The sequence below is a fragment of the Amblyraja radiata genome, chromosome 21, assembly GCF_010909765.2.
Source record: "Amblyraja radiata isolate CabotCenter1 chromosome 21, sAmbRad1.1.pri, whole genome shotgun sequence".
NCBI classification, from domain to species: domain Eukaryota; kingdom Metazoa; phylum Chordata; class Chondrichthyes; order Rajiformes; family Rajidae; genus Amblyraja; species Amblyraja radiata.
The window spans coordinates 14,850,625-15,096,095 of record NC_045976.1 but is presented as its reverse complement, the minus strand read 5'-3'; the positions used below and the strand labels follow the sequence as shown (position 1 = coordinate 15,096,095).

General features: G+C 44.1%; 3 protein-coding genes and 1 pseudogene across 4 annotated transcripts in view; 1 reads left to right on the top strand and 3 right to left on the bottom strand.

The window, feature by feature from the left end:
- Nucleotides 1–2,826: 2,826 nt before the first annotated feature.
- On the bottom strand, nt 2,827–139,086 carry LOC116984972 (leucine-rich repeat serine/threonine-protein kinase 2-like). Its single transcript, XM_033039333.1, has 37 exons — nt 138,344–139,086; nt 138,158–138,243; nt 136,684–136,793; nt 135,161–135,249; nt 133,716–133,850; nt 132,621–132,749; nt 132,230–132,361; nt 131,985–132,104; nt 129,652–129,761; nt 86,065–86,144; nt 85,835–85,941; nt 85,601–85,730; nt 84,612–84,736; nt 80,614–80,738; nt 79,397–79,538; nt 77,834–77,973; nt 73,443–73,559; nt 73,173–73,343; nt 71,317–71,578; nt 62,218–62,415; nt 61,052–61,143; nt 55,605–55,668; nt 54,504–54,721; nt 50,104–50,348; nt 47,713–47,861; nt 43,591–43,684; nt 36,639–36,825; nt 33,451–33,632; nt 31,715–31,950; nt 27,616–27,743; nt 13,873–14,091; nt 11,842–12,043; nt 10,011–10,099; nt 9,271–9,446; nt 6,576–6,730; nt 5,368–5,520; nt 2,827–2,837 (listed from the first exon to the last, which is right to left on the bottom strand). The coding sequence occupies exons 1-37, from the start codon at nt 138,477–138,479 to the stop codon at nt 2,827–2,829; spliced, it is 5,244 nt and encodes a 1,747-aa protein (XP_032895224.1). The 5' UTR covers nt 138,480–139,086.
- A 20,093-nt stretch (nt 139,087–159,179) lies between these two features.
- On the top strand, nt 159,180–217,242 carry slc2a13 (solute carrier family 2 member 13). 2 transcript variants are annotated; one of them, XM_033039300.1, is made up of 12 exons: nt 159,180–159,985; nt 169,765–169,924; nt 180,283–180,491; nt 184,916–185,024; nt 195,411–195,574; nt 201,806–201,926; nt 209,102–209,227; nt 213,568–213,689; nt 215,093–215,245; nt 216,325–216,474; nt 216,740–216,796; nt 217,105–217,242. In XM_033039300.1, the coding sequence occupies exons 1-12, from the start codon at nt 159,430–159,432 to the stop codon at nt 217,137–217,139; spliced, it is 1,962 nt and encodes a 653-aa protein (XP_032895191.1). In that variant the 5' UTR covers nt 159,180–159,429; the 3' UTR covers nt 217,140–217,242. The 2 variants fall into 2 exon arrangements, with proteins under 2 accessions (XP_032895191.1, XP_032895192.1); XM_033039301.1 differs by having other exon boundaries at nt 216,325–217,242.
- Nucleotides 217,243–224,336: 7,094 nt separating this feature from the next.
- Nucleotides 224,337–227,186, bottom strand: LOC116984907 (annotated as a pseudogene).
- Nucleotides 227,187–239,573: 12,387 nt separating this feature from the next.
- The window catches only part of c21h12orf40 (chromosome 21 C12orf40 homolog), a 75,593-nt gene continuing 69,695 nt past the window's right edge, over nt 239,574–245,471 (bottom strand). Inside the window, exons 4-6 of the mRNA XM_033039332.1 lie at nt 243,529–243,595; nt 240,165–240,359; nt 239,574–239,702 (exon numbers count right to left, since the gene is read on the bottom strand). Coding sequence (XP_032895223.1) covers nt 239,574–239,702; nt 240,165–240,359; nt 243,529–243,595 — 391 coding nt within the window. The remainder of the gene's footprint in view (nt 239,703–240,164; nt 240,360–243,528; nt 243,596–245,471) is intronic.

Here is a 245,471-nt window from a genome sequence, read left to right as displayed (position 1 = left end):
GAGAGAGAGAGAGAGCCATTTTACCCAAACCCCCCCCAAACAACCATTTGCAGGCAGTGCTTTTTTCCTCAAACTAACCATATTTTCATTTTCAAACCACATTATGGGTACTCACAGCTGTGGAGACATTTGTTCAGTGTTATGCAGAGCTCTGATTGAGGCACACCACTTGCAGAGACTGATTGAGGCACACCACTTCCTGGTTTTATAGTCCCTCCCCCTCCCTCCAGCAGGGGCAGCAGAGAGAATGGGGAATTTTGTAAAAACATTAATATCTCTGTCATATTTCATCGACGGGAAAAATCCTCGGCACACATGCGGCGGAGGGGGGCTCTGAGCGAGGTGGCCAAAAATGACGGCCGTAGGTGGCGCCGTTCTCTCGGAAATCGCAGCACAGATCGCCAAAACCGGTCAAGAACAGAGTTTTAGTAATATAGATATATATATATATATATAGTATAATAATATATGGTTTAAATGGACTGCAACATGGAAATAGGCTCCCCATGGTGTAATATGGGCATTGGACACTAGATTGAGCTTACTTTTTCGATCTCATTTTCAAATTAATTTAATTAATTAACAGGCAACTTTTGGCACTCACGTGTTATGACTTCCTTCTCAATTATATTTTATCTAAATCTGTGCAAAATCTCATGTAGTTCCGAGACATCGGTCACAAAAGTTGATTCCTAGACACATTTTTGATGCTCAGCCCACATATATTCAATTTTTTCAATTTTATATATTCAATTTTTTTATACTTTACATGCAAATCCCATTAGGACCAGTTATAGGACAAATTGGATAATATATCTTCAGTTATTTATTTGGATAACTTTTTTGTGATATGTATTAATGGCTTAGGCTAGGTTATAGTGGTTTGCAAAAAACAAAACAAAAATGAGTTAACAGTCAGCAGGAAAGCATGAAGACATTGATGGCTTGATCAGTAGAGCAGTAAAGTAATACATAAAATCTAATCCAGAGAACTGTGAGGTAAATGTGGGGAAGTGCAACAAGGCAAGAGAATTTAATGTAAATGGTAAAATACGGTACAGTGGTGTGCAGGAATAAATGCATGTTGGAACATACTTTCACGGGTCCTTAAATATATATAGTTATATCAATAAGTTGGTTAACAATACAAGTGATGATTTATTAGTTGTGGCATGGAGAAGAAGAGCTGAGAGTTTATAAGTTGGATGACAGTTTGAGTATTGCATACAGTTCTAGACACCACATTATATGAATGTGATTCCTTCTCTTCTCTTGAACTCTCCCACTTCGCTGCAACTTAAAATAATCTTATTTTCTAGTTTCCCTGGTTCTTGTGAGGTAATGAAAACACCAACTCTTTATCTCTTGTCCCAGTGGCTGCCTGACCTGAGTATTTCACACATTTTCTGTGTTTTTATTTTCAGGTTTCCAGCATCTGCAGTCTTTTATCTTCAAGGCTAAGGAGTGATTTTAATGCAAATATACAAAGGCCCCAGACATAAATAGGAAGAACATATTTCCCTCATGAGGAGTTGAAAATCTGAAAACATTTTCTTAAAGTAATTGATAGGTTTGAACGGAAGAAGGGTGGAAGGATGTAGATGAGGAACTCTGGATCACACTGCCTCAATAGGAACCCGAGACAGAACCCTTAAGACAGTTAAAAAGTACTTGGGTGCATGCGTGAAATACAATGTTATTACTTCAACCTTGGGCAACTCTTTTACAATGAGCACAAACTTAACGGTCTACATGGTTTTGTTTTGTGCTGTAAATTTTCTAAAACATGTATTGAGTGAAATTTGAACTTGTAAAGTATTTCCTCTTACAGCTGTCTTCATACATCTGAGAAAAATTGTTTGATTATTGTACATGATATGGTTTTGTATATTAATTATTTTTCAAAGTCCTTAAACAAAGTCTCTACCTGACAAAGCCAACATTTATTGTGCAGCTTATTTAACCTTGAATTGAATAGCTTGCTAGGCAACTTCAGGAAGTAATTTCTAAATGAAGATGACAGACTTCTATAGTGGATATTAGTGAGTGAGATGGGTTTAGAACAAGTATTTTCATGGTCAATGTTACTGATCCCAGATTATTTAAATAAATACATTTAACTTTTGAAATCAATTACATTTAACTTCAGCATGAGCCATGGAAAGATTTAAATGCACAAATCCAACTATTTGGATCAACTGGTTGAGGGGGATAGAGAGTGGGGGGGGGGGGGGGGGGGGATTTGTGATGGGGGGGGGGGGGGGTATGTGTGAGGTTACCTATAATTGGAAAATTCAATGTCGTATCATTGGGTTGTAAGCTACCCAAGCAAAATATTCCTCCAGTTTGCATATGGCCTTACTCTGACAATGGAGGAGGCCCATGACAAAAAAGGCCAGCGTGGGAATGGGAGTTAAAATTGTTTTCAAGGCAGACTAGGTATAGGTATTCAGCAAAACGGTCGCTGAGTCTACGCTTAGTCACTCCGATGTACAGGAGTCCACATCAGGAATACCGGATACAGTCGATGAGCTTAGAGAAGGTACACGTGAACCTCTGTCTCACCTGGAAGGACTGCTGGGGTCCCTGGATGGATGTGAAGGAAGAGGTGTTACATCTCTTGTTGTTTCAGGGGAAAGTACCGGGGAGGAGGTGGTCTGGGCGCGAAGGGATGAATGGACGAAAGAGTTGCAGAGGGAGTGTTCTCCGCAGAAGGTGGATAGGGGTGGGGATGGGAAAATGTGACTAGTGGTGAGATACGTTGGAGTATGATGTGTTGGATCCAAAGGCTGCTAGGGTGAAACGTGAGAACCAGGGAACTCTATCCTAGTTCCATCCTGGTAGAGGGGGAGCATGAGCAGAACTACGGGACCTGGAGGAGATGCTGATGAGGGATCCATCTATCACAGAAGGGGGAAAGTTACAGTTACTAAAGAATGGGGACAACTTGGATGTCCCAGGATGAAAGTCTCATATTAGGAGGCAGAGATGGAAGAATTGAGAGTAGGTGGGGGCAGAGGGGTACAATAGTAATGCGGCTTTTACACGGGGCGACTTGACGCAAGAGTTAACCAGAGTTCAACATCGTGGGAACCTCGTGCGATAACAGTGCGGCATTCGTGGACCACCGTGGACCACCGTAGCGCTAACGGCAGGTCATCGTGTAACTTGGTCACTCGGGAGAAAATTCAAGAAAATTGGAATTTCTCCAAGAGTGACTTGTACACTTGTGGTTGAGTATTGCAACATTATATGAACGTAGTGGCCAGTGCGATATCCGTGCGATATCCGTAATAACTCTTGCGGGTACCGTGGGAACTCCTGCGAACGGTGAACCCGGAAGCTGGACAGAGGGGACAGAAGGTGATTAAAAAGGTGGTCTCAAAGGACACATGGGAACATGTGTCCTTCGAGGACGTCCCACCTAATTGTCATTGTTGGATAATCTTTTTAACAGGAACACTTGCAGAGATGGCTCCCAGAAAATCTCAAAGGAAGGGGGAAAAGCGGGTCAGAGATGTTTTTGCCATGCAGGAGAATGAGGAGGAGACGCAGCAAGAGAGACAGGTGGAGAGGCAACAGGAGATGCCACAGATAACACTGCCTGTGGGCTCCTTGGAGCAGGGAGAGGGTGAGCAAGGTGCAATTCAGATTGCCTCCCCAGTAGCCGTTGTAGGAATAGCCTCTACAGACGCTTATGTAAAGGGAAGATGGCAGAAGGTAAAGCCATATAACTTCACCAGGGAACAAGAGGGGGAACTTGTAGAATGGTTCCAATTTAACGAGATTCTGTACGATAAATCCAGAGAGGATTATAGAAACAGGGAGAGGAAAAGGAACCTGCTGGAGACGAAGGCTGCCGAGTTTCCCGAGTGCTCATGTGAGTTTATATAACGATATATAAGTTCATCAAGAGGAGAACCATTTAATGTTATCCAAGATTTTAAAACATACATTGCTATTGATGTAAAAGTTCTGTGTTTGCAGTAAACTTAAACTTCTCTTATAAGTCTGTCTGTCTGCCCTGCAGCTGCAAAGTAAAAAAGTCGCAGACAGCTTTTACACCCTCTGTGTTTGAAGTTTAAAGAGCCATAAAAAGAATTATGCATGAGGGCAGGCAATTCTCACTTGTAATGCTTGCCTTTAAAAAGGCCATCTGTATTTACCAACTTGTGCTCAGGTATCCAAGAAGCACAAGAAATAGCACATTAAATGCGGAGGGCAGGCTCTATTTACTGTTCAGAACTTTTAATATAACGGAATTCATCCAATGCTTGAAGTTCTATTTAATTCCACCACTCTACTGTAATGCAGATGACCAACTCATGCAATGGTTCACTAATCAGAGGACCGTCTATGGAAAGGTCACCGCACTTGGGACCAAAACAGGGTCAGCTGTCAGTCTTCTTCAGCAGAGGTCCCAAATTATTCTTTAACTCATTAAAGAGCTCGGGTGAAATTCTGACAAAGTTTTTGAATGCACTTGTATCCTCTTCGCACAGCACATTAAGCAGTTGCTCATATTGTCCAAATTGAGCTCTCCGTTGAAAGATGGGCTTCACCCAGTGAGACTTCCTCTTAATTCTCTTTTTAATTAATTTCTCCCTTCTGCCTTCAAGCAAACGTTTTCGATGCACATAGTGGGCAGCTGCATGCAGCGCGACAATGAAAAAAACCAACATCCTGTACTCGAAATTATTTCGTAAAGGCATGTCTCCAAATGAGCCGATTCAACCAAGGGAGGATATATATAGTGTGTGAAAAAAAAAGTTACATCATTTGTGTCACGTGTAGTTCACGATGTTCATTCAAGATTTAACGCGACTGCTCGGGAAACGGCCAAGTAACTCGCACGAATAACATAAATGCCGAGTACCGTGGGAACTCTTTATCTACTGCCGTTATATCGTGCGAGACTCGTGCTGGACCACGACCTCTTCACTCTGGTGACATCTTGCGTCAACTCGCCCCGTGAAAAGGGGGTTTAAGGCCTCTGTTGAGGACAGAACATTCCGTATTGGATAATTCTGCATTGTATAAACACAATAGCTAGGGTCAGAGGTGTGGAAGGAGGCTCGGGGAGGCACTGTGGAGGGATGATGGGGGTTTAGAGGGGAGAGGATTGAGAGAGGGTGTGTGGTAGAGGTTAGAAAAAGCATGATGGTTTGAAGAGAGGGAAGGGCAGCAGGACCCAGTGGTGCCAATTCTGAGGTTCCCTGTGGGAGGGGGGGAGTAGGAAGACCCGGGAGAGTTTAACAAGTGGTGTTGGAGCAAGCAAATAAATATTATTTGAACAGTTTGGTATCTACCCTCGACCCAATTGCAAATAATAATATTTCAATGCAAAATTCAAAAATAGTTGCTTACCCTTTCTGGAGCATGGAACAGTTATTTTGAGAACACTCTCTGGTTTATTGTTCAAGGCTGCTGAGTCTACAAGACAATAGGCTTCGGGTGACCAGATCAGATAGATTCCATGTCGCCAATATGTCCTATTGGAACGGAGAGGCTTCTCTTCATCTGCAACAAAATAATTTTCTTTTTCTTGATAATGCACACTGCACTCTACCCATGTGAACAATGTTGTGGAACATAAGTTTCTTCTGTTCCCATTGCAAACCATCCTAGTTTGTCCATTTTATATGTTACATTCAGTCACATCTAACGTCGGCCCATAATTTCTTAGTTAACAAATGGCCTTTGGATTATCAAATTATTTTACACAGATAGTTTAAAACATTTCAGAATATGTGGCTTTGCACTACTCCTACCTTTGATAATTGCAGTAACAGGTTATTGAGATTATTAACAAAAGGCAAAGTAATCATTATACTGGATTAATACAAACATTAAAATGCTAACAATTATAAGAAATAAGGTCTTGGGGAAATATTAGCATCAACATCTTTCTCAAATCAGATGCAATTATAATTCTGAAATGTTCACTGTCTTTTTTTTCAATTCTCTGATGTAATTTAAGATTATTCAATTCTCTGATGTAATTTAAGATTATTCAATTCTCTGATGTAATTTAAGATTATTCAATTCCAATGATTGTAGATTGACTATCCTGTATCCTCCACAATACACAAGCAGTGAAAGTAATAGGCTAAATTCACTGTCAATGGCTCGATTGTAATCACGTTTTGTCTTTCTGCTGCCTGGTTAGCATGCAACAAAAGCTTTTCACTGTACCTGAGAACACATGACAATATACTACACAGAACTGAGTTATAGAGTAAATTTACAATACAGGCAATGCTTACAGTGAAACCAAACCACAGGACATTATTACCTCCAAATTTAAATCCTGAAATGGTCATCCATAAATGTTACTAACTTTTATTTGAATACCCTGATATTTTTTTCCATAAACCACCATATAGCCACAATGATTGCAACATTTAATGCAGGTGGTCAATTAACGGCAATTTATCAGTTCTGTTCACATCCCAAGAACAGTTTTTTAGAATTTAAATAAACACAATTCCCTCTCAACAGTTTTTTAGTGCTAAGCCCCTCCATCTTGTAACTATATTAACTGAGTATGCAATCAAATAGTAAAAAACATTTACCTTGTCTACGAAACATGCAACCCGAAAATTCAAGCAGTCTGTGGATAAGTCTAGACCAGAATCCTATTGGAATGTAAGGCATTTCATAAAGCCTTACTATCAATTCACAGTTTTCACAATGTGGAAGTTCAATTGCAGGTCTCCGATCAGACAAGCTACAATACAAATTACAAGTGATAAGGAACCTACAATTCATTCAGATATTGAAAGACAGTTTTTTTTAAATAAAGCACCCAGCAAATTAAACAGTGTTTGACTTCCTTACACACGAAATTCGGCACGTCTCCAATGATTCTTACAAACTTCTACAGATGCATCATAGAAAGTATACCATCAGGTTGCATCACAGCTTGATTTGGGAACTGCTCTGCCCAAGACTGCAATACATTTCAGAAAATTATACATGTACCCAAGTCCATCACAGACCAGAATCCCCACCATTTACTTAATTTATACTTCATGCTGCCTTGGAAAAACAGCCAACATAATCAAATACTTTTCCTAACCCAGTCATTCCTTCTTCTCCCTGCCCCATTGGGCAAGAGGAACAGAAGCATGACAGCACGCACCACCAGATTCAAGAACAGCTTTTGTCCTTCTGCATGATCCTTCCATAAGCTAGGGTACTGTTCGATCCATCAGTACCCCATTGTGGACATTGGACTTTGGGTAGTTATGTGGGGGGGAGTTGTGGAGGGAGAGGGGTGTGTGGGCGGGGGGAGTGAGCTCTGAGGAAAGATGGGGAAGAGTCATGGGGCAAAGGGGAGCATCACGTGGGAGGGGGGGAGGATCGAGCGAGGGGGACCAGAAGGGTAGTGGCTGGAATTGGCGGTGTGATTGGGACTCACAGCGGGTGCTGGGTGCTGGTCGTTCTCCTCCGCTGGGATCAGAGTTTCCGCTTTCCATTTGGCAACATCGACGACATCTCCGACTCCAGGCTGGGCTGGGTCTCCAACTCCAGGCTGGGCTGGGTCTCCGACTCTGGGCTGGGCTGGGTCGGATCTCCGACGCTGGGCTGCTGCTTGGGGCCGGGCTGCTGCTTGGGGCCGGGCTGCTGCTTGGGACCGGGCGGCTGCTTGGGGCGGGGCTGCTTGGGGTCCTTCTGAAAGTCCGGTTGGAAACCTCCGCCGGCCACCCTCAGCTCTTGTAAAGAAGCGATGGAGCAAGAAGGGACGGACTGTCCCGGGGAGTGACAAGAGGAAGAGACTAATCCTCGCGGCGCTGACTGGCAGAAGGGATCGATCTGCGCACCAGGGTTTTTTAGGATTTTTAAACCTCGCTGAGTTTTACGACATTCAACCGATCGGAACGAAACTTGGTGCACTCACAGCAGAGAACAGTGAGTGAACTGGCGAAAAACCGTAGCGCTGTCACGGACCGTTTTTGCACAAATACAAAGACCGCCAAACAAGAAGATAACAAGATCAGAGTTTTAGTTATGTACTAGTCCAAGTGGGACCCATTGGGTCCCGTCCCCTCAACACGCGGTTGCGTGGGGGGGGGGGAGGCCTGCAGCGTCACCCCACACACACTAACCACCCCCCCCCCCCACACATTCACACTAACCACCCCCCCTTGATATACCAATATTATTAATTAGCTCCTTTTACCCCATCCCCACCCTAATCCACTCAAGCATAGCCCCCAACTCGCCGGCGCGTCAAGTGAGGGAGAGGGGCGAGGGGTAGAGAGAGAGAGAGGGACAGAGAGAGAGAGGGGCAGAGAGCGAGAGAGGGGGGGAGGGAGAGGGAGAGGGAGAGGGGATGGGGAGAGGGGAGAGGGGGAGAGGGGAGAGGGAGAGGGAGAGGGAGAGGGAGAGGGAGAGGGAGAGGGAGAGGGAGAGGAGAGGGAGAGGGAGAGAGAGAGGGAGAGAGAGAGGGAGAGGATGAGAGAGGGAGAGAGAGTGAGAGAGGGAGAGGGAAAGAGAGAGGGAGAGAGGGGGGGAGGGTGGGAGAGGGAGGGAGAGAGAGAGAGAGGGGGAGAGAAGGAGGGGAGAGAAGGAGGGGGATAGGAGGGGGGAGAGAAGGGGTGGGGATGAGGGGTGGTGGGGAGAGGAGGAGGGGTGGGGGAGAGGAGGAGGGGTGGGGGAGAGGAGGAGGGAGTGAGAGGAGGAGGGGGGAGGAGGGGGGAGGGGATGAGAGGGGAGCGGGGAGCGGGGAGCAGCCGTCAACCAAAGGAATGTGAGTTCGGCGGCTTCATTCCAGGGCCCGACGTGCTCGTTCTTTCTGCGTTTTTTGAATAATGGGGGGAGGAGGGAGGGGTGGGAGGGTGACATCACTCGCAGCGCGTGGAAGACAGCAGGCACGCAGACCCATTGTGACGACATCAGCGAAAGAAAGTTTTGTCCAATTTTTAAGGATGACATTTTCAGATTTCAGACTCAACGGTAACATTCTCTACCGGAATATGTTACAATTGTACCGTTTACGCGTTGTTTTGGACAGACAGACAGACAGACAGACAGACAGACAGACAGACAGACAGACAGACAGACAGACAGACAGACAGACAGACAGACAGACACAAATCCACATACAAGATCAGACTTTTAAGTATATAGATATGATAGATGTTCATGTTGAACCACACTGGCACACCGTTAAAACTTTAGTTTTGCCTTTTGTCTAAAATCGTTTCATATATAAATGGTCATTTATGAATTAATCACAAGTAATACTCTTTTGATAAGTTGTACCTGCTTGGAATCAGTAGTTGTTCCTCTCCTAAAGGCAATGCAATTTGAATTTTTTCCAGAAGCCTGATGTATTGTGATAGGCAATTTTGGGGAAGACCATTTTCTTGTGAGAGAAATATCTCAACATCAGATCGATAAATAATGCCAGAAGGGTGCTTTGGAAAACTATTTTCTATTGTCTATTTTCAAAACAAAACACACTGGATTAATATTTATAACTTAAAGCACTTTCATATCGAATCTTAAAACATAGAATAATACAGTACAGGAATGCACCCTTCGACCCACAAAGTTTGTACATGACGCATATACCTCTGTTCCCTGCATTCCCATCTGCCTATCTAAAAGCTTCTTAAATGCTATTATCATATCTATCTCTACCACCACCACCCCGGCAATGCATTCCAGGCGCCATCCCCACCAAAGACCTGTGTAAAAAAAACCTGCCCCACACATCTCCATTAAACATTTCCCCTCTCACCTTATAGCTATGCTTCAAGTTTTAATCTAATAATTGTATTTGAAACAAACCCCATGGATTTAGTTACACAAAACTTTACAACTAACATTATCCTGAAGTTTTGTTAAAATCTAAGCCCATCAAATGTTGCATAAATAATGGTGTAGGAGCACATAGCAAGCATTTTAGTTGAAGAAGCAGACAAATAGATTCTACAGGACTGAAGATGGTTGATTTTATTGTACAAACTAATTTCAAAGCAAAGTTCTAAACATTTTACCTGTGCAATTGTTTTACACAGCAATTGTGGATCAATAAAATAAAGATCTTGTAACTGAAGAGCTGGATCACGAAAATGCAGCAGAACACCTGCAAAAGCAAAGTCACCTTTAAAATAGTATTTACACATTTACCTACAATATTAAATTATGAAAAATGAAAATATTATTTGATTTATGTGTGCACAACCATGATACAGAACACGTAATTCTCTGCCAACATATCACTTTCTATCAGAGACTTTTATTTAATTTAACGTAAACAGTATACAATCTCCTTATATTTAACCTACAAAGGGGCAACACCTCACAATTTCTGGGTTTATACTCTATCTGACATTTCTCCATCAATGTATGTTAATGATATAATGATCCCATCAGAGACCCCTGCAGAACAACATTTATCACAGCCCTCCAACTAAATAACTCATTCACCAACACCTTCTGTCTTCTATAAGGAAGCCAATTCTGAATCAAAACTACCAAGTTAATATGAATCCATAGAACATAGAACAGCACAGCAACTCTACTCTTTGTACTTCCATGTGCCTATCCAAAAGCCTTTTAACCACCACTATCCTATCTGCCTCCATCACCACTCCTGGCAGCGCGTTCCAGGCCCCCACCACTCTCCATGTAAAAAGCACTTGCCCTGTACATCTGCATTAAACTTTCCCCCTCTGACCTTATAGCTATGCCCTCCAATGTACATTTTCTCACCCTGGGGGAAAAGGTTCAGAATGCCTACCTTGTTTATGCCTCTCATAATTTTATATACTTCTGTCTAGTCTCCCCTCTACCCTTGACATTCCAGAGTAAACAATCCAAGTCTTCTCAACGTCTCCCTGCAGCTGAAACCATCTAATCCAGGCAGCATTCTGGTAAACATCCTCTGCACCCTCTCCAAAGCCTCCACGTGTCCTGGAATGGGGTGACCAGAACTGCACGCGATACTCCACTGCGGATTAACCACAGTCCTATAGAGTTGCATCATGACTTCCTGATTCTTATATTCAATGTCCCTAGCAATAAAGGCAAGCATACCATAAACCTTATTTACCTATCTACTTGTGCTGCCACCTTTAATGGTCTATAAACTTGAACTCTAAAATCCCTCCGCATTTAAGTCCTGCCATTAACAGTATACTCCCTCCAAACGTTCAACCGCCCAAAGTGCAACACCTCACACTTGTTCAGGTTAAACTCCATCTGCCATTACTCTGGCCATTTCTGTCTCTGGTCTATATCTTGCTGAATCTTCTGCCAGCCTTCCTCGTGGTCTGCAACTCCTGTTTAAGGGAGATGTGCGGGGTAAGATTTTTTACACGGGGATCTGGAATGCATTCCAAGGGCTGGTCGTGGTGGCAGATATGATATGAAGGTTTTAGATAGGCACATGGAAGTGCAAGGAATAGACAGATGAGATCAGAATTAACTTGGCATCAACCTCAGCATTGTGGGCCGAAGGACCCGTTGATGTGTTGTACTGCTCTATCCATGTGAAATCAAAACAAATCATCCTATAGATGGATATTCAGCAAGTCAAGCAGCATCTGTGGTGAGAGAAGCGGTTGACATTTCAAGACAATTACCATTTATTGTTGACAGTCCTAATAAAATGTCATCAACCTCACTTTCACTCTCCACATATGCACTTCACCATCTTTTGCACTTTGTTTTCCAGCATCTGCTGTTTATTTCCTTTCTTTTTGTCAAATGCAGAAAAAAATGTCTCCCTCTCCTGTACATAATTAAACAGAACATTGCAGTTTGATTGAACAGGTTCTTGATTGCTAATACGGCCATTTGAAACAGTAAACATAAAGAAAATACCAGAATCATTGAGGAAGTCAACAACATGGGGCAGTTCATTTTCATCCAACTGCAACTGATTCTCCTGAACTATTTCCAACAGCCTCTGCTGATGAATTACTGGAAATTCTGCCAGGACACTCTTTCGCTCCTGTATAATCCTCTTTTCCAGCTCCAAGTATCCCTGAGGGATCAACTGGCCCATTACAGGCTGGTCTTTAATCTGTAAAGACATTATTTGAAACTGTAAACATTGGCACAACTTAAATAACATTTTGAAGGTCCAATGTAAGGAGAAAGTATACAGTTAATGGCGGCCCTTAACACCATTAATAAGAAGGTATATTGGGACCAAGTCCATAAAGCCCCAGTCCCACTTAGGCGATTTTTTCGGTGACTACAGGCGACTAGGCTGTCACTACATGGTCGCAGGGTGACGCCTGTATGGTCATGAGTAGTCTTCTCAAGTCGCCTAAAGAGTCGTAACGTTTTTGTGGTCGTCACTGGATTTTGAAATGTTCAAAACCTTTCGGCGACTGTGGGCTTAACGTAGTCACCAGGATGACGCAGTTTGTCGCCAAATGACATTGGTTATCGCTCGGTGCTGACTTCGGTGAATTCCATTGGCGACTACCTACGTCAACCGGCAACAGGTACCAGTGACTGAATTGTCGCCGACAGGGTCATAGCTTGTCGTAGCTTCTCGCAGGTGGACGTAAGTTGACTTTGGTTGTCGTAGGCTGTCGCCTATGTGGTCGTAGGTTGTCGTAGGTGTGGTCATAGGTGGACGTCCTAATGGGTAGCCGGTTGTTGGTAGCTTGCCGTCGACACGGTGGTAGGTTGGCGTGGCATGTCATAGACATTGTCGGGGGATCCAGTCACCGCTTTTTCAGCAACCTGCTACAACTGTGACAGTCACCGAAAAAAATCGCCTAAGTGGGACAGGCCCTTAACTCCCTGAAAGAGGCAACACAAGTAGATTGAGTGGTAAAGAAGGCGTATGGTTTGCATTTGTCATCAGTTGATGCATCCAGTATACGAGTCAAGAAGTCACATTGCAGCTTTAAAATACTTCAGTTAGGCCGCATTTAGAGTATTGTGTGCAGCTCTGGGCGGCACATCAGCGCAGTGGTACAGTTGCTGCTTTACTGTGCCATAGACCCAAATTCGATCCTAACTACAGGTGCTGTCTGTATGAAGTTTATATGTTCTCACTGTGACCCTGTGGGTTTTCTCTGGGTACTCCAGTTTCCTCCCACACTCCAAAGACTTACAGGTTTGTAAGTTAATTGGTTCTGGTAAAATTATAAATTGTCCTTAGTATGTAGGATTGTGCTAGTGTACAGGGGGATCGCTGGTCGGCGCAAACTCAGTGTCTCAGTATCTCAAAAGTGTAAAGTAAAATCTCTGGTCGCTCCATTACAGGAAGGATGTGGAAGTTCGAGAGAGTGCGGAAGAGGTTTACCAAAATGTTGCCAGCATTAGAGCGTATTACTGAAGTTCAACAAGGAGAGGTTGGACAAACTTGGATTGTTTTTTTTTATCTGGAAGGTCAGAGGTTGAGGGAAGACTTGATAGAAATATATACAATTCTGGGAGGCATAAATGGGGTAGATAGTCAGAATCCTTTTGCTCAGGGTGGAAATGTCAAAGAATAGAGGGCATAACTTTAAAGGAGATATGTGGGGCACTTTTTTTGCAGAGGTTGGTGGGTGCCTGCAACACGCTGCTGGGAGTGGGAGTGGAGGCACATACCTGTGAGTATGTGTATATATAAACACTAAACATTTTTTTCTCTCTCGTTTATCATATTGTTTACTGTGTACTATGTTTACATATTCTGTTTTGCTGCAACAAGTAAGAATTTCATAGTTCTATCTGGGACATATGACAATAAAACACTCTTGACTGTTGATTATGGCACTCCACCTGTTGTCATTTATTGTTTGCCTCTCCTATCTCAGCCCCCATCTCCCACACAGACAGATGGAGCTGTAGCCACCTTTGCATAGAGATATCCACACAACTGGATTTTGTTTTAAATAACATCACCTTGAATGTCTGTATTTCGCTAATAATAGCTCTTCGCAGTTTTGCTATAGATTCAGATTCTTCTGTAGCCACCACAAAATGGCAATCACGGATTGAAGGGAAATTATGATGCTGAATGAATTCTGTCTGAATTCTGGGTATACAGCTTTGCCGATGCTTTTCATCAGTCACATCAATATGAGTTCCAACAAGAATTACAGGACAAGACGGAACATGGGCCTATTAAAAAAGAAATTTGCAAATCTTATTACAAAATAATTATCAAGTCAAGTCAAGTCAAGTTTATTCATCACATACACATACGAGATGTGCAGTGAAATGAAAAGTGGCAATGCTCGCGGACTTTGCGCAAAAAGACAAACAAACAAACAACCAAACAAAATCAACATCTTAAATAGGGACTTTTGAAAAGAGCAATCATAGGTCATATATTTTATTCCCTTCACACTCCAGTGTAAAAAGGCAATATTAAAATGCATTAAAAAATGTGCCAGATGCACGGCTAATGCCAGTAGTTAGGAGTGAAAGCACCTGGCAACACAAGATACTGCAGATGCTGGAATCTTGAGGGGAAAAAGCAGTGCTGGAGGAGCTGAGGGGTTCAGGCAGCTGGAGGAACTTGGAGGGAATGGACAAACCTCGTTGTGGGTCAGGACCCTCCTTCAGACTGATTGGAGAGGGGAAAGAAAGCTGGAATAAAGAGGGGGGGATGGGACGAAACCTGACAAGTGACAGTTGGATACAAGTGAAGGACAGATGGTTAGAGTGAGTAGCAAAGGCTAGAGGTGAAAAGGAAACAAAAGGGTGTCAGATAAGGAAAGAAGAGGAGGAGTGCAATGTAAAGCCAGAGGGAAGGGAGAGAGGGGGAATAAAAGAGGAAATATGCACCCGAGGATGGGAGATGAGCATATAGAGAATAAAAAAGGAGCAGGGGACTGTGTTAGTGAGAGATGATGGGAGAAACATGTGCGAACTAGAGTGGGAAGGAGTGGGGAAAGAGGGGGTTGTAGGAGGGGGGATATTACTTGAAATTAGACAATTCAGTGTCCATACTGTTGGGTTTGAAGCTACCCAAGTGGAATATGAAGTGCTGTTCTTCCAGTTCAGCTGTGTCGATCAATGACTTAATAGTTTGCCCCACGCCATCTCTCTTTTCCAGCTTTCTCCCTACTATCCATCAGTCCTGACATGAACCTTTCTCTTCTGTTCCCTCCAATGATGCTGCCTGGCTCACTGAGTTCCTCCTGCACTTTGTGTTTTGCTCATGACATCATTGTCGTTCGGCCATTTAAATTCTCAGAAGACTCAGGCTTCTGTACATAGGTTATCAAACATATCAGCCAGTCAGCCATCAGATGCAATATGGAATGCACAGTCTTGCTGAGTTTCCTCCTAATCACCTCTTAGCTCTTAGTGCTATGATTTCAGTGGGGATTCTTCAGCATTTATTTTGAAGCAAAGGTAAGCAAGGTATGTTTTTTGGTACATATTGCTTCAGTTTAAGGATTTTAATTGTGTCTGGTTAACATTAGAGTCGTCATCAGGGCTGTGTAGAAAAATAGTTAATATTGCATGATTTCAAAGAGAGTTAATGTGCAGGAAAATGTAATGATATCCATTTCCCCACATTCTGCATCATTCCAGAAATTTAACTGGGCTCATTGTTCATGCATCAAATCATGCAATTTCCTCGGCAAACCTCTTCAGGAGCATTGTTTGAAAAAGTAGACCCCACTGTCCTGGGATGATCATTGCTGAGCATTACCAAGACAACTAGATCTTCAAAGCATTGTTTGTCAGCAGGGCTGTGGAGTCGGAGCAATTTTGGTGCTGCTGGAGTTGGAGTCGGTATAAAAAGTCCTGACTCCGATTTCAACATACATTTCAAAGACTACGTAAATCTCTGTTTTATCCACTGACTTGGCCGTCTATGGCAAAGAATTCCACAGATTCACCACCCTCTGACTAAAGAAATTCAATCTCATCTCATTCCTAAAGGAATGTCCTTTAATTTTGGGGCTATGACCTCTAGTCCTAGACTATCCCACGAGTAGGAGCAGACTTAGGCCATTCGGCCCATCTAGTCTACACCGCCATTCAATCATGACTGATCTATCTCTCCCTCCTAACCCCATTCTCCTGCCTTCTCCCCATAACTCCTGACTGTACTAACCAATTTTACTTAGTACCATCTGTAAACTTGCTAATCATGCTGTGTATGTTCTCAAGATGAATATATGGTAATAAAGCTAAACTGAACAGAATCAGGCCATATTGACCATATGCCTTGGTCCACATGACAATAAACTAAACTCTCCACAGAAAAAGAAATAAGTTCAGCAAGCATTAAGAAATTGCAGCGAATTGTGGAAACAGCCCAGACCATCAGACAAACCAACCTCCCTTCCATTGACTCCATTTATACCTCACACTGCCTCGGCAAGGCCAGCAGCATAATCAAGGACGAGCTTCACCCTGGCTACTCCCTCTTCTCCACTCTCCCATCAGGCAAAAAGTACAGAAGTGTGAAAACGCACACCTCTAGATTCAGGGACAGTTTCTTACCAGCTGTTATCAGGCCACTGAACCATCCAACCACAACCAGAGAGCAGTGCTGAACTACAATCTACCACTTTGGTGACCCTCGGACTATCCTTGATCGGATTTTGCTGGTTTTACCTAGCATTAAACATTATCCCCTTATCATGTATCTGTACAGTGTAAATGGCTCGAGTGTAATCATGCACTGTCTTTCCACTGACTGGTTAACACGCAACAAAAGCTTTTCACTGTACCTCGGTACACGTGACAATAAACTAAACTGAACTGAAACTGAAGATAGACACAAAATGCTGTGGGACAGGCAGCATCTCTGGAGAGAAAGGAGTCTGAAGAAGGGTCTCGACCCGAAACATTACCCATTCCTTCTATCCAGAGATGCTGCCTGTCCCCCTGAGGTACTCCAGCATTTTGTGTCCATCTTCTGTTTAAACCAGCATCTGCAGTTCCTTCCTAGCCATAAATTGAAACTGAACTGAACTACTGGAAACTTTACAAATCCTAGCTAGTTCAGTCAGGACGTTCCGGGGAAGAAGCCTCCAGCTTTCACCCTTACATAACGCTAAGCCTCAGCAGTGAAAGCTACACCCTGTTAGTTAGGGGTGGATCATAAATGCCAATGACACCATCACCACCCACAACCCCACAAATGATGACATTTTGAAATATGCCCAACCTCGGCCAAACATCTGCCGTCTAATCTCACACATTGCCATGCCGATAAAACCCTGTTGCTGCAAAGCAGCTACACACAGAGAGAGAACTTCAGCACATATAATCAGGCTCGGTAAGGCACTGGTAAGGCTTCATTTGGAGTATTGTGAGCAATTGTGGTCACTATATCTGAGGAAGGATGTGCTGGCTCTGAAGAGGGTCCAGAGGAGGTTTACAAGGATGATCCCAGGAATTAGTATGTTGATCTATGACGAGCGTTTGTCGGCACTCGGCCTGTACTTGCTGGAGTTTAGAACAATGAAGGGGGACCTCATTGAAACATACAGAATAGTGAAAGGCTTGGAATAGGGTGGAGGTGGAGAGGATGTTTCCACTAGTGGGAGAGTCTAGGACTAGAGGTCATAGCCTCAGAATTAAAGGACGAACTTTAAGGAATGAAATGAGGTGGAATTTCTTTAGTCAGAGGGTGGTGAATCTGTGGTATTTATTGCCACAGAAGGCTGTGGAGACCATCAGTGGATATTTTTAAGGCAGAGATAGATAGATTCTTGATTAGCATGGGCGTCAGGGGTTATGGGAAGGCAGGAGAATGGGGTTAGGAGGGAGAGATAGATCAGCCATGATTAAATGGCGGAGTAGACATGATGGGCCAAATGGCCTAATTCTATTCCTACCACGTGACCTTATGACATATATATTTATGCAAAAGAATATAAATATCATAGTTATTGTAGAACAGAATATAGCATATTGTTGTAGAATATAGTCTTTGTAATGGAATAGAATAGAGCATAGAACAGTCCAGCACAGGAACGGGCCCTTCGGCCCACAATGTCCGCGTTGAACGTGATGCAAATAACATCCAATGTCTTCAATGTTTTTTCTTAGTCATAAAGCATGGAAAGAGGGCCTTCAGCCCACCTTGCCCACCCTTTCCAGCTTGACAACACCTTTCCTATAATACGGTGCCAAAGCTGAACACAATACTCTATACTCAATGCTCTGACTGATGAAGGCCAGTGTACCAAAAGCCTTCTTGACCACCCTGTCTACCTGTGACACCACTTTCAAGGAGCTATGTACTTGCAATTGAATTTCGATCACAAAAATAACCTGTTTTTAAAAACACACAAGGCATCTCTCCCACATGCAACATTTAGACCAATTATCCACAATAATAGGTGGAGTGGGTAAGAGACTGTGCATCTACCCGATCTATTCCTCTCCTGATTTTACTCATCACCCCTCATCCTCCTGCGCTCCAAGGAATAGAGTCCAAGCCTACACAACCTCGCCCTATAGTTCAGACCCACTAGTCCTGGCAACATCCTCGTAAATCTTCTCTGTGCCCTTTCCAGCTTGACGACATCTTTCCTATAACATAGTAACCAAAATTGAACACAAAACTCTAAATGTGGCCTCACAAACGTCTTATACAACTGCAACATGACCGTCCATCAATACTCTGACTGATAAAGGCCAATGTGCCCAAAGCATTTTTGACCATCTTATCAACCTGTGATGCCACTTTCAATGAACTATGTTCCTGTACTCTGAGATCCCTCTGGTCTACATCACTACCCAGAGGCCTACCATTCACTGTGTCGGTCCTACCTATGTTAGACTTCTCAAAATGCAACACCTCACATTTCTCTGTATTAAATTCTATCAACCAAAACCATTCCTCAGCCCACCTGGCCAATCAATCCAGATCCTGCTGCAATTTTTCACAATCAACTTCACTATCTGCAAAACTACCAACTTTTGTATCATCAGCAAACTTGCTAATCTTGCCCTGTATGTTCTCATCCAAATCATTGATGTAGCTAACAGTAACGGGCCCAGCACCGAACCTTGAGGCACACCACCAACAACAGGCCTCCAGTCTGAGAAGCAACCTTCCACCATCACCCTCCGCTTCCTTCCTTGAAGCCAATTTTCTATCCATTCAACTATCTTTCCTTGGATGTCAATGAACCGACAGTGGAACAATTACATTTTTACAGAGCAGATTTACAGGCCAATATACATAGATACCATGCAATAAACACAAAAATAAATGAATTAATAACACCAATACTATTGCATAAAAGCCCTACAAGTGCATACAATGTTGAGGGGAATAGAGTGAATAGTGTAGATTGGGGCATAGAAACATAGAAGATAGGTGCAGGAGGAGGCCATTTGGCCCTTTGAGTCAGCACCGCCATTCATTGTGATCATGGCTGATCATCCACAATCAGTAACCCGGGCCTGCCTTCTCCCCATATCCTATGATTTCACTAGCCCCAAGAGCTCTATCTAACTCTCTTTTAAATTCATCCAGTGAATTGGCCTCCACTATCTTCTGTGGTAGAGAATTCCACAAATTCACAACTCTCTGGGTGAAAAAGTATTTTCTCACCTCAGTTTTAAATGGCATGCCTTTTATTCTTAAAGGGCTTTCTCACGGTGCGACCTGACCCAAGACCTAACAAGAGTTTGACATCTGGGAACCTCCTGCGATAACAGTACGGCATTCGTGGACCACCGAGGACCTCCGTGGCGCTATCGTGTAACTTTGTAAGGTCGGGAGAAAATTCAAACATTTTTGAATTTCTCCAAGAGTGACTTGAGCACTTTTTGGTGAGCGTTGCAACATTGTATGAAGCAGATGCCAGTGCGATACCCGTGCGATATCCGTAATGACTCTTGCGGGTACCGTGGGAACTCCTGCGAACGGTAACCCCGGAAGCTTGACAGAGGGGACATAAGGTGAGTAATAGGTATTAAAGGGGGCTTGGGGTGTGGAGGAAGGGAAGGGTGGGGGGGGGGGGGTGGTGCTCGGGGTGATTACAATGCTCTCTGGGGTGCGGGAAGAAGGGTCTCGAAAAGCAACTCGCCGCTTTGCTCTTAAGACAAATTGCTTCGATTTGAATCTCCCCGCAGTACAAGGAAGTAGAGGCAAGGTTGCGCCGTGTGTTGGAAGGAACTGCAGATGCTGCTTTAACCCGAAGATAGACACACAAAAAACTGGAGCACTTCATCGGGTCAAGCAGCATCTCTGGAGAGAATGAATAGGTGACGTTTCGGCTCGAGAGTTTCGGGTCTGAAGAAGGGTCTCCCAACCCGAAACGTCACCTATTCATTCTCTCCAGAGATGCTGCTTGACCCGATGAAGTGCTCCAGTTTTTTTGTGTCTATCTTCGGGTTAAAGCAGCATCTGCAGTTCCTTCCAACACACGGCGCAACCTTGCCTCTACTTCCTTGTACTGCGGGGAGATTCAAATCGAAGCAATTTGTCTTAAGAGCAAAGCGGCGAGTTGCTTTTCGAGACCCTTCTTCCCGCACCCCAGAGAGCATTGTAATCACCCTGAGCACCCCCCCCCCCCCCCCACCCTTCCCTTCCTCCACACCCCAAGCCCCCTTTAATACCTATTACTCACCTTATGTCCCCTCTGTCAAGCTTCCGGGTTTACCGTTCGCAGGAGTTCCCACGGTACCCGCAAGAGTCATTACGGATATCGCACGGGTATCGCACTGGCATCTGCTTCATACAATGTTGCAACGCTCACCAAAAAGTGCTCAAGTCACTCTTGGAGAAATTCAAAAATGTTTGAATTTTCTCCCGACCGTACAAAGTTACACGATAGCGCCACGGAGGTCCTCGGTGGTCCACGAATTCCGTACTGTTATCGCAGGAGGTTCCCAGATGTTAAACTCTTGTTAAGTCTTGGGTCAGGTCGCACCGTGAGAACGGGCCATTAGACTGTGGCCCCTGGTTCTGGACTCTCCCAACATTGGGAACATTTTTCTGCATCCAGCTTATCCAGTCCTTTTTAATTTTATGTGTTTCTATAAGATACCCTCTCATCCTAAATTCCAGTGAATACAAGCCCAGTCTTTCCAATCTTTCCTCATATGACAGTCCTGCCATTCCGGGGATTAACCTTGTGAAACTGCGCTGCACTGCCTCAATAGCAAGAATGTCCCTCCTCAAATTAGACCAAAACTGCACACAATACTCCAGATGTGGTCTCACCAGTACCCTGTAAAACTGCAGAAGGACCTCTTTACTCCTATACTCAAATCCTCTCGTTATGAAGGCCAACATGCCATTAGCTTTCTTCACTGTCTGCTGCACCTGCATGTTTACTTTCTGTGACTAGTGTACAGGGACAGCCAGGTTGCACATCCCTTTTTCCTAATCTGACACCATTGAGATAATAATCTGCCCCCTTGTTCTTGCCACCAAAGTGGATAACCTCACATTTATCTACATTATACCGCATCTGCCATGCATCTGCCCACTCACTCAACCTGTCCAAGTCACCCTGCAACCTCCTAGCATCCTCTTTGCAGTTCACACTGCCACCCAGCTTTGTGTCATCTGCAAATTTGCTAGTGTTACTATTAATTCCATCACCGAGCCTTGTACCGAGCCTTGCGGCACTCCACTCACCACTGCCTGCCATTTGGACAGAGACCCGTTTATTCCTACTCTTTGTTTCCTGCCTTCCAACAAATTCTCTATCCATGTCAATACCCTACCTCCAATACCATGTGCTCTAATTTTGCCCACTAATCTCCTGTGTGGGGCCTTATCAAAGGCTTTCTGAAAGTCCAGATACACTACATCCACTGGCTATCCTTCATCCATTTTACTTGTCACATCCTCAAAAGATTCCAGAAGATTAGTCAAGCAGGATATCCCCTTCATAAATCCATGATGACGTGGACCAATCCTTTTACTGCTATCCAAATGCACCGTTATTGCTTTTTTAATAATTGACTCCAGCATCTTCCCCACCACCGATGTCAGGCGAACTGGTCTATAATTCCCCGTCATCCCTGCTTATCCAGAAATAGTAAGATTTACGGCTGTGATAGTAACAGCCATACCACCCACTCAGGTCAGAGTGGAGGGACTGTTCTCCGTACTAAAAATAATTAAATCAGATTTAATGGCTTCAATGAAAGAGGATCTGGCAGAAGCAATTCTGTTCCAAAGGACAAGTTATTAATAAATTTTAGGTATGTACTTTTGCAGCAAACTTAACTACCTATGCATTTACTTTTAATTTCTACTAGACCAAGTGCAGACCCGTTGGGTCTGTTTCCCCAACGGCGTTTGTGGGGGGGGGGGTGAGAAGAGGGGAGGGAGGGGAGAGGAGGAGGAGGAAACGGGATGGATTTGGGAGGGAAAGGAGAGCGGGGTAGGGGGTGAGAAATGGGGAGAGAGATGTGGGGGAGGGGGAATGGGGAAGATGGGGAGGAGGGAGGGAGGGGGAGAGGGGTGGGGGAGAGAGGGGAAAGAGTGGGGAGGGAGAGTGGAGGGGAAGGGGGAGAGAAGTGGAAGAGTGGGGAGGGAGGAGGAGAGGGGTAGGGGGATTGATGGAAGAGGGACAGAGGGGAAGGGGGTGGGGGGGAGAGGGAAGGGGGTGGGGTAGAGAGGGAAGGGGGGTGGGGGAGAGAGGGATGGGAGAGGGAGAGGGGTGAGGAGAGGGGGAGGAGAGAAGGGGGAGAGGAGTGGAAGAGTGGGGAGGGAGGGAGGGAGGGGTAGAGGGGTAGCGGGAGTGGAGGAAGAGAGGCGGGGGAGTGGTGGAAGAGGGACAGAGGGGTAGGGGAAGGGGTGGGGGAGAGAGGGGAAGGGAGGGGAAGAGAGAGGGGTGGGGGTGGGAGAGGCGTGGGGTAAGGGGATAGAAGTGGAAGAGTGGGGAGGGAGGGGTAGGGGGAGTGGTGAAAGAGGGACAGAGGGGTAGGGTGAAGGGGGTGGTGGTAGAGAGGGAAGGGGGGTGGGGGAGAGAGGGATGGGTGGGAGAGGGAGAGGGGTGAGGAGAGGGAAACATAGAAGCATAGAAATTAAGTGCAGGAGTAGGCCATTCGGCCCTTCGAGCCTGCACCACCATTCAATTTGATCATGGCTGATCATCCAACTCAGTATCCTGTACCTGCCTTCTCTCCATACCCCCTGATCCCTTTAGCCACAAGGTCCACATCTAACTCCCTCTTAAATACAGCCAATGAACTGGCCTCAATTACCTTCTGTGGCAGAGAGTTCCAGAGGAGCCAAGGAAAGAGCTTTCACGTCGCGGCCCTGTTCCAACCAATCTTTCCACCACCACGCGCAAGAAGCACAAGAAGCGCAAGACAGACACCATTGTGCAGATGCCGAGAAGTGTGTTCAGCTCTGGCTGAACAACTTCTAATCTTGTGTGTGGACTCGATAAGAAGAAGAAGTAGAGAGTTCCAGAGACTCACCACTATCTGTGTGAAAAATGTTTTCCTCATCTCAGTACTAAAGGATTTCCCCTTTATCCTTAAACTGTGACCCGCTTGTCCTGGACTTCCCCAACATCGGGAACAATCTTCCTGCATCAGACAAATGCAATTCAGGACTTTTCACTTCACAAGCAAAGTCAGAATGACGGTTAGTGAAGAATTCGAATATTCGCTGAGCGTTCAGATGCTGCGTGCGCCTCCTGCACCAAAGGGGGGGAGCGTGTGTCGTCACACACAAAGATCTTGTAGCGGAGAGCTCCGCTATAAGATCTTTGGTCACATACTAAGCAAGCACGGGAAGGGGGCGCTGCACTGCAGCAGCCTGTCGACAGCGTGTCCGTTTTTTTTCAACTCTTTTATTTTTATTTTTTTAGTATGTTTAAAAGTCTGTTTTTAATGTTTCTTTGTGTGTTTTGTGTGGGGGGTGGTGTGGGGGGGTAAGGGGGAAACCGTTTCGGCCGCCTCCTCCATGGAGAGGCGACTTTTTCCAGGTCGCCTCCCCCGTGGCCTAACATCGAGGATCGGGCGGCCTTTCCCGGAGACGCGCCCGGAGCTTCAGCGGCGGGCGCAGCGTGGACTCTCGGCGCGGAGCGGGTGAGACCTCACTGGGGCTCGCTGGAGGGGAGCGCTCCGTTACGCTGGCCCGCGGCAGCCGGCAGCCTGAAGCGGCGGTCTGCAGAACTCCAACTGGTGCGGCATCTACAGCCCGGGATCCCTCGTGGAGGACCCGGGGGACAGAAAAAGCTTCCACCACCGGCCCGCGGCCGTCTTCTACCGCGGGTGCGGCATGGACTTGCCATCTCCCCTGGAGGGGAGCTTCGACCGCCGGCCCTGCAGACTGCGGTGCTTCCGGCTGCGGCACGGCGGGTACTTTAAAACTTTGACCACCGGCCTGCGGCCTACACCAGCCTGAAGCCGCGGTCTCTGGTTGGGAAGAACCGATCCTGGACTCACCTTGACTTTGACTTTGTCCCTTACCATCTGGACGCCCGCAGCAACGGCTGTGGAGGGTGGAGGTCCCGACCACGGGGGAAAATGGAGGAGGACTGGCCAAGTTCTGTGCCTTCCACCACAGTGATGAATGCTGTGGTGGATGTTTGTGTAAAATTTTTATTGTGGTTGTGGGTTCTTTATTACTGTACCGCTGCTGGCAACCCAAATTCCACCGACCTTGGATGTGTGGCAATTAAATTATATCTATCTATCTATCTATCTAAGCGCCTCCACAAACAGATGAGCGTCTTCTTGAATGGAGAGCGAGTGGCCGCCTCCACAAACAGTCACACACACTGAGGACCCGCCCCCACAAAAAATATTTTGTGAGGAAGGGGAGGAGGAGGGTGGAGAGGGAGAGGGGGAGGGGGGGAGAAGAGGTTGGGGGAGAGAGGTGAAGGGGGTGGGAGGGGTTGGAGCGGGCGTGCATGAGTCGAGAGAAGAGAAAAGGGCAGAGAGAGAGAGAGGCTGGTACAACAACAAAAAAGCTGGATAAACTAAGCGGGCGCAGCAGCATCTATGGACCGAAGGAAAAGGGCAACGTTTTTGGCCGAAACCCTTCTTCCGGGATTCGGCCAAAAACGTTGACCATTCAATTCGCTCCATAGATGCTGCCGCACCCGCTGAGTTTATCCAGCTTTTTTTATGTCTACCTTCGATTTTCCAGCATCTGTAGTTCCTTCTTAAAGACAGAGACTGTGCACGGTAAGGGAATGAGGGGGAGAGGGGGAAGAGTGTGGAGGGAGGGGGAGAGTGGGATTGGAGGGGGAGAGGGGTGGGGGGAGAGAGAAGTGGAAGAGAGGGGAGGGAGGGAGGGAGGGGAGAGGGGTAGCAGGAGTGGTGGAAGAGGGACAGGGGGAGTGGTGGAAGAGGGACAGAGGGGTAGGGGAAGGGGTGGGGGAGAGAGGGGAAAGGGGGAGGGGTGAGGGAGGGAGAGGGGTGGGGTAAGGGAAGAGAAGTGGGAGAGGGAGGGGTAGGGGGAGTGGTGGAAGAGGGACAGAGGGGAAGGCGGCAGGGGAGAGAGGGAAGGGGGTGGGGTAGAGATGGAAGGGGTGGGGGAGAGAGGGATGGAAGAGGGGTGAGGAGAGGGAGAGGGGGAGGAGAGAAGGGGAGAGAAGTGGCAGAGTGGGGAGGGAGGGGTAGCGGGAGTGGTGGAAGAGGGACGGGGGAGTGGTGGAAGAGGGACAGAGGGGTAGGGGAAGGGGTGGGACAGGGAGGGGAAGAGAGAGGGGTGAGGGAGGGAGAGGGGTGGGGTAAGGGGAGAGAAGTGGAAGAGTGGGGAGGGAGGGGTAGAGGGACTGGTGGAAGAGGGACAGAGGGGTAGGGGAAGGGGGCGGGGGGAGAGAGGGAAGGGGGTGGGGTAGAAAGGGAAGGGGGGTGGGGGAGAGAGGGATGGGTGGGAGAGGGAGAGGGGTGAGGAGAGGGAAACATTGAAACATAGAAATTAAGTGCAAGAGTAGGCCATTCGGCCCTTCTAGCCTGCACCACCATTCAATATGATCATGGCTGATCATCCAACTCAGTATCCTGTACCTGCCTTCTCTCCTTACCCCCTGATCCCTTTAGCCACAAGGGCCACATCTAACTCCTTCTTAAATATAGCCAATGAACTGACCTCAAATACCTTCTGTGGCAGAGAATTCCAGAGATTCACCACTCTCTGTGTGAAAAATGTTTTCCTCATCTCAGTACTAAAGGATTTCCCCCTTATCCTTAAACTGTGACCCCTTGTTCTGGTCTTCCCCAACATCCGGAACAATCTTCCTGCATCTAGCCTGTCCAACCCCTTAAAAATGTTATACATTTCTATAAGATACCCCCTCAATCTTCTAAAATCTAGCGAGTACAAGTCGAGTCTATCCGGTCTTTCTTCATATGAAAATCCTGACATTCCAGGAATCAGTCTGGTGAACCTTCTCTGTACTCCCTCTATGGCAACAATGTATTTGAGCATTGGGCATTGTGACATCACACGATGGAACGTTCACCAGGGGCTGGTGCTCCTGCAAAGGCATATGTAAATGAATCCATTCCGATTGGACATATGTGAACATTGGGCATTGTGACATCACACAATGGAACGTTCACCAGGGGCTGGGGCTCCTGCAAAGGCATATGTAAATGAATCCATTCCGATTGGACATCTGTGAGCATCGGGCATTGTGTCATCACACGATGGAACGTTCACCAGGGGCTGGGGCTGGGGCTGGGGCTGGTGCTGCTTCTATGGGTGAGAAGCCAGTTTATTTTTGAAATATTGGGGGGGGGGGGGGGGGGGGGAAGGATTTGATTAAAAACGTGTACTTAAACACGACGAAATGTAATGAGGAGCGGATACTTAGAAAGAAAAGTGAAATCTCTACCGAAATGGAAAAGATGTCGGCGATTCTGCGTCTGGTTTCGGAGTTGCAGTGAATCAAAGGAAGAAATGCAGCCGGCAGCCGTCCATGTAAATGGATCCATTCCGATTGGACATCTGCGAGCATTGGGCATTGTGATTGGACATCTGCGAGCATTGGGCATTGTGACATCACACGATGGAAACGAATCAAAAGGCAGAAAGGCAGCCGGACGGACGGCAGGCGACAGGCACAGACTTTTATATAATAGATAGATTGCACGATTTTAAAAAAATTGTCATAATTTAGTCATTTAGCTCATACCTGTGGCCTTAGATAAACAAATATTGGAGTAATGCTTTCATAATTATTATTTAATTCAATGGAATTTTAATTTTGTCATAGTTCTTTCTGTATTTTTTTTCTTTTAAAATAATGAATAATGTTTTTTTTTTCAAGAATAAACAATAAAAAAGCCACAATAGCAGAGCTACTACTGTGAAACTCAAAATTTTAAGGACATGGGTTTAAAAGGCAGCCTGATGATTCATATGGTTCTTATGAAATACCATCTTGTGTAATGTCATCATCGCAGATTTAGAATTATTATACGTAGGGGTCAGGTCGGAGTCGGATGCACAAGAAATCAAGGAGTCGTAGTTGGGTGTTTTGGGTACGACTCTACAGCCCTGTTTGTCAGGAAAATTATCCAAAATATATTAGAATATGTAAAGGGGTACACATCTCAAAGAAACTGTGTAAACAGATAATGGGCCAAGATGCAAATGTGCATTTTTCAGATATTTTTTCACAAAATGGTATGTTAACTTTACAGATTAAACAGATGTCGGATTACTATGTCCACTGCACGTAGACATTACTAAATACAGTAACATGTACAGTCCTCCTCTCCTACCTTAATGTTGAAAAGCCAATGTCTGATATCATCAATCTCACCAGCTCCTTTACTCAGATCATAAACAACAAGGTAGAGGGCTCGTTGAGAGATAAAGTGGGGAAACGTGCTGTAGAATTCAAACTGGCCTAATGAAAAAATGGTATATTTTTAGTATTCAAAAACTGCCAATCATACTTCATTATTTATAAGCATTTGTTATCTTCAAAATATTACAATTATCTAAACTCTCCACATATCCAATTTAACTTCAAGGTTAATATAGATCTATCAATGATTTACATACAAAGTAATAAAATATAATTATAATCTATTTAACAAAAATACAATTGAAATGTACTCAGCATACACTGAGGATGTTGAAGCATTTTGCATTATCTGAACATCTCAAACACCACATTGTTAAAATGGGGAATATTGTTCGCTGCTTAATATCGTTTGCTGGAGAATTTTTCAATGGTTCAATGGTACTTTATTATCAAGTGCACCCAAGTACAGTGGATTGTTTCTTTGCCTACAGTTCAGTGACAATCCTGCTTTAGAAGTGTAAATAAGCAAGCTTCACAATCTGAAGATCATCTTTAATCAGTATCCATATCATAACATTACAGCAGGTTGGTAGTTGTTAGTTCATCGTTACCGCTTCCAAGACTGACCAGTGTAGGAAGTGGGTGTTAGTATGAATCATACAGTAAGGTGGGGTTGGTGATGCTATTCTACTATGATTGGTTCACATGCAATAACCAATCTACATCCTTCCCCGTAAAGAGCAAATATAGTTAAACACACATGCAGCTAGAATTCAAACATACTCGCCATATCTGCCAGGCGGTCTACTAATACGGCCCGAATGCGTACGAACCAAGCCCTCTCCCCTTCACCAGAAAAGTTAGAGGGAGGCTGTGAATCCGGAAGTGAGAAAGCAGCAGGGGACACTTGAGGTGACCGACAGGGGAAGCATGCGGGAGAGGTAGTATTGTTGTTAGTCATAGCCGCCGGTCGTGGTGGGGTAAGGGACATGCTGGAACTGGTGGTGGCCACGGCAGCAGACGGCTGGAACAGTAGAGGTGGAGCGAAAGGATCGGCTGGTGGTGGACGTGGTTCCTTCACAACCAGCAAGTGTTGGCGGCTCCAACAGTACAAGGCGCCATCGATGTCAACAAGGTAAGATCGGGGTTCTTCGGACGGGCTAACAACGCAACCTAGACAGGAATTTCCCACGGTAGTTTGCAAACGGACGACTTGGCCCGGTAGTAGTGATTTAAGTGGTTTGCTGGACTTGTCATGAGATTGTTTCTGGATGTCGTGTTTCTCCTGGATACGCTTCTGGATCGTGGCTGGCTTCAGCACCTATGGCACCAACTTCTGCTGGGCAATTGGTATCGGAGGTCTTGTTGTCCTGGACATCAGTCGTTGGCCTGGTGATCCCAGGACCCCGTCTCTAGCGATGTTCCTGAGGTTTAAAAGGTCGAGATACACATCTGACTTGGCTAGGTGGGCGCGTTCCATGAGCTGTTTAGCGCTTCTGACGCGTCGTTCAGCGAGCCCGTTACTTTGTGGGTATTCGGGGCTGCTCGATTCGCCTGCAGCGATTCCTGGGTATGGTGAACTATCTGGGAAAGTTCATACCGAACCTCAGTGAACTGAGTTCGCCTCTGAGACAACTAACTCGAAAGGATACTGCCTGGTCCTGGTTCCAGCAACACCAAAAAGCATTTGATGCTTTAAAATCAAGGCTGACCAGCGCTCCCACCTTGATGTTTTTCGACCTGAAACGCCCTGTGACAGTTACCTGCGATGCCTCACGATACGGACTCGGTGCCGCCTGCCTACAATCATCTGCCAATGGGACTTTACGTTCTGTCTCCTATGCCTCCCGCACCATGACAGACACCGAACAGCACTACGCGCAAATTGAGAAAGAGCTGCTGGCTGTGGTCTTTGCTTGTTCTAAATTCAAGGACTTTGTCTTTGGGAATGGTTTCACGGGGTTAAGACAGACCACCAACCTCTGATGACCATCCTCAACAAAGCTATCCATGCAGCACCTGCACGTCTGCAGCGTATGATGATGCAACTCCAGCGATTTGACTTCAAAATTGTTTACAAAAAGGGTAAGGACATGCTCGTAGCAGACACCCTTTCTCGCGCACCACGGGCGTCCAACGAACGACATCCCTACGAACGGGACGAGTTTACGGTTCCCAGCATTGACTTTGTTCACACAAAACACTGATACTGATTAAGATGGCCATAAATCACAACCGTAAGTGGTAGCGTTTTATCTAAAATCTATTTACAGTGCAAAGAGGAAGTTGGCATGTTTAGACTTTCATCCTTCCTGTGCTTTATTTCAAACCATCCCCCACCACCAACAACCATTTGCTGTGCTTTATTTCAAACCACCCACCACCACCAACAACCATTTGCTGTGCTTCATTTCAAACCAACCACCACCACCAACAAACATTTTGCTGTGCTTTATTTCAAACCAACCACCACCACCAACAACCATTTGCTGTGTTTTATTTCAAACCAACCACCACCACCACCAACCCCCATTTGCTGTGCTTTATTTCAAACCAACCACCACCACCAACCCCCATTTGCTGTGCTTTATTTCAAACCAACCACCACCAACAACAACCATTTGCTGTGTTTATTTCAAACCAACCACCACCACCAACCACCATTTGCTGTGTTTATTTCAAACCAACCACCACCACCAACCACCTTTTGCTGTGCTTTATTTCAAACCAACCACCACCACCACCAACCACCATTTGCTGTGCTTTATTTCAAACCAACCACATTTTCATTTTCAAACCACATTAAGGGCATCAAGATCAGTAAAACCACACTCACAGTTTAGTAGCCATGTGTTCAGTGTTATTCACAGCTCAGACTGAGAGACGTGACCCTCTCGCTCCCCCATCTTGCAGTGACTGACTGAGGCACTCAACACTTCGGGTTTTATAGTACCTCCAGAAGGGGCGTGGCCTTCAGGAGAGAGAATCTCAACATTTTTTAAACACTAATAACTCTTTTATTTTTCATCGATGGGAAAAATCCTCTTGTCCTGCGCAGCGGAGGGGGATTCTGAGTAAGATGGCTAAAAATCACAGCCGTAAGTGGCAGCATTTTTTCTAAAATCAATATACAGAACAACAGGAAATGGTCAAGATCAGACTTTTAGTAATATAGATTAAGGGTTCGGACACGCTAGAGGCAAGAAACATGTTCCCGATGTTGGGGGAATCCAGAACCAGGGGCCACAGTTTAAGAATAAGGGGTAAGCCATTTAGAACGGAGATGAGGAAATACTTTTTCACACAGAGAGTTGTGAATCTGTGAAATTCTCTGCCTGAGAGGCCGGTTCTCTGGAAGCTTTCAAAAGAGTGTTAGATAGAGCTCTTAAAGAAAGTGGAGTCAAGGGATATGGGGGGGAAGGCAGGAACGGGGTACTGATTGTGAATGATCAGCCATGATCACATTGAATGGCGGTTCAGGCTCGAAAGGCCAAATGGTCCACTCCTGCACCTATTGTTTATTGTCTTTTGTAAAGTACTGTCTATAAACAACAAATCCCAATTAAACAACAACATTAATGTGCCCAATCCCCATCCATTCCAAGCAAACAACAGATATAATTTTTGCATTCTCAGGTCTCTGGAGAAGAAATGTAATCTTCTGACTCAGCAATGAGAGTGTTACTTAAAGCACCATTACTATGATGTAGGAAATAGGCTGCTAGGAATCCATTTTGAAATCCAATAAACTTTTTAATTAGAGGGTTATTTCATTATTTTGCCCCAACCCCCAGTGGTCTCTGTGAGTCGCAAACAGTTTTCTATACAAATCTTAAAACAAAACTAGATAATTTGGTCCTTGGTCAACCTTTTGTAGCATGTTAACTTTGTTAAGCCACATTCCAGCATCTTATGTATTAACATATTTCTCATGATATCAAGAATTAACTTTACGTACAGTTGTTAATACTATGACAAAAATGAACAATGGTAGATTTGAATGTAGAGGTAAAAATAAATTCAACTACTTTATCAGCAACAAGGTGAATGAAAATTAAAAAATAAATTACCTGCAAAATCCCAGACATTCAACAAGTAATCCTTTTTCTTCCCTATTTTTCCTTTTACATGAATGGTCCACTCCTTAATATCAATTCCAATCATAGATTTCTCTGGTTCAGAATTGGACCGTTTGCATTTCATCAGATGCTGAAGCAAAGTGGTTTTACCACTTCCAGAATTTCCCACTACCATCAGGTTCATTCTGTAATAAGGCACAGCTTTCTTCAGACGCTGATGCAGAAATCTAAAATAAAAAGGCAAACATAAGAGTTTTTGAAATAAAATAGGTGAAGCAATTAAATGAAATGCCTGAAATTTGCTTGGGGAAGAAACAAAAACATACTAGGGGTAAACCAGGAAGTAAGTATAGAATCTCCAAGTTCCCTGCAGAAATTACCCTGGAATGTTGAAATACAGGAGGTGTGCCAGCCAATTTGCCAAATTATTATTTTTGGTGGTGTGCACCAAGGAAAAATACTGTCCATGACTTTGGAGAAAGCTTCGATGCTCCATAGATCTCTTTAAATTCGCCCGTGGGAGCTGAAATGGCTTGATTGATGCCTTTGCTAAAATACGCCAATTCTTGACAGTGTAGCAATCTCTCAGGACTGCAGTGGTGTAGAACCCTAGATTTTTTGTACTCAAATATCATTGGTATAATTGAAACTACAACTTTGTAATTCAGAAAAGACATAAAACTCTGTCAAGAAATTAGACTCATTTGCACAATTTTTTTTAATGCATAAATTGCTCAGGCTCTTCTAGGCATGATTCCCATTAGTGCTGACAGTTTTTTAATGTTAGTCATACATCTCAGGACATCAGGCATGAAGGGTCCAATGGTCTGCCCGCACACATTTTTGATGTTTCAGAAATCAAGGATGAAGCATTTGAAAGACAATTTCTGATAAAAGGTATGAACTATCATCTGCATTCATAACCCTCATGAACAAATGAAGAGAGCCCCATCAGCAGATCACCCAGGAGATGTAACTGTTTCTTTAACATCATGTCTACTAGTAATTCTGGGTATCATATTACTCTTCCACATAATTCACTGCATAGATAAATGCTGTGAATTCTGCAAGCATGCTGTTCATCTGACCATGGGTTCACTCATGTCATGGTGCACAATCTGTGTGCGTTTTTTAGTGGTGGGATGAGTCACACGGAGAACAAATATCATGTCCCTCCCTGCTCTTAGTGCTTTATTAACAAGGCAGCTTTACCTGTTGCTACTCCCGGCCAATTGTGAATGCGCACAGATATTCTTCATCACAAGATGTGCTTTCCTTGTAAGGCTGGAATGAGTAACTCACATTCCAAGAGCAGATAGGTTGCTCACCTGTCACTTGCCTACAGTAGTCGTTTAGAGTCAGGTTTGAGGTATTTGCTACCCCAGCAACTTTGAGCTGACCACTTTTGTTCATGATGGAAATCAGTCAGATGGGCAATGGAACTCACTTGCAGGAACACCAGTCATAATTAAATTCCAAATTCAATTAATTGTACTTTGATATATCTGCACAAAAATCTTTACAATCTAGAATGTACTAGAATTTAGTCCCAGTCATACAGTGTGGAAATAGGCCCTTTGGCCCAACTTGCCCACGCCAACCAACATGTTGCATCTACACTATTGCCACCTGCCTGTGTTTGGCTCATATCCTTCTAAACCTATCCTATCCATATATCTGTCCAAATGTCTTTTAATTCATTGATTTTTTAAGATGAAGTTGGTCACCTGATTATATCTTTTGTTTTGCTGCCAACGTGTTTCAAGTCCAAATCCAGAGACAATCCTTGTAAGTCAAGTTCCCACAACTTTTGCAACTTTCCCATTTCATTAGGCAAGGATCTCAAGTCAGAGTTATGACCCAGGAGTAAAGACGTCACCTTGTTTAGCAGGCCAATCTGAGGAGGTAGCTGAAAATAACATAAATGTGGAAATAATGAAATAACATGGGTTGGTGCCTAAGTAAATACATTTTGAAAATGTTAAACAGGGAGACAAAGAGAGAGGCAGAGAGGCAGCGAGACAGAGAGACGATGCGAGGGAAGCAGCGAGAGAGGCAACGAGAGAGAGAGACACAATGCATGGACACACATACAGACAGAGAGAGAGACACAGAGAGAGGCACAGACAGAGAGAGGCACAGAGAGAGAGAGAGATCCACACTGAGTTAAAATTGGCATGTAGTAAAAGTAATGCAGTGGTTGTTATGGGAGATTTCAACATGCAGGTAGACTGGGAAAATCAGGTTGGTACTGGACCCCAAGAAAGGGACTTTGTAGAGTGCCTTTGTGATGGATTCTTAGAACAGCTTGTATTGGAGTCTACCAGGGAGAAGGCAACTCTGGATTTAGTGTTATGTACTGAACCGGATTTGATAAAGGACCTCGAGGTTAATGAGCCATTAGGAGACAGTGACCATAACATGGTAAGGTTTAATCTACAATCGGAGAGGGAGAAGAGTAGATCGGAGGTGTCAGTGTTGCAGTTGAATAAAGGGGACTATGGGGCCATAAGGGAGGAGCTGGCCAAAGTTCACTGGAAAGATACACTAGCAGGGATGACAGTGGAACAAAAATGGCAGGTGTTTCTAGGAATAATACAGAAACTGCAGGATCAGTTCATTCCTCGGAGGAAGAAAGATTCCAAGGGGAGAAAGGGACGACCATGGCTGACAAGGGACATCGGGGACAGTATAAAAATTAAAGGGAAGAAGTACAACTAGCAAAGATGAGCGGGAAGCAAAAGGATTGGGTAATATTTAAAGAACAACAGAAGATAACTAAAAAGACAATACGGGGAGAAAAGATGAGGTACGAAGGTAAGCTAGCCAAGAATTTAAGCAGGATAGTAAAAGCTTCTTTAGGTATGTGAAGAGGAAAAAATCAGTTAAGACCAAAGTTGGACCCTTGAAGACCGAAAAAGGTTAATTTATTATGGGGAACAGGGAAATGATAAATGAGTTGAACAGGTACTTTGAATCTGTCTTCACTAAGGAGGACACAAACAATCTTCCTGAGTGGCCTTGGATCTAGGGTGACACAGGGACTGAAGGAAATCCACATTAGGCAGGAAATGGTGTTGGATAGACTGATGGGACTGAAGGCTGATAAATCCCCAGGGCCTGATGGTCTGCATTCCAAGGTACTTAAGGAAGTGGCTCTAGAAATCGTGGATGCATTGGTGATAATTTTCAAATGTTCTATAGACTCAGGATCAGTTCCTGTGGATTGGAGGGTAGCTAATGTTATCCCACTTTTTAAGAAAGGTGAGAGAGAGAAAACAGGGAATTATAGACCAGTTAGCCTGACATCGGTGGTGGGGAAGTTGCTGGAGTCAATTATAAAAGATGAGATTGCCAAACATTTGGATAGCAGTTACAGGATCGGTCCAAGTCAGCATGGATTTACGAAGGGGAAATCATGCTTGATTAATCTTCTGGAATTTTTCGAAGATGTAACTTGGAAAATGGACAAGGGAGAGCCAGTGGATGTAGTATACCTGGACTTTCAGAAAGTATTTGATAAGGTCCCACATAGGAGATTACTGAGCAAAATTAGGGCACGTGGTATTGGGGGTAGAGTGCTGACATGGATAGAGAAGTGGTTGGCAGACAGGAAACAAAGAGTAGGGATTAACAGGTCCCTTTCAGAATGGCAGGCAGTGACTAGTGGAGTACCGCAAGGCTCGGTGCTGGGACCACAGCTATTTACAATATACATCAATGATTTGGATGAAGGGATTCAAAGTAACATTAGCAAATTTGCAGATGACACAAAGCTGGGTGGCAGTGTGAAATGTGAGGAGGATGCTATGAGAATGCAGGGTGACTTGGACAGGTTGGGGGAGTGGGCAAATGCATGGCAGATGAAGTTTAATGCGGATAAATTTGAGGTTATCTACTTTGGTAGCAAAACCAGGAAGGCAGATTACTATTTAAATGGCGTCAAGTTGGGAAAAGGGGAAGTACAACGGGATCTGGGGGTCCTTGTACATCAGTCAATGAAAGTAAGCATGCAGGTACAGCAGGCAGTGAAGAAAGCGAATGGCATGTTGGCCCTTATAACAAGTGGAATCAAATATAGGAGCAAAGAGGTCCTTCTGCAGTTGAACAGAGCCCTAGTGAGACCACACCTGGAGTATTGTGTGCAGTTTTGGTCCCCTAATTTGTGTGCAGTTTTGGTCCCCTAATCTTGCTATTGAGGGAGTGCAGCATAGGTTTACAAGGTTAATTCCCGGGATGGCGGGACTGTCATATACTGAGAGAATGGAGCAGCTGGGCTTGTACACTATGGAGTTTAGAAGGATGAGAGGATATCTCATTGAAACATATAAGATTGTTCAGGGCTTGGACACGCTAGAGGCAGGCAACATGTTCCCGATGTTGGGGGAGTCCAGAACCAGGGGCCACAGTTTAAGAATAAGGAGTAAGCCATTTAGAACGGAGACGAGGAAACACTTTTTCTCGCACAGAGTGGTGAGTCTGTGGAATTCTCTGCCTCAGAGGGCGGTGGCGACAGGTTCTCTGGATGCTTTCAAGAGAGAGCTAGAAAGGGCTCTTAAAAATAGCAGAGTCAGGGGATATGGGGAGAAGGCAGAAACGGGGTACTGATTGGGGATGATCAGCCATGATCAAATTGAATGGCTCGAAGGGCCAAATGGCCTACTCCTGCACCTATTGTCTATTGTCACATACACTGACACATGCACACATACACACAGAGACACACACAGAGACACACACACACACACACACACACACACACACACACACACACACACACACAGAGTTTTTGTATTTATAGCTTAAGGGAAAGCTGTTTTTTTTACAAACTAATCCTGCTTTTTTTAAATTTCATAATATAAAAACATGAGCAGGTTACATCTTTCACAAAAATAAATTAAAATGTGCATTTTACCTCCTTCAAGTTGTTATTACAAAGATCCAACTTTTCTAGTCTTGACCATTTGCTCACTCCTTCATGGAGATCCAAAGAACCAATTTGATTATGGCTAAATATGAGCTCCCTTAGGCTTGAAGACTCCCAATGAACCGGCCCAGGAAGTAGTGAAATCTTATTGTGACTTAGGTTTACACTCCTTAAGCTAGGGAGAAAATAAAAACATCTCAAATCATTGGTTGAAAATTAGATTACTAGTAGGGGAAACATGATCAATTCTTCAATATATGGAATATGTTTTCATAGCAAATACTATTTTTTTCCAAAGTATTGATTGGCTTCAATATAATATATCACTGCATTTTTAAAATGTTGACATTTCATTCCAACTGCATTCCATGATAGAAATGACTAAATGGATACTTAATACCGTATAAAATTGTAACCTTCAAGATGGATTAACAAAATTGAATGCTTTCAACATCATTTTGATGGCTGTAGGAAGAAACTGCAGATGCTGGTTTTCACCAAAGATAGACATAAAATGCTGGAGCAACTCAGCCGGACAGGCAGCATATCTGGATAGAAGGAAATCTCGCATTTTCCCCTCCCCTGACCCTCATTCTGAAGATGGGTCTTGACCCAAAACGTCACCCCATTCCTTCTATCCAGAGATGCTGTCTGTCCCTCTGAGTTACTCCAGCATTTTGTGTCTAAATTTGAAGGGTATGGAAGCAAATCAGATTCATTCATTACACAATTGGAATAGGGAACATGCTTTTTAGCTCAACTTAATGGCTCATGCAGATGAGATAAAATTGTGTAATGTCTATTGTAGTCGTGGGTATTTCTATTCAATTCAATGCTCAGAATTGACGGCATGTTCTCGGAAAGCGGCGAAGCAAATTGACAATTGGAATAAAACTCGACCTCAAGAAAAACATGGTTGCACCTGTCAGCTTTTCTGTCATGTAATTTATTGCAATTACTAACTTAGAAGAACATTACATACCAAATCAGCACGTTCCAGCAGTTTAACACCTAATGTACCATAATCTAGAAACTTTAAAGTACGTACAGCAATCATTCAGGCCACTTGACCTGCATGCACCATCAACCAACAAGGAACTTTATGCATACCTGAAATTTCTGACAGCAGGTGAATACCAAATTCAAACACTTGCAACTTGCTTTGCACATCTCATGGGCAGGTTTTTGGACTGGGATTCATTAAAGGTTTGGGGATTTTGGGGGGGGGGGGGGGGGGGGGGGGAGAAAGGCAACACTGGAAGGTAGAAAGGCCACGAGGATAGGGAAAGAACAAGCAGATTGCTCAAAATTAACAGAAAGTTGGTGATCTAATATTTTTGAGGTGTAATAAATATAATTGTTTAGATCTAATTTAGTTTAGTTTAGAGATACAGCATGGAAACAACCTTTCAGCCCACCAAGTCTGTGCCGACCAACAATCACCCGTATATTAATTCTATCCTACACACTCAAGACAATTTACAGAAGCCAATTAACATAGAAACCCTCATGTCTTTGGAATGTGGGAAGAAACAGAAGTACCCAGTCAAAACCCACAGTCACAGGGAGAGTGCACAAACTCCACACAGACAGCACCCATAGTAAGGATCAAACCAAGATCCTAAGGCAGCAACTCTACCACTGTGCCACTATATTGCCCTTAGATCTAGTGTTAACTTCTAATAAAAAAACAATCAGGTGGAAGCAGAATGCATGAAAAGGTGAAGATAGCAATCCTAATGCTTGGGAAAGAATTTATCCATCTGAAACTCTATGAATAAAGGCTACACAAACAACATTTAAATGGATGTTGAAATAATTCTTGGCTCAGTTATTTTTTTTTAAATACTGGGCCAAATGTTTTTAAGTATGGATATAGGCATGACAGATTGTCATTTCCTGGAAAAGATGATAATACAAGAAATAAAAAGTGAAGGCATTCTTATTTTATTTCCTGAGGAAAGGATTAAATGGATACTTAAAAACATAACCAAACCAATAAGAGATAAAGCATTGAATTCTGTCATTGATAAAATTATGGCTCATCTTTGACATCTACCCCACTTTTCTGCACAAACCCCTTATCTTTTGATTCCCTCAATATCTCAAAATCTACCAATATAAATATAGTCTTAAATATACTGAGGAACTGAACCTCCACAGCCCGCATTCACAGATAATTCTAAGGATTCACTACCATCGAGTGAATGAACAACTTTTTATATTGAGACATTGACCCCTGGTTCCTTCCAATTCGGGGAAGAATCAACTCAACATTTTCCTAATCTCATCAAAGAATAAAGGGTCTGCGCGCGTTTGGCGTGACCAACCGGAAGCGGAGTTCACGCGAAGTTCGCGCTAACTTCGCGCTAAGCACGCGTGTGATGTCATTTATGTCATGTTTACCAATCAGCTGGGCAGGAGGCGGGCCGTTTGAATTTGGGCGTCGCACGGCGTCGGGCGGTAACGTCATCACGCAACGCCACGCCGGGCGGTGACATCATCACGCAACGCCACGTGCTAGGCGTACGCGGTCAAGACGCTGCGTACGCCGTCAAAAGACGCTGCGTACGACCGCAATGCGCCTGCGTGCCGACAGGCCGTTGGCGCGCAAAGATTTCGGCCACTGCATGAATTTCGGAGCCCCGCACAACTCCGTGCTTCTAAGTGGGACCGGCCCCATGCGGCTATATGGTGCCCGTACGCCTCAAGTGACCACGAGGTCGCGTAATTTGTAAACCAAGGTCGCGTAAGTGGGACAGGCCCTTAAGAGTTTGTATGTTCTCACTATGACCGCATGCATTTTCTCCAGATGCTCCAATTTCCTCCCATGTTCCAAAGACATGCAGATTTGTAGGTTAATTGGCTTCTATAAAATTGTCCCTTGTGTATGGAATAAAACTAGTGTTCCGGTGATCGTTCATCAGTGTGGACTTGATGGGCCGAAGGACCTGTTTCTATGCTCTAGAAGAGAGTCATACAGTAAAGAAACAAGCCCGTAGGTTCCTTAAGTGTTTTATATATTTCTAAGCTCCAGAAAACACAGGCCTTATCTGCCTAATCTTTCATATGACAAACCAGACATTGCAGAAAACAATTGGTGAACTTTTGCTGCACTCCTCTCAGTAGAGATAAGACATGTATCCAACATTCCAAATGAGATCTTCCAGAGCAAGATGTCTCAACTCTCACACTTGTAATCCTTTTGCAATAAAAGCCATCATACCACTAGCCTTCCTAACTTAACTTGCATATATACTTTCAGTGATTAAAATACAAAATACATCAGTGTCTCTGTTTACATCAATATTTAAAACAATAATCTGGCTTGATATTTTTGGTACCAGAGTAGATAATGTCACGTTTCCACATTATAGATCATTTCCATTCACTTGGCATGTCTTTATTTGCCTGAAGTCTTCTGGAATCCTCTCAGAGTCCAGAGGACCAACTATTTAGTTTAGTTTAGCTTGTTTTAGTTTATTATAAATGTCAAATGTACCGAGGTACAGGTCGGGGAGAGCTCCCCCCGTCATGGGTACCATGTAGTCCCGTGCTACCTACCTGCTCCATGGTTGGATAGTCGGCGACTAGACTATCTTCCCCACCTAGTTTGCCAGGTGAGGAGGGGGCTGTAGACCCCCTGCAGGACCAAAAACAAGACCTGTCAAAGTGCAGATGAGCTGCTAGCGAGCCAATGGCCATCCACACTTCAATAGTAGTTGAGATCACTGTCGTACATAGCACGTGCCCGTTGATGTTTTCAACGATGATGATGATGATGATACAGCGAAAAGCGTTTTGATCTGTGCTATCCAGTCAATGAAAAGACTATACATGACTACACTCAATCCATCACAGTGTACAGTCACAGGATAAAGGGTATAACATTTAGTGCAAGATAAAGTCCATTAAAGATAGCTAAAAGGTCTCCAATGAGGTAGATGGGAGGTCAGGATCACACTCTAACTGGGAAGAGAACAGTTCAGTTGCCTGATAACACCTGGGACGAAACTATCCTTGAATCTGGAGGAATGCATTTTCACACTTCTGTACCTTTTGCCTGATAGGAGAGAGGGGAGAAGAAGGAGTGGCCAGGATGAGACTGGTCCTTGACTTCTCCAGCCCGTGTCGCGGGGTTGGAACCACCTGGAGCGGGGAGGTACATCGCCCGGCGCGGCTTCATGGCCGTTGGACATTCCAGCACCCGCCGGGGGCTCCAACTTTGTGACTTTTAGACCGGGAGCGGGGCCGTAAATCGCCCGGCACGGCCTAAAATGGCCGTGGGACTTATCATCGCCCGCCTGGGGCTTGGATATCAGGAGAGACATGGAGAACAGGGGAGAGAAAAGACTTTGCCTTCCATCACAGTGGGTCCACTGTGATGGATGTTTGTGTGAATTAAATTGTGTGTATGTCAAGGAAATTGTCTTTGTTTGTATGGCTGTGGAAACAGAATTTCGTTTGAGCCTCACTGAGGCTCAAATGACAATAAATTGTATTGTATTGTATTGTATTGTATTGTATTGTATTGTATTGTATTGTATTGATTGTGCTGGTGGCCTTTCCGAGGCAATGTGAAATGTAATTAGAATCCATGGAAGGGAGGATGGTTTGCGTGATGGTCTGGGCTATAGCCACAACTCTCTGCAATTTCTTGCGGTCTTGGATTGAGCTGTTCTCAAACCATGCTGTGATACATCCTAATAAATTGCTTTCTACAGTGCATCTGTAGAAGTTGGTGAGGGTGGTTATGGCCATGCTGAACTTTGTAAGCCTTCTAAGAAAGTGGAAGTGCTGGTGTGCTTTCTTGGCCATAGCTTTGAAGTAGCTAATCCAGGATAAATTGCTGGTGATATTTATTCCTAAAAACTTGAAGCTTTCAACCGTCTTTACTTCGTCGCCAACAATGTATACCAGGGTGTGCGTACTGCATCACTTTTTGAAGTCAATCACAATCTCCTTTGTGTTGCTGACATTGAGTTACAGGTCATCTTGGCACCAGGTTACGAAGTTCTTAATCTCCTTCCTGTAGTCTGTGACGTCATTATTTGAGGTACGGCCCAGTCTAAAGATGGATCTCGACCCGAAACGTCACCCATCCCTTCTCTCCAGAGATGCTGCCTGTCCCACTGAGTTATTCCAGCATTTTGAGTATATTATGCGATATATTGCTTCAGCTATGATTTTGTACATTGCTGATAGTGAGAAACTTCAAAGAGAGCTTTGGCAATACAGCAAGTTTGTTGTTTTTAAATGCTTTTACACATAGTTTAAATGGGAAGTCAGAAGACATTAAAATATTTTAAATGTTCATTGAATAAAAATGTAATCTGGAGTACATTAGTGGGACTCACAGTAGACGACCTAGTTGAAATGCAAGTGTTAAAATGCTCAGCATCACTTGCAGTAACATCTAAAGCAAGAAGCCATAAATAAAGGATCATCACTCATGAACCCACTACAGAATTCAGGAGAAAATTATCTAGAGAATTCCTCGTAATTTCTTATTTTTCCAATGAGATAATTAGCATTAGTACACTTTTAGAAAGTATGCTAAGTGCATAAGGGAGAAAGCTAGAGTGATAATAGAAAGATCATGCCAAACAAGATGAGACTTGGTATGGATGCGGTCAGATAGAACAGCCAATCATTAAGCTGTAAATTTGCTAATTCTTCTCAATTTTACTCTTAGAAAATACTTTTTATGCACCAATGTTGGAGAGAATCAAATTTAATGCCCTTGTGAAGAAACAAACCCAAAGATTTTTCTACTAAGTAGAGAATATATTGAATTGCAGAGTTTTTTCTTGAAGTTTGTATGGTCACTTGTCATATAATGAACACACACACATTTGTAACTATATACAGGCACTCTTCGACTTGCATAATAGGCAACTTATGTAAACTCGCGTTTATGTAACCAATTCACAACAGGTGGTCCCGATTCCTGAATGACCTGTGTTACCGCAACGGGATGATGGTGAGGGCTTCCTGTCTGCCTTATAGACATTAAAGCGTCGCCCAGACTCGCTGCTCTTCCAGTTTTGGCAACTCTCAACCGACTCGCCGATATCTTCCACAACGTGTACCAGAGAGCCCTTTTTCATCACTTGCCGCACAACTGTTGTTACGGCTCACATTGTAGCTGGACAAGAGCACTTTCTTCAGACCACTGTCAGGACACATCCAGTCACCATGCGGCTCCCTCCCCTAGCTGCCGTTTCTTGCTGTTGACCGTGTTTTGTCCACACCGCTTAATTCCGCCTCCTGTCAAATTTTTCCACTCCGCTGCTTCCGCCTTCCATCTCTACCTTGGAAGATTTTGGTTGAAGAGACATCATCTGCCAAGGGTTGCAATATGAGCCACAACAACAGCCGCATCAACCGGGTGGTGCAGCAGATGGTGAAGGGGTCGCTGGTGCAGACCAGCATCAATTTGAAGAAGGGTCCCAATCCACAAGGTCACTTACTTATGTTCTCTAGAGATGCTGCCTGACTTCCCGAGCTACTCAAGCACTTTGTATCATTTTATGTATTAACCAGCATCTTCAGTTCTTTGTTTCTATCTAGTTTTAAGGTGATTCCGACGCATAAAATCTGACCCATGTAAGGGTTTACAGAACATAGCCCTTACGTAAGTTAGATAGTGTCTGCAGCAACATTAAATTGTAAAGTTAACGATGAATCGCCAGGTGCAACAATGATTTATTAAACTACCCCCTTTAATTCTGATAACCAAAATCAGCACAGATTGGTGAGGTGCAAGATACTCTTCCTTGCACAGCAAAATTAATTCCAGAATCGCAACTGTTTCTGATGGAAGCGAAATACCAGGTGACAAAATATTTCAATTGTAACAAAAGCTTTGGTGGTCACATGTATTTGTTCATGATAATTAATATAATAACAAAAAAAGTAAACAGTCTAGGGCACGTACTGTTGAAGCTTGAGAACTGCATCGGGAACTCCGCTGAAATTATTGCTGGCCAAATCAATTGTAGTAATTTTCGATGGTAAACCAAACAAAAGGCCTGTTTAAGTAAAACACAAAGTCAAATCACGTCAAAATGTTATTATGCAAGAATATCTTAACTGTTTGTCAGTGATGCCTCGAATTTTCACCCCAAAAAGTTAAGCAATAAATGGGAAGAAAACAAAACTGAAAAATATATACAGAAACAGAATGGGGAAAATATAGTTACTCGAAAGCAAGCATGATGGGGAAAAAAATCAACTGTGATGCATTGAAATGTAATGTAAACTTTTATTAATACAACCGCAATAAATTAAAAAATCTGACTTGTTAGAAAAACAAAAATTTGACACAGGTGAGAGAGGGGGTTTTGATATGCAGCTGGATGGTACAAAGGCCAAAGATAAGAAAGGAAGTTGTGAGACAGAATAGAAGAGTTGCAGATTGTAAATGAAATAAACAATTATTTTCCTGTGATCCTGCCAAATACAGTAACCCTTAAATACTTTACAAGTTGTATCCACTATTATGTTTTCAAGTTCAAGTTTATTGTGCAAACGCCGATTTGGTGATGCACAGGTACAATGCAAAATCTTGCTTACAGCAGCATCAAAGGCACACTCAAACAAACATGCCAAAACAAATTATACATAAATTATTACACATAACTAAAGACTCACCTACCACTATGGCTCTGCCTGCATTACCCTTCCCTGCTGAACCTCAGAGCCAGACTGCTCAGAGGAGGGCAGGAACCTCAGAGCCACAACCCTGCCTGGTACTGCTGAATGAATGAATAATGATCAACCTTGATGTGTCATCCCCCACTCCCCTCCAACCCCACAGCACCCAAATTGGTGTACATGTTTTGAAGGGGGATGGTCACAAGGGTCTCCAGCACTTCCTATTTTTTCCTTCTTCATCTAGGCAGCATTTAAGTAAATCTCTTCTGCACCAACTTCAAAACCCTCCCCCAGCCCTCTGCCTCCTCCTCTTCCTTTCTTCTACCCCCCCCCCCCCCCCCCCCCCCCCCCCCCCCCCCCCCCGCATCAGTCTGAAGAAGGGTTTCGGACTTTATCAAGTGCCTTGCTAAAATCCATGAAAACATCCACTGCCTTACCCTCATCGATCACACTCGTCAGAGTTAAATTCCATTTGCCATTCCATGGCCCACCATCCCAATTGATATTGTGTGCAGTTCGGGTTGCCAGCTACAGGTACAATGTCATTAAGTTGGAAAGGGTGCGAAAGAGATTCACCAGGATGTTATCTGAGCATGCAGGCTTGAGTTATAGGAAGAGGTTGGATAGGTGAGGAAGCTGAGAGGTAGTCTGATTGAGCTGCACATGATTAAGAGGAGCATGGATAAAGTGAATGCCAACTATCTGTTTCTCAGAATAGAAGGTTCTAAAACTAGAGGGCATAGGCTTAAGATGAGTGGGGAACTTTTTAAGAGGGAAGTCAGGGACAAATTTAAGCCTCAGAGGCAGGGCCGGCCTTAAGCCGATTGGACCGATTGCTGCCAATTGGGCCCGGCGCCGAAGGGGGGCCCCGCGCAGTGCCCGGTTTTGCACTGCAGATACTGGTTTATACCAAAGATAGACACGAAAAACTGGAGTAACTCAGTGTGTCAGGCAGCATCTCTGGAGAAAAGGAACGTGACGGTTCGTGTCGGCGCCGACGATGTAGTGCGGAGCAAAGATAACGGTTGTGGGGTGACGGAGGGTCGGAGCGAATGACGGGCCCCGCACAGCAGCGGCCAACTATAGGATCTTTGGCTGCGACAGCGGCTCCTCCTCCTCCTCCTGCACCCCGCCAATCCGCTAACGAGGGAGGGAGGGAGGGAGGCGGAGGCCCCCTATCGCCGTCTGAGGTGCCTGCACCACTCGGCCCTGCACCTTGCTGGAGGAGGGGAGGCGGTGGCGAGGAGATCCCAACGGCCTCCCCCATTGGCGGCGGCGGTGGACAGAGGCGGCCAAGGCTACGGGGCGATGATACCATCCCTGTCCGATGTACGCTGACCTTCCTTCCTCCCCACCTCTCCCTATCTCTCTCTCTCTTGGACGCCCCCCTTATCCTGGGACCCCTCCTCTCCACTGATCCCCATTCCCGCCTCTATTCAGTCCTCACTGACATCCTCTGTGCTCCTCTCCCCATCTACCTCCCCCTACCCATTTATTCATCCTGCACTGATCTCCCTATTCACCTCGCATTGATTCTCCTGCCCCCCCTCCCCCCACCCCCATCCATCCTATACTGGTCCCCCAATTCATCCTGTACGCATTCCCTTTCCCATCCATCCTGTACTGCTACCCCCCATTCATCCTGTACTGATCCCCTCATTCATCCTATACTGACCCCCCCCGATCCATCCTGTACTGATTCTCTCATTCATCTTTTACTGGCTGACAACAGGGAAAAAAAGTTAAGTGAGAGCACTGTGGAGTAATCTACTCTCGGCTCGGGTGGATCTACCCCGGGTGAAGGGGAGAGAGAGGGGTGGAGAGAGAGTAGAGGGATGGAGGGGGAAGAAAATCGTAGACGGGGAGGGGGGTGTGAGGGGGAATGCAGATGCAGTTGGGGGCTAGTCTCTCAGATGTAGGTGGGGGCTAGCCCATTGAGGGCTTTGTAGACATAAAGGAGGATCTTGAAATTTATTCGGAACTGCAGTTTATTCGGAGCCAGTGGAGAGAGGCCAGGATCGGGGGTGATGTGGTCCCTTTTTCGGGTCCCTGACCCCGGACCCAGGCTCGTCCTTGTTTCCAGCAGCGGCTTCCTTTTTGGGCCCTGGTCACAGCCCCATCCCAAGCCCCGGGCTCGGCCCTCACTCCGGCTCCTGCACCACCCTCCCCACCGGGTGTCGGCAGCCGCCGCCACTCCTCGTTCACTCTGATCGCTGGAGTGCCCCTCCCTCCCGGAGTGGCCCATCCTGCCTTGCGAGTGCAATGTGATGTCACTCGGGTTTTCTTTGGAAATGGGTGAGTTTGAGGGCTGTTTTTAAAACTTTTTAAAACGATTAAAACTTTGGAAATATAGGTGGGAATACGACGGGGAAATGTTCATCGCCTCGACGGGGGAAAATGTGAGTAGGATATGTGAAAATGGGAAGGTTGTGACCTAGCGTTTGGAAGAAAATAGGAAAAAAGGAAAATTAACCAGATTGACACACAGTCACAAACAAGACGAAGACTCTTAGTATTACAGAGATTTGGACAGATATGGATAGGAAAGGTTTGGAGAGGTATGAGCCATATGCAACCAAATGGGACTAGCACAATATGCCAACTTGGTCAGCATGAACATGGTCTGCCAATGGACCCATTTCCATGATGTACAGTTCTGAGTCCTTCCCCCAAGCCAATTCTGAATCCAATTGGCGAGCTCACTTTGGATACCTCAATTGTATTTGGAATTAATGCCAGAGAAAGCTATAGAAATCAATACAATTACAACTTTTAAAAGACATTTGGACACAGGTCCGATTTAAGGGCTATGGGTCAAATGTAGGCAAATGGGTCATGCCCAGCAAGCCAACTTACTGGGTGGGCAAGGGGGCTGTTTCCACGCAGTGTGATTCGATGACTACATGACATCATTATGTGACTACAAAGTCCATATCCTTTGTGAATACTGTTCATCTGAATTTACCTTAATTCTGTCTGCCAGTGATATATCATGACTTCTTTTTGCCTTCCTAATTTCCAATTTAAAGCATCACCCTATATTTTTCATGAAGGCCACTGTAGTTGATAGAGCTGTTGCCTCACAGTGCTAGAGACCAGGGTTCAATCCTGATCTTGGGTACTGCCTGTGTGGAGCTTACACATTCTCCCTGTAACCACGTGGGTTTCCTCAATGTGCTCTGGTTTCCATCCGCATCCGCAAGATATGCAGATTTGTAGATTAGTTGATCTCTATAAATTGCCCTGAAGTATAGGGCGTGAATGTGCAAGTTGGATAAGATAAAACCAGTGGAAATAAATGATTGATGTTTGAGTGGACTCGGTGGGCCATAGGACCTGTTTACATGCATTATCTCTATAACTATAAATGCAAAGCTGCAATTATAATTGCAAATATACTCACTGAGTTGATTCTCTGAGGCTCTGAATGTTTCCAGCTTTGAGCATTGTGTCATAAATGTATCCGATAGAGTTGAAATGCAGTTTTGACTAAGATCTAGTAGCGTAAGTTCAGTCAAACATAATGAAGGCACGGTTGTGTTAATTTTGTTTCTGAAAAAGGAAAAAGTACAATTTAAAACCAAAATGTTTACTTTTATATTTCCAACTAATCATCGCAAGAATTAGGGCAGTACAGAGGCATAGCAGTAGAGTTGCTGCCTTACAGTGCCAGAGACCCGGGTTCAATCCTGATTATGGGTGCTGCCTGTACGAAGTTTGTAGTTCTCCCTGTGACTGCGTGGGTTTTCCCCCATGCTCTTCTTTCCTCCCACATTCCAAAGACATACAGGTATGTAGGTTAATTGGCTTCTGTAAATGATCCCCAGGGTGTGGGATAGAACTAGTATACTGATGATTGTTGGTGAGGGTGGACCAAAAGGCTCGTTTCCACACTGTACCTCAAAACGAAAAAATAAATAAAATATTTACTGATCCACATGACATTCAAGAAAAACAAAGCATGTAGTTTGTATTGGCCTAATTCTATTACAAATTAAATGAACAATATCCTCAGATGAATATATGTTTCGTGGTTGTTATAACATTTGAGGCATACATTTCTTTCTCATTTGGAAAACTATTATCTGTGCCTTTGCCAAGCCAAAGAAACATCTGAATTTACAACAGACTTGACACCAATACAGGCATTCTAAATCAAAATAGAATAGAAAGTAATCATAAGTTTTATAAATACTATTTATCAAACTCAGCTTTTATGTCATTATAATTAAATGCATTAACATCCGTGGGTTTTCCTTATTACTATATAATACTCTGTAGTGGACCACGCGTTGTGTAAACACTCTGTTTAATAATTAACTGATACAGCACCGTCACTCACCCATTTTGCTACTACTGTGCCATCCCTTGTGAGCACACCTGAGTTCCACTCCAACTGCCAATCCTTTGAATTCCAACTGCCTAATAGCCCCACCCCTGACTGCTTGATTGATTGGTCCCGATCACTCCGGGCCTGTGAGCCGTGCCTTTAGGGATGCCTTCAGGTGCCGGTGAAAACGCTCCACTGGGCCGTTTGCTTGCAGGTGGTTGGTCGTAGTGTGGTTCAGCTGAGCGCCAAGCAGCCGGGCCATTGCTGATCACAACTCGGAGGTGAACTGCGCACCTCTGCCAAGGAGACATCCACTGGCAAACCAAAGCGAGCGATCCAGTGGGAAGTGAGGGCATGTGCAGACGTCGCAGTGGAGGTATCCAAGAGCGGGACGCCTTCCGGCCATCTCGTGAATCGGTCCACGATGGTGAAGTGGTGGGTGACACCTCTGGATGGGGGCAGCAATCCAACGATGTCCACGTGGATGTGGTCGAAACCAAACAAACTCTCTCGGTTTGTTGGCCAGGGCCTTGATCCTGGTTGCATGATCCTGGCAGCTGCTAGCATTAAACAGGTGCTAGAAGTTTACCATGCCGACAAACTCTTGAAATCCCTTCACCGTAGAGGGTTTGGGAAACTGGCGAATGGCCTTGACCTTGGTCGGGAGCGGGACCGTACCATGCTGATTGTGTGGTGGCCACGGAAACTGATGGAAGGGAGGCCAAACTGACACTTGGCAAGGTTGATGGCCAGGCCATGCTCGTTGAGCCACTGACAGAGCAGCCAAAGGTGTGCGCGGTGTTTCTGGTGAGAGCGGCTGACAATGAGGATGTCGTTGAGGTTAATGAACACGAAGTCCAGCCCGCGGCCCACCATGTCCATGAGCCATTGGAAAGCCTGGGCGTCGTTCTTGAGGCAGAAAGGCATCCGTAGGAACTCAAAAAACCCAAACGGGGTGATGAGACTGCTACTTCACTTTTTCCTGTGCACCCCCCACCTCCACCCTGGGGGGCATCCATTTTTCCTGCTATCCTGCCAGTCTTTCACCCCTATCATGTATATACTTCCTTCTAGTTCCTCTCCTCATCTGACACTTTGCCTCATTTTCATCTCCCACCTATGTCACTTACTTCACCCAATTGTGTCCATAAACCCACCCCGCCCGTATAATTTGACAGTCTTTGTAATGTCATCCGAGTGGACCGGAATCTGATGGTAGCCATTTACCAGGTCATTTTTGGAAAAAACCTTGGCACCGTCCAGTTGTTACAGAATAAATCATATTATTAATTCTTTGCAGTATTTTGGGGTACTTAACTAACCAACAATAACCAAAATATGGCAAATGGGGAAAAGCTTTCCCATCCAGTAAGTCCCTGACTTATAGCAGGTCTGTGCAAGTCCACAACTTAGTTTTGTGTGAATGACTGTTGAATATACAAATATGATTCGTAGAGAACTTACCCTACAAGTAACAATTCTTCAAGTTTCTCTGTGGCTTCTGCAAGACATGCTGGGAAAGATGAGAGCTGGTTATGAGACAAGTTTAATTTTTTCAGGGTCGGGCATTTGCAGTTCATGTTCAGAAAATGTCCAATGATATTTCTGGAGATATCAAGGAATTTAATGAAGTGCATTTCAAGTATGCACGAAGGAAAAGAGGTCAGCTTGTTGTTGCTCAAGTCTATATCAGTCAGACACTTGAGAACCTAGGGAAAATTAAATGACAGTGTCACCTTTCAGAAACAGAGATCTCACTTTAAAGCAAGTCAATACAATTCCACTCCATTAGATTACAAATGAAATTTAAGTGGTCCAGAGCCCACTCCACCTTTCATCAAAATCATGGGCAATTTTCCACCACATGGTTATTTCTCTGCACTATTTAATATTGCATGATTCCCTCTATAACAGAAAAAATACTACTTTGGGCGAACTAAGAATTTGAGTTAAGAGTTAAGAGTACATTAAAGAAGGAATTCTGGAGGGCACAAAGGGGACATGAGATACCTTTGACAGATAATGTAAAGAAGTATCCAAAGAGATTTGACAAGCAAGTCAAGGGAAAAAGAATGATTAGGAAGAGAATAGGGACCCTTGAAGATCAAATTTGGCTATGTAGATGAGTGAGGTGTTACATTTATAATTCTTATCTGCATTTACCATGGAGAAAGACTTGGATGCAAGGGATCTTGGGCAAATTAATACTGCTTTTACCAGGGTATTTGTATATTATTGTCACGTGCAAGGAGATACAGTGAAAAACGGTTTGCATGCAATCCGGTCAATTCATACCATACAAAAGTGCAATTAAACCATGCACAAATACAGGTACTGCAAAATGAAAAATAACCAGAGTGCAGAATATAGTGTTACAGCATTACAGCCACAGAAAAAGTGCACATAAAAAGCGCAAAGGCCACAATGAGCTACATTGGGAGTCTAAAGTAGAGTCAGGTAAAAAGTGAGAAGGGAAAGAGTTAAAAGGAAGGTACACAAAAATGCTGGAGAAACTCAGCGGGTGCAGCAGCATCTATGGAGCGAAGGAAATAGGCGACGTTTCGGGCCGAAACCCTTCTTCAGACTGATAGGGGGTGGGGGGGGGGGGGGGGGGGGGGTAGGAAGGAAAAGGGGTGGGGGTGGAGCCCGAGGGCGGGGGGATGGGAGGAGACAGCTTGAGGGTTAAGGAAGGGGAGGAGACAGCAAGGGCTAGCAAAACTAGGAGAATTCAACGTTCATGCCATCGGGACGCAAGCAACCCAGGCGGAATATGAGGTGCTGTTCCTCCAATTTCCGGTGTTGCTCACTCTGGCAATGGAGGAGACCCAGGACAGAGAGGTCGGATTGGGAATGAGAGGGGGAGTTGAAGTGCTGAGCCACCGGGAGTTTAGGTAGGTTATTGCGGACTGAGCGGAGGTGTTCGGCGAAACGATCGCCCAACCTCCGCTTAGTCTCCCTGATGTAAATCAGCTGACATCTAGAGCAGCGGATGCAGTAGATGAGGTTGGAGGAGATGCAGGTGAACCTTTGTCGCATCTGGAACGACTGCTTGGGTCCTTGAATGGAGTTGAGGGGGGAGGTGAAGGGACAGGTGTTGCATTTCTTGCGGTTGCAGAGTTAAAAGGATCCTGAGAGGCAACTTTTCCACACAGCTGGCGGTGCATACATGAAAAGAGATGCCGGAGGAAGTGATAGAGTACAATTATGACATGTATAAGAAACTTGGGACAGGAAAAAAATTAGAGAAGGTTTTGAGGGATATGGGCTAGGTACAGGCAAATAGGACTAGCTCAGTTAGCCAACTTGGTTGGCATGGATGAGCTAAACTTAAGGGTTCAATTCCGTTTGTTTTACATAACTCTATGACAGTTATGTTAAACAAAAACAGTGTTAATCAATTTACAAAGGTTCATTATTCACTGCATGAAAAATTTCTGATAATCTCAATGCTAAATTGCCAACACCTTATTCTGAGACAATATTCTGGACTCCACAATCAACAGAACGTTCTTCCCTGTATCCAGTCTACTGAGCACTGCAGGGATGTTGTACGATTTTTGAAATCAGTATTTTGCAAAAAGAGTCCTCCAAATTTGTCTTCCTACAAAAGTGCTAATTTATTATCTGTGCATTACATGAAGTGATTACCAGGTCATGTTCTAATTAATACTGTCTTTTATGTTTCTACCTTCTGCTATCCAGCAGCTTAAATTCTATCCTGTAAACACGAGCTTGGCTGACGAATAACCAACAGCTTGGCTGACGAGAGAAGTTAACGCATCGGTTAAGAATAAGAAAGAACCATGGAACAGATATAGGGAGCAGGGATCAAGTGTATCCCTGGAGGAGTTTCAGGTACGAAGAAGCAAAGTAATAAAGGAAATCAGAAGGGCAAAAAGGGGACAGGAGATAGCTCTGGCATATAGCATTAAGGACAATCGATTTTATAAATACATAAGGGGGAAAATGGTAAGAAGAGAGTGAGTGGGACACCTCAAGAATCAAAGCGGTCAACTTTGAGTGGAGCCACAGTGGATGGGCAAGATCCTCAATTAGTATTTCTCCTCTGTATTTACCGAGGAGAAAGGCAGGAGACGGAGGAACTTGGGGAGCAGTCAGTGTCAATGTCGATGAGGTGCTGAAGGTACTATCGTGTATGAAGGTAGACAAATCTCCAGGGCCTGATCAGATACATCCAAGGACATTGTGGGGAACCAAAGAGGAAATTGTGGGAGCCCTGGTTGAAATTTACGAGTCGTCTTTAAATATAGGAGAGGTGCCGGAAGACTGGAGGGTGGCAATTGTTGTGCCTCTATTCAAGATGGGCTGCAGGGAAATGCTGGGAACTATAGGCCAGTGAGTTTAACATCTGTAGTTGGAAAGTTACTAGAGATTATTCTGAGGGATAGGACACAGGCATTTAGGCGGACAAGGGCCGATTACGGTTAGTCAACATGGTTTTGCACCTTGGAAATAGTGTCTCACAAATCTGATTGAGTTTTTTGATGATGTGACCAAAAAGGTCAATGAGGGCAGAGCTGTAGATGTTGTATATATGGACTTCAGCAAAGCATTCGACAAGTTCCGCATGGTAGATTGCTCTTGAAGGTTAGATCGCATGAAATGCAAGGTGAGATAACTGAATGGATAGGAAATTGGCTTAATGTAAGGAAGCAGAATATGATGGGGAAGGTTGCATCTTGGTCCGGAGGCCAAGAAGTGGTGTGGTGCGCCTAGAAGTGTGCCTAAGGCTTTGTTGCTGGGCCCGTTATTGTTTGTTATCTATATCTATGATTTGGGTGAGAACATACACGGCAAGATTAGCAAATTTGCAGATGATACAAAAGTGGGTGGTTTTGCAGATAGTGAAGATGATTGTGAAAAATTGCAGCAGGATCTTGATCGATTGGCCAGGTGAGCTAAGGAATGGTTGATGGAATTTAATACAGAGAAATGTGAGGTGTTGCATTTTGGGAAGTCTAACATGGGCAGGATCTATACAGTGAATGGTAGAGCTCTGGGAAATGTTGTAGAGCAGAGGGATCTAGGAGTGCAGGTGCGTGATGTCTTGAAGGTGGAGTCACAGGTAGATCGGGTTGTCAAAAAGACTTTTGGCACATTGGCCTTCATCATTCAGAGTATTGAGCATAGAAGTTGGGAGGTCATGTACCAGTTGTGTAAGACTTTGGTGAGGCCGCATTTAGAGTATTGTGTTCAGTTCTGGGCACCATGTTATAGGAAAGATGTTATGCTGGAAAAGGTACAGAGAAGATTTATGAGGATGTTGCCAAGACTAGAGGGTCTGTACAGGCTGGGACTCTATTTCTTGAAGCGCAGGAGGATGAGGGGTGATCTTATAGAGGTGTATAAAATCATGAGAAGAATAGATCGGGTAGATGCACAGTCTCATGCCCAGAGTAGGGGAATCGAGGACCAGAGGACATAGGTTTAAGGTGAAGGGGAAAAGATTGAATAGGAATCTGAGAGGTAACTGAGAGTTGTACGGAACAAGCTGCCAGAGGAGGTAGTTGAGGCAGGAACTATCCCAACATTTCAGAAATAGTTACATGATTGGGACAGGTTTAGATAGATATGGACTTAAGGCCGGTAGGTGGGAGTAGCGTAGCTGGGACATGTTGGCCAGTGTGGGCAAGTTGGGCCGAAGGGCCTGTTTCCACAGTGTATCACTCTACGACTATGACACAACACTGTTAAGCCTGCTATCTAATATTTAGTTAGTTAACTCAAAAACATATATTTTTCATTCTGATGTTATGGTAAACACCAATGTTATATAATTCTTAATTATCAACAGCATATGGAAACAAGAGCATGCAAAATATCTGGAGAAGTAGTGTTCTTACAGAGCACAAATCCTGTGAGAAATTCCTCAAATTATTATGTCTTAGATCCAGTTTTTGCAGTCGTGCTAGCTGTCCAGCAATACATTTTTCACTGATGCAGTTTACATTGTCTAATTCATTTTCAGATAGGTCCAATGACCTGATATATTCTGTTTCAAAGCCAAGGTGTAACAAATCATCTTGTCCACTTCCAAACGAGGGTCTTTTTGGTGCACCATCTAAGAGAAAGCATGGGTATTTTTAAAGTTCCACCAAATGAAGCAATTTTTCACTTGCAAATAGTTCTGTTATAACGTGAATTGTGTTACGAAAGGTTGCATTAGAAAATAAATTGTGTCAATGGGGAAAAGAGGATTAGAGGTTAGAGAATTTCAAGCTTATAATAACAAAGTTCGCCCCCACCCTCAACAGGATTTTGAAAAATATATATTTAATAGCTTTAAGTTAATTTTCATTACTGCAAATTATGTTATGAGCAATTCAGCCCACATAACACAAATATGTTTCCCTAATTCACCAACAGCATTATATTCAATTTGCAGTACTGAAATTTGTGTTATACAAAATTACTCAAGAAATATGTTAATATTTATGGGACTAGCCAAGATGGAGCATCTTGGTCAGCGTGGACTTGTTGGCCCAAAGGGCCCAAGTACATACAAGGTCTCTCCAAATACACTATGGCAGTATCTAAACCTATTGCAGTCCTCGTCTAATATCAAACTATATAGATGGCTTACTCCATGACTAATAAACAAATAAAATGCATCAAAGAATAGTCAAAATAAGGTCTATTGCAATTAGTCTGGTGGAAAATGGGAGGAGGGAGAATAAAATATTACACCAGTACACTTCAGTGAATGAGAATGTGTTGAAAAGATAAAGATAAAGACTAAGAAATTATTTAAGTGGTTGAAAGTATAATCAATAAGTAAATTAGAGCTTTAGAAAAGACAGTGACTGAATTTGCAGAACAATCCTGTATGATAATAAATGCCTCTTCTGTGAAATTAATTTAGATATTCTATCTCATCACTACTGATTTGGAATAGTCCAAAAAAACCCCCATTATTCATAAATCAAATTCAGAGTTTTCATTACCTGATCTTGGAGAAGTCACTCTCCCATTTGCGTTAACTGCAAGCTCGACATCGTTAGGTTCATTCTACCAAAATCATAACCATAATCATAAGTTAGAGCTTTATTAGCCAAGTATGTTTTGCAACATACGAGAAATTTGATTTGCCATACAGTCATACCAATAAAAAGCAACAAAACACACAAGATACATTTTAACATAAACATCCACCACAGTGACTCCTCCACATTCCTCACGGTAATGGAAGGCAATAAAAAAGTTAAATCTCTTCCCTTCTTTGTCCTCCCGCGGACCTCAAGCCTTCCGTTGATGGGACAATCTTGGCTCCCGTAGCCGGCAGTTGGGCCCTCCGTATCGGGGCAATCAAGCTCCCACACCGAGGGGATCTCTGCCCCCCCATGCCGGGTGATCGGACTCCGGGTCGGGGCTAGTCGAACCTCTTGCAACTTTGGAGCTTCCCAACATCGGCCTCGACCTGAGACCTTGAGTTCCTCGATGTTGAAATCCACAGGTCGCAGATGGAGCAACGATCCCAGGCAAAGTATACCAGGCTCCGATGGTAAGTCCACGGCCCCGCGATGGGGCTCAAAATTAGTCTCGAGCAAGGCTGCCAGCTCCATGATGTTAGGCCGCAGAGCGACTGGAGATACGATCCGGAAAACAAGCACACCTCCGGCAAGGTAGGAGATTGAAAAAAATGTTTCCCCCGACCTACCCACCCCCTCCCCCCCTCCCCCCCACATAATACAAACTAGATAATACAAACTAGAGAACATTAACACATACTTTCGAAAACACACTAAAAATAACAAAAAAGACAAAAAGACAGAGACCGTTGGCGAGGCTGCCATCACTGACGCCGCCACCCGTCATAAAGAAGTTAATTTTTTTTTAATTGGAAACATTTGCTCAAGATTGGATCCATTATGAAAGAAACATATTTGTATAAAATAACTTCTTAAACAGTTACCACTATATATTGAAGATCACAGGGCAATGGCCTTCATCAGTCAGGTTACGGAATATAGGTTGGGATGTTATGTTACATTTGGACGTAAATGTGGATGGGTTGGTGAATAAGCATTCTGTCGACACCAAAACTGGGGGAGTTGCAGAGTGAGGTATGTGTCCATTTTCATTACTGCAAATTATGTTATGAGCAATTCAGCCCACATAACACAAATACGTTTCCCTAATTCACCAACAGCATTATATTCAATTTGCAGTACTGAAAGTTGCAGAGTGAGCTATCAGATGATACTGCAGGATATAGAACATTTGCAGAACTGGGTGAGGAAATGGCAGATGGAGTTTAATCCAAGTAAGTGTGAGGTGTTGAACTTTGAGAGTTTTAATGCAAGGAGAGCCCACAGTTATTAACAAGATCCTTAACAGCATTCATGTGCCGAATGATCTTGGATTCCGAGTTCATAGCTCACTGAAGGCAGCAGCACAAGTAGATAGGGTGTAAATGTGTATGATATGCTTCTCCTCATTGCTAGGGGCATTAAGTAAGAGTGGTGTTTAAGAGGCTTTTAGATAGGCACAAGGAAGGGAATAGAGGGGATATGGATCATGTACAGGCAGATGAAGTCAGTTGAACTTGGCATCATTTACTATGAATAGATAGAAGTCTTTTACCCAGAGGAGGGGAATCAAGAACTAGTCATAAGTTTAAAATGTAAGAGGGGAATGATTTAATAGGAACTCGATAGGGCATCTTTTTCCACATGAATGAATGAATGAGGGTATGGAATGAGCTGCCAGAGGAGGTAGTTGAGGCAGGTACTATAACATTTAAAAAACATTTGGAGAGGGACATGGATAGGAAAGGTTTAGAGGGATATGGGCCAAACACGGGCAGGTGGGACTAATGCAGATGGGGTTTCTTGGTCGGCATGGATAAGGGGCTGATGGGCCTGTTTCCATGCTATATGACACTTTGACTCTATAGCATGTTTTCGTGCAGAACAGTTATCACTGACCATTATAAAATAGATCCTTATTATAAAGAATAACATAAAGAGAGACATAGGAAGTCTTGTATACCAGCTGCTATAAGGTTATATAATGTGCATAAATAACTGCACTTTTTTTCATTCATTGTATTTTAACTTGTATTTTAACTTGTATTTTAACTTGTATTTTAACTTGTATTTTAACTTGTTAAGTATGGAAGCTATTTGAGGGAATGTGTGGTGTTATGTCTGTCTTGAAGCTGTCGTGGCACTGTAATTTCCTGTAAAGGATTATTAAAGGTATAATCAATCAATCAATCAATCAATAAAGATAATGAAACTTGCATAAAGGGTAACTTGCATACAGATACAATGAACTGTGCATGCTGGTATACAAAAAAAAAGACAACGTGCTGGAGTACCTCAGTGGCTCAGGCAGCAGATCAGTTACAGTGTCCTCCATAATGTTTGAGACAAAGATCCATCATTTATTTATTTGCCTATGTACTCCACAATTTGAGATTTGTAATAGAAAATATCACGTGGTTAAAGTGCACATTGCCAGATTTTAATAAAAGCCCTTTTTATACATTTTGGTGTCAACATGTAGAAATTACAGCAGCGTTTATACATAGTCCTCCATTTCAGGACAGCATAATGTTTGGGACACATGGCTTCACAGGTGTTTGTATTTGCTCAGGTGTTTTTAAATGCCTCCTTAATGCAGGTATAACAGAACTCTCAGCACCTAGTCTTTCCTCCAGTCTTTCCATCATCTTTGGAAACTTTTATTGCTGTTATTCAACATGAGGACCAAAGTTCAATATCAATCAATCAATCAATATCAGTTTTATTCGTCACTTGCACATATGGAAGTTGTGCCAATGAAAGTCAAAGAAGCCATTATGAGAATGAGAAACAAGAATAAAACTGTTATAGAGACACCTTAGGATTACCAAATTTAACTGTTTGGAACACCATTGAGAAGAAAGAAAGCACTGGCGAGCTTACAAATCGCAAAGGGACTGGCAGGCCAAGGAAGACCTCCACAGCTGATGACAGAAGAATTCTCTCTATAATAAAGAAAAATCCCCAAACATCTGTCCGACAGATCAGAAACACTCTTCAGGTGTGGATTTGTTAATGACCACTGTCCGCAGAAGACTTCATGAACAGAAATACAGAGGCTACACTGCAAGATGCAAACCACTGGTTAGCTGCAAAAATAGGATGGCCAGGTTACAGTTTGCCAATAAGTACTTAAAAGAGCAACCGTAGTTCTGGAAAAAGGTCTTGTGGACAGATGAGACGAAGATTAACTTATATCAGAGTGGTGGCAAGAGCAAAGTATGGAGGAGAGAAGGAACTGCCCAAGATCCAAAGCACACCACCTCATCGGTGTAACACAGTAGTGGGGGTGGTATAGCCTGGGCATGTATGGCTCCTGAAGGTACTGGCTCACTTATCTTCATTGATGAATCAACTGCTGATGGTAGTAACATAATGAATTCAGAAGTGCACAGACACATCCTACCTGCTCAAGTTCAAACAAATGCCTCAAAATTCATTGGCCAGCTGTTCATTCCACAGCAAGACAATGATCCCAAACATACTGCTAAAGCAACAAAGGAGTTTTTCAAAGCTAAAAAATGGTCAGTTCTTGAGTGGCCAAGTCAATCACCCGATCTGAACCTAATTGAGCATGCCTTTTATATGCTGAAGAAATAATGAAGGCCTGGCAGAGCATCATCAGAGAAGACACCCAGCAACTGGTGATGTCCATGAATCGCAGACTTCAAGCAGTCATTGCATGCAAAGGATATGCAACAAAATACTAAACATGACTACTTTCATTTACATGACATTGCTGTGTCCCAAACATTATGTTCCCCTGAAATGGGGATATGTACAAACACTGCTGTAATTTCTACATGGTGAAACCAAAATGTATAAAAATGGACTTTATTAAAATCTGACAATGTGCACTTTAACCACATGTAATTTTTCTATTACAAATCCCAAATTGTGGAGTACAGAGGCAAATAAATAAATTATGGGTCTTTGTCCCAGACATTATGGAGGGCACTGTAGTTACTCCAGCACTTTGTGCCTTTATATAAAAATGAACAAATATTGTACCAAACCAGAAATGGTAGACATGAGGAAAGTCAGAGTTGGCGGAACACTTTATTCTGTCGGGACTCTTTAAAGTATTTGAGGTATTATATGGGAAACCAGAAATTCACTAGATACATGAAAAAAAAAATTGGGGGGGGGGAAGTTGGGGGGGGGGGGGGGGGGGGGGGGGGGGGTTCAGGGCATACATTTTTAAGATAGCCATTAATAACCTCATAAGAGAATTCAGGAAAAATGTCTCTGCCTAAAAGGTGCAAAATATAAGGAAAGGTTGAGCTGAAAGTGCTAATACATCCAGGGGGTGAGCAAATATAAAGGAAGAGATAGATATGTTAAAGGGGTGACGTGAGAACATCTCGAGACATAAATACAATAAGGCAGTACAATAAGAACACACCATATCCATGTACTAAGAATGATTGCATAGGGTGATGTTCAGGCTAAGGAATTTTTAAAGTAAAAAAGTATGAAACTAAATATGCACTACCGATTGTTGTAGGCAATCGCACAGATCAAGCCAATATTTTCCTTTATCCATAAAATGCAAGATCTTAAATGGATAGGGAATCCACCACCTTCAATAATGAAGCTGTGGAGTGCAGCTCATTTAGTATTTTCAGTGCTTTCTTGTGGGACAAAAATGTGCTGGTATGTATATCAATTTCAAATTAAGTCACATCTATCAGGAATTTTTTCCAGTTCTGATTTTATGATCAATCTACTTCCAGTTTAATAAATAACTAAAAAGTGTGAAATCACTGTCACAAAAAAAGTGTTGACTATTTTATCTCCAGGACAAAGTCATTACTCTGCTTTTCAGTACTTTGGAACAAAGCTGCTAAAAATATCACTTGCCCTACAAATGGAAGTCTTAAAACCACAAATGAAATTCAATATTAAAATGTTTTGGCACGTTCTGCAATAAGAAAAATAACACTATTCCCATGACATTGCCGTAAATTTGTCTTGTTTTACAGTTGACATTAGAGACTTGCTCAGAAACTCAGTCTCAAACTCGACAATGGGCCCAGAATTTCACCAGGTTCAATACTTCACCTTCATTGTTGATGAGTTAATTTTTCATTAACTTGCTGTGCTAAGTATTTATGCATTTCTTTAAAACTGCTGGAATTTGAATTATCAGTATGGAACAAATGCTTTCTGTGTTTTTTGTGAAACCTAATAGATTTTATGATAAACATTTTGTCAAATAACATGTAGATTTGAAACTGATATACATTGTGGTAAATAATGTGACTACTGAAAAATCTATTTGTGAAAAGGGAAACTAACGTACCAGATTGAATATTGATATTACTTGCAATAGATTTCTTTTGAAACTAAAATTTCCATACCAATAAATTGTAGTGCCTCAACTTAACCGTGGATTCGCCGTATGTTCCAGAACAGATGGTATCATTTGAATTCGTAGCCAGTGCTTCACTTCCTAAATTAAAAAGGTTGGGATATTTTCAATTAACATGGAAATAAAAATACAGAGAAACTCCTACTAAGCACATTTAAGTCAGCCAGACTAGAATACAACAGGAAAATAATCCTTCAATACCCAAATAACCTGCATTTTGGTTACAATACGCTTTGTTTCAGTCACCACAAATACATTTCCAGCAGCCAGACGTGTGTTTTTAATAGAGCAAATTGTACAAAATTAAGCGTTGACATTATTCCTTATAATAGACCATGCACCAAATATTAATGAAGAAAATCCATACACAAAAGCGATTGTTCCTTTTAACACATGGAGAAAAAAAATAGCTGATATTTTCATCGGAACCAAACAAACAATATTAAAGCCACTTGTGAAATATTTTCTTGCTTTCAAAGCAAGAAAGTTATTGCGCTGTTAATTTATTACAGACTTATTTAAATGATACAGAGGCGGCTTAGAAAACATTTTATCAGGATGCATCACAGCATGGTTTGGGAACAGCTCAATCTAAGACCGCAAGAAATCGCAGAGAATTGTGGACGCAGCCCAGACCATCATGTAAACCAACCTCCCTTCCAATGACCATCTGCACTTCACACTGCCTTGGCAAGGCCATCTGTATAATCAAGGATGAGTCTCACCCTGGACACTTCCTCCTCTCCCCTCTCCCATTCGGCAAGAGATACAGAAGTATGAAAATGTATACTTAAAAATTCAGGGACAATTTCTTCTCAGCTGTTATCAGGCAGCTGAACCATCCTAACACCATCTGTAGAGCGGCATTGAGTTATCATCTCATTGGAGACCCTCGGGCTATCTTTAATTGGACTTTATGCGGCTTTATCTTGCATTAAACATTATTCCCTTTATCCTGTATCTGTACACTGTGGACAGCTTGATTGTATTCATGTATAGTCTTTCCGCTGTCTACGTAGCACGCAACAAAAAAGCCTTTCACTGTACCTCGGTATGCGTGACAATAAACTAAACTAAGATAAAATAACCTCCCTAACTGCAATAAAACAAAGAGCTAAATTCATAAACTTGTTTGAATATCCGAAAGAAGCTCACCTTCGCTCACCAAGTCGTTAAAGATGAGATTTTCTTTTCCATCAGTTGCCAATACATTTGACAACAGAGTACAATCATTATTTTTATCCAATACTTCCTCATAGTAACACAGTTCAGAATTTGTATTTGAATTCTGCATTACCAAAGATGTTGATTCTGATGTACCATTTTGCCAGAGTCCAAAGGAAGCAACAGTAACTATAAAGAATAGAAGCAAAACTTACTAGGTTGCTTGCTATTAAAAACATATGCTGCAAAATCTGTGTAAGAATCTGGCTAAGGGGGGAAATGCATGGTTAACATCACTGTGGTTGGGGATTAGGAAGATGTTGATTTTCTGGCATGCATAATGTGCATAGCACCATGTGCAAAAGCATCACAAATTTGGGGCTTTCAACTTAATAATGAGTAGCAAGTGGATATTAATTGGAAAGTCATAAACAGAATGATTTATCTCAAAATAGTGGGTGCACTTTAAGTGAGATCTTCTGCTTCAAGTAGAGGGGCTGTTTTGAGGTAGTTTAGGGTGGTGAGAAGATGATGAGAGCAGACACACACAGTTGGTCTCCTATATTACTGTGTCATATGCAGGGAAACTTTATGTCAAGAGTCAAGAGTGTTTTATTGTCATGTCCCACATAGAACAATGAAATTCTTACTTGCTGCAACACAACAGAATATGTAAACATAGTGCACTGTAAATAATACGATAAACAATATATATACACGCACTCACAAGTACACACACACACACACATATATATATATATATATATATATATTTCATTTACTGTTCATTAACTGTCACATACACCAATTGGTGCAGTGAAATTCACTGGCCAGGTCAGTCATACAATTTAAAAAAGCAACACTCAAAAAAACACATTTTAACATAAACATCCATCACAGTGACTCCTACACATTCCTCACTGTGATGGAAGGCAAAAATAAAGTTTCAAGTCCTTCCCTTGTTGTTCTTCCTTGGTCGGGGGCCTTGGCGGGACAGTCTTGAGTCCCGTAGCTGGCGGCGTTCGGGCCCTCCACGTCGAGGCGTTCAGCTCCCGCATCAGGGGTTGTCAGCTCCCCCACACAGGGCGATCAAACCTCACGTTGGGGCTGGACGAACCTTCTGCGGCATTGGAGCTCCCGACTAGCCTCTCCCGAGACTGCAAGCCCTTGATGGTAAGTAAGTCCGCAGTCCGCGGTGGGAATGATCCCAGGCAAGGGATACATACACACATACTCAAAAAATAAAACAATAGTAGTGCAATAATAATAATAATAATAATCATAATAATAATAATAGTCTATGTAATTCAGAGATAATTTGAGGTTGTAGTGTTTAATAGCCTGATGGCTGTAGGGAAGAAGCTGTTCCTCAATCTGAACGTTACAGTTTTCAGGTTCCTGTACCTGCTTCCCGATGGCAGAGTGTGAAATGAGTGTGTGGCCAGGATGTTGCATTCAAATTGAACTCTAGCAATGTTCAATTCCAAAACAGTGGTGGTGTGAATAAAGATACTACAGGAAAAGGGAGGATGGAGAGTTGCATGGGACAAACGTCCAGGGTAGAGGGGAGGAAAAGAGGTTGCGGGTTGGAGGTTTGATATCAAAATAAAGTAAAGTAAAGTAAAGTATCCTTTATTGCCATTCAGACTTTGCAGTCTGAATGAAATTTCGTGCCCAATAAAGAACATCATATTTATATAGGGGTGTGTGGGCGGGAGGGATGTGTGGAAGGGTGGGGGGTTGCGTGGGCGGTTGTGGGGGCAGGGAGTTGTGTGGGCGGGGGGAGGGGGGGGTGTGGGCGGGAGGGTGATTGTGGGGCGAGGTGGGGGTGTGGGCAGGGGGGGTGTGAGAGTGGGGGAGAGGGGTGAGTGTGGACGGGGGGGGTGTGGGCAAATTCTCCGCTCCGAAAATTGTGTCCTCCGCCGGCCATCCAGAGCGTCCCTCAGCTCCAGTAAAGCTGGTGCAGGAAGGGGCGGACCGTCCCACGGAGTGACAGGAGAAAAGACCAATCCACGCTGCGCTGACTGGCAGGAGAGGAGATCGTTCTGAGCACCCGTGGTTCTTAAAATTTTTAAACCTCGCTAATACAATAGACCACCGATCGGAACTAAACTTGGTGCACTCGCAGGACAGGAGGATGGTGAGTGAGCTGGTGAAAAATCGTAGCGCTATTGCGTACCATTTTTGCGCAAATAGAAAAACCGCGCAAACCGGAAGACCACAAGATCAGAGTTTTAGTTATGTACTAGACCAAGTGCAGACCCGTTGGGTCTGTTTCCCCAACGGCGTTTGTGGGGGGGGGGGGGGGGGGGCGCGGCATCACACTCACTAACAACCGCTCAAACACACAGGTGGGGGGAGGGGGGAGAGGGAGACGGGGTGGAGAGATGGGAGGGTGAGAAGTGGGGAGGGAGGGGCGAGGAGGAGGAGGAAACGGGAGAGATTTGGGAGGGAAAGGAGAGTGGGGTAGGGTGTGGGGAGAGAGGTGTGGGGGTGAGGGGGGGGAGTTGGGAGGGAGGGGAGGAGGGAAGGAGGGGGAGAGGGGTGGGGGAGAGGGGGGGAAGAGTGGGGAGGGAGAGTGTAGGGGGAGGGGGGAGAGAAGTGGACGAGTGGGGAGGGAGGGGTAGGGGGAGTGATGGAAGAGAGACAGAGGGGTAGGGGGAAGGGGTGGGGGGAGAGAGGGGAGGGAGGGGGAGAGTGAGGGGTGGGGGAGGGAGAGGGGTGGAGTAAGGGGGAGTGGTTGAAGAGGGACAGGGGTAGGGGAAAGGGGGCGGGGGAAGAGAGGGAAGGGGGTGGGGTAGAGAGGGAAGGGGGGTGGGGGAGAGAGGGATGGGTGGGAGGAGGAGTGGGAGAAGGGTGAGGAGAGGGAGATGGAGAGGGGGAGAGAGGGGAGGGGGAGAGATGTGTGGTGGTAGGGGAGAGAGGAGGAAGAGTGTGGAGGGAGGGGGAAGAGTGGGGAGGGGGAAGGGGTGGGGAGAGAGGGAAGGGGTGGGAGAGAGAGGGAAGGGGTGGGGGAAGAAAGGGATGGGGATGGGGGTGGGGGGAGGGGGAGGAGAGGGAGAGGAGAGAGGGGTGGAGGAGGGGGAGGAGAGAGGGATGGGGTAGAGGGAGAGAGGTGTGGGGGAGGGGCGGAGGGAGGGAGATGGGGTAGAGGGGTGGGGGAGAGGGAAGGTGAGTGGGAGAGAGAGGGATGGGAGGGGGAGGAGAGGGAGAGTGGTGAAGAGAGGGGGAGGAGAGAGGTGTGGGGGAGGGGAGAGAGGTGTGGGGGAGGGAGGGGAGGAGAGAGATGGGGTAGGGGAGGGAGGGGGCAGAGTGTGGAGTGAGGGGGAGAGGGGTGGGGGAGAGAGGGGAAAGAGTGGGTAGGGAGAGTGGGAGGGGGAGGGGGGGGAGAGAGTGGAATAGTGGAGAGGGAGGGGGAGAGGGGTAGGAGGAGTGGTGGAAGAGGGTCAGAGGGGTAGGGGGAAGGGGTGGGGGGAGAGAGGGGAGGGAGGGGGAAGGGAGGGGGAGAGAGAGGGGTGGGGAAGGGAGAGGAGTGGGGTGAGGGAGAGTGGAAGAGTGGGGAGGGAGGGGTAGGGGGAGTGGTGGAAGAGGGACAGAGGGGTAGGGGGAAGGGGGCGGGGCTCCTGCAAAGGCATATGTAAATGGTTCCATTCCGATTGGACATCTGTGAGCATTGGGCATTGTGACATCACACGATGGAACGTTCACCAGGGGCTGGGGCTGGGGCTGCTTCTATGGGTGAGAAGCCAGTTTTCTTTAGAAATATGGGGGGGGGAGGATTTGATTAAAAATGTGTACATAAACACGACGAAATGTAATCAGGAGTGGATACTTTGAAAGAAAAGTGAAATCTCTACCGAAATGGAAAAGATCTCGGCGATTCTGCGTCTGGTTTCGGAGTAGCAAGGAATCAAAGGAACAAAGCCGGCCGGCAGCCGGACGGACGGACCCCGTACGGCGGCAGCCACACAGTTTTAAAGATTGACTAGACCAAGTGTTGACCCGTTGGGTCTGTTTCCCCAACGGCGTTTGCGGGGGAGGGGGATGTGAGAAGAGGGGAGGGAGGGGAGAGGACGAGGAGGAAACGGGATAGATTTGGGAGGGAAAGGAGAGCGGGGTAGAGGGTGAGAGATGGGGAGAGAGATGTGGGGGAGGGGGGATGGGGAGGAGGGAGGGAGGGGGAGAGGGGTGGGAGAGAGAGGGGGAAGAGTGGGGAGGGAGAGTGGAGGGAAAGGGGGAGAGAAGTGGAAGAGTGGGGAGGGAGGAGGAGAGGGGTAGGGGAGTGATGGAAGAGGGATAGGGGGAAGGGGGCGGGGGGAGAGAAGGAAGGGGGTGGGGTAGAGAGGGAAGGGGGTGGGGGAGAGAGGGATAGGAGAGGGAGAGGGGTGAGGAGAGGGAGAGGGGGTGGAGAGAAGGGGGAGAGAAGTGGAAGAGTGGGGAGGGAGGGAGGGGTAGAGGGGTAGCGGGAGTGGTGGAAGAGGGACGGGGGAGTGGTGGAAGAGGGACAAAGGGGTAGGGGCAGGGGTGGGGGAGAGGGGGGAAGGGAGGGGAAGAGAGAGGGGTGGGGGAGGGAGAGGGGTGGGGTAAGGGGATAGAAGTGGAAGAGTGGGGAGGGAGGGGTATGGGGAGTGGTGGAAGAGGGACAGAGGGGTAGGGGGAAGGGGGTGGTGGTAGAGAGGGAAGGGGGGTGGCGGAGAGAGGGATGGGTGGGAGAGGGAGAGGGGTGAAGAGAGGGAAACATAGAAATTAAGTGCAGGAGTAGGCCATTCGGCCCTTCTAGCCTCTAGACCAAGTGCAGACCCGTTGGGTCTGTTTCCCCAACGGCGTTTTGCGGGGGTGGGGGCGAGGGGGGGCTGCAGCATCAAACTCACATTAACCACCCCCCAAACACACAGGTGGGGGGAGGGGGGGTGAGAAGAGGGGAGGGAGGGGAGAGGAGGAGGCGGAAACGGGACAGATTTGGGAGGGAAAGGAGAGCGGGGTAGGGGGTGAGAGAGGGGGATGGGGAGAGAGATGTGGGGGAGGGGTAGGATGGGGAGGTAGGGGAGGAGGGAGGGAGGGGGAGAGGGGTGGGGGGAGAGAGGGGGAAGAGTGGGGAGGGAGAGTGGAGGGGGAAGGGGGAGAGGTGGAAGAGTGGGGAGGGAGGAGGAGAGGGGTAGGGGGAGTGATGGAAGAGGGACAGAGGGGTAGGAGGAAGGGGGCGGGTGGAGAGAGGGAAGGGGGTGGCGTAGAGAGGGAAGGGGGGTGGGGGAGAGAGGGATGGGTGGGAGAGGGAGAGGGGTGAGAAGAGGGTGACATAGAACCATAGAAATTAAGTGCAGGAGTAGGCCATTCGGCCCTTCGAGCCTGCACCACCAATCAATATGATCGTGGCTGATCATCCAACTCAGTATCCAGTACCTGCCTTCTCTCCATACCCCCTGATCCCTTTAGCCACAAGGGCCACATCTAACTCCCTCTTAATTATAGCCAATGAACTGGCCTCAACTACCTTCTGTGGCAGATAATTCCAGAGATTTACCACTCTCTGTGTGAAATTTTTTTTTCTCATCTCTGTCCTAAAGGATTTCCCCCTTATCTTTAAACTGTGACCCCTTGTTCTGGACTTCCCCAACATCTGGAATAACCTTCCTGCATCTAGCCTGTCCAACCACTTAAGAATTTTGTACGTTTCTATAAGATCCGCCCTCAATCTTCTAAATTCTAGCGTGTACAAGCCGAGTCTATCCAGTCTTTCTTCATATGAAAGTCCTGACATCCCAGGAATCAGTCTGGTGAACCTTCTCTGTACTCCCTCTATGGCAACAATGTCTTTGAGCATTGGGCATTGTGACATCACACGATGGAACGTTCACCATGGGCTGGGTCTCCTGCAAAGGCATATATAAATGAATCCATTCCGATTGGACATCTGTGAGCATCGGGCATTGTGACATCACACGATGGAACGTTCACCAGGGGCTGGGGCTGGGGCTGCTTCTATGGGTGAGAAGCCAGTTTATTTTTGAAATATTGGGGGGGGGGGGGAGAAGGATTTGATTAAAAACGTGTACTTAAACACGACGAAATGTAATGAGGAGCGGATACTTAGAAAGAAAAGTGAAATCTCTACCGAAATGGAAAAGATGTCGGCGATTCTGCGTCTGGTTTCGGAGTTGCAGGGAATCAAAGGAAGAAAGGCGGCCGGCAGCCGTCCATGTAAATGGATCCATTCCGATTGGACATCTGCGAGTATTGGGCATTGTGACATCACACGATGGAACGAATCGAAAGGCAGAAAGGCAGCCGGACGGACGGCAGGCGGCAGCCACAGAGTTTTATATAATAATAGATAGAAGATAGATAGATAGATGGTATATATTGCAAATGTAGGCTAGATGAATGCGTTAACACTGCACCAAAACTTGTTCGGCCACAATACTTTTGTGCAGAAACATGGAACTGCAAATGCTGGTTTACACCAAAGATAGAAACAAAGTGCTGGTGTAACTCAGCAGGTCAGGCAGCATCGTTGGAGAAAAAGGATAGGTGACACTTTGGTTCCCGACCCAAAATGGCACCCGTCCTTTTTATCCCGAGATACTTTTGTGCAGATCAGATTTACTCAAGAGGTTCAGGGATGAGGAAAGATGGGCAAGAGATTAAATAGAAGTGTAAGAAATTCAAAACGGGATTTATGGAGTCATGGAGCTATGCATCATGGAAAGGGGGCCTTCGGCACAAGGTGCCCCAGCTACACTAGTCCCTCCTCCCCGCATTTGCCCCATATCTCCCTATCTTTTACATGTACCTGTCCAAATGTCTTTTAAATGTTTTTATAGTTTTTGCCTCAACCACCTCTTCTGGCAGCTCATTCCATAAACCTATTACCCTATGTGGAAAAGTTGCCCTTCAGAGTCCAATTAAATCTTTCTCCTCTCACCTTAAACATGTGTCCTTTGGCTCTTGACTCCCCAACTCTGGTTAAAAGACTCTGCATCTACCCTATCTATTCCCTCATGATCTTATACACCTCTATAAGTTCACCTCTCATCCTCCTACGTTGCAAGGATTACAGTCCTAGCCTGCCCAATTGCTCCCTATAGGTCACACCCACAATTCCTAGCAACATCCTCGTAAATCCTCTCTGCACTGTTTCCAGCTTAACAATATCTTTCCTGCAGCAGGGTGGCCAAAACTGAACAGCTGTAACATAACATCCCAAATTCTGTACTCAATACCCAGACTGATAAAGGCCAATGTGCTAATAGCTGAAGGTCAATACGCCAAAAGCCTTCTTGACCACCTGATAATTTCAAGATACTATGCACCTGCATTCCTAGATCCCTCTGCTCTAGAAGACGCCCCAGAGCCCTGCCATTTATTGTGAAGGTCCTGCCTTGGTTAGACTTCCCAAAATGCAGCACCTCATATTTATCTGCATTACCAATTCCTTTGCCCACTTGCCCAAATGACCAAGATCCAGCTGTAATCTTTGAATACCATCTTCATAATCTAAAATACCACCCACTTTAGTGTCATCTGCAAATTGACTAATCCTGCCTTGTACATTCTCATCCAAACTGTTGAAAAAAAACAAAAACAGCAAAGGGCCCAGCACCAATCCTTGAGACACATCACTAGTCACATGTCTCCTGTCTAAAAAACAACCTTTTACCATCACCCTCTGCTTCCTTTCATGAAATCAATTTTCCATCAAGTCGGCTAGCTCTTCCTGGATCCCATGTAATTTAACCTTCCAAAACAGCCTACCATGTGCAATCTTGACAAATGCTTGCTGAAATCCATATGGACATCGTCTATGGTTCTGCCCTCATCAATCCTCTTGGTTACATCTTCAAAATCTCAGATTTGTGAGACACAATCTCCCACGTACAAAATCGTGCTGATTATCCCTAATCAGCCCTTGTATACCTAAATTAATTGAATGGAAAAAATAGTGCGACACTGCTCCCATGAGCAATGGCCAGAGACAACTTCACCTGTGGAAGGGTCTACCTGTCAATGATAGGCCGAGTCAGCCACAGCAGGAAATGCAACCATAGATGAAACATTCTCCTCTCCAACACGACAACATTAAAGCCACACCAACTTTCACAGATGGACGGATGCTAACTCCCTAACTGATCTCAGCACGATCACTTTAATGTCAAGCAAAGGCAATTGACATGACAGGAATAGAGAAAAATTAGAATGTGGACAATGAGGCGAATACAGCATATGACCAAGCAGCAAGCTCAAAAGTTGCAGATCCACAGCTTCTTGGTCGCAGAAGGCGAAACCTTTAAGGGAAAACGTCAGAGGAAAAAACAGAGTAGCAGACCCAGAAGATATTAATTAAGTTCAAGTTCAAATGTATTTGTCACATGCACTATAAGGTGCAGTGAAATGTAAAAAGCTTTCTTCACTGTTCAAGCCCACTGGTCAGGATGGTCGGAATGCCGACGTCGCGACAGGTCGATCACACCCCGCGGCCCGGAGCTCTCAATCGACCACGTCCTTACTGCAGACTGCATCTTCCAGATGTTGTAAGCCGCAGGCCGGCAGTCAGAGCTCGTCTCCGATGACCCCCGGAGAGGGATCGCCCGCTCCACGATGGTAAAGTAATGTCCGCTCCACGCCTGCCGCCAGAAGCTCCACAGACCGAGGCTCCAAGATGTTGTAGGCTGCAGGCCAGCGGTCGGAGCGCTTCTCCGGCGACCCCCGGCAAAGGGGTCCGCAATGTTAAAGTCCCCACCGCGCCGCAGCTGAAGGTCTGGGCCCGCGATGTTAAAGTCCCTGCTGTGCCGCCGCTGAATCTCTGAGCCCGACTACAGAAAAGGCCGCACCAAACCAGCTGTAAGGCCCCGAGGAGGGGGGCGAAGAAGCGACAAGGAAGAAAGTCACCTCTCCGTGGAGGTAGGTGCCTGAAAACGGTGTCCCCCTATTCCCACCCACCACCTCCCACACAAGACATACAGAGAAACCCTAAAACATGCTGCAGGCGAGGCAGCCGACTTGCAGCACCACCGGAACTGGAATCGTGTTTCCTCACTAATGCTGACAGCTAAAGCTGTGAAAGTCAAACAAATAATTCCTTCTTGTACTTACTTGGTTGTTGTTTTGAATGTGGAACATTTTCATCAGGAAACAGTGGATGCAACCAAGCAGCTTCAATCTTCCTCATATGAAGTCCACTTAAGCAAATAGCTTTATTGTTTTGATCTAATCCAAGTTTTCTTAATAGCATGCTTATGATTTTGTCATCCCCCATTTTAATGCTGACATGTAAAGCTTTCTGAATATCCTGCTCATGTGCTCCACTGTTGAGCAGAAGTTCCACTAAAAATGGGCTTCTCTTTTTCATACAAGCCTATGGAAAACATGAAAGAGTTATTAAAATTCAAGTACAATTAACTTGACCTAATTAAACTGCAGCTGATTTTTATTATTCATCGGATCCAAGAAGTACTCTGCTGTTTTTCCTCATGAATTTAGAAGAATTTTAAATTTGAGTATGTGGGCACAGGCAAGGGTTTGAGGCAGAAAAAAGTGATAAGCTCCAAACTGCAAACTTCAGTATTTATCTCACAAGTATTTGAGAAGAAGCAAGTTGTCTATTGTGGTGTACTTCAACGCAATTAAATTTAATGTCACACTCAAAATTTTCCTCCAGGTTTCCTGACACTTTCCATTGATAACTAGATAATGACATAAAAGCAAATAAGGCTGCTTAAAAGTAATATCAAATATAGACACAAGGAACTGGTTTATAAACAAAAAAATCATAAAGTGCTGGTATAACCCAATGGGTCGAGCAGCATTCCTGAGAACATGGATCGGTGATGTTTCGGGATGGATAATCAGACTGGTTATGGTGGGGAGGAAAATGCTGGAAGGGAGGTGGGGGCAGGTCCAGTTCCTACTGGGTTTCTCCCCCCTACTAAAATCTGCCTGAGAAAGGGTCCCAACCTGAAATGTCACCTTTCCATAAAAACTCATGTCAAAAGCGCTATTTATCCAAATATTCTTTTTTTTTTCAATCATAAACGATGAGGAAGATTTTGTTCTTGCACAGTTAATCAGTTGACTTTATACATGGGGACTTAAAAACAATGGGTTAATTGCTTTAGATTAGATCTCAGGGCAATAGTGCTTTCAGCATGAACCAACAGACTGCTGAACATCAACAGAAGCTGGACATCAGAGGGGAGCATCAACGGTGATAGATTGTAGTTGATCAGAAATGGATTACATAAAGGGTAGTACTGCAATGGGAGCACAAAAATGTGTTAAAAAGTGAGTAGAAGGATGCAGCACACAGTGGAGCATTAATCTCAAATGCAGGCAGAATTGACAGATGGAGAGACAAGGAACTGCAGATGCTGGAATTCTGAGCAAAATACAAAATAATGGAGAAACTTAGATGGAGGGAATGGACAGATTATGTTTGGGATCAGGACCAATCTTTAAACTAAAGTGGTGTCCTGACCCACAACACCATCTGTGCATTCCCTTCACAGATGCTGCCTGACCCGCTGAGTTACTCCAGCACTGTGCTTTGGCAAAAACAATTTGGATTCTATTTGTCACATTTCCCAAGACCTGGTAATCCTAGCCTTGACAGCAAAATGACTCATGCAGCCTCCTTAAAATGTTTAATTGGCTGAACTTGCTTCCCAAGAGCACGCCCCAATTCTACCTCCCTCTATAAAAAAACAAAAGTTAGCGATATGGGTTTGGAATTTAAATCATTTACATTTTAATTTCCTACCTATACCAAAGCCACACATGTTTAAGCATTCAGAGTACCTTATATTTTTCTTTCAATTGACAAGCACATTTTCTATTTTTATGCACATTTCAAAACATAAGCCATATTGAATCTACTTTGGAATTGGCAAAAGATGATTTTTGGGAATTGTCATAAGGAGTTACAGTAGATTTAATATTTGAAAATGTTTTACCTGATAAATTAATGATCCATTCTTACATTTCTGATTGACATCAGCCTTCGACTTGATTAAATATCTTGCTATCATGATATTATTTTCTGAGCAAGCACTTTCAAGCATCTGATTTCGTATTCCACGATCAATAGCCAACTTGGAGATGCACTTGAAAAGGAGGGTCTGTAGCTGATCATTTCAAATTAAGCAATGTGAAATAATTAGCAAGACAGAATTAAAAGTAATGTTCCTCAAATTCTCAAAAGCAAGAATGGCAATTAAAATCACCTGTCTGTTTTTGCATTTTGCCAGCTGATGGAAAATAAATGTGTCAATGCATTCCTTGAAGAAAATTTCAGTGATAGCTGGTATGACTTCAAAATATAACAAAGCTGTTTGAAAACCCTAAATAAGAATAAACATTAAATCAAAATGTGATAATTCCATTAAACAAAATTACTTCCAGATTCCATCAAAATAATCTTGAAATATTTGTAATTATCTGCATTTGCATAGTTCTTTAAAAATCACATTGCTTATTAACCATTTAATAATTGAGAATTACAGGTGCCAGTTTCATAAAAAGATAGCACAAAGTATTGGAGTAGGGCGGCAGGGTAGCACAGGAGTAGAGTTGCTGCTTTAAAGCGTCAGAGATCTGGGTGTGATCCTAACTACAAGTGCTGTCTGTACGGAGTTTGTACATTCTCCCCATGACCTGCATGTGTTTTCTCCGAGATTTCCGGTTTCCTCCCACACTCTAAAGGCATTCAGGTTTGTAGGTTAACTGGATTGATAAAATTGTAAACTATTCCTGGTGTGTATAGGATAGTGCTAGTGTGCGAGAATTGCTGGTCTGAATGGACTCGGTGGGCCGAATGGCCTGTTTCTGCGCTGTATTTCTAAACTAAAAAAAGTAGCCCAGCAGGTCAGGCATCACCCCTGGAGAACATGGATAGGGGATGTGTTGGCACAGGAACCCAGATGTGTTGGGACAGGATTTGTGCAGATGGGGCATGATGGTCAGCGTGGCAAGTTGGGTCGAAGGGCTTGTTTCCACACCGCATGACTATGAGGACTCTCAGGTGTTTGGTCTACTGAAATTATTCTACCAAGGAAAAGATCACAACATAAAAGACAAGTACCTCTTGACTATTTTCAAGTTTTTAGTATCTCTTCTTGCCTTATAAACATGCACTTAACCAAAATGCTGGTTGCATAGCAATGTCAAATCAGAGGCCAATGCACTTTAGATTTTGTTGGCGCCAGTTCAGAGTGCAATTCCCCTGCCTAAGTGTCATCCAGTTTCATACTGTCACTCAGGCACAGGCACGTGGCACATGTAAACAGAAACCTCAGATGTGCTGGCATTCTTTGCCAGCCTTTTCCCAAACACACTCCAATTACTCAGTCAACAAAGTTGTGATAATTCTCCAGTGGAAAGACCTGTGCTAATTTACATCTGACACCAGAAAAGAATCTTAATTCATTTGAATGGAGAGGACTGCTTGAGAAAATCTAATTACATATTTTTGAGCTAATTAAGCTTGGTTAAATGCTTAATGGTTTCCAACTATGTATTTGTGATTTTCATCGAGTTATAGAGAGTCATATATCATGGAAACAGGCCCTTCGGCCTAACTTGCCCAATGCCGACCAACATGTCCCGTCTACACCAGTCCCACCTATCTGCATTTGGACCATATCCCTCGGAATCTATACGTCCATGTACCTGTCTAAATATTTCTTAAACATTACGAAAGTACCTGCCTCAACAACCTCCTCCGGCAGCTCGTCCCGTACACCCATGACCCTCAAGTTCCTATTCAATTCTTCACTCTCACCATATACCTATGCCCTCTTGTTCTTGATTCCCCTACTCTGGGAAAAAGACTATGTGCCGATCTATTCCTCTAATGATTTTGTACACCTCAATAAGATCACCCCTCATCCTCCTGCGCTCCAAGGAATAAAGCCCAAGCCTGCTCAACCTCTCCCAAAAGCTCAGGCCCTTGAGTCCTGGCAACATCCTCGTAAGTTTTCTCTGTACCCTTTCCAGCTTGACAACATCTTTCCCAGGGGGTGGCTTCCTGTATGGTATGACTGCCCAGCCTGCGGCTGTCCATTTTTTCAACTCTTTTGTTAATTTTTAGTGAGTTTTAGTGTTTTGTTTCTAGAGCTCTAGTCCATTTTATGTGGGGGGTGGGGAGGGGGGGGGGGGGGGGGGGGGGGGGGGGGAGGGGGAAACTATTTTTCAGGGCTGCTCTTTCGACCCGTCCTTGCGGCCTACCAGCGGGCCTAGAGCGGCGTTTCCTGAGGGGACCGCCAAGAACCTCGGCTTCAGCCACGGCACAGCGCTTGAGCATTATCGCGGAGCGGAGCGGGCGATGCCTTGCCCGGGTCGCCGCGCTGGAACTCCGGTGAGCTGAGACCGCAGGTGAACATCGCGGAGCTGCGGGTCTGTGGAGCGGCCAGCGGCGCTGACATTAACATCGGGAGCCTGGGATCTCCAATAGTGGAGCTCCATCCAGCACGGCCTTGTTGGCATCGGAAGCCTCGGTCTCCAGTAAGGAAGCGGCCTTTCCAGGTGTCCCAAGCCGCTGAGAGGATTCTCCCAACGTCGGAGCACCATCACCCGGCTAGAACGGCCTGGAACATCGGACCTCCGTAAAGGCGACTGCAGAGGCCTCAATTGGCCCGACTATGGGTGGACATGGGATGGGGACTGGACATTGTGCCTTCCCTCATAATGGGAATCATTGTGGGGGGATGTTTTTTATGTTTAAATCTCTTTATGATTGTTATGTCTGTATTCATTTTTTTTATGTGCTGCATTGGCAAGAAGCATTTCACTATACCTAGATGTATGTGACCAATAAATAACCTTTGAACCTTTGAACCTAATATGGTGACCAAAGTTGAACACAATACTCCATTTGTGGCCTTACCAGCGTCTTAAATAACTGAAACATGACCTCCCGACTTCTATATTCAATACTATGACTGATAAAAGCCAAAGTGCCAAAAGCATTTTTTGACCAATGTAGCAAAGTGCGGAGTCATGCATTTTGGCAGTAGGAATAAAGGCGTAGACTATTTTCTAAATGGGAAGAGAATACAGAAATCAGAAATGCAAAGGGACTTGGGAAAGCTAGTGCAGAATTCCCAAAAAGTTAATTTGCAAGTTGAATTGGTAGTAAGGAAGACAAACGCAATGCCAGCATTTATTTCAAGAGGACTAGGATAAAAAAAACAGGGATGCAATGCTGAGGCTCTATAAGGCACTGGTCAGGCCGCAATTGGAGTATTGTGTGCAATTTTGGGCTCCATCTTTGAGGAAGATATACTGGCTCCAGAGAGGATCCAGAGGAGGTTTAGAAGAATGAACCCAGGAATGAGTGGGTTTGACGGGTGTTATGATAAATGTTTGACGGCACTGGGCCTGCACTCACTGGAGTTTAGAAGGATGAGTGGGTGCCTCATTGAAATTTACCAAATAGTGAAAGGCTTGTATAGAGTTGATGTGGAGAGTCTAGGAGTAGAGGCCATAGCCTCAGAATTAAAGGATGTTCTTTTAGGAAGGAGATGATGAGAAATGTATTTTGTCAGAGGGTGGCGAATTTGTGGAATTATTTGCCAAAGAAGGCTGTGGATATATTTAAGGCGATAGATAGATTCTTGATTAGTACAGGTGTAAGAGGTTATGGGGAGAAGGAAGGAGAAAGGGTTAGGAAGGAGAGATAGATCACCCATGTTTGAATAACAGAATTGACTTGATAGGTCGAATGGCCTGATGATGACCATCCTATCTAGCTGTGACACAATTTTCAAGGAAAAATGTAATACTTTAGATTTTGTTTATTTAAAAAAAAAGTTGTTTGATCAGTAATGATTTAGGAATTATTCGCAAACATTTAACACCTTTGACAAGTTAGACTGCCAATCAAGTTAGGTGCCATGTCGTAACCTACTGTTAAAGTTTCTAATCGGATGTCTTACGGGTGGAGTTTCATCTCACTTGTACAGTGCAATATTGACTTGGACAGTCATAATGCAACAAGTTTAGATGGGGCAGAATTTGTCAAATGTGTTCAGAAAAGCTTCAAAGGGCATGTTTCCACGCTGTGACTGACTCTAAAATGAGCAATTATTCCTGAGCAAGTTTCCCTTTCATGTGGCATTAACTAGATTATTAGTAAGACCTGTTTGAAGTCAGTGTATTATGAGGATTGACATCACCAGCCACATGCAGTGCATTTCCCTTGTGAGTGTATGGAACAAACATGCTACTTAGTTTGCCAAAAAGCATGATCTCATGATTTCTTCACCTCACTTGACTTGAGTAAAACATTTTATCTGCCATTCTGGATGTACATTTCAGAGCTAAATCAAAAACCTGGCTGTCTGGCAGTCTCCTTGTTATTATCAAAAATATTCACACATTGTGCATTTGTACAAAAACATTTGAAATTAAAGACTAACGACAACACAAAGGGGAAAAATGTCAGCCAATTAACAAGACTGACACATTGTTTAATTTTCAGAATCATTGGACAAGCTCCTCATTAGTATTAACCAATCTTCATTTCAGTGCTTTTTTTCCCCAATGTCACTGAATAAAAGTCTCAAAAAAGAACGCTTCCTCTTTACCTTAGTGTAATAAGACTTGTAAAAAATACCTGTATTTGCACTTCTGTGTCCTCTTCATATAGGTATAATATCTCCACCAAAACACTTGCCAATGACACTAAAAATGATTGAGGCAAATCTTTCTCAGGAATAAGAACTTCCAATAGTTTTAGTCCCAGATACTGAATTTCTGAAATAGATGTTTGAAATATGTTCAATACTGCAAAAAGAAATGGAATAATTATGCAACAAATTATTTCCTACATTCATTCTCGTAGACATACAGAAACCTCATGATGAAATAAAAAAAAACACATTTGCAACCTCAAAGACTCAGAGTCTTACAGCTCGAACATCAATGCTGTGAAGGATCTTGCCATTAACTGCAAACCATTTCCTTATATCCAGCCTCCAAAGTGAAACACCACGCATTTGCACAAGTTAAACTACATCTGCCATTTCTCCGTCCATTTCTGCAACTGATCTATATCCCAATGTATCTTCTGATAGCCTTCCTCACTATCTGCAACTCCTCTAATTTTGGTGTCATCAAATTTACTCACCAACCCATCTATATTTACGTCTAGGTAATATCATAATCCTAACACCATTCCAACATCTCTTTATTAAACTGATTGGGAGTTTAACTGTTTAATGATCTGCGTTCAACTGTACAAGACCATGAAGACCATTCCAATGCATTTATTTGGAAAGGGACAAAAGTTGATACAGATTTTTTTTTTTAATTGCACAACCAAAGGAAATGAAGATAGCCAACACACAAAATTTTGCTGAAGACACTGAGTGAGGCAAAGACATGTTGATACAGAATTCTACAGCATATTTGAATCTCAGCAAATTATGGGTGTTTTGGGGTTTTAGGAGAAGTACAGAAACAAAAAATAACCCAACATCAGAGTTAATATAGGATGGAGTTATGTGGCCACTTAAGAAAGAATTGAAAGTGATTTAATAATATTATGACACCAAGGATAAAAGTCAGCAACACATTTGAGGTGATGGAAAGTAGCCTCTATGACTAATCTGTTCAGAAAATGATTTTATCCAGGGTAAAAAAGGATGCAGCAGCATTGTTGGCTTTTTTGAGTGGTAACATGAATAGAAACATGAAAGTGGTAGACAGTTGAAAGCAATAGTCAGAATGAGGAGTAAAGATAATGGACCATGGAAAATTACAAACCACAACAAAATCAAATGACACTATTTACTTCTGCTGGCCTTTGACTTCACAGTTATCCCATGTTCATTCAACTCTTCTTTCTTCCCCCCCAGATTCTCTCAATTGCATGCTCGTCTTGTATCTACACCATCCTACCCTGGGCTTCAGGACTCCCATCCTCCCTAAATGAACACAAGCTTAAGTTGTTTTTTCTCTCTGCCTTCTGGAAGGCAGCCATTCAAGGCTTAGCTTCAAATGGAATTCTAATTTATTGTTGTACTTGTTATTATTTGAGGGTCAACAAATTGTTTATCCACAACTCACAAAAACAGTTCCTGACAATGGAATTTTTCCTTGATAAAACACAAGAGGGGGAAAAAAAGGATTTTTTTTAAATTACAATATAGATGACAGTGGTATATGTCATTCCTACCTCTTTTATATGGATACATTTGCAGAGTATGGATTATGGTGTCCAAAACCCCATGTTTTGTTAGATCCTTCGTGTCTGAGCAATCAGTAATAGAACACAACACTTGAAGGCCACACTGTTGGATTGCTGAATTCTGAATGAACTGAAAAAATGCAACAATAAATGTTAGCATTAACAAACTAATCAATGATAACTAGCTAATTAGACTAGTAGTTAACGTCAGGACCCTTCTTCCGACTCGAAACGTCACCCATCCTTTTTCTCCAGAGATACTGTTTGATCTGCTGAGTTACTCCAGCACTTTGTGTCAATCTTCGGTAAATACCAGCATCTGCAGTTCCTTTCCACATAACATATAATGTGATTCAACCAGGGGCGGAAATCGCTGTCAAACATGGGTACACAATTTCTTGGCGGTAGTGCGCGCATGCGCACACACACACATGCAAGACTGCGGAAGCTTCGGCCGTGGGCCCTGTGGACGATAACATTGAGAGCTGGCCTGGTTGGTGGCCGACTCCGAACTCCAGCAACAGTAGCTTCGTCCACCCCGAATCGTGGGGCTTCAATCGGCACGTTCGCAGGGCCTTTCATTGCTCGGCGCGGCTTACATCCGGCTGCGGGATCTTCCATTGCCCAGCGGGGGCTTCAACATCAGGAGCCTCGATCGCCTCGATTCAGCAATTTGACTGCTGGAATTTGGTGGAAGATCCCATAGCCGATTTTAAGCCGCGCCGGGCCAGGCGATGAAAGGCCCTGCAAACAGGCCGATTCAAGCTCTGCTCTATGATCTTTGCTCCACCAGGACGTCTCCCTCCTCCAATCATCGCGCTGAATCATCATGCCCCACCTCCCCCCCCCCCCCCCCCCCCCACTGCCTGCTGACCGACGTCTCTCTCGTCCAATCGGTGCCCTCGATCATCAGTCTCACCCACACTCTCTCGTGGAAAGCGGAGATTTTTAATAGATTTTTTTTCACCGAATTTAAAAATCCGGATTACAAAACATGGGGGGGATTGTCCCCCACCTCTCAAAACATGGGGGGGGACATGTCCCCCTGTCCCCCCCATGGATTCAACTTATGGACTTGCAATTGTAATCTTATGTTCACAATTATTTTTCAAACGCTAAAATTGTGAACATTTTGGCCAATTTTATTGTAGAAACGCAATTGGGCACAAGAAAAAATGAGATCACAATTGGGTTTTTTTTCTTACCTTGTTCAAAGATTCAAGAACCAATTTGTGTAAACCCTCCAACAAGCATTGTTTATGAATTAATTTCTGCATTGATTCCAACACATCCACATTTAACAAATCTTCTTTCCGATTGATCTTGGATACTAATAGTAAAAAAAATACAATCAATTGCTGGTTGTTTAGAACTTTAAAAAAATATAGAGCAAAACAGGCCTCAAGATCACTCTTCCAAGTGAAGTAGCAATACACTTTGGTGCATTGAAATCAGTGCTCAGGATGTGGTTTCCTTCACTTTGTAGAATCCAAAAGCAGGTTTGGCAAGAACTTTGCAAAAAATCTCCATTCAGTTAGTTTATGAAGAAATTTGAGCCTTCAGTTATTTTTCACAGTTAATAGGAAGGCACAGTGAAATTATTTGCTTGCATACACTATGTATACAAATAGCTGCCACCTACGGTGCTGACACATGTTTCAACCCTCAAACCCAATGCTAAATTCAGCAATGTCAGGCAGCTGGCCTCGCCTTTTGGAACTGGCTAATTCTAATGTAATATTATCTACCTTCAATAATAACTCCGTTTTTCTCAGCCTGATCTGCTGAGTATTTTCAGCAAATGTTTCAGATTTGCTGCAACTCCTCTGCTTTGTATCTCAAAGTTCCAGCATATTCTTTAGTTTCTTTTCCCTCACTAACTGCTGGCATTAAAAGTAATAGTTACCCAGAATACCTCGAACCCCAATCTAGAGCAAAAAATCCCTCTCTCTCAATATCTTCTACTCCTCAATGCAACGTAAAGAATGCTTGTTTTCTCACCTTTTCAATTCTGATGGTCATTTATCCATTTGGGGGGGGGGGGGGGGGAATCTGTTGTTACCAAATGTCCGCTGTAACTGAATAAGGTATCATAATTGTATAAGTAGTAGAAACAAACAACTGCAGTTGCTGGTTATTACATAAAAGAACACAAAGTGCAGGAGTAACTCATCATGGTTGGGCAGCATCTCTGGAGAACATGGATAGGTGACGTTTCAAGTCGAGACACTGCTGGCGGTCGGGGGAGAGCCAAGAATCAGCAGAATCAATGGTCGCGACCAGACGTAGTGTAGGTGAGGGTCGTGGTGGAAAACGAGTCCTGGTAGTGGCCGAGTAAGATGTGTGGCCTGGAAGCGGCTCAAGCTGGGGTTGGCGTGGGCAGTCGGCGCTCAAAGCGGCGAGTGAGGCGGCTTGAGCTAGGGATGGCGCAGGCAGCCGTCAGTAAGTCAGTCCGCTATAACCAAAATCCATTATTAATGAGCCTGTTCCACAGGCGATTTTTCAGGGGACTGTCAAGTTGCTGGCAGTCGCCTGAAAAACCGGCAACTGGAACGGCGACTGTCAGAGTGGAACACACATACACACACATATCGCTTCCTTCACCACCCCGTTATGCAGGCGGGGGACGGGGCAAGCGGAGGAGTGCTGTCTGAGTGAAATTCCCATCGTGCAAAGCCAAGATGATACAGACACACACCGTGACGAACAGGAAGGTTAGTGCTGTAATTAAGACGGCTAAAGCACAGTGTACGGTAAGTCCTTTAAAAGAGGGGAGAGAAGGGGAGAGAAGGGGAGAGAAAGGGAGGGAGATGGAGGGAGAAAGAGGGAGAAGGAGTGGAGACAACTTTTAAGAAGCCAGAGATACACGGCTGTGAAGCTTGGCGGACAATAACATTACCGGTCAGTTATCCTTGGTTCTGAAAACTACTGTTGGTCAGCACCGGCTACAACCTACGAGAACTATGAGAACCTTCGACATCCTGGCAATCCACTAGGACCACATGGCGACCCACCTACGGCACGAGAATTCTCGCTACTCTCCATGGCGGCTTCATTCTAATCGTCGCTAATTTTTCAAAAGAGATCCGTTAAAACTAGGATGTACTCTATTGTCATTTGGGCTAAATTTTCTACACAAGATAAAACTCCTTCCATTTTTATTCACCTAATGTGCCTACGGCAATGGGATCTTTTTTCTCAATGTACAGAAATCTTTTATTGAACTATTACGGTTTTTCCAAATTTCACATGCTTCCATCATTATGTACATGGCCACAGTTATGCATCCAATCCAGGTCATAAAATATTCTGGATAGAGAATTTAATTAAAATAACATACACTGCCTTGATACATTACCATGACCCAAACTAGTTTGTTGGAACACTCTATTCTCATGATAAATTAACTTAATCTAAGGTAAGTGGATAGTTGAAGCAGATCAATAGTTCCTATTTAAAATCTACAGATCTTAAATAGGACCTGTATAAGATACAATACAATACAATACAATACCTTTTATTTGTCATTTGAACCTCACATGAGGTTCAAACGAAATTTGGTTTCTGCAGCCATACAAAAAAAGAACCAAGACGCACACCAACACAATTCAATTCACATAAACATCCATCACAGCGAGTCTCCTCCTCACTGTGATGGAAGGCAAAGACTTGTCTCTCCCCTGCTCTCCATTCCTCTCCCGAAGTCGAGGTCAAAGCCCCCGGCGGGCGCTAGCAAGTCCGCGGCAATTTACAGCCGCGCCGGGCGTTGTAAGGCCCTCCTCCAGGTCACTCTCAACCCCGCAATTCGGGCGGGAGAAGTCGCCGTTGCCGGTGCCCCGCAAAGCAGTCTCCTACCGGGGACCCGCGAGCTCCCGGTGTCACCATCCACCAGAGTCGGGTCGCAACAGCTCGCCCCCGCAGCTCTCCACGCTCCGAAGCTGGCTAGCTCCACGGAGGTAGGTCCACAGCTCCACAGGCTCCACAGGCTCCACAGGCTCCACAGCTCCACAGCTCCACATCTCCACAGCTCCACGGAGGTAGGTCCACAGCTCCACAGCTCCACAGAGGTAGGTCCACAGCTCCACAGCTCCACAGCTCCACGGAGGTAGGTCCACAGCTCCACAGCTCCACAGCTCCACAGCTCCACAGCTCCACAGCTCCACGGAGGTAGGTCCACAGCTCCACAGCTCCACAGGCTCCGTGACTTGAGCCCCCAGGTCGCTCTGGTTGGAGGCTGCTCCACGGCGCTAGGCCCCAACGGCAACGGAGACCAGACAGGGAAAAGGTCGGGTCTCCATGCAGGGAAGAGATTTAAAAGTTTCCCCCACCCACACATACACATTTAAAAACCCATTACAAACTAAACCCTCAACAGGACAAAAAAAAAACACAAAAAAAATACACAGACAGACTGCAGAGGCCGCTGCGACATCGGTCGCGCCGCCCACTCCACTGCACTCCATATAGCCAATATTCCATAGGTGATTACATAGGAAAAGTTTAGAGGGACATGGGACAAATGAGGGTTGTGGAAATAATGTGGACAGGCATCTTGGTTTGCTGGGGTAGGTTAGGTTATAGGGCCCGTTTCCAAGCTGTATGACTCTATCTATCTGCGCATGATCCATATCCTTCCATTACCTGCATATTCATGTGTCTGTCTAAAGTCCTCTTAAACGCTACTATCCTGTCTGCCTCCATCACCACCCCTAGCAGCACGTTTAAGGCACTCACCACACTCTGTGTAAGAAAACCTGATCCTCAGTTTCATCCTCAGTGCCATACAAAGTTTGTATGTGTTGAACAGGTAGTCATCGGAACAGGTAGTCATTGGAAACATATGACATAATCTCTGTTTTGCCACTATGTCTGGGTTGTTGTGAAAACCCCAATAGCAGTGGAAGGTCAAAACTGACATGCACTATATACATGACTGTGTTTTTATATTCTATAATGTTATGGGCCCCCGGCAGAAAATGGCGCAATCTTGAATAGCCCCAATAACAATCACTAAACAGCAGCAAAATAAATGTTGTCCATTTTGAGTTTAAGGGAAATCTTGTTCAAATCTGATACTAGTCATCGAGTAAATCACAAGTTCTTTTAAAATAATTAAAACTACATTTTCTTTCCTTTTTGGAAAGAAAAGTATGTTACTATGTAACATGCTTAGCACAAACAATGGATCAGCATTTTCACTTACCTGGGCAAGTTATATGTGATATAACCTGAAGAGCCTCAAGCTGTACTGAACAATTGTTTGTATGGTTCTTTAATGTGCTCACTATTCTCGATAATGTTAAGGTCCTGACGTCCAGATTCAAATTCCTGAAAAGACATGAAATGATTATAATACACAGAGCACCGCAGTGGTGTAGCAGTAGAGCTGCTGCCTTACAGCATCAGAGACCTAGGTTCAATCCTGACTGCGGGTGCTGTCTGTACGGAATTTGTACGAATCGGTTTACTGCCATACTCAAAAGACATGCAGGTTTGTACATTAATTGACATTGGTAAAAACTTTAACTTGTCCCTAGTGTGTAGGATAGTGTAGTGAAGAGCTTGTTTCCCACTGTATCTCTGTCTAAAGAGATTAAAGCAGAAAATGAAAACAAAAAAAGAGAGAGAGAGAGAGAGAGAGAGAGAGAGAGAGAGAGAGAGAGAGAGAGAGAGAGAGAGAGAGAGAGAGAGAGAGAGAGAGTGTGTGTGTGTGTGTGTGTGTGTGTGTGTGTGTGTCTGTGTGTGTGTGTGTGTGTGTGTGTGTGTGGGGGGGACTTCAAAACCTTCATAACTTTTGTGCTATTTCACCGATCGGAACAAAACTTATTTGACTTGCAGCAGAGGAGAATGGCGAATGGAGAATAAAGTAAAGTTTCCTTTATTGTCATTCAGACATTTCAGTCTGAACGAAATTGGACACCTGAGTAAGGTGCCGAAAAATCGTAGCGCTATGGGGGATCGTTTTTGCACACATGTAATTACAACGCAGACAGGAAGTGGTCAAGATGAGAGCTTTAGTAATATATATAGATAGATAGAGATAGATACCAATCACTTGCCTCAGACTGAATGAGAGTTGTTGACTCGAACGTATATACAAGGCAAAGGGAAATGATGTGCCTGCTTCAGCCTGGGCCAAGAAGTAGACCTTTTAAAAAGATATGATTTTGGCAAAAATAAATAAACATTTACCTTCCCAGATAAAGTGTATTAAGTAACTTGCAGGCACTTTCCAAGACATCGCTAGAGTCCAAATGCTTTTTCATTTGTTCTAAAATGTTGATATGTATCCCTTTGGCCAACAGGAGTTTCCTTATTTGCACTATTAAGCAAAAGGAAACAAAACAATACAATATTTCAAAGAACTGAGTAAATACTTAGTTTGGAATATTTATTTTCTCCCTCCCCCCCCCAATTTTAACTTACTGCTTTGATCTGCCAAAGTTGCCAGAGTACTTGCAGCTGCTCGAAATACTTCCTTCGATCCGGAGTGTAACAACATGGCTGCCATCACTTGTCTATGAACGGGATAACTATAATACAATTTTGAAATTACACAAGTTATTATATCAACATAAATAAACTTTTTAAAACATTTGCATCACAACAAATGTAATGCAGACAGAGCTGAGCATATTTTAAAACAAAAACAATACCATGCTTCTTCATCTCCAATTTTTGCATGAAGATTATTCTGATGTACCAGGAGTTTGTTCAGAGCCCAACAAGCTGCTTCCTGAAAGTAAATGCATTATAAAAATTGATCCTATTTGTGTCATTCAATATATTTTGCACATCTACATCTTGTTGTTTTAACCAGTTACCATTAAATCTTCCCTCCTATTGGCATAAACTGTCAGTGACATAGAAACCGGCACGGTGGCACAGCGGTAGAGTTGCTGCCTTACAGCAAATGCAGCGCCAGAGACCTGGGTTCCATCCCGGCTGCGGGTGCTGTTTGTACGGAGTTTGCACGCTCTCCCCGTGACCTGCGTGGGTTTTCTCTGAGATCTTCGGTTTCCTCCCACACTCCAAAGATGTATAGGTTTGTAGGTTAATTGGCTTGGTAAATGTAAAAATTGGCCCTTGTGGGTGTAGGATAGTGTTAATATGTGGGGATCGTTGGTCGGCGCGGACACGGTGTGCCGAAGGGCCGGTTTCCTCGCTGTATCTCTGTATCTCTAAACAAAACTGCAGCTGCTGGTCAACACAACAAAAGGACACAAAGTGGTGGAGTAGGTCAGTGGGTCAAGCAGCATCTCTGGAGAACATGTTGGGTCTAGATCCTTCTTCAGATTGATTGTAATGTGGGTGGGGGGGGGGAAGAGGTCAAAGCATGACAGATAATAGGTCGACACAGGCGATGGGGGCGGGGAGGTTGATGGGCAGATGGTTAGAACAAGTGATGTGGATTGTGAAACCAGGGGAACTAAAGTAGCGGAGGGGGTGAGGGGAGTTGTGAGATGGTGGAGGGGAGAAATAGGGGAGTGTCCAGGTGCGGCACAGGAGAGGGAATAGGAGTGCGGAAGTGAGGGGTTTAGGGGAGAAAGAGGGGGAGGAGGGTTGGGAGGGCATTACCTAAATGGGAATTCAATGTTCATACCATGGATTGTAAACTACCCAAGCAGAATACGATATGCTGTTCTTAGAGTTTGCGTGTGGCATCAGTCTGGCAATGGAAGTGGTCCAGGACAGAAAGATCAGTGGGGCAATGTGAAGAGGAGTTAAAATGATTAGCATCCAGGAGATCCAGTATGCCTTTCGTCTAAGTTCTTAAGTTCCAGGAGCAGAATTAAGCCATTCAGCCCATCGAGTCTTCTCACCATTCAATCATGGTTGATAAATCTTTCCCTCTCAACCGCATTCTCCTGTCTTCTCCCCATAAACCTTGACGCCCTTATTAATCAATAATCTGTCAATCTCCACCTTAGTCTGAGTGAAATTCTGCTCTTGGCCTCCAAAGCAGAATTCTACAGATTCATCACCATCTGACTAAAGAAATTCCTCCTCATCTCCTTTCTAAAGGTATGCCCTTTTATTCTGAGGTTATGCCCTCTGATCCTAGACTCTCCCACTCGTGGAAACATCACATCCATTTTATCCAGGCCTTTCACTAAGCTTCAATGACATCCACCCCTCATCTTTTTTAAACTCCAGTGAGTACAGGTCCAGTACCATCAAATGCTCATCATACATTAACCCAGGGGTCGGCAACCTACGGCCCTCATACTGAATGCAGCCAATAACCCGGAATGATCCGGCCCGCAGGCGTGTTTCTTTCCCCGTAATCAACCGGCCCAAAGACTTCCGTCATCTCCGGTACCTCCCAGGCCCGAGGCCGTGGCGACCAGGATGCAAGGATGCAAGGAGGCCTGTGCTGCCGGCCGCAATGGCGGAGCCGCCAAGTTCCTACGAGCGGCGAACGCAGCCGAGCGCCGAGCTCTGGCTGTACCGCATCCTGCGCAAAGCCGCCGGCACAGCCGCGCACCTTCTGTGTCTGGGCTTCACTGTCGAGATCGGGGTTGTCAATTGGCCGGGGTCAAGTGAGTATGAGTATTTGAGCCACCGCCTTCAGGACACAGCCAAGGCAATGATCCGTAGGTGCGCCATGTTCGTGAGCGCCCGTAACTAGGGGCCAGTGCTCCAGGTGGCATCCTCGAAGGGGCGGATCTATGTGAACACGTGATTTGGTGCCTGCCATCCGTGGCGGGATGGGGGCGGGATCCATGTGTACACGTGACAGATGTGGCCCGCCATCCGCTCACAGACATGCGTCTTGGCCCCTATGCAGAACAAGGTTGCCGACCCCTGCATTAACCCAACCATCCCTGGGATAATTCTCATAAACCTCCTCTGGACCCTCTCCAACACATCCTTCCTCAGATATGAGCTCCAAAACTGCTCACAATACTCCGAATGCGGTCTAACCAGTGCCTTATAAAGCCTCAGCATTTGCAAGTACAGAAAGGTACATACAGGAATGGGGAGTTAAAATGATTATCAACCCAGAGATCCAGCAAGCCCAATTTCAGATGTTTTAATCATTTTGAAATAATCCATGAAGGTTTGTTCTTGTTTGCATTGAAAAATGCAAAACACTGGAGGTACTGGAGGTCAGGCAGCATCCGAGGAGAGAAATGAACAGACGATTTTTCGGACCAAGTCACTATTACAAAAAGGGGTTCCCACCCAAAACATCATCTGTCCATTCCCTCCACAAATACTGCCTGACCCGCTGAATCCCTCAAGGCTTTGTTTTTTTGCTGCAATGGATTCCTGCATATTGTGTCTCCATTCTCATTTGTATCTTAAACTTTATGCTTTGACGGAGGCTGTGTCTATCGCATTTACTAATCATCTGCTGCCTTAACCATCATTCTCACCTGCTTTCAGCATTCCTCCTCTGTACATACTTCTTGACATTGGTTTCCCTATCCTTCTCCCCTTTCTTCAACCATGATGCTCGGCTCATTAGTTCCTTCCTCTCACACTGATCCAGGTTAGCTTACCCATACCCATACTATGAAATTTCCAGCTTGCGGCCTGCTGATCATTTCTCAATGTTGTTGTTGCCTGTGTAACCTCACCTTCCCTCAAAGTGATGGCTGGTTTGCCCACCATACAAATGTCAGCATTTCCCCCACCTCCCTCTACCATATAGAAAGAAAAAGTACTGCTGCCGATCCTATCAACACATCAACAAAAGAAGATTCAAGATTCAAGAGAGCTTGTTGTCCCAGATAGGACAATGAAATTCTTGCTTTGCTTCAGCACAACAGAATATAGAAGGCATGAATACAGAACAGTGTGTCCATATACCATTGTATAAATATATACACACATGAATAAATAAAACAGATAAAGTGCAAGTAAACAGATAATGGGCTATTTTATTACGTGAAGAGCCTGCCAATCCGCATGCACGTCAATTCGTCGACGCATGGCGCAAGAATCGGAGCAGTTCGAAACTGCTCCGACAGGTAAGAGAATAAAAATTATTTCAGGAACGGGCTGCTGCTCGGAAAACAGGGGCAGCGGGCCCGGAGAAGCTGGCACAGCTTGTGCAGCTGACGCCGTGGAGGCTGGATAAAAATAGCAACGGCCGGTGCGGCCAGGATAGCTAAATGCTCTGGAGACTCCGCGGGAGCTCATGTGCTAAAAAATAGCAGTGACTGGCACGGCCAGGATAGCTGAACGCTGTGAGAAGCTCCGTGGGAGCTCACGTTCTAAAAATAGCAGCGACCGGCGCGGCCGGGATAGCTGAACGCTGTGAGAGGCTCCGTGGGAGCAGGCTCTGTAAGGAATGCTCCGTGCACCCGAGGCATTAAACAGGTGGCTCCAGCCAAATGCCTGTGGCAATACCTGGCTCAAGGTTGCAGTATTAATCCCACTCTGATGAGGGGAGTATCGGTGTATTTTACAGAGGTGACTCCGATTATGGGCTGAGGATATATAGCGCAAACGCCGCAAGGCTCAGCAGGAGCTGGAGATTAAAAAAATATATATAGCGCTGCCAGCTCGACCGGGACATATGGGGCTCCACTGGAGCAGGCGGCTGTTCGGAGCATCTGACGGGCAATGCCTGTACAAATTGGAGCTTCGAAAGGGAGTCAGCCAGAGGCCTGAGGAGGAAACACCTGGTTCAGGGTTGCGTTCTATTTCCTCCCCTAAAATACTCCGTTTAGGCTCCAGAAGGGAGCAAGGACTCGGAGTCACTAGCAGGTGCAACCTGTCTACTAAGTAAAATAAATAAATGAATAAACAAACAAACAAATATATAAAGAAAAAAAATCAATGGATGAATAAATAAAATAGAAAAAAAGGAATGTGGTCCTAGCTCACGAGACATTTTCAGGCTGTGTCAGTCAGATGCCTGTGGCAGCAACACCTGTTTCAGGGTTGCGTTATAATATCGCTCGCTCAGAAGAAGGGAAGCAATACCTGGCTCAGGGTTGCGTTATGATATTTCCCGCTCAGAAGAGGGAAGTGTTGGAGATTCTTACATATGTAACTCCAACTATGTGGATATCGATAAGGTAATCGAATCCCTGAACTAATGGGGGATATGCTTCATTTTTAATCATATGAAGGAGCTACCGACTCTTGTCACATATTTGCCATCCCTTTGGGGATAGGAGATTCACTGGAGAAAGATCTGGCTAAAAGTATCCGGGAAATATGCCAGTCCAGATAACTGCCAGACTTTTGGATGTTTCCATATACGTCAATTTCATCAGTTGGGATATCCCAGTGATGATATGTAGGTAACGAAATTATGTCAGCAAGTCCAAAACTGCTCTGGAGTCATTTCGGTCTTTTGCAAGTCAGTAGATGGGCTCAACTCTCGGAAATGCAGGAGATTGCATTATCACTTCTCTGTAATACCCAGTTGGGGCTATTGCCTTCGCAAAATGCTATAGGCATGAGATAATTCCCAAAATGGCTCATTTTTACAGGGCCAGTAACGTGTAGCCTGCATAGTATCTCTTCAGAGAGGACTTTGGTAGCAAGTTGAAGACTTGCAGGGGGAAATTAAGGCGGCTGGAGGGGTGTAGTACCATTCTAGGTGGTTAAAGCTCCAGTATTCCGGCGGATTTTCACCCTGTATTTAAAGAGCAGGAAGCACCGTTGAAGCTCCGGAAAGGAGCAGTCGGGAGTCACGAGCTGGCCTCGCAAGAACAGCTTGTTGAACCAGGTTTGCAGTAATGGCAGGCATGACCTGTCCAGTGAGCCCGCTGAGGCTCCGAAGGAGCAGCTGGCCAAAGGAGCAGTGTGTCTAACCAGGCTGGGAATAAACTGGTAGCGTGGCCTGTAAAATAAAACTCCAGCAAGGCTCTAAGAGGCTGTAGGTCGAAGATGTAGTTTGTCCCATTCGGTTCAGGAATGCAGGCAGACGTGCCTTGCACAGCAATATCGCTTTAGAGCTCCAGAAACGAGTTGTTGGCAAGCGTGGGGCTGAAGGTTGTGGTCAGACAGGGTCTGCAATGGAACTTCGCTGAAGTTCCAACAAGCAGGTCGACCCGGGTTCAGAGACGCTGGCAGGTAAGGTCTCTTTATTAACCTCCGTAAAACTCCGAAATGGAGCAGTCTGTCGGGCCAGGTTTGGATTTACTGGCAGCATGGGCTGTCTAGTATCTTTCACTGTCTCTGGAGATCAGGTTGATGCAGAGACAGTGGCAGGGTGTCTTGCATAGTAACCTCTGTAAGTTCCGAGTAGGAACAGCTTGGTTACCCTAGTTCAGGGTAGACCATCATGGCACTGGCTGGCCATATGGGTCATATTGACCAGGGAAGCACTGCCTCAACATCTATGATTGAGGTTATCAGGATGCTCTGTAGAGTGAAGTAGTTGAAGTCTCCCTCAACACATGTGTAAATTTCTGCTCAGTTAAGTGGAGTTGTCAGTTCGTTGGAAACATCATTGCAATCCTCTCTGGGATAGGTAGCTACCAGCAGGACGCCAGTCTGGCATGTAGTATTTTTTATCTGATCCGCAGGTTCATGTTGTAAATCAAAACTGTATATATAATAATCTGTAGGCTCTCAATAACAGTATTCCTGATTGAGTGGCTGGTCGAAGAGATTGTGTTGCGCACACTGGCGACTCAGACAGGTGGTTTCAGTCAGAGGACTGCGAGGCAATACCTGGTTCAGGCTTGCATTATGCTATTTCTACTCTGAGGAAGAACGCTGAGGATTCGTGCTGACTCTGACAGTCAAGTGTTGACAGGGAACTCGTATTCCCACATCAAGTGGATGCTGTGTTTCAGCTCTAGTCATAAGGTTATCATATGTTATCAGCAAAATAAATGAATAAATAGATAATGCATCTTCCGCGGCAAGAGAAGCCAAAAATTTCTGTCCGTACGGTCAATAGAGGAAACGATGGTTCCAAGAGGAATCAGTAACATCTCACAAAGGATGAGTAGTTTGGCCAAGAACAAGAGGGGTATATTTCTGATATTTCTCAAGATTGCAGAAACGTGGAGCATGCCAAATCAGGTTACGATTTGGCTAATCTGATCATGTGTTTGGTTATCCAGTTTAAGATGGATGATTGGCTTTCAGCAATTTAGCTGATTCAGAGGATTAGGGCCTCTATCGATCTTGAAGATGCATACTTTGCCATATCTCTACACAAGAGGCAAAGATATATCAGGTGTTTTGATGACAAAGCCAGTGGTGTGAAGTTTAGGCTCTACCTGTTTGTCTTCAGGCCTAGGCTATTTACAAAGATTCTAAAGCTAAATCTGCCTTACTCAGATGAAAAGGGCATTGTGTCATGGAGTTTATAGACGACATGCAAAATTTGTAGCTGATAAGACTCAGGGGTTTATCAGTAGATGCCTCTTACAATATTAAGGATGAGGCAACATGAAATTTAATAATGCCAAATTTGCGAACTCATTCAGAGTGTCCCTTTATTGAACACACTTGAACACACCCTTTATTCAATCTCTGGCTCGGTCTCTGGGTCATAACTGACATGAGGGTAGCTTGTTATGGGAATGATCTCATAAAGCTAAACGGGCATGGTTGGGTACAAGTTGGAGTTGACAGCATACCCACCAGATCGGAGATTGGGGGTGTTATTATATATACAGGTACACTGAGCTTGCTGGTACCTATGAGATGAAGGATACTTTCTTCATTGTTATTTAATAGTTTTCAAGAGAATGTTGGTGGCTCATTAGCAGCCAATAGAATGGATATTCCCATTTGTCCATCTTCTTGCAACAGCAGGAGGTTTACATAGTGCACTTTCAGAAGTTATAAAATTTTGGTTGAATATGCCTGGATGATTGCAGATAGAATTCTGTACAATGTTGCATGAGTTATTGTCTAACTCAAAGCCAATTGGGACTATGGTCCAATTAAGGGCAATGGCCATGTATGCAAGTTAGCATCATGTTGTTAATAACTCATGTCTTTCTACCATTTATGGTTTTATCTGTTTAAGTGTTTCACACACAGATTGGGTTACTGCATGAAACCACATTGCTTTGAAGGCTTCACGTAGTCACTCACGTGACTTCGAAATAAAATAGAAAGATTAAACGAAAACTTACCGTTTGAAGTTTGATCTTTATTTTATGAGAAGTTGAAGTGAGGGATTACGTGCCCTCCACTCCCAACCCTGATTCTCATAAAGATCATCCGGTACGTCTAGGGTCGTTAATCTTTCTATAGTTTAAGTCCTGCAAATGGTCTGTGGTTTCATACAGTTCCTCTGAAGATTGACGCGCATGCGTGCTGGCGGGTTCTTCACGTAATCCCTCACTTCAACTTCTCATAAAATAAAGATCAAACTGCAAACGGTAAGTTTTCGTTTAATCTTTCTCTTTTTTTTGCACTCAACATTTATTGACGACAAAATACACATACAAACAAAATATACAAATCACCTAGCATCTATCGGTATCGCATCAAATCATCTTAGCGTTCTATCGTAAAAGCATCCTATTCACAGGCACCAGAGCAAACTGTCCTGAATCAATCTTGGCAGTTGTAGTAATACCGGTGTCCAAATAATATTGAAAGCATCAGTCCTCAACTGGAGTTTAGCTGTTATACTTTCCATCAAATATACACTTTTCAGTCTTTCCCTCCACTGTTGAACATTTGGTGGCTTTTCATTTCTCCATGACACTGTAATCATCTTCTTTGCAATCAGCAGCAACACCCCAAACAAATATTTCTGATTTTTAGTATCTGTCACAGCTGGAGTGTCTCCTAGTATAAACATGCCGGCTCCAGAGGTAGATCCATCCCCAAAATTAACTTAATCTCCACCTGAATGTCTCTCCAATATTGGTACAATTTGGGGCAATCCCAAAAAATATGGGTATGATCACCAATCTTCCCGCATTATCTCCAGCATAAATCTGAGGTGTTGCTGTATCTTGCTAACATAAGAGGAGTCTTAAATATGCTCATTCTAGTTTTCCATTCAAACTCCCTCCAGGTGGGGCTGTTTGTTAACTTGTGGACCCAAAAGACATGTCTTTTCCCACGTTTCGGCAGTAATAATAATATTCATTTCCAATTCCCATTTCTGTTTCATTTCTATAGTGTTTCCTTTTACATAATCTTGAAGTCCTTTAGATAAATGGGATATCAAATTCTTTTTTAACGCTCCCTCTATAGTCAACAGGAAAATGTTTTCTAAATTAGAAGGTAATCTACATATCTGCTTCCAATCTACGCGTGTCTGCAAGTAATGCCGTATTTGGAGAAATCTAAAAAAGTTCGTCCCTGACAGTCCAAATTCTTTCTGAAGGTGCTCATATGATTTCAAAACTCCCCCACAAAAAAAGCTGATCCACAGTAGTGAGCCCTTTGTCCACCCAATTTCTGAAACCCTTGTCAATTTTGCTGGGTAAAAAATTAGGAATAGCAGCTATCTTCAGTGCTCTAGATATAGAATTGAAGAGATTTAGTTGCTTTCTTATAACCAGCCAAGTTTTCATTGTGAATTTAATCCATTCATTATCTATTTTTAATTTCTTCCAGTTTGCTTGACTTAGAAATGGGAGCCCAGCCAGGGCAATATTGGGACATGAATTTTGCTCTATTCTCATCCATCCCGTTTCCTTATCATTTGTTATCCATGCTGTCAGGGTTCTCAACTGCGCTGCCCAGTAATAGTATTTAATGTTGGGCATATTTAGACCCCTTTTTGTTTTGGTAATAACAGTGCCTTAAGTCTAACTCTGGGCTTCTTATTTTGCCACACAAATCTTAATAGCTCTTTGTCCAACGCCTTAAATGCCACCCCAGTGACCCCTACTGGTAAAGATTGAAATAAGAAAAGCAGTCGGGGCAAAATATTCATTCGAACAGCTTCAATTCTACCAATTAGAGATAAAGGGAGAATTTCCCATCTGAGCATATCTGCCTTTATCCTCTTTAGTAATTTTCCATAGTTAGCTTCATACAATGTTGAAATGGAGGGGGTGATGACAATACCTAGGTATCTAAAACCCTCCCTAGACCAATGGAACCTGACCTAATCATTTAGTTGCGAAACCAATAGACCTGACAGCATCATTGCTTCCGATTTTAAATCATTTATTGTATATCCCGGTATTAGTCCATCTATCTTATATTACTAAAAGTCTGATCTTGACCGCTTTTGGCCCACTGTGCTGCGATTTCCGAGAGAACGGCGCCACCTACGGCCGTCATTATTGGCCACCTCGGGCAGAGCCCATGTCTGCCTTCCTGGACCAGAATATTTTTCCCATCGATGAAAAATCAGAGAGAAATTAATGTTTTAAAAAAATTCACCATTCTCTCTGCTGCCCCTGCTGGAGGGAGGGGGAGGGACTATAAAACCAGGAAGTGGTGTGCCTCAATCAGTCTCTGCAAGCTGGAGGGCACTCTGAGCTCTGAATGACACTGAACAAATGTCTACACAACTGCGAGTAAGTACCCTTAAGCGGCCTTTTCACGGGGCGAGTTGACGCAAGATGTCACCAGAGTGAAGAGGTCGTGGTCCAGCACGAGTCTCGCACGATATAACGGCAGTAGATAAAGAGTTCCCACGGTACTCGGCATTTCTGCTATTTGTGCGAGTGACTTGTCCGTTTCCCGAGCATTCCCGTTAAATCTTGAATGAACATCGTGAACTACACGTGACACAAATGATGTAACTTTTTTTTTCACACACTATATATATCCTCCCTTGGTTGAATTGGCTCATTTGGAGACATATTTTACTGTGTATGTGGGAGACACAGATGGACTGAGCACAGTACCTCGGTCTTACTGTGTGTGGGAGAGGGGGAGAAAGAGACATACACTCACAGAGGCAGAGTCTCTCAGCCTGTGTAAGAGGGAGGGAGAGAGAGAGAGAGGCACACACAAGGTGGATGTGAAATCTCACCTGCCTGTTTCAGTGACAGACACCCGCCGTCAGTAAATGAAGACACCCCCATCTGTCTCCCCCTCCTCTCCCTCGACTCCCCCACCTTTCTCTCCCAACTCCAGTCCCGTCCCGACCCCCTGGGAAACTGAATAGAGCAACAGTCAACTGCTGCCTGTGCGCTGATATGACAATAAAGGCTACTTTACTTTACTGAGTTAAAGAGTTCCCACGGTAGACTGTAAAACTGGGACCCTGGTTCTGGACTCCCCCAACACCGGAACCCTTCTTCAGACAGCCTAATCGGAATTGAGTCTGAAGATGTGTCTCGTCCCGAAACATCAGCTTTTTTTCTCCAGAGATGCTGCTTGACTCGCTGAGTTACTCCAGCTTTTTGTGTCTGTCTTCGGTTTAAACCAGCATGTACAGTTCACTCCTTACACGGGTCTCTGTACAACATTGATTGGTAGCGTTCCGGACCCCTGGACCCGAGGACTCCGACCTGTATCTCTCAAAGAAGTACATGTGAAAAATTTCTCACGGACCATAAAAATGCGTAACCTTTCAGTAAAGTCCCTTTTAAAGTCCCTTTTAAAGATTATAGTTATTTTCTTGAATCTCATTAACATAACTCATGAATAAGTTGATGTCCATATGCGGATGCAAATCTTTATTTTTATTTATTTTTTAAATTCAATCCCACATAAGATAATTTTTACTCACCTTCTGTTCCCTCTGTCCAGCTTCCGGGTTCACCGTTCGCAGGAGTTCCCACGGTACCCGCAAGAGTTATTACGGATATCGCACTGGCCACTACGTTCATATAATGTTGCAATACTCAACCACAAGTGTACAAGTCACTCTTGGAGAAATTCAAACTTTCTTGAATTTTCTCCCGAGTGACCAAGTTACACGATGACCTGCCGTTAGCGCTACGGTGGTCCACGGTGGTCCACGAATGCCGCACTGTTATCGCACGAGGTTCCCACGATGTTAAACTCCGGTTAACTCTTCCGTCAAATCGCCCCGTGAAAAGGCCGCTTTAATGTGGTTTGAAAATGAAAATATGGTTAGTTTGAAGTAAAAAAGCACTGCCTGCAAATGGTTGTTTGGGGGGTTTGGGTTGAAGTAAAAAGGCACTCTCTCTCTCTCTCTCTCTCTCCCCACCTCTCTCTCTCCCTATCCCTCTCTCTTGCCCCCCCTGTCTCTCTCCCTTTCCCTCTCTCTCTCTCCCCTCCTCTCTCTCCCCACCTCTCTCCCCATCCCCCCCTCTCCTCTCCCCCCCTCTCCACAATCTCTCTCCTCTCCCCCTCTCCTCTCTCCCCCCTCCTATCACCCCCCTCTCCTCCCCCCCCTCCTCTCCCCCCACTCCTACCCCCCCCCCCTCTTCTCTCCCCCCCTCTCCTCCCCCCCTCTCCTCTCCCCCCCCCCTCTCCTCTTTTTCTCCTCCCCTCTGTAACAATAGGATTGTTTATTTAAGTACTGTTGTACGGGGGACTGTTTTAGAGGTGACACCGGGCTCGTGACACAGTTCGGATGATGACTGCACAAATACAATAAAGATCTAGTAAGCAAGACTGCTTTAATCGTCCATTATGTATAGTCCAGAAAGAGCCAGAACATAATGAAACATGGTGGCAGCGGTGGGATGGACGTCGAAAATTGTCAGAATTAACTAGAAAAGTGAAAGTTTAGCTAGCTAGCAGCAGGCTAACGTTAGCCTTACAGAAGCTGGCAAAGAAAAAAAAAAAAAAACAACAGCTAGCTGACAGCGATGGAAGGGCTAAAACCCCATGGGGACATTAGAGATTCATTGATTAGAGATCGACTTGTGTGTGGTACAAATAGATCAGCACTGAGGGAGAGATTACTCAGGGAAGAGAAGCTGACTCTTGAGACATGCCTGCACATTTGTAGAGCTACAGAGCTGTCAAGGGAGAATAGCAGAACACTGCAAGGACAGACAGTGGAGGAGGTACATGCACTGAAACAGGCAGAAGAGAGACAAAAAGACAATGAGATACTGTGCAAGTTTTGTGGTAGAACACACGAGAGGAATAAGAAAAAATGCCCAGCTTTTGGAAAAAAGTGTAAGAAGTGTGGAAAGGAAAATCATTTTGCAGCTCAGTGCAGATCGAGACAAGAGAGCAGTAGGAAAACTAAGAAAGTGCATGCAGTTACAGAGCAGACTAGTGACAGTGACTCTTATGAGGATGTCAACTGTATAACTGAAGCAAATAGAGAGGATGAAACTGTAAACCAGGTTAAAAACAGCCACAGTCAGGGCCAGCAGCTCTTTGCAGGAATGAAGATAGGGGAAAAGTTAGTTGACTTCCAGATAGACTGTGGGGCCACCTGTATTATCATCCCCATCGATCTACTAAACCCAGACACACAGTTAGAGCACACTGAGAAGGTGCTAGTGATGTATAACAAGACCAAGTTGACTCCTCTGGGTACATGTAAGGTTAAGGTCAGAAACCCCAGAAACAACAAGCTGTACCGACTAGAGTGGTTTCAAGTGGTTGACCAGAGTAGCAGAATCCCTTTACTGGGCAGAAAAGCCAGCGAGGCAATGAAGTTGATAAAAGTACAGTACGAGAATATTCTGGCTATAGACAACATAGTGAAGAAAGAGCCGAGCCCAGTGACAAAGGGAGAAAGTGGCAAACACGTGACCATGGACAAAATAAATGAGGAGTTTGAGGATGTGTTCATCGGAGATGGCTGCATGGAGGGTGAATATAGAATAGAGATAGATGACAGAGTACCGCCAGTGAAACTGCCAAAGCGCAGAGTGCCTGTAGCTATGATGACACCTCTACAAGAGGAACTCAAAGATCTAGAGAGAAGAGGGATAATCACACCAGTGGAACGCAGCACTGACTGGATCAGTAGCATGGTCGCAGTGAGAAAACCTAATGGGAAGCTGAGGATCTGTATAGACCCAAAACCTCTGAATCGGGCACTAAAAAGAAGTCACTATCCACTGCCAACTATAGATGACATCCTGCCGGAGATGTCAAAGGCAAAAGTATTCACAGTCTGCGACGTGAAGCAAGGCTTCTGGCACGTCAAACTAGAGGAAGAGTCGAGCTTCCTTACCACATTCGCCACCCCATTTGGTCGCTTCCGTTGGCTAAGGATGCCGATGGGAATAAGCCCAGCACCTGAAGTGTTCCAAAGAAAGCTCATGCAGGCCCTGGAGGGCCTCCCAGGAGTCTGCGTCATAGCAGATGATGTGTTAATCACGGGGGAAGGAGCAACACAAGAGGAGCCAGGAAAGGACCACAACGAGAAAGTCAGACGTTTTCTAACCAGGTGCAGAGAGCGCAACATCAAGCTGAACGCGGACAAATTCAAGCTCAGACAAAAAGAGGTACCCTACATAGGTCATCTGCTCACGGCCGAGGGACTGAGGGTTGACCCGGAGAAAGTACGGGCAATCAGAGAGATGCCAAGGCCAACGGACGTGAAAGGGGTACAGAGATTAGTTGGGATGGTCAACTATCTTTCTAAGTTCTATGACCACCTTTCAGATGACTCTGAGATTCTGAGACAACTCACGCGCAAGGAGAACATGTGGGAATGGACGGACATCCAAGAAGGGGCGTTTCAAAGACTGAAAGACAAAATCGCTAAAGCACCAGTTCTACAGTACTACAACAAGGAAAAGGAGTTGACACTTCAGTGTGATGCATCTGACACGGGACTGGGGGCCGCCCTGACACAGAAAGGTAAACCGGTAGCATTTGGTTTTAGGGCACTCACACCAACTGAAAGGGGCTATGCCCAAATAGAGAAAGAATGCTTAGCCATAGTGTTTGGGATGGAAAAGTTCCATCAGTATACTTATGGTAGAGAGGTCACAGTACAAAGCGACCACAAGCCTCTAGAAAATATACACAGAAAGCCATTACTTAGTGCACCTAAGAGACTGCAGAGAATGCTACTCAGGCTGCAGCAGTATGATATCAGTGACCTATGTTCCAGGCAGGGACATGCTACTTGCAGACACGCTGAGTAGAGCATACTTACCAGAGAGCACTAAGGGAGAGAGTGAGACAGATATAGAGACTGTGAACATGGTCAGCTACCTACCCATTTCAGCAGAGAGGCTGAGTGCCATCAGGGCTGCAACACAAGATGACACAAAGTTACAGAGTGTGGCAAACAGAATACTGTCAGGGTGGCCCAAGAGAAAAAAGGACTTACCAAGTGACATCAGGCACTACCACACTTTCCAAGATGAACTGTGTTTCCAGGACGGCATAGTGTTCCGAGGAGACAGAGCCGTGATACCTGACGCACTCAGGGTGGACATCACTCACAGGATCCACTCCTCTCACCTGGGAGTAGAAGGATGTCTGAGGCGAGCGAGGGAGTGTGTATACTGGCTTGGAATGAATGAGGAGATCAAGACCTTCATCGCCAAATGTGACATATGTAGGTCAGTGGACCCAAAGCAACAAAGAGAGACACTACATCCACATGACATGGCCAGCAGACCCTGGGCCAAGGTAGGAACGGACCTTTTCTCCTTTCACAATAAAGACTATCTGATAACAGTAGATTATTATTCAAACTTTTGGGAGGTCGATTATCTACCTGACACTAAGAGCAACACAGTGATCAAAAAACTCAAGGCCCACTTTGCCCGACAGGGGATTCCTGACATTGTTATCTCGGATAACGGACCCCAGTATGCATCACAAGAGTTTCAGCACTTCAGCCAGAAGTGGGGCTTTGAACACAGGACATCGTCGCCGGGATACCCGCAGAGTAATGGGAAGGCGGAGTCAGCGGTAAAGACAGCCAAGCGCCTGATGCTGAAGGCTGCAGCAGCGAGACAGGATCCGTACTTGGCAATGCTGGATCATCGCAATACACCGAGCCAGGGCCTCAACACAAGCCCGGCACAGAGACTCCTAAGCAGGAGGACCAGGATCCTGCTTCCCACAAAGGACACTCTGTTGAAGCCAGAGGTGACACACGACGAACAGGGACTGAAATACAACAGACAGAGACAGGAAAAGTACTACAACCGCACAGCAAAAGACATGGACACTCTGAAAAGAGAGGACAGTGTGAGAGTACAGCCCTGTGACACACACAAGGGCTGGAGACCAGCGAGAGTGGTCCAACAGGTGAGCCATAGATCGTATGAGGTGGAGTTAGAGTCAGGAGGTGTTCTGAGACGAAATCGTCGCCACCTCAGACACAATCTCACCACGCTCACACCAACACAAAACACACCCACACCAACAGTGACTGAGGCGGCCATACCGCCAGAGGGCCCAGCAGAGAACCAAGACACGGTCACCATGTCAGGTCGACAAGTTGTCAGACCCCGCTACCTGACAGACTATACTCAGTGATTAGAGTATGGACTATGGAAAAAAATAAAAATAAAAAAAATGAAAATGTGTTGTTGATGCACTTGTTGGAAAACGGATGTTTTGAACTGTTGATTTATTATTGCTTATGTTGTTAGATCTGTTGTAAATGTGCAGAACATATGGTACGTTTGTTGCACTAGAATACCTAAGGGAAAGAGACTAACTTGAAAAAAGAAAAAGAAAGATGTAACAATAGGATTGTTTATTTAAGTACTGTTGTACGGGGGACTGTTTTAGAGGTGACACCGGGCTCGTGACACAGTTCGGATGACTGCACAAATACAATAAAGATCTAGTAAGCAAGACTGCTTTAATCGTCCATTATGTATAGTCCAGAAAGAGCCAGAACATAATGAAACACCCTCCCCCACCGTCCCTCCCCTAAACCCCCCTCCGCTCCACACACCCCTACCCCCTTTCCTCCACCCCCCCTCCCCCTCCCTGCTCCCCACCTCTCCCCCTCCCCTCACCTCACACCCCCTCTCAACCCCTCTCCTCCCCCCCCCTCTCCTCACCCCCTCCCTCCCCTCTTTTTCTCCCCCTCCTCCCCTCCCCCACCGTCCCTCCCCTAAACCCCCCTCCCCACACCCCTACCCCCTTTCCTCCACCCCCCTCCCCCTCCCTGCTCCCCACCTCTCCCCCTCCCCTCACCTCACACCCCCTCTCAACCCCTCCCCCCCTCCTCTCCCCCCCTCTCCTCTCCCCCCTCTCCTCTCCTCCTCTCCTCTCCCCCCCTCTCCTCTCCTTCCCCCCCCTCTCTCTCTCTCTCCCCTATTTCTTTCCCCCCTCCCCTCCCCCACCATCCCTCCCCTAAACCTCCCTCCCCTCCACACACTCCTACCCCCTTCCCTCCACCCTCCCTCCCCCTCCCTGCTCCCCAGCTCTCCCCCTCACCTCACCCCCCTCAGCACACCCTCTCTCTCCCCCTCGCACTCCCCCCTCCCCCCCTCTCTCCTCCCCCTCTCGCCTCCCCTCCACACCCCCTACCCTATTCCCTCCACCCCCCCCTCCCTGCTCCCCACCTCACCCCCCTCTCAGCACCACCTCTCTCTCCCCTTCACTCTCACCCTCTCTCTCTCCTCCCCTCCTCCCCCATCTTTCCCCTCTCACCCACCCTCCCACTTCTCCTCCTCTCCACCCCTCTCCATCTTGCCCTTCTCTCTGTGTCTCTGTCTCTCTCTCTGTCTCTGCCCCTTCCCTCTCTGCCCTAACTCTCTAACCCCGCCCCCCCCTCCTCCTCCCCTCCATCCCCTCCCCCACCCTCCCTCCCTCCACACCCCCTACCCTCTTCCCTCCACCCTCCCTCTCCCTGCTCCCCACCTCTCCCCCTCACCCACCTCTCAGCACCCCCTCTCTCTCCCTCTCACTCTCACCCTCTCTCTCTCCTCCCTCACCCAACCTCCCTCTTCTCCTCCTCTCCACCCCCTCTCCATCTTGCCCCTCTCTCTGTGTCTCTGTCTCTGTCTCTGCCCCTTCTCTCTCTGCCCTAACTCTCTACCCCCCCCCCCCCCCCCACTTTCTAGATGTGACTGCAAGTTGGGGGCTATGCGTCAGCAGATAGGGTGGTTATGGGGTAAAAGGAGCAAATTAATAATATTAATATATCAAGGGGGGTAATTAGCGCGAGTGCGGGGGGGGGGGGATAGTTAGTGTGTGTGACGCTGCATGCCGCCTCCCCCCCACAACCGCACGTTGGGGGAACAGACCCAACGGGTCTGCACTTGGTCTAGTATACTTTTGAAACACTGTGTGTGTGTGGGTGTACGGCATTTTGCCTTTGATTCGTTACTCCTTGAAAACCAGATGCAAAAACGCCGAAATTTTTACCATTTCACTAGCGATTTTACTTTTACATTTGCACATCCACTCCTTGCTCAATTATTTCCCCAGATTTTGAGTAAAATTGATAACAAAACTCAAACTAAACTCAATTTTTAAGATCTAAACGGCTCTTACCAGCTGCTGACGTCACAATGCCCACATGCCGACCAATCCAAGCCGCTTCTCTCTCTCTCTTCATTTGGCAGCCCGGCTCTCCTCCACTACCCCCCACCCCCGCTCCAAGTACGCTCGTGCCACGCCTCACGCATCTGGACTCCAACGCCCGCCCGCTCCAACCCCCTGCTCGCTCAGAGCCTCGCGACCAAACGTGGTCGCTTGAGGCGTACGGCCACGCGGGGCCGATCCCAATTCAAACCGCGGAGGCGTATGGTCCCGACATCATACTCACCAATCAGCTGAGCAGGAGGCGGGCAGACTGAATTTGGACGTCGCACGGCGTCGGGCGGTGACGTCATCACGCAACGGCACGCCGGACGGTGACGTCATCGCGCAACGCCACGCGCTAGCCGTACGGCGTCAAGATGCTGCGTACCACGTCAAGACGCTGCGTACGCCCGTCGAGACGCTGTGTACGCCCTCAATGCGCCTGCGGGCCGACAGGTCATTGGCGCGCGGGATTTTCGGACAGTGCAAGATTTTTGGAGCCCCGCACAACTCCATACGCCTCCGCCGATCGAAGTGGAACCCGCCCCGCGAGGCTGTTCCCCCCCTCCCTGTCCCCCTCCTCCACCCTGTTCCCCCCGCCCACTCTGTGCCCCCCTCCCTGTCCCCCTCCCTCTCTCCCCTCCCTCTCTCCTCCCCTCCTCTTCTCCCTCCCCTCCCCTCCCTCCCTCTCCATCCGCCTCCCTCCCTCTCCATCCCTCTCCCCCTCCCTCCCTCTCCCCCCATCTCCCTCTCCCTCCCTCCCTCTAAGCCCTCTCCTCCCCCTCCCTCTCCCCCCCCCCTCCCTCTCCCCCCCCCTTCTCTCTCTGCCCTCACTCTCTACACCCCCCTCCCTCTCTAGGCGCGCCTGCGAGTTGGGGGCTTTTAGACTGGCCAAAATCGGAGAAAGCTCGTTCTTATAACACTTATAAAACTCTCCCGGAATCCCATCCGTCCCTGGGGACTTGGAGTTCTTTAATTTTTTTTATTCTTTTATTTCCTGCTCTTCTATTTGTGTTGTCATATTTAATCGCTTCTTCTTGGGTAAGGGAGGGCATTTTTAATCCAGAAAAGAAAGTTCTAATCTTTTCCTCTTTATCTATGATTTCAGGAGAGTCGTATAGTTGTTCATAAAAGGATGGAAACGCTTCTGCGATTTCTCGTGGTTGTGAAACTAAATTTCTAGAAATCGGATGTGAAACTTTGGAAACCACTCGATTAGCTCCTTACGCAGCTGAAATGCCAGAAGGCGACTAGCCCTGTCTCCCTTCTCATAGTATTTTTGGTTTAAAAATCGGAGGGCTCCTTCTGCTTTGTATGTTAGAAGCTCTTCTAACTCGTGTGGTTTAGTTCATTTAAAAGATTCTTATTTTTATTATTATTTTTGTGTTCTGCTTCTAATACCTTTATTTTACTATACAGGTCAGATTGCTTCTTCAACCTGTTCTTTCTTACTCTACTCGATATTTCGATAATTTTACCCCTCATTACTGCTTTCGCACCATCCCAAAGAGTGGATGGTGTTACTTCACTATTATCATTGTTGTCAAAGTACTCTTCAATACAGTTCCTAATTTCCTGGGTCACTACAGTATCGGTCAGTAAATAAATGTTTGCTCTCCAGTATTTAAAGCACTTTTCTGTTCCTAACTCCAGGGTGAGAATTATGGGTGCATGGTCACCGATTGTTATTGAGTTTATTTTGCAATCTACCACTTTATGTATATATTGTTTGGGGACACAAAACATATAGATACACGAGTAGCTCCCGTGCACGTTCGAAAATAAACTATAATCCCTCCCCCTTGGGTTTTTATGTCTCCATGGGTCTACTAATCCTAATTCCCCTAGCATGTTATTTAGTGTTTTGGATTTTTTTGTTTGGTTGTACTCATCAGGTAATCTATCCAGCCTCTCATCGAGAACAGCATTAAAATCTCCACCAAATATTATCATACCTTTGGCATTTTCTGCAATTATATTTGCAATGCCTCTAAAGAAAGAGTAATCATCTTCCGTTGGTGCATAAATATTTATTATCGATACTACCTTCCCACTTATTGTACCAGTTACCATTACGTATCTCCCCAGTGTATCTTGGAGCACTTTCTCTACTGATAAAACTACATTTCTATTGTAAAGGATGGTCACCCCTCTCCTTGTCCCAGAGGAGGCGCTAAATACCTCACCCACCCACTCTCTTCTAAGCTTTTTATGTTCAATTTCCACCAAATGAGTTTCCTGTATCAATGCAACTCCGCATCCTAAGTTTTTGAGTTGGCTCAGAATTTTTCTCCTCTTTATGGGATGATTTAAACCGTGAACATTATAACTTACTATCTTTAAGTTAGTCATTATCCATCGTTGTGTATTCTACTAGTTACTTCTGTACCATTTTTGTTTCTTGCACTGGTTGGCCTGTGAATATCCACTATGCTCACAATACGATTTACTAGGGTGCAATGCTGTGATATTAGTCCTAACATTAAAGGACATTTGCAAAACGAACAAATCAATAGACAATAAAACTTTACACATAAGACGAGAAATATATAGGAAAAAAAAAGGTACTTCCTACCTAACCAACCCATCTGGACACCCTGAACTAACTGGTGTACCAGCTCCTCGTAAAAAGGCGAAGAGATGTGACTAGGTCTCTCCTGGGTAGCCCACTTATGTGTGGTTGCAACTAAAGTAAGGTTGCTCTAAATCCCACTTTGGGACTTCTAAGTTACAGATATAAACAAAATAAATGGCAGGTATAGCCCCCCAGCCTGAGAGAGCCCCCTCAATCCCACTCTTAGATAGTGCATTTAAATCAAGTAAACAAAATAGAATACAAAACCAGCCATTATACGTACTATTAAACGTGGCATAACTAGCCTTCTTCAAAACAACACTGCAGAGTATATATACATATTATTTACATATTATTTATATCTCCATATACTATTGTATTTACATATACATATTATTTGTCCGCTTCGTTGTCTCAATGGTCTCTTGCAGTCATTTTACCATAGGACCCACGTTTCTGTAATTGTTTCAAACCTATCTATAGTCCTTCTCTTGTGATGCCCAGGATGGTGCGAAAATCATCCTCTGACAAAGTTGCCAATCCTCTCTGCCCACTGGCTTTATTAGTGTCCCCTGACCAATGGTCCCGCAGCAACTCTCTATTCAACTCATCTCTGGACTCTGTTCTGATGTGGATCCCCATCTTCTCCAGTGTGGGTGCTGCCTCGATCAGTGTCTTGAAGGCTTTAACTCCGGTATCTAGGAAGATCTTGAGCTGTGCCGGAAATGGAGACTTGGCTCTGATATTTTTCTCTCGCGGTTGCTTAATCACCTGTCCTTTTTTTCCTTTCCCTCTGTAACTCCATATATCCGCAAATTCTTAGGACTCGCTCGATTTTCCAGGTCCAAAGCATTTCTCCGCTAGCTTAGCCCCACTCTGTAGCAGGTACTTAATAGCCCTCTCGTGCCTCATTCCCCTATCTTCTGTTAAACTTGCTCTGTCCTCCATTTCCTTCAATTTCCCCTCCAGCTTTTCCATTCGAGCCGTTAAATCCTTCATTTTATCCTCCACTCTCGCTAGTCTCTGTTTGGTGTCTTCTGAAGCTTCTTTATGTTCTTTTCTCAACTCTCTCAACTCAGAGAGAATTAGCGGGCCTTCCTTGTCGGACTCACCGTCGTCTTGCTGTTGTCGTCGTCGTCTGTTGGTTTCTGTCCTTCATTTTTTCCTTTTCCTCCCGCGTTCATACGCCTTATGTCGACCCATCATGTTCGGGCAGCCGCCAACGCACCTTAATCCGCGTATGACACGATATTTATTTTATTTATGGCTGGTTTGAAGAGGGCCTCCCAGAGAGCAAGTCGACAACACAGCCCTCACTGTCATGGCATCACCGGAAGTCCTCGTTTAATCTTTCTTTTAATGTTCAGAGTTTTGTTTGAGTTGAGCTCAATAGCCTGATGGCTGTGGGGAATTAGCTGTTTCTGAACCTGGACGTTGCAGTCTTCAGGCTCCTGTACCTTCAACCTGAAGGTCGCGGGGAGATGAGTGTGTGGCCAGGATGATGTGGGTCCTTGATGATGCTGCCAGCCTTTTTGAGGCAGCGACTGCGATAGATCCCCTCGAAGGAAGGGAGGTCAGAGCCGATGATGAACTGGGCAGTGTTTACTACTTTTAGTAGTCTTTTCCGCTCCAGGGCGCTCAAGTTGCCGAACCAAGCCACGATGCAACCGGTCAGCATGCTCTCTACTGTGCACCTGTAGAAGTTAGAGAGAGTCCTCCTTGACAAACCGACTCTCCGTAATCTTCTCAGGAAGTAGAGGCGCTGATGTGCTTTCTTTATAATAGCATCAGTGTTCTCGGACCAGGAGAGATCTTCAGAGATGCGCACGCCCAGGAATTTGAAGCTCTTGACCCTTTCAACCATCGACGATTTGATATAAAGGGGACTGTGAGTCCACATCCTCCCCCTTCCAAAGTCCACAATCAGTTTGTTGGTTTTGCTGGTGTTGAGGGCCAGGTTGTTGTGCTGGCACCATTTGGTCAGTCGGTTGATCTCACTTCTATACTCTAACTCGTCCCCAGCAGTGATATGTCCCACAACAGTGGTGTCATCAGCAAACAAGCACATCCAAGGCCCCACTTCTCTTCCCACAAGCTGATCTCACAAACCAACTTCTGGGAAGAAGGACTAGGTGCAACATTACAAAAATGTGCAATTGCTGAAACTTGAGAAAGGCATCTAACCTGGGTCTATAATGTGTGACAGTATGCAAGAGAAAGACAACTACATTCTATCTACCCTATAAAGAGTACCAAAATTCCTGTGCATTAATCTTTAAGACAGGGGCTTTCATGCTGAGCAATAACATAGGAGTAGATAAGTCAATAAATGCTTGCATCTCTCAAGGCATTAAACTTGTGCTAAAATTATCTCTTCTTAAGTTGTAAATAAGGATCGTCACTGTTCCTAAGTTATCTATTCCTGTTATAAGCAAGGTTTTGGTTTTCATTTTTTTATTTATAAATGATTGCCATATGAATAGATTTAGGAAACTGGAACTTCAGTACTGGAAGCTTGTGACTACTTAAAAACAAACTCCAATGTTTCCATGTGGGTAAAGAGAGTAATTTTAATAAGAACCATGAAGGTACGAGTGTGGGGAAGGAAAATGTGATTTGAACTTTTGATAACATTTAAAATACATTTTGACGGGTACATGGATAGGAAAGGTTTAGAGGGATATGGGCCGTCGGGCAGGACTTCAGGTCAGAATGAAGCGCAGGGGACTTCGGCCTCCTCTCCCAACTATCCTACTGGCTAATGTACAGTCCCTTGAAAACAAAGTGGAGGACTTAAGGGCAAGACTGCTTTATCAAAGGGAGCTGAGGGAATGCTCTGTGTTCTGTTTCACAGAGACATGGCTCACCCCCAGCTCCCCAGACTCAGCGGTCCAGCCTGAAGGGTTCTCCACCCACCGCATGGACCGTACCCTGGCATCTGGGAAAGGGAGAGGAGGGGGTGTCTGCCTCATGGTCAACTCTGCGTGGTGTTCCGACGTGGCAGTCCTGTCCAACTCCTGCTCTCCACACCTCGAACATCTGGCGGTGAAGTGCCGTCCCTTCTACCTCCCGAGAGAATTCACCTCCGTTATCCTGACCGCGGTCTACATCCCACCCCAGGCAGACGTCCGTCTGGCACTGGAGGAGCTGCAGGCCATGGTCAACACCAGACGTCTTACCCCGAGGCATTTACCACCAATGCTGGGGACTTCAATAAGGCGAACCTCAAGAAATCACTCCCCAACTTCCACCAACATGTCTCCTGCTGCACCAGAGGACCTAACACCCTCGACCACTACTACACCACCATCAAGAATGCCTATCGTTCTATCCCTCGCCCTCACTTCGGTAAGTCCGACCATACCGCGGTGCTGCTTCTTCCTGCCTACAAGCAGCAATTAAAGAGCGCACTCCCAGAAGTGAGGACAGCACAGAGCTGGTTGGGGGGGGGGCAGAAGAACAACTCCAAGACTGTTTGGAGTCTGTAGACTGTGCAATGTTCAAGGACTCGGCAACGGACTTGAACGAATATGCCACAGTCGTTACAGACTTCATAAAGAAATGTGTGGAGGACTGCATCCCTACAAAAACCTTCCGAGTGTTTCCCAATCAGAAACCTTGGATGAACTTTGAGATCCGCACTCTCCTGAAGTCCAGACACAGGGCATTCACCTCCAATGATACAGTGGCCTACATGAAGACCAGATACGACCTTGGTAAGGCCATCAAAAAGGCCAAAAGGGATTTCTGCTCCAAACTGGAGGACGAGACAGATGTTCGGCAGCTGTGGCAGGGTCTGAATGCAATCACCTCCTACAAGGCAAAACCAGGAGGCAGCTCGAATGCCGGTGTAACATCACTCCCTGACGAGCTCAATGCGTTTTATGCACGTTTGACAGGGAGAATACTGATGTGCCTTCCCGATCCCCCATTCGCTGCGATGGCATTTCAGTCTCAGTCACAGAGGCCGATGTCAGGAAATCCTTCAGAGGGGTGAACCCCCGAAAAGCACCGGGACCTGATGGTATACCCGGCCGTGTTCTAAAAACCTGTGCGGACCAACTGGCGGGAGTTTTTACGGACATTTTCAACCTCTCACTTCTGAGGTCTGAGGTCCCCACCTACTTTAAAAGGGCATCAATTATACCGGTGCCCAAGAAGAGTAAGGTGACATGCCTCAATGACTATCGACCAGTGGCACTAACGCCGGTGGACCCACTGCAGTTCGCGTACCGCCACAACAGATCAATGGTGGATGCGATCTCGCTGGCCCTCCACTCCGCACTGGACCACTTGGACAACAAAAACTCATATGTCAGGCTGTTATTCATTGATTACAACTCGGCATTTAACACAATCATCCCCTCCAAACTGGTTACCAAACTCGCAGAACTGGGTCTCTGCGCATCCCTCTGCAACTGGATCCTCGACTTCCTCGTCCACAGACCACAATCTGTTCGTATTGGTGGAAATGTGTCAGCCTCAATAACAATCAGCACGGGAGCACCTCAAGGCTGCGTGCTCAGCCCCCTGCTGTACTCACTCTATACCCATGACTGCGTAGCGAACCACAGTGCGAACTCCATCATCAAGTTCGCTGACGACACCACTATTGTGGGGCGTATCACTGATGGGGATGAGTCAGAGTACAGAAGAGAGATCGAGCAACTGTCCATATGGTGCCAGCGCAATAACCTGGCCCTCAACACCAGCAAAACCAAGGAACTGATTGTGGACTTTGGAAAGAGTAGGAGGGGGACCCACAGCCCCATTTATATCAACGGGTCGATGGTTGAAAGGGTCAAGAACTTCAAATTCCTGGGCGTGCACATCTCTGAAGATTTTTCCTGGTCCTAGAACACTAACGCAATTATCAAAAAGTACATCAGCGCCTCTACTTCCTGAGAAGATTACGGAGAGTCGGATTGTCAAGGAAGACTCTCTCTAACTTCTACAGGTGCACAGTCGAGAGCATGCTGACCGGTTGCATCGTGGCTTGGTTCGGCAATTTGAGCGCCCTGGAGAGGAAAAGACTACAAAAAGTAGTAAAGACTGCCCAGTCCATCATCGGCTCTGACCTTCCTTCCATCGAGGGGATTTATCGCAGTCGCTGCCTCAAAAAGGCTGGCAGTATCATCAAAGACCCACACCATGGGAAGGAGGGTGTCTGCAGAGCTCACCATCAGCATAGGATCACCACAAGGCTGCTGTCTCAGTCCCAAACTTTTCACCCTGTACACACACGACTGTGTCTCCACCCAGGAAAATACCATCATTATTAAGTATGCGGATGATACCACCATCCTGTGCCTCATCAAGGGGGGGGACGAGTCGGGCTACAGGAGTCTGGTGAACGACATTCTTGCCTATGGTGAGGTGAACGACCTAAGCCTCAACACAGACAAGACAAGAGAAATAATAATGGACTTCAGAAAAAATCCACCCCCCCTGCAGCCCCTCATCATCAAGGGGACTGTGGTGGAGAGGGCTGACAGTTACAGATACCTGGGATTACAAGTAACATCAGATCTGAACTGGACTTTGAACACTGCAGCCACAGTGAAAAAAGCCCAGCAGAGACTGTACTTCATCAGGCTGCTCAGAAAAGCTGGTCTGCACTGTCGCCCTCTCACCCAGGTCTACAAAGGACTGATAAAGAGCATCCTCACCACAGGCATCACGGTGTGGTATGGAAACACCACACAGACAGAGAGGAAGGCTCTGCAAAGAGCCATAAAGACTGCAGAGAGGATTATCAGAACTGAACTCCCCTCCATGGACACAATCTACACACAGCGCTGTCAAAAAAGAGCGGAGAGAATCATCAGAGACACACTACATCCAGCTCACTCCCTGCTCAAACACAAAAACTGCACATACAACCTCAGGCACAGACGAGCAGACAGCATCGCCACAAACAGAACACGCTTATTTAAGAGCTTCTTCCCTGCAACAGTGAGACTCTTGGCCAAAACAAAACAAAATGAACTGATGTCCTGATATAGGGTTTGTGCAAGTTACAATGCTCGCACTTTCCCCTTTATATAGGGTTTTAGGCATTTTCTTTTTTTATTTCTAGAGTAGTATATGTTTTTATAGATTATGTGTCTTCGGTGTATCTTTTTAATTTTTAATTTGACTTGACTTGACTCTCTGAATAACTGCACAAGGGTTCCTATGTGTGTAAGCACAAATGACAAATAAAGTTTTTGACCTTTGACCATCCTGGCCACACACTCATCTCCCTGCTACCTTCAGGTAGAAGGTACAGGAGCCTGAAGACTGCAACAACCAGGTTCAGGAATAGCGACTTCCCCTCAGCCATCAGGCTATTAAACCTGGCTCGGACAAAACTCTGATTATTAGCAACCACTTTCTGTTATTTGCACTACCAGTTTATTTATTCATGTGTGTATATATTTATATCATGGTATATGGACACATTTATCTGTTTTGTAGTAAATGCCTACTATTTTCTGTGTGCTTAAGCAAAGCAAGAATTTCATTGTCCTATACAGGGACACATGACAATAAACTCACTTGAACTTGAACTTGATGAAAGAGTTGGGTTAAATGGCCGATTTGGAAGTCAAAATTGATAAGCAGATTTTCATCATAAATTGACTCTCGATATCATAAGAAAATTAAAAAGAATAGATACTATTATTGTGTAAAGTGCTGGCAGCAATTTTCAAATCAATTTGACCATTCTTTCAAGAAATTCATTTGAATCCGATATAACCATTTCAATAATATAAATAAAAATGAAACAGATATTACCATTTTAGCTGAATTAACATCCACATGAAATTTCTCGTCTTAATTAAAAGACATTACACAACACACTGACTTTGTGGAACAGTGGAGAAAAAAGCTAAAAGCTTAAGCAGCAAAAAAAAAATGTTTCTTCTAAAAGGGGAATAAAAACCAAGTTTCCCCCGAGGCAATACAGATTTCAATGGGGTATATCAGAATGAAAGTATGCCCCAAATGCTACTTCTTCAACTATGATTTCACTTCCTTATATTTAATTCTCTTCCTCACTTAAGAGATTATTTTCAGTATCATTCAGTATCATTCCATGATCATTATCATTCCATGACACAAATAGCGAATCGAATATGGACAACTTATGACTAGCTGCACTGATTGCCAAAGGACAGCACAAAGCCCAGAGTCTAAAGGGGACCAGCAAATCTAAAAGGGGAGTAAATAGAGGCAGCAAGAGTTTAAAATAAGCAGAAATAAAGTCTCTGAGAGTTTAAGAGACTTAGAAAGATTAAATTGTTTGGAGTGTTGAGAATCAAGTAGGAACCTAAATTAATTAAAAGTAATTTAATTTAATACAGATGGATAAGATGCCTAGAGATGTGCTCACACTGTGGGTAAAGACTGTACAAAAGGAAGTAAATGCATGACTGATAGCCAAAGTAGAAGGCAGCAATAGTGTCAGAATCCCTCGTGGCCATCCCTCTATTAATGATACTGCTTTGAAGTTGGCTTATCAGGAGAAAGGTTGGGGAGTTGGCTTATCAGGAGAAAGCAGCAGCAGTCAAGTTAATAAAGGGCCTGTCCCACTTAGGCAATTTTTTAGGCGACTGTCATAGTCGTTGCAGGTCGCCGAAAAAACGGCAAGTGGATCCCCCCTACGACAATGTCTACGACAAGCTACAACAACCTACCACCGAGTCGATGTCAATACAACAACAATACAATACAATACCGTTTATTGTCATTTGAATCTCAAATTGAGTTCAAACAAAATTTGGTTTCTGCAGTCATACAACAAGAAAAGAACCAAGACACACACCAACACAATTTACACAAACATCCATCACAGTGAATCTCCTCCTCACTGTGCTGTTCTCTCCCCTGCTCTCCATTCTTTCCAACCCTGCAATTCGGGCAGGAGAAGTTGCCGTTGCGGGAGCTTCGAAAAGCGGTCTCCCACCAGAGACCCGCGAGCTCCTAATGTTACCATCCACCGGGCCTGCGGCTCGAGCCTCCGAAGCTCCGGTCGGGTCGCAGCCGCGCGCCACCACAGCTCTCCAACGCTCCGAAGCCGGCCAGCTCCACAATGGTAAGTCCGCAGGCTCCGCGACTGGAGCCCCCAGGTCGTTCCGGCTGGAGGCCGCTCCACGGTGCTAGGCCCCAACGACAACGGAGACCCGACAGGAAAAAGGTCGGGTCCCCCGTACAGAGAAGAGATTTAAAAGTTCCCCGACCCCCACACATACACAGTTAAAAACAATTAAAAAACACTACAAACTATACACTAAACGGGACAAAAAAGACAAAAAAAAGAAAGACCGACTGCAGAGGCCGCAACATCGGTCGCGCTGCATTCAGGATTTGTGTACAAGGGCGGTTACCGACAGTTACAGCAAGTTACTGACAACCGGCGACCCAATCGTCGCGACTTAGGACATCCACCTACTACCACACAGGCGACAACCTATGACAACCGAAGTCAACCTATGTCCACCCGCGACAAGCTACGTCCGTGTCAGCGACAATTGAAGACAATGATTGTCGCTACTTGCCTTCTCTTGACGCCGGTACCTGTCGCTGGTTGACGTATTGTGATATTGGTAGTCGGCAAAGAAATTCACAGAAGTCAGCACCGGCGACAACCTACGTCACCTGACGACAACCTACGACAGCACCTACGTCAGGAGAAGTCAAGCTACGTTCATTGGTGTCAAACCCACTCGCCGACTGTCGCCAGAATTTTTTGAACATTTTGAAAATCCAGCGGCGATCAGAAAGACGCTATGACTCTTTGGGTGACTGAGGAGACTACTCACGACCTTACAGGCGACACGCCGGCGACCATGTGGCGACAGCTTAGTCACCTGTGGTAGCCTAAAAAATTGCCTACGTGGGACGGGCCCTGAAGTAGCTCTGCTGCACGGAGGAGGACAAAGAGTGGCAGGAATATGGGTATAAGGGATTTAACTGAAAGACATTTATGCAGCTGGAAAGAAGACTACAGATGGTATGTTACCTCCATGGTGCTATAGTCAAGGATGTTAAGGTGAACCCCCACAAGGCTGTGGGACCAGATGGCGTCCCTCCTAAAGTTCTGAAGGCCTGTGCAGAACAACTCACTGGAGTGTATGTAGACATCTTCAATCTGTCTTTAAACCAAGCAGTGGTCCCCCGTATTTTTAAATTTTCCACCATTGTACCAGTTCCAAAAAAACCTAACCCATCCACCCTGAATGACTTCAGGCCAATGGCACTCACGCCAGTTGCCATGAAGTGTCTAGAAAAACTGGTTCTCACACACATCAATCACATGGTCCCGGGCACGATCGACCCCCTCCAGTTCGCCTACCGCCCCAACCGCTAAGTGGACGACGCAGTGGCCATTGCTCTACACCACATCCTGCAACACCTGGACAGCAGAGGAACATACGTCAGTACGCTGTTCCTGGATTACAGCTCGGCTTTTAACACCATTCGCCCGGGCAGGCTGACTGAGAAGCTGACAGACCTCGGCGTCCCGACTCCCACCTGCAACTGGATCTTGGATTTCCTGACTGAAAGACCACAGGTGGTGAGGATGGGAAGGAGGGTGTCTGCAGAGCTCACCGTCAGCACAGGATCACCACAAGGCTGCTGTCTCAGTCCCAAACTTTTCACCCTGTACACACACGACTGTGTCTCCACCCAGGAAAATACCATCATTATTAAGTATGCGGATGATACCACCATCCTGGGCCTCATCAAGGGGGGGGACGAGTCGGGCTACAGGAGTCTGGTGAACAACATTCTTGCCTATGGTGAGGTGAACGACCTAAGCCTCAACACAGACAAGACAAGAGAAATAATAATGGACTTCAGAAAAAATCCACCCCCCCTGCAGCCCCTCATCATCAAGGGGACTGTGGTGGAGAGGGCTGACAGTTACAGATACCTGGGATTACAAGTAACATCAGATCTGAACTGGACTTTGAACACTGCAGCCACAGTGAAAAAAGCCCAGCAGAAACTGTACTTCATCAGGCTGCTCAGAAAAGCTGGTCTGCACTGTCGCCCTCTAACCCAGGTCTACAAAGGACTGATAGAGAGCATCCTCACCACAGGCATCACTGTGTGATATGGAAACACCACACAGACAGAGAGGAAGGCTCTGCAAAGAGTCATAAAGACTGCAGAGAGGATTATCAGAACGGAACTCCCCTCCATGGACACAATCTACACACAGCGCTGTCAAAAAAGAGCAGAGAGAATCATTACAGACACACTACATCCAGCTCACTCCCTGCTCAAACACAAAAACTGCACATACAACCTCAGGCACAGACGAGCGGACAGCATCGCCACAAACAGAACACGCTTTTTTAAGAGATTCTTCCCTGCCACAGTGAGACTCTTGGCCAAAACAAAATGAACTGATGTCCTGACCTACCTCATAGCATATCATATTATATCATATTATATTGTCTCCTGGGCCTGTGCAATTTACAATGCAATCGACACTTTTATATAGGGTTTGTGCAATTTACAATGCTCTCACTTTCCCCTTTATATAGGGTTTTAGGCACTTTATTTTTTATTTTTAGAGAAGTACAAGCACATCAGCGCCTCTACTTCCTGAGAAGATTACGGAGAGTCGGATTGTCAAGGAAGACTCTCTCTAATTTCTACAGGTGCACAGTCGAGAGCATGCTGACCGGTTGCATCGTGGCTTGGTTCGGCAATTTGAGCGCCCTGGAAAGGAAAAGACTACAAAAAGTAGTAAACACTGCCCAGTCCATCATCGGCTCTGACCTTCCTTCCATCGAGGGGATCTATCGCAGTCGCTGCCTCAAAAAGGCTGGCAGTATCATGAAAGACCCACACCATCCGGGCCACACACTCTTCTCCCTGCTACCTTCAGGTAGAAGGTACAGGAGCCTGAAGACTGCAACAACCAGGTTCAGGAATAGTTACTTCCCCTCAGCCATCAGGCTATTAAACCTGGCTCGGACAAAACTCTGATTATTACCAACCACTTTCTGTTATTTGCACTATCAGTTTATTTATTCATGTGTGTATATATTTATATCATGGTATATGGACACATTTATCTGTTTTGTAGTAAATGCCTACTATTTTCTGTGTGCTTAAGCAAAGCAAGAATTTCACTGTCCTATACAGGGACACATGACAATAAACTAACTTGAACTTGAACTTGAAGTATATGTTTTTATAGATTATGTGTCTTTCTGTGAGTCTTTTTAATTTGACTTGATGTGACTCTCTGAACAACCGCACAAGAGTTCCTATGTGTGTAAGCACAAATGGCAAATAAAGTTTTTGACCTTTGACCTTATGGCATGACACACGTTCAGAATAAAGTAATCTTTATTGGCAGACACAGAGTCAGACACTCGCGCGCTGAGAGTGAGCACTAAATGAGTCCTTGCAGTTGCAGTCGGGCACACCCGTGACTCATAACGTCATCTTCCCACCACAGTCAGTCACATGCCCGTTCCAGTTCTACTAATGAGGGTTTGATCAATAACTGGCCTAACCACCAGATGGCGCCACATGAACCCCTATCCCCCCTCAGAACCGGAGCAAAACGAACAGGCAGACGAACGAGGCGGCCGGACTTCGTACACACATCGCCCAAGGGTGGAGACACACTACATCCAGCTCACTCCCTACTCAAAGGCAAAGGCAGGAGTGGCGGGCACGGCAAAACACCCTAGCCGATGATGCAGGGCCACCTGCATGGGCTGAACAATGTCCAAATGGGATGGCTTGGGTCAATCATCTGGATGCACAGGGATTTGATGATAGCTCCGCACCTAGGTCGACCTTGGAAAAAAACATGGCGCCAGTCAAATGAGCAGAAAAGTCCTGGATGTGCGGAACAGGATACCGGTCAGCAGTCGTGGCGTCATCCCCACAAGGCCTCCAGCCCCCGGACGCCTTGTGACCATGTGCAGTGTAGATGCCCAATGGCGATCGGATCAACACACAATTCCCATGGCCTCCATCTGCCGAAACTCTGCCTTGGCAATATGGAGCTTATCAGGGGGAAGCTGTCGCGCTCGGGAATGGAGCGGTGGGCCAGAGGTGAGAATATGGTGCACCACCCCGTGTTTGGGGGGGTTAGTATGTCGGTGAATTGAGCCAAAATCTGCGCATACTCATTGTCCACTGAAGACACCGGGTCGCGGTGTGACGCAACTAAAACAGCGGGGCATAAGGAGATCGCTTCAAATGTCGCCGCATGAACGAGGCACTGCCCCCTCACATCTACCAGCGGCGATTGAGCCCGGAGGGAATCGGCACACAACAATGTCTGGGAGATATCAGCAACGGTAAAAGTCCGAGTAAAATGACAGGAGCCGAAGATGAGAGGGACTGTGCAAACTCCATACGTCTGGATGGAGCTGCCATTAACTGCGGTAAGGGAAGGTCCCCACTTACCAGAACGAGTGTCAACTCCCGATGGGGGCAAAACGCTGACCTCTGTGCCTGTGTCGACGAGGAATCGCCGCCCTGAATGATGGTCGCACCAGACATAGAGGTGATGTTTCAGGCCAACCGCAGAAGCCACTACTGGCAACCGGCCATGGTGTTTCCCGGAAACGTGCAGGGTGAGCGGCGTCGGCGGGCCTCCGAACCTCAGCATGGTGATAGAAGCACCACATCTCCTTACCGCCATTGCTCGGGCCTGGCTTCACAGCCAAACCCCCGGTGGAGCAGGAACCACCGAGGCACCACTGACACCCGATCGATAGCAGTACCGCCCTGCTGTTTGGCCTGCCACAGCTCACTCAGCCAACTGCAGAGGATTGGCGAAATCCTCACTCACGATGAGTAGTCTGATGTCCTCGGGCATCTGCTCCAGGAAGACGTGCTCGAAAAGGAGACAGGGCTGATGACCATCCATCAAGGTGAGCTTCTCGCTCATTAACACGGACGGCTTGCGATCACCAAGACCTCCCATGTGCACGAGCTTCGCCGTCCGATCGTGGCGGCTGAGACCAAAGGTACGTAGGAGGAGCTTCTTGAGGCCCTCATACTTGTCGGCAACTGCCGGCTGGTGCAAGTAATGCGCGAGGCGACCGCCTGTGTCCTGATGCAGCGCGCCAACCACATAATAATACTTTGTGTCATCGGCCATAATGCGTCGAATATGGAACGCGGCCTCAGTCTGCTGGAACCACATCTGGGGCTGTGATGTCCAGAACATGGGCAGTTTGAGAGAAATAACATTCTGTTGAGCCGGGATGTCGGCTGCATCGGACTGCTGAGATAGGTTGTCGGCTGCATCCATCGTGAAAATCCAAAAGAACCGTTTTGGATCGTCGGGGTCACCAATATGGCGTGCAGGGTGAGCGGCGTGCAGGGTGAGAACGTTTAGAATAAAGTGATCTTTATTGGCAGATACAGAGTCAGATATCGCGCGTTGAGAGTGAGCACTAACTGAGTCCTTGCAGTTGCCGTCGGGCACACCCGCGACTCATGTCTTCTTCCCACCAAACGCAGTCACGTGCCCGCTCTAGTTCTAATGAGGGTTCGATCAATAACTGGCCTAACCACCCGATGGTGCCACAATGTCTTTAGAGTGGCTGTGAAGCATTCTGGAGGAGGAGGGTGAACAGTCTTGGTGCACAGCAGCACCAACAATATGAGTTAAAAAAAGGCCTAGGTGCTAGGAGTTGATGAAGAGTTCGGAAGTATATCTAAGAATAGTACCTAAAATTAGTAATGTCAGGATTACTATCAGTGCCACGTGGTAGTCAAAGTAGAAATAGAACGATACATCATATAAACATATGGATGGAGGTGGGAGGATTCAAATATCTGGAACTGGTTGCTGGAAAGAGGACAGTAGAAGCTGGATGGGCTACACTTGGACAGGATCAAGACCAATGTCTTGTGGAGGTTGTTATCATTAGTAGTGAGGGGGCTGCACAAAAATAACAGATGGACGGAAAATCTATGCAGGAAGACAGAGAAAGGGGAAAGGATAGAAATAAAAGACAGGAAGGGGAAAAGTGAAAGTATTGGTAGAGGAATGAAGGGCAAAACACAAAAACGGCAATGATGCAAATCAATGCAGAGAACAAACAATGTTTAAAAAAATACGCCAAATGGTTTTGTGACAATGCATGGAGCATTCATAATAAGGTAGATTAAATAATGGGGTAAATATAAATGTAACAAGCTATGATATAATTGGGATTACCGAAACATGGAAGGGGGACCATGCTTAGTAACTGAACATAAAAGGATAACAAATATTTGGGAAAGGTCAGGAAAAAGAAAAAGGCAGAAAAGATAGCATTGCTGGCTAAAGTGGAGATTAACATGATAGAGAGGAAGGATACTATTTCAGATACCCTGCAATCTTAAGACATAGAGCAAAGACCCACCTCGGTACATAGATCGATAGGAACTGTAAAAAAGGCTTTCAAATAGCACTTGCCATAGAAGGATAACATTGAAGACGGCATTACACACAAAATTAAAAAAGCATGTAAAAGGGTACAACTGTAATCACGGGTTACTTTAATCCAAATATAGAATGGACGATGTAACGTAGTAGCAAAAGGGAGAGGAATTCCCAGGATGTATACAGGACATTTTTCTTGACCAATGTGTTAAGGAACCAAATGTCGAGATTCATCTTGCACTGTACCTGGACATCTATTTTACAGCTCCAACTAATGTTTATACCTTTTTTTTTGCTCTAAGGGTACAGGAGGTTTTCTGGAGTAATACGTTGAGGAATCATATGGCAAACAGGCCATCCTAATTGGGGATCTCCCTCACACACCCATCATTTAATCTGCAGCCTTTTGTTGCCTCCACCTATTACCTCCAAGCCCGTCATTATTTCCCCTCTTCCCTCCCCCCACCTCTGCCAACCAATCCACCCTTTGCTGTTTTCACCTAGAGTTTGCAAGCTGCCATCCTCCACCTCATTTCTTTGCATTAGGTACCTTCCTCTACTCTTTCAGTCTGAATGAAGTTTCCCAATCCAAAATATTGACTGTCTATTTCCCTCCACACATGCTACTCAAATCGGCTGAGTTTCCCCAGCAGATCCTATGTCTCAACCCCAACCTCAACAGTAAGATTTGATAGGGTTTATTGATCCTAATGTGGTATTGTGCACTGAAACAGAAAGAATTAGGAACACAAAAACTGACTATACCTCAATGGGCAGGTGAAAAGAATAAAATTAACGAGGACAAAATGTAGGCTCCAGATTCAGAAACAAAATGATTTACTACAGGGATAGACACAAAAAGCTGGAGTAACTCAGTGGGTCAGGCAGCAGAGGTGACATTTCGGGTTGAGACCCTTTTTTCCTTGAGTCTGAAGAACAGTCTCGACCCGAAGCATCACCTATTCCTTTTCTCCAGAGATACTGCCTGACCTGCTGAGTTTCTCCAGCTTTTTATGTCTATCTTCGGTGTAAACCAGCATCTGCAGTGCCTTCCTACACATTTATAATAGGGAATACGGTAATAGCAAACGAATTGAACAAATACTTTAAGTCTGCCTTTACAAAAGAGGACACAAATAATCATCTATCAGAAATAAATACAACAGGGTGAAAATGCCAAACACTAGTTGTAAAGTTACAGGGAAACTTTAAAGGAAACTAGACTAAGTGCAGACCCGTTGGGTCTGTTCCCCCAACGTGCGGTTGTGGGGGGGGAGGCGGCATGCAGCGTCACACACTAACTATCCCCCCCCCCGCACTCGTGCTAATTACCCCCCTTGATATTATATTAATATTATTAGTTTGCTACTTTTACCCCATAACCACCCTATCTACTGACGCATAGCAGATAGTGGGGGGGAGAGGAGAGGGGGGGGGAGGAGAGTGGGGGGAGAGGATAGTGGGGGGGGGAGGAGAGGGGGGGAGGAGAAGGGGGGGAGGAGAAGGGGGGGGAAGGAGCAGGGGGGGAGGGCGGAGATTCAGAGAGGAGAGGCGAAGGGGGGGAAGAAAGGGGGGGAAGAGAGAGGGAGAGGAGAGAGGAGAAGGGGGGAGGTGAAGGGGGGGGAGTTGAAGGGGGAGAGGAGAAGAGGGGAGAGGAGAGGGGGGAGAGGAGGAGAGGGGGAGGAGGAGAGGGGGGGAGGAGAGGGGGGGAGGATGAGAGGGGGGGGAGGAGGAGAGGGGGAGAGGAGAGGGGAGAGGGGTAGAGAGGGGGGAGAGGGGGTAGAGGAGAGGGGGGAGAGGAGAGAGGGGAGAGGAGAGGGTGGGAGAGGAGAGGGGGGAGAGGAGGGGGGGAGGGGGGAGGGGGGGGAGGTGAGGGGGGGACGAGGAGAGGGGGAGAGGAGACGCGGAGGGGAGAGAAGGAGAGGGGGGAGAGAGGAGAGGGGGGAGAGAGAGGAGAGGCGGGGATGAGGAGAGGACGAGGGGGGAGAGAGGAGAAGGGGGGCGAAGAGGAAAAGGGGGGGAAGAGGAGAAGGGGGGGAGGGGCCGGAGAGGAGGGGGAGAGAGGAGGGGGAAGAGGAGGGGGGGAGGAGGGGGGGAGAGGAGGGGGTGAGAGGAGAGAGGGGAGAGGAGAGGGGGAGAGGAGAGGGGGGAGAGGAGAGGGGGGGAGGGGAGAGCGTGGGGAGAGGAGAGGGAGAGGATGAGGGGGGGGGAGAGGAGAGGGGGGGAGTGGAGGGGGGAGACGGGGGGGGAGAGGAAGGGGGGGAGAGGAGAGGGGGGGGAGAGGAGAGGGGGGAGGAGGGGGGGGAGAGGAGGGGGTAGAGGCGAGGGGGAGAGACGAGGGGGGAGAGGAGAGAGGGGGGGGAGGAGAGGAGGGGCGGTAGATGAGAGCGGGGGAGAGCGAGCGGGGGAGAGGACAGAGTCGGGGAGAGGAGAGGAGGGGAGAGATGAGGGGCGGGAGAGGAGAGGGGGGAGAGGAACGAGGGGGGGAGGGGGAGAGGGGTGAGAGGGGAAGAAGGGGGGGGGAACGAGGACAAGGGGGGGAAGAGGCGCCGGGGGGCGGAGGGGGGGGAGGCGGGGGAGACGAGGACGGGGGAGCGAGGCGGGGGACGAGGAGGTGGGGAGAGAGGGGAGGAGGAGGGAGGGGGGCGAGGAGAGAGGGGAGAGGCGAGGGGGGAGAGGCCGAGGGGGGAGAGGAGGGGGGCGGGAGCGCTGGGGGGCGCGGAGAGGGGGGAGAGAAGAGAGGGGGGCGAGGAGAGGGGGGGAGAGGAAGAGGGGGGGAGAGGAGGGGGGAGGGGGGGCGAGGGAGAGGGGGGAGAGGAGAGGAGGGGGTAGAGGAGAGGGGGAGAGGAGAGGGGGGGAGAGGCGCGGGGGAAGAGACGATGGGGGGTAGAGGACGAGGGGGGGGTGGAGTGGGGTAGATGAGAGGGGGAGCGAGGAGAGGGGGGAGAGGCGGATGGGGTGGGGAGAGGAGAGGGAGGGAGCAGGCGAGGGGGGGAGAGACGAGAGGGGGGGCACGCATGGAGACAGAGAGGCGGGAGAGGGAGGAGAGGGGGAGAGAGGATGAGGGGGAGAGAGGAGAGGGGGAGAGCAGGAGAGGGGGAGGAGAGGAGGAAGGGGGGAATGACGGACAAGGGGGGAAGAGGAGAAGGTGGGGAGAGGAGGGGGGGGAGAGGAGAAGGGGGGAGGAGGACGGGGGGAAGAGGAGAAGGGGGGGGAGAGGAGGGGGGGTGAGAGGAGGGGGGGAGAGAGGAGGGGGGATGAGGAGGGGGGGGAGGAGGGGGAGCAGGGGAGAGGGTAGAGGAGGGAGAGGGGGAGGGGAGCGGGTGGGAGAGGAGAGGGGGGGAGAGGAGGGGGATGAGGGGGGGGACGAGGGGGGAGAGGAGAGGGGGGGAGAGGGGTGAGAGAGGGGGGGGGAGAGGGGGGGGGAGAGGAGGGGGTAGAGGAGAGGGGGGAGAGGGAGGGGGGAGAGGCGAGGGGGGAGAGGGAGGGGGGAGAGGCGAGGGGGGAGAGGCGAGGGGGGGAGAGGAGAGGGGGGAGAGGAGAGGGGGGGAGAGGAGAGGGAGGGGGAGAGGAGAGGGGGGGGAGAGGAGAGGGGGGAGAGGAGAGGGGTGGAGAGGAGAGGGGGGGAGAGAGCAGAGGGGGGGGGGAGAGGAGAGGGGGGGAGAGAGGAGAAGGGGGGGAGAGGAGAAGGGGGGGGAGAGGAGAAGGGGGGGGAGAGGAGAAGGGGGGGAGAGGAGGGGGGGAGGAGAGAGGAGAGGGGGGAGAGAGGGGGGGAGAGAGAGGGGGGGAAGAGAGAGGGGGGGAGAGAGGAGAGGGGGGGAGAGAGGAGAGGGAGGGAGAGGAAAGGGGGAGAGAGAGAGAAAGAGAGAGGGAGAGGGGGAGAGAGAGAGGAGGGGAGAGAGAGAGAGTGCCTTTTTACTTCAACCCAAACCCAAACAACCATTTGCAGGCAGTGCTTTTTTACCTCTAACCATATTTTCATTTTCAAACCAAATTAAAGGTACACAGTGCTGTAGACATTTGTTCAATCTCATTCAGAGCTCAGAGTGACAGAGACAAATTGACAGAGCTCCATCTTGCAGAGATTAATTGAGGCACACCACTTCCTGGTTTTATAGTCCTCCTTCCCCCCAGCCGCCAGCGGGGGCAGCAGAGATAATGGGGAATTTTGTAAAAACATTAATATCTCTATCATTTTTTATCGACGGGAAAAATCCTCTGCACACATGCGGCGGAGGGGGGCTCTGAGCGAGGTGGCCAAAAATGACGGCCGTAGGTGGCGGCGTTCTCTCGGAAATCGCAGCACAGAAGGCCAAAAGCGGTCAAGAACAGAGATTTAGTAATATAGAAGATAGATAGATGTGTGGAGAACATTTTTTTTAAAATAGTGGTTGATGCCTGGAACACGCTGCCGAGGATGGTGGTGGTGCAGATACAACCATTGCATTTTAGAGACCTTTAGATAGACCTGTGGATATACAGGGAATAGAAGAGTATGGAACTCACCACTGTTCTATGTACGAAACTCTAAACTGGTTATCCCCCCCACGCTCGAAGACGCTACCACTGGTTCCAGTTGATCTTTAAATGCATCCATCTCAATTACCCTTCTTATTTAAAACAAGACCTATTACCATACAACCCTCATATTCACTAAGACATATTCAGCAACCCTTCTTTTTCATTCCAAGAACTAACAAAGAAATTGGGAGACGTGCATTTAAATTCAAAGCTCCTTCTGACTGGAACACTCTGCCTAGTACCATAAGAACTATTAGCTCATTTCGTCTATTTAAAAATACACTTTTACCCTTCCTTATAAAACCATGTACCTGTTTCTAGTATTAGAGTCTTCAAGCTCCTTTATCTAGCTTGCTCTGTGTGTGATCATTTGGCATAACTATTGTATATGCATGGCCATTGCACTTATGTATTATTGTATTGCATAGTGTAACAAGGTCTTATATTGTATTATGTCACAATATCATGAAATAATATATCATGTAATAATGTTGATAGTATGTATTAACGTACGATGTATGATAGGTGGTATATGGTATTATGCATCAACATTATGCTGTAACACATAACTATTATTATTATTGGATATGTAAAGCCAATTAACAATTGTTATAAACTATAACAAGTGGGGATGGAGGGGTTTTGGGATTGGTGTGTGGGTAGGTGGGTCAATGAGAGCCTCTATGTATGTTATGTCTTGTGCTGTATGTTCTATGTTGGACCCCTCGAAAACGAGATGACTGTCCATCTCAAGGGGTTATCCATGAATAAACTTGTTGTTTCAACACATGTTGGCAAATGAGATTAACTTGGCATCCTGTTTGGCACAAACATCGTGGCTGAAGGGCCCACCCTTGTTCTATGTTCTATGTAAATGTGAAGGAATCGTAGATCTTGGGAGGAAGTGAAGGGGAAAAAAAACATTGGCAGCAAAATGTTACGGAAATTGATGGGATAGCCCAATAATGCATCAGCAGTTTCTTTTCAACAGTTTTTGGACTCTGGATCAGCTCCAACAGATTACATGGCAGCTAACATAACACCGCTATTCAATAATGGGAGCGAACAAGGTAAAAGATATTTAAAAGCCAGTTAGCCTGACTCTAGTGATAGGGAAAATACTACTGTCCATTGTCAAAGATATAATAGCAGGTCCTTTGGAAATGAGTGACAGGATTTGTGAAAGTCAGTTGGGATTCCCAAAATGAAAATAACACTTAAAAGATTTATTGGAATTGCTGTCTCACAAAGTCGGAGATTCGGGTTCGATCCTGAGCTCAGGTGCTGTCTGTGTGGAGTTTGCATATTCTCCCTGTAAGAGCATGGATTTCCTCCGGGTGCTCCGATTTCCTCCCACATCCCCAAGACGTGCTTGTTTGTAGGTTAATTGTCTTATGTAAATTGCCTCGAGTGTGTAGGGAGTGGAGGCAAAACTAAGCCAAGGTTGTCATGAACACAGGGCCTATTTCCATGCTGTATATTTCAATCAATCGGGGTCTCACAAAAGTGATTAGTGTAAGATTTCAAAGTAAAATGGTATTGTGGGAGTAATGTACTGCTATGGATAGAGAATTGATTTGCAGACAAATCTCCTCAAGCTTCCTTTCCCTTCCCCCTACAATAAGTCTGTAACCATATAACCATATAACAATTACAGCACGGAAACAGGTCATCTCGACCCTTCTAGTCCGTGCCGAACACGTATTCTCTCCTAGTCCCATATACCTGCGCTCAGACCATAACCCTCCATTTCTTTCCCGTCCATATAACTATCCAATTTATTTTTAAATGATAAAAACTAACCTGCCTCCACCACCTTCACTGGAAGCTCATTCCACACAGCCCCCACTCTCTGAGTAAAGAAGTTCCCCCTCATGTTACCCCTCAACTTCTGTCCCTTAATTCTCAAGTCATGTCCCCTTGTTTGAATCTTCCCTACTCTCAGTGGGAAAAGCTTATCCACGTCAACTCTGTCTATCCCTCTCATCATTTTAAAGACCTCTATCAAGTCCCCCCTTAACCTTCTGCGCTCCAAAGAATAAAGCCCTAACTTGTTCAACCTTTCTCTGTAACTTAGTTGCTGAAACCCAGGCAACATTCTAGTAAATCGCCTCTGTACTCTCTCTATTTTGTTGACATCCTTCCTATAATTAGGCGACCAAAATTGTACACCATACTCCAGAATTGGCCTCACCAATGCCTTGTACAATTTTAACATTACATCCCAACTTCTATACTCAATGCTCTGATTTATAAAGGCCAGCACACCAAAAGCTTTCTTTACCACCCTATCTACATGAGATTCCACTTTCAGGGAACTGTGCACAGTTATTCCCAGATCCCTCTGTTCACCTGCATTCTTCAATTCCCTACCATTTACCATGTACGTCCTATTTTGATTTGTCCTGCCAAGATGTAGCACCTCACACTTATCAGCATTAAACTCCATCTGCCATCTTTCAGCCCACTCTTCCAACTGGCATAAATCTCTCTGTAGACTTTGAAAATCTACTTCATTATCCACAACCCCACCTATCTTAGTATCATCTGCATACTTACTAATCCAATTTACCACACCATCATCCAGATCATTGATGTACATGACAAACAACAGTGGACCCAACACAGATCCCTGTGGCACCCCACTAGTCACTGGCCTCCAATCTGACAAACAACCATCCACCATTACTCTCTGGCATCTCCCATTCAGCCACTGTTGAATCCATCTTGCTACTCCACCATTAATACCCAACAATTGAACCTTCTTAACCAACCTTCCGTGAGGAACCTTGTCAAAGGCCTTACTGAAGTCCATATATACAACATCCACTACTTTACCCTCATCAATTTCCCGAGTAACCTCTTCAAAAAATTCAAGAAGATTAGTCAAACATGACCTTCCAGGCACAAATCCATGTTGACTGTTCCTAATCAGACCGTTTATCCAGATGCTTATATATATTATCTCTAAGTATCCTTTCCATTAATTTGCCCACCACTGACGTCAAACTAACAGGTCTATAATTGCTAGGTTTACTCTTAGACCCCTTTTTAAACAATGGAACAACATGCGCAGTACGCCAATCCTCCGGCACTATTCCCGTTTCTAATGACATTTGAAATATTTCTGACATAGTCCCTGCTATTTCTACACTAACTTCCCTCAATGTCCTAGGGAATATCCTGTCCAGACCTGGAGACTTATCCACTTTTATATTTCTCAAAAGTGTCAGTACTTCCTCTTCTTTGAATCTCATAGTTTCCATAGCTACTCTACTTGTTTCCCATACCTCACATAATTCAATATCCTTCTCCTTGGTGAATACCGAAGAAAATAAATTGTTCAATATCTCCCCCATCTCTTTTGGCTCTGCAGATAGCTGTCCACTCTGACTCTCTAATGGACCAATTTTATCCCTCATTATCCTTTTGCTGTTAATATAGCTGTAGAAACCCTTTGGATTTACTTTCACCTTACTTGCCAAAGCAACCTCTTATCTTCTTTTAGCTTTTCTAATTTATTTCTTAAGATTCTTTTTACATTCTTTATACTCCTCAAGCACCTCATTTACTCCATGCTGCCTATAATTATTGTAGATCTCTCTCTTTTTCCGAACCAATTGTCAATTTCCCTTGAAAACCATGGCTCTTTCCAATTTTTACTATTTCCTTTCAACCGAACAGGGTCATAAAGATTCTGTACTCTTAAAATTTCACCTTTAAATGTCCTCCATTTCTCTTCCACATCTTTCCCATAAAACAAACTGTCCCAATTTACTCCTTTTAAATCCTTTCGCATCTCCTCAAAGTTAGCCTTTCTCCAATCAAAAATCTCAACCCTAGGTCCAGTTCTGACCCTTTCCATAATTATATTGAAACTAATCACTGATCACTGGTCCCGAACTGTTCCCCAACGCATACCTCTGCCACCTGACCGGTCTCATTTCCTAACAGGAGGTCCAGCACCGCCCCTTCCCTAGTAGGTACTTCTATGTATTGCTGCAAAAAACTATCCTGCACACATTTTACAAACTCCAACCCATCCAGCCCATTTACAGAATGTGTTTCCCAGTCTATGTGCGGAAAATTGAAATCTCCCACAATCACTACCTTGTGCTTACTACTAATATCTGCAATCTCTTTACATATTTGCTCTTCCAAATCTCGCTTCCCATTTGGCGGTCTATAATACACCCCTATAAGTGTTGCTACCCCTTTCCCATTTCTCAGTTCTACCTGTAGAAGGTACCCAACCTGAAACGTCACCTATTCATGTCGCCTGACCCACTTAACTCAATGCTGAGTTACTCCAGCATCTTGGGTCTGTTTTTAAGCTGTGCAACTTGTGACTGTCAAATTTTACATCTTCAGAAAATAAATCCTATAATTTGATACAAATTATGCAAAAATCATCCTTAGTGGTTAATGTATATTTACAGAAAATCAGGAATAAACAATTCAAATAGAAAAAGCAGTGATATCCCTCACCTGGACCTTTGTATTCCCCTTGTACAACTCCAAAGCTTTGCAGCAAACCTCCAGCCAGCAGAGATCATCTTTTTGCTCACCAAGATCCTTATTTGTGAATATTGTTTCAGCTTTACAAACAGACAATGAAGCATTAGAACATATCCTGATCAAAGGGGTTACTGTATATATGGCAAATGACCAAATGGTCAGTTTTACTCAGAATCTGGTATTTCATACATCATTTCTGCTGCTAATACAGCAAAGGTACTACTGCATGTTGAAAATAAAGATTTTCATGTAGATTTTGCTGAAATTTTCTCAAGCCATTATCTGCATATCTCAGGACTCCCAAAACAATGTAAGTAAAAATCTTTTAATAATAATATATTTTATTGTCATTGCACATAGATGCAACGAGATTTGATATGCAGCTTCCATCCGATGTCATAACTTAAATAACTAATAAAATGTAGATACCCAGGGAAACATGATTTATAAAAAAGAACAGTAAAACAGTAAACAGTCTAAAGTGCAAATAGGTCTGTGCCGGGTCGATGTGCGACGTGACCATCCAAGGGAGTCAGTTCATGGGGATAGGGGCACTCAGCGCAGCTATAGCTCTGGGGATGAAGCTGTTCCTGAGTCTGGAGGTGCGGGCATAGAAGGCCTTGTAATGTCTGCCAGATGGTAGAAGTTCGAACAAACTATTACAAGGGTGTGAGGAGTCTTTGTGGATGCTGACGGCCTTCCTGAGGCACCGTGTATAGTAGATTCCCTCCAAGGCTGGTAGCTGGGTCCCAATTATCTTCTTTTGTTGGGAGTTCTGCTGACAATTTCTTGTCTTGTTCATAAATGGGCTCTGCACGGTCTAATAGTGGACAAGAGTTCACTATAATCACCAGTACACATGCTAGGGAGTCTGTTGCCCGATTCTATTCCAAAATTAACATGGTACATAATCCGAGAATAATTTAAATGGCAATTATATGGCTGAGAGAAAGAAGAGCAGGGCGTGTTACCTTTTTGAAATAAATATTTTTTGATGAATTTACTTCATTTTTTAAAAGTTTATTTCATTTATTTTGTCGTTTGTTATCTTTGACACAGAACAAAGCAGCGGGCACAGGGGGGGATTTGTGGACAGGGCTTACGCTGTTCAATTTATGTTGTGAACCAACCACATTGCTCAAGTTCATCTGCTACACAAAGCTATGTCACTCAGCTTCAGGGTAGTTTCAGTTGGCAAGATCAGCCAGAGAGTCTGGCTTTCATAAATGTTCCAAAGAGGAATGCAAGGGTCAAGGGTGAATACCTTGTCTAACTCAACAAAATTGGGACCAAACCAAGTGATGATGCATTTTTGAAATGGAATCATGAGCGACCTTAGAAGCACATAACTCAATTTACACACAGCAGGCTCCTACAAACATCGTGATCAGATATTCTCTTTTTGCGATATTGATTCACTTTGGTAAAGATACTGGGAATATCACCCCCACTTTTCTTTTAAAAAGCACCATAGGACATTTTCAGCTATCTTAGAGGGCAAACTAAGCATTAGTTTAGCATCTGGTCTCAGAGTCTTGATTTATTGCTTCAACTGAAAGACACCAATTCCAAACAAGGCAGCACTTCTGCACTTACGTGCAATCCTAGGTATATATGTCCAATTTTCTGGAGTAAAACTTAAATACACAAAGTTTAGACTAAGACAATATAATATTATTCGCTGAGATGTAATCACACTATGCCAATTTGTTAGCTTTGAGCAGCAATTTCTCGGAACAGACATGAAGACGTGTGCAGGAAGGTAACAAAGCCATTAAAAACTTAAAGATACATCAACATTTCTAATCACGAAAGGTGACTGATATTTCATGGTAAACGCTTAATTAGATTCTAACATTTGTGTGCCCAGCTATCCCCTACATGTTGTAAGTATTTAATTTGGGCTTAATCTAAAACTATGCCATTCCATGCACATTTTTTGAAGAAATTATCTAGCTCATCCCTCACAGTAAAGCTTCAACAGAAATGTTCATGAAGAGAAGGTGGTCATTTTCTTCTTTAACAAATTCCCTTTTACCTTCATTCTACTTCAGGAAAGTACTAAGTAGAAAGCTGATATTTCCTGATAAATAAGAATGGGAAAACAGTAGCTGCGGAAGTAAAATATAGAGTCTCCACATGATATTTACAGGTTCTCTAAAAGTAACATTAGTACTGGGTCATTTTCATGAGGTGACTTTTGATGGATGATGAAAAGCACATGCAAACCAGGAAGTTAAGCTCCACATCTCTGAATGGGTTTCAGGTGAATGTTTTAATAAACATTTTAGAAAGTTTCTTACTTAAAAGAGCCATACTGCTCAGAGCTGCAGCTTGTAAAGTTCCATTCAGTGGATATTTCACAACCGCTTCAATGACAATCTTGTGTGCACCATTCAGAACCAAAATACTATAAAAATTATCTGAAAAACAAAATATGAATAGTTTAAAATATGAATAAATAAATGAATATATTTATCCTTAATAATTCACTAATATGTTTTCAAAATGGCTAATTTTTTTTAAATTGCAATGAAATTAAACTCACCAAGTGCAAACCTCTGAAATAAACAGCAACCAATTTCATGAATCGCCTCACTGTTGGAAAATCTTTTCATTACATCCATTACCAAACTGTAACATTTTTCATTTCCAGACATCAACATTTCCACATTATTTTCTGAAAATAAGAATGTATATTTAAATAAAAAAATATCTAGGTCCCTTGCACAATTTACTGAAGCATTCATCATCAAATGAATGTTCACAGATGTTAAATAGTCTTTTTGTCACACCAACCAGTCAATGACAGATTCAACACAATCACCACTTTGCAAGTTCGAAGTCAGTTAGTGGATAACAACTTAGCAAGTATTAAATAGTTATCATTGTAAATGTGATAAAATTCTGATCCAAGATTATCAAGGTAGAAGACTTACGTGAAGTAGCCAAGGGAAGCAGAGCCCTTAGACCATTCAAAACTGTACCCTCATGTTCTGAAAAGTTTTTTATGGCTTCAAGAATGACTAAGTGATCTCCCACTTCCACAAATTCAAGCACATGTTCATCTGAAACTTAAATCAATTCCAATTAATATATATCGGGTAAAAATATTGGAGGGCAGAGTTCCTCAACAAGACTGGGACTATTCCCTTACAGAAATAATTTAAAATGTACTTCATGGGTGGGAATTATTGATGGTTGGGTTGTGGAAGGAAAAGATGCCAAGATGCAAGAGCTGAGCATTTTCCTGATAGCGAATATCCTCTAATCCAGGCAATATTCTGGCAAACCTCTCCAAATCCTCCACATCCTTCTTGTAATGGGACGGCCAGAATGCAAGGCAGTCTGCAAATGCCACCTAATCAAAGTCCTATAAAGCTGCATCAGGACTCCTGTAATCAAAGGCCCCATCCATGAAGCCAAGCATACAATATGCCTTCTTTACCACTGTTGTGTTGCCACTTTCAGGGAGTTATGGACTTGGACCCCATGATCCTTCTGTATATTAATGTTGTTAAGGGGCTTCCATTATTACCAGCATACCGTCGCCTTACATTCAACCTCTCGAACTGCAACACCTCACACTTGCTTGAATTAAAGACTATCTGCCATTTCTCTGCAGATTTCTACAGCTGATCGGTACCTCGCTGTATCTCACAGTTCGCAAGTCTAGCGATCTTGGCATCGTCTGCAAATGTATCAACTAACCGATCTACTTTCATGCTCAAGTCTTTTATATACACATCACAAACAACAGAGGGCCACGAACAAATCCTTGCAAAACTCCAGAGTGACAGTTCAAGTCAGTGACAGTTCAATTCACTTTAAAAATATTTTGTTTCTGTAATAAACAATTGCAATGCAGAGAGAAAATTAAAAAAAACAAATCACCAAGATAGCATAAAATTGCTCAACAGATATATATTTTGAAAAATAACCACCCAAGACATATGAGTTTTCACACTATCCACTGAGCTATTAAAAAAAATCTTATTCCAATCCCATCTTGAATAGTTATTCCATTGTGGTACCTTTTTCTAAGAGTCTGTGTAACACTTGACATCCATGCATCTGGATTTCACAATGTTCGTCAAATTGCCGCATCCCATCAATAATAATAGAAAAAACATCAATTTCTTCATCTTGGAGCAATAATGAAATTTCATCTGCAATGGGATGTCAAAGCATATGTTTACATGTAATCTAAATCACATTATCCCATCAAGAAAACAACATGCAAAAAAGCAAACCTAAATAACTAAATATTTATTATTTATGAAAATAATTTTCACTTAACAATAAATAATCCATTAATCATTCACTGGGGATCATGACAGTAGCCTCCTCGTGGCGATCCCCAGAAACGACGGCATGATGCACTCTGTGACGCGTCAGGCAACCAATTCTGTCAACATGTTCGACGACGACAGAAGTCAACAACGAACTATGCGTTGTCTGGCACACGAGCAAACGAACGAATCATTCACTTTGGAATACATTTAAATCAGGCAGAACTTGTATGTAAATGAATTTAGAATATCATTAATACATTTGTCAGCTTTCGGGGAAAAAATGATTTGTCACAAATCTCTGAATTCCATCTCTGCTTCACCCTCCTCTGGATTTTATATATCTGCACTTATTTCAAATGACCATTTATCTTTATACCTTTACAAATGTTATGCACTACATTACAACATAACATTTTTAACCTCTCATTACTGAGGTTTGTGGTTCTCACTTGCTTTAAAAGGAGGAGGCCCAGGACAGAAAGGTCAGCATAGGATAGAGAAGGGGAGTTAAAATGTTTGGCAACTAGGAGGTCGTGTAAGCCAAGGCGGACTGAATGTAAGTGTTCAGCAAAATAATCGCTAAGTCTGTTTGCTCTCGCCGTTGTATATGAGTCCACAGTGAGAACACAGGATACTGTAAATGAGGTTGGAGAAGGTACAAGTAAACCTCTGCCTCACATGAAAGGACTATTGGGGTCCCTGGATTGAATTGAGGGAGGAGGTATAAGGAGAGGTGTTGCATCTCCTGCTCTTACAGGGAACAATTCCTGGGGAGGGGGTGGTTTGGGTGAGAAGGCATGTGTGAACCAGTGAGTTGCAGAGGGAATGGTCTCTGTGGAAAGCAGGAGTGGAGATGGGAAGATGTGACTAGTAGTGGGATCCCATTAAGGTATCAAAGGTTACGGGAAGGCAGAAGAATGCAGTTGAGAGGGAAAGGTAGATCAGCCATAATTAAATGGCAGTTTACTTGATAGGCCGAATGGACTCATTCTGCTCCTATGACTTATGAAACATATAAGTGAACAGGATAGATCTGAAATTGTTTGGTCTGTGGCTGAAGATAAACAGCTGCACACCACCAATTAGTAAGAAAATGTAAATTACAACTTTTCAGAATTGATCTTTATTGAGACTTATGATGACACTGACTAAAATAACATACAATGAATACTGGAATACTGTACCTGATTGAATAAGCAGTATTAACACCTTAAAGCCAATCAGCAGTATGGTAGGATCAAAACGGTAACTCAACAACAAATTCAGGATTTGTCTAAAATATATAAATACACAGGAAAAAAAGTGATACAGCATACTGATAAAATAATATTTTTTAAAGTGCAGTTTTTCAATATTTTCACAACTCTTAGGCCAACAATACAAAAACAAAGTCAACTAGGCCTCCTATGCTGGCCAAAAATATGGGGTGGTTGGCCAAACTACTTTCTTGTTGAAATATGAACATGGAAAAAAATCTTACCAGAGTTGATTTAAAACTGTGCTGGTAAAACAGCAGCTTTGATTTAAATCAAGAAGAGGCACTTAATTGGTAAATATATTAACCAGCAAGGAAATGAGAGTGTATAACAGAAAAAAACTGCAAGTATGTCAATTAAATGTAGGACTCAAATGAAATTAGTTTCTTTTCAAAAAAGAGTAACAAAAAAATATCCAAAAATGCTAAGGAAGCCATCAAGTTAATGAAGTTTCTAATATAAAAAAGGTTAAATGCTTGCAGATGACAAATTAAAACAACTAACTGAAACTGAAGGGCCCGTTTCCATGATGTATCTCTAAACTAAACGAAAAGAAAGAAGATCACAAAAGCAAATCGCAAAACAAAAATCGAGTTGTGACACAAAGGAAAATGCAAAATCGTTTGGTGAGAAGAACAATCCATGAACAAGAAATTAGTATGACCAAGCAAAAAAATACTAAATCTTAAATTAAAGGAAAAATTAAAAAAATTAATGGAATTATTCCTCAGTGAGATAACAGACTGAATTATAGCTTTGCACAAAACTTCACCATTTAAATAAAAACAAACAATAATTGGCAATTTTAAAAATAATTAATTATGTTTACTCTCATGCTGTTCCACATCTCACACGTAAACGGTTGGATTCAGTGTCTTGTTTGAAAACAATTGTTTTCCAACCGCTTTGGTTTAGAGAAACAGCATGGAAACAGACTTCGGCCCAGTGAGTCCATGCAAATCCGTTTACATTATTCTATGTTATCCCAAAATCCTAGGGGCAATTTTAGAGAGGTCAATTATCCTGCAGGCATACACGTCTTTGGGATGTGAGAGGAAACTGGAGCACCCAGAGGAAACCGACGCTGTCACAGTGAGAACGTGCATACTCCATACAGACAGCACCCAGACTCCCAAGGATCGAACCTGGGTCACTGGCGCTGTGAGGCAGCAGCACTACCAGCTGTGACACAAAGCTGATTGTGCCATGGTGGAGGATCAATTTAGTCACTACTGAAGTGACCATTATATTTTGCCCTCACACCAGTTACTGTTCCACCAATCTCAAAGATCCCAACATTTTACTCAAAGCAGATCTGAAACCATTAAAAAAAATATGAAAGTGAAAATCATTCTGGCATACTGCAAAGTTTTTTTTACAAAAAGAATGTTAATTTCAGTCATGTGTTATTTTACACACATTTCATCCTGTCATGTGGAGAAAATACTCACTGATGCACACCAAGAACATCCCAGTCCTTCCCCACATCTTGGGGTACAGCCAACTTGTTAATTGTGTCTGGGCACAGCTCAACCAGTTTACAAAATAAAGACCAACCTGTCTGGTCAAAATAAAAATAAAATATACATTGAAGCACCCTGCTATAAAAAAGTTAATAAACAATATTTCTGTTCAGTCTACTTTTTTTTTTGCAATACAAGTTCAAACCTTCTTCATATGACTAAGGTATATAAATCACAATACAATTAACACTTGTTATATGAGATCATGGGGGAGGGAGGGGGGGAGGGAGGGGGGAGAGTAAGGGATCATCGAGTTATTGAGTATCATTGGAAAAGTGGGGCCAAGGAAAGAGCGTTCACGTCGCGGCCCTGTTTCAACCAATCTTTCCACCACCACGCACAAGAAGCACAAGACAGACACCATTGTGCAGATGCCAAGAAGTGTGTTCAGCTCTGGCTGAACAACTTCTAATCTTGTGTGTGGACTCGATAAGAAGAAGAAGATTGGAAAAGTAAATGGAACAAAGAACTTCAGATGCTGATTAATACACAAATGGACACAAAGTATTGAAGTGACTCAGCTGATCAGGCAGTATCTCTGGAGAACATGAACGTGTGATTTCCGGGCCTTACCTCACACTCTTATGGAAATATTTTGGCCCTGAACTCTCACAATTTCACTTTTAAAATAACAATCAAAGTGAATATTTCAGTTAGAGTGAACGCAATCTGGAACTTTTTCCCCATCTTTATCAACTGCATCACGAAAGCAGGGACATTTGTAAAAGTATACTAAAATAATAAGTGTTTATTTTAAATTCACTTTTTCCAAGATTGGATTTGTTGCTTATTCCCAGATTGCTCATAAAGATGGTAGTAATCATCTTCATGAACTGATATAATCTTTTTTGTACTTGATATATAACACAATTTACTAAGGTAAATAGCGCAATCATAGGTATATAGAGAGACCACAGATAGGCCACAGTCACGTTTGAAAGACAGGAAGGCTTGAAGAAATAACAATTTTTGTGAACTGTAGGCTGTCTGACAATTTAATTGTCACATGGAGCACTTTCTCACAGATCTCCAAGTGGAGCATTAGTGCCATTCAGGTAAAGCATGACTGCAAAGCTTTAAAATATTCTATCAACAGACTTATGGTGTTCAAAAATGTTTGAACAAACAGTTTAAGAGTTGTTTAGTGAAAAAGGGATGCACGTTTTCATCAGGCATGCATTGATCATGGCATTCACCACTTACCGGAAAATTGTACAAATTAACACCGAAAAAAGTTTACCTCTTTATAATAAGAGCAGATAATTTTCAAACTTACACTTGAGCAACAAACTGCACCGAAACAAACATATCAATTGGATATTAACACCGGTCATTGCATTTTATATTTAAATATCATCGACAGAAAACAGACCATCATTTAAAACGAAATGTCACGGCCTACCTGTTGAATACTGGATACATCAGCAAAAGATTCCAGAACAACCAACAGCGGCATGTGGACATTCTTATTTTCGAATAGGCTTGAGGCTATTAAAAACATAAACAACCAGAACTGGGCGTAAAAACATGACTGACAGATCTTCCGATGGCAGATTTTAAATTATACTGAAATGCTCTCAACATTTACCATTTTGAACGGTGGTAAGGTGAATTAAATCTTGCAAAATCTGAAGCAAAGCATTTAATTGTTTTCCCTGCTCCACGTTTTGGAGCCGAACGATAAGTTTCTTAAGCTTTTCTTCCAGTTGCTCAGAGTCCGCCATGGTACCCTCAGAATTGGACGTCTTTCAAGTTCGCACGAAGGCAAAACCTTCGGTGTGCGGCAGCTTTCAAGGTCAGAATTGCTACTTTCAAATAGTTAAGGATCGGACCTGTTGGGCCTTGTCAAGTCATGTCCTAGTCCGAAATAAAAACAAAACGATTTACTAGTTTCCGTCCCAGCTGCAGGGACTTTCCGACGGAGGCTTCACCACAGCCCGGTCGCGTTCCGCTTTCACAATAGAGAGATTAACAAACAGTGCTGCGCCCGTCCTTCTTGAAAATTATCACAATCAACAAAGATACCTCGCACCATTTGTCTCCAAATCTAAAATCGACATTGGTGTTGGGCAATTCAGATCTGATATCAAGGCTGGGCCGAAGAAGGCAAATCCACGGCTGCCGCTACCAAAGGGATATTGGCAAATTATCAAGGATGTGTGGTAATTTATCGACAGCGGCTTTTTTCTTCTCTAGTGTTTGGTTCTTACATTACCATATTCCTCCGAGATTTACAAATAAAAGTATTTTTTGTCACGTTTAAGAAGGATCGGTTCATTTAAGATGGTTTTAATCAAATGCATTTCTAAGATTGCTCCGAAAATGTATGAATCGTTACTAAACCAGATACTGCAGCTTCACGTTCCACTGCGCTGGTGTATCCCGTGGGATGTCGTTCGTAAAGTAGCAAAGGTGGCATTGGCTTAAAACATAACTTGGCAATATTTCAAACTGCAGGTTAGTTCTGCCGTTTCTTATCCAAAGTTTGTGTCCACGAAGCATGGTTTGGTCCTCCAGTTGCCATGGACCTCACTATAAAATATTGAACATTGAATGGTAGAACTGCCCTGCTTAACCCCAGTTGTGTCCGATTAGAAATGTCACACTGCTATCATAGCTGGGAACTCTGACACATTAACAGTGTCAGCCTGAGTGAGATAGAATAAGCAATAGATGGTCACCTTAAAATACGAGGTGGTGAGTATATGTCCTGTAAAAGAGGAACAGACTTTTTCACGAAGTGGTATTCACTGTTAAAGATGAGTTAGAAAGCAGTACAAGTGATTGCCCAAGCTGAATAAGTGAAAAACTCATGACCTTTAGCTCATGCCAACTTGGAATCAGGTCTCTATGGTCATCATTACATAAGCAACAATATGCAGGAAGAAGCACAGCCAGGTAGTCTGATTTAGCAAAATATAGGCAAGGAATGAAGCGTTAGGTGTCTCTAAAGGGCTTCCATATCCTTCTCCAGCATGCATATGATGTGCAGGGCCGGCCTAAAGCCAATTGGACCAATTGCTCCCAATAAGGGGGCCCCGCACTAGGCTGGAAAATCGAAGGTACACGAGGAGGAGCCCGAGGGCTGGGGGATGGGAGGAGACAGCTCGAGGGCTAAGGAAGGGGAGGAGACAGCAAGGGCTAACAAAATTGGGAGAATTCAATGTTCATGCCCCCCGGATGCAGGCTCCCCAAGCGGAAGGATGTGATCGGTGAGAATAAGCGGAGGTTGGGCGATCGTTTCGCCGAACACCTCCGCTCGGTCCGCAAGAACCTACCTGTCCTCCCGGTGGCTCAGCACTTCAACTCCCCCTCCCATTCCTAATCCGACCTCTCTGTCCTGGGTCTCCTCCATTGCCAGAGTGAGCAACACAGGAAATTGGAGGAACAGCACCTCATATTTCGCTTGGGGAGCCTGCATCCGGGGGGCATGAACATTGAATTCTCCCAATTTTGTTAGCCCTTGCTGTCTCCTCCCCTTCCTTAGCCCTCGAGCTGTCTCCTCCCATCCCCCAGCCCTCGGGCTCCTCCTCCTCCTTTCTCCTTCCTTCTCCCCGCCACCCCCTTTGAGTCTGAAGAAGGGTATCGGCCCGAAATGTTACCTATTTCCTTCGCTCCATAGATGCTGCTGCACCCGCTGAGTTTCTCCAGCATTTTTGTGTGTCCTGGCAGACCCATAGTTTCTGCCTGTTCTCGTCCCACGGAAATGATTTCCACTTACCTATCCCCCCTGGCCCAATCTCTCCCGACCTATGACCAAGATACCTCACATGCCCTTTGTCTCTTTAATGGCTTCCGCTTTTAGAGCCCCCACTCCCTCATCTTTACAATCAATGTTCAGTCACTCTACACCACCACTCCCCACCAGGAATGCCTTAAAGCCTTCCGTTTCTTCCTCGACCGCAGAACCATCCAATTTCCCTCTAGTAACACTCTACTCTTCCTAGCGGAGCTGGTCCTCGCCCTCAACAACTTCTCCTTTGACTCCTCCCACTTCAAGTCCAAGGCGTAGCTATGGGCACCCACATGGGCCCCAGCTGTGCCTGCCTCTTTGTAGGGTACGTTGAAACATCCCTGTTCCAGGCATACACTGGCCCTATCCCCAAACTCCTTCTCCGTTACATTGATGGCTGTACCGGTGCTACCTCCTGCACCCATGCAGAACCCATGGACTTCATCAACTTCACCACCAATTTTCATCGTCACTCAAATTTACTTGGACCATCTCCGACACCTCCCTCCCGTTTCTCGATCTCACGAGAAATCATAGGAAATAGACTATTGACTGACATCTATTACAAACCCACTGACTCCCACAACTATCTCGACTACACTTCTTCCCACCCTGCTTCCTGCAAAGAATCTATCCCCTACTCCCAATTCCTCCGTTGAATAAAAAATTAGGAGGTGATTTGTGGCTCGAAGGACACTTCAGAACACTGAAGGGAGTGAAATATATTGAGAAGATTGTTTGGCAATGTAGTAACAGTGATATAGCGAAGGAACTTATTGGACTATGGAGACAATATTATGTGAGAGTAGAAGAACGCAGAGAGGCTGAAATAATGGCGAACTGGCAGGAGGCAGCTTTGAATCTTGGAATAGAGTTAAAAGACGATGAAGGAAACAAACCTCTAGATACCTTAAAGAAGGAATGTGGATGTGCTTATAGAGAACATAGGGAACGAGAGAAAAAGAGAACTCCTGAAGGGAAACTAGCATTTTCTAGGCCCCTACGACTTAGAGTTAAGGGACCCGCTGGTTGGCTTTTGAAAGGGGGAGATGAAGATATTTAGAGGATTGGGAAAGCGTTCGAATTAAAATAAATTTGCAGCCTCCACCTTATTCCCCTTGTGCTCCCTATACCCCACCTTCACATCCAGCACCTTGTACACCCTTGTGTGCATCACAGACCTCCTCCCGTGCCTGCATCACCACCCACACCCCCTGCTGATCCTATAGTAGTACCTGCTCACCAAACAGCAGCACCAGCATAAAGTTCTTTGGCCCCAACAGTTCCAACAATAGCAGATAGTCCAGTGGCGCATGGGACAAGGAGCAAAATAAAGAAAATAGCTCCTGTGTTTAAAGATAAAGATAAAGTACGACCCCCCAGAACCATTTTATGAACCTAAACCTAGAAGGATAAGACGACCACCGAGAGAGACCAGATATGCCTTAAAGAAATATCGCCTTCCCCCTCGTGATGAGGATGATACATTGGAGGGTGAAACAGTATCAGGGGACACTGAGAGTGAGACAGACATAGCAAAAATTATACAATACAATACAATACCGTTTATTGTCATTTGAACCTCAAATGAAGTTCAAACGAAAATTGGTTTCTGCAGTCATACAACAAGAAGAAACAATTAACAAGACACACAACCAACACGATTCACACAAACATCCATCACAGTGAATCTCCTCCTCACTGTGATGGAAGGCAAAGTCTTGTCTCTCCCCTGCTCTCCATTCTTGACCCGATGTTAAAGCCCCCCGGCGGGCGATGGCAAGTCCCGCGGCCGATGTAAGGCCCCGCTCCGGGTGTTGATGTTGGAGCCCCGGCGGGCGCTGGCAAGACCCGTGGCCGTTAAAGCCGCACCGGGCGATGTAAGGCCCTGCTCCGGGTCGTTTTCAACGCCGCAATTCGGGCGGGAGAAGTTGCCGTTGCGGGTGTTCCGAAAAGCGGTCTCCCACCAGGGACCCGCGAGCTCCCGATGTCACTCTCCACCGGACCTGCGGCTGGAGCCTCCGAGCACCGGAGTTGGGTCACAGCCGCGCGCCACCACAGCTCTCCACGCTCCGAAGCCGGCCAGCTTCACGATGGTAAGTCCGACTGGAGCCCCCAGGCCGCTCCACGGTGCTATGCCCCAATGACAACGGAGACCCGACTTGGAAAAGGTCGGGTCTCCCGTACAGGGAAGAGATTTAAAAGTTTCCCCCCGCCCCCCACATATACACAGCTAAAAACAATATATAAACCCCTACAAACTATACACTCAACTGGACAAAAATTTAAAAAAAGACAGACGGACTGCAGAGGCCGCTGCCGCGAGGCGCCGCCATTTTATGATTATGAAAGAAGAACAAATATCCCATTGTCAGTTCCCAGTTAGGGAGATACCTCACCCAGTCTTTGATCCGGCTAATGCAGTTGGTGCAAACAATCCCCGAACCACTGATGTATATTCCCCATGGAAACCCAATGAAATGATGGCAGTACTGAGTAAAATACCTGACAGAAATAAATCACCTGCTTCCTTTGTGGACTATCTCCGGACCACTTTGCGTCTGTATCACGCTGACTCAAGAGAATTATGGGCTGTAATACAACAGATCATAACTCCTACAGAGCGTACCAGGTTCCTATCCACTTTAGGACACCCAACTCATGAAGCACTGGCTAATGTGATCGTTGATAATAGTGCGAGAGAAGATGCAGTTTTAACTGCCTTTGCTAATACCCTTCAAAAGCCGATAGATATTGCTAGGATTCTGGATGTTCGGCCAAAGAAAGGAGAGGGAGCAGATGAGTTTTTAGAAAGGTTCTCGGAACTATATATGGACCAGTCAGGAGATCTAAATTTTCGGAATGGGGAAAAATCTCCTCAGTACTGCGCAATACTGTTAAACTGTCTGCCAACTAATGTGGCCAAAGCAATTAAACAAACACGGACTGGTCGGAAAACAGTTCTAGTCAAATGGTTCGTGCAGTGAGGTATCACTGGAAGGATATCAAGAAACAAGAGAGTCAGCCAGTGGTTAAGGCAAAAACTGAATATGTGACAAAGAAGGAGGTGCCAAAGTCTAATTTAGATTCATGGAGTCCAAAGACAAGAGCAAGGCATGGGTTGATAGAATGGACAAGGGCACCAGAGCCAGATTATCCAGGCTACCCTGATGAGCCACCTCCCCTAAAACCAATTTCCCCAAGACCGAACTGGAGAGGCAATAGAATATTGGGACCAGACCAATGCTACACTTGCGGTGGATTGGGTCATTGGAATAGGGAGTGCCCAACATGAGGACAAAATGAAGGAAAGGGTCACCGAAGAGATCAGAGGGAGCAAAGAGGGAACTGGCACAGAAATCAATGGCAGAGAAGACAAACACCCGTCTCTCAGACTAGTCCATTCTCACGTTCCTGATTAGCAAATTTAATGGTGACTGGATGCAAATCTGACGAAGAACCTGTACTATCATTGCGGGTAGAGGGAAGAATATGCACCTTTGTGGTAGATACAGAGGGCATCCATGTCATCTCTTCAATCAATTGATAACCTTCCCAAGTCAAGTGAAGTTCAGAGCCTGTTCGGTTTTCAGGGACAAGTTTGCCAGTATCCCATCTCTAAGCCAGTTGAAGTGGTGTATTGAGGCAAGGCAATAAAATACAGATTCGTGATAACAACTGGATTAGATTGCAATCTGATGGCTAGAGATTTGCTCTGCGCATTTAAAAATGGCAGGGATACAGATGTGTACTCGTAATAGTCGATGTATTCAGCAGATGGATCGAGACCTATCCAACACTTGATGACAAAGTGGCTAATGTTGTCAGACCGTTCCCTCCGCAACTCCCTGGTTAACTCATTCCTTCCCACCCAAACCACCCTCTCCCCAGGTACCTTCCCCTGCAACCGCAGAAATTGCAACACCTGTCGCTATACCTCCACCATCGACTCTGTCCAGGGACCCCGACAGTCCTTTAAGTTAGGCAGAGGTTCACTTGCACCTCCTCCAACCTCATCTACTGTATCCGTTGTTCAAGATGTGGACTCTTATACATCGGCGAAACCAAACGCAGACCCGGCGATTGTTTCGCAGTACACCCACGCTCAGCCCACCTGAACCTACCTGATCTCCCGGTTGTTGGACGCTTTAATTCTCCTTCCCATTCGAACACAGACCTTTCTGTCCTAGGTCTCCTCTGTGGTCAGAATGAGGCTAAATGCAAATTGGAGAAACAGCATCTCATATTTTGCTTGGGCAGCTTACAGCCCAGTGGTATGGATATTGATTTCTCTAACTTCAAGTAATCCCAGCATTCCCTCTCTCCCTATCCCTCCCCCAGCCAAGTCGCACTAGCTTCGCGTTTTCACCCATCAAACAGTTAACAATGACCTGTTTCCTTTATAATCGTTACTTTTTTACATAGCTTTCATTCATTGTTTTTTATATCTCTACATCAGGGGTCGGCAACCTTGTTCTGCATTGGGGCCGGGACGCATGTCTGTGAGCAGATGGCGGGCCACATATATCACGTGTAAACATGGATCCCACCCCCATCCTGCCCTGGATGGCAGACATCAAATCACGTGTTCACAGAAGGTAGACAAAAATGCTGGAGAAAATCAGTGGGTGGGGCAGACTCATGAAATCCTTGCATGTCTCACGCGCTGAGTTTCTCCAGCATCTGCAGTTCTTTCTTAAACGTGTTCACAGAAGGTGCGCAGCTGTGCTGGCAGCTTTGCTCAGGATGCGGTACAGCCAGAGCTTGGCCGCTGCTCGGGGTGAATGGCGGGCCGGATGATTACGGGAAAAAAAATCTGTCTGCGGGCTGGATGATTCGGGTTACGGGCCGCATTATGTACCCTGCTCTACATCATCGTCTATATCTCTCATTTCCCATATCCCTAACCAGACCCGAAATGTCACCCATTCCTTCTCTCCAGAGAAGCTGCTTGTCCCACTGAGCTAATCCAGATTATTGTATGTAGGGCCTGGAAGAATTACTGGGCTCACTGGGTGGATGTGAGGTTTAGATTTTTAGACCCTTCGCAGATAATCTAAACGGCTTGGCACTGCAGATACTGGTTTATACCGAAGATAGACACAAAAAACTGGAGTAACTCAGCGGGTTAGGCAGCATCTCTGGAGAAAAGGAACGTGTCGGCGACGGCTGTAGTGCGGGGCAAAGATACCAGGTGCGGGATGACTAAGGGTCGGAGCGAATGACGGGCCCCGCACAGAAGCAGCAGCAGCCGCGACAGCGGCTCCACCTCCTCCCGCACCCCGCCCACCCTGATAGCGGCCGCTGCTTGCAAATCCGCTAATGGCGATAACCGCTTTCAAAACAAACCCTCTCACACGCCGAGGCCGGGAGGAGGAAGGGAGGGGGAGGCCTCCTTCCCCCGTCTGAAGCAGCTGCACCTTGCTGTTGGCTGGCCAAAGGCGGTGGCGAGGAGATCCCAACCGCCTCCCCCTTTGGCGGTGGACAGGGACGGCCAAGGCAGCGGGGCGATGTCCTTCCTCCCCACCTCGCCCCCTCTCTCTCTCTCACTCTCTTGTACACCTCCCTCCACCCCTCTTATCCTGAGACCCCTCCTCTCCATCCCGCACTGATCCCCATTCCCGCCTCTATTCAGTCCTCACTGACATCCCCTGTGCTCCCCTCCCCATCTACCCCCCCCCCCCCAATCTATTCATCCTGCGCTGATCACCCTATCCACCTCGCATTGATTCTCCAGCCACCCCCCATCCATCCTACACTGGTCCCCCAATTCATCCTGTACTGACCCCCCTTCCCATGCATCCTGCAATGCCCCCCTATTCACCCTGCACTGCTCCCCCATCCATCCTGTACTGATCCCCCATCCATCCTGTAGTGATCTCCCCATTCATCTTTTACTGATCTCCCCATTCATCTTTTACTCACCCCCCCCCCCCCCATTCATCCTGTACTGATCCACCCATTCATCCCGATGTTGGGGAAGTCCAGAAACAAGGGGTCACAGTTTAAGGATAAAGGGGAAATCTTTTAGGACTGAGATGTGAAAAACATGTTTTACACAGAGAGTGGTGAATCTCTGGAATTCTCTGCCACAGAATGTAGTTGAGGCCAGTTCATTGGCTATTCACGGGCTGCGGGTCTGCGGAGTGGAGCGGGCGGCGCCGACTTCATCATCGGGAGCCTGGGAGCTCCAAACCGGCGCGGCCTTGTCGGCTTCGGAAGCCGCGGTCTCCAACTAGAAAGCGGCCGTTCCAGGTGGCCCAGCCGCTGAGAGGACTCTCCCGACGCCGGGGCAAGATTACCCGGTGAGAATGGCCAGGAACATCGGGCCTCCGTAGAGGCAATTGCGGTGGCCTCAATAGGCCTGACTTTGGGGTGAACTTGGTGGGGACTGGACATTGTGCCTTCCCCCACAGTGGTATCCACTGTGGGGGGATGATTTTTTTGGTCTGTAATGTAATCCTGTTAGTCTTTGTCCAAGATGGCTGCCGTGGAGGGAGAGTGGACGCTGGCGCGCATTGGCTGCCGCTGCTCTCCACATTGTGTTTTTGATTTTCTGTTTTTGGACTGAATTCTGTTTTTAGTTTGTGTCTCTGTGATGTCTTTATTATTTATTTTACTCTGATTATATGTTTATATTCCTGTTAATCTATGTAAGGTGTCCTTGAGATGTCTGAAAGGCGCCCAACAAATACAATTTATTATTATTATTATTATATTTAAGAGGGAGTCAGATGTGGGCCTTGTGGCTAAAGGGATCAGGGGGTATATGGAGAGAAAGCAGGTACAGGATACTGAGTTGGATGATCAGCCATGATCATATTGAATGGCGGTGCAGGCTCGAAGGGCCGAATGGCCCACTCCTGCACCTATTTTCTATGTTTCCTGTACTTATCCCCTCATTCATCCTGTACTGATCCCCATTCATCCTGTACTGATCCCCTCATTCCTCCTATACTGACCCCCTCATTCATCCTGTACTGATCCCCCATTCATCTTTTACTGAATCCCCCCATTCATCCTGCACTGATCGCCCCCATTCATCCTGTACAGAACCCCTTATTCATCCTGTAGTGATCTCCCGTTCATCCTCCCTGACCCTATTGTGGCGTTTTGACACCTTTAAACATATTATCAAAAGAACATTTGCTGCAGTTATGTCCTTTGGCCATCTCTTGTCAGTAAGTGTAATGTTTAACCTGTCAGGTGGGTATAGTCGGTTTTAACAGCTATTATCAGAAAATGCCTCGAGAAATTTCCATGCAACCTGTATATTTTGTTATAGATAAATTATGTGGGAAGCGAGAGTGTTTCTGTGCCAATAGCAATAACGACCCATGCTATGGCCATGTAATGGTAATTTTCGGTTCTTCACAGAAAACATGCGTGCATCAATCTGTAGTGTGCATGGTTAAGCATATATGTTACCATGGTCCAGGATTTATTGACACAGGTTGATCATACGCTGAATAATCCAACCACATTTTTGTTTGGAAGTGGAAAGAACTAATAGAAATTGCATTAATTGCAATGCGTAAAAAGAGTTGAGATACTGTATTATAATTTTGCTGCATGTCATTGTGGCATACTGTATATCATGTCTTGATTGGTGAATATGTTTAGTTTGTGACTTTATTTGAAGCAGAAATAATGTGAATGCTTCATTGAGCATAATTCCGACTGGTAACTACGCACTTCGTCCGAGCACATTATTGCACGCGTCATACAAACCGTCTTAAATGACCACCTAAACTGTCATTTGGCAACCTAAAAAGCTGCCTAGGTTGCCCGGCTGACAACAGGGAAAAAAAGTTAATTGAGAGTCCTATAGCCTCATCTATAATAGAAGAGGGGAACCCCAATTTCCCAACGAATGAGGACACCTCCGATGCCCTGCTCTGCAACACCTCATTCTGGGTGCAGATAATAGACAATAGACAATAGGTGCAGGAGAAGGCCATTCAATGTGATCATGGCTGATCATCCCCAATCAGTACCCCGTTCCTGCCTTCTCCCCATATTCCCGGATGCGGCGTAGATGGAGGAATTGGGAGTAGGGGATAGAGTCCTGACAGGAAGCAGGGTGGGAAATGTAGTCCAGATAGCCATGGGAGTCAGTGGGTTTCAAGATTCAAGATTCAAGAGAGTTTATTGTCATGTGTCCCAGATAGGACAATGAAATTCCTGCTTTGCTTCAGCACAACAGAATATAGCAGGCATGAATACAGAACATATCAGTGTATCCATATACCATTATATAAATATATACACACATGAATAAATAAACAGATAAAGTGCAAATAAACAGATAATGGGCTATGAATGTTCAGAGTTTTGTATGAGTTGAGTTTAATAGCCTGATGGCTGTGGGGAAGTAGCTATTCCTGAACCTGGACGTTGCAGTCTTCAGGCTCCTGTACCTTCTACCTGAAGGTAGGGGGGAGATGAGTGCGTGGCCAGGATGGTGTGGGTCCTTGATGATGCTGCCAGCCTTTTTAAGGCAGCGACTGCGATAGATCCCCTCGATAGTAGGGAGGTCAGAGCCGATGATGGACTGGGCAGTGTTTACTACTTTTTGTCGTCTTTTCCGTTCCTGGGCACTCAAGTTGCCGAACCAAGCCACTATGCAACCGGTCAGCATGCTCTCGACAGTGCACCTGCAGAAGTTAGAGAGAGTTCTCCTTGACATACCGACTCTCCGTAATCTTCTCAGGAAGTAGAGGCGCTGATGTGCTTTCTTTATAATTGCGTCAGTGTTCTCGGACCAGGAGAGATCTTCAGAGATGTGCACGCCCAGGAATTTGAAGCTCTTGACACTTTCCACCATCGACCCATTGATATAAACGGGGCTGTGAGTCCACATCCTACCCCTTCCAAAGTCCACAATCAGTTCCTTGGTTTTGCTGGTATTGAGGGCCAGGTTATTGTGCTGGCACCATTTGGACAGTCGGTCGATCTCTCTTCTATACTCTGACTCGTCCCCATCAGTGATACGTCCCACAACAGTGGTGTCATCAGCGAACTTGATGGTGTTTGCACTATGACCGGCTACGCAGTCATGAGTATAGAGTGAGTACAGCAGGGGGCTGAGCACGCAGCCTTGAGGTGCTCCCGTGCTGATTGTTATCGAGGCTGATACCTTTCCACTAATTTGAACAGACTGTGGTCTGTGAATGAGGAAGTCGAGGATCCAATTGCAGAGGGATGCGCAGAGACCCAGTTCTGCGAGTTTGGTAACCAGCTTGGAGGGGATGATTGTATTAAATACCGACCTGTAATCAATGAATAACAGCCTGACATATGTGTTTTTGTTGTCCAAGTGGTCCAGAACGGAGTGGAGAGCCAGCTTGATCGCATCCACTGGTGTGGCGGTAGGCGAACTGCAGTGGGTCCAGGTTTTTGTCGAGGTAGGAGTTGATTTGCGCCATGATCAACCTCTCAAAGCACTTCATCCCCACTGACGTTAGTGCCACTGGTCGATAGTCATTGAGGCACGTCACCTTGCTCTTCTTGGGCACCGGTATAATTGATGCCCTTTTAAAGCAGGTGGGAACCTCAGACCTCAGAAGTGAGAGGTTGAAAATGTACGTAAAAACTCCAGCCAGTTGGTCCGCACAGGTTTTTAGAACATGACCAGGTATACCATCAGGTCCAGGTGCTTTTCGAGGGTTCACCCCTCTGACGTCGGCCTCTGTGACTGTGACTGAAATACCATCACAGCGAATGGGGGCTCGAGAAGGCACATCAGTGTTCTCCCTATCAAAGCGTGCGTAAAACGCATTGACCTCGTCAGGGAGTGATGTTACGCCGACATTCGAGCTACCTCCTGATTTCGCCTTGTAGGAGGTGATTGCATTCAGGCTCCTCACCTCTGGAGGTGCGCTCTTCAATCGCTCTTCAATAGGCAAGAAGAAGCAGCATTATGGTCGGATTTACCGAAGTGAGGGCGAGGGGTAGAGCGATAGGCATTCTTGATGGTGGTGTAGCAGTGGTCGAGGGTGTTTGGTCCTCTGGTGCAGCAGGAGACATGTTGGTGGAAGTTAGGGAGCGGTTTCGTAAGGTTTGCTTTATTGAAGTCCCCAGCTATGGTGGTAAACGCCTCGGGGTAAGACGTCTGGTGTTTGTTGACCACGGCGTGCAGCTCCTCCAGTGCCAGGCAGACGTCTGCCTGGGGTGGGATGTAGACCACGGTCAGGATGATGGAGGTGAATTCCCTTGGAAGGTAGAAGGGGCGGCACTTCACCGCCAGATGTTCGAGGTGTGGAGAGCAGGAGTTGGAAAGGACTGCCACATCTGAGCACCACGCAGAGTTGACCTCCTCTCCCTTTCCCAGATGCCTGCGTACAGTCCATACGGTGAATGGAGAACACTTCAGGCTGGACCGCTGAGTCTGGGGAGCTGGAGGTGAGCTATGTCTCTGTGAAACAGAACACAGAGCATTCCCTCCGCTCCTTTTGATAAAGCAGCCTTGCCCTTAAGTCCTCCACTTTATTTTCAAGGGACTGTACATTGGCCAGTAGGATAGTAGGGAGAGGGGGCCGAAGACCCTGCGCTTTAGTCGGACCTGAAGACCTGAAGTAGTAGATGTTGGTCAGTAGTCTGTTACCTGTGATGGAGAAAGCGAAGTGGGCAGATGGAATAAAGTGATTTGGAGATTACTTCTGTGGGGTACCACCAGGAAGAAACAATGGGGCTGCCAGGACAGTTTTGTTTGTGGATTTTGGGAAGGAGGCTGAAGTGGGCAGTATGGTGCTAGGGACAATAAGTTTGGAGATCCCCAGAGGTAATTAGATTGGTAACGATCTGGGTAATAATGACCTGGGTGATAATGACCTGGTGTTCATCTGTGCTGTCATGGTCCAAGTATAGGTATGAGGAAGTGTCCAAGAACTGGTGCCTGGTCTCAGCACGGTAGAGGTCAGCCTGCCTAATCTCCCCCTAGCTACCATTTTGCTTTGAATATACGTAGGATTTTTTAGGACTCTCCTTTATTTTCCTACAAAGGATATCTCATGGCCTCTTTAAACTTTCCTAAATCAGGGCATCCTCCAATCAGTTTTTGTGAGATCCACTCTGTCATCATCAAAATTAGCCATTCCTAATTTAGGACTTAAACCCGAGGACCAGTTCTCTCTTTTTCCGTAACCAATTTGAGACTAATAAAATTATGGTCACTGGTCCCAAAGAGCACTTCCATTGTCAAATCAACTATTTGCCAGACTAATTTCCTTGAATGTTGCTCCCTTTTCTTTTGGGGCCACATTAACAAAATCTATCCCCATCAAATCCCTTATCACTAAGATAGTCCCAGTCAATATTAGAGAAGTAAATATTACCTGCTATCTGCAATTTTCCCACATATTTGTCCCTCTAATACTCACTGATTATTGAGGGGGAGGGGTTCATAATACAATTACATCAAATTGATCATCCCATTTTTAGTGTAGAAACAAGGAACTGCAGATGCAGGTTACCAAGGAAAGATAAAATGCTGGAGTAACTCAGCTGGTTTGGCAGCATCCCTGAGGAACATGGATTGGCGATGTTTCAGGTCGAGACCTTTCCATGTCCCCTTTCTTATTTCTACATTCTACTCTAATGGCCTCAGTGGATGTTTCCAATCAGGAAATCCCCTAAGTACTGCCATTATGTTTTCTCTAATCATTAGTGCAACTCCCCTTCATCTCTTACATCCATCTCTGTCATGCTGGGAGCATCAATATCACAAAACATTGAGATGGCAGTCCTGTCCATTTTCAACTATGTTTCTGAAATAGCTATATTATAATCCCATGTGCCAACCCATGTTCTGAGTTCATCTACCTCAACCATGAGGCCACTTCCATGAAAATAAATGCAGTTCAACATATCAGATATTCCAGGCTCCTTGTCCTGCCTTCTGAATTTGCTTGCTCTAACTTCTATATTTGTTTCAATCTTTTTATTTTTTTATTTAACCTTTATTTAACCAGGAGAAGTCTCATTGAGATTAAAGATCTCTTTTACAAGAGAGTCCTGGCCAAGACAGGCAGCAGCACAGTTCCACAGTTACAGACAATAATTTAAAAACAACAGAGAACATATAAATAGAGTCACAGTCAGAACATCATCAAACAAAGCATGTACAGACAGAAGAGCCCGCTTCAACATCATTAAGAAGGGATTTAAATCTGTTTATAGAAACCAGCTCCTTAAGTTTCAGTTCATTCTGCAGCTGGTTCCATGCGAAGGGAGCAGCATAACTAAATGCCCTTTTCCCCAGTTCAGTACGGACTTTAGGTACAGTTAGTAAGAACAAGTCCTCAGAGCGGAGCTGATAAGTTCCTGTGCTTTTTCGAATTACATACTTCTGCAGGTATGAAGGAAGAACACCTAGGATAGTCTTATAAATAAGGATATGCCAATGATGGAGTCTGCTGGTGGACAAGGCAAACCATCCAACTTGAGCATATAAAGTGCAGTGGTGCGTGAGAGTTTTAAAATTTGTAACAAATCTCAGTGCTCCGTGGTAGACCGTGTCCAAAGACTGTAGGCATTTTGAAGATGCATTCATATATAAAACATCACCATAGTCCAACACAGACATAAACATTGCAGCAACAAGTCTTTTTTTGGCTTCAAAAGAAAAACAAGATTTGTTTCTAAAGTAAAAACCTAATTTTATCTTTAGTTTTTTCACAAGTTGCTGGATATGAGGTTTAAAAGAGAGAGAATCGTCAATTATAATTCCCAGATATTTATATTGAGACACAGATTCAACCACAGAGCCCTGCAAAGTGGTGATAGGAGGGAGGTCCGAGGGCTTTGATTTAGCTTTAGTGAACAGCATGAGCTTTGTCTTGTCAGCATTTAAAACAAGTTTTAAATCACACAGGTTACGTTGCACAGTGTTAAAAGCAGTTTGGAGCTGACAGAGAGCCTGATTTGGGGTAGACGCAGAGCAATATATCACTGTGTCGTCAGCATAAAAGTGAAAATTTGCGTTCGGAGCTTTATGATCTAGACTATTAATATAAATAGTAAATAATAAAGGTCCTAGAACCGATCCCTGTGGCACACCCTTGGATACATTAAGAGAGCTAGAAGTAATACCTTCTGCTCGCACACACCGGGATCTGCCTGATAGATAGCTTTTAAACCAACAGACAGCTTGATCAGACAAACCGATGCTGCATAGTCTTTGTAACAATAAGGCATGATCCACAGTATCGAAAGCCTTTGATAGGTCAACGGAAAGGGCTGCACAGTGTTGCTTATTGTCTAAAAATTCTAAAATAATTTACTACTTTTAAAGCAGCTGTTGACATACTATATTTTTTCCTAAAACCAGATTGAAATTCAGATAAAATACTGTTAGTTGATAAAAAGTCCTTCAGTTGTTGGTTTACAATGGATTCCAGCACCTTAATTAAAACAGACAGTTTGGAGATGGGCCTATAGTTGTTTAGCACAGTGGGGTCCCCCCATTTTAACAGTGGGAGAACAAAGGCAGATTTCCAAATAAGGGGAATTTCGTTTGTCTCCAGGAATAGATTAAAAAGATAAGTCAGAGGCAATGCAATAAAATCAGCGGCTAACTTTAGGAAGTAAGGCTCAAGGTTGTCTGGACCTGCCGATTTTTTTGTGTCTAAACATCTCAGGGCCTTATGCACCTCTGAAAGTGTAACAGCGTCAAAAGTAAAGGCTTGTCCCTCAAAAAAACAACTAATATCAGAGCAAGCAGAGGAGCCTTGAGCTGTGTTTTGAGAGTTGAAAAGTGAACCAGAGGCAATGAAATGCTCATTAAAACAACCAAGCATGTCAGCCTTTACATAAATTTGGGTAGAGTCTTTGACAATGCATGGAGGTAGCTCAATAACATTTTTATTTCCAGTTATTGATTTAATGGTTTTCCAGAATTTCAACAGATTGTTTAGGTTATTTGAAGTTTCAGTAAGGATATGATCAGCTTTGGCTTTTCTAATTGCAACTGTACTTGCATTTCGCAGCTGCCTAAAGAGCAACCAGTCTGATCCAAGACCAGTACTCCTGGCTTTAGACCATGCCACATTGCGCTCATGGAGTAAAATGGATAACTCTGACGTGAACCATGCATTATCCCTGCCCCTTATTCTATACTTCCTAAAAGGAGCGTACTTGTTAACAATTTCAATAAAACCATCATAAAAGAATTTCCAGGCATTTTCAACATCAGGAATTACATTAATTTTCTCCCAGCCAAAGAGAAACAGGTCATGAAAAAATGCTTGCTCCACAAAATGGAGCAAACGCGGTTTGGTTTTAAGAACTTTTGTATTTCTTACTGTTGCAATGACACAGTGGTCACTGATGTCATTTGCAAAAACAGAAGCAGCAGAATATCTATGAGGAACATTAGTTAAGATAAGATCAATTAACGAAGATTTTTCCGGACATTTCAGATTAGGTCTAGTAGGACTGTCAACAATCTGAAAGAAATTAAACGAATCACAAAATGCTTTAAAATCATCTGATGCTGGTAGCAGCCCGTTCCAGTTTAGGTCACCAATAAGGACAATTTCATTAAAGTTCAACCAGGATAAAAGCTCAATTAAAGATGGTAAGGTGCAGCTGATAGCTGAAGGTGGCCTATAGCAACCGACGACAGTGATGTAGAGAGTTTTTGAGATTTCCATGTCAAGAGCCAGAAGTTCAAATTGCTTACTCACTGATGTAGAGAGACGGATCTTCACATGAAACTTAGATTTGACATAGACTGCGACCCCTCCGCCCTTCTTGGTTCGGTCAGTCCTATACACATTGTAGCCGTCAATGTTGATATCCTTGTTTAAAACTGCTTTGTTTAGCCAAGTTTCAGATATGACAATAACATCAGCATCAGTTGAATGAGCCCAGATACGAATCATATCCATTTTAGCAATCATACTGCGCACATTCAAATGGATGAAACCAAGTCCAGACCTTGATTCAAATTCAGCAGGGGTGTTAAAATTAACAGCAGACTCAGCAGAGCCTGAGCCTGGGCCTGGGTTAGGTTGAACATTCCCTGAAATCAGCAGCAACAGAACAATTATACACCTATAATCAGACCTTATAGATTTGCTTGAATGATCTTTTTTAATCTTTAAAAATATAAAAAAAGTCACGAAGGCAACTTAAAGGAATAATAAAGTTGTCTTGCAAGGCCATCAAGCTGACCAGACGGGCCATGTCCATAGATGCGGGGGGCAGAAGAGTCATAGGTGACAAACTAATGCCCAGCGGACTGCCAGAAGCGCACGTCCCCCGGCATGGTAAAACCGGTGTAGAATTGACTGGACAGGAGTTTTCAGTCCCGTGGGGGCTTCCCCCGGTGCCGCTCCAAATTAATAGGAAAAGAGCAGCCACGAGCAGCGACATTGTACGTTGAGATCCCGAAAATCGAGGAGAAAAGCAGCCAGACTATTTCGCCTCAACCAACGACGCCACACATTAGTGCAGGGAGAGTCCTATAAGAAATCCGTTCCGTGGTTTCCCGACGGAATGATAATTCGAATGATAATGCTCGCAGATGACTTACAGAAAAATCACTCAGTCATATTTGTAAAACAAACAGACACAGTTAGAGACAGGAGGAGACGTGTGCTGCCATCTTGGATTTTTGCCACAGAAGATGTTGAGACGGTGCAGGTTTGGAATTCCTCCCACACCACACGAAAGCCAGACCGGCCCGGTCAGCACCGGCGAGGCAGTAAGGGGGGGGGGGGGGGCTGTTCTGGACGCAGGTGTCAAAGTCCAGAAAGATTTTCTCCCCCCTTTTGGTGCGCTAGTTTCATGGCAGGTGGCCAGCCACAGTTGTGGGAGCTCGGCAGTTAGTTGATAAGACTGCTCGCAGTCCCAAAACAAGCAGAAACTTTTAAAATAAATCTCTGCAGCGTCGCAGCGATACTCCAAGATGTTTAAAGGTTCCGCTGTGCCTCCTCCGAAGTCCAAAAAAGATGTTTAAATTCACTCACTTTTGTGTCTGGACGGGAGCTCCGCAACACCACACCACTACAATGCTACTTTAAGTCTCACCTCTGCCTCAAATGCTTCCATTCAGTGGTGAAAGGGTTCTGCAGTGAGAATTCCATCTATCTGGTAGCACAATGGATATAATCTTCATTATTCAATAATCCTGGAAGGAATACAAGGTGCAACATGGATAACAATACTCAACCATTTTTAATCTCACAAAAACTGTAGGCTTTGTAAATGGAGGGCAGTGGAGCATACTTCTCAAATCTTACTTTTCTCCATTCTTAGCCAACCTAACAATAGCTGGCATGTTATGATCTTTACCAAGGCGTCCACAACAGATTGGGTTTCAAGACCAGCTAGTGCCATGCGAGACTGCATTATTGCTCCAAAACACAAGCCTTCCTTGCACAAGCCTTCCTCACCTCCAACAATCTTCCCATTAGAATGGAAGTGCAACAGAACAAAGGGGAAACTGTTCAATTTTAGCCCATTTGACTCCATAATGAAGATCAGGCTACACTTAAACAAGAGTACCTTATATTCTGCTTGGGTAGCATACAACCCAACAGTATGAACATTGAATTCTCCAACTTTAGCAAAGTTAAAGTTCCCCCTCTTTCTTTCCTGTGCTGCACCCATTGCTCCCACCCTCAGTCATCAGGTTATAGAATGAAGTTAATGCATTAATTTGCATATTTTCAAAGGCCAACCTATAATATAAGACATCGTCAATACGTTCATAGCTTTAATGCGTAACAGAAAAAAATGTCTCATGACTGACACAGTTGAATACCATTGCCCTGGCTGAACAGCCATTGAGCACAATTGTGGTTTCTGTCTTCAGGCCAATTCCCTGTCAATACTAATCTTTAACTGCATGGATCCCAATTTTGGTTATTTTACAGGCCTCAGCACATTTGCATCTTGAAAATCTGAAAAAAATGCACATGTTGGAAACTCAAAATAAAAATTGAAAATGTTGGAAAAACTCAGGCAGTATATCTGGAAATATAAAATGGTAATGTGTCAGGGTCCAAGGCCCTGAAGCATTTGTTTCTTCGTGTTTGGTATAGGAATAAACATCTCAAAGACAAAATTATCAATTAACCTGCAGAAACAACAAACTGCAGATGCTGTTTTACAAAAAAATAAAGTGCTGTCGTAACTCAGTGGGTTAGCATGTGAAGAACATGCATAATTGAAGCACATTGAAGAACATGCATAAATGACATTTAGGGTTGAGATCCATTCTATTCTCATTGAGCTTGATTAGACAAGGGCTCATTGACATTACATTAATTCAACACTGTAATGATGTCAATAAAAATTACACTCACCTCACCATTGGAACGTAACTTTCTTATTTATGCTTACATCCAAATTATAACAAGGGGCAGTCCTGGCAGAAACCAAACAAAGGTTTCAGTGAATTGGTTATGGATGAGCAATTACTGACTAACATTTTACCGATGGTCGAGTGGAGAGCTAGGGAAGGGGAAAGGGGGGTTGGAAGAGTGGGAGAAATGGGTGCAGCACAGGAAAGAAGGGGGGGGGGGGGGCTTTAACTTCGCTAAAGTTGAGGAATTCAATGTTCATACTGTTGGGTTGTATGCTACCCAAGCAGAATATGAGGTACTCTTGTTTAAGTGTGGCCTCATTCTGGCAAAGGAGGAGGCTAAGGACAGAATGGCTGTTATGGGAATGAGAAGGGGAGTTAAAATGATTAGCAATCTGGACATCCAGCAGGCCATGATGGACCGAGTGCAAGTGTTCGGCAAAACAGCCTGTATGGGATCCGGAGAATCATAAAGTTGAAGGATGTGTAGAGGAGATCGCCAGAGATAATGAGATCGGTAACAGTCTGTGAGATGGTGGCCTGGTATTCATTGGTGGGATCATGGTCAAAGGGTAGGTATGCGGTGGTGTCCAAAAGAAGCATGGCCTCAGCACAGTAAAGATTAGACTGCCAGACTACAATCCGTATGAACCAATATATAAGACCGGGGATACTTTGGTTATTCCTTAAAGACCAAGTCAGTTGTACGGCTTTTCAAAATGTAACAATGGATTCTACTTTATTTTCTTTTTTAAATACTTAGGAAATGACTGGGTGGCATTAATTAATTCTGAAGCAAATAATATTTTAAGTTACATAACTCTTTAAATACAATGGTCTGGTTCAATTTAGAGGGCGCAAGGCAGCAGTACTTTGTTTCCCGCAGTCCAAAATTATGGGTTAAAAGGGCGTACATTGAAGAATATTCGCAATTGGTTGGATGTGATTCTCCTGGGTGGGGCTGAATATTTCCAAATTACCTTATCCTTCGACCATTGGAGAAAATGAACTGTGAATGTTATTTTTTGGTCGAATTAATCGCATGTATTACTCTTGAATGTTTAATATTAACTTTGTACCCTGTTGCACGCCAGTTTATAAAACAATTGGCGTACAACGACACGTCACAAGCCTTCGCACACAATTAACCTGAAATTGTATTCGTACAAATACGAATCATTAAAGAGGTAAAAATAGCAGTGTTAACTTTTTCCTAGTTAGAAAGATGTCTTTATTGCCGACAGGTGAGCGATCTCCCCGGAGGCCGTGTGTGTTGAACATTCATACCTTTTCTACCTGTCAATCAGAGCAAACAAATACATACCCCTTCATCCAGTAGTTTTCCACCTGGCACGTCGGAGAAAACACGTGGCCATTAAAAAAAAAAGAGGCGGTGAAGACGACAACATTTGGGGAAAGTAACTTGCAGCACAATCACCGCCTTGGTTATCCAGTGAGCTACACGTGACGGGGGTGCGTCTCCAGTCACTGCCTGGGAGTGGGTTGCCGATGCGAGTTTAGGAGCGGGGCTTCTGCGTGGGAACTTCGCTTTAACGCTCAACCTTTTCCAGGACAACAAGAGAAATTTTGTACCGCCACGCGAATCGGTGGGAACTCCCGGTTCCTTATGTCCCGCAAATCCAGCGGCAATGAGTACATTCTGAGCGATCTGAGGGGGGAGAGGAAGATGGAGCGAGAGGAGGGACAGCGGGAGGAAGTGGTCGGCGAGCGCAGTCTGATTAAACCGCCCGGCGACAGTAGCATTAACAGCGGTAGCGGGCAGTCAGCGGCCATGGCAACCGGGGCCGGCGGCGAGCTGGAGCGGGCGGCTCGCAAGCAGTTCCAGGGCAACCACACCCCCAAGTTCCTCTACAGACTCTCCGCTTTCGCAGCCCTCGGCGGCTTCTTGTTCGGCTACGACACGGGCGTAGTGTCCGGCGCTCTGTTGTTACTCAAGAAGGAATTCGGCCTCAACGAGCTGTGGCAGGAGTTGGTGGTTTCGGCCACGGTGGGGGCGGCTGCCATCTCGGCGCTCAGTGGCGGCGTGCTCAACGACCGCTTCGGACGGAAACCTTGCATCCTCTTGGCGAGTTTTTTCTTCATGGTGGGGGCCGTGATAATGACAGCCGCCAATGACCGCTACACCTTGCTATCCGGGCGCATCGTCGTGGGTTTAGGCATTGGTAAGCGTTCACTTGGTGTATTTGACCTAGTCCCGGGAGGGGGAAGACGCGGAAAGGCCGTTTCTCCTAATCCAGCCGACGGAGGCGCCATTCCCCCTCGGCTCAGTGTGGGGACCGTTGGGGGGGAGGAGGGAGACTAGGACCGTTGAGGGGGGCGCGGGGGGTCAATGTGACCGTTGGGGGGGGGGGGGCGGGGTTACTGGGACCGTTGGGGGTCGAACGTGTCGAACGTTTAAAAGGCGCCGCTTCACGCGACAAAGCATGTCAAGGCCCTTTAAAGAACCATTACCATGGACTGTCAATCTCCTTAAGGATGGTGAAATAGTTACGGTGCCCCCCATAATTTTGGGACAAAGACCCATCATTTATTTGCCTCTGTACTCCACTATTTGAGATTTGTAATATATAAAAAAAAACACATGTAGTTAAAGTGCACAGTGTCAGATTTTATTAAAGGGTATTTTTATAGGGTGATTTCACGAAAGGTCACTGGATCATAGATCCTCACCCACGTGACCGCAAAATCCAACTGGGGTACAAGCGTCACTTCCGGTACATGTTATTGATGCTGAAAACGCGCACTTTCAAACCCGTAAAAAACGCTTCTGAAGCTACATTTACCATTTAAATAATCGTAAACTATCAATGCGTTTTGAAATAAATTTTACTCAGATGCAAGCTAAGGAATGGGATAATTGTCAGCTGTTAATTGGATAATAATAATAAAATGTCCTGATTTTGTCCAAATAACAGCTGACAATTATCCCATTCCTTAGCTTGCATCTGAGTAAAATTTATTTCAAAACGCATTGATAGTTTACGATTATTTAAATGGTAAATGTAGCTTCAGAAGCGTTTTGCATGTTAAAACCCACCTGAGAACCATGGGTGATTTTGCAATTTTACTGACGGATTTTTCGCTTTTAAAACTTCATATAACAAATGAATAAAAATAAAACGTCAATAATGCCTTACTTTTGATGAAATGCAGTGAGCAAACGCGATAATTCCCGATATTTTCTATCTTTATATCTCCACGGCGAATGTCCGCTAACCACTTCCGCTGTTGTTGCCCCTTCAGCTCCCTCTTGTATTTACCTTCGTTTTTATCTATCTTCTGGACTATAAAGTAAGATAACTGTGCCTCACGGTCACCCCAACTGGCACAGTTATTTACAGCTCAAAAACGGGCCGTTTTTGCGGTTTTTAACGGGTGTGAAAGTGCGCGTTTTCAGCATCAATAACATGTACCGGAAGTGACGTTTGTACCCCAGTTGGATTTTGCTGTCACGTGGGTGAGGATCTATGATCCAGCTACCTTTCGTGAAATCACCCTATACATTTTGGTTTCACCATATAGAAATTGCAGCTGTGTTTAAAAATAGTTTCAAAGATCCAAAGCATACCACCTCATCTGTGACACACGGTGGTGGGGGTGCTATGGCCTGGGCATGTATGGTTGCTGAAGGTGCTGGCTACCATCAGCATCACAACTGCTGATGGTAGTAGCATAATGAATTCTGAAGTGTATAGACACATCCTATCTGCTCAAGTTCAAACAAATGTCTCAAAACTCATTGCCCGGCGGTTAATTCTACAGCAAAACAATGATCCCAAATATACTGCTAAAGCAACAAAGGAGTTTTTCACAGCTTAAAAAATGGTCAATTCTTGAGTGGCCAAGTCAATCACCTGATCTGAACCCAACCGAGCATGCCTTTTATATGCTGAAGAGAAAACTGAGGGGGACTAGCCCCCAAAAGAAGCATAGGGTAAAGATGGCTGCAATACAGGCCTGGCAGAGCATGACCAGAGAAGACGCCCAGCAAATAGTGATGTCCATGAATCGCAGACTTCAAGCAGTCATTGCATGCAAAGGATATGCAACAAAATACTAAACATGATCACTTTCATTTACATGACATTACTGTGTCGCAAACATGGTAAACTGAGATGGTGGGACGATGCATAAATACTGCTGTAATTTCTGCATAGTGAAACCAAAATGTATAAAAATGGCCTTTATTAAAACCTGACAGTGTGCACCTTAACCACATGTGATTTTTTTTTTTCTTTTACAAATTCAAATTGTGGAGTACAGAGGCAAATAAATAGATGATGGGTCTTTGTCCCAAACATTATGGAGGGCACTGTTAAAGAGCCATTACCATGGACTGTCTCCTGAAGAATGGTGAAATAATTATTTACTGTGCTGTACTTGAGAATATTTGTTTTATTTGTATTACGGTGGTGGGTTTGTTTGTATTGTTTTGCATTGTACATATTATTGTAAATTTATTTTTAGTTTATAAGAAAAAAAACATTGACTGTCAGATGTACACTAGCCCTATCCCCCAATTCCATCTCTGTTACCATGGACTGTCTGGTGTACACTGACCCTATGCCGCCGACTTATCTCCCCTACATTGAGGACTGTGTTGGGTCTACCTCCTGCACCCTTGCAGAACTCGTATACTTTATTAACTTCACCACTAACTTCCACCTTTGCCCTCAACTAAAGATAGACACAAAAAGCTGGAGTAACTCAGCGGGACAGGCAGCATCTCTGGAGAGAAGGAATGGGTGATGTCTCAGGTCAAGTCTGAAGAAGGATCTCGACCAGAAACGTCACCCATTCCTTCTCGAGAGATGCGCCCTGTCCTGCTGAGTTACTACAGCTTTTTGTGTCTATCTTCGGTTTAAACCAGCATCTGCAGTTCCTTCTTACACACTTCACGTGGACTATCTTGGACACTGCCCTCCCCTTTCTTTATCTTGGTCTATCTCCTGTGATAAAGAGAGCATCGACTGACAAAGAGTTTGAAGAAGTATCTTGACCGAAACATCACCTATTCCTTTTCTCCAGAAATGTTGCCTGACCCGCTGAGTTATGCCAGCATTTTGTGTATTTTCGATTACAACCCAACTGACTCCCACAGTTATCTGGATGCATTTCTTCCCACCCTGCCTCTTACAAAGACATTATCTCCTACTACCAATTATTCTGTCTCTGTCACATCTGCACCCAAGATGATGTGTTTCATACTAGGACATCTAAAATGTCCTCATCTATTGACTCTTGGAGTGGGCTCCTATATATCGGCGAAACCAAGCATAGAATTGGCGATAATTTTGCTGAAAACTTGTCCACCCTGGCTTTCAGAATCTCCTGATTGCCAAATCTTTTAACTCCCCTTCCCACTCCCATACTGACCTTTCTGTCCTGGGCCTCCCCCAATGTCAGCGTGAGGCTGTGCACAAATTGGAGGATATTTCGCTTGGGCAGCTTACAACCCAGCAGTATGGATATTGATTTATCTAATTTCTGCATATAACCCTTGCAATCCTCCCCTCTTCCCTCACCTATCCATGTTTTCCAGCAATGTTGCCAGATTTGTTGAGTCACTCCAGCACTTCGTTATTAATATTGCTTTTGATGGATGTTGCTTGCCACGCGAGGTGAAAATGAACAAGACGATCCCTTGTGTGCCTGAACAAGTCTTATTCCAATCTTTGTGATTCCATGGTCATACAACGCAAGCCTTTCGACCCAATTCCTCCATATCTACCAAGATGCTCCAACTAAATTTGTCCCATTAATCCTCTAAACCTTTCCTATCCATGTATCTGTTCAAGTGTCTATTAAATAATGTTATTGTGCTTGCCTTGTATTTTGCTTATTTGTTTTCTTGTTTATCTGGGTTATGCTTTAACTCTTATTGGTCATTGAGTGTAGTCCAGCATGTTGTAGAGTATAAATAACCAGAGAGTAGGAATACCCTCGACTTGCCTTGTGGGCTTAGTTGCAATTCTACACAAGATGTGGCGAGTGTCATTAAGAAGAGACATGAGACTGTGGATGCTGGAATCTTGAGCAAAAAAAAGATCCCAGCTGGTTGGGAAGCATCTGTCTTCCTCATAGTCCGAGGTTTAAAGGTACCTACTGACCTGGAATGTTGTCAGTCCACTTCCATCCACAGATGCTGCCTAACCAGCTGAGTTCTTCCAGCACTTTGTTTTTGCTCAACTCAAGGTTGTTACTAAACTGGAAAGCGAGTAAAAAGAAACGTTTGCAGCATGGTTTAAGGTATGAGAGGCTGGGTCTCTTTTTAACTGGAGTACATGAGGCTGAGGGATGACTTTTTAGCAGTATACAAAATCATGAAAGGTGTAGATAAGGTTAATAGCCACAATCTTCCCGTAGGTAGCGGAGCATAAAACTAGAGGGCACTAAACTTATGCATGGAAAAAATGTAAAAGGTATCTGAAGGCTAACTTCTTCCACAGAGAGTGTGGTGAGCACAGGGAACAAACTTCCAAAGGAAGTGGTCGAGGCAGGTACAATTCTCATATTTAAAGACACTTGGGCAGGTACATGAAGAGAAGGTTTGGAGTTTTATAAGCTGCGCAGAGGCAAGTGGGACTTCTTTTATTTATCTTTTAATCGCAATGCTTTGTCAAGGTTATGTTTTAACAAATACTCAAATTGATAACAAATTAATCACTCCTTAGGCTTTTGAGTATTTTAATCAGCTGTCATAAAAATAATGGCAGGTCAATGTGTCGTGCTGATAAGGCACCATGTTGGCAACCTTGTTATGATACTAACTGGAACTGTGATTGTCAAATAGCGATTTGGCAATTACACTCATTTGGACTTTTCTTCAATGTGGAATTGTTCTATTCCTGTTCAATATCTTTGTCTATGATTTTATTGTTGTGAATAACTATTTATTTACTGATTGTTTGTACTTTTATTTGTGGATTTAAATTTGTAATTAATTAATCCTGGTGCCTTGTTTCTGGTATGCATCATTCCGCTTATCCTTCCCAAAGTGTGGTATCCAGAACTACTTACACTGCTTTAGGTGTGGTTACACCAGCGGTTTTACAGTGGGCCCCCCCCCCCCCCCCAATAAAGACCCATCATTTATGTATTTGCCTCTGTACTCCACAATTTGAGATTTGTAATAGAAAAAAAATCACATGTGGTTAAAGTGCACATTGTCAGATTTTAATAAAGGCCAGTTTTACACATTTTACTTTCACCATGTAGAAATTACAGCAGTGTTTATACATAGTCTGCCCCCCCCCCATTTCAGGGCACTACAAAGTTTGGGACAAAGTAATGTCATGTAAATGAAAGTAGTCATGTTTAGTATTTTGTTGCATATCCTTTGCATGCAATGACTGTTTGAAGTCTGCGATTCATGGACATCACCAGTTGTTGGGTGTCTTCTCTGATGATGCTCTGCCAGGCCTTTATTGAAGCCATCTTTAGCTTATGCTTGTTTTGGGGTCTAGTGCCCTTCAGTTTTCTCTTCAGCATATAAAAGGCATGCTTAATTGGGTTCAGATCAAGTGATTGACTTGCCACTCAAGAATTGACCATTTTTTAGCTTTGAAAAACTCCTTTGTTGCTTTAGCAGTATGTTTGGGATTATTGTCTTGCTGTAGAATGAATTGTTGACCAATGAGTTTTGAGGCATTTGTTTGAACTTGTGCAGATAGGATGTGTCTATACACTTCAGAATTCATTATGCTACTACCATCAGCAGTTGTGATGTTAATGGTAGCCAGTACCTTCAGCGCCATACATGCCCTGGCTATAACACCCCACCACTGTGTTTCACAGATGAGGTGATATGCTTTGGATAGTGGGCAGTGCCTTCTCTCCTCCATACTTTGCTCTTGCCATCACTCTGATATAAGTTAATTTTCATCTCATCTGTCCACAAGACATTTTTCCAGAACTGTGGTTGCTCATTTAAATCCTTCTTGGTAAACGGTAACCTGGCCACCCTTTTTTTTTTGCGGCTAACCAGTGGTTTGCATCTTGCAGTGTAGCCTTTGAATTTCTGTCCATGAAGTCTGCTGCGGAAAGTGGTCATTGACAAATCCACACCTGACTCCTGAAGAGTGTTTCTGATCTGTTGGACAGATATTTGGCGGTTTTTATAGAGAGAATTCTTCTGTCATCAGCTGTGGAGGTCTTCCTTCGCCTGCCAGTTCCTTTGCGATTAGTAAGCCCACTTGTGGCTTCTTATGATGTTCCAAACTGTAAGCCTAATATTTGGCTGATTACTCTAACAATTTTATTCATGTTTCTCAGTCTCATAATGGCTTATTTGACTTTCATTGGCACAACTTTGGTCCTCATGTTGATAAATCGCAATAAAAGTTTCCAACGGTGATGGAAAGACTGAAGGAAAGACGGTGCTGAGAGATCTCTTATACCTGCATTAAGGAGGCAATTAAACATGCCTGAGCTACTGCAAACACCTGTGAAGCCATGTGTCTCAAACATTATGGTATCCTGAAATGGGGGGGACTATATATACACAGCTGCAATTTCTACATGGTGAAACCAAAATGTATATAAATGGCCTTTAATACAATCTGACAATGTGCACTTTAACCATGGGATTTTTTCTAGTACAAATCTCAAATTGTGCAGTACAGAGGCAAAAAATACATGATGGGTCTTTGTCCCAAACATGATGGAGGGCACTGTATATTCCTGCAGCATAACATCTGTCCCAATTTTGTTGCAATCAATTTCTAGTACTCTGTTTATCAATTTTATTATTTTTCTTTTACCCGTCCAGGACACTTTAAGATCTGTTGGGACTTTATTATGAATAATTTTAAAGTATTTCAAAAGGAACCTACTAGATTTAAATGCTTGGGAAATGTTGGTAGCTTTGATGCTGCCCCTTAAAAAATCTTTCTAATATCGGCTGAAAATTAATTAGCTTTCTCATGGGCTTTAATCAACATGGTTAAAGATTTGTATATATTGAAACTAGCATGATATTTCTGTATGTTTATTGTGTGCATTCTAAATATTGAATGTACAAACAGGGCATAAATACCAAATGGGACAGCTGGTCACATTAATCCTACAGGGTCAGATGCAAGGGAAGGAAAAGCTCAGTGAAATGAACCATTGAAAATGGACACACATAGCCCATTTTCTTTTGACCATTTGAAGATTTTTTTTTTGCTTTTCAGGTCAAAGAGGTATCAGACGTTTGCTGATGGTGCAGATCACAGAACAGCTACTTATTGTTGTGGAGCTTTTGTGATGTAATATCTTGGGGATAACGTTTGAGACTTCAGAAAAATTGTTGGCTCACGAGCACATTTTTATGTTAATGCCTGTGAATTGTGTTTAATTTCCACTAGTGACAGTCTAGTAATGCAACTGGAATTTGACACCCAAGATGTTGATATCAGCTTGGATATATTTTCGGATACATACATTTGCTCACAGATTTTTGAATTGTCCCTTCCTCACCTTTACTATTTTTGGTAACCTTTTTCTTTAGATGTTGTTACTTAACCATTGCAAGTCAGTGGAAGACTTTCAGTTTGAAATAAAGTTCCATATCTTTGTTTGACTTTGGAAACACTTTCAAATGCAGTTATTATAGTCTGAGTGTGAATGTTGTAGATAATATCTCTATCTAATTTTCTCAAGGCTGTTATTTGCTTCCTTAAGTCATCTATTTAGTTTTAAAAGAGTTAATTTTAGTGCACTGCCGAAATATTGAGGAATTTGCATCTTTGTGATAATACTGTAGGATTTAGTATATTCTTGTGATATTCAATATTTATTCGAATTTCTCTTGAATATTTCCTGTGTTCCAATGGCAAACTTAATACAAATAATAAATTTAATAATTTGTACTGACAACTGATTTAGAACATTATACAGATTACATGTTCTTTGAGCTGTACTCAACTGGATTCGCACCAGCTGGACACTTGGGGATTATGACACAATGTGAAACTCCTACTTTTCATAGGATTTCTAGGACAGTGTTTTTGTCTATTGTCTAGTGAAGTTGGAATTCACTATTTAAATTGTATTCCCATTTTAGCTGGCTGAAAGTGTAATTTATTTTGGCTCTTCTTAAATATTCATGGATTTGAGTGTATTAACGTGCATATAGAAATGTGCAGTTTTGAAATATTTAAAAACATTAAGAATGAAGTAAATTAATAAACCTATTACAGATTATTAAAAGGTACACAAAAAAGCTGGAGAAACTCAGCGAGTGCAGCAGCATCTATGGAGCTCCATAGATGCTGCTGCACCCGCTGAGTTTCTCCAGCTTTTTTGTGTACCTTCGATTTTCCAGCATCTGCAGTTCCTTCTTAAACAGATTATTAAAAGTATTGATGTGCAGGGATCTTGTGCTGGGACTTGTGATCTGTTGCTTGTGATATACACAAATGACTTGGATGTAAATGTAGCCGGTTTGGTTAGTAAGTTTACATTTAACACCAAGACTGCTGGAATCGCAGACTGTAAAGGGCTTGTCCCACTTTCACGACCTAATTCACAACCTCTGCCGAGTTTGCCCTTGACTCGTACTCGCAGCATAGTTGTAGCAGGTCGTGATGCTAGTCGTAGGTACTTGTGGCATCAAGTAGGTCGAAGCATTTTTATAGCATGTTGAAAAATGTCCACGAGTAAAAAAGGTTGTGAAAGTGGGACAGGCCCTTAAGTAAGGCTATCAAAATGTACAGCAGGATATAGATTGGTTACAGAAACAGGTGGAGAAATGGAAGATCAAGTTTAATTTGAGCAAATATGAGGTGCTGTATTTCGGAAGATAAAATGTAAGGGAGAAAATATACAATTAATGGCATGAGCCTTAATGACATTGATGTGCAGAGGGATCTTGAGATCCAGATCTATAATTCCCTGAAAGGGGCAACACAAATAGGTAGAGTGGCAAAGAGGGCATATGGTATGTTTGCCTGGAGCATTGTGTATAAGAGTCAAGAAATCATGATGCAGATTTATCGGACTTTGGTTAGGCAATGTTTTGGTATATTGCATGCAGTTCTGGTTGCCCCATTGCAGGAAGGATATGAAGCTTTGGAGAGGGTGCAGAGGAGGTTTACCAAAATTATGTCAGGATTAGGTGGCATTAGCTACAGGTAGAGGTAGGATAGACTGGAAGTTGTGGCAAGAGTTGATAGAACAATGTAAAATTATGGGAGGCAGAGATAGGATAGACGGTCAGAACCTATTTCCTGGGATGGAAATATCAAATGCTAGAGGGCAAATCCTTAAGCTTAGATGTGCAAAGTTTAAAGGAGATGGGCAGGGCAAGTTGTTGTTTTTTTACATAGAGAGTGGTGAGTGCCTGGAATGTGCTGCTGGGGGGTGAGGTATATATGCTAGGGACAATTTAAAGATTTTTGGATAAGCACATGGATGTGCAGAGAATGGAGAGATGTGGATTATGTGCATGCAAATAAGGGTTGGTCTTGGCATCATTTTCAGTACAGGTATTAAAGGCCAACGGGCCTGTTCCTTTGGTATACTGTTCTATGCATGTTTAAAAAAATTAAATGATGCCTTTATTCTTGTTCTCCATCTCAATCTAATAAGGTACAGAATCCATGAACAGGTTCCTCAATGTGCTAGGAAATATTAGTAAATTTGACTACCTCTGGGCTCCTTGCAGAATCCAATAGTTGCTTCTGTATGTAGTATCAGTGTAAATATTTGATGCATTTACATTTATGTGCACATGCCACATGCACTGATATTCCAAACTGGTTTTTGCATATTTAGTCATGTTTCAACAGTTTACTATGGAACTATTGTCAGAAAGATTCAACCTTGTACATTTCTGATTGCCAAAATATACTGTCAGGTGAATAGTTGCTATGGATTCTGATATTTTCTACTTCGTGTGACTTAATCTTGCAAAGAAATATGGTGTGTTCAGTTCTGCATATTCATTTTTTTCCAGGTCTCTCCTCCATGACGGTAACAGTATACATTGCAGAGGCTGCACCGTTCCATTTGAGAGGACGATTAGTTACCATTAACACACTTTTCATAACTGGAGGGCAATGTTTTGCAAGTATTATTGATGGAGCATTTAGTTACCTTGAAAAAAATGGCTGGAGGTATGTAATGCAAACTTAAACTTTCCCCCCCCCCCCCCATATGTTTTTAAAAAGGCTACTTATTCAGTTATGTACATGCAAGAAAAAGTCCTAAATGTTTCATAAATATTAAAATGTACATTTCATTGCTGTTTGAATAAATGTCAAGTGAAATACTCGAGATCATATTAAAATTCAACCTTATCAGACAAATATCCTTCCACATTTTCCTTGTTTAGAAAAAAAGTTACATTTTGAGTTTTAAGGATATACGTAGCTTTTAAATGAATTAATTTCATACATTTTTCTTCAACCCGATTTGTGTTTCCCAAGCGGTTTCTTAACAGCAATGCATTTTGCCAATGCAAGGGATGGCATTTTGAGCAGATTTAGGTGTTGGTCCTGTGTAATGGACCTGTCCCACTTAGGCAAAAATTTTTTTTGGGGCAACTACAGGCGACTGCCACTAAATTTTGAACATGTTGAAAACGTTGAACACGTTTTCGGCGACAGTGGTGATAATTTTTGCTGTCATAGGTGAATTACATTAAAATTAGTCCCTGGCAGTTGCCTAAAAAGTCGCCTAAGTGGGACAGGCCCATTAGGCTATTATTATCTGCCGACTTTTGGAAACCATTTTAATTCAAATTCTTAACTCAGTGCCTTGAGACATTGTATTTTATAACATTATAAATTGGTGTGCATTCAAAAAAACAAGATCTATTAATATCATGTCTAAGTACTTATTTGCAAAGTAGATGGATGGAAAAGAAAGGTACACAAAAAGGCTGGAGAAACTCAGCGGGTGCAGCAGCATCTATGGAGTGAAGGAAATAGGCAACGTTTCGGGCCGAAACCCTTCTTCAGATGGAAAAGAAAGTTGTCTTGGGGTGGGCTATGACTAACTTCTACCAAGATGGCTCCAATTAGATCAAATAACATCATTATGTGACTTTTCATTACCCTGATTCCTATCATTTCTATTGATTTTTGTAGCATATAGAACAGTATGGCTGAGGAACCTGCCCTTTGGCCCACAATGTCTGTCCCAAACATGATGCCAAGTTAAGCTAAGCTCCTGCACCTACACCTGCACGTGATCCATATCCTTCCATTCCCTACATATCCATGTCTATTGTAAATATCACTATCGTAACTGCTTCCACCTCCACCTCTGATAACACTTTACAGGCACCCTGTTACAGGCACTCTATAGGGGGATAAAAAACTTGCCCGTCATATCTCCTTTAAACGTTGGCCCTTGCACCTCAAAGCAATGCCCTCTCGTCTTTGACATTTCCATGCTGAGATAAAGGTTCTGACTGCCTACCCCATCTATGTCATTCCTAATTTTATATACTTCATTCAAATCCCCCCTCAGCCTCTGATGCTCCAGAGAAAACAATCTGAGTTTGATCAACCTCTCCTTGTAGCCAATTCCCCCTAATATAGGGAGCATTTTGGTAAACTCTTCTGAACCCTCTCCAAAACCTCTTGTAATGGAGCGATGGGAACAATATTCCAAATGCATTTGCACTAACAGAGCTGCCAAGTAGACGGATTTTCCATATTTTGTACGGAATTGCAATTAGAATACGGATGTACGGTTTTGTGTTAAATACGGATTTTAAATACCGAGTCCAGTTCAGTCTGAAGAAGGGTCTCGACCAGAAACGTCACCCATTCCTTCTCTCCAAGCTGCCTGTCCCGCTCCAGGTTTAAACAGAGCGCTGTCAGTTTAACGCTGGGAATTTAAACAAAGAGCTGTCGGCTACAGCACTTTGGGTTCTAAAAATAGCGCTACCAGCTGGAGTGCTATGGGCTTTAAACAGTGCTATGGGCTTTATGCATAGCTCTTTGACCACAGCGCTATGGGTCACAGACTGTTCAGGAAAATTCTCGTATAACTATGAGTCTTTGGAATTCTCTTTCCCAGTGGTAGTTGAGCCTTTGATTATTTTTCAGGCAGTGGTAGAATTCTGGAAAAGCCTAGTGGTGAAAGGTTACCAGTGGGATTGCAGTTACATTGGGATTGGTCTTGATTTTACAGAACGGTGGGTGGGCTCAAGGGGGAGAGAGGGAGAAGGAGGGAGGGTGGGAGAGAAGGAAGGAGGGAGCGACGAGGGAGAGGGACGCTTCCAAAATGGCTACTCATCATCAGGTGCTAAAAGCAGGAAGCAGCCATTCAAACAGCAGTATACAAAGAGATGGCAATGAATATACTGTCAAGCAAGGTACGTAGAAGACATGTCAATTGGTTGCAAAGTTATGCATTCTTGTACTCTTACGAAATTATGAAATTGAATTGGATAGGATGCAATAGAAATAAAATCTTACTAAGTTAATGAAGGGTTAACCCCTAATGCTGGCTAAACAAAAAACCTGCAAGAGTCCCTGAAATTTGATGCACAGCTTCAGAAGTAATTGGATAAAAGCCTGAAAGTTCTTAATTTTCCTTTGGTTGGGGGTAGAATAGGGAATGAGTTGCAGTGGGGAAAACATTTATCAATCATGGCTATAGACTTAATACTTCAATCGGTTTTAATAATAGTTCAGTTTATTATTGACACGTGTACTAAAGTACTGTGAAAAGTTTTTTGTGTGCTAACCAGTCAAAGAAAATATTTTACATGATTACAATCAAGCTGTCCACTTTGCACAGATACAGGGTATAACATTTGGTGCAAGATAAAGTACTATTTAAAGATTGTTCAAAGGTCTCCATTGAGGTAGGAGGTCAGGGCCGCACTCGCTGATAAGTGGACCATTCAGTTGACTGCACATTTAAAAAAAAAAAAATGTCAGCAATATTGATTTCCTCAGCAAAATACTGATTTTCAGGTACTAGAATACTGAAATGCTCTGACAAAACTTGGCTGCTCGGCACTATAGTCCTATCAATACCTCGATCATTTGTTCCAATTTTGTCAGATTTGTTTATACAGTTTAGAGCTCATTGGAAGTGAAATCTGGCAGTAATAGTTTGGTGCTTCCATTATATAACTAAATGGTCACCACTTTCCCATTATTGTTTTACACTTTTGCTTAATTTTAAATGATATGTGGTGAATTAAATATTGAGGCCTATATATACATAATTTAAACATCCGAGAAGTTCGTACCTATATTATTTCTCTTGCTTGAAAATAAAGTGTACTCATTCCTGAACACCTTATTGTGTGTGACTAAGTTTGGGTAAAAATATGAGACTTCTCAAGCTCTCTCAAATTTTTACCCATACCTAATCACACACAATAATGGCAAATGTTGGGGAGAGAAGTTTAGGGATTAGGAGGAGAAATGTGTATCTTGTGTGATCTGTGCAAAATTGATGATGGGGAAGTAAATTATGAAATTGAATTGGATAGGATGCAATAGAAATAAAATCTTACTAAGTTAATGAAGGGTTAACCCCTAATGCTGGCTAAACAAAAAACCTGCAAGAGTCCCTGAAATTTGATGCACAGCTTCAGAAGTAATTGGATAAAAGCCTGAAAGTTCTTAATTTACCTTTGGTTAGGGGTAGAATAGGGAATGAGTTGCAGTGGGGAAAACATTTATCAATCATGGCTATAGACTTAATACTTCAATCGGTTTTAATAATAGTTAAGTTTATTATTGACACGTGTACTAAAGTACTGTGAAAAGTTTTTTGTGTGCTAACCAGTCAAAGAAAATATTTTACATGATTACAATCAAGCTGTCCACTTTGCACAGATACAGGGTATAAAATTTGGTGCAAGATAAAGTGCTATTTAAAGATTGTTCAAAGGTCTCCATTGAGGTAGGAGGTCAGGGCCGCACTTTCGCTGATAAGTGGACCATTCAGTTGCCTGATAACAGCTGGGAAGAAACTGGAGGTATGCATTTTCAACCTTCTGTACCTTTTGTGTGATGAGAAAGGGGAGAAGAGGGAGTGGCAGGGGGGAAACTGGTCCCTTATTATGCTGGTGGCCTTGTTGGGGTAGTGTAGTTGGAGTCCATGGAAGGGATGTTGGTTTGCGTGATGGTCTGGGCTACGTCCACAACTCTTGCAGTCTTGGATGGAGCTGTTCGCAAACCATGCTATGATACATCCTGATAAAATGCTTTCTATTTAAGTTAAGGGGAGGGGGTAGAGAGTGAGGGCAGAGAGAGAAGGGGCAGAGACACAGAGAGAGGGGCAAGAGGGAGAGGGGGTGGCGAGGAGGAGAAGAGGGAGGGAGGGTGGGTGAGATGGGAAAGGTGGGGGTGGAGGGGAGGAGAGAGAGAGGGTGAGAGTGATGGGGGAGAGGTGAGGGGAGGTGGGGAGCAGGGAGGGTGGAGGGAAGGGGGTAGGGGTGTGTGGAGGGGAGGGGGGTTTAGGGGAGGGATGGTGGGGGAGGGGAGAAAGAGAGAGGGGAGAGGAGAGGGTTGAGGATGGGGGAAGAAGAAGGGAGAGGGGAGGGGAGTGAGGGGGTGTGCTGAGAGGGGGGTGAGGTGAGGGGAGGGGGAGAGGTGGGGAGCAGGGAGGGGTGAGGGGAGGGGGTTAGGGTGTGTGGAGGGGAGGGGGGGTTTAGGGGAGGACGGGGGGGTAGGGGATAGAGGGGAGGAGGGGAGAAATAGAGGGGAGAGAGAGGGGGGGAGAGGAGAGGGGGGAGAGAGGGGGGGAGAGAGGAGGGGGGGGAGAGAGAGGAGGGGGGGGGAGAGAGAGGAGGGGGGGAGAGAGAGGAGGGGGGGAGAGAGAGGAGGGGGGGAGAGAGAGGAGGGGGGGAGAGAGAGGAGGGGGGGAGAGAGAGGAGGGGGGGGAGAGAGAGGAGGGGGGGGAGAGAGAGGAGGGGGGGGAGAGAGAGAGAGGGGGGGGGAGAGAGAGAGGAGGGGGGGGAGAGAGGGAAGGGGGGGGGAGAGACAGAGGAGGGGGGGGAGAGAGAGAGGAGGGGGGGGAGAGAGAGAGGAGGGGGGGGGAGAGAGAGGAGGGGGGGGGGGGGAGAGGAGAGGGGGGGGGGGGGAGAGAGTGCCTTTTTATTTCAACCCAAACCCCCCAAACAACCATTTGCAGGCAGTGCTTTTTTACTTTAACCATATTTTCATTTTCAAACCACATTAAGGGTACTTAGTCACAGTTGTGTGGACATGTGTTCAGTGTTATTCACAGCTCAGAGAAACGTGACCCTCTGCCTTCCTCCAGCTTGCAGACTAATTGAGGCACACCACTTCCTGGTTTTATAGTCCATCCCCCCTGCCGCCAGCGGGGGCAGCAGAGAGAATGGGGAATTTTGTAAAATCATTAATATCTCTGTCATTTTTCATCGACTGGAAAAATCCTCGGCACACATGCGGCGGAGGGGGGCTCTGAGCGAGGTGGCCAAAAATGACGGCCGTAGGAAATCTTCGAAAGCAATGGGAATTGATAGAAAAATTATTAAGAGATGAGAATTGAGAATGAACTAACAAGAAATATGATACAAAATACAGTAATATCCTGATAATGCAACACCCTGGTGACTTTGGTTGTGCTGGACTAACGGATTTACTGAAATACAACACTTCCCACCCTGCCCCTTGCTAAGATGAAATCCCCTATCCGATTTCACCGACTCCGCCGCATTTGTTCCCAAGATGAAGCCTTCCATCTTGCCCATGCCAACCAAGAAGCCCCACCTACACTAGTTCCACCTACCTGTATTTTCCCCGTAGCTCTCTAAACCTTTCCTAACCATGTGCCTGTCCAAATGTATTTTAAATGTAGTTATAGTATCTCCTCTGGTAGTTTGTCTTTACACACACTGCCCTATGTGTGGGGAAAATGTTGTCCCTTGGGTTTCTATTAAATCTTTCACCTTAAACCTATGTCGTTGGATTCTTGATTCCCCTGCTCTGGTTAAAAGACTACATGCATTCACCCTGTCTATTCCTTTCATGATCTTGGATCACTCTATTAGATCAGCCCTCGGCCTTGTGCGCACAAGGATTACAGTCCTAGCCTGCCCAACCTCTCCCTATAGTTCAGGCCTTCAAGTCCTGGCAACATCCTCATAAATCTACTCTGCATTCTTGCCACCATAACGACATCCATCCTATAGTAGGGTGACCAAAACCGAACACAATACTCCAAATGTGGCCTCACCAACATCATGTGCAACAGTAACATCATGTCCTAACTTCTACACTCAATAACCTGATCGATGAAGGCCAATGTAGTGAAAGCATTTTGAGCACCCTATCTACCTGTGATGCCACTTTCAAGGAACTGTGCACCTGCACTCCATGATCCCTCTGCTTCATAACACTCTCTCTGAGCCCTGCCATTCACATTTCCACAATCTTCAACATGATCCCACCATCCCTTCCTGCCTTTGGTTCACACATCCCTTTCCATCCAAACCACTCCCTCTCCATGTACTTCCCTCGCCACTGCAGGAGATGTAATGCCTATCCCTTTACATCCTCTCTCGCATCCATCCAGACCCCCCAGCAGTCCTTCCAGGTAAGTCAGACATTTACGTACACCTCCTCTTCTGCATTTGATGATCTGGACGTGGCCTCTTTTACATCGGTGAGACCTGGAGTGACTGGGCAATAGTTTCGCCAAATATTTGTGCTCAGTACGCTGCTAACCATTTAAACTCCTCCTCCCATCCCTATGCTGACCTTTTTGTCCTGGGCCTTCTCCATCGCCAGAGTGCACCTTGCTGGGGTAACTTGCACCCTAACAGTATGACCCCTGAATTCTCCAATTTTAGGTGACCAATCTGTAAATGCCTCCCATTGTTCCCCTTTCTCCCTTTCTTCCCAGTGCCCCACCTAAATGCGCATTCCTACTTCCATTCTGTCTACATCCTCCTATATTCCTCCACTGACTTCACAATTTGTGCCTTTTCTATCTTTATCGCATTTTTTACAACTCTGAACTTAAACCAACCACCTGCCAATCAACCCCCTCCATCTATCAGTTGCCAGGAGTCTTTCCCTCCACCAATCTGAAGAAGGGTCCTGACCCAAAGCATCACCTACCTGTACATCATGCAGCATCGCAGGACAAGAACTCAATGGATTCTGTGACATGGTTTTCTTAGCAGACTGCCCAGATTATCTAGCAAAATGCCTCATCGCCAGAACTCACCAACGAGCACCAAGACTTCACATGCGATAGGGATTCTCCCAGTAAGATCCTGCACTGTTGGAATATTACTACCGATGCATGCTGTCCTTCTGTGTGGATTTGCAAAGAGGGTCTGGAGAATACTGCAGGGGGTCCTTGTCAAGGTTCATTTCGAACAGCTCTGTAACAGAGGATTTATGGACTTTTCATGAGGGACACTTTCTGAGATGGACCTCAAGTCCTGATTGAGGATCATCAGCTTGGTGAAAGATGCTCTTTGGTTTACCTGAAACATTGGCTTCCCAGCACAGTGAGGTGTCCATCAGGGAAAGTTGCTGACTAGCCTATTTCAGCCTGCAGTAGTATGTGCTGGGGGACTCAATAGTCCTTTATTGTCACGTGTACCCTGAGATGCAGTGAAATTTGATTTTACCATTGTCATATCAAAAAAAGCACCAAGATACAAAATTACATAAAAATTAAACATAAACAGCCACCACAGCGGCGTGTGAGAAACCCTAGGCACACACAAAAGCGGAGACCCGCAGTCATCGGTCCAATGTCCGGGCCACACACATGCTCTTCACCGTAATGTGACCAAAGTTGCACCAACCACTTGTCACTCTGTAGTGCCTGTCTGCCCGAACAGTCAGAAAGCCGTCCGCACTCGCACCAGACTCCAGGGTGCTCCCATGGCGAGACGTCCCAGCAAACACCGAGACCACCACACTCACGGCAATCCCTTCAAGTCACCACCACCGCAGGTAGCATCCATCTTGCTTTCAGTAACCTCGCACTCCTCACTGATGGAAGGCAAATACCTTTTACCTTCTTCCTCCGTATTCTCCCGCGATCAGGGCAGTTGGAGCCTCCATCTCACCTGCCTCAGTCTTGCATTGGTTCCTGCCCCTGTGCCATTCTAGTTTCTGGGTGCCCCTCCAGATCAGGTACAACTCGTCCCACTTGAACAGGTCACCTTTGCGTCAAAGGAGATCCCAATGGCCCAAAAATCTAAATCCCCGTTGTAGATTGGTTATTTCCTACAAACCAATTGTAGTACTTGTTAGTAGTTGCTCCGCTTAATATACGATTCATACTACCAAGAGCTTGCCTACGCCATTAAGTGTGAGTAGCTGCTTGGAACTGTAATTTCCTACAGACCGATGCTGTAAGTTGACTTTAGCAAACGTGTTGTATCTTGATGTGAGTTCGACTCGACTCATTACACCTGTCCCCTGGGCCAACTCCTCTGACATGCATTCATCTATCCAATCTTCCTGTTTCAACCCTCACTTGCATGTGGCATGTGACTTTTCTTGTAAACCAACATCTGCAGTTTCTCGTGTCTACATTTCTTTATTTTCAATGGTTTCACGAGCTATACAGTGGAACAAGCCCTCTCACACAACATTAACCTATTATTCAGAACCCTTCCCATCAAACTATTCCACAGTAGCCCCCCCCCCCCCGCCCCCCCTTGACCATCCAAGGACCCAAGCAGTCTTTCCAGGTGAGGCAGAGGTTTACGGCACCTCCTCCAACCTCATCTATTGCATCCACTGCTCTAGGTGTCAGCTGCTCTACATCAGTGAGACAAAGCATGGGCTTAGCGATCGCTTCGCCCAACACCTCCGCTCAGTTCACACTAACCAACCTGACATTAACTTCTTGCTTTCTCCCTCCTTCCCCTCCCCTTCCCACCTCTCCCACAGCCTACTGTCTCCACCTCTTTCTTTCTACTTCTTTCCGCCCCCCCCCCCACCTCCACATCAGTCTGAAGAAGGGTCTTGACCTGAAACGTCACCTATTCCTTCGCTCCATAGATGCTGCCTCACCCGCTGAGTTTCTCCAGCATTTGTCTATATTCCACAGTAGCTTATTGGTTAATTTAGAGGTAACTTTTTTGTGGCAATTATGACCAGTTTTACCATGACCACTTGCAACTAGTGGTGCTGTTTATTCAAAACCTGAACAAACAAGAATATTTTATGACTTAATATGGCTCTGACCAAAATTAATGTTTGCTTTATTTTATTAATATTCCAAGCTTCTTGTGCTACTTGACCTTGGGTTACAGTGATGCATTTTTGATTGTTGGGATAGAATTTCTGTACCTTTCCCTGTAAATTGGATTTTCTGACCTTTCAGTAACAACAGATTTTACTTAAGATTTGTGATACTGAAGGTTCTATATTTGTGCAGATTACTGTTATCAACTCTTTAAGCCGCAGTAACTCTTAAGGCCGCAGCTAACTCCACCATATCAAAAGTGCCATAATTATTAATAAGCGAGTTCGGTATTCCGACTGCGCATGCCCAGGTCACTTACTATAAACATTCTCGGCAACGGTGGTGATGCGTTATGTGCAGGCTTGCGTTCCAGTCGGGGTCGGGCCCGGCTGTCTGTCGCTGCGGGTGGGGTTGAGTTGTTTCTGTGCCGTCCCCGTCCCCTCCCTAGTGCCCCGTCCCTGTCTGGAGGTGTTCGGGGTGGCCCTGGGCTAGTGGGGCTGCCCCGGACTTGCAGCCGGCGCTGCAGCCGCTGGCTCAAGCTCGGGTTGCCGGCACTCCTGGAATGGCGGGGTCGGGCCCGGCTCTCCGTCGCTGTGGGCGCTGTTGCTGCTGGGCTGTTCCCGTCCCTGTCCGGAGGTGACTACTGTGGCCCTGGGTTGGTGGATGGCCCCGGACTTGCAGCTGGCGCTGCAGCTGCTGGCTCCAGCTCGGCTCTGCCTATCCCGCCGGGTTGGCCCGCAGTCTTGGAATGGCGGGATCAGGCCCAGCTCCTTATCGCTGCGGGCTTTGTTGCTGCTGGGTTGTCCCCGTCCCCTCCCGGGTGTCCCGTCCCTGTCCGGAGGTGTCCAGCAGCTCTTGCAGCGCCGGGGACCCGGGTTCGATGCTGGCTGCGGATGAGGCGCGGGTCTGTGTGCCGAGAATGTCTCTCCGCCTGTCCAGTCTCACCCCCTGTCTCCCACTCGCAACTTCCCCCGCTCTCTCGCTACCTGGCACCCCCATTCCTCAGATTAAATATATTTTTACACAAATCATGAACAAAAATAAGAATTTACATACAGTTTATGCATCCAGCTTTTTCTTTTTAGCGAGTGACCTTTGACAAATCCCATGATCCCTTGCCTTTTTCGGGATACTGAACTCACTTATTATTGGTGCAGTGTTTTTATATTGGCTTTTGAAATTAGCATTATTTTTTGTCCTACCCATTTGAAATACATTTTAATGATCTATGAACATTTCTTTTAGATGAATGATAGCTTCGACATGCTAATGTGTTAATTTACTTTTATTACTGTCATTTCTCTTCCAGATACATGCTTGGGCTTTCAGCTGTTCCAGCCATTATTCAGTTTGTGGGATTCCTTTTCCTTCCAGAAAGTCCACGATGGCTAATGCAAAAAGGCAAGACTCAGAGAGCACGCAGAGCACTGAATTTGATTCGTGAAACCCAAAATATCGATGATGAGTATGAATCCATCAAAAGTAGCATTGAGGAAGAACAACGAGAAGTAAGAGGAGGTAAGCTTTTGAAAGCTAAGAAAATAAGGATAAGCTCAAATTTGTACTGCTATTATTACTGCTATTAATATATAATATATTAGAAAATAGACAAAATATCTCTATCTTGCCTTTTATCAGCCAAAAAAAATGAGCAGATCTACTCCGGCGCATTAGATTGAAGTAACTGCAAGTTGTAACCGAAAATGTAACTTCACTGTTTAAGAAGAGAGATAGATTTACACTGTTCGGAAAATGATAGGAAATTATAGGCCAGTTATTCTGACTTTTTTGTGGTGGGTAAAATGTTAGTGTCTATTATTAAGGATGAAGTATCTGCGTACGTGGATGCACATGATAACGTGGGCTAACGTCAGTGTGGTTTTGTTAAGGGGAGATCTTGTCTGACAAATCTGCTGTTTTTTGAAGAGGTAACAACCAGGATAAACAGTGGAGAGAGGGTAAATGTTGTTTACTCGAATTTTCAGAAGGCCTTTGATAAGGTGCCACACAAGATCCCAGCTAAACAAGATGGCAGACCATGATATTAGAGGCAAGGTATTAGCTGACTGGTAGAAGGCAAAGAATGGGAATAAAGGGGCCTTTTTCTGGTTGGCTGCTGGTGACTGGTGGTGTTCTGCAGGGGTCAGTGTTCGGTCTGCTACCTTTCACGTTGTATGTTAATAATCCGGATGAGGGAATTGACGGCTTTGTGGCCAGGTTTGTGGATGATGTGAGGATAGGCGGAGGGGGCATGTAGTGTTGAGTAAGCAGGGGGACTTGGACAGGTTGGGAGAGTGGACAAAGAAGTGGCAAATAGAATATAGCCAAGTCAAATATACAGCTATGCACTTTGGCAGAAGAAATAAAGGCGTAATGTTTTTTCAGAAATTAGAGGCACAAAGAGTGCTGGTGCAGGATTCCCAAAAGGTTAATTTGCAAGTTGAGTCCCCAGTAAGGAAGGTAATGCAATGCTAACATTCATTTTAAGGGGATTTGAATATAAAAGCAAAAATTTAATGCTGATCAAATGCTGGTGAGGCCACATTTGGAATATTGTGAGTAATTTTGGATCCAATATCTGAGGAAGAATGTGCTGGCTTCAGAAAGGGTCCAGTGAAGGTTTACAAGAATGATCCCAGGGATGATTGAGTTATTTGGTTTACATTGAGTGAGGAGTGTTTGAAGGTTTTGGCCTATACTTGCTAGAGTTTAGAAGGATAAGAGGGGGACCTCATTTAAACCTGTAGGAAGGAACTACAGATGCTGGTTTAAACTGAAGATAGACACAAAAAGCTGGAGTAACTCGGGCAGCATCTGTGTAGAGAAGAAATGGGTGATGTTTGGAAAAAGGCTCTCGACCCGAAACGTCACCCATTCCTTCTCATTGAAACCTACTGGATTATTAAAGGTCGAGATAGAGTGGCTGTAGAAAGGATGTTTTGAGTAATGGGAGAGTCTAGACCCAGAGGGCACAGCCTCAGGAAAAAAAGGATGTACCTTCAAAATGGAGATGTGGAAAAAATGATTTAGTGGTGAATCTGTGGAATTCATTGCCAAAGATGGCAGAGACTGATGAGTACATTATTAGAAAGTGCATCAAAGGTTATGGAAAGTAGGCAGGAGCATGGGGTTGAGAGGGAAAAATAAATCAGCTGTTGTTGAATGCTGGAGTAGACTGAATGGGCTAAATGGCCTAATTCTGCTCTTGTATCTTATGGTCTACTTGTATACTTTTTACTTGTATACACTGGAATTTAGAAGGATGAGTGGGGATCTTATTGAAACATATAAGATTATTAAGAAGTTGGACACGCTAGTGGCAGGAAACAAGTTCCCGATGTTGGAGTAGTCCAGAACCAGAGGCCACAGTTTAAAAAGGGGTAGACCATTTAGAACGGAGATGAAGAAAAATGTTTTCACGCTAGTCGCAGAAAATTTTTCATCATGTTGAAAACATTTTCCGCGAGTAAAATTTGGTCGGCATGATTCTTTTTAACTCGTAGCGCAGTGTAGTGGGGTCACTATTTAGGTACAGGCAGTCAAGGGCAGCCCCCCCCCTTCTCCCCCCCCCCCCCCCCCCCCCCCCCCATTCTCTCCCACCCCCCGCGCTCTCTAAAGGACTTACCGTACACTGTGGCAGCCATCTTTTACCTTCCTCTTCATCGCGGGTGTGAATTTCAGACAACGCTCCCCCACTTTCCCTGGCCCCCACCTTTGCTATGTGTTTTTGTGTGTGTGTGTGTGTGTGCGCGGTCGGTCTATCCAGCTCGCGGTTTCAACGCAGACGGTCGATGCAGCTCGAGATTTTCCAGGCGAGTGCCCTCGAACTTGAAGGTCGAAGACACTCTTCTTAACTCGCAGATTAGGTCGCCGCAGTGGGACAGCCCCTTTAGTCCGAATCTTGTGAAGTGCAGGTCTTCTGAATATTTCAGGCATTTTCTACCTAATTCAGATTTGCAGCATTTTTGGTATTTTTATATTTTCAGACCAGGAAATGTCCCAAAATTGGGCAGAAATGGGCAGGAACTCACCTACTGATAGTTCATTTCCTACAGCCTTGGATTCAAAGAGAGAATCTTGGAATGAAATATTTGTTCATCATTCCACAACCAGGTGGCTGCACATATTGTTTTGTTAATTTATAAAGTAACAAAATACTTGGTTCATTTGATCTTGTTGAACCAGTTATTATTGACCTGCCATTTGTTTGTTATATTTTCTAGAATTGGAGCCTAGTGCCACTTAAATAATGACCTAGAAATAAATGACTTTTCTATGATAAGTAATCCATGTAGCAATAATGCATATTTATCTACTGTCCAGGTCTGCAAAATCAGACAATATTCTAACATGGAGACTTGGGGGAGACAGAGCTTCACCATTTATTGGAGGCTTCAATCAGAAGTTGCATTGTGCCATGATTGTATTTTTGTGAACATTTATGCCATTTTAGTGATTTTTTTTCTTCCCCCCTTTCTGCCCTTTGCCATCCATTTGACTAACCTCTCACCCCTATGAAATTTGAAACTTAATGTGATAAATAACACACACTGAAGACACGGATACTGTTGAGCTGGGTTACAGTTTCTGTTTTTCTTTAACTCTATCTGATGCAGCTCTCAGTCTTTTCACTTGTTTCTCTCCACACTACAATATGTGACCTGACTGATGAGTGTTTCTGTGCTATATTGGGTATTGGAAGAAAATTCTTCTCATGCAATCATTCTTCTGCCATGCCATTTATTCCCATACCTATGCTTCTTTGAAATAGTGTTGGTGGTTTGACGAATAGGCTTTGCTGCATATAAATGTGGATTGCTTCATGCGCTAAATGATTTGTGACTGCAAATGCTGGAAATCTGAAATGAAAATAGAACATTTTGGAAACACTTAGCAGGTTAGGGATCATCTTTAGTAGGAGAAATGGAATTAAAGTTTCAAATCTGAGACTCTTGGTCTTTTCTGTTTCTGACCAAGGGGCTCTGACTTGACACATTACCGCTCTAAGTTGCAGCTTGACCTGCTGAGGATTTCCAACATTTTCAGTTTCTATCCCCTCTTTTGAACTTGCGCAAGAAAGATCCTTGTGAAGCAGCTATCTTGGGTATGTCTTGAACATTGCAGAGGAATTCAGGCATTGATCTCTTGGGATGATTGACCTCCAACAACCACAACTACCTATCCTTGGTGGTATGCTTCCATTCATTGGAGTACTTCCACTTGATGGCCATTGGCTTCAGTCTTACTCAGACTCCCTTATATTACACTTGATTAAATGCAATCTTGATTTTGTGGATATTTGTCAGTGTGAGCATCATTGGCTTACTGCTAACATCAAATTTAGACTAAGGCATTTATTTCAAAAGCTGTGAACAGTATATTGTCTCTTTACTATGTTATTCTAGAAATATTCTATAATTCACGTGGTATTGTTTGAGCATGATCGGATGTTATGATGCTTTGAACTTGTTGCAACATACAAATTATTGTTTACTTGAGGTTATTAACTGCAGACCTCATTCAGAATACTTTGGACCACACAGCACCTTTGGAATATGAGTATTACTGAGTACAATATTTATGATAAATCATATTTTATTTTAAATTCTTTTATAGATAGTCTAAAGTAGAAATAGAGTCTTGTGTTGCCTTTTGCAGAACAAAGATTCATTTAATCTACTGCTCTGCCAATTCGTTTGAAAATACTGTTCACTTTAATCCTACATTCTATCGCTTTTCTCAATCATGCCAATTAGACCTCTTGTAGATTATCATGGCATCGGGTACGTTCAGAGTTAACTCAATCCAGAAATAATTTCTGTTTGAAAATGTCCATAATGTCAAAAATCTTGTTATTCCCTCTTGAAATTTGAAACATTGACAGGTTATTATGTTAGTTTTTGTACCTGTGGATCAATTATGCAAATTCTCCTTTGTGACAGGTGGTTCCGTGTTGTGGAAGATGTTAACCTATCCACCAACCTTCAGAGCTCTAATAGTTGGATGTGGAATGCAGCTCTTTCAACAACTTTCTGGTATCAACACAGTCATGTATGTATCAAATTCCCTTCAGAAATGTTGCTACCATAATGTTTTGTTTTAAAGTGATTTATTATCTAATTTTGCAGATAATATTAATTGACAGCATTTTTTCTGCCTGGTAAAAAGATGTGCCATGGATGCCCTTGACTTGTCTTGAAATACTGTGCAATGTTTGTTATACAATGGGTAATTCAGCAAGAATTTCACAATGGAATTAGATCATTGAAGTACCATCTTCTGAAATATTCTGAGGAATTGTGTATGTTGTTCATAAATTCTATATTAGGCATATGCTAGTTGGTTTATCAAGTCTCTTCCTTTTCCTTTTTAAGCGTATTAATTATACACTAAACCCCATGGTACTGTACCTCTCCACATCACGTAACGTAACCTACAAAGCTGCACATCTATGGAAATATGGAGGAAACCAGAGCACCCGGATAAAACCCACGCAGTCACAAGGAGAATGAACAAACTCCGCACAGATAGCACCCATAGTCAGGATTGAACCTGGGTGGATGGCACTGTGAGGCTGCAAATCCACCGTTGTATCTCCATTCTCAGTATCCCGGAACTCCACTCTTGCTCCCCCCCTAGTCGATAGCGTCCCCTAACCCTTAACTTTCAACCCATTAGCCGTCGCATACAGCACATAATCCTTCGACATTTTCACCGTCTCCAACGGGATTCTACCACTAATCACCTTTCCATCTGCAGAGACCTTTCTGACAGCAACTCCACTCATCCCTTCCCACCCAAACCGCCCCTTCCCCAGATACTTTCCCATGCAACTGCAAGGGATGCAACACCTGTCCCTATACCTCGTCTCTCGACTCCATCCAGAGACCCCAACAGTCCTTTAAGGTTAGGTACAGGATCATTTGCACCTCCTCCAACCTCATCTACTGTATCCGTTGTTCTTAGTGTGGACTCCTATATACATTTGCGAAACCAAAAGCAGACTGGGCGATCATTTTGTTGAACACCTGCGCTCGGTCCACCTTGGCCTACGTGATCACCCGGTTGCCAAACATTTTAACTCCTCCCATTTCCATACGGACCACTCTGTCCTGGGCTTCCTCCACTGTCAGAGTGAGACCACATGCAAATTGGAGGAACAGCAGCTTACCACCCAGCAATATGAATATTGATTTCTCTAATTTCAAGTAACCGTTGCATTCCCTCTCTCTCCATTCCTCCCCCACCCTAGTCATCTTACTAGTTTCACTGTTGGTATCTCTTTGATATCACCTCCTCCACAGTCAACAACTGACCATAGAAACATAGAAAATAGGTGGAGGAGTAGGCCGTTCGGCCCTTTGAGCTAGCACCGCTATTCAATATGATGATGGCTGATCATCCAAAATCAGTACCCTGTTCCTGCCTTCTCCGCATAACCCTTGATTCCATTAGCCTTAAGAACTATATCTAACTCTTTGGCCGTCGGTATCTTTTCATACCTCTAATTTCCCTTTCCGCTGAGTTACTCCAGCACTTTGTGTATCTTTGGTATAAACCAGCATCTGCAGTTATTTGTTTCTACTCAATAATGACATCTGTGGTGCAGTCCAAATCAATGTGTGGGAAATGCTTAGCATCACCGGGAGTCAGGCAGGGTTGCCCGCTCTCCTCTGTCTTGTTTGTCTGCTGTATAGAACCCTTTGCTGAATCCATCAGAAAGCTCGAGAACATAAGAAAGTTAATTGGCAATGGAAGCACTCAGATCAAAACCTTTCTCTACATGGATGACATTGCCATCTTTGGCTCAGATACACAATCATTGCTCAGATTGATCAGCATTTGTGACCTGTTTCAATTGCAATCGGGAACCGGAATCAACCACAGGAAGAGTGAGGCCAGGCTCTTCGGTAAATTGCCCGACCAATCATCCATCCCCTTCATCATGCGGTCTGACTGCCTGAAAGTAGTGGAAATTTGGTTTAAAGGGGCTGAGGCATGCAACAAGGCTTGGCTGGAGCGAATAGCCACAGTCAAGCAGAAATTGGGTTGTGGAAGCACACTCCCTCTTGATAACTGGGACAAATGTAGTAATCGTGTGTGAGGCTCTCTTGGGGCTGCTGTACTTGGTGCAGGTGTGGGCCATCCCCATTCCTCTGACTTGGCGATCACTCAGGTTGTCTTCCAGTTCATCTGGGAATCAAAGATGGAGCAAGTCCAAAGGGTCATGCACAAGTCTGCAGACAATGGGGGCAAAAGCATGCCCAATGACGCCCTCATCTTAATGACTATCTTAGTGTGTAGCTATATCAGGCTGTGCATAGCACCAAAGCTGGTGGGCATCAAATGCTGTGTTCTCCAGTGTTGCAAAAGAAGGATAAACCTGGCACCGCTGCCATGTAAAGGCTGTGGAATATAAATAACAAAGGATAGATATGGTAGCCTATTATCTCATTTAGAACCACAAAGACACACCTTAGTAGGTGCACTATCAATTACCTCATCTGGGAATGGATCTTTCCCTCACCACCATACTATCGCTGCATGCTGCCCATAGAATGCCTGCCGTGGAGAAGAGAGGAGACTGTTGCCTACCTTCACAGAGTGTGAATTTGTGAAATGGGCCTGGTGAATGATGGGTCATTGTTATGGTACATCCCAAACAGCTCCGTAACAGGATTCTCTGATTTATGGGCTGTTCCCAGTGACACCTTCAGAGATGGATATCAAATGCTGCTGGAAGATCATCAACTTGGTGAAAGATGCTCTTTGGTCCGCCTGCAACATGTTAGCCTCCCAGCACAGCAAGATGTCCGTCGGGAATTGTTGCCGACTGGCCCATTCCAGACTGCAGGAGTGCATGCTGAGGGACATTCTGAAGCTTGGTGTAGCCAATGCCAAGGCTCTGTGGGGGAGGACCTAGGGTCTTTCGACTGCTGAACATTGAGGGGCAGAGTCCGGTGGGAACACCCGTCAAAGTAGGGAAGGGATATCACCCCAGAAGACCACATGAGAGGCAAGGGTGTTTTATTTAAAGATAGTTGCGAACACTATTGAGTATGACATTAATGAATTTATAGATTCTGGGATGTCAGAATGATATTTTCACAGTTTTGTTTTGTTCTGAATAAAGTTTATTTTCAGAAATTAAAATAATGTATGTACCACCTGGCATTGACTTGATACCTAATTAAGATATGACAGAGTTGCTTCTAGCTAAAATGAGATTGCAGAATCATTCTCTCAAACAACTGGGAGCTCACATTTAAATTGAGAGTATAATTCCACGGATTAATCAAACAATTATCAATCCACATATGTTCATAAATTATGCACAAATATGTCTCCATCCCCATGGGTAAGTACTGTCTCACTGGCAAAACACTCAGAAGGAATGGTGTGATGATTATAAGTAGCCAGTGTATGGATGTGAACAATATGTCTTCTGTCTGAAGAAATTACTGACTGAAGAAATGGCCAGATAGAGACTTACTGTGTGAATTGATTATTCATTACTGATATGATTACACTTGCCTTTGGCTGCAGTGCTCGTGAAAGCTGAGTTTGTGATCCGCTGAATTTTCTATAAATACCCTTGCAATGAATGGACAGATCTGAATGACCAATACCCCTGAATACATATCCATGTTTTATGTTCTACAAAGTATTCAGCTGGAATGTAATAAAATCTGATCACAAGGAAATAGCTGGCAATAGTGCAAGCTCATTGCTGTACGTAATCAGAATATTTATTACATGGGACCTCCTTCACTGAAGCAGAGACAAATGTGCTTGTCTGTGTATTGTGCTCCTTTTACCTTCTGCTTTTGAACTGACACTTCAGCCGTGCCTGGCTGATTGCCCCCGTGAACAGCACTGATTTGTTATAGTACTTTGGCCTAGAGTGGAAAAAGAGACATCTTCTGAATGAAAATCAAGGAAAGATGCTTTCAAAAAATATCAAAACCTATGAGCTTACTGACTTGTCAGACATGGCTGTTTTTCATACTTTCTTGGTCACTGGGCTCTTTTTACATAATTGACATTCAACCAGTGAAAGCACAATAGATAATGTCCCCTGTGTTTTAGAGCAGATGTAATTAGCACCTCTATCCCCAGAAATGGCTCCAATTCAGGTTATTTTATTATCATATTGTAACGATATGCCTGTACTTGTAATTAGCAGGGGACACATCTATCCTGGCCATTGACTCTACCTCGCTGAAACCTGTGTTAATTAATCATCTCTGAGGTAATTCTGACTATTCAGATGCCACTATCATATCAGCCTCCACACGACTCCTGTCAACGCGTTCCAGGCCCCCACTACTCTGTGTACAAAAACCTGTCCTGCATATCTCCATTAAACTCTCCACCTCCCACCTTATAACTATGGCCTCTAGTGTTGGACATTTCCACCCTAGGAAAAATGTTCTTGTCCATCCTATCCAGATCACCCTTTCTTGCCTTTTATGTTTGAGAAGTCAATGACGCAATGATAATTTATTGTCACATGTACCTTGGTATAGTAAAATGCTTTGTTTTGCATATAACCTGGTAAAATTATACAGCAGATCTTACCATGGCAGTACACAAGAATCGCCACATTTCTGGCACTGACAAAGTTACAAAAAATTAATTGAATGGTCTTATCTGCTTCAGCGGCAATCCTGACCTGCCACCCCCAGCACCTTCCCACGCTGCTCCATCGGCACCTCCCCTCTCTGCTCTACCGTGACCTGCCCTATCTCTTTCACTGCCGCCACCCCCTCTCATTTTTATATCACCCCCTCTTCTGATTAAATGAGCTTTAATGCAGAGAGCTATTCCTATTAATGATATGAACAGTGACCCACATTTCCTTCAGATATGATTACATAACATAATTTGGAGACCAGGGTAAAGTTTACACAAGAAACACCGGGGAAACAGCCTGCTGTGTTAGGCCTCCTGCCAGTGCTTTAAAGTAAGAACAATAAGTAACGATTTGCTTTCTAATTTGTTTATTGATGAATAGCAACCTTTACCTACTGTACTTTTTTTGCATGAATAATTATTTTCGAACAAGGACTCGAAGTGGAGACCTTGGGTTATGTAATTATTAGTGTGGAGATGAATAAGATTGATGTATGCTATCTTGGCAAGGCCAGCAACATAACCAAGGACGAGTCGGACCCTGGCCACTCCCTCTTCTCCCCTCACCCATCAGGTATAGAAATGTATTGAAAGTTATAGAAATGTGAAAATGCACACCTCCAGATTCAGGGATAATACCTTCCCAGCTTACCTTATCAGGCAATCGAATCATCCTACCACAACCAGAGAGCAGTGCTAAACTACCTCTTTGGTGACTCTCAGACTATCCTTGATCGGACTTTGCTGGCTTTACCTTGTACTAAACATTATTTGTTTACACTCTAAATGGCTTGATTGTAATCATGTATTGTCTTTCTGCTAACTGGATAGCACGCAACAAAAGCTTTCCACTGTACCGCAGTACACATGACAATAAATTGAACTGAACACTGGAGAGTCATCAAATACTTTTTCTTTCAATTAGCTCATTGAAGCAGCTGTTTTGCATAATATTTGAAAAATATTTTACTCGGTGTAACAATGTGTGTCCCTTCAGGTGTGCATTCCTTGCATCACCAATAAACATGGTTACTGCCATGTATTAATTACTTATTTACTTGTTCCTAAGCAGTTAGGATACTATTTTCTCCATTAAGTAAGTGGTGAGCTGAGCAAATTACCAGTCCCATTTAAAAACTTTAGCTTTTTATAACGTCTGAAACATTCAATCTTTGACATCACTGCCTAAATTGACTGGTGTCTATTTTGCTTTTGTGGTATGGCTTATTTTGGGCACCCAGTGTGAGTCTGTTTTATTGTTCAGAAATATACAGGGCTTCACCAGAAAGAATTGTGCCAGAATGCCACTAAAAGTTCTTGCAAGAAGAAGTCATTGAGTAGCACAGTGGTGCAACTGGTAAAGCTCTTGCCTAACAATTCCAATTGTGGGTTCAATCCTGACTTCTGGTTCTCTCCATTTGGTGTTGCAACTTTCTTCCTGCAACTGGGTTTTCTCAGAGTATTTTGATATCCTCCCACGTCCCAAAGGTGTGTAGCTTGGTATATTAAGCTGCTGTAAATCGGCATGTGAGAAAAGCAGAATGTAGAGGGAGCTGATGGGAATGTGGAGAGAATGAAATGAGACATGTCAGCTTAAGTGGGTGCTTGATGGTCAGCATAGACTCGATTGGCTAAAGAGCTTGTTTCGTGCATTTTCCAGAAGTCAGCATTGAGTCAAGCAAACTCTTTGCTTACCACAAATTCTGCACTATGCTTTTCAGCACTCCTGGTTGATAAAATATCAGCTATATGTACCATTTCCATTTTTTAAAATGATTTCTTATGTTTCATATCTATTTAATTCCTTAGTTTTGGCTTTTTTTTGTCTGTAAAACATTTTTGATAACATACGTTTTCTGTGTCTACTACACAGTTAACATTTCTATCTTAAGAGACTTATTGGACAGATTTTGTTTTTCTGAGCATGTTTACTGATGTTTTAGACACTTGCAATGCATCGTGCTTAGACTAACATGACCCACGGAATATAATCCATCCCACTTGTTACCATGACTTCTGGCATTTTTCTTTGCTTTTAGAATCATGAAAATGTTCAAAAATACGTAGAGACCATAATATGTATGCATTTTGTTTCCATAGGAAGTAATTATGAAACTTTATTCTGAGATTGGTTTGATAAGAGGCTAATTATGTGCAATGATTATTATCGAACAAAACAACATTCATTTTCTGGTTAATCAATTAATACTTTTTCACTGTATCAAAGATAATAGACTCATAGAGCTTAATAACATGGAAACAGCCCCTTTGGTCTACTTTGTCCATGGCACACTGAGCTAGTCCCATTTGCCTGCATTTTCCCCCACAGACCTCAAAACCCTTCCTATCCATATATATGTCCAAATGTCTTTTAATGGCCCAAAAATATAATTTACTCAAGCAACGTGAGTGAATGAGTAAAACTCACTCACATCCACTAGATAGTGGTTAAATACAATATATATAGTATATGGCACACTTGTGATTGTAGCATGTTTAGTGCATAAGATGACATAAATACAGAGATTCATTTTTACCTCTGTTGAAAATCTACATTGTAATTCTGGTAGAAAAGAGTGAGAGCCATTCGAAGGAAAGTAGGTCTTGACAGTGGTGAAATAATCTTGCACTGCTGTTTAGCTGCGTGAATAACAGAGCTTGGTTTCCTCCAGGGACAAATGTTGTGTGAGGTATCTGCAAGAGCACTGAGCAACACCTGCACTCTATTCTCTCTTTGCTGTAGATGCTTTAGTTGTGGCTCCTCAGGCCTGCAGCACAGCCAGTGGCAAGAGGCAAGGGTCCATAGGCAAGCCAGACTTGCCAGAGAACTGAAGGAAAAGAAGGGCGTGTGCCAAGTGAGTATATAGGGAGCCACAATCTGACCTCCAGCTCTCTGTGGAGCAATGCATCCAGAGGTTTACCCAATCAGTGACCACTGACATGAAGATCACTGTCACCCTGAACTAATGAGACTTGAGATCTTTCATGGTAGAAATAGCAACTTATCTGTGTGGAAATGATCACTATCTCAAGATTACAGGATAAACTGCATTTAAGGTAACCTAGGGTACCTATGCGAATCTTCAAGAACCTCAATATATCTTTTATTTTGGGCAGTCTAGAATGACTTGTGTATTTTAGCTGCTGTGTCAGATAATGGGTTATTGCTGGTCAGGCAAGGATTATCCCACCTTTATTGGTTCCTCATCTTTATATGGACATCATTTGTACTTCTGATTCCTGATGCAGGGCTCAACCCGAAATATTAACTATTCTTTTGCTCCACAGATGTTGCCTAACCTGCTAAGTTCCTCCAGGAGTTTGGTTTTTGCTTATCTATTGATACGTCCAATGATTATTATCAAACACTTCCATTTTCTGGTTATCATAATGCAGGGTACAATACTATGAGAAAAAATCAGGTGTTTATCAAGGTGTGACTTTTGAATTTTCAATGGGAATTTCCCTGGTGTCGTTACCAATGCCTGCCAATAAGCATCCACATCGAGAGGAAGTCGCACAAAATATAATTGATATGATGTGCCACAGTTATGACTCATTTATGAGTGTATATAAGGTCCCTGGTGTTCTGTTATGATCATCAAAGAACTGGACAGAATGACACCTGGTTTTAACAACCAATGGAGCAAAGATGGCATTGCTTTCTACTACTAGCGGTTCATATTTTCATCACTGATATCAGGATATTAAAAGTTTTTACCAAAGGCCAAGGCTATTGAGGTAAAGTATTTACTTGCCTCTACAAGTGGAGATGGCATCAACAAAACTGCTGTTTTTCTCCCAATGTGCTCAACGCACCTCACTGAACAACAATTTACAGCAACATTACTCAACAAGATATTGCCAGCCTCCGTGACAATCTCTTGAGCCAACATGTCCTGTCATTGCCATCAATCTTCGACTCTGTGGCTGCCCATGTTTGTACTGAATAGAATCTAGGCACTTTACAGCCTGTCAGACAGATACCGTCATCACTTGGAAAAGGTGACGTCCCTGCTGAATGGTACCTTTGTGCTTAAATTGGTGCTACCAATAGGTGCAAGCTGTTATTAACTTTTCTTCCGCATGTGCAATGTCTATGGACTGGACTGCAGACTCATGCAGAGTAACTATTTTCAATGCATCACTTCTTTGCCGTACCCAAGAACATTCTTATTAACTCTGACATGCTGATTAGTACAGTGCCCTCCATAATGTTTGGGACATAGACCCATCATATATTTATTTGCCTCTGTACTCCATAATTTGAAATTTGTAATAGAAAAAAAACCACATGTGGTTAAAGTGCACTTTGTCAGATTTTAATAAAGGCCAGTTTTATACATTTTAGTTACACCATGTAGAAATTACAGCAGTGTTTATACATAGTCCCCCCCCCCCCCCCCCCCCCCCATTTCAGGGCACAATAATGTTTGGGACACAGCAATGTCATGTAAATGAAGTTAGTCATGTTTAGTATTTTTTTGCATATTCTTTGCATGCAGTGACTGCTTGAAGTCTGCAATTCATGGACATAACCAGTTGCTGGGTGTCGTCTCGTGTGATGCTCTGCCAGGCTTGTATTGCAGCCATCTTTAGCTTATGCTTGTTTTGGGGGCTAGTCCCCTTCAGTTTTCTCTTCTGTATATAAAAGGCATTCTCAATTGGGTTCAGATCGAGCGAATGACTTGGCCACTCAAGAATTTACCATTTGTTGGCTTTGAAAAACTCCTTTGATGCTTTAGCAGTATGTTTTGGATCATTGTCTTGCTGTAGAATGAACCGCAGACCAATGAGTTTTGAGGCATTTGTTTGAACTTGAGCAGATAAGATGTGTCTATACATTTTTAAATTCATTATGCTACGACCATCAATAATTGTATCATCAGTGAAGATAAGTGAGCCAGTACCTTCAGCAGCTATACATGCCCAGGCCATAACACTCCCACCACAGTGTTTCACAGATGAGGTGGTATGCTTTGGATCTTGGGCAGTTCCTTCTCTCCTCCATACTTTGCTCTTGCCATCACTCTGATATAAGTTAATCTTCATCTTATGTGCCCACAAGACCTTTTTCCAGAAATGTTGTTGCTCTTTTATGTACTTCTTCGAAAAAAGTAATCTGGCCATCCTATTTTTGCGGTTAACCAGTGGTTTACAACTTGCGGTGTAGCCTCTGTATTTCTGACCATGAAGTTTTCTGCGGACAGTGGTCAATGACAATCCACACCTGACTCCTGAAGAGTGTTTCTGATCTGTTGGACAAGTGTTTGGGGATTTTTCTTTGTTATAAGGAGAATTCTTCTGTCATCAGCTGTGGAGGTCTTCCTTGGCCTGCCAGTCCCTTTGCGATTAGTAAGCTCACCAACGCTCTCTTTCTTCTTAATGATGTTCCAAACAGTTGATTTTGGTAAGCCTAAGGTTTGGCTGATGTCTCTAACAGTTTTATTCTTGTTTCTCTGTCTCATAATGGCTTCTTTGACTTTCATTAGCACAACTTTGGTCCCCTATGGTGCCCTGAAATGGGGGGGGGGGGACTATGTATAATCACAGCTGTAATTTCTAAATGGTGAAACCAAAATGTATAAAAATTTGAATTTAACAATGTGCACTTTAACCACGTGTTTTTTTTCTATTACAAATCTCAAATTGTGGAGTACCGAGGCAAATAAATAAATGATGGGTCTTTGTCCCAAACATTATGGAGGGCATTATGCTTAATATAGTGTACACAGTTTTAGCTGTGATGCCGTCAGATTATACTGGTAATAATGATGTATTGTGTCTATCCATTACCATTAGGTACTACAGTGCTACGATATTGCAGATGTCAGGAGTCCAAGATGATAAACTAGCAATCTGGTTGGCAGCAGTCACAGCAGGAACTAACTTCATTTTTACGATGGTTGGAGTTTGGCTGGTTGAAAAAGTCGGACGCAGAAAGCTCACCCTATGCAGTCTTGCAGGTTGGTAACTTCTCATTACGTTTGTAGGAAATATTAGAAAAATCCACCCATTGTCATTCCGAGATTAAATCAGGGAAAGGCGAGGCTCCCCTTCAAGTGGCTTATGATGATGATGATGATGATTGCATCATCGTTAACAATTATTGTAAGAATTTATTGGTTAAAAAAAAATTCCATTTGAGACGTTTAATTCCTTTTAGTAATGGTGTAATGTGGATGCTAAGATATAAATGTCTTTGGAAGTTTGAAATGTAACATTTTTAGAAAAGGATCGTGTTGTAATGATATATTAGCAGGTTTTTGAGGTTACGGATCAATTATATGTGAAATATTGTTACAAACAACTAAGTTTATTACGGTGAAAAACAATTAAGCCACAAATCTCATGTCTTTCTGCTTGGTGTTTTCACTGATATGAGAGGCTGCTGATGGCCAACCTATTAGCATCGGGGACTCCTTATGATGACTGGTCTCGAGAACACAAGGGTCCCGGGCACCATTCTGGAACCCGCTCTATGGTGAAGTCCAGTGAGCTCACTCATGGCATGCACTTATACATTCCGTATCTTCGTGCTTCTCCCATATTTTTCAAACAGCAATCAGCTATGTTTTTAAAACAAGATCCCATCCTTGGAGATGGGAACAGGATTTTTATAGCTATGTTGGATAATTCCAACATAGTGTTGGATAATTCCATCCTGGGATATAAGGTTCTGACTGTCTACCCTATCTATGCCTCTCATAATTTTGAGGGAGACGAGAGGGTTTTATTGTCAAGTGTCCCGAAAGGGAACAATGAAATTCTTACTTGCAGGAGCTCAACAGATATGTAAACATAGTACGAGTTGAACACTGACTTTTCCAGCACCCTAGGTTCCAGGGCCTTTCTGGATTATCTGTGTTTCCAGACTAACAGAGTCTACAGACTAACATGATAACAAAATGACAAGACGCGCCAGGCTCGTTAATGACACCCCTCCCGTGCCTCTAAAGCACCATGAAGTGCCAGAAACTTGTGAATGGAAACTCACCTGCTACCGTTTCTTGCAATCGGTGGTGGCTTTGTCCGCTCTCCACTCGAACGCTGCCTTGCTTCTCCCATCGCACCATCCACTCAGCCTCTGCCCCTCCCAGCACGATCTCCAACCCCACCATTGCCACTTCCTCCTCCTCCTCCTGGTGCTCTGTCCACTCGGCCTCTTTCCCTCCACAGCCTCCTCCTCCTCCCTTTTCTCCGGAGCCGCCAACCTACTCCACCTTGGAAGCGACAGCGGTTGAGAGGGAATTGAGCCCCACGGTGATCAGCCGCGTCTTGTCGGCTGCAGCAGCCTGAAGAAAGCGGTCCTGTCGGGTTACAACGTGAGCTGCAACAACAGCCATGTCACCAGACTTTGCAGTGGTTGAACAAGTGCTCGCTGGTGCATCTTACGAATCGGGAGTGGGATCGGAAGCCGAGGCTCTAAATGGCCAGGGAGATGGTGCGTGCCGGGAATGGGTCGGCAGGTCCGGCCACTGTATCCGAAGTCCGTCATAAGGGGGTCATTAAAACAAAGTTTTACTGTATTTCCTTTGCGTAACAGTTGGGAGAGAAGATTGAGAGCATATGTGAAAAGGGATTTTGGGAAGCAGCTTTTTGAAGGTGCCTAGTAAGTTAGAGAAGGCTTGACAGAAAGTTTTACTGACAGAGTTCCAGTGGGTAAGAGGAAAATTGAACAGAATGGTGGAAGGAAGGGTTGTAGGGTGGTGCGTGGAGCCCAGGCAGAGTTGAAACACGAAAAACATGAACATTGAGATAGAATTAGACAAGGCCAAGAAAAGATTTCAATGCTTAATGTAAACAAATGACTCTTTTGTGACGGAGGGACACATCACGCAGTTGAGGGGAATTGCGGACCAGAGGACATAGGTTCAAGGTGAAAGGGGAAAAGATTTAATAGGAATCTGAGGGGTAACTTTTTCGCACAAAGGGTGTTGGGTGTACGGAACAAGCTGCCAGATGAGGTACACAAAATTGCTGGAGGAACTCAGCGGGTGCAGCAGCATCTATGGAGCGAAGGAAATAGGCGACGTTTCGGGCCGAAACCCTTCTTCAGACTGATGGGGGGTGGGGAAAGAAAGAAGGAAAAAGGGAGGAGGAGGAGGAGCCCGAGGGCGGGCGGATGGGAGGGTGGGAGGAGACAGCTAGAGGGTGAAGGAAGGGGAGGGGACAGCACGGGCTAGCCAAATTGGGGGAATTCAATGTTGATGCCATAAGGGCGCAAGAACCCCAGACGGAATATGAGGTGCTGTTCCTCCAATTTCCGCTGTTGCTCACTCTGGCAATGGAGGAGACCCAGGACAGAGAGGTCGGATTGGGAATGGGAGGGGGAGTTGAAGTGCTGAGCCACCGGGAGGTCAGGTAGGTTATTGCGGACTGAGCGGAGGTGTTCGGCGAAACGGTCGCCCAACCTACGCTTGGTCTCACCGATGTAAATTAGCTGACATCTAGAGCAGCGGATGCAGTAGATGAGGTTGGAGGAGATACAGGTGAACCTTTGTCGCACCTGGAACGACTGCTTGGGACCTTGAATGGAGTCGAGGGGGGAGGTGAAGGGACAGGTGTTGCATTTCTTGCGGTTGCAACGGAAAGTGCCCGGGGAGGGGGTGGTGCGGGAGGGAAGGGAAGAATTGACGAGGGAGTTGCGGAGGGAGCGGTCTTTGCGGAAGGCAGACATGGGGGGAGATGGGAAGATGTGGCGATTGGTGGGGTCACGTTGGAGGTGGCGGAAATGGCGGAGGATTATGTGTTGTATTTGCCGGCTGGTGGGGTGAAAGGTGAGGACCAGAGGGACTCTGCCCTTGTTGCGTGTGCGGGGATGGGGAGAGAGAGCAGTGTTACGGGGTATGGATGAGACCCTGGTGTGAGCCTCATCTATGTGGCGGAGGGGAATCCCCGTTCCCTGAAGAACGAGGACATTTCCGATGCCCTGGTATGAAATGTCTCATCCTGGGAACAGATGCGGCGTAGGCGGAGGAATTGGGAGTAGGGGATGGAGTCTTTACAGGGGGCAGGGTGGGAGGACGTGTAGTCCAGATAGCCATGTGAGTCAGTGGGTTTGTAATGTATGTCGGTCAAGATGAGGTAGTTGAGGCTGGGACTATCCCAACGTTTAAGAAACAGGTAGACAGGTATATGGATAGGACAGGTTTGGAGGGATATGGACCAAGCGCAGGCAGGTGGGACTAATGTAGCTGGGACATGTTGACCGGTGTGGGCAAGTTAGGTCGAAGGGCCTGTTTCCACATTGACTCTTTGACTATGACAGGAAAGAGTGCTCACCACTCGCAGTGCCATCTGTGGCTGCTCTGTGAATTTCAACTGAGCGCTCTTAATTTTGTCCAGATTTTCGGGGTGGGCGGACCATCAGTTGCCGGAAAATCAGTGTTTATCTTTAAAACCCGTAAATATATATTCTGAATTCTAAATTGGGGCAAGGCTATCTTTGATGGTACTAGACAGGAACTTGCTCAAATTGATCAAAGCAAGTTGTTTGTAGTGAAAGCAAAATTCAGATAGTGGGATGTTTTTAAAGTGTGTTGACAAGAGTTCAGGGCATTCATGTTTCTGTTAGAATGAAGGACAATGCATGTGGGAGTAAGGAAGCTTGGATGATGAGGGAATTTGAGGCCCAGGTCAAGAATAAGGAGCCATGGATAGGTATAGGCAGCTGGGATCAAGTGTATCCCTGGAGGAGTTTTGTGAACTGAGGAGTACGCTAAAGAAGGAAATCAGGAGGACAAAAAGGCGTCGGGATGGTTCTGGTAGATAATATTGAAGATAATCCGAAGAGATTTTATGTACACAGTGTGCTAAAGTTGATTGGAAAGGGACCCTAGCAGGAATGACGGTGGAACAGCAAAGGCAGGAATTTCTGGGAATAATTTGGAAGACACAAGATCTTCATTCCAAAGAGGAAAAAAAGATTCTTGGGGGAGAATGAGGCAACCATGACTGACAAGGGAAGTGATTCCCCTATTTTCTACTTGGTGTCCTTATGCTTGCGTCCTGTGGAGGACCAACAAACATAACCATCTATTACAGTGCCCTCCACAGTTTGGGACAAAGACTCATCATTTTTTTTATTGTGGAGTACAAAGGCAAATAAATAAATGATGGGTCTTTGTCCCAAACATTATGGAGGGCACTGTGAGTGAACAGGTCATTCCATCATTCTTTCTACTAGCGTTTTTGTAAATGTTTTTTTAGGTTTTACTAGACCAGGGAGGGGGGAGAGAGGGGGTGGGAGGGGAGGAAGGGGGGAGAGAGAAAGGGGTAGAGGGGAGTGGGAGAGGGGGCGGAAAGAGGAGGGGGTAGAGGGAAGAGAGGGGAGGGGGAGAGGAGGAGGGGAGCCAGGCGAGCGAGCAGGTGCGGAAAGCAGAGAGAGCCCGGGGAGTGATAGAGACAGCTCTAGTACAGGGCCCGACTATCTGCATCTCTCTGGAAACCCGAGTCGAAGCAGATAGCAGCGGGGTGGGGGGGGGGGGGGGGTGGAGCAGGATAGGAACAGATAGCAGTGGGGAGGATCGGTTAGCAGCGGGTGGGAGAGCGTGGAACATCGCGCAGCAGGCCGCGAGGAGAAAGTTCTTGAAAAGCAAACCGGGAAGCTCGTGAGTGCTCATGGGAGCCTGTGACCTCGGTTGACCTCGGAAGCGCTCTGAAGCTTAGGTGGGGGGAGGGGGGCGAGGGTGGTGACGTCACTCATGGAAAACTGCCCAGCAGGTTGAAAATTCTGTGCAGCTTGCCGCGAGGAGCAAAGGCATTGTGACGTCATAAGCACGCTTCAGCAGTTAGATTTAAAAAATATGTCAGAATGCCGAACAATTTTAGTAAAAAAAACCCGGGAAATAATTAATCGAATTTACAGATGTGGGGATTTTTGAAATCATGAGATAAATCTCTACCGGAATATGTAAAAATTTCACCGTTACCGCGTCGGGTTTTCGAGGAGATGTGAATCAAAGAAACTGTTCAAGCAAACATCCCCACAAGTAAACATCCAAGATCAGAGTTTGATAATATACTAGACCAAGGAGGACCCGTTGGGTCCCGTCCCCTCAACGTGCGGTTGCGGAGGGGCCTGCGGCGTCACACACACACTAACCACCCCCCCCCCCCACACACACACACACACACAGGGGGAGAGGGGGGAGGGAAGAGTGGAGAAGGGGAGGGCTGGCGGGGAGGAGAGGAGTGGGGGAGGGGGAGAGAGAGGAGAGGGGGGGAAGGGGGGAGGGAGAGAAGGGAAGGGTGAGAGGGGTGGACGGGGAGGGGAGTGGTAGAGGGGGAGAGAGGGGGGAGGTGGAGAGAGGGGGAGGTTGAGACGGGGAGGTGGAGAGGGGGGAGGGGGGAGAGAGGAAGGGGAGGGAAGAGGGGGGAGGGAGAGGAGGTGGGGGAGAAGTGGAGGGGAGCCGGGCGAGTGAGTGGGCTGCGAAAAGCGTAGATAGCCCGGGGAGAGAAAGAGAGAGAGAGAGTACAGGGCCCGACAATCTGGAAACCCGGAGCGGGTAGCAGCAGGGGGGAGGAGCAGGATAGGTGCGGTTAGCAGCGGGAGGGAGGGGGCGGGTTGAGGGGCGTGACTTCACTCGCTGCGCTGGCCGCGAGGAGAAAGTTCTTCAAAAGCTTGTGAGCGCCGGAGACCTCCGGTGACCTCGGGATCTGCAGAACTTCGTTCTTTCTGCGCCTTTTGGGAAGGGGGGAGGGGGAGGGTGGTGACGTAACTCGTGGAAAACAGTGCATCTGTGCGTTGACAGCAGCTGCTTTAATCCACAGCCGTGGGGGGGGGGCACAAGCAAAGGCGTTGTGTCGTCATCAGCTGGCCAGCGGTTAGTTTTGAAAAACAAAAGTCAGATTTGTGAACAATTTTAGTGAAAAACTCGGGAAATAATTAACCAAATTTACAGATAAGGAGATTCTTGAAATCATGAGGTAAATCTCTACCGCAATATGTAAAAATGTCACCGTTTCGGCGTTGGGTTTTCAAGGAGATGTGAATCAAAGGCAAAATCACACACACACACACACACACACACATTTAATAAGGATATGATATGATGAAGCAACACATTAGTCATTACTGTTTTAAGAGTAAATTATTTGTAACAGGATGTAACTCACTCGAGATGAACTTGTGATGCAATTATTTGCCTTAATTCGCTAAAAAAAAATCTTATTGTGTCTGATTTTTATTTCAGGAACAACAGTTAGCCTTGTGGTTCTAGCAGTTGGATTTTTATTATCAGCTCTCACTTCACCACCGATAATTCTCCATCCCAGAGACCCATCAGGCCATAATGTCAGCTGTGTTAATTACAAGTAAGTCATTATTTTTCACTATATTTAAGATGCACTTTTTCACTCTCCTCCATTCATTATTATCAGATTGTGACTGTTACTTATGGGTAGGTGTACATAAAGGCAAAACATAAACCGCACACTTCTGCAATTCTCATAAATGCAATAGATTTGTAAATCAGCCAGGATGGTGATGAGACAGGAAGATGGATGCAGCAGACAGCATTAGCCATGACATTAAGGAATGGCATGGTCGAAGAGCCAATTGGCTTTCGTCTGCTTCTGATTCTTCTGTTAATTACATTGTTCTCAAAGCTGGCACAAACTGCTTCTTGAGTATGATGATATTAATCGACAAATTTTAAAACAAATTCACCAATTTATTTTCTTCCAAGCGTTCAAGCAGATATCGGAACTTGAAGCAGTTAGCTAATTTTTGCATTGTTAGTCATAAGATTTCAAAACAGCAAAATAAATAGTTTAGGAACTGAGTCAAATTTAATCTGATAGGTGGAAACTGCCTAACTCAGAATGACACTGAGGCACTGGGAGAGCATGACTGGAGAACATGCATAGATTGGAAAGGATAATATCTCAAAGTAATGTCTATAACTAGGGAGAGTTTCCATATTGAGAATGGATTTTACTTCGGAGTCACGTGAGTGACTACGTGAAGAACCCCGCTTACGACGCATGCGTGTCATATCGCTACACGCATTCGAACTCGTCATCGCTGGAGGAAGGACGTTCCTCCAAATCGGCAGGGGTTGAACCTGCAACAGGAACGTAAGGGAACTTCGTTTTCTTTACTTACCCTTTTTTATCTAGAAGGCTGATGAAGCTGGCTGGGGAGAGTCTGCAGATTTGCAGGCAGCCAGCAGCGGCTGGGGCCCGTTAATTGCTTTTAAACAGGAACGGAGCCGACTTTAGCGCTAGGACAACGGTCGCTGGAGCAGTTTTCCCGACAACCCGGAAACAGCCCCACAAGTCGTTTAGTGGATTTAATAATTCATGGATCCGAGGGGCTGGAAGGTGCGGAACTGGCGCGTTAACAGGGGTTCCACAGGTCTAAAAATAGCGGTGAGCGGTCAGTGCCCGAGAGCACTGAGTACACGTTGGACCCGCTGGAGCACCGCAGAGGCAGGGGGGGAAAACAGACAGCAGCAACAGGCTGAACTCCCGTAATGGGAATAGCTGTGCCAGACTTACCCCCCCCCCCCCCCCGACTTTTGCTCCCGACTTTCCCTCCCGATTTTTGCTCCCAACTTCGCTCCCGCGCCGGCCCCGGCTGGTCGGGAGAGGTAGGCATAATCAGTCGTTGACTTCGAGGAGTCCGACTGAATAGCCGCGAGCGACCAGTGCCCGTGCGCACTGGGGGTCGGTTGGAGGGGTTTTAGGAGCAGCCACGAGCGGACACCACCATCTCCCAATAAGGGAGCGAGTGCAAATCACACCAAAACGGGTGGAAGAAAGAAAGAATCAGCACCACCATCTCCGAAAAGGGAGTGAGTGCAAATCACACCAAAATGGGTGGAAGAAAGAAAGAATCAGCACCACCATCTCCCAAAAGAGAGCGAGTGCAAATCACACCAAAACGGCTGGAGGAGCTCCTCCATGGTGGCAGTCCCAGAAATATGGAGGCTAGCCACAGTGGGCAAAAGGTAAGTCCCACAGCGGTACCCCGTGTGGGGCCGCAAGATATCTCTTACTCCTCGGAGGAGAGTGGGCAGGACCAAATTTGGTCAGACCCTGACCAAGGCACAGGTTTACATAACCCTGAAGGAGGGGAGAAAGTGGACTCTGCATTTCACCCTGTGTAGGAAATGGACAGAGCAACGCGTAGAAAGGCTGTAAAGAAGCTGCAGGACGTCAGTGGCGAAGGTGCCGGGGACCTGCAGCAGCAGCCGCCGGCACAGGCAACTTGTATGGAGACATCAGGTGTGCCGGATTTAAACCCCGCGCCGGGAAAATCAAATCCTAGACCGGGCGGGAAGGCAAAGCGCAAAGTACATCACTGCGAAAGTGATGTGGAGAAACAGCCTCCGGATAATACTTACCGATACCGAAGTAAGGATGAGCAGCTGCAGGATATAGCGCAGCCAGCAGCAGCCACTTTCGCGGAGCTGGGAAACCGGTACGAGTGGCTGCAGCATGTTCGGCCGTCAGCGACAGGTGCCGGGGAGTACCGGGACTGCGAGCAACGGCACAATTATATGGGGCGGCCGGGAGCGACCAGTGCCCGTAGGCATGGGGACCGGCTGCGGCAAAAACCGCGTGCGACTAGTGCCCGAGAGCACGAAGGTCGGCAGGAGCGGTTGGATAAAAGTACATGTCTACACATCACCTGCAAGCCAATACCTTTGCTGAGGTGTTGGCAAGACATTTACCTCCGGGAAATTGTGGGGCTCTGAATGTGGCCAGTGTTAACTGAAGTATTTGGAGACACGTTGGTCAGGATGCTGGCTTCAAATCTGACCAGTTAGCCTTACTCACAGGTGTGCTTTTGTTCCCCTGAAACAGACATTACTGGAACAGACATTACTGTGTAAACCTGAGATGGGAATGCTATCTATCAGGAATTGTATTGGACTGCTGGATCCTTTAGTCTTAGCAGTAACCAAAAACATAACAGGACAAGGTATTGAACCGAAAGAAAGTTCTAAATCCTATCAGCGGGATATTAACGGCCGCACTATTAGAAATAAACATGACACCAGTTCACCAGGATGCACTGGCCTTATATGCAAACCTGGAACCTCCCAAACCACTGATATAGAATGTGGAGGTATTCATTACTTGCTCCTTAGTTCAGCATGTACTGAACTGAACGTCATTCAGACAAGGAAGCAACAAATTGAAGCATTATTAAACTACGTACACACATTATAGATGTTATGGAGACATCCAATAAGAATCACAGAAATTTGTGTACTAAATATCCTTATCATAATCAGAGATGGTTGCCACTTCATCTTAGGTTAATGGAACTTCGTACTTATATTCTTTCAGATGGGAACTTTGTGTCATCTTCTGTATTGATCCTAGGGTACTATTTGGCAAGCATCGTATCAAGATATGCTGGCTAGATTACCAATTAGAGGTACCCACAGATGTGTTAAACTACAGGTCATCTGCGGTTCACTGCTAACACAGTTCACATGGCACTGACTTTGCTGGTAATATGGACAGCCTTAATGGAGACTGGCAGGGAACTAACTATCCATCAGACTGCTAGTAGAATTGGCATAGGGACTGTGTGCCAGCCATATAATATCAGACATTATCTAATTACTGAACGCAGTCACGCGTCATTCAAACAATTTATGGGTCATTCTGACAGGCTAATGAAGTAACCGACTGACGCCACTATGGCGCTAGATGTGGGTACATTTGTTAGGCATGGTCATAACCTAACATTAACAGTGACCAGTTTTATGGACACCGGGAGTAGTATGTCAACTATGGGTAGAAACTTACCGACACCACGTGACTATCTGGCCAACTCTATTTGTAAATTGAATTGAATTCTTATTTTATTCAGACATTTAGGTCTGAACGAAATGATATGCAGCCATATAAGAATAAACAACATATTATAAACAACGGTGGTAGAAGGCAGAACCATTCATCACCATCCATCATAGACCTAACTTACTGGTTCTTTCTAGCAACATGGAGAGTTACCCATGTTACTATCTATATTAACCTATGTATTGTACAATTGAAAGCACCTCTTGTACACCTAGGACTGACGGACCCTAGGCGGAATCTTTTCAGCGGGTCGCAGACAGTCCACTCATTCAACAGTACTTGGTATTCTCTAGAAATAAGAAGTACATTCATAACTATTATCACCCACAGATCTATAAACAGCCATCTGTTCTGGAATTCCTGGCAAGCCTCCATTACGATGAGAGGCTTAGTCATAGTACCACAATTGCGCCAGGAGTGCTCTGTCTACATACCTGTCGAAGGTACAGAGCGACATTCTGTGGGGACACACACACTGGTAACAAAACTCATTAAGGGCATGTTAAAATTAATCCCCAAGAACTAGGTACATTCATATATGGGATGTGAGTTTTGTACTGACCAAGTTAAGAAACTGGTCTCCAGCTACAGCTCTGTCATTACAGAAACTGACTATGTAAACAGTCATGCTGATGGCCTTGGTCACGGCGCAAAGAGTCCAGTCACTACAGAAACTAAGGCTGGACAACGATGATTTCATCAGGGAATTAAACCTGTCACATCAATCAAAGGGTCAAACCGAACAGACAGGGGTCAGCAGGCCTAAAAACAAAGTACAGAGCCTATACGACCGATGGTCGTTGCTGTATTATAACTCATTTACTATCATACATGAAGTATGCTAGATCATCAGAGGGAAGAAATGTCACGTTTATCAGCTACTAAGCCACTCAAAACAGTGACAGTCCAGATCAACTCTAAATGGCTAAGCTAGTCCTGACAAAGACTGGAGTGGACTCTAAGGAGAAATTAAATCTTACTCCATCAGGGCTGCAGCTACATTGGCAGCTATGAAGCTGGACGTACCAATGGACAAAACCCTCAAGACAGTAGAATGGTCAACGGAGGAAACTATCCAAAGACTTTATAACAAACCAGTTATTGAACCTGGAAGAATTGCAGAAACAATTTTAAGTTCTGCATATAATTCACCGCATAAATAGGGGCAATAATTGGAATTAATATTTTACAGTTGGGTTTCAATATCGTATTATGTTTAATGATGTTAACATCATTCTCCCCACAACCAAGGCAGTTGTGAAGCATGGACTCGTTCCACGGCATGAGGTCACAGAGCTTTGAAGTCTTCACGTAGTCACTCACGTGACTCCGAAGTAAAATAGTAAGATTAAACGAGAACTTACCAGTTTGAAGTTTGATCTGTATTTTATGAGGAGGAACGTTGAGGGAATACGTGCCCTCCGCTCCCACCCTCGATTAGTCATATCTTAAACTGGTATCTCTTTGATAATCTTACTATATTAGGTCATTATAGTGTTTCTGTGACCTCACACCGCTGCTTTGAAGGATGACACGCATGCGTCGTAAGCGGGGTTCTTCACGTATTCCCTCAACGTTCCTCCTCATAAAATACAGATCAAACTTCAAACTGGTAAGTTCTCGTTTAATCTTACTATTCTATTTTACCATGTGACAGATGATGTAATGCAAGTAATTGCTGAGCTTTTGAGGTCAGTTTCATTATCGAGTAAATAGCTGAGAAGAGTAGTGTGGGAGATATCCTGAAATTACTACTTCTAACAGTGAATAAAATGAAGATGGGTAGTAGTGAAACAGCCATTTTGGAAGAGGATGTGTTAGAAAATAGGTGCAGGAGGAGGCCATTTGCCCCTTCGAGCCAGCACCCTGATAAGATCACTCATGAGCTCCAAGGAATGAAGCCCTAGCCTGTGCAACTCTTCGCATGGCTTATCCCCATACACGATCCTGAGCTCATTCAGCTGTAGCCCCAGTCAATCAGTCAGGGGCTGCTGCATAGGGCACTTTCCATGCGTGTAGTCCTTAAAGACCCTGGAGGTATCCCAGGTCTCCCACATCCTGTGTTGTGACGTGAGGTGCTATGAACATGAATAAGTGTTCAGGAATTTGAGCAGAGATGTATTTTTCCAGTGTGACTGGAAACATCACCTAATCCTGTTCTCCGGGGATGCTGGCTGACCTACTGAGTTCCTCCAGCAGTTTGTGACTTTTTTTGAAAACCGGCATCTGAAGTTCCTTGTTTCTATAAGACTATAAGACTTCTGACTGACTGACTTCTGACTGACCGACTGATCCTAACAATAGCTCTACATTTTTATTTATAATTTTTATTTAACAGTTCACATCATAACGTTACAAAGATAAATCAATTGCAAAACAAAATTATCAGCAAGGTTAGCATTACCTTTATTCAAAGGTTCATTTATTGTCACATACACCAGTTGTTGTAGTGAATTTCAAGTTGACATTGCAGCACATTAATAAGAATACAACATAACATTTTAAAGAAATTTAACATAAAAATAAAAACATCCCCCCACAATGGTTCCAATTATGAGGGAAGGCACAAAGTCCAGTCCCCATCCCCTTGTCCACCCATAGTTGAGACCTCCGCAGTCGCCGCTAGGTGGCCTGATGTGTCAGGTCCTTCTCGCCGGGTGATGGTGCTCCGGCGTCGGGAGAACCCTCTCAGCGGCTTGGGACGCCTGGAACGGCCACTTCCCTACCGGAGAAAGCGGCTTCCGAAGCCGACAGGCCTCGCTGGACAGAGCTCCACCACTGGTGATCTCGGCGATAGATCCCAGGCTCCGGATGTTAAAATCAGCGCCGCCGCTCCACAGACCTGCAGCATCGCGATTTTTTTCATCAGCGGTCTCAGCATTCCGGAACTCCAGCGCAGTGAACCGGGCAAGGCATCGCCTGCTCCACTCCGCGATAGTGCTCCAGCGCTGTGCTGCCGCCGAAGCCGTGGTTCTGACCGGTCTCCTCAGGAAAGGCTGCTTCAGACCCCGATGGTAGGCCGCGAGGACAGGTCGAAGACGCTGCTCGGAGGAAAGCCGCCTCTCCACCCAGGTAGAGACTAGGAAAAGCAGTTTCCCCCTTCCCCCCCCCACCCCCCACATAAAAAGACTAGTCCTCCAAAAACAAGACACTATTAAACATACTAAAAATTTAAAAAAGAAGCGAAAAAACGGACAGCTGCAGGCAGGCAGCCATACCCAACGGGACGGCGCCCTTTGAAACCTTGCAATTGTTTTGATGTAATTAGGGGCAGCCATGATCCCAGTGTGTTGGCTGCCAAGATGCCATGAAACAAAGCACATGATTAGTCAATTGGCGTCGAACGCAATGTCAAACGTGCATTGATTGGACAATTACTACTCGGAAAATTGGAGGTTTTTCTCATATTTTGAAAATATGTGCAGGTTTTGTTCTTGACGAGTTTCGGGTATGATTTCTATAATATTTTTACACAATACGTTAAAAATTCAGGTAGTTACGTGATTTGGGTCACGAACTTAAACGAAAAAGCACCTCTGCCCAGAGCCTAAATTGCAATGTGATAAATGTACAAGCATCAAGAATGTTTAGTTCACATTTCTGAGATAGTATAAAATATTATATGTCTACTTTAAAATGATCAACATTTTTTTTTTTTTTTTTAGATTTTGCGACAGATGTATGTTGGATCCAAACTGTGGCTTCTGTTTTAAAATGCAGCATCCTAATATTACAGAAACATCATGTGTTCCTGTGAGCAATAGATCCGACGCCATAGCTGCCTGGGGCAGGTAAAGATTCAAGTTTTGTTGTCAATTATCTACATTCAGAATATGCTGAATGAAAGAATAGCTAGATTACAGATACATGGATACAGAGACTATAGGTGCAGTAGTAGGCCATTCGACCCTTCGAGCCAGCACCGCCATTCAATGTGATCATGGCTGATCATCCACAATCAGTCCCCCGTTCCTGCCTTTTCCCCATCCCCTTGATTCCACTAGCCCTAAGAATTCGATCTAACTCTCCTTTGAATGCATCCAGTGAATCGGCCTCCACTGCCTTCTGACTCTGAATTCGCAACTCTCTTGTGTGAAAAAGCTTTTCCTCATCTCAGTTCTAAATGGCCGACCCCTCATTCTTAAACTGTGGCCCCTAGTTCTGGACTCCCCCATCATCGGGAACATGTTTCCTGCATCTAGCGTGTCCAATCCCTTAATAATTTTATATGTCTCTATAAGATACCCTCTCATCCTTCTAAATTCCAGTGAATACAAGCCCAGTCGCTCCATTCTTTCATCATATGACAGTCCCGCCATCCTGGGAATTAACCTTGTGACCCTACGCTGCACTCCCTCAATAGCAAGAATGACCTTCCTCAAATTAGGAGCCCAAACTGTACACAATACCCCAGGTGTGGTCTCACTAGGGCCCTGTACAACTGTAGAAGGACCTATTTGCTCCTATACCCAACTCTTCACTTTTTGAAGGCCAACATGTCATTAGCTTTCTTCACTGCCTGTGATACCTGTATGCTTACTTGCAGTGACTGATGTACTAGGACACCCAGATCTCGTTGTACTTCCCCTTTTCCTAACCTGACACCATTCAGATAATAATCTGCCTTCCCAGTTCTTGCCTCCAAAGTGGATAACCTCACATTCACCCACATTATACTGCATCTGCCCACTCTGTCACTCTGCATCCTCATAGCATCCTCTTTACAGTTCACACTGCCACACAGCTTTGTGTCAACTTTGTGTCAAACTGCAAATTTGCTAATGTTACTTTTAATTCCTTCATCTATATCGTTAATGTATATTGTAAAAAGCTGCAGTGCCAGCACCGAGCCTTGCGCCACCCCACGTCACTGCCTGCCAATCTGAAAGGGACCCGTTAATCCCAACTCTTTCTTTCCTGTCTGCCAAGCAATTTTCTATCCATGTCAATAACCTAGCCCCAATAACATGTGCTCTAATCTCCTGTGTGGGACCTAATCAAAAGCTTTCTGAAAGTCCAGGTACACTACATCCACTGTCTCTCCCTTGTCCATTTTCCTAGTTACATCCTCAAAACATTCCAAAAGATTTGTCAAGCATGATTTGCCTTTCGTAAATCCATGCTGACTTGGACTGATCCTGTTACTGCTATCCAAATGCGCCGCTATTACATCTTTGATAATCGATTCCAGCATCTTCCCCACCACCGATGTTGGGCTAACTGGTCCATAATTCCCCGCTTTCTCTCTCCCTCCTTTCTTGAAAAGTGGGATAACATTAACTACCCTTCAATCCATAGGAACTGATCCAGAATCTATAGAACATTAGAAAATTATGACCAATATGTCCATGATTTCTAGAGCCACCTTGAGTACCCTGGGAGGCAGGCCATCAGGCCCTGTGGATTTATCAGCCTTCAATCCAACACCATTTTGAGACAAGTAGGGAAAAAAGTAGTCTTACACCTGAGTTAACTGTTGAGATAATAGGTGGATGATTAAAAAAATATGCATCCCAAAATATTAATTTATTATTAATCCTGTGTTATTATTCTGTCTAAATTTAGCCAGAATATCCATATGTTGATTTTTAGTCTTAAGACACCATCTAACTGAACAAAACCAAGGCAAGTGCCTTTCCATAGTTTTATCAGCAATATATGCCATTTTAAATTAGGTTACCTCTTGGAATAATATTGGCTGTCTCTAATTAATGACCTCTGAAAAGGAGGCATGTGTGCTTCAGTGATGAGCTGCAAATTATAATTGAAATGCCATCTATCAAAACAATATTCTATGGCCGGATCAAAACTGAGCGAGCTTTGAAGGAAAAGATGCATCACTTGAGTCAAGCATTGGAGAAATATGATACCTGCTAAATGCTAAGATCTAAAATAGTGATTTTGTTTTCACCATACAGGATATGACAGGATATAGAAAATTCAGGATATTGTCCAATAAAAAAATACTTGCAGTTGCTTCTCTAGTTTTTGTCAAGGCTCCTACTTCATACATCCATATGTATAGAATAGGTAAGAAGGGTGGTAGTATATTTTTGTTGCTGGAGGAGGCACCTGGATGCTAAGTAAAGTCATGTATGACATCTGAGTCAGGAAATCAGGGTCATCCATTTAAAGGATGCAGTTCCCAATGACTTTGGTTACATCGCATTTGAAGTATTGCGTGCCGTTCTGATCGTCCCATTACAGCAAAGATGTGGAAGTTTTGGAGACGGTGCATTACCAGAATGCTTCCTGGATTAGAAGGTTTCAGCTACAGGGAGAAGTTGGGTAGACTTGGATTGTTTTCTCTGGAACGTCGGATGTTGAATTTATTAGAAGTATATCAAATTATGAGAGGCATAGATAGAGCAGACAGTAAACCTTTTTCCCAAGATGGAAATGTAAAACTGCATAGCTGAGAGGCGAAAAGTTGAATGGAAATGTTCAGGGCAAGCTTTTTTATGCAGAGGGTGGTGGGGTCCTGGAACTCATTACCAGGGGTGATAGGGGAGGCAGATATGATCGTGGTGTTTAAGAAGCTTTTAGATATGCAAATGGAAGTGCAGGGAATAGAGGGATAAGTATAATGTGCAGGCAGATGAGATCAGTTCATGTAGGCATCATGTTCGGCACAAACATTGTGGACCGAAGGGCCCGTTCTATTGCTCACCTAATCTATGCTCTATGTAAAGATTACAGTTTGCCAGATTTAGAAGAAAAAGGTGTAGGGTCTGTTGTAGGAAAGAGACAATGGTTATTAAATAGATTAGAATAGAGGACAATCCAGGCATCCAAATGCAAGCTAACAACCCCTGAAGTTTGTAGTGTGATTTCATGGAATAATGTTTAGAGACTTAGTACATCAGCGGAGGCAAAATAAGTAGTGCATAACTTGACCAAGTTTTCAGCGGGCCAGGCAGCATCTGTGGATGAAATAGACAAATGATGTTTCGAGTTGGGACCGTACTTCAGACTCATTGGATAAAGCCTGGCATGTGATGGGTGAATACTGGTAAGAGGTGGGTGGGGTAAGTGACAAAAGCTAGAGATGAAAAGAAGACAAACGAGTGTTCAATAAGTAGTGAAATACAAAGACAGGAAGGGATATGGGTGGAAGTGGGACAGGGGAAGGAAAAGAGGTGGATGAAAGCAAAATGCGAGTCTTAGGGATGAGAGATGAGGAGGAGGGTAAAGGAGCAAGGTGATTGGGAGAGCTGGGAGAAATGGGCGCACATCGGAGTACAAGTGGATGGTATGGAAAAGAGGGCGTAGTGGATTTCAATTGAAGTTGGAGAATTCAAAGTTCCGGGATTGAAATACTAATGAAAACCAGAATTCTGGAAGGACAAAATTAAAAGAAATAGTGGAACAGTGTAAGCAGATAAATTAATTATTATTAATACCATTGGAAAAAGTATAATGTGTTGTACTAATTTCTAAAACTTTCCAGTCATGGTCAGCCACATGACTTTTTTGTATCATCATGATCAATCTTTTTCTAATCCTGCTCCTTCATCAAATTCTGCACCATTGAAACCATCAGACAGGGGCCAAGTGCTGAGCCCTGTGGAACCCCACTGGAAATCTCATTAATGATACATCTTTTAACATTGCAAAGCAACTAAGATGCACCAGAGGACCCTTACTTAGTGACAGCAAACCAGAAAAGGGAATACAAAAGTTTGCATTGTGAGTACGGCATAGGCCCTGACGATAATACAAGTAGAATCGAGGTTGGTTAAAGAAATCCTCCTCCTGGTTTTGGGGATTGAGATGCATCAGTTTAAAATGATCAACAAGGCAGCTTTGGACAGATGAGGGTAGAATTTGAAAGGTCAATTCAAAGTGGACAAGGTTAGGAAATTTCTGTTTAAATGATGGGAGAAAAAAATATTTGCATATGTTAGCAATTAGCTTAGACTATTTACTTCTGTGTGAATCTTCCTATGCTGGGTCAATCTCAGTGACGCAGTAGATTTACAGTTGTTTCTGATGTAAATGTTTATAATAAGTAGAATTGGAAGTTGATAGCCTTTGACTATCCATACCAGACTAAAGGTATCTGTTTCAAATTTAATTTTACCAACCATGTGACCTTATCAATTGCAATAATCCTCCTTGACGTTTACAGGTGCAGCAATGAGTCAGAGTTTAAGAAAGAAGGATTGTCTTGGGCATTTAACTTCTGTCCCACAAAATATTCCTGGACTGCATTATTGGGTCTTATCTTGTATCTTATCTTTTTTGCACCAGGTATGAAACATGTTCATTTGTTATTGATATGGTAACATTTTACTGATTAGAAAGCAGCCTTTGATAAAAAGCATTAAAATGTTATTTTTAAGCGCTGCATATATATAATTTCTAAAGTTTAAAAAAGGACACAAAGTGCTAAAGTCACTCAGCAGGCCAGGCAGCATATCTGCAAAACATGGATAGGTGACGTTTTATGTTGAAACCCTTCTTCAGTAATTTGGGGGGGGGGGGGGGTGGGGAATGGGGGGGAAGAGAGAGAAAGGGGGAGAGGCAGGACAAAATGTGGCAGGTCATAGGTCAACGCAGGCCAGGGGGATTTTTTTGACTGGTAGATGGTTGAAACTATGGTCATAAATAATAATTGATGTGACACAGGTTTCGATGTTTATACCGTTGGGCTTTATACTCCCTAAGCAAAATATGAGGAATGTTAGCTAACCTCTCTCCCTCTTCACTCCTCCACACTCGGCCCTCTCATTCCTCCCCCCTGAACTCCCACCTATTTCTCCCCTCTGCACCTCCCAAGCTGTCTCACACCTATTGTTCTTTGACTGTCGTTCCAACCATCTACCTGTCAAAAAATCACCCTGGCCTGTGTTGACCTATTACCTGCCACGTTTTAACCTGCTTCTCCCCTTTTCCAGCTTTCTTCTCCCTGCCCCTTACAATTAGTCTGAAGAAGGGTCTCGACCTAAAATGTCACCTATCCATGTTCTCCAGCCTGACTTGCTGAATTACTCCTTTTGTGAACGAACCAGCATCCTCAGTTCTTTGTTTCTACTAGTTTCTAAAGATAGTTTTCAGTGTAAGGAAAAAAGTTGTAGCCATTTTGCTTGAGATCGTCATGACTAAACATGCATCTACTACTCTCCCCGAATTACAGTCCAGACGCTAGCCACTTACTGTGTAAACAAAAACATTTCCTGTCCTGCTTTCCTCGGTTTTGGTCCTTTTACCAATCAACGTCTTTCATTGTCTTTTCATTCTTGACTAGGTCCCCCTCAGAATGCGTATAGTGTTTATTCTATTTAGATCCTTCATAATTTTAAATACTTATCAGATTTTCTTTAATATTCTAAATTCCGAAGAGATCAACCTATGCTTTAGCACTCTGTGGTAAGCCAGACATTCTTGGAATCGTTTGCCTAAAAATCTTCTAGAATTAGGGCTCCTGGAAATGAAAACATTATTCCAGTGGTGTCAGCAGTGTCAGATGATATTTCAGCACCACTGGGACAGAAACTTCTATACTGCCATATTTAACTACATATTTGTCGTTGCCTGAACTTGCACAGCCAAATGTGAGCAACATGGGCCTTGCATTATCTTGAGGGCAAATGTTCGGCTCATATTAGGGAAGACTTGTATCTGCAAATTACTTAATTTTGTATCATTTTCAGGAATGGGTTCCATGCCTTGGACAGTAAATTCTGAAATATATCCAATGTGGGCAAGAAGTACAGGAAATGCAATGTCTTCTGGAGTCAACTGGATTTTCAATGTCCTTGTATCATTGACATTTTTGCATTTAGCAGAGTATCTCTCATATTATGGTAGGAGATGAATTTAAAAAATATATTATATATTGTGACACTTTTTGAATTTTTATTTTGCCTCCATTTAACAATATATCATAAGTTAAATAAGCTTGCTGTAAAATAGACACAACAGCAGCACTCCGCAGTAAACTATTCTAGTTTATTTAAATTTTGTTTGAGTACTTAATAAATATTAATCGTTCAATTGAATACAAATTGAGAATATGATAATTTTGCACAGAAGAAAGTCAGCAGGATTGTCAAGAATAGTATTGACCTGAAATTCAATTGTAATACTAAACATACTTGTGTTAGCACATGGCTTTCTATTTTAAATCCATTTCATTGAATTCAGAGGAATACATTTCAGAGCTAGAAATGTGCTGAAATGACAATATAGTATGTTTGGTACTACTGCCGAGCAATAGATTCTTGGTAAATATGTGATGATATATCCCTTAATCCAGGATTTATTTTAATGGAATCTGTTAGATTAATTAGGCAGCCCAGGAACTGAAAGAAAAGCCATTTAAAGTACAGGATTATGTACTGCTAAAAAGAACATAAAGTACTGTCAGAATTTTTTAAGCACAAAGCTTTTGTTTCCATCCAATTTACATATTCAATTTGAATTTTAAGTTTTTTAAACATGCACATGCAGATAAAATGGTATCTTCTGTGCCCCCTTGTGACCACAAGTAATTAATGAGAAGATGTATTTCTTAAAATATGTTTATTTGAGGTTTCGGTGCAGGCACAATACCAATTTAATGTATTTAGGGTAGATGGGAATCTTTTAGATTTATTGAGGTTTCAAGTTTCCAGTTTCTAATGTAGGTATAAAAATTGAAATTAATGTCGCCATCTGTAAATTTTTGAACATATTTATTTTCTCCATTATTTACATTTGATTCAAGACTATACAAATCTTTTCATTTTTTTGTAAGATATTATCAAAGTGCCTTTTGTACTGAGTAAAATCATAAATACATTCTCTTTAGTATTAATCTCTGTTCAGTGATATCAATTTTTCCCCCATCACCCTTGTAAGGCCATGTTAATGATTTGACTTTCTCTGGACTTTTGTGTTGCAGGTGTTTTCTTCTTGTATTCTGCGCTAGCTGCCTTAGGGTTGTTTTTCATATATGGATGTCTTCCAGAAACTAAAGGAATAAAGTTGGAAGAAATTGAGACCTTGTTTGAGAACCGACTATGTACATGCGGCCTTTTGGATTCTGATGAAGGTCGGCACATTGAATATATTCGAGTGAAAGGAAGCAATTATCATCTTTCTGATAATGATACTTCTGATGTGGAATGATCTGCTATGGTGTCTTTTATGATTGGTCTTAAGAATCAAGGAATATTGTTGTCCACCTACTCTGCTTCTGGTTTGGTGTCTGATTCTGCATTTCGATGCTGCTGCTTCAATTTAAAGAAAAATAATTGTTGTTTTTTATTTCTCTAACTTCGGTGATCATTTTAAACCATTGTGTTTTTATTTTATAGCCTCTAGTCCACTTGTTCAAAGAAGTGAAAATGAAGAAGGCATTGTTTGGTATACAGGTGGGCAAACAAATGTACTTTGATTTACCTGCTAACAGCACTTGCCGCTGATATTAGGCTCTGCATCTGCCACTATGATGTAGATTAAAAATGTAGCAAATAGGCATTTCAGATTATAGCTTTTATGTTCACAAATTATAACCTCTTTTAAAATAAGACAACCATATTAACTTAATTATAATATTCTTATGTGTTACACTAAAGTATTCAAAGTAGTCTGGTGTTGTGATGTATTTAAGTGCTGATAGTTGGTATCATGTGGGATGTTTCTGCTCATTTTCACTTTTGATAAACCAATTTTTCTTCAGGTATACAAAGAACTTTCTCACAAGCAACAACATGACAGTTTGTCATCTTTATCATTTGCACACGTTCTAGCAGTCAGATGCAGAGCAAGGTTCTTAAGAAACGTGTTTATCTGGAATCTTGGATAATGAATTCCGTAAGATAAAATATAGTAGAAAATAACTAAAAGGAATATTAAGAGCATTATTTAAAAGGTAGTCTTGATTGTTAATGGGAAGTAGTTTTACGTATTTTTCAGTCACAAAGGCATTTAACTTGCTGACAAAGAAAAGATCACAAATTCTGATACAACAATACCACGTTGTGTCTGTCTACAATTTTCTTTACTGTTACTTTGTTTATTAAGATTTTTTTTAAGCATGCCATTTGGCGGTGTTGTTCAAAATTGTATGTAGCAGACATGTGGCTTTTGACTTTCACTTTTCTATCATTGCCAGCTACTTGTGGGAACTGGAGGTTAAAAAAAAATTTGAATCAGGGTATGTGTTTTTTTGATTTGTATAACTATTATGCTGCCTATTTTCTCTAATGATTTAAAAAAAATAAGAGGCCAGTCATCTACAGTTGTCATTATAACCAAAAAGAAATTTGTGGTGAAAAATGCATTCCACGGAAATAAATATGAAAACACGTATATTCTATCAGATGAAAATGTAGACATCATATCTCTAGGCAGACAACTTTTAATATAACATCAGACAAATCAATTTTGAGTTAGTGCAGTAAAATATTATGTGGCAGTTTAAAAAGTATCAATGAAAACCAAGTACTATTTGATTTCTGTGCTTAAACACAGAATGGAAACATTCACACCAAATTGAACATTTTAATTTATCAAATTTAGTGTTTCAGTATATCAGTATGCCTTTATCATTTGTTAAATTATGGTTGATAATTGATGTGGCTGCACTTTTAAAAACAGGAAGCTCAAAGATTTTTGCATTTCAATGTGAATTAATAATGTACATTTTATTGGTTTTGATTTTCAAACAGTACAACCAGAGCATAATGTATGTCAGAATTCAGAGCTCTGAAATGTGTAAAGAATTTTCTGTTAAATAGAAAATAACCAAATAACATTAATAAATATTACAAAAACTGATGCACACTGTATGTCACAACTACTTCATATTAATTTTGTATTGTTTCTGGTCCCAAGTGGTCTGATTGCTTTAAAATTGCAGTCAGTTTTTAAAACTATACCTTTAACGGTATTCCTAGAGTTACAGTTTGCTACAATGGAACTAACCTTTTCCTTCTGTAATTTGAAAGCCCGGACTAATGGATTGAGCACCTCCAATCATTATCCATTTACCGTAACCTCTCATTTTAGCGATCCTTTTATAATAGATATTGGTTATAGCAGACGGTCCTGACCACACCACCCCAGCTCACACAACCTCCCTGGCCACTTACAGCCTCGGCTTCCAACGCCATCTCCGGATCACAAGGTGTACCAGCAAGCCCTTCATTCTCGGCACGGTTTGGTCGATATGGCTGTTGTTGCAGTCTGTCCTTCAGCGCTTTTTTCAGGCTGCTACCTCCGACTGGATGCGCTCGGTGACTGTGGGGTTCCCTCCCCTCAGCATCAATTTCTTCCACTCCCCGCTCCACCGCCCCTCTTCCTCCTTCTCCCAATGGTCTGTCTTCTCGGCTTCTCCCCCCTTCCTCCACCGCCGCCTCCTCCTTCCACCAGAGTCGCCACATACTCTACATTGGAAGATGTCGGTGACTGCAGGGGAGAAGGTGGGGCAGGGAGTGGACAAAGTGATTGCCGATAGGAAGAAGTGGCAGCTGTTGAGAGGGGAGAGAGCCCCACGGTGACCGAGCGCGTCCAACAGCGGCCCAACGACCTGTCCCCAGGCACTACAAAATGAGCCGCCACATCAACTGGACCGTGCAGTAGCTGTTGAAGAAAAGCTCGCTGGTGCAGACCAGCTGTATCGGCACCTGGCTTTAAGGTGAAACAACAGCGTGCTGGATTAACTCAACAGACTGGATCAGTCCATAGAAGGGTCTTGATGTCACCTGTTCATGTTCTCCAGTGATGTTTCCTGACCCGCTGAGTTACTCCAGCATTTTGTGTCTGTTTGTGTATTAATTATGATCTGCAGGAAAGAACTGCAGATGCTGGTTTAGATCGAAGATAGACACAAAATGCTGGAGTAACTCAGTGGGACAGGCAGCATCTCTGGAGAGAAGGAATAGGTGATGTTTTGGGTCGAGTCTGAAGAAGGGTCTCAACCCGAAACGACACCCATTTCTTCTCTCCAGAGATGTTGTCTGTCCAGCTGAGTTACTCCAGCTTTTGTACTGGTGAAGAAGGGGGTCATTCCTCTGAGATGAAAATAAATTATTGGAGTGGGAAGGAAAGCATTATTCTTTGTAATACTGCTATATTTGTTCAGAAAGTGGTTCGGGTCACTACTATTTGCTGAAAATGAAAAAGAATCGTGACATTTTTCACCATTTTATGAAGCTAAATCACAAACTTATGAGTATGTATTAGCCATGTATTTCAAAGTAATAGATGAAGTAAATTTGCCTGACAAATTATATGAAATATGCTAATTATTGAATTGTTGCAATATTTTAAATTTTTAGTTTTTAAATTTATTAGTTTTACTGCATTGCAAGGAGCTTCGCTCATCTCCCAATGAAGAACTTAACTTCAGAAATTGTATTATGGTCAGATTATATGTTTATATGAATTTGAAGGGACCTTTTTTGGATGACATATGTCTCGAACAGTGCTTTTTGAAAGAATACATTGTGGAACTAGTTGAATATATTAGGATTACCAAGGTCATCTTTTCGATGTTCCAGTATTTATTTTCCAAAGTTACCATGAAAAAGATTTGTCAAAAACAACAATATCCATAATTAATGCAAAGTTTACAAAGTAATACAAATATATATAAACTTGACAAGCAGTGTTTAACACTAACGGTGATGCTCAAGTGAAAATGGTTAATCAGAATTTGGATCTATTTTTCTTGTTATTCCATGCTTTTAGTGTTCTGTTTAAGATGAACCCTGTTGGATGAGCCAAAATTACTCACCATTTGTAAAACAATTTTTTGCAACCTTGCAACATTTGAAACAAATTTTATTTTAATAACCAATTTTTTTTTTAAACAGGTAGATAAACATTTTATATAATACAGGAAGTTGAAGATCACCATGAGATATGATATTTAGATACCTTGGCAATTCTGATTCAGTATTCAGTTTTTTAATGCGGATATCTATATCATCTGTGACCTTATTAAAATCTGAAATTTTTGTACATTAGTGTTGTAAAATTATGTTTGTTAATGTTACTGTACATTTTAATATTGTTGCTTTATATAAAAGTAAATGGGTCCAGTTATTGAATTGTTGACTAATAAATCAGCTGTCAAGGGAAATAATAAATATTAATTGATCAGCAACATTGTCTTCAAATCTTATTTGGTACATAAACATTTATATAATATTGTCAAATTAGCATTATTGTGAATATGTATTCACAATTTTGAAATAACAAATGCAAATAAGACTAAATATTAGTTTCCCCAGTCTGTAACATTTTATATTAATGTTAGGCATCTTTACAATTAAACATTTCCTCTCCAAAATTTAAATCGAGCATTTAAACATTTTGCCATGAATTCTTTTTTTTTTTTAATCTCCTCTCAATCAAAAGGCCAAGAGATCTGTAATTGGCTTTAAAATATGTGCAAGGTCAATTTACCAATAGATTTACCACATATTATTGCATGCAAGTTTCCAACCTGAACAAAACCACTTGGTAAATGTTCTCTTTCATCCATCTTTTTTCTGTAACGGGTCTCGATTGAGCCTTACATCGATACTTAGGTTGTGCAACCAATGGGTATTCCAAGTAACTAAAACATCAGCAATTTTATGTAGATTTATGTTTCCTTCAAAATTTGTCTGATTCATCAGTTAGAATCTCCACACTTTTATGATTTGTCCAATAAGTTAAACTTCTCTTCTGGTAAAAGAGATGAGCAGACCCATTGATACACTTTGCATGACAGCTAATGGATAACATTTTGCTCCCCACCTGCAAGCATGACATTACAAAGTCTGTAATTTGAAAAATACATTGCCAAATCTTTACAATCTCGTTGAAGTAACTTTCTGCAGACTTTCCCTTATTTTCCTTTTTTCCTCTACAGACTTTCCAGTTCACACGATTGTTCCCTACAATCTTAGAGTTTAAGAAATTAGTACCAGCTCGGTGTGCAGTAATTTTCCATTTTTCTTTTGTAAATTGTGCTTAAAGTTCAAAGATTGAATGGTGTCTAAATGGGTAAAAGTAAAGCTGCAACAGAAGTGCGAGGCTGGTGTGGAACGAGTTCCACGTCACACAGTGAGAGGTGCTCGGTATGAACAGGAGAGGAGAGAGCAATATTCGGAGAATAAACTGGATCATCAGTTGTGTTTGTGAAAGTGAAGCGGGATTAGTGAAAAGAATGAATAAATGCAGTGCAGGTGTGACGGAAGGTTTAACGGTAGTTATTGTAAAGAGAATTGGTACAAAAGAAAAACAATTGGCACCAGCAGAAATGATGAAATTAAGAACATAGGTGGTTATTTTGAACATTGGATGTATCCGTTATGGAAATGGTTACTATTGAGTAGAAGTGAAAAGGCTTAATAGAAGGGTGATGAAGACCAGATGTGTTTATCTTTTATTTCCCTCATTAATTTAGAAATCAAAAGCTTAGGATGCATTAATAGACATCAGCACCCTTGCCAAGCACCTGTTTTCAGCCCTAAATCCAGATTCTAGCAAAAATGTTGCACCTATTTCTTGCTGGTATCCAATAAAAAAAATAAATGAAAGGCTGCACCAGCTCAAAATCTGCAAAAATAATTGCAGAAATATTCTGCGAGTCTAACATTATGGAGAGAGAAACTTTCAACATTTTGGGTTATTGACCCTTCGCCTCAAATGTGATATGTTTCAGGGGAAGAAGGGTGGATCAATGTTCCCAGCCTATTATAGACATAATAGTTGTATCACTCCACCTCTCCTATGCAACTTGATTAACAGTTATTCTCTTACTTTTCTCATTTAGATGTGGATTAATTGACCTGAAATACTAACTGTGTCCCTCTCCACATATTCAGCATGACCTCTGCTTCTGATTCATGCAAAAACAATTCCACATATGGGTCACCGAATGACTATCAAAAGAAAGAACTTAATTGAGATGTTACAATACTGATTGTAACATCTGACTATCGGTAGAATTCACTTCAGACTTAATCCCAAACCTGGGATCAATCTTGTCCATATAACTTAATGCCACAGAAGGTAGTGGATTTATAACAAAATAGCTAATGGAAAGATAAACTATTATAACTATCTCCATAATATGTAGCATCAAGTAGATAAGGATATTAATAACTAAAGGTTTCAGGAAAAACACTTCGACTTCAGTGTCATGTGCCAAAGCATTATTGAGGACAGTGAATTTAAAAAAAAAGTCCTGTAGGCCTTGATAGGTCACGTATATGTTATTGAGTTTATCTGTTGGTTCCTTTTGTTTTTTTACATTCTGAGTGGTAGTTAAGTTACAGACTTAATTTTCACTTTGAAAGATTTGATTTGCCTGTTCAGACTCTGGAATTTGAAATTCACTGTTGTCACAGCTACTGTGGATTAAAACAGAACCACTGTCTTTTGCTAAACACTAATTTTGCTCTTCACTAATTTTTCTCTTTCCTTCACTTTTGGCTTTAAGACATTTTGGTTCATCCACTGCTTCCAAAGGCAGCCTACAGCCAATATTCAAATATTCTTCTGTTTGTGTATCCAAATAGTATAAACATATATTTGATGGGCTGCAATGGCCCCCTAGTGGTATGCACAAAATAATTTTGGTTATCTTCCAGACTGCTTAGTTCTTGCCAAGAAGAACAAGACTCTCTGTGGCATCTGATAAGTTGCACTGTATAGCAACATGCATCAATGAACATTCAGTCTGTGTCCATGCATCTTGACCCTGAAATGACTTGGTGCATATAATATTTTGCTCAAAAGCATAAGTCTCTGATTTACAATACATTGAAGATGGTACAAACTGATCATGATTTTCTTTCTGTTCAATATTAAACAAGTTTGACTCCTCTGAGTAAATAGAAAAAGGACAATATCGGCTTGTACTGTTTGTTCCCCTTGAGCTTTCATGAAATGGTGCACTTTGGACGTTTTCTCCAACAGGCTTGTCACCAAGATGCTTATCCTGAACTTGGCCGTTGTTTACAACTGAAGCATCTAACTGCGCATCTAATTCTGACTGGACAAAGGAAAATAATTGAGAGAGAATAATTAAGGGAGAATTACATGAGTCCTTTTAATTGTAATCTACAAAAGAGCATCTGTCATGACATGCAACGTCAGTTTAAGGACTTTATGATTTACACTTTCTGGACAACTCCCAATATACCTTGAGCATAATGAAATCTAACAAACCCCTATCATTTCTTCCTCCTGATATTCATTTTTTGCACTTAATTTAATTAAGGCTTTGGTAAATAAATTGTATGAGCTGAAATTAATTATGCTTTCTATTTATCCAAGAACTAATACTGTGTTTATTATTAAAAATTAGAAAGTCCCTTTCCTTCCTTGTGTATGAAATCTTTTTTATTGTTTGTTTATCCAGTTGAGTAACTTCATCAGTAATGGGCCAGTCCCACTTAGGCGATTTGTTTTGGACGACTGCCGCAGAATTTTCACCATGTTAAAAAAAAATCTCGGCGACAGTGGTGACAATTTTTGCTGTCGTAGGTTGAAGGAGGAGTTGTCGTAGGTTGTCGCCAGGTGTCGTAGGTGAATTCCATTAAAATTAATCCCTGGCAGTCGCCTAAAGAATCGCCTAAGTGGGACAGGCCCTTAACCTCTCTCAATTTTTTTAAATATCAGAACAGTAACATTGTGACCATTTTTTTCCCTTTATTCAACTGTGCAATACTACTACACAGTAGGCTTCTCTGGAAGGTTAAATCTCATGGGTGCCAGTTAGAGTTAGCTAACGATATAGTGTGAAAGATACATCTTCTAGATGCGCTGGGACGTATCCTCAGTGATGTGACCTGAGGTCATCGGGTGTTTCGGGTCTCGCAACATCAGACACCCTCGCTCAGGCGACCCAGCCGGGGTTGATCAAGCCCCGACTTGCGTCCCAGCAGCAACCGCTCACGGATCAGCCCTCTAAATCCAAAGCCACCTAGTGGCTTTCTCTGCGACTTCGCTTGCGGATTGATTGGCCCTCTTCTTTGCCAGCCCCGTAATGCCCAACTGGTTGAGGACTTTGCAGAGTGAGCATCCTGCAAAGCCTCGACAGCCCACCTCTATGGGCTCATAGTATGTCTTCCAGCCGCTGTCCTGGCACATCTCCACCAGTTCCTGGTACTTTGCGCGTTTCCTCTCATTAGCCTATTCAATACGCTCTTCCCAGGGCACTGTCAGCTCCAGAATGATCAGATGTTTTGTCACTTCGGAGGTGATGATCATGTCTGGCCGGAATGATGTTGCTGTGATGTGCTGTGGAAATTTCAGCTGTTTGCCCAGATCAATGTGCAGCTGCCAGTCAGTGGCTGTGTAGAGGAGGCCCGTCCTTGTTTTTGCTTGTGGTCGGGGCTTCTCTCCAACTTTGACAAAAGTGATTGATTTCTTTGGGGTGTGGTGGTGTTTGCTGTTACCGATGGCGGTGGTTATGCTCTCAGCAACCACCTTGAGCACCTGGTCATGGCGCCACCAATAGCGACCTTCCCCAAGAGATTTTGGGCAGCTGCTGAGGAGATGTCCTAGAGCAAAGTGGGCAGGAAGGTGTCTCGCTCTTGCCCCAGACGTGGAGGTTTGCTGGGCTTGGTAGGGTATCGTAGACAGCTTGGACAAGGAACCGGACGCGCTGGAGGTCTGCCTGCATGATGTTTGACCAGGTAATCCTGCGCTGCGGTATGTTCTCCCACCTTGTCCACACTCCCTGCTGCCTGAGCCCCACCGTCCTGCTCACATGCTCTTCCTCCACACCTGCTCGGACCTCTTCCTGGATTAGATGGTGTCTCTCCTTGCCCCGGGCCTTGCCAACCTTGGGGAAGTATCCCAAACCCGCTCTGCCAGTTGACATGACTCCCACCAATGCCTTTTGCCTAATGCGTGACTCTGCCACCTCCATTGCTTTCTCCACCCTCCATTTCCACCCTGGTCTCACCTCGATGCCATTCGATGACACCTTCTGGTCACTGGAGTCCCTGTACTGCAAAGCTTCTCTTGTTCGCACCACCATAAACTCTTCTGTTAGGCCATTGAATGGGAGCTGCAAGATGTTACTGGTTCCATATAGTGCAGCACTGTTGAGGCTGCGGGGACGGCCAAGCCACCTGCAGAGAAAGCTGCCGATCTTCCTTTCGAGGTACTCAACTGTGGTCAATGGAACAGCGTAAACCAGCAGAGGCCACAGGACTCAGGGCAGGATGGAATGCTGATAGATCCAGGTCTTGAATCTGCCTGGCAGACCTGACTTGTCGACTTTGGTGAGCAAGGCTTCAAGGTCTTTGATGGACTTTTGAATGGCGGCAGAGTCTTGCAGAGTTGCGTCAAAAACCTTCCCCAAGCTCTTGACAGGTTGCTCAGTGATGGAGGGAATGGCAGTTCCAGATAGTACGAAGTGGAATCTGTCAGTCACCTTCCCCTTCTTCAGCACCATGGACCTTGACTTTGTTGGCTTGAAACTCATCCTTGCCCAGGTGATAGGTTTCTCAAGACCTTGTAGGATCCACCTACTTCCTGGGACCGATGTTGTGGTGATGGTAAGGTCGTCCATAAAAGCTCTTATTGGGGGCTGTCGTACACCAGACTTGGTTAGGGGGCCTCTGCATTCCACCTCGGCTGACTTGGCACCATGTTCATGGCAAAAGCAAAAAGAATAACAGAAATGGTGCAGCCCGTTATTATTCCTTTTCCAAGCCAATGCCAGTCTGATGTTTCTGACCCAGAAAGTCACCCTCAGCCTGAAATTATGGTAATCCAGGATCAGGACTCTTGCTGGGAACATGGTGTCGTGGTAGTGCTAGCTCAACTAGTTTGTGCGGCATGGACCCATAGGCATTGGCGAGGTCCAACCACAGAACAACTAGGTCGCCTCTGTTTTCATGGGCTTCTCTGATGAGCTGCATGACTACTCCAGTGTGCTCCAAACAGCCGGGAAATCCCGGAATCCCACCCTTCTGCACTGAGGGGTCAATGTAGCTGATTTTGATGAGAAACTCAGTTAATCTTATGGAGACAATGCTGAAAACACCTTCCCTTCGATGCTCAGCAGCGAGATTGACCGAAACTCATTGATGTTCTTTGAGTTTTCCTCTTTCGGGATCCAAACTCCCTCAGCGCACCTCCACTGGTCAGCAACTCTCCCCCTTCGCCCTACCACCTTCAAGATCTTCCATAGGTGTCGAAGGAGCTCTGGGCAGCGCTTGTACACTAGGTATGGTATTCCGCTAAGGCCTGGAGCTGAGGCTGAGCGTGCCGCCTTGATGACCTCCTCAACCTCCTTCAGACTCAGCTCCCTCAGATTGAACTCTGTTGTGGGGGTGGGGGGGGGGGGGGGGGGGGCTGGGCTGATGAGATCTTTGTAGGGTTCAAGCTCCTGTTCCCTCATTGGATCGCTCAGGGTGTCATGGAGGAAGCAATCTACTTCATCTATTGAGCACATGAGGCGGCCATTGCGCTTGTCCCCAAGTAATCTCTGGTAAAGACAAAGGGATTGGAAATGAACGCTGCTCGCTTCCTAGCTCTCTCTCTTCCTCTTCTCCTGTGCCATTCTGCTTTGCGGAGGGTCATAAGCCTTTTCCTTAGGATGTTTTGTAGGTCGGCCAAGGCTTGCTTCTCCTCTTCGGTAGATGTCTTGTACCGGTTTTTGAGGGTTTGAAGCTCCAGCCGCAGTTGATGTGTTTTGGTGACCCTGCGGTTCATGGTGTAGATGGTGGGCTTGGTGATACCTTTCTCGCGATGGCCAAATCTTTCCAAGGCATAACTGACTATGATGGCAGTCATTGTTTGGAGTCGCAATCTACATCTCCTTTGGCTGTGGCTTGAATGATGTCGGTCACGTCTTTGTCAAACTGCAGCCATTCATTCCGGTTGCTGGCTGGGGGCCACCAAATCCGTTGCTGTGGAATTACTCTGCAGGAGTTGGGAGACTCTAGTGCGTGGAGGGACTGGGCTCTGCGGTGAGTCCTGGCTGGGCTGCTCCTACGTCTCACCAGGTTCAAGACCTGTGTGCTGCACATCTTTCTCCTCCGAGCATTTCATTCTTGCCTGATGGATTTTTAGGCCACGGTGGTTCTTTACAGCTTTCCACAAATGCATCTTAGAATTGGCTGCATGGAAGAAAACAGACGGTGGTGAGAGAAGTTTGTACACTGTGTATGGTATGCCACTAAGGCCTGGAGGTCAGTGACTAGTGGTGTACCACAGAGGTTGAGGCCAAGGCCAATGCAGTTTGTTTATATCAACCACTTGGATGAGAATATACAAGGCACGATTAATAAGTTTACAGCTGAAATTGGGTGGTATTGTAGACTAAAGATGATAAAGGTGTTGGGTAAATTGACCATCTGTCAGGGTATTGAGTTTTGAAGTTGGGATATTATGTTATTATTAGTTGCACAAAATGTTGGTGATGCTGCATTTGGAAAAAAGTGTTCAGTTTTGGTTACTCTGCTGGAGGAAGACTGGCATGAAGCTGGAAAGAGTGCAGAGAAAAATTATGAGCATGGTGCTAGGACTTGAGGGCCTGAGTTATAAAGAAAGGTTGGACAGGCTAGGACTTTATTCATTGAAGTACAGGAGGCTGAAGGGTATATAACGGGAACAGATCGGGTGAATGCACAGAGTACTCAAGTTAGGGGAATCAGGAACTCAAGGATACAGGTTTAAGGTGAGTGTGGAAATATTTAACAGGATCTTGAGGACAATTTTTTCACTTGGAGGGTATAGGTATATGGAACGAGCTGCCATGAGAGATAGTTACAGCAAGTACTATCACAACATTTAAAATACATTTGGACAGGTACATGGATAAGAAAAGTTCAGGGGCATATGGACCAAATATAGGCAAATAGGAATAGCATAAGTGGGGCATCTTTGTCTACATGAAGAGTTAAGGGCCTGTCCCACTTTGGCGACTTTTTAGACGAGCTGCTCACCACATGGTCGCCACATATTCGCTGGTGGTCTCTGGTGAGTCTCCTTCATGCTCGCGAGGAGTTCCCGCATTCTGGGAACTAGCCGTGGCCTCGGTATAGTCACTGAAAATTTTTCAACATGTTGAAATTTTTTCTGCGACCAAACATTGGTCGCCATGGAGAAAATCGATAATCCTGTAGTCGTAGGTGCAGTTGTAGTGGGGTCGCCATGTTGTTGTAGGTAGTCATAAGTAGTTTTAGTGAATCGCCTTTGCTGAGTGGGCATTTTCATTGGCTCTTCGGGGTAAAAAAACGTAAGCACGAGTTTTCAGAACCAAGGGTAACTGACCGGTAATGTTAAATACCCGCCAATACTTCACAGCTGTGTATCTCTGGCTTATTAGAAGTTGTCTGGCCTCTTAAAAGTGTCTCCACTCCTTCTCTCTCCTCCCCCCTCTTTTAAAGGACACTGTGCTACCCATCTTAACCTTCCTGTTCATTGCGGTGTGTGGCTGTATCATCAGGGAGGAGGAACCATCTTGGTGAACGGCTGCTAGCCAGCAGCCGTCCGTTTTAAATTCGTTTTTTTTTATAGTTTTTAGTGAGTCCTGTTTTTTGTTTGTAGGGGATATGGTCTTTTTAATGTGGGGGGGTAGGTGTAAACTTTATTTCTAGGTCCCTACCTGGTCGGTGTGGCAGCCTTTTCTCCGGGCTGCCCGTCGACCCATCCTCGTGGCCAAAGATCTAATAAGATCTTTGCTCGTGGCCTACCAGCGGGCTTGGAGCGCCGTTTCCTGGCAGGGACCGCCCAGCACCTCAGCCTCGGCGGCGGCACAGCGTTGGGGAGTGGAGTGGAGCGGAGTGGGCGATGCCTTGCCTGGGTCGCCGCGCTGGAGCGACGCGCTGGAGCTCTGGCGAGCTGGACCTCCGAGAGCAACATCTGCGGGTCTGCGGAGCGGAGAGGCGGCAATGCGGAGAGGCGGCGGTGCGGAGAGGCGGCGCCGACTTTTTCATCGGGAGCCTGGGAGCTCCAAACTGGCGCGGCCTTGTCGGCTTCGGCAGCCGCGGGCTCCAACCAGGAAGCGGCCGTTCCAGGTGGCCCAGCCGCTGAAAGGACTCTCCCGACGCCGGGGCAAGACCACCCGGTAAGAACGGCCAGGGACATCGGGCCTCCGTAGAGGCAATTGCGGTGGCCTCAATAGGCCTGACTTTGGGGTGAACATGGGGTGGGGACTGGACATTGTGCCTTCCTCCACAGTGCTATCCACTGTGGGGGGATGATTTTTTTTGTCTAATTGTAGTCCTGTAGGTCTGTGTCCAAGATGGCTGCCGTGAAGGGAGAGTGGACGCTGACGCGCTTTGGCTGCCGCTGCTCTCTCTTCACACTGTTTTTGATTTTCTGTTTTTGGATTGAATTCTGTTTTTAATTTGTGTCTCTGTGATGTCTTTATTACTTGTTATATTCCGATTATATGTTTTTATTCCGATTACTATGTAAGGTGTCCTTGAGATGTCTGAAAGGCGCCCATTAAATAAAATTTATTATTATTATTATTATCTTGGCTTTGCACCGTGTGAATTTCGGACAGCGCTACCCGTCCCCGCTTTTGCGATGTGTGTGTGTGTGTGTTCCACTCTGACAATCGCCGTTGCAGTTCATGGTTTTTCAGGCGAGTGCCGCGAACTTGACAGCCGCCTGCAGTCCGCTGAAAAATCACCTAAGTGGGACAGGTCCTTTAAGCCAAAGGACATACTTTCATGCTGTATGACTCTATGACTTTACACTCCATTTCATAGGACTAGATCCATAATCCCTCCATTTCTGTAACATCGTGGAAACAATCTCACTACAATACTAATCTTTTAATATTTAGTCATGCTTTATTTTGGCTGGTCAATTTTACTTGTTTGATTCTATACTGTCCATTCATGTTTCCAATAATAATGGTTTTAATTTATCAAAGATCTTAGGTTTTTGCTATTGTCGATTTTAGAGAGACATGGCTTTAAAGTGATTAAGGATGGGAAGCTCTATTTAGGAAGGACCAGCAAAAATGGGAGGGGGGCAAAGAAGGAAAGCAATGCAGTGATGGGATAGACTTGGTTTGGAAAACCAGATGTAATCTGTATGCATGGGCCTAAAATACAGAAAGGGATAGGTGGTATAGAAGTCATAAAACAGGAAAGATATACAAGAAATTAAACGTGAAATGGAGATGCATACAAGGATGCAATTATATTCATGGGTGGCTTAGGACTGGCCAAACCAAATTAACAATATAAATGTGGGGAGGAATGCATGGAGTGTATATATGATACACTAATTTGAGGATCTGATTAGAGAGCAAGCTGTCCCAAGCCAGATATTATGCAAGGAGAAAGGAATTAATAATAATGTGCTTTTAGAGTCCCTTTGAGAAGACACCATAACAGAAACCTCAGATGCTGTTTTACAAAAAAAGAAAAAAAAAACTGGAGTAATTCAGTGGGTCAGGCAGCATCTTGGAGGACATGGATAGGAAACTTTTCGGGTCAGGACTCTTCTTCAGACTGGAGAAGTATCCTCATTCAAAACATCACCTATCCATGTTCTCCAGGGATGCTGTCTGACCTGCTCAGTTACTCCAGCGCATTGTGTCCTTTTCAGGAGAAGTTTAGTAAATTAAATGAGCAAGGATATGGCAGGTGCAATAAAGTGTGTGATCATCCAATTTGCTTTAAAAATGTATATTCTTTCAGTAGGAAGTGGTTGAAATGTTCTAATGCTCAGCCACATCTGGGTATATTTGCTGACTGAGAGTTAACATGTAAAACCTGCAAGCAAACTGGAAAATAAACAATATATTGTCCCGAAGAATAAGTATACAAATGTCTCACTCAAGGTGATATAATTCAAATCTACAAAATTCTTAATGGATGTGACAGAATAGATGCAAAGTTTGTCTCCTCTGGCTGGAATGTCAAGAAACTGATGTCATAATTTCAGAACAAGCAGTGAGGCTTTCAAAGCAAGGTTCAAAATATGAATGAATGAATAGTTTATTTCGGTCATACATTAAAAAGAACAAAACTTTACAATCTGTGTGAATATGAACCAACACTGTATACATTTCACACAACGTTCACATATTCAATGACTGAAAAAGGAATAGGCTGAAGCCACAAAGCTTATTTTTGCCTATCCTATACAATCCATAAAATAAGATAACCGAGAATATCAGCATTACAAAGGAAAGAAAAAAATTTTTTACTCTCAATTGTAATCCTTGCTTATTTTACATTTTAATCATTTTACATTATAATCCTTAATTATTTTACATTTTAAGGCTTTTTTGAAACTCGACAGAGAGCAACAAAATTTCAACTCATCATTAAGCCCGTTCCATAACTTGACTCCCAAAATAAATTTATCTCATCAGATAATCATGAAACTTTAAAATTTTCTTCACTCAGAATAGAAATGTAGACATTATGGGAAGCAAACAAGAAATAATTAGTACAGTACAGTGGCAATGAGGAAAAAGATCAGCCACAATCTTATGGAATAGTGTAGCAGGCATGAGAGATAAAATAGTGTACTCCTGCTTCTTCTTACGCTCTCGTGAAATGCGTTAGCAACTTTCAAATGAACCTCTGTTGGCCCCTATGACAGGCACACTGCACCCAGCCATTGCTTCTTTATGAAATTGGCAACTAGCTATCACAGTGGTTGAGTCCAATATGTCTAAGGATTGTACATGTCACAGCAATGACAGATGATACTGCTACATACTCACTATATCAGAAAATGCGCTGCAATTCTCTGTTTCTTTTGGAGAATAGCTGGGCGATTGACTGCTTTCAAGTGAATCATTATACACTGCAAAAAGAAATATTCAATTAGTAATGAACTTTTTTTAATCTCACTTAGTCATGAAGGATTATTAATTTAAAAAACAGTTTCCCGTTAATCACTGCCCTTTCATACAAAGATGTTCATCTTAAGTACCAGTCATGTATCCATATTCCAGACTATTTTGTTGTGCGAATAGTTCTTAATCACAAGATATTGTCAACTCCAGTTCACAATGATAAGGATTTAAGGAAATTATAATCCCTTTTTGGGGGTGCTTTAATCTATATGAGAAAGTAATCTGTTGGAACTGTTAACACCATTTACTTTAGTGCCATGTCAGTTAAGTTAATATTCTGACCCACGCAACTCTGCTTTGTTTCTTGAAACTCAGAACCAGGCCTGTACATGATTTCAACTGATGAAAGAAAACAAAAAGTTGGAATGGACAACAGATGCCCAATAAGATGTCCAATTTGTAATGTGTGAGATTATTCCAAATGAAAAGGAGCACTGCCAAAATCATCTGTATAGTACTGAGCAACAATGCTGTGAAAACCTCCAAATGGAATCATCACCTTGCATCAGCAGCCCAAACTTAAAAGGAAAACCAGTCACACTTTCCCAGAGGAAGTGTGATGATATGCCTCGAAACAAAAATTACTGCATATCAGAATGTTTACCAATAAAATATTTTTGTAAGTCTCTTATCTTAATAATCTTATCTCAATAATGGACTTAACAACGGGCCTTCAATAATGTATTATATTCTTCTGCCTTAGATAATAAAGGTGCTAAGAAAATTAGTCAGTCCTTTATCACATGATACTAATGTAGAATGGTTGATGAAGTATAAAACTGAATCATAACTGAGTGACAGAATGAAAATATCAGGTTGATTTGCAGTAATGTTAAAGAAGTTGACTGACATTTGTAATTCTGCTGTCCTTACTGTTTTCATGCTCTACACCTATGAAGAAGCACATGGAATTGATACAGAAATGTTAAGAGATCTGTATGAGTATATGACAGGATAAAACACTCCTGTGGACCATTGCATTAGATTTTGCACTGGCAGAACGGCTAGAATGACAGACAGGTGTTTTGGTATAGTAGCCAGTCCTGGAAGTTACACTGGATATGTGTGCATATAGTGACTTATCCATCTACAAATATGTAGTACCCGCTTCAATCACCCCAAATAGCAGCAAACTAAACTTGAATTACACAATGTTAGCTTCTGCCAGATATTTAGGAGCCTCTCTGCATAATGGCAGAAGGTAGTCATAAAGTGATTCTCTAATTGAAGCATCATTATATATATGCCCATACAGTAAGTGAACCTGTCGCCCACCTTGTCCATGCCGAAAAGTATGAGCTCAAAACCTATGTCAAGCCTCAAGGACAGTTGGTATTGCATTCTTTCATCTCAATACAGCGCAGATTTTCTCGTAGGCCATTTGATGTGCACGTTTAACAGCCATCTTCTGTTGATTGATTCATCAAAGTCCTCCTCTAAGACCTCTGCAGCAAAAGTCATCTCCAGGCTTACCGTTTTACATGACGCTTGTCACTTTCAATTGGTGACTCACCACATGCAAATTCTGCAAACAGGTTAAATGCTACACTGTGTGTCTATATATGATCTGGTGACGGGAAATGTTACATTGTGATGACAACATTTCCTCATTTACACTCTCTTCCGACTTTCACCACTACAAAGAGAGACTGCATTTCTCGATTATCTGAAAAGGAGAAATGTATTACGATTCAGAGTGTGATGAGAGGTTTTGGTGATGTTGGGGTGTATTAAAGATGAATTTATCCACTAACTAGCTCATACAGCAAAATAAATTATGGAATGAAGTAATAGTGGGATACAAGGAGGATTAGATACATGGAAAACAGTGAGCTCAATAAATCCTGCCATATTTTTATCTCCAATTTTACCGTGCAGAAAAATCTAAAGGTAAGGGAACTTGGGAGAATTAATGGAGATGTCTGAAGGACAGGTAGACACAAACTGCTGGAGTATCTCAGCGGGACAGGCAGCATCTCTAGAGAGAAGGAATGGGTGACGTTTCGGGTCGAGATCCTGTTTCAAGGACAGTTCGTATTACAGACACGGTGATACTGGTCGTTCTGGGCGCATGAAGGTAGATATATCTGAGGATGCCGTGGGAAGCTGGAGAAAAAAATTGTGGGAGCACTGGCACTGATAAGACTCATCCCTCAACATCAAAATCCTGGGACCATATTGATAGTATTGAATGCTGCAACCATTTCTTCCCTTCATCTTCTAGACATGGGTTCAGAGAGATCTATGAGAAGATTTAAAGGTAGACATAAAATGTTGAAGTAACTATGACAAGATTTATCTCTCTCCTCTCCATTAGCTGCATTAGACTAGACACGTCATATCAAGCAGCATGGTTAGTGCTGTCTGAATGCTATAAGTGTAAGGTGTTGGTGTAGGTATAAGTGTAAGGTTCTACATTGGATTAAACAAATGCGTGGTAATCATACATTTTGCTTCAGAAGCTGTCCAATTTAGTCCACTGACTAAATCCATAACCTTGCCTGATGCTTAGAGCACTGGAAATATATAACCAACTTGACTAAGTGGATCACGTTGGGTCCATGTCACACAGGACGCATGGCCCCCCAAAGATGCTGAAAGACACATCTGTTTAAAATAATGCAGTATCCCCTCTGACTGCAGAGATTACCTGGTTCATGACGAAGGAGGATTTGGTACTGAGAACAATGCCTCAGCAGGACAAAGAAGTTCTGTGTGAATGGCAGAGGGAACAGACCATTTCGCAAACTACCACCTATGCTCCCTATCATAAACTTCGTACCTCAACTGCACAAGACCTCATCAGTCATTTCAGAGCTCACATATCTGGAGTGAAAGCCACTCATTCTTGCGAACAAAGAACTGCCTAGGAAGATGAGGGGGGTGAGGTGATGAGAAAACAGTTAAAACACTGCATGTACACTACAATCTGGATGAATGGAGATAACCCCTCCCCCCCGCATTCCCCCCAAAAATACTTGAGAGGTAAAAATAATTTAGATCATAGAATCAAAAAGTAGCAATCTGAAATGATTGATGCTTAAAAATGCCAAACCTGACTGTTTGAAACCAGACACACAGACTTGTTCTGTTCTTGCCAATTCACATAAAGTGGCCATAAAACCTGTGCCATAGTGAGGACAGCATATTGGGGTAGTATTTAGTGCTGCTACCTTGAAGATCCAGAGAACCAATCTCAGCATCTGTGTGGAGTTTGCCTCTAATGGGCCAAAGACATGCTGAATTGTATATTAACTGGCCACTATAAACAGCCCATAGGGTGGCAGGAAAATCATGGTTGTTGTAGTTGCAAACGAAAGAAATTTGATTTGTGTTAATGTGCTTAATAGTTAGCAAGAATATGATAGCCCAATGGGCCAGTTTCTGTGCTGTATGATGCTATGGTAGTTATTAATGTAATAAATGACAACGTAAATTAAATATTTACCACAAGGTTTTTGGTGTAAACCGTTTTTGTTTCGGCCACCGGGTGGCACCACCTCTGTGGCTGCCTCGCCAACAATCTGTTCATCTACTTCTCTGTTTTTATTATTTTAAGTATGTTTTGAATGTTTGTTTTAATGTTTCTTAGTATGTCTTATGTGGGGGGGGGGGTTGGGGGAAACCTTTTCCAGACACTTACGCTGACGGAGATGCGATTTTTCACTGTGTCGCATCTCCGTCCCCCCCGCGGCCTAACATTGTGGACTGGTGCGGCCTTTCCCGGAGTCCAGCCCGGAGCTTCAAGCCATGGCACGGACTTACCAACCCGGAGCCTGGGATCCTTTGCCAAGGATCGCCAGTGTAGGTGCTCCGACCGCGGAGCCTGTGGACTTTGAAGCAACGGTCTCCATTAAGATAAGGCCGACTGGGGAGCTCCATGCCCGGATGTTCCGATCCATCCTGATGCTGGAGTTTTGATCATCCCGACGAGAAGGCTTGAACAGCAGACCATCTGCAGCGGCAAGCGCATGGGTTCAAGGCCCCAAACATGGATGAGCAATGTGGAAGAAGTCTGAATTTTATTGCCTTCCATCACAGTGAGGAATGTTGATTCCACTGTGGTGGATGTTTATATTAAACTTTATTTTATGTGCTGTATGTATTTTTGGTTTTTCACTTAGTATGGCTGTATAGTAACTCAAATATCACTGTACCTTAATCGGTACATGTGACAGTAAACGCAACATCAACTTGAACTTGAACTTGAAATGTTCTCACATTTTTATTTAAACATTCAGGAGCAATGATATTTGTGTTTCTTGCCTCCAAAACTTTTGTTTATTTATTTGTTTTCCTTTACACTCTTGTGCTCTGAATTCATTAACTGTATGAACGAGTTTGTTGTAAAAAATCTCAACCAGCAAGCAATTAAAAACACAAGTTCAGAGATTTGTTATAGGGTGATTTCACTAAAGGTCACTGGAGCGTAGATCCGCACCCACGTGACCGCAAAATTTAACTGGGGGACAAGCGTCACTTCCGGTACATGTTAGTGAATGGGAAAACACTCACTTTCACACCCGTTAAAAACATCGAAAACGGACCGTTTTTGAGCTGCAATTAACTGTGCCAGTCGGGGTGACCGTGAGGCACAGCTACCTAAATTTACAGTCCAAAAAAAAGATAGAAACTAAGGTAAATTCAAGAGGGAGCTGAAGGTGCAAAAACAGCGGAAGTGCTTAGCGGACATTCGCCGTGGAGATTTAAAGATCGAAAATATCGGGAATTATCGCGTTTGCTCGCTGCATTTCATCAAAAGTAAGGCATTATTGACTTTTTATCTTTATTCATTTGTTATATGAAAAGTTTTAAAAGTGAAAAATCCGTCAGTAAAATTGCAAAATCGCCCATGGTTCTCAGGTGGGTTTTAACATGCAAAATGAAAACGCTTCTGAAGCTCCATTTACCATGTAAATAATCGTAAACTATCAATGCGTTTTGAAATAAATTTTACTGATTGTGCAGGCTTTAAACAAGAAACATTGAGAAATATATTTTGGCAAATAATAAAATGTCCTAATTTAGTCCAATTAACAGCTGACAATTATCCCATTCCTTAGCTTGCATCTGAGTAAAATTTATTACAAAACGCATTGATAGTTTACAATTATTTACATGGTAAATGGAGCTTCAGAAACGTTTTCATTTTGCATGTTAAAACCCACCTGAGAACCATGGGCGATTTTGCAATTTTACTGACGGATTTTTCACTTTTAAAACTTTTCATATAACAAATGAATAAAGATAAAAAGTCAATAATGCCTTACTTTTGATGAAATGCAGCGAGCAAACGCGATAATTCCCGATATTTTCGATCTTTAAATCTCCACGGCAAATGTCCGCTAAGCACTTCCGCTGTTTTTGCACCTTCAGCTCCCTCTTGAATTTACCTTAGTTTCTATCTTTTTTTTGGACTGTAAATTTAGGTAGCTGTGCCTCACGGTCACCCCGACTGGCACAGTTAATTGCAGCTCAAAAACGGTCTGTTTTCGATGTTTTTAACGGGTGTGAAAGTGCGTGTTTTCCCATTCACTAACATGTACCGGAAGTGACGCTTGTCCCCCAGCTAAATTTTGCGGTCACGTGGGTGCAGTTCTACGCTCCAGTGACCTTTAGTGAAATCACCCTATAAAGCGCAAGAGAAAGACTGGGTCATTCCTCCACATATTTCTAAGAACACAAAAACATTAGGCACTGAATGTACACCAGGGTCATTGTAAACATAAAGGTATTTTACAATGCTCACCTTTTCGTTTGCAGTCTTGGCGTCTCGAAGCTTCCCCAGGACCAATGGCAACATTTTTCTGAATGCTGGATTCATCGAAGCTGTTTTCCAGAAACTGCTTGTCAAGTAAATGATTTTCACTAAAATCTTTTTCAATTGCTCCTTTAAATAAGTTGGATTTTGGTTGTATGAAAATACATTTATTTTTTGTATCTTCAACAGAAATGTTATGATTCACATCTAGATTTCTACATATGTCACTTCTGTTAGATGGAACTTTTGTATTCAAATCACTTTCAACTGGTGCCATTGGACAATGCATAAATTTCTCCTGACTTTTAAAGTTGGCTACAGGTTGAAGCCTTTCCAAGCTGTAGCACTGAGTGTGAGGGAAATCTCTGTTAGAAGAAATAAAACTCTCCCTACCAGTTACAAGTTGTGTTGTGACGTTCTGCGATAGGGGAAATGCATCTTGTGCAGAAAAGGAAATATATTTTTCACCATTATTGAAATGAATACTTGAGTTATCCATCAAGGAACCGCTCGATAACCTTAAAATACAGGAATAAAATATTAATTGCATTAAAATAATTGGTGTATTTTTAATAATTAAAATCAATACCGGTTCTTAAATGTTTTTATCCATATTATATTCATCTTCAAATGACAGCAGTTGCACGCATCCCCCAAATTCTACAATGTTTATGTAAAGTATTTTCAACACAGTTTCAAACACGTTAAAAAAATGTGTTTTGGTTTGGTAGAACAACCAGAAAGGCTTTCAAAATGGGTGACCCTGTAGTGTCCAAGATCAAGTATAATCTTCACAAGGCTAGCTGGGATGCCAAAGTTGATGTCAGGTGACTGTGGCAAGGCCTGAATGCCATCATCGGCTATAACTAAAAATCAAGGCGATCTCTTGCAATCTCCACCAGATGAGACATTAGTGACTGTTACACTTATTTTGAACAAAGTTACACCAAGGCTCATCCCCATTTCCACACTGCTACTGTCCAATACATCTCAGTGATGGAATTCAGATCTGCTTTCATGAGGGTAAATTCCCAGAAAGTTGTAGGCCCAAATGGAGTTCCGGGATAAGTTCTGAAATCGTTCTGGCCGTAGTGTTATCTGACATCTTCAACCTCTCCGTTTAACAGTCCTCTGTTCTCACCTCATTCCAGTTCCCAAGAAAAATATGTCAGCTTGGTAAATCTACGCAGTCATAGAGAAGATGCAATCTCCACACAGACAGTACCCAAGATCACGATCGCACCCGGGTCGCTGTGAGGCAGCAGGTTTACTGGCTACGCCACTGTGCTGCACAGATCGTGAAGCTTGGATGTCTAGAACTTAAGAATAGTTTCCCCTTTGCTATTGACTCCTCAACCACTCACCTCTTTCACACCCCATTCCCAGATGCCTTGCCACCTGGTCTTATAATTAACTCTAGCCTATTCATTTATTTTGTTATGTATTTTAATATTCTTTTGCATTTCTCGGATTTTGCTCTAAAATTTTGCACCATTCTGCTGTTTTACGCTCGTTATTGTCTTTATTGTATTTATCATCAATACACAAATCTGATATGTTACTCTGGGATCTCCTTCCATATCACTGTTCATACGGACCTGGCATTAGAGTGTCTGGGTAAACTGTTATGATGTGTCACCAAATTTTCTTTGTTGTTAAGGGCAGTATGTTCAATGATGTCAATTCTTGGGGACGTGCCATCACAAATAAAATGTTTCTGTAAATTTTAGACCAAAAAATTACTATTAAAAATTGATCGCTCTCAGAATAGTTCCAATTTCGAACACAATTTTTGCAATGGTAGCATTTTTGAATAATATTACTATATTTTTTAAAAATCTTAGACTTGGATAATAAATTTGTGAAATATCCTTTGCACTGTTACCAAAAAGAATCAACGCCTGTGGGAGCTGAGAACACTGAATACAAATGAAGGTTTTGTTTAAATGTGTTTTACTTATCATTCATTGTGTATGATTAATCCCGTAAATACGTAAACACACAACAGCAAGAATTAATTGTTCAGCATTCATCCGAAAGTTTAGTTTTGCACAAATCTAGTGCATCTCTTCTAATAGTGATTCTTCTCATAGCATGGGTGGCTTTTTGCTCACTCAATAATTAGAATGCTTGACATAATGTTAATAACACCAACATTTAAAAAAAATGCAAATTAAACCTGTAAAATCTCTTGATCGCCACAGGTCGGGTCCCACATAGTAGAGAGTTTTGTGCGGAGATTGTCTTGTAAAGGGTCATTTTTACCAGATATCCATGCATTTGTCTGAGGAAATCCATTTAATTTATTTGTCAAAGGACCTGAATTGTCCAGAATATTATATTGCATCAAATTTGATTCCACTCCATGAGAAAGCTACAGTAAAAAAGGAAAAAATATTCATAATCCCATTCAAGAACAAATTAAAACGTTGTCAGGAGAGGGAAATGCATTTCTTGAATTGAGGATATAAAATAGTGTTTAAAAATAAGAGCATATGGATTTCCAGTATAGATGCATTTTATTGTGAGTGCTTAGCAATGATTGGTATAGGTCTTACACAAATAGATGCATCAGATAGATAGTCTTGCCACTGAAGGAGAGAATTACACCGGTGAAATAATAGACACAAAAGGAGGAGCAAAAATTTGTATACTCCATAAAGCTCATGAGCTTTGGCAAAGGCGACAATCATTTCAAATTAAAAGCTGGAGTATCTCAGTGAGTCAGGCAGCATCTCTTGAGAACATAGATAGGTGACGAGTCAGGACCTTCTTCAGACTAATTGCAGAGGATAGCAGGAAAGAAAGTTGAAAAAGAGGAGGGGAAGGAAAGAGCAAAGCCGGGTAATAGGTGTACGCAGATGAGGGGGTCTTTTCATTGGCACGTTGTGGGATAAAGGCCAGAGATGAAAAGATAGGTATGAGCCCAAAAGGATAAAGAGTTGCAAATTGTGAAGTTCGAGGATTGGAAACTTACGAATTGGGAAGCCAGTGAAAGGAATGTAGGTGAAGGGGGAAGGGGGAAGGAGAATCATGTGCAAGATCAGGCTGGATTCAGAAAGAGAGAGGGGAGTGTGGGGGAAAGAAGAAGGGGAAGGGAGAAGGGGAAGGGGGATGTTTATAGCAGTTACCTTCCAGCTTTCGTTTGGGCCCAGCCCCCTTGAAATCAGTCTGAAGAAAGGTCCTGACCTGAATCATCACCTATCCATGTTCTCCAGACACTGCCTGATCTGCATAATTATTCCAGCATTTGGTGTGCTTGTTCAGTAAATCAGCATCTGCATTTCCATGTTATTACATTAAATCAGTTGGAATTGACCGGCATGAAGCAAGTGCATGAGGTCCAAATATAATTTCAATGACTGTCGGCATAGAAACATTCTTGTAGTATATATGCACTGCATTTTTCTTGTGCAAAATTTATTATATTTAAGTTTTTTTTAATATTTCAATTATTTCAATCATAAATATGTTTAAATCGTCATTTAATATTTTGTAACGTTATACATTAAAAACTATCCACCCCCCACCCCCTGCCCTGCCGAATGAGAATTCTTCTGAAGTGAATTTGAGTGAGTTTATGGCCCTGTCCCCCGGTACGAGTTCATTCCAAGAGCTCTCCCGTCTTTTAAAAAATCAAACTCATGGTAAGCACGGAGAATGAACGTAGTGGGTACGTCGGAGCTCAAGGACGTCTCTTAGCGGCTCGTAACGCTAACGGCAGGTACTCGGGAAGACTCGCTAATGGCAGGTAAGCTCGGGAAGACTCGTGAAGATTTTTCAACATGTTGAAAAATTGTCCACGAGAGCCCCGAGTACCGACAAGCGGCCATTATCGTAAATCCAAGTTCGAATCAGGGCAAACTCGGGAGAGCTCTTGGAATGAACTCGTACCGTGGGACAGGGCCATTAGTGTTTCGCAGGACATCATAATCTCATCACATCCAAAACACAAATGGCAATGGTATTGAGCTCACTGTATATTTTTGGACAACCCCCGATAGTGCCCCTGGGGCACGAAGAATGAATGGTGGCCGGGAGAGGTGAGGGACAACTGTTCACGGGTTGATATGTCCGGATTGAGGCAGCAGTGGACTGGGCCACAGGAGGCCCTGCAGCAACGTGGAACTGGATCGGCAGCAACTGGATCGGGAGCCGCTCCAAGAGGCCGAGTGCACAGATCAGACGTGGCCGAAGCGGAACAGAATGGTGGAGCTGCTGTGGAGGACACCAATAACTTTGCATGGCCAGACTGAACCTGCAATGCTACCAGGACAATGGGCTTTATGGCCAAGTTAAGAAATCTACATTTATTACAACTTGTACTTGAATCATGAAAATGTTGTCAAAGCATGGCAACTCTTGTGTATGGTCTCAGTATACTATTCCTATACATTTATATTTAACGAACATTGTGCTTATTTATAGTAATAACGGGTGGCGCCGTAAGATTGCAGCCTCACCAGCAGTCTGTCGTCCTTTTCTTCTTTTGGTGTTTTTAGTCTGTTGTCGAATGTATGTTTTAGTGTATTTTTAGCTTTGGATGTGGGGGGTGGGGGAAACTTTTTTTGATCTCTTTCCTCGACGGAGATGCGACTTTTTCCGTATCGTATCCCCGTCCGCACTGCGGCCTAACATCATGGAGCTGGCGGTCCTTTTGCTGGGGATCGACTTCGGGAGCTCCAACCGCGGGAGCCTGTGGACAACATCGTGGAGCTTGCAATCCCTTTGTCAGGGATCAACTTCGGGAGCTCTAACCCTGGGAGCCTGCGGACAACATCGTGGCACTCGCTGCCCCTTGGTTAGGTATCGACTTCGGGGGCTCCAAGCTGCAGCAGCTTCGACCACCCCGATTGCGAGAGCGTCGATGGCCCCGACGGGGGAGCTTTGATTGCCGGCTGCGGGAGCTTCGATCGTCCCGACCGCGGATGGTTCGACTGCTCCGACCGCGGGAGAAAAGGAGGGAAGAAGATAATACGTTATTGCCTTCCATCACAGTGCGCTGTGGTGGATGTTTATGTTCATTTTTATGTAGTTGTGTATCTTGCTGCTTTTTTGATATGACTGTATGGCAAATCAAATTCCTTGAATGTTTTTACGTACTTAACTAATACATTTATTACAATTACAATACTTCTACTGAACTGTATACAAAAAAAGGAATTTCACTATACCTTGGTTTAAGTGACAATAAAGTGTAATTGACCATTGAACATTTCCAATATTTGGACAGGTACATGAATAGGAAAGATTTGATGGATATGGGCCAAACACAGGCAGGTGGGACTAGTACAGGTGGGGCACCTTGATCCGAATAGGCAAGTTGGGCCAAAGGGTCTGTTTCGGTGCTATATGACTCTATTCCAATATTGTTTCATTTGCTGCTGAAATCTCATCTCAAGGCTTTTTAATGTAAACAATGCTTTGGGGAAAAAATCTTTAATGGTCTCATATGCTGGGAATGACTTCAGTGCTTCCTGACGTCAGATTATGAACTCAAAGCATTTTGTATAATTACATTAAAATGTTAGATTGGCACCCACCTCTCCATATCTTAAGTTTGTTGTATTCGTAAATTGTTTTCTGCTGTTCCATTCGTTTTTCTGTGTGCTGTTACGGTTTGAAAAAACTATGTTTAGCTGATAGTTAACTTAGTTTGCATAATTGTACAGAATAATATGGATAGAATTACTTTTAAATTGCCTGGATTAAAGATAGAACTTGGTTTGCAGTAGCAAATTATGTCTAGAATTGTGCAGTGTACAGAGGTGTACATGAAAATTAAAGTGCAATTTACATAGAGACATGAGTAAATATTGAACATCCTTGATTTCACCCCTTTCACATAAATTCAAAGTCACAGAAGTTTTCTATTTATTAAAAAAAGTACACACATAGTGGGATTTGGCGAGAACAGCAAAAAGACTAAAGAATAGATGTTTCTCAAAACTCATCACTCAATTTTGCGTTCATACATCTCTTGGATATTATTTGTGAAGAGTTCTCATGGGCATGAGCTACGATTAGGCTCAGGAGAAAATTATGTAATATCTTGCGCAGTGTTAAATGTTTGAAGAACATCTAAATTTGATTCAGTGATATTGTTTTTCAGTCACCAACATTGTTTTGAAGTAACACCAAAATAACGGCAGCATAATACCAAAGACTCCAAGGTCTATTAAAAGGGAAACAAGACTTGCACTTCAATAACTCCTTTAATATTCAGTATTCAGGATGTCCCCAAGTGCAATACAACAATAAATCATAAACCATAGATGCTGCTGCACCCGCTGAGTTCCTCCAGCAATTTTGTGTACCTTTGATATTCCAGCATCTGCAGTTCCCTTTTGAACAATAAATCATTTTCATTAGGTCATGTGGGCAACTTCCCCCTTTCAATAATTTGTTTTTGTGTTAACTCATTTCATTGATTCCTCTTAATTGTTGGCCATCAGCAAAGTCGATCTGTAAATGGTGGTGCCTTGGTGAATATAACAAAAGGTGGGTGGTAAGTTATCTTAAAATATTTATTCTCCTGGGAAGATGTTTGAGGAAAAAATGACCAGTGATCATTAGTAATTTACAAAATATCTGTTAAATTATGAAAAAGATGACTAAACAGCTAGTGATCAATTAGCTATGTAGATGTACCTCATTGTTCACACCAACTATCAATTATACCCATTGTTTCATGAAGTCATATAGCGTGGAGCAGGGTTCATGGCCCATTAAGTCCTCGCTGATCGGTAAGTACAGTAACTATTTACATTAATCACAATGTATTCTCCCTACATTTCCATCAAATCCCCAGATTCTATCACTCACCTACACTTCAGAAGCAATTTACAGCAGCAACCAACTAAACCTGCACATTTTTGGATGTGGGAGAAAACCAGAGCACCTATTGGATACCCATAGGAAGAATGTGCAATCTCCATACCAGAGGTCATATTGAACTCTGAAGCTATGTTGCAGCAACTTTATGTGCACTATACTTCAACATGCTATTACTCCACTGGAGAGAGACAATAATTTGCAGGCAACTGGATGGAGACGACTGCTGCAACAGGCCTTTATGGCCGGCTTCAGTTGGGACTGTGAAATGGAGCCAAAACCTGGCAGCTCTTGCATATAGACACAATGGTTTGTTTCTATGCATTATGTACATAACGGGGGATTGTACCTATGTATGGCAATGTTCTTACCGATCTGTATGCAAAAAAAGAAACTCTCTGTACCTTGGTGCACGTGATAAAGGAACCAGTGCACCACTGAATTTTCATTCCCCTTCCTTGACTTCAATGGTTACATTTATGGCACTTCTAATTCCCTCCATAACTTAAGTTTCCAGCCTCTTGATCCCAATGAGCTTATCTTTACCATGAATACCCCTGCACCACCATTCCACACCATGATGTCTGTGAGTACCTTGCTTCTTTCTTAAACAGATGCCCAACCAGTTCCCCTTCACGAAAACACCGATGCA

Coding starts and splice junctions, on each gene's coding strand:
- LOC116984972 (XM_033039333.1), bottom strand. CDS start 138,479: ATGGCGGACTCTGAGCAACTGGAAGAAAAGCTTAAGAAACTTATCGTT. Junction 86,145..129,651: donor AGGGGAATACAAAGGTCCAG/GTGAGGGATATC, acceptor ATTTACTTTCAG/GAAGCAGCTTGTTGGGCTCT. Junction 85,731..85,834: donor AACTTTGGCAGATCAAAGCA/GTAAGTTAAAAT, acceptor TTTGCTTAATAG/TGCAAATAAGGAAACTCCTG.
- slc2a13 (XM_033039300.1), top strand. CDS start 159,430: ATGTCCCGCAAATCCAGCGGCAATGAGTACATTCTGAGCGATCTGAGG. Junction 159,986..169,764: donor CGTCGTGGGTTTAGGCATTG/GTAAGCGTTCAC, acceptor ATTTTTTTCCAG/GTCTCTCCTCCATGACGGTA. Junction 216,797..217,104: donor AGGCATTGTTTGGTATACAG/GTGGGCAAACAA, acceptor ATTTTTCTTCAG/GTATACAAAGAACTTTCTCA.